The sequence below is a fragment of the Carassius carassius genome, chromosome 14 (assembly GCF_963082965.1).
Source record: "Carassius carassius chromosome 14, fCarCar2.1, whole genome shotgun sequence".
NCBI classification, from domain to species: domain Eukaryota; kingdom Metazoa; phylum Chordata; class Actinopteri; order Cypriniformes; family Cyprinidae; genus Carassius; species Carassius carassius.
The window spans coordinates 25,743,104-26,024,432 of NC_081768.1; the positions used below are offsets into that span (position 1 = coordinate 25,743,104).

At 38.7% G+C, this 281,329-nt stretch overlaps 8 protein-coding genes and 1 long non-coding RNA gene across 15 annotated transcripts in view; 4 read left to right on the forward strand and 5 right to left on the reverse strand.

Annotated features, from left to right (window-relative positions):
* Positions 1–95,702: 95,702 nt before the first annotated feature.
* On the reverse strand, positions 95,703–97,700 carry c1d (C1D nuclear receptor corepressor). Its single transcript, XM_059565560.1, has 5 exons — positions 97,555–97,700; positions 96,884–97,033; positions 96,712–96,778; positions 96,569–96,624; positions 95,703–96,062 (listed from the first exon to the last, which is right to left on the reverse strand). Exons 1-5 carry the CDS (start codon positions 97,636–97,638, stop codon positions 95,883–95,885), a joined length of 537 nt encoding a protein of 178 aa, XP_059421543.1. The 5' UTR covers positions 97,639–97,700; the 3' UTR covers positions 95,703–95,882.
* Positions 97,701–98,704: 1,004 nt separating this feature from the next.
* On the forward strand, positions 98,705–110,740 carry slc29a3 (solute carrier family 29 member 3). Of its 5 annotated transcripts, XM_059566775.1 has the most exons (9): positions 98,714–98,840; positions 99,465–99,530; positions 99,657–99,762; positions 99,846–99,904; positions 100,114–100,514; positions 103,608–103,690; positions 105,430–105,656; positions 105,807–105,969; positions 110,038–110,740. In XM_059566775.1, the coding sequence occupies exons 4-9, from the start codon at positions 99,871–99,873 to the stop codon at positions 110,660–110,662; spliced, it is 1,533 nt and encodes a 510-aa protein (XP_059422758.1). In that variant the 5' UTR covers positions 98,714–98,840; positions 99,465–99,530; positions 99,657–99,762; positions 99,846–99,870; the 3' UTR covers positions 110,663–110,740. The 5 variants fall into 5 exon arrangements, with proteins under 5 accessions (XP_059422759.1, XP_059422758.1, XP_059422761.1 ...); XM_059566778.1 differs by lacking the exon at positions 99,846–99,904; XM_059566774.1 differs by lacking the exon at positions 99,465–99,530 and having other exon boundaries at positions 98,721–98,840.
* Positions 110,741–111,952: 1,212 nt separating this feature from the next.
* Positions 111,953–132,950, forward strand: abcg2c (ATP-binding cassette, sub-family G (WHITE), member 2c). Its single transcript, XM_059566779.1, has 16 exons — positions 111,953–112,182; positions 115,899–116,089; positions 116,591–116,650; positions 120,281–120,398; positions 121,042–121,197; positions 121,362–121,519; positions 122,523–122,674; positions 122,770–122,862; positions 123,223–123,398; positions 123,493–123,644; positions 130,319–130,408; positions 130,493–130,617; positions 130,967–131,121; positions 132,036–132,125; positions 132,205–132,257; positions 132,366–132,950. Exons 1-16 carry the CDS (start codon positions 112,180–112,182, stop codon positions 132,511–132,513), a joined length of 1,920 nt encoding a protein of 639 aa, XP_059422762.1. The 5' UTR covers positions 111,953–112,179; the 3' UTR covers positions 132,514–132,950.
* A 1,278-nt stretch (positions 132,951–134,228) lies between these two features.
* On the reverse strand, positions 134,229–143,809 carry psap (prosaposin). The gene is made up of 14 exons (XM_059566780.1): positions 143,653–143,809; positions 140,711–140,844; positions 140,548–140,622; positions 140,346–140,471; positions 139,431–139,610; positions 139,180–139,323; positions 139,028–139,084; positions 137,474–137,626; positions 137,110–137,202; positions 136,375–136,552; positions 136,123–136,286; positions 134,741–134,821; positions 134,543–134,650; positions 134,229–134,439 (listed from the first exon to the last, which is right to left on the reverse strand). Exons 1-14 carry the CDS (start codon positions 143,681–143,683, stop codon positions 134,404–134,406), a joined length of 1,560 nt encoding a protein of 519 aa, XP_059422763.1. The 5' UTR covers positions 143,684–143,809; the 3' UTR covers positions 134,229–134,403.
* A 1,672-nt stretch (positions 143,810–145,481) lies between these two features.
* mrps6 (mitochondrial ribosomal protein S6) lies at positions 145,482–147,746 on the reverse strand. Its single transcript, XM_059566781.1, has 2 exons — positions 147,278–147,746; positions 145,482–145,730 (listed from the first exon to the last, which is right to left on the reverse strand). Exon 1 carries the CDS (start codon positions 147,637–147,639, stop codon positions 147,280–147,282), a length of 360 nt encoding a protein of 119 aa, XP_059422764.1. The 5' UTR covers positions 147,640–147,746; the 3' UTR covers positions 145,482–145,730; positions 147,278–147,279.
* Positions 147,747–148,826: 1,080 nt separating this feature from the next.
* Positions 148,827–159,191, forward strand: nolc1 (nucleolar and coiled-body phosphoprotein 1). Of its 2 annotated transcripts, none has more exons than XM_059566782.1 (13): positions 148,827–148,982; positions 149,571–149,626; positions 150,245–150,402; positions 150,958–151,067; positions 151,162–151,267; positions 152,365–152,492; positions 152,656–152,773; positions 153,081–153,137; positions 154,798–155,436; positions 155,808–156,722; positions 157,474–157,577; positions 158,157–158,240; positions 158,351–159,191. In XM_059566782.1, exons 1-13 carry the CDS (start codon positions 148,872–148,874, stop codon positions 158,507–158,509), a joined length of 2,745 nt encoding a protein of 914 aa, XP_059422765.1. In that variant the 5' UTR covers positions 148,827–148,871; the 3' UTR covers positions 158,510–159,191. The 2 variants fall into 2 exon arrangements, with proteins under 2 accessions (XP_059422765.1, XP_059422766.1); XM_059566783.1 differs by having other exon boundaries at positions 158,180–158,240; positions 158,351–158,491.
* Positions 159,192–160,107: 916 nt separating this feature from the next.
* Positions 160,108–241,739, reverse strand: LOC132157431 (calcium uptake protein 1, mitochondrial-like). 2 transcript variants are annotated; one of them, XM_059566785.1, is made up of 12 exons: positions 241,580–241,739; positions 232,685–232,849; positions 227,914–228,091; positions 213,597–213,759; positions 199,654–199,697; positions 178,964–179,078; positions 174,515–174,597; positions 171,531–171,728; positions 168,343–168,480; positions 167,266–167,374; positions 162,778–162,867; positions 160,108–160,825 (listed from the first exon to the last, which is right to left on the reverse strand). In XM_059566785.1, the coding sequence occupies exons 2-12, from the start codon at positions 232,846–232,848 to the stop codon at positions 160,662–160,664; spliced, it is 1,446 nt and encodes a 481-aa protein (XP_059422768.1). In that variant the 5' UTR covers position 232,849; positions 241,580–241,739; the 3' UTR covers positions 160,108–160,661. The 2 variants fall into 2 exon arrangements, with proteins under 2 accessions (XP_059422768.1, XP_059422767.1); XM_059566784.1 differs by having other exon boundaries at positions 199,636–199,697.
* LOC132156618 (uncharacterized) lies at positions 187,727–189,785 on the reverse strand. The gene is made up of 3 exons (XR_009437481.1): positions 188,329–189,785; positions 188,018–188,270; positions 187,727–187,959 (listed from the first exon to the last, which is right to left on the reverse strand). It is a non-coding gene; the product is annotated as an uncharacterized LOC132156618 (long non-coding RNA).
* Positions 241,740–251,928: 10,189 nt separating the features above from the next.
* mcu (mitochondrial calcium uniporter) overlaps positions 251,929–281,329 on the forward strand; it is an 88,581-nt gene continuing 59,180 nt past the window's right edge. Inside the window, exons 1-2 of the mRNA XM_059566786.1 lie at positions 251,929–252,279; positions 280,197–280,310. Of these exons, the coding sequence (XP_059422769.1) occupies positions 252,160–252,279; positions 280,197–280,310 (234 nt within the window). The 5' untranslated portion in view covers positions 251,929–252,159. The remainder of the gene's footprint in view (positions 252,280–280,196; positions 280,311–281,329) is intronic.

Genomic DNA, 281,329 nt, shown 5'->3' on the forward strand with positions numbered 1-281,329 from the left:
TGTTTCCATTGCTCCAGAGTTCAGTGTCAGCATGCTTTACTCCACTCCATCCAAAGCCTGCCATTCTACTTGGTGATGTGAGACTTTCCTGCAGCTGCCTTAGCCATGAAAACCATGGCCATGGCAATGGAAGCCATTATGCTCCATGGACCTTAGCAATCGATGACCCCACTCTGTGACTTTATGTGGTTGTCCATTTCATGGCTGAGTTGCAGACTGCAAGGCTAGGTGCTTGATTTTATACACCTGTGGCAATTGAGCTGATGAAACACCATAATCCTGTCCATGTAGTGTATATATCACACCAAAAAAATTTGCTAGAGTGGGGTGAAATCTGTACTTCAAATCTGGCTGGCACTACAAACGTTTCACAAGTTCATAAGCGTTTCTCAACCAGGGGGCTAGGACCCACTGGGTGCCTTTTAGTAGGACTAAAATGGGTCAAATCAAAATATAAGGTTGAGTAATTTCATCATTTAAAAAAAATGCTATTATTCATCTAAGAACCAGGGTTCTCATTATCTTGGAAACACTGAATATATGAGGAATTTTGTGTGCGATTTCTAGACCTGAATAGAAATAAATGGACATATTTATAATGAATATATTTTTTCTTGTTATGTCAAGCTCTAAAATGTTATCGGGTAGAAATAAACAAAATTAAAATAAAAACTGTAATTCTGTAACTATGCATTCATGTAAATTCAATGGTAAAAATATAAACCAAGGGGGGCCTTGGAGTAAAATAGGCTGAAAATCACTGGATTAGACAGACCCATTCCTATCTAAGTTGGTGGTTCTTGCATAATAATAATAATAATAATATTATTTTTTTTATTCCTGCAAATAGTCAAGAGTCTGGCTACACAACACTGCATTAGAACAGTGTAGCAGGAGATATAGTGGTGTGGCATGAGTTCAACACAGGGATTTTTCTGTGGTATCAAATATCACATGGAGTTCTAAGCTCTGATTTATTTTATTATTATTATTTTTTCACCTTGGCCTGCGACAAAGTCTGCATTGTAAGCAAAAGGCAAGCACTTCAAAGTGTTTGGGAGATATATATATATATATATATATATATATATATATATATATATATATATATATATATATATATATATATATAACCCATTTGATAAACTGAATTATAAGTGAAAATTGTTAAATCTAAGTAAAAACATAATTTTGTGTTGTTAGCTTAGCAACAAGCTAAGGTCTAACTTGTTTTACTTTGACATTATCAAGAATCTTTCTTATAGAGAAAATTCAGGAGAGAGAGCCAGGAGTTCATTTTTCTTTCTTACTGCTCTATAGGTAAAACAATTGAGATATTAAAGAAATCTAATTTGTCACTTTTGTCTTTCCTATAGGTATGTATTAAGGCAATGCTAGAGAGACAGAGATAGAGAGAGAGAGAATTTGGCAGCACCATCTGCCAAGTCGGGGCAAAATTTGGGCACACTGCTCAGGTTAACATGCAACCATTTTATTTTGGGGCCAGTTAATGGCCCAGTATTTTAAATTGAGATGTTTAACAGGGTCATATCCCACTGGCTGACAACACCGAAGTTTATGACTCACTTAGTTATTGGGTCACCCTACTTACACTAGGGTCAGAATGTGAATGTCATTAAATTGCAGACAAAATGTGACAGTCTGTTTTGGTACGATGAGCTTTTTGGCAGCCGATCATAGGACATCTTGTGTTCCTGATGGGTAATAAAAATTATAAATAATTAGGCAGTGTTGGGAAGGTTACTTTGGAAATGTAATAGGTTACAGATTACAAGTTACCCTGTTTAAAATGTAATAGTAGTGTAACTTTTTCAATTACTTTATTAAAGTAATGTAACTAATTACTTTTGAGTACTTTTTGATTACTTTTCTAAATTTGTGAAAATTAAAGAATAATAAATAAAGGCATATACATCAACTCAAATACAGTTATCTAATAAGCATGTGACGTATTCTGTGTAATAAACTCCTGAAACATTGGTGTTTTTTTGAAACTGCTGTCTCTGTATATGATGATAGTTTTCTCAAAATAAGTAAAATGCACATGAAGTGACACAGAGCAGTTCTAGAAATTATGTTTATGTGCTCGTGTACTCCTATATTGAGGCGGCAGAGGTTGAAAACACTGCGAGCTTCAGTAGGCCTATGTGTAGTAAATGAAACCATGTCTTTGCCATTAATTTACAGCAGGGGCGGACTGGGAAAAAAATTCAGACTGGAAAATTCAAACTCATACAAACAAATTCATGGAAAAAACTATTTTTTGTATGGACCTGACATAAAAAAAAGGTTTCAATCTTTAATTTGGGGACATGCAAAATAATTAAAAGTTCTCTCCTGAACTGCACCTTCACTTCTATTTTTCTCTTCAGTCTCTTTATTTTGCCCTGTTATCCATCTCTCTCATGACTTTAATACTCAAGATTGAACAAAACTATACTTTACAATACAATACTCTACAATACTTCAATATCTTTATAGAAAAATCCTAATACTGTACACGAGTCATGTTTTCCCTTACAAAAAATTACCATGCTTTTATCAGCCTATATAAAAGTAAAATAACCTTGTTTCTTTTTTTTTTTTGCAAATGGATTTGTATTTATTTTTAAATAAATACATTTGTAAAATAATTTTACATTTTTGGTTATCACAGTTAAATAATAGTAACCATTTTCTCTGGATTTATAGTTAAATATAAGGGTTGTGTTGTTGTCTGTCGTAACTCCCCCTAAACCTATAAAAAAAAAAAATCTGAATTTTTTTTCAGCTAAATTACTACTGTAACATTACAACAGATAATAATGATGTCCTTTATATAGTATTTTGAGTGATGACTAATGAGCAACGTGCTGCTGCTTGATTAACGCAAATGATCGCTTTAGTACATTCGGCGTGCAATTATACAATAATGATATTAAATAGTGGGGCAAAATCGGCTGCCAGGCCACCGGGAATTGTCCCGGTTCTTCCGGTGTCCAGTCCGCGCCTGATTTCCACAGACACGCAGAATGTGCAAGTCATATATTGCATTTTTGGGTTTTATATTCACAGACACTAGTCGATGTCATGTTTTGATTCAAGTGTACTGACCTACTTTTGATTTAGTCATCCAAAATGTGGCATATTCCGTCCGCGTTAGGCATTTCGTTTTTATGACTGGATTCTACGAACCAGACTGTGTTTCCGCATCCCGGAAATTATTAGGGCGGTATGTCTCAGAATAGTCAGTGCAATTTGGGAAAGAAATCAGTTAAATCTGTATGTGGATGTGTGTAAATATTCAAATGTAATCCCCTTTGTAATCGTTAAAAATTTCATAAGTAACTGTAATTTAATTACTCATTTTTTCTTAGTAACTGTAACTAATTACAGTTACAATAATTTTGTAATTAAATTACGTAAAGCCGTTACATGTAACTAGTTACTCCCCAACACTGTAATTAGGCATAAAAAAAATGTACAGCTCCAAATCTCTCAAACATTTATACACCCTCTCTGCTGTTTACATCTTTATGCTTGACCAAAGCCAGACTGCTGTCTGCCCACATACTGGCTATTAATTTCAATACCAAATATAGCATTTGTTTCTCAAAAGATCCCTGTGAGCTTAACTCGCATATGGGAATTTCTAAGCTTACTGTGTTTAAAGGATCATGTGGAGTCTTATTGTTTAAATGACTGTCTCTTTGCTTGTCATAACCTACGTACTTAAATTATGATCCATAATCCCAGAAGAAAGAGACTAATGTGTATGGGTCAAAATGTAAAAGTCAAGTGAAATCTTAAAGTTCAGGTAATTGTTTTGGTTAGAGTGCAACCAGTTTCTCAGTAGTGCTGATAGCTATACATATGCCTATATATATATCAGGGGCATCTTTTCAGAAGTGAGGGGGACAGAAATTACATATATATATATATATAAACCATTACAATATAATATAAAACATTACAATATAAAATGTCTGTAATCTAAATAGCCTACCAGTCAACAGTTTTAGAACAGTAAGATTTTTAATGTTTTTAAAGAAGTCTCTTCTGCTCACCAAGCCTGCATTTATTTGATCCAGAATACAGCAAAAGCAGTAATATTGTGAAATATTTTTACTATTTAAAATAACTGTTTTCTATTTGAATATATTTTAAAATGTAATTCATTCCTGTGATCCAAGCTGTATTTTCAGCATCATTCCTCCAGTCTTCAGTGTCTCATCCTTCAGAAATCATTCTAATATGTTGATTTGCTGATTATGATTATTTAAAACATGTGATTACATTTTTTCAGTATTCTCTGATGAATAGAAGGATCCAAAGATCAGCATTTATGTGAAATAAAAAGCTTTTGCAACATTATACACTATATCATTCAAAAGCTTAGAGTCAGTATAATTATTATTTTTTGGATTTTATGGAAATTAATACTTTTATTTAGCAAGGATTCTTTAATTGATCAAAATTAATGATAAAGACGTCATTTTACAAAAGATTTCTATTTCATATAAATGCTGTTCTTCTGACCTTTCTATTCTTTAAAGAAACCTGAAAAAATTCTACTCCGCTGTTTTCAACATTATCATAATAAGTTTTTTTTTTATCATAATAAGTTTAAATTATTTCTGAAGGATTGTGTGAATGGAGTAATGATGCTAAAAATTCAGCTTCGAAATCTCAATAAATTACATTTTGAAATATATTCAAATAGAAATCAGTTATTGTTTTGCTGTACTTTGGATCAAATAAATACAGGCTTGGTGAACAGAAGAGACTTCTTTAAAAAACATTAACAAGCTTACTGTTCAAAAACTTTTAAATGGTAGGCAACTTTTTTTTTCTCTAACTTATAGCTTATAATTGGCTTTGAAATCTATAACTACTGGACAATAACAAATAATAATGATTTGTTTATATACTACAAACACTTTTTTATCACATAATAAGGCAGAATAGTTTCTTGTAATAATAATGTGACACCAAAAGTGTCTGTTTTTCTGTGAAAACAACTGTTTTCATACAGCAATAGCTGGACGCTTTTGTCCATACTAGGAGTTCTCTTACGAGAGCTCTCTCGTACTGCGTCTTAGCTAAGACGCTACGGGAAAAGTCTCAATTCACGAAATACTGAAGCAAAAAATTATCCTTAATTTTGTATTTTTGTAAAGTGCATTTGCAGCAGTACACAGCCATAGGCGAGACGGCTCGTTCGCTCATTGGCTTGTTCTGCGGCAACTGCACAGCCTATCGAGCGCGGGCTGATGCAACATCAGACCAATAAGGGCGCTTCGCGCCTTTCTTGCCACTTCCCGCCGAAACAGGTGTGGCCCAACCTATAAAAGGAGCTCGAAAAGGCTGACTCAACTGATTTTTCATCTCTTCAGCGAAGCTCACGCATCGCTGGATAACGGAGGAAGCAAGCGCCGTCCGAGAAAGCATATCAGCAGGACGAGCAATTCTGAAGCTGCTCCTTCCACTGCCGTTCCTGCTGCGCTATCCGGCGCCTATATCCTTTAAATTCTGTTATATCCAGCTGTTCTTATGTGTGTGTGTGTTCGCCCTGCGACACACACTCGTAAAAGAGCTCGCGTCTTTTTTAAGATGCCTTCCTGCGGCTCGTCAGAGCCCCACTCAGCGAGGGAGACCGGTACGTCATCTGTGTCTCCTGCCTGGGTGAAGATCATGCAGCACTCGCGCTCGCTGACGGCGGATGCCCCCACTGCGAGCTGTTGCCATGGTGACTCTGAGGACTTGCCTGGCCTTTTTCTCTGAGCCTGCATTCTCCGCTGCGCTGAGGCGCCGTAAAAGCATCGCTTCCAGCGGATTCCGGAACCGTCTTCAGCTCAACCGAGCTCGCCGGTTCGCCCTGCTTAACCGGCCCCCCCTGCATCGCTTCCCGGTGGGCAGCAACCGCTGTTTGCCGGCGCGTCGTCCGAGGAAGTCGATCTCAGGGCCGCGTCGGGGGAAGAGGACACGCGCTCTCTGCTAGCTTCGGGCAGTGAGGGCTGGGCGAGCTCCGAGGATCTCGCGCCTTCTGCTCAGAAGCCCAGCAGACGAGCTGACATCGAGAAGGAGCCGGGGCGAATGCTCGCGTTGGCCGCGACGAGTCTCGGCCGCGAGTGGTCTGCACCAGCGCCCCCCCTCTCATTCCCGGCTGGATGGTATTTCCCTTTCGGATGAGCGTACTTCTCAAAGCCCACCTCATTTCTTCCTGAGCTTCACGAAGAGGTGGCGAAGGCTTAGAACGCCCCATATTCAGCCCGAACTCGTTCGTCTGTCTCACTAGCATTCTCCACACTGATGATGCTAAAAACAGGAACTACCAGTCACTTCCGCAGGTGGAGCAGGCGATAGCGACGCACCTTTGTCTGCCCTCTGCTGGACGGCGGCAAAAGCGGTGTTACCATCTAAAGCATGCTATGTGACGCTGCGGCTGCACTACTCGCGATGGCTGCTTCATCGAAGCGCAGGTGTACGAGTTCCGCTGTGGCCGAGCTCTCACTCAACCCGGGCAGCACACCCGAGCGCCGCCGTTGCCCGGTCAACAGAGCGCGCTTCGCATCCAGCCCTTAGCCATTCATGCAAATGCATGGTCAGCGCTTCCAGGGGTTTCGGATTGGGTGCTAGGCATTATAAAGAGAGGCTACTTGCTACAGTTTTTTCGACGCCCTCCGCACTTTTCAGCGCGCGTCGAAACTACGGTCAAAACAGAAGTAGCACACGTACTTCGGGCCGAAATATCAAAACTGTTGAGCAAAGGGGCTGTAGAGCCTGTGTCTCAAGCTCAAAACGAGGGGGGGCTGTACAGCAGATACTTTCTGGTGCCCAAGAGAGACGGGGGTCTCAGGCCCATACTGGATCTAAGACAGCTGAACAAGGCATTGATGAAACGCAGTTTCAAAATGCTTACGACCAGGAAACTCCTCGCGCAGATTCGCAGAGGGGCCTGGTTCATGTCAATAGATCTGAGGGACGCGTATTTTCAAATACAGATAGCTATACTGATAGATACTGATAGATAGATACTGTCAGAAGATGCTGGGCCTCATGGCCTCAGCATCTCCGGCTCTGCAGCTGGGCCTGCTCCGCATGCGCCCCCTGCAGTTCTGGCTGAAGACGCGGGTGCCACGCAGAGCGTGGGCGTCTGGCCGGCTGCATCTCAAGGTCAATCAGAGCTGTGTCACAGCTCTGGCACCTTGGACAGCGAACGGCTGGTACCAATCAGGTGTAAGCCTGGGGACTTCCCCGAATGTGAAGATGGTGTCGACGGACGCCTCCACTTAGGGATGGGGAGCACTGCTCGAGGGCAGACCGTCCTTTGGCCTATGGTCAGAACGGGAAAAGCTCCATCATATCAACTGTCTGGAAATGCTGGCAGTGGAGAACGCGCTAATGCACTTTTGTCCCCATATCAAGGATCACCACTTCTTAGTCCGTTCGGGCAACATGTCTGTGGTGTCCTACATAAATCGCCAGGGCGGTCTCGGGTCCTGAAATCTGTACAGGCTAGCGGAACGCCTCCTGGTTTGGGCTCAGCGCGACGTGCGTTCGCTGAGGGCAGTGCATGTGCCTGGGCTACAGAATCTGGGTCCAGACAGGCTGTCCAGAGGCAATGTTCCTGCGGGCGAATGGTCTCTACACCCGCAAACAGTCCGGCTGTTGTGGGAGAGATTTGGCAGGGCGGAGGTGGACCTCTTCGCGTCCCACGAAAACGCTCACTGCCCTGCGTTCTTTTCCAAGAACGAAAGCGCGCTGTCACGGGAATGGCCTTGCTGCCCGCTTTATGTTTTCCCTCCCGTCTCCATCCTTCCGCAGGTGATAGAACGGGTGAGAGAAACGAGATTTTCAATACTGCTTGTAGCACCTCTTTGGAAGAACCAACCATGGTTCCCAGATTTTATGCAGTTAGCAGATGTCGCCCCGTGGCCAGTACCGTTGAGGAGGGACCTCCTCTCGCAGGCCAGGGGCTCGATTTGGCACCCTCAACCGGAGTTGTGGTCCCTCCATGTGTGGGCGCTCAACGGTTACCCGCTGATCTTGCAGTGGGAGTGCTGAATACCATCACTCAGGCTAGAGCTCCGTCGACATGACGTCTGTATGCCTCGAAGTGGTCGGTGTTCTCCAGCTGGTGCACAGCTCGAGTATATTCACCCCTTAGTTGTGAGGTGACGGAGGTTCTCTCCTTCCTACAGGAGCTGTTGGTTACCGACTTACCGAGATCTCCCGTGACGGAGTCTAAGAGACTCGAGACTGATACTCCCCCAATTGGAGAGTTGGATTTTAGCCTCCCTCCCCCCTCCCTTCCCTATACCTTTCTTTTTTAGTAATTTAATAAAGCTGTTTTAATATTTACTTACCGTCTCTCGTGTGTCTGGTCATTGGGGTGTTCTTGGGACCTCCTCGAGGTGGAAACTAGGGAGGGGCGTGACTCACGACACCTGTGGTCCGCTCCGACCTGTGACAGATTTTGGCGTAGTCGGCAGGATTTCACCTCGGGTTGAGTGACCAAGGTTCCCCAAAGGCTGACAACGAGCTACCAGAGGCCCTACCCCGAGTCATGCCAGTGTTTATGGGGAACCCCTGGATCCAGAAGTACGGCGGAACTGAGTCTGAAGTACGATTAGCCGAATGGAAAGCTCAGATCGAATATTTGGCCGGGATTCAAGGGTTGAGTGCGGCACAGCAGCTGCAGTTTGTTCTTAATTCTCTAGAGGGGGAAGCACGGCGGGAAGTCCAGGCCGCCCCAGAAGCCGTCCGAGCCACCGCTCAAACCGTCTTCCAGTTCTTGACGGAACAATATGGCGATACCACCCCAGTAGCTGTCCTTAGAGCACAGTTCTTTAACTGTAAACAAGGCCCCCGACAACCTATCAGAGCTTTTGCACTGCGACTGCGAGAGCAGTTTACGAGGCTACAAGGACGTCAAGATCATGGTCTTGGGGATGGAGAGACCTTGTTGAGAGACCAATTTCTGCTGGGATTGAGAGAAGGCCCAGTACGACAGAGCCTGCGAGTGCAGTTCCGAAGAGATCCTGAGCTTACATTCGAGGACCTGAAGAAGGAGGCGGTGGCTCTGGAGATCGATCAGGCTGAAGTAAAAGACCCCCCTGTATGTGCGGCCATAAGTGGCACTGCAACGGCTGTTCCAGAAGCAGCAGACTGGAAACAGGCCCTGAAGTTGGAACTCCTCAAAGACGTCCATGAGCAAATGACGGAGTTATCTAAGACCCTTTTGGAGGAACTGCGACGTGGCACTTCGAGGCAAGAGGTAAGGTCTGCCCCCGAGACCGTGTGTATTCAGATGGTGGCCGAGACCCAGGAAGGCGACCTAGCCAGCCTACCCGCCCTCGATTCGAGTGGGATGAACAGGGGCGACCAATTTGTAACTGTTGCGGAGAACCGGGCCACTACAGTCGACAGTGTGGTCCCCGAAGAGGCTCGGAGGGGGGTTTTTAGGTCGACCGGCCACAGTGGATCGTGTGGTCGGGACCCCCTCGGATGACCCATCTATAGAAGCTGGCTCGAAGGACTCGAGGTCCAAGTGTGTGGCATCAAGGTACGTTGTCTCGTTGACACTGGATCACAAGTCACCCTATTTTCTGAGAGCCTGTCACAAGAGCTGTTTGGGAAACAGAACGTGCAAGGAACAGAGGCCCCCTGGCTCACCCTGAAGGGAGCAAATGGGTTAGACATCCCCTATATTGGCTACAGACTAGCGGACTTGGAAATTCACGGAATTGTTGTGCCCCAGAAAGGAGTGATCATCGTCCAAGACCACTGCTTGGGAACTCATAGAGCCCTCCTAGGTATGAACGTCCTCTCAGAGTGTTGGGAGGAATTATTTCGGGCTAAGCCCGCTCAGAAAATACCGCCTGCAGAACGACAAGAATGGGAACGTGTTGTGGCTGATTGTCGCCGGGTCCAGATGACCAGGGTCCTGAGGGGCCAGGAAGAGACTGGTCGAGTAGCTTGCCGCTATGCCCTGTCCGTACCGGCCCGAAGTGAGGCCATAGTATGGGTAAGGGTCCCCAAACAAGAACACGGGCCAGAAGGCTGGGTACTGGTAGAGCCCCATTTGGATTGTCAGGATGTGGAAGTGGCCCGAGGACTGGCGGTGGTCCACCGAGGACGAGTTCCGGTAAAGGTACGAAATGAGAAGCCCTGTGCCAGACATCTACACAAACACCAATGTTTGGCAAGAGTGACGATGGTGGAGCCCCATCAAGTGCGAGAAGAAAGGGACGTGAGTTTTCGCCACGTTTTCCACAGTGGTCGAAGTGGGCCTGACTCAAGTAGACTCGCCCGCTAGGACGGCTGGGGAAGAAGTGCCCGGCCATCTATTGGGCGAATCCCTACGAGGAGAGGAATTGGAGCAGACTCAGACACGTAAGCTACAGGAACTTCTAAGGAAGTGGCAGCATGTCTTCTCTGCCCATGATGAAGATTATGGATGTACGAACATAGTGAAACATCGGATCCCCACGGGAGAAGCCGGACCCAGTCGAGAGAGATATCGTCCGATACCACCTACCTTATATACCGAGGTTCGGACTCTGCTGCAAGGTATGCTCGACCAGGGGATTGTTCGAGAAAGCAGCAGCCCGTGGGCGGCTCCTATTGTACTGGTGCAGAAGAAGACAGGGGCCTGGAGGTTCTGTGTCGACTACCGAAAACTGAACCAAGTGACTAAGAAGGATGCCTTTCCATTACCTAGAATTGAAGACTCACTCGCCAGCTTAACGAAATCAGCTTGGTACTCCACGTTGGATTTGGCCAGCGGATATTGGCAGGTGCAGGTGGAAGAGGTAGACCGGGAAAAGACCGCCTTCACGACCCTGTTTGGTCTTTTTGAATGGGACCGGATGCCCTTCGGCCTTTGTAACGCCCCAGCCACGTTCCAGCGGCTCATGCAACGGTGTTTGGGAGGTCAGTTGATGGAGTCCACACTCGTATATCTTGATGATGTGATTGTCTATTCCCCAGACTTTGAATCCCATCTGCAACATCTGGAGAAGGTCTTTCAGGCGATGGAGAGGTATGGGTTGAAGCTCCAACCAGACAAGTGCCACCTACTAGCCTACGCGGACTTCACTAAACCCTTTGTTCTTTACACAGACGCCAGCAACCTCGGCTTGGGGGCAGTACTAGCCCAACAGCAGGAGGGAGTGGAACGGGTCATCGCGTATGCTAGTTGGAGTCTTCATCCCGCGGAGAGGAAAGATACCAATTATAGTTCCTTCAAACTGGAGTTGTTGGCATTGAAGTGGGCCCTCAGCGAAAAATTCAAAGACTACCTCTGGGGCGCTCAGGTAACAGTGGTCACTGATAACAACCCGCTTGTGCACCTACAGACAGCGAAGCTGGGGGCTGTGGAGCAGCGGTGGGTGGCCCAGCTAGCAAATTATTATTACCAGCTCCAGTATCGGCCTGGGCGAGAGCACACCAACGCTGACGCCCTGTCCCGACTCCCGGCGGTGGGGAATTTGAGTCCATCAGGTCCAGTATCGGACCAAGGAGAGGAGGGGTATATGGTAGGCGTGGTGGAAGCGCCTGGAGGACAGCGAGAGGTGGTGCCCGTGAGTTGGGGATGGGACCCCCGCCGATGGAGGGAGAGGCAACAGGGAGACAGAGAGGTGAGGACCCTGAGTCAATGGCTGGAACAGGGCCGAAGGCCAACGCTGGCGGAAAGACAAACCCAAGTTGGGACAGGACGAAAGTTGCTGGGGAAATGGACGAAGCTCAAGTTGAGAGACGGAGTACTGTGCAGAATCATCAGAGATCCGGGACTAGATGAGGAGATCTGCCAGATTGTGGTACCAGATAATCATGTACGAGCTTTATTAGCGGCTTACCATGACCAGCTGGGACACCAAGGACAGGAGAAAACGGTGTCCTATTCTTCTATTGCTATATATATATAACACTTCTATTGGCCAGGACTAGAAGCATCAGTTAGTGCTTTCATCCAGGCGTGCCCCCGATGTACTCTATTTAAATCCAAGCAAGAGGCCAGAGCACCAATGGTCCCCATAAACGCAAAAGCCCCTCTCCACATTGTAGCTATGGACTTCCTGACGCTGGGCCGACCCATGGACCGTTACCAGAACATTCTTGTGGTCACTGATTTGTTTACGAAATATGCTTGGGCTTTTCCTACCCTAGATCAGACGGCTAACACCACCGCCACAGCTTTGTGGAGGGCTGTCTTCCAGCCGTTCGGATGCCCCGAGTTCCTGCATTCGGACCAAGGACCTAACTTTGAGTCTCGGGTGATAAAGGAGCTGTGCCAACTGTATGGGTGTACGAAGACCCACAATACTTCCTACCAACCCCAGGGTAACGGGGGAAGCGAGAGGTTTAATCAGACCCTGCTGGGCCTACTGAGAGGGCCTCAGAAACTGCAGAGAGGAGTTGTTTTTATTCCAGCCGATACGGCTAGTGAGTTGGAGTGTTTGGGCAAGGGTAGCGGAAAGAAGGCGGAGGAATATTGTTGGCTGGGCGAAGACGGAGACAAGGGTTTGGCAGAAACAGAAACCGGGCTGAGTATATTGGGATGTCTATCTAACTGTGAAATGCTCTATGGACATGTGTAACGAATTCTGAGTGGTTGAGAACAGGAAGACTCACCGGAAATATCGCTGAAGGAGGCCCTTTTTGGACAGGTCATGTGGCAGCAGGAGAAGTATCCAGGAGCTGAAAAGAAGAGGGAAAAGAGACCTCGTGTTAGTAACGGTGTGAGTACTCCAAACCATCATACAGCAGCATAATTATCTGGAGTGAACTATCTGTGAGCCTTTTTGTGAGTTTTTGGCATAGTAAGTGAGCGGCCCCACCGTGGAGGAGGATTGTGGGTGAGCCGGGACCAGGAGTGAGAAGAGACGTTGGGGTGTCGTGGCGGCGAAGTTCAAATCTGAATATTCTTTGCATCAGTGTTCTCACGATTTCCAGGACGAGTCTTTGGTCAGACGGGGGGTTTGACCCTAAATTCACCAAGAGTGTGTGGAGTGCAGTGGGTGAGCCTTTGTCCTTTGCTGTGAGTGTATACACTTGAAAATTGCAGTGTTGTGCTGTATTTGTGTCATCAAAAACCACCCTTTCAGGCCCGACGAAATCCTGTGGAGGAAGTAAGTACTGAGGCGGGCGAAGAAAACAACATCTCTAATTAGATGCCGTCGATGACATCCTGACCCTTCTACCCCACGTAACGGAGGTGGGAAACAAATTCAAGTAAGAACAGTGTGGATATAGTGGGAAGTATTAATGGTGAGGAGTTTTGCTGCTGGAGGAGGAAATCAGCTGTGTGTGTATTATTACCTGCTGTGGAGTTCTTCAAACGTTCGCCCCTGTCTAGAAGACTCACTCTGTTGGTTGGCAGAAAGGAGAGGGAAGCGTTCGACCTACCCAGTGTAGCACACCCTGGGTGTAACAACTTACCTGTGTGTGAAATCAGCGGAGGCCGTGTTCGGCCCAACGCAGCAGCAGCTTTCGACTCGCATCCCTATCAGCAGTTGGTAAACCTCAGAAAAGGAACGCCTGACGTCTCTTTCCCCAAAAGGTGTGAGTAACATCCCTTTCTGCTTCCCTGTATATTCACCGTAAGCTATTGCCCAAAGCTAAAGCCAGCATATTGTGTTGTACACTCGCCTGTATGCCCCAGTGAAGCCCTAGTTACATTTGATGTACTTACCTTATGCCTAAAGCTAAAGCCAGCATATTGTGTTGTACATTTGCCTGAATGCCCAGAGTGAAGTCCCAGTTACCTTTGATGTACTTACCTTATGCCCAAAGCTAAAGCCAGCATATTGTGTTGTACATTCGCCTGAATGCCCAGAGTGAAGTCCCAGTTACCTTTGATGTACTTACCTTATGCCCAAAGCTAAAGCCAGCATATTGTGTTGTACACTCGCCTGAATGCCCAGAGTGAAGTCCCAGTTACCTTTGATGTACTTACCTTATGCCCAAAGCTAAAGCCAGCATATCGTGTTGTACGTTCGCCTGAATGCCCAGAGTAAAGTCCCAGCTACCTTTGATGTACTTACCTTATGCCCAAAGCTAAAGCCAGCATATCGTGTTGTACGTTCGCCTGTATGCCCAAGTGAAGCCTTAGTTGTCTTTCCTACAGACTTACCTGTGCCCCAAGCGAAGAGCCAGTGGCCCCTCTGTCCACCGTCCATGTCCAGTCCTGTCATACTGACTTGAATGTTCTTGTGCAGATCTAGCAGGTCCCTTTGAAGTGGCTACCTGCACGACGACCCGTTACTCAGGATACAGAAACCGCAAACGCCTCCCGTACACTTACCAGTACGGTCTCAGTCGGGTCCCGACAGCCATTGTGCAGCTCCACCAGCATCCGGACGACTGGGAGTCCAACCCGCTGGGCCGCCTTGGAGTTCGCCACGGAAAGCAGCAGGTATCCACCGTGCATTCAAACTCTAAATACTTACCACTTGTATCTGATACGTCCAGGAAAAGGATAGGGCCCCGGGCAGCTGTCCTGCAAGCTAGAACAAAGGGGCACTTGTGAATAAGCTGATTGTCGTCACATAGCCAGAAGGAAAGAGGAGTGAAGGACTTACCGAGATCTCCCGTGACGGAGTCTAAGAGACTCGAGACTGATACTCCCCCAATTGGAGAGTTGGATTTTAGCCTCCCTCCCCCTCCCTTCCCTATACCTTTCTTTTTTAGTAATTTAATAAAGCTGTTTTAATATTTACTTACCGTCTCTCGTGTGTCTGGTCATTGGGGTGTTCTTGGGACCTCCTCGAGGTGGAAACTAGGGAGGGGCGTGACTCACGACACCTGTGGTCCACTCCGACCTGTGACATATGGGACGGAGGGCTTTCCCCCTTTTCTGTCCTGGACTCTCTGTGAGTCCCTCAGGTGACTGTGCACTGTAAACCCTGGGCGTTGCTTCAGGTTTATTGGTGTGTGATCCCTGCGCGCACGGCGTTTTGCATTGGGTTCCCGTAGCGTCTTAGCTAAGACGCAGTACGAGAGAGCTCTCGTAAGAGAACGTACTCGGTTACTAAACGTAACCTCGGTTCTCTCTAGAAGAGCGAACGAGTACTGCGTTCTCTTCCGTGCGCACGATTCACTCTGGTTCGCTTCGGCGATGAAATAAATCAGGTGAGTCAGCCTTTTCGAGCTCCTTTTATAGGTTGGGCCACACCTGTTTTGGCGGGAAGTGGCAAGAAGGGCGCGAAGCGCCCTTATTGGTCTGATGTTGCATCAGCCTGCGCTCGATAGGCTGTGCAGTTGCCGCAAAACAAGCCAATGAGCGAACGAGCCGTCTCGCCTATGGCTGTGTACTGCTGTAAATGCGCTTTACAAAAATACAAAATTAAGGATAATTTTTTGCTTCAGTATTTCGTGAAAAGAGACTTTTCCCGTAGCGTCTTAGCTAAGACGCAGTACTCGTTCGCTCTTCTAGAGAGAACCGAGGTTACGTTTAGTAACCGAGTACGTTTCCTGGTATGTCCTTCTGCGCGAGAGCGCCCTCCGGCTTCGAGTATGAAGAAACACACTGCAGTAGGGTTTAGAGCCCCGTGATGTTCATCTCGTCTTCTGGGTCCAAATAAAATATCAGTTCATGGTCAGACTGTGCCGTGGAAACACTGGCTCTAAGGTTATACCGTGGACTATGCACATACGAGTACCGCTTAGGTCTCAATATGGAACCCACCCTTCCATGGTTCTCACGGATACATCATGAAGGCCTGGCGCTGGACGTTCCGCCGCGTCCAGCTGCTTAGGCTGATGGAGGATCTCAACAGGGTCTACAGTACGGACACTCTGGAGCAGTTTAAGCAAGCCGACACTAACCGGGGCCTCTCAGTGCCACTACCCGTTTGAGGTGAGAACACAGGAGGATACCGGCTCTACACGAAGGCTATAGAACCTAGCGAATGTGTTAGGGGTCACCCAGCCCGCAGCTCTACAAATATCTGTCAGCGAGGCGCCACGAGCCAGAGCCCAGGAGGATGCAACACTTCTAGTTGAGTGAGCTCGCAAACCTGAACGGGCAGGGCACATCCTGAGCCTGATAAGCCAGGGTTATGGCACCCACAATCCAGTGGGCCATCCTCTGCGTATAGACGGCACTCCCTTCTGCCGGCCTCCGTAACAGACAAAGAGCTGGTCTGAGGTCCTGAAGCTTTGTGTCCGGTCTATGTAGCACCTTAATGCTCGGACGGGACAAAAGCAAAGCAAAGCAGGACTGGGTCTGCGCTTGCAGGTTCACCACTTGGTCTTTGAAGGGTGTAGTGGGAACCTTGGGCACGTAGCCAGTAGTCAGCCGGCCCGAACTCTAGGCACGAATCATCAACGAAAAATGCATGCAGGTCCCCTACCCTCTTGATGGAGGCCAGTGTAAGCAGGAGCAGAGTTTTCAATGAAAGAAACTTTAGCTCAACTGAATGCAAAGGCTCGAATGGGCCCTGCTGTAGTGATTTAAGCACTAGAGACAGGTCCCAAGAGGGTATACAGGGGGGCCGGGAAGGATTTAACCTCCTGGCCCTTCTAAGGAACCTGACGATGAGGTTATGCTTACCCAAAGACTTCCCATTCATGAGGTCATGGTACGCAGCAATAGCAGCAACCTGGACTTTGAGGGTGGAGGGAGACAGCCTTCGCTCCAGCCCTTGCTGCAGAAAGGACAACACGACTGTAATCGGGCATCTTTGGGGGTCTTCTCGGCGAGAAGAACACCACTCGACGAACAGGTTCCACTTCTAGGCGTATACAGGGGGTCTGGGAAGGATTTAACCTCCTGGCCCCTCTAAGGAACCTGATGATGAGGTCATGCTTACCCAAAGACTTCCCATTCACGGGGTCATGGTACGCAGCAATAGCAGCAACCTGGACTTTGAGGGTGGAGGGAGACAGCCTTCGCTCCAGCCCTTGCTGCAGAAAGGACAGCACGACCACAGTCGGGCATCTTCGGGGGTCATCTTGGCGAGAAGATCTCTTGGGGTAGGTCACCTAGAACCTCCGCGTCCCGTCCAGGGACCAGACAAGGAGTTTCCAAAGGTCTGGACACGGGTGCCAAATGGTGCCCCATCTCTGAGTCAGTAGATCCTTCCGCATAGGAATTGGCCAAGGAGGGGCTGTCGCAAGGAGCACTAGTTCAGGGAACCAGGTCCGCGTGGGCCAATACGGCGCTACTAGCAAGACTTGCTCCTCGTCCTCCCGGACTTTGCACAGTGTCTGTGCAAGAAGGCTCACTGGGGGAAACGCATACTTGCGTAGGTCTCACGGCCAGCTGTGTACGTCCATGCCGAGAGTTCCCTCGGTCAGGGAGTAGAACAACTGGCAGTGAGAGGTCTCTGGAGAAGCAAACAGGTCTACCTGAGCGGCTCCGAACCGCCTCCAAATCAGCTGGACCGTCAGGGGATGGAGTCACCATTCTCCCGGGAGCATTGCTCGAGACAGCTCATCGGCTGTATGACTGAGCAGGCCTGGAATGTGAACGGCACGAAGTGACCTCAGAAGCTTCTGACTCCAAAGGAGGAGGTGGCAGGCGAGTTGCGACATGCGACGAAAGCACAGACCAGTAGTCTGGTCTGGTCGCAGTGTTGTCCATTCGGACCAGCACATGCTTGCCTCGTAAGACACTTTTGAGATGGTTCAACCATGTAAACCACAGCATGCCTGGAGATCTGCTCTAGGGGCACCCCTGCTCAGAGAAATGCAAGATCTGAACACAGAGTGAGGGTTTGGCGACAGGCCGGTGTAACTTGGACCCGGTGAGTGCCGCGCTTCCATGCCCACCTCGGGACTCGGCCATAAAGCCAGTGCTGGAGCGGTCTCATATGTAATAGGCCGAGCGGTGTAAGTGCCGCCGCGGCTGCCATATGCCCCAAGAGCCTCTGAAAGAGTTTCAGTGGGACCGCTGTCCTGCTCTTGAACATATTTAAGCAGGCTAGCACCGACTGTGCACATTCCTCTGTGAGGCGTGCTGTCTGTTCAACCGAATCCAACTCCATACCGAGAAAAGAGATCCTCTGCCGCGGCGAGAGTTTGCTCTTTTCCCAGCTGACCTGAAGGCCCAACAGGCTCAGGTGCCGGAGCACCACATCCCTGTGCTCGCACAACTGATCTCGAGACTGTGCTAGTATCAGCCAATGAATGCGAACACCCTGCTCTCTGAGAGGAACGAGAGCTGCCTCCGTGGCTTTCGTGAAGACACGGGGAGACCGGGACAGCCCGAAGGGCAGGACCTTGTATTGATATGCCAGTCCTTCTAACGCAAACCGCAGAAAAGGTCATTGGCACGGAAGGATGGACACATGAAAGTACACGTCCTTCAGGTCGATCACTGCAAACCAATCTTAGGGACGGACGCACCCGAGAATGCATTTCTGTGTCAACCTTTTGAACGGTAGCCAATGGAGGGCCCGATTCAAAACTCGCAGCTCCAAGATTGGTCGTAACCCACCGCCTTTCTTGGGTACAATGAAGTACAGGCTGTAAAACCCCGTCCTCATATCGGCTGGAGGGACCGGCTCTATCGCGTCTTTCGCCAGTAGGACTGTGATCTCTTCCCGCAAGACAGGGGCATCGGACGCTTTCACTGTAGTGAAGCGGATACCGCAGAGCTTGGGGGAAAGCCGGGCGATCTGAATCGCATAGCCGAGGCTGATGGTTCGCAGAAGCCAGCGAGAAGGGCTGGGTAGCGCTGACCAGGCACTTAAAAACTGTACAAGCGGGACCAGCGGAACCACAGCCGTACCCGCAGTGGGGCAGCGAGGTGGAACACAAGGACCCAACTCGGGCAGCTTGTGAGCAGGCCAGAGTGTGGTGCAAGTGTGGGGTGCATATAAATATGACTGTGCTTGATGGAAAATGGAAAATGTATCAAAAAGGCTTAATATTTGCCGATATTTATCGGCCTAGTCGATATATCAAGTCAAGTCAAGTCAAGTCACCTTTATTTATATAGCGCTTTAAACAAAATACATTGCGTCAAAGCAACTGAACAACATTCATTAGGAAAACAGTGTATCAGAGCCTGTCCTCCAACAAAAAACGACCATATAGGTCGTTTGTGCAAGCACCTTATTACGACCTATATTTACGTTTTAAAGTTAAGCGCCCTCTAGCAGGCGTAAAAATAATGACAGTATCGTGTTGCGTCTGTCGTCATGAAATGACGTTTCACGTCATTACCAATCAAAACGTACGTTTATTTAAATGCAATGTGTGAGCTTTTTACACCGATCTCACAGTATTTCCTACATATTTTACTAGGTTGCTTATTCATTCGAATGACCACACCTAACCCCACCCCTAAACCTAACCCTCACAGAAATCATGCTAAATTATGATTTATTGAGCATATACATTTTCGTGCATATCCGTTCCCTGGGATCGAACCCATGATAGCATGATTACAATATTCGCAATAATCTACCAACTGAGCTACACGAAACACAAACCAGAGTGCATATAAAAGAATACAAAACATTAATATGAAAACGATGTTTTGCCGATAGGGGCACAATTGTAGGATACGCTCTTATGGGTCGTATTTCAGGGATTTGGACAAACGACCTATACGAGCGTATTGGTTGGAGGACAGGTTGGTGTATCAATAATGCAAAATCAGTTTATCATTATTATATTTCTGCTCACACGCTTCCATGTCAGGGCACCTGCGTGGGCTGGGAATGCCACAGATCGCATTTCATGTCAAACGTAAGCTTGTTGATCGGCTGATTTATTGCGCAGAGGAGGAACATAATGTAAAAAGATAGCATAGCCATGAAATGGATAGAAGGTTTGCTCATTTGTGTGGGTTCACAATAGCCTAAAGCATTATCATTCCAATCTTAATCCCTACTTGTCTCCACAGCCTCAGACACCAATACCACTCAGTTGGCATGGCTTCTGTGTGTGTGTGTGTGTGTGTGTGTGTGTGTTTGTGTGTGTGTGTGTGTGTGTGTGTGTCTGGCCTTCTTACCACACAGACCCAACGTCTTACACTGCCCTCTGTAGCAGCAACAATACACACTCATATTTAGCTCACTACACAATCACATTCCAAATATGTCAAAAGTTGAAGCACACTAAGGCCAAGCAGAGCTCAGGTGTCACTGAGCTAATTTTAGCCCTGCTAAGCACGTAGGAAAACAAAACAAAAAAACTTTTACAAGGGCCATAAATCTGAGCAGTAACTCAAGGTTTTTTTTTTTTTTTTTTTTTCACGGAGGATGAAAGACTTATTAAAGACTCAGACAAGCCACGGCCAAATTGACGGATAGAAACGGACGAAGACAAACACCAAGGGTGAAATGTGTGTTTGTGTTACGCTCCTCCAAGGCAACGAAAACAACAAATACGCACTGGCTGCTCTAAACCCCCACATCTTACAACATTAATAACTTAACCACAATTTTCCTACAGAGTGGATCTCTCACGTATTAATAATGAACTACCTCACGAGGTGGATATAAACTCCACTAGCGGAAACCTGCAGAGAGGGACTTTTCCAGCTGCACGGGATGGTAATATGATACCAGCCACTTTTCCTTCAGCAGTGTAGAGTGTCCCATGTGAGAAATACATCAGAGGAGCCGTCGAAAGAGAGAGAGACTGCAGCAGGCTCTTCCGAGCCCTCAGGCCTCTTGTCTCCCTTATGCTAAACCACAACCATGCACTCTCCTCTGAAGCTCGGTCTGGTTCTCTAACCGCTCTTCCAGCACCCACAGGCTGACCACCAGGTCATCTGGACTCCGACACAAACATGCAGATGTGGCGCTTTTTGTGTAACTATTTCGCAGAGCCTCAAAATACCACTGTGCTGAACTCTTTTCTGCCCTCTCTGACACAAAAGCTTGTCACAAAGTCCTGTTTTCCGATCTTTTAGAAAAATGTTGTCTTCATTACACAGCCTGGTCATTACTCAGGCATAGAATTATTAGAACAATGTTCTTCAGTCTTTTTCTATATTTATAGAGTGATAAATACTTGCTTTGCAAGTACTAAAGTTGACTTGAAGTTTTGTTTATATGAGCCAAGGAAGGACTGTCTAAACTAGACAAACAATAAATTTTTTATAAAACTTAATAGCTTAAATAAAATCTAAATATTAAGTGCTGCCCAATGTTATTGCTTCTTTCACCAGCAAAGTTATTAAATGTATATAGATTATTTTACATATTACCAACCCTAGCTGATAGCGAGTTTTCTGATGCAAATGACCTTGTATTGAACAGTGCTGGTGGGAACCAGTTATGTAATCAGATTACTTTTTCAAGTAACTAGTAAAGTAATGCCTTACTTTTAAATTGACAAGAAAATTTATGAGTTACTTTTTCGAATAAGCAATGCAAGCTACTTTGTTTTCCCATTTATTCACTGACATGTCTCCCATTGAGAGAAATCGGGAGCGAGCTGCTTATTAATTTAACTTTTGGTGAGTAAGGGTCTTTACAGTTGCCCAAAAAATAACTTTGGTTTTTTGTTTATTACAAATTAATAAGCAAAGCCAGCTCAGGTGACAAAAAGTAATGCGATTACTTTTTTACGGAGTAACGCAATACTTTTAAAAGTAACTTTCCCCAGCACTGGGCTATTGGGATTTACAGGACAGTACCTGGACGTTTTTCTTGGATTGAAATTTAAACAGAATTACTCCTTAATTTGCAAATAAAGGCAAATAAAGATAAAATTAATTTGCATGTAATATGATCAACTATTTGCAGTCTAAATAATTGTAATTATACAATAATAATAATTGTCATGTTAATATGATGATGAGGAGTGTTGTTATTGAAGTATAGGGTGCAGGCTTGAAAGCAGAGCTGTGGGAGTATCTTTCCAAGAGCCACAAACTCAGGCTTTTCTAGTTTTCCTTATAGAGGCAATGGCTTTGTTGTCTCCTTTGAGAGCTTTCAGACGAGCTTTCATCCAATTTTATAGTTGAACAAAGCCTGCAGAGCTTTGTTCAAAATCTCAAAGCAGCTACACAGCTCTGAGGAGACACATAAAATATGAGTGGAAAAATGAAAACCGCAGTACAACAGAAAAGCAGACACAAACATAAAGACTTTTTATATTATGCAAATGCCTTTGAATCCTAGATTGAATTTGTCTATTGGAACGTGAATTTCTTGGAGCGCAAATGCTTTTATAGTTTTAACATTCATATTTATGATTGCTGAGAATAATTCTTTGCAGAATAAATAGCCTCTTTGAAAACATGGAAAAACATGTCAATGACTTCAAAATAAATTCAAATGAATAGATACAAGGGAAAGCAAGGTCATAGAAAACAGATCCGAGACAGGTGAGTGTCAGTAACAAGATATTTGCGGTAATTTAAACTATTGCACTGTGCTACTACCCTGCACCTCAAAGTGGTAAAAACTTCCTAAGGGTGACATGCTGAAAGGTATCACATACTGTAGTCTCAACCTCAGATGGAACATCAACAAACCTCCACAGTCTGTTCAATAACCATGGGATGCATATTGGACAAAAAAAAAATAAATAAATAAAAAACGCTGGAAAGCACTTGAGAAGATTTCCAACTCCAATCAGGCTTTCCAACTGCAATGCAAATTCCAGGAGTTAAGGTGCCTGGATACAAAATTATGTTTGAAAGGAAAAATTCTATATTCCACTAAATAATCACATTTGGATGGACAGATTTTTGTCATAAATTCTGCACACACACGTTCTGCTGATTTGTTAATGGATTTCCCTGCCCTACCTGTCCATAAAAGCAAAACATAAAAGAACTGTGGTTATTCACCTCTTGTCTGAGTGGGTGGCTCTTTGCCAGAATAAGCTGCAAACTGGAGCAGTTCTGCAGCATGGTCCTTAAATAGAGAAGAAGATGTGTGGCTGTTTTCCATTTCATTGGTTCCCGTTAACAGATATGCATCAGAAAGCAGCTGATTATGCTCCTGACCAGACCCCTCTTCCAGTTTGGGTCAGCTCAGGACCTCCACTTCTGTTTCTGTTCTTCTTCTGTCCCACGGACCAGGGTTTGTCACAGATAACGGAAACGTTTTTGTAACCTTTGAATAACGTATTAATAACAAAGGGAAAACAGACATTTTAAGCTTCTTAGAATATTAAAAACAAATGTTCAAATAACTTTATTTTGGGTTAAAATAAATCTAGTAGAATGTTGTAAGAAACATTTTAGTAACCTTTACATAATGTTATAATCATGACAAGAAAACTGGACAATTTCAACATTTTAGAAATATTTCAAAACAAAACATTTTTACAGCCTACATTTATATACATTAGTTATTATTGGGTTACTGAGTTATATACTGTAGGTTATTGTCAAATAAAACTAAAACTAAAACCATGACAAAAAAAAGTTATGTTAGCTAAAAATATAAAAATTACATTTATTTTATTACAGTTTTTCTGTTTTGTTTTGTTTAGTTGACTTTGAAGTAATACCAACCTGGACTCTCAAAACTCTGTTAAGTTGTGTGAAAATGAATTAAAGGTGTATTTGATGCGAAATATGTACCAATAAGTACATCACTGCAGTTTCCAAAATAAATGAACAAAGTTACTAAAAAGTGCACCCAGGTACATTTATGCCATGAAACCAGTTAGCGTTAAAACACAACTAAAACTAAATAAACTTCTAAACTAATAAAAAAGTACATTTATAAATAATACGATAAAATTACAAAAACACAAACAAACAAATTTAAATTGAAATTAAATAATATTAAAAAACAAAAAATCAATTCAAAATATTTAAAAAAAACTATAATAGTATATCAATGATACTAAAATAATGCTGTGAGGGATTGTTTAATATATATATTATCTTATGGTTATATCTGTGATTGAGGCACAGAGATTGCATAAATGTATTTACACAAACTGTATTCACCTAACTTTCTTTATTATTGTCACACTTTGCCTAAAGTCGAGGAACAAGGAGCGATGAAACCAGGAATGCACTGAACAATCTTCTTTTAATTCAATAATCCACAGGAACACACAGGGCAGACAGGAGCACAGGAAACACAAAGGTAGACATACAATCTCCGACAAACACAAACTGAAAGGACTAGGGCTTATAAACACAAGATATTTGGGAAAACACAGGTGCTAGGAATGACACAATCAACCTGGGACACGGAACACACGGAGGGAAAACACAACATAATGAGTCCAGGGGCGTGACAATTATATATACTATTCAGTCCAGAATATTAGCATGTCTTGATGCCAAACCCAACAAGAACACTTGTGCATGACATCACTGTTTGGGGGTGGGGCCCCATACTTTAGTTTGCAGGGGGGCCAGAATATTTGCAGTAAGACTCTATCTTAAGAAAAAAAAAAACTCAAATACATCATTTAAAAAAACAGACATTAATATGCTGTTGTGGCACTCTAACATAAACAGTGAATGAAATGGGAAAAAGATCCAGAAGCTTAGTGATCAAGCATTTAATGATGGAATTATTTGGCTTCTGGGAGAAGGATTAGGTGATAAATTAAAAACGGATTGGTGAAGTGCATCTAATGCCCCAAGAAATATTGGAGTTCTTGTTGGGGTTTTACACCACAAAGAAAAGAGAGCTGTAAACTAGAATAAAGACTAAAACAGCTCTTGGTCTGGACACATGCCAGATATCCATAGGGCATTAGCAACCAACTGGTGAACCTCATTAAAAAGTAGAGAAACCTATAACCATTAAAATCCCATTAAGCAGCATGTAATTTTGTGGAACTAAATAGCAGAGAGTAATCAAAAGCACATGAAACCCAGCTGGGAAACTAAGCAAATTGTTTCGATTAGGGGAGAATCCATCATCAACAACACCAGGCAATTCATTCTCTCTCACTCGCTTTCAATTTCCTCACTAATGACATGAATTGATGCAGATAACAGGCAACAGTTTGTGACCCAAATATGCATGATAAACTTCAACTTGCATCAACAATTTACATATTAAAATTGTAAAAAACAAAATAGTTAAAAACATTGAACTGTATTCTTTCAGGACACTGTACTAAAGTACTCTGACACTGCACAATTTTTCAGTAGCTAAGCTGCATCACTACTAAATTAACAATGCCACGACAAAATTCAATTCAATTCAATTCAAGTATATTTGTATAGCGCTTTTTACAATACAAATCGTTACAAAGCAACTTTACAGAAAATTATGTTTCTACAATATTTAGTAGTAGCTAGTAGTTTGTGCACGTTTGACAGGATTTTAGAAAAATAAAAATATTAATAATAATAATACAAGACGTAGTCAGCTAGATGATGAACTATCAATATTATTAATTAATAGTAATTATAGGATGCAGTCACACATGTAGCAATAATTGTTAGTTCTGTTTGTTGATTCAAGGTTAGCATCATCTGGGGTCCTCTGAGGGTCAGCATCATCTCTTCTCAGGTGTTCTGGATCCAGACTGGAGCTTGTGTAAATCCCGTGGCAAAACATAGAAACAAAATAGAGACATCATTAGCATAGCTGCTGATCCAACAAAGTAAAATTAGTTTAACCCAAGCTAAAGAATAAAAATGCAGATGCAACTACACTCACAATTTAAGAGATACATTATTCGAATGTTTGGCGAAAGAGATGCGTTTTTAATCTAGATTTAAACAGAGAGAGTGTGTCTGAACCCCGAACATTATCAGGAAGGCTATTCCAGAGTTTGGGAGCCAAATGTGAAAAAGCTCTACCTCCTTTAGTGGACTTTGCTATCCTAGGAACTACCAAAAGTCCAGCGTTTTGTGACCTTAGGGTGCGTGATGGGTTGTAGCGTGGTAGAAGGCTAGTTAGGTACGCAGGAGCTAAACCATTTAGGGCCTTATAGGTAAGTAATGATAATTTGTAACTGATACGGAACTTAATAGGTAGCCAGTGCAGAGACTGTAAAATTGGGGTAATATGATCATATTTTCTTGACCTGGTAAGGACTCTAGCTGCTGCATTTTGGACTACCTGTAGCTTGTTTATTGACGAATCAGGACAACCACCTAGAAGTCCATTACAATAGTCCAGTCTAGAGGTCATGAAAGCATGAACTAGCTTTTCTGCATCAGAAACAGATAACATGTTTCGTAGCTTGGCAATGTTTCTAAGATGGAAGAATGCGGTTTTTGTAACATTGGAAATATGATTTTCAAAAGACAAATTGCTGTCCAATATAACACCCAGATTTCTGACTGTAGAGGAATTAACAGTACATCCGTCTAGTTGCAGATTGTAATCTACAAGATTCTGTGTGGTGTTTTTTGGTCCAATAATTAATATCTCTGTCTTATCCGAATTTAATTGGAGAAAATTATTTGTCATCCAATCTTTTACATTTTTAACACACTCTGTTAGCTTAGATAATTGGGAAGTTTCATCTGGTCTCGTTGAGATATATAGCTGAGTATCATCAGCATAACAGTGGAAGCTAATTCCGTATTTTCTAATAATATTACCAAGGGGCAACATGTATATTGAAAATAGAAGGGGACCTAGGACGGATCCTTGTGGCACTCCATATTTTACTGATGATAAATGAGATGACACCCCATTTAAGTAAACAAAATGGTAGCGATCGGACAGGTAGGATCTAAACCATCTTAGAGCCTGCCCTTGAATACCTGTATAGTTTTGTAATCGATCTATGAGTATGTCATGATCTATGGTGTCGAACGCAGCACTAAGATCAAGTAAGACTAGAAATGAGATGCAGCCTTGATCTGACGCAAGAAGCAGGTCATTTGTAATTTTAACAAGTGCAGTTTCTGTGCTATGGTGGGGCCTAAAACCTGACTGAAATTCTTCATACAGATCATTTTTATGCAGGAAGGTGCTCAATTGAGCAGACACAACTTTTTCTAAAATTTTAGACATAAATGGAAGATTTGAAATAGGCCTATAATTTGCCAGTACACTAGGATCTAGTTTTGGTTTCTTAATAAGAGGCTTGATAACCACCAGCTTGAATGGTTTTGGGACGTGACCTAAAGATAACGACGAGTTAATGATATTGAGAAGCGGTTCTTCGGCTACAGGTAACAGCTCTTTTAGTAATTTAGTGGGTACAGGATCTAATAAACATGTTGTTGGTTTAGATACAGTGATAAGTTTATTTAGCTCTTCCTGTCCTATATTTGTAAAGCACTGCAGTTTATCTTTGGGTGCGATGGATGAAACTGAAGTGTTAGACGCTGTAGAATCTACATTCGCTATTGTATTTCTAATGTTATCTATTTTATCAGTGAAGAAATTCATAAAGTCATTACTATTTGACGTTGGTGGAATATTTGAATCAGGTGGCGTCTGGTAATTTGTTAATTTAGCCACTGTGCTAAATAAAAACCTTGGATTGTTTTGGTTATTTTCAATGAGTTTGTGGATATGCTCTGCCCTAGCAGTTTTTAGAGCCTGTCTATACCTGGACATACTGTTTTTCCATGCAATTTTAAAAACTTCCAAGTTAGTTTTTCTCCATTTGCGTTCAAGACTACGAGTTACTTTCTTGAGAGAGTGAGTATTACTGTTATACCATGGCACAGTACGTTTTTCTCTAACCTTTTTCAATTTGATGGGGGCAACAGCTTCTAATGTATTAGAGAAAATAGTGCCCATGTTGTCAGTAATTTCGTCTAATTCATGTGTATTTTTGGGTACAAATAGCAGTTGAGATAGATCAGGCAGGTTATTTGCGAATCTGTCTTTGGTGGCTGGAACAATAGTTCTGCCCAGACGGTAACGCTGAGACATATAGTTAATATCAGTTATACGCAGCATGCACGATACAAGGAAATGGTCTGTAATATCATCACATTGGGGTACTATAGCAGTAAGATCGATTCCATGCGATATAATTAGATCTAGTGTATGATTAAAACGATGAGTGGGCCTTTGCTTGACTCCAAAGGAGTTTATTAGGTCAGTAAACGCAAGTCCTAATGTATCATTTGCATTATCAACGTGAATATTAAAATCTCCCATGATTAGCGCCTTATCAACTGTAACTAGAAGGTCTGAGAGGAAATCTGCAAATTCTTTTAGGAATTCTGTATACGGCCCTGGTGGTCTATACACAGTAGCCAGAGCAAGAGATACATTAGATTTCTTTTGCATGTCTGACAGTGTAACATTTAGCAGAAGTATTTCAAAAGAGTTAAACCTGTATCCTGTTTTCTGGGTAACATTGAGAATATCACTATATATTGTTGCAACACCTCCTCCACGACCAGTCTGACGGGGCTCATGCTTATAACAGTAGTTTGGTGGAGTAGACTCATTTAGACCAAAATAATCATTTGGTTTTAGCCAGGTTTCAGTCAAGCAGAGTACATCAAAACTATTTTCTGTGATCATTTCATTTACAATAACTGCTTTGGGTGTGAGTGATCTAATATTTATGAGCCCAAACTTTAAAAATTGTTTTTGTTCATTTACTTTACATTTTTCTGGTTTAATTACGATAAGATTTTTTCTAGATCCTACATTATATTTTGACCTCACTATTCGGGAACAGACACAGTCTTAATAGTTTTTACAGCACAAGTACTTTTATCATTTAAGCGGGTGGAACAAAACTCATCATAATAGTTATTAGAGAATTGTCTTACTAGTCACATGGAGCGAAGTGTCCTGGATATGTTGTCAGAGAGCAGCTCCGCTCCGATTCTGCTGGGGTGCAATCCATCAGCGCGAAACAGCCTAGGACGCTCCCAGAAAAGATTCCAGTTATTAACAAATAGCAGTTTCTGTTCTTTACACCATGACAACAACCATTCATTTAAAGCAAAAAGTCTACTGAACCTTTCGTGTCCTCGTCGATACGTGGGCAGTGGTCCTGACACGACGATCGTCCTGTCTTGCGGAGGGGAGCGAAGCGGTTCCGGATGGAGATGTCGAAGGCAGGAGGGGGAGAAGTCGTCGCCCGGGACCCGGCTCGCGTCCTCCGCTGTGGATGCACCCAGGGTCCGTGGTGTCCCGGTGTCGCAGTGAAGGACATCTGGGAAGATCGCGTCCTGGGTGCACCGGGCCTGTGCAGAGAAACACACGGAGTAGACGTGGTGGGACTGTTAGCAGATCGCTGTATACTTACCCCGGACTTGTGAGCGTCAGCCCGGGATGATTCCAGCGCGGCTCTCCGCTCTCTCAGCTGGGCCTGCCTCACCTCCAGGTCGCGAATCTGCTTTCCCACGGCCTCGAGCTCGAGCTGCACAGAGTGGAGACATTCATCCGCCATTAAAGCAAGTAACAGTGAGTACAGCAGTGGTAATGTGTGTGAATAGAGTATTAGCAATGTTAGCGCAGTTAGCTGCAACCACGCCGCTGATGCTAACGGGCTAAAAGCTAATAGCGGACCCGGGAGATCAAAATAAAACTAGTGATAGCGAGGCGCTCTGATTGTTTTTGTTGTAGAATACAATAGAGGATATATTCACACGTTATATAAACGGAAACGATGATGTATAAAATTGATTTTTGAGTTAAAAATAGTCAATGAAAAGAATATAGTGACGGAGCTCAAACGCAGTACAGCCGCCAACAACAAACTGCGGGGCATGTATGTCTCAAAAGAAATGCTGTTTCAGCTGGTACATTACTACATGACTGGTTGTCTGAAAACATTTTTATAGAAGGTCTAGTCCTCTGGGTGTGTGCCTTAAGAAACCTAATGAACATTATAATGAAAGGAATTCATTCTTAGGTCAATGTCACAATGTGGGAAGATTAGTATAATGCCTCCGAAATGTTCAAGCAAAGAAAGAAGGCATACATTTTATTCTCGCTGTTGCCGCCACCTCCATCTTGTGGTTTTGCTGTGTGTTTCATTGTGAAAGTGAAACTACTTTGAGTTTGCACCTGACTAACTGGGGCCCAGGTCAAAAAGCAGACCATCTGCTAGCCACCTCACGCCACAGAAATCAGTTAATTCTTAGCACATAGAGACGCTGTCACCTAGATATCACACTATAGAGACTGTCAAATGAAAATTTTCTTTCCTTAGAAAATACAAAAAATGACGAAACCAATTTAAGAGTAACAATTTAATGGATGTTCAACCAATAAAAAACAAATGTAATACGGATAAACAAATGATAAAGCTTGGCTTTTTGAATCAGGTCTCTTTCTATGAATGCACTTTTTGTAAATTATATGATCACTGATCATAACCTAGATGTACCTGGCTAAAACCGGAGGATTACATATGAAATGAGTCCCCCCCCCCCCCCCCCCCGCCCCAGATACTTTTATAAACATGAGCCACATCCAAAAGGTAAAGGGGGAGGTGTTGCTACAACTTATAAAAACATTTTCAGTATTTCTCAGAGGGCAGGCTTCAGATATAACTCGTTTGAAGTAATGGTGCTTCATATACAATTATCCAGAGAAACAAGTGTTAATAAAAAATCCCCTGTGATGCTTGTACTGGCTAATGTACACAGGCCACCAGGGCACCATACAGAATTTATTAAAGAATTTGCTAATTTCATATCCGAGTTAGTGCTGGCTGCAGATAAAATTTGACCATGTTGATAATGAAAAAGATGCATTGGGATCAATATTCATAAGCATTTTGAACTCTATTGGGGTTAGACAACACGTCTCAGGACCTACTAATTGTCTAAATCATACACTAGATTTAATACTTTCACATGGAATTGACGCTGATAGTGTTGAAATAATGCAGCGAAGCAATGATATCACAGATCATTATCTAGTCTTGTGTAAACTTCATATAGCTAAAACTCTAAATTGCATCACTTCTACTACAAAATATTGCTTTGTAACTAATCTGATTTACTAATCCTGATTTATCTAAATTCCTTTGCACATCCAAAAACTCAAAACAACTTGATGATGAAACTATGGACTCTTCTCTTTTCTAGCATTTTAGATTTTAGATTTTAAGTTGCTCCTTTACGCTTAATGAAGATTAAGGAAAACAGTCTGACACCGTGGTATAATGAGCACACTCACACACTAAAAAGAGCAGCCCGGAAAATGGAGAGCAGCTGGAGGAAAACAAAACTAGAGGTATTTCGTATTGATTGGCGGGAAAGTACACTGTCCTACAGAAAAGCACTTAAAACTGCTAGATCTGTTTATTTTTCATCTCTTTTAGAAGAAAACAAACATAACTTCAGGTATTTATTCAATACAGTGGCTAAATTAACAAAAAATAAAGCATCAACAGGTGTTGACATTTCCCAATAGCACAGCAATTATGACTTTATTGACTACTTTACTTTCAAGACCAATAAAATTAGGGATAAAATTGTAACCATGCAGCCATCAGCTGCAGTATCACATCAGACAGTGCACTATAGATCCCCTGAGGAACAGTTCCAATCATTCTCTACTATAGAAGAGGAAAAATTGTATAAACTTGTTAAATCATCTAAACCAATAAAATGTTTGTTAGATCCTATTCCATCTAAGCTCCTAAAAGAGGTACATCCTCTTCTGTCTGTTATTTATTCATCACTGTAATAAGGACATGTCCCCAAAACCTTCAAACTGGCTGTTATTAAGCCTCTCATCAAAAACTACTACACAACTAGACCTCAAAGAACTAGTTAATTACAGGCCGATCTCAAATCTTCCTTTTTATTCCTTCTTAGAGAAAAACGGTTTCTGTGAGGATTTCCAGTCAGGATTTACACTGTATCGTAGTACTAACACTGCTCTAATTAGAATTACAAATGACCTGCTCTTACCATCTGATCGTGGTTGTATCTCTCTATTGGTGCTATTGGATCTTAGTGCTGCGTTCGACATTATTGACCAAAACATTCTCTTTAATAGACTAGAAAACTTTGTTGGCATTAATGGAAGTGCATTAGCATGGTTAAAATCATATTTATCTGACCGCCATCAATTCGTTGCAGTGAATGAAGAGGTATCATATTGATCACAAGTGCAGTATGGAGTACCTCAAGGCTCAGTGCTAGGGCCTTTACTTTTCACACTTTATATGTTACCCTTGGGAGATATCATCAGGAAGCATGGTGTAACCTTTCACTGTTATGCTGATGATACTCAGTTCTATATTTCTTCGAGGCCAAGAGAAACATACCAATTTGAGAAATTAACAGAATACATAGTCCATATAAAAACCTGGATGAGAAGTAATTTCTTACTGCTAAATTCTGGAAAAAAACAACAACAACAGAGGTGTTAAATATGGGACCTAAAAAACTCTGCATGTAATAACCTAGAAAGCTGTCTAAGACTTGATGGCTGCTCTGTCAATTCTTCTTCATCATTTTGGAACCTAGGTGTGCTATTTGATACCAATCTTTCCCTTGAAAGCCACATTTGTAGCATTTTTAAAACTGCATTTTTACATCTCAAAAATATATCTAAATTACGACCTATGCTCTCAATGTCAAATGCAGAAATGTTAATTAATGTGTTCATGACCCCAATGTTAGATTATTGTAATGCTTTACTCAGTGGTTGTTTTGCACACATAATAAACAAACTCCAGCTAGTCCAAAATGCTGCAGCTAGAGTTCTTACTAGAACCAGGAAGTATGACCATATTAGCCCGTTTCTGTCAACACTGCACTGGCTCCCTATCAAACATCATATAGATTTTATCATCATATCATCATATAGATCTTGCTGATTACTTATAAAGCCCTTAATGGTTTAACACCTCAGTATTTGAAGGAGCTCTTATGCAAAGTGCACACACAAAGCAGTGAACACACACACCCAGAGTAGTGGGCAGCCATTTTCTTGCTATGGCAGCCAGGGAGCAGTTGGTTTGGTGCCTTGCTCAAGGGCACCTTAGTCATGGTACTGAAGGTGGGAGAGAGAGCTGTACATTCACTCCCACCACCTACAATCCCTGCCAGTATCGAGACTCAAACCTACAACCTTTGAGTTATGAGTCCGACTTGCTAACCATTAAGCCACAACTTCCCCGATAATTAATAATGTTTTTTTTTCCTTAAACCACATAAACACATTTCATTACACCAGATACACAAATAATGTTATTTTTAGCAACATCATTTGACATTCCTTTAATCATTTTTAGCAACATCATACAAATCCTTTAATCATTTATTGCAATATAACAGTATTTGTTGGCTTTTTATTACTGCATGCTGTTTGTATTAAGTGTTGTATTTATGTTGTAGTTATGATTGATGATCCGCTGACTTTCTCAGACCACATTGCTAAAACTGTCCGATCCTGCAGATTTGCTTTATTCAACATCAAGAAGATCAAGCCCTTTCTTTCGAAATATGCAGCACAACTCCTTGTTCAAGCTCTTGTTCTGTCCAGGCTGGACTATTGCAATGCCCTCTTGGCAGGTCTTCCAGCCAATTCTATCAAACCTTTAAAATTAATTCAGAACGCGGCAGCAAGATTAATTTTTAATGAGCCAAAAAGAATACACGTCACACCTCTGTTTATCAATTTGCACTGGCCTCCAATAGCTGCTCGCATAAAATTCAAGGCATTAATGTTTGCCTACAAAACTACCACTGGCTCTGCACCCATTTACCTAAATTTGTTACTTCAGACTTATGTGCCCTCTAGAAGCTTGCGTTCTGCAAGTGAACATCGCTTGATTGTGCCATCCCAAAGAAGCACAAAGTCACTTTTACGGACATTTAAATTAAATGTTCCCTCCTGGTGGAATGACCTCCCTAACTCAATCCGAGCAGCTGAGTCCTTAGCCATCTTCAAGAATCGGCTGAAAACACATCTCTTCCATCTTTATTTGACCCTCTAACTTTAACACTCACTATTCTAATTCTATTCTTTAAACAAATCTACCTACCTTTCTAATCTTTTTGTATTCTATTTTCTTTTCATTTATTATGCAATTTTGTGTGTGTGTGTGTGTGTGTGTGTGTGTGTGTGTGTGTGTGTGTGTGTGTATGTGAAAAGATCTCTAACACTAGCTTGCTCTATTCTTTTTTTTTATTCTATCGGTTATTTTTTTTTTATTTTTTTTTTTTTATTATTTAAAATCCCATGCTACGTGTACTGTGTTAACCTATCTGAGACTTGTTATAGCACTTATATATCATTGCTCTTTTTGTTGTTTTTGATTGCTTACACTGTCCTCATCTGTAAGTCGCTTTGGATAAAAGCGTCTGCTAAATGAATAAATGTAAATGTAAATGTATTAGTTGTTTCTATTGTAACTTTAATTATTATAGTAACGTGCAAGTAATCAGGCTTCCTATAGTTACAGTATTAGTTGAGGTAGATTAATTAAAAAAATAAAGCAACAAACTGTTCACTAGACCACTGTTTAATAAAAAAGAAAAAACAAGCAATTTTACTTTTTAGTTTTCCCATGCTGTATTGAAATGAATAGCTAACCGTGACATCAAAACCAAAATCAAGGCACACCAGGCAATTAGTCTATAATTTTTGTTAGTTCCTTGAAGGCCAATATAAATAAGGAGAAACACAACACATATATTTAAATTGGCAAATCTGCAGCACAATTTTTACTGGTTGTGTTAACTGTTTTGTAAAAACTTGAATAATCCAATGATTCGTTCTGTCACTGAATCAGTCAGAGCTGTCCGTGACTAAATGAACATCATTGTATCTAATTTAAACTGGTAAAAATTGTGTAATAACTGACTGGTTGTTCACATGATAACACATGCACTTTCAGAAAAGGTACTTGTAACGATAAAACCTTCATATTCATCCGGAAGAAGGAGGCGGGAACCGGCGGACAATCAAAAACATTTTAATAACAAAATAAACACAAAACACAACTAAAAGCCCAGGCCTGGTCCTCTCTCGTCCTTCACTGTCGTCGCTCCAGTTTTATATCCTTCCATCTCCTCCATGGGCCTCGAGACCGGTGGGACGAACAGGTGTAGTTCATCTCCAATCACTCCCCCGGCCTCGCTCCCATGTCCCTCGGCCCCGCCCCACTCGTCACATACCCCCATCGCCCCTCGCAGGCCGGGGGGTACTCCCGAGACTGCGCTCTACTCCCCCCCCCCTCCCTCCGGGGGGGCCGCTCCCGGGGACCTGCGGGAACCTGGGGGTAGGACAGGCGAGGCGAGAGAAAAGGAGATGGAAGGAGGAGCGACAGAGACGAGAGAGGGGAGAGAGGAAAAAAAAAAAAAAAAAAAATTCCGGTTCCCAGACGCACCGCTGCTCGGCCCTCCACCAGCTGGGCGATCTCCTCCGCGGTGCCTGGCGGTGGCACTGGACGGCCCTCGGCGGACGGCACGACACTCCTCCGCCGCCCGGTGGACGGCGACGGCTCCTCCGGTTTTGGGCAGCCGGCAGGAGTCCCCCGTTCCGGCGGATGGCAGCAGGCTCCGGCCACCTGGCGAACGGCGCCGACTCCTCCGCTCCCTCACGGACGGCAGCCGTCTCTCCACATCGTGGGCGGCCGGTAGCGAGCTCGCCCGTCCCCGGCAACTCGCTCCAGCCCACCGCCTCGAGCGTCCATGGCGGCACACTCCTCGCCAGCTCGTTGGCACCGCGGATTCACCACAGCGGCGAGGGATCTTCAGCAGCGCGTCCCTCCTTCTCCCGGGCTTCGGCACCACTGTAACGATAAAACCTTCATATTCATCCGGAAGAAGGAGGCGGGAACCGGCGGACAATCAAAAACATTTTAATAACAAAATAAACACAAAACACAACTAAAAGCCCAGGCCTGGTCCTCTCTCGTCCTTCACTGTCGTCGCTCCAGTTTTATATCCTTCCATCTCCTCCATGGGCCTCGAGACCGGTGGGACGAACAGGTGTAGTTCATCTCCAATCACTCCCCCGGCCTCGCTCCCATGTCCCTCGGCCCCGCCCCACTCGTCACAGTACTTTAATTAAAAAAAAAATGTTAGCAAAAATTGTATTGTTTTGTATTGCTATTTTATTTGGTACATACTATTGATAGAAGGGTACCTCATTGTACTAGAATGAAGAATTGCTAATAATTCATCATGAAGAATCGTAATAGAATTGTTTAAGAACAGGAATGGATGAATCTATTACATCTGCAAACCAAGCTTGGAAATTCATCAACACAGTATTTTCACAAAAACCTTGTGATGAAATGGAGAAAAGGCCTATTCATAATGCCTTAGGGATATGAGGCTCGTAAAGAGAATTGTCAAGCCACAGAAGACAGACATACCTCAGTGTTAAATGTGGTCATGACCACATTTATTATGTGTAAAATGTCATCATATGCGTCAAAAGGCGTATATCTCAACCAGATTCTGTAGCTCAAGATTATCAAATCTACAATGGAATTTGTGAAAAATTTCAAAATTCCACCTTCAAGCACAAACAACTTTTTGCATAGATGCCTTTAAAATGTATTTCTGTACCAACGGTGCAGTTTATGAGAGGACATACCGTCTCTACTTTTTTGATGACAAAAGTGGCCATGAAAACTAGAGATACAAGGGCAGTTGCTTGATCATGATGACCTGTTGTCAAAACTCTCCACATTTCTTGCATGTTAAGATCCATTTTCATATGAGTTGGAACACTAAAGCATTATTTTGTTGATTCCAAACAATCAAATTGTCACCTGTAGCTAAATAATCAGGTTTAGATTAAGATTTCATTCTGTTTTGATATGCAACAATGTATATGAATCATTGTGTTGTGCTGAATAAGAGGAAGGAGACTCAATTTTAAAGGCCTGTGGCTCATTTCTCAACGCTGCTGAGCAGAGCAAATCCACCACCAGCCATAAAGCACTTCTGTGTGCAAGGTCTGATCCCGAAGCAAATTGCCCTATTTTCCTCCCAGCAGACTTGTCTTTCTCTGTGGACGTCAAATGACAATGTGACTGCTTAAAGGCCCTTAAAGCACATTGTGAAACCTTCTAAGGACTGCAAACATTAAGCAAATTCACAGGTATTATAGCCGAATGAAACTCATTCAAAGCTCTTTCCATCAAAGCAAAGCTTATTGTGATGGTAAACCTCTTGTAACTAGACTTTGAATTATATCATTTATTCAAACATGAAACATTATATCTGGTGATGCCTTTGAAGGGTAATATAAACATGCAGTTATTGTTAGTGCTCTACCTAATGTGAAGCAGCTGAAGTGACCCTATCATGACCGTTTCAGTCTGTGGTTTTATAGTGTAAGTATAGTATAGTAGCAAAATTTACAAGAGGACATACCCTCTATCTTGTTGATTAATAAAAGTGGCCCTGAAAAAACAATAGAGCAAGGTAACTTCTATGGATGAGCGCTGTGCTCCATTCAGAATGTAACTGAGAATTGCAGTTTAACTTCTGAATTTTAATTAAAGTACTATTGCAAACAGGATGCAGAATTGTAATTTACATGAGAATTTAAGGAAATAGAATAAAAAAAGAATTAAATTCAAAGAAATGTAAAGAATCGCAGGCAAACTTTCAGAGTATCTGTTGTTTTATTATCAGTACATATTCACGTTTATAGGTCAATATATTATGCAATTAACATATCCACAACACATTTATTGTTGAAAAATGTTATGGTAATTACTTTTAAATTAAAGAAAAAATATAGATTAAAATATACTCTACATTGCTTTAAATAAGCCTAAATAGCTAAATGTGAAATGTAAATAGCCAAATAAATAAGTGTCTTAAAATGTGACCAAAATGTTATAATGTAATACATACTGTTAGGCTGTTTGAATGGTGTACTATTTCCAGTGGATGTTTGAAGTATGCATCTGTGCATTGGTTTCAGACTAATATTTCCCACAACTCCATCTGCTACATAAACTTGCATCTTGACCAACTTCCAAGCTAGAAATCTGATTTCAAGTGCCATTCTATTGCACTTTTCCACATTGGAAAGTAAAAATGTTGACTGGAACGCGCATTTTCAACAGTACTGAATGTACTTTCCCATAACCAGTAAACTGAGAGTCATGTGTCTTTCACAAGTCACTATTGATTGAATGCTGACCTGCACTTTGTTCCTATTGTATTGTATTTTATGGCATTGTTAAACATCCAGCTTTGATTGGTCAATGTCTCGACATTTTGATGTGAACTGTGTAGTTTCACCTCCTCTGGATGCTTCATTTACTGTGGGACAGCACTCACCTCTGACACCTGACACCGGGGGAGAGCATGGAGTTTACTTTTGAATTCATTCCTGCAAAGGATGTGTAGACCTAAAAACAACAACTGATAAGTCAGTAAAAAAAAAATTAAAAAAACTTTTGTCTCGTCCACCTCATCTGTTTTAATTAACCTGCTGACTCGACTTTGTTTGTTCATTCCAAGGCTGTACCATTGTAACATGGCTAGGCATACTAAGGCACTCATTAGTTGAAGAGCTACAGCAGAGCATATAACATCAGCATTCTGCATTCTGACTAAAGATCAAACCCTGCACTCAACAAGCTACGTTTGGCCTAAGACGCTCTGGAGCCCTCATTAAAGACACTCATCTCTACAGAGTAGGAGGCCTTAGTGCTCTCAGACCCCATTTGAAGTGAAGGACGTGGAGAGACTGCCTGAGTAGAAACAAGAGCATCAGTTCAAATGAGCTAGAGAGAGAGTCATGTCTGAAGAAATATAATTAAAAAAGAAGATAAATAAATCTAGAGAAGATGTGTTATATCAAGTGTTACATAAATGATACCAAATGTAGCAAGGAAAAATAAGGATGTATAGGAAATATAGGTAGCATTTTACCTAAAGCCTTTATTTATAATGCATTACAAATGTAGTTTTAATGTATTAATTATGCATTGTAATACACCTTAAAACACATTGTTCTTGTAATGAGTTATAATACCTTATAATACTTAACTAATAATTGTTACACATTTAGAAAGTATAAATGCATTAAAACAAACCTTTAAATATTATAACGCATTTTAACTTTGGTTACTATTACAACCCGAATTCCGGAAAAGTTGGGACGTTTTTTAAATTTTAATAAAATGAAAACTAAAAGACTTTCAAATCACATGTGCCAATATTTAATTCACAATAGAACATAGATAACATAGCAAATGTTTAAACTGAGAAAGTTTACAATTTTATGCACAAAATGAGCTCATTTCAATTTTGATTTCTGCTACAGGTCTCAAAATAGTTGGGACGGGGCATGTTTACCATGGTGTAGCATCTCCTTTTCTTTTCAAAACATTTTGAAGACGTCCGGGCATTGAGGCTATGAGTTGCTGGAGTTTTGCTGTTGGAATTTGGTCCCATTCTTGCCTTATATAGATTTCCAGCTGCTGAAGAGTTCGTGGTCGTCTTTGACGTATTTTTCGTTTAATGATGCACCAAATGTTCTCTATAGGTGAAAGATCTGGACTGCATTCAGGCCAGGTTAGCACCCGGACTCTTCTACGACGAAGCCATGCTGTTGTTATAGCTGCAGTATGTGGTTTTGCATTGTCCTGCTGAAATAAACAAGGCCTTCCCTGAAATAGACGTTGTTTGGAGGGAAGCATATGTTGCTCTAAAACCTTTATATACCTTTCAGCATTCACAGAGCCTTCCAAAACATGCAAGCTGCCCATACCGTATGCACTTATGCACCCCCATACCATCAGAGATGCTGGCTTTTGAACTGAACGCTGATAACATGCTGGAAGGTCTCCCTCCTCTTTAGCCCGGAGGACACGGCGTCCGTGATTTCCAACAAGAATGTCAAATTTGGACTCGTCTGACCATAAAACACTATACCACTTTGAAATAGTCCATTTTAAATGAGCCTTGGCCCACAGGACACGACGGCGCTTCTGGACCATGTTCACATATGGCTTCCTTTTTGCATGATAGAGCTTTAGTTGGCATCTGCTGATGGCACGGCGGATTGTGTTTACCGACAGTGGTTTCTGAAAGTATTCCTGGCCCCATTTAGTAATGTCATTGACACAATCATGCCGATGAGTGATGCAGTGTCGTCTGAGAGCCCGAAGACCACGGGCATCCAATAAAGGTCTCCGGCATTGTCCCTTACGCACAGAGATTTCTCCAGTTTCTCTGAATCTTTTGATGATGTTATGCACTGTAGATGATGAGATTTGCAAAGCCTTTGCAATTTGACGTTGAGGAACATTGTTTTTAAAGTTTTCCACATTTTTTTTACGCAGTCTTTCACAGATTGGAGAGCCTCTGCCCATCTTTACTTCTGAGAGACTCTGCTTCTCTAAGACAAAGCTTTTATAGCTAATCATGTTACAGACCTGATATCAATTAACTCAATTAATCACTAGATGTTCTCCCAGCTGAATCTTTTCAAAACTGCTTGCTTTTTTAGCCATTTGTTGCCCCCGTGCCAACTTTTTTGAGACCTGTAGCAGGCATTAAATTTTAAATGAGCTAATTAAGTGGATAAAAGTGTAAAATTTCTCAGTTTAAACATTTGCTACGTTATCTATGTTCTATTGTGAATAAAATATTGGCTCATGTGATTTGAAATTCCTTTAGTTTTCATTTTATTAAAATTTAAAAAACGTCCCAACTTTTCCGCAATTCGGGTTGTATTTATGAAAAATATAATGCATTACAGCATACATTATGAATACCTTTACAATGCTTTATACATAGAAGCACTTTACACATTTAAGTAAAGTTTTACTAAAATACATTTTGAAATCTATTCAAAAACACGTAAAAATTAACAAGTTTGGAATCAGTATGATTTTTCATGTTTTTAAAGATGTAGTTATGCTCATCAAGGCCGCATTTATTTGATCAAAAATACAGAAAAATCCATAACATCATGAAATACTACTGCAATAATATAAAAATAAAAAATCTATTTTAATATCCTTTCGAATATAAATCATTACTCCAGTCTTCGGTGTCACATGATCCTTGAGAAATCATTCTATTACGCTGATTTATTTTCAATGTTAGGAACAGTTTTGTTGTTGTTGTTTGCTGCTGTTGTTTTGAATCGTTGGACAGCTAGAGACCATTTACAAATATATATTTAGAAGCAAATTCAACAAAAATAGATGACTCTCTCTTATTTATTTATTTATATACAAAAAACCTTTAAAAATTACAAAAATAACAATTATTTTAATTCATATATTTTTAGAAAAGTTTTACGTTTTTCTGTGTATGAACAGCATTCTCAGTGTATTTCTGAAAAACATGATAGATCCAGACAAAATAAGTGTTACAGTACTTCATTAATCTATATACTGTATCTGCTGTACCCTACTGAAAGTGTGAATGAGATTTGAGAGCTATGGCAGATGGCAAGATTATTCAGCATGTCCTTTTTGTTGAACTGAATCTTCCATTTATACATGTGAGTCTGTCACAAAGGCAAACAGAAAGTCATCACATCTATATTTCTTGCACATTGAAACCACTTACATTACTTTTGACATATTTTACAGATGGGAAAAGTTCAATACGAAGACAATGACACCTTTGTGCCGCATATTTTATTTAATTTATTTTTTTTCTGGACATGACTCATTACATAGCTCGTGTTTTGTACATTAAATACTATGTGTGAAACATTATCAGTTCATCTCCTCATCAGAGCGGCAGTCAACTGAAGCTGCTTTCAGCCCAAAGAAATGTGCCCACACCCTTAACATAATGCTTTTATAATGGCATACAAGGCTACTGAAAGAATCATCCTGCTTCATGTCGGCTTTCATCACTTTATTTTTTCAACAAATTCAGTTGGAGCCCCGAGTTCCTGAAAGGATTACAATAATAGTCCTTATGAAATTGGATCAGATACTTTTGGACGCTGTTGATTTTTCCAGACTATTTTTCCTCCTGCAGTGCTGTTTCAGCTCTTGGGTCAGTGCAGCTCTCCAGCTCAGTAACCGTCCTCCACCCAGCACTGGTTGGCTAGGAACCTGATCTTGAAAGTTTCTTCCACTATTACTCATTTTCAGCTCTAGCCCCAGTCTAGGATTAATCTCCAATATCAGCCCAGTGGTGGAGGGTGATGTATTCCTCATACACCTCGAATTTATGCATTAGACTGGCATCTTCCTAATCCAGAGTGGCTCCCAATACTCCCCTGGAGGGTTTTCACACACATATGGATTTGATTATGGTGCTACTCATGGTGTGAAGTTACAGCGAGTGCTCGACTTAAGAGAAGAGCCACATTTATAATGAAAATATCCTTAAATGATGTCATGGTCTCATTCTCAATCCACATGGGGGGGAAAATCCCAACTAAACTCTTTGAGATGTTTTGCCTACTAGACAGCAATGAGAATAAATGGAGACTTTTGTGCTAGATCATTGTTTTATGAAAAAACTGAAGTCATTGCATTTGGAAACAAAGTTCTCAAGGTGAATGCATAACTTGACCCTAGGGGTCTAACAACTAAAAATCAATTCAGGAATCTTGGTGTAATTCTGGAGACAGACTTTAGTTTCAGTAGTCATGTCAAAGCAGTAACTAAATCAGCATTCTATCGTCTAAAAAACATTGCAAGAATTAGATGTTTTGTTTCCAGTCAGGACCTGGAGAAACTTGTTAATGCCTTTATTACTACTGTATGGACTATTGTAATGGTCTCTTCTATTAGACTATTAGGCAGCTGTAGCTCATACATAATGTGGCTTTTAGTATTTTGACAAGAAGAACAAATCTGAGCATATCACACCATTCCTCAGGTCCTTACACTGGCTTCCAGTTACATTTAGGATTTACTTTAAAGATACTTTTACTCGTTTATAAATCACTCAATGACCTAGGACCGAAATACATTGCAGATATGTTCACTGAATATAAACCTAACAGAGCAGTCAGATTATTAGGATCGAGTCAGTTAGAAATACCAAAGGTTCACACAAAACAAGGGAAGTCCGCCTTTAGTTACTATGCTGCCCGCAGCTGGAATCAGCTTCCAGAAGAGATCAGACGTGCTAAAACATTAGTCACATTAAAATCTAGACTTAAATCTCATCTGTTTAGCTGTGCATTTATTGAATGAGCACTGTGCGATGTCCGAACTGAGTGCACTGTATTTTATGAATTGTATTTTATGCAACCTGAAATGAATGCACTTTCTTAAATTCATTTTAAATAAATGTTCAAATCATTTTCAAGTTTTTAAATTCCTTGTTTTATTTTTGTGATTATTTTATAATTGTTTATGATTATTTTACTGTTTTTATGTAAAGCTCTCGTCTAGAGTTTCAGTGGGGGGGGGGGGAATCGCAACAATGTCAATGTCTAAAATTTTCGAAGATAACAGCCTAGGAGATTTCTTAAATATATTAATTGTTTTACCTAGATAGCAATGAGATTTTTCTGACACCAAAAGAAAACTTTGGTAACACTTTATTTAAAGCCTTTGTGTATATTTCATTATAAAAGTAGTCTTAATTCATTAATTATGTCTTGTAATACACCTTATAATGCATTGTACAATCTCATAAATAATTGTAACCACAGTTTATACATTATAACACTTATCAATTAATTGTTACATTATGCATTTTTTATTTTATTTAATTATTGTTTTATTTACAATAAAATATAATGTATTAGCACATTATGAAATCATTATGAAATTATGACTAATTATAATGCATGATATACAAAGGCTTTAAGTTTTCCAAGACTTTTGCTTTCTTTTTTTAACAAAACCTCACATGTCTCCTTTGTTTTTGTTTTGTTTTGTTTTGTTTTGTTTTGTGTTGTTTAGTTTAGTTTAGTTTAGTTTAGTTTAGTTTAGTTTAGTTTAGTTTAGTTTAGTTTAGTTTAGTTTAGTTTTGTTTTCTTTTCTTTTCTTTTCTTTTCTTTATTTGTTTGTTAGGTTGGTTGGGTTGTTTTTTGTTTTTGTTTTTTTTTTTGCTTTCATTTTGCTTTGTTTAGTTTAGTTTTTTTCTTTTAATTTTGGTATAAAATCTCTTATTTGTCTCCTTTGAAGATTGAGATCTTCAACAGTTTCACAAAATGTCCTAAATTTTTTTTATTTGATATCAATTTCTATAGGGAATGCAAAATCTAAAATTAATAGCTTGATCTTTTCTCTTAGACATCAGTTAGATTTGAAAAAAAAGAAAAGAAATAAATGACACATTGAAATGTACACTGCACATTGAAATTTCTGCTTGAATCTCTTTTTCTATGATTTGCCTTCTAAGAAAAAAGGGCTCAAAAATATATATTTATTATTATTATTTATTTATTTATTATTTGTTTATTTGCGGTATGAATTTTGAAGAAAATAAAAAACTCTAAGATCTCTGATGTCAGTGACGGCTTCATGTAAATTCACCTCATTATGAGTTCATCGCTTCCCTAATTCTGCAAAAGGATGGATTGTCCTAGTTCACCCATGAGCTCCTCCACACACTCACTCCATCATGCTCAGAGTTGGAAACCTGATCGCAGAGGTTTACCTGCTTTATCTAAATCTTCATGGTCGCTGTTGGACAGTGTTTTCTCTACTTCCTGCTTTCCTTGCTGTAGCTAATCGTAGCTCCGTGTAGCTGTTTTCTTTTTTGGGGGGATTTTTATCTTACTATCACTCTCTGTTTTTGTGATAAAATATAACTTAATTCAGACCATATTTATGATATTATCGATCAATCTTATCAGATTAATTTTGATCGTTCACTTTTATTTTATATCCGTGAGGGCAGTACACCTGCATTGCATTAGCACTCATTAGCTTGTCATTAGCATTTTCATTCGAACCTATCGCTGTTTTCTTTTCTCCTCTCCTCTCTGTTTTTCACAAGTTCATCAAACAACTGTGGTAAGAATATTTCATCAAGCACGGTGAGTAATGGCTTCTCCTGCTATTGTTATTTGCACTTATAGTCACATGTACAGTTTATCTATCTCTGTCGCAGATGAGGGATTGACATGTGATAAATGCAGGGAAATAGTTAGGCTGACAGAGAAGATTTCAGAATTAGAGACACGCATCCAAACTTTAATTGAGGACAGTAAGAATGTTAGGGCTCTAGATACGGCTTTGGATGCGTCTAGCTCAGGGATTCCTGTACATTGTTTGGTTCTGGCAACAGAGCCCCTGCAGCAGGGCAACCGGGTGACAGTGAGGCAGCATAGTCGTGGGTCAAAACACCGCTCTTCTGTTCCGATCAAAACATTAAACAGGTTCTCCCCAATCACTGATGCACCCACTGAGAAACCTGATGAAAGTGCTCTAGTTATTGGTGATTCTATTGTACGGAACGTGAATATAGAGACACCAGCCACCATATTCAAATGTTTACCGGGAGTCAGAGCACCTGACATCTTGGCAAATTTAATAGTGCTGTCTAATGCTAAACGTAAATACAGTAAGATTGTTATTCATGCCGGCGCTAATGATGTTCGACTTTGCCAGTCGGAGATCACTAAAAATAACATTAAAGAGGTGTGTGAACTTGCAAGCACGATGTCAGACACTGCAATATGCTCTGGTCCCCTCCCTGCTTACTGTTGTGATGAGATGCATAGCAGATTGTCATCAATCAATGGCTGGATGTCTAAGTGGTGCCCACAGAATAACATAGGTTTCATAGACAATTGGATGAGCTTTTGGGGCAGACCTGACCTGTTGAAAAGAGATCCTTCATCCCTCCTGGGGTGGCTCCACTCTTCTCTCTAGAAATATGGCAAATAGTCTTAGTGTTTATATTTGACTAACTGGGGCCCAGGTCAGGAAGCAGACAGACTTGCTAAACCGACCGTCTGCTAGCGCCTCACGTCACAGAGGTCAGCTAATTCTCAGCACATAGAGACTCTTTCACCTAGATATCACACTATAGAGACTGTGTCTGTTCCCCGAACTAGAAAATACAAAAAACGTCCAAACCAAGTTAAGATTAAAAATTAAATTAAGGTTCAACAAATTAAAAACAGATGCAATACGGATAAACAAATGATTGAATTGAATATCAGATCCCTTTCTACGAAAACACTTTTTGTAAATAATATGATCACTGATCATAATCTAAATGCCCTCTGTTTGACAGAAACCTGGCTAAAACCTGATGATTACATTATTTTAAATGAGTCCACCCCCCCAAGATTACTGTTATAAACATGAGCCGCGTCTAAAAGGCAAAGGGGGTGGTGTTGCTTCAATTTATAACAACGTTTTCAGAATTTCTCAGAGGACAGGCTTCAAGTATAACTCGTTTGAAGTAATGGTGCTTCATATAATATTATCCAAGGAAACAAATGTTAATGATAAATCCCCTGTTAAGTTTGTACTGGCTACTGTATACAGGCCACCAGGGCACCATACAGACATTATTAAAGAGTTTGGTGATTTTACATCCAAGTTAGTTCTGGCTGCAGATAAAGTTTTAATAGTTGGTGATTTTAATATCCATGTTGATAATGAAAAAGATGCATTGGGATCAGCATTTATAGACATTCTGAACTCTATTGGGGTTAGACAACACGTTTCAGGACCTACTTATTGTCGAAATCATACTGTAGATTTAATACTGTCACATGGAATTGATGTTGATAGTGTTGAAATTATGCAGCCAAGTGATGATATCTCAGATCATTATTTAGTTTTATGCAAACTTCATATAGCCAAAATTGTAAATTCTACTTCTTGTTACAAATATGGAAGAACCATCACTTCTACCACAAAAGACTGCTTTTAAGTTATCTTCCTGATGTATCCAAATTCCTTAGCATATCCAAAACCTCAGAACAACTGAGATGTAAAAGAAACTATGGACTCTCTCCTTTCTAGCATTTTAAAAACAGTTGTATGTATGTACATACAACATGTATGTTAGAGCCTGTACCATCTAAGCTCCTAAAAGAGGTGCTTCCAGAAGTCATAGATCCTCTTCTGACTATTATTAATTCCTCATTGTCATTAGAATATGTCCCCAAAACCTTCAAACTGGCTGTTATTAAGCCTCTCATCAAAAAACGAGTGAAATATGTGAGGATTTCCAGTCAGGATTTAGACCGTATCATAGTACTGAGACTGCTCTCCTTAGAGTTACAAATGACCTGCTCTTATCATCTGATCATGGTTGTATCTCTCTATTAGTTTTATTGGATCTTAGTGCTGCGTTTGACACAATTGACCACAACATTCTTTTGCATAGACTTGAACACTTTGTTGGCATTAATGGAAGTGCATTAGCATGGTTTAAATCGTACTTATATGACTGCCATCAGTTTGTAGCAGTGAATGAAGATGTATCATATGGATCACAAGTGCAGTATGGAGTAACTCAAGGCTCAGTACTAGGGCCGCTACTCTTCACGCTTTATATGTTCCCCTTGGGAGATATCATCAGGAAACGTGGTGTTAGCTTTCACTGTTATGCTGATGATACTCAGCTCTATATTTCTTTGCGGCCCGGTGAAACACACCAATTTGAAAAACTAATGGAATGCATAGTCGATATAAAAAACTGGATGACGAGTAATTTCTTACTACGAAATTCTGAAAAAACAGAGGTGTTAATTATAGGACCTAAAAACTCTGCATGTAATAACCTAGAACACTGTCTAAGACTTGATGGCTGCTCTGTCAATTCTTCATCATCAGTTAGGAACCTAGGTGTGCTATTTGATCGCAATCTTTCCTTAGAAAGCCACATTTCTAGCATTTGTAAAACTGCATTTTTCCATCTCAAAAATATATTTAAATTATGGGCTATGCTCTCAATGTTAAATGAAGGAATGTTAATCCATGCATTTATGCCTACAGCTAGTCCAAAATGCAGCAGCAAGAGTTCTAGAACCAGGAAGTATGACCATATTAGCCCGGTCCTGTCAACACTGCACTGACTCCCTATCAAACATAAAAACAACAAAAATATTGCTTATTACTTATAAAGCCCTGAATGGTTTAGCACCTCAGTATTTGAATGAGCTCCTTTTGCATTATAATCCTCTACGTCCGCTACGTTCTCAAAGCTCAGGCGGCAGATCCTTTTCCTATTTTGCGCCTAAACTCTGGAATAACCTACCTAACATTGTTCGGGAGGCAGACACACTCTTGCAGTTTAAATCTAGATTAAAGACCCATCTCTTTAACCTGGCTTACACATAACATACTAATATGCTTTTAATATCCAAATCCATTAAAGGATTTTTAGGCTTCATTAATTAGGTAAACCGGAACCGGGAACACTTCCCATACCACCCGATGTACTTGCTATATCATTAGAAGAATGGTATCTACGCTAATATTAGTCTGTTTCTCTCTTATTCCGAGGTCACCGTAGCCACCAGATCCAGTCTGTATCCAGATCAGAGGGTCACTGCAGTCACCCGGATCAAGTACGTATCCAGACCAGATGGTGGATCAGCACCTAGAAAGGACCTCTACATCCCTGAAAGACAGTGGAGACCAGGACAACTAGAGCCCCAGATACAGATCCCCTGTAAAGACCTTGTCTCAGATGACCATCAGGAAAAGACCACAGGGAACAGATGATTCTTCTGCACAATCTGACTTTGCTGCAGCCTGGAATTGAACTACTGGTTTCGTCTGGTCAGAGGAGAACTGGCCCCCCAACTGAGCCTGGTTTCTCCCAAGGTTTTTTTCTCCATTCTGTCACCGATGGAGTTTCGGTTCCTTGCCGCCGTCGCCTCTGGCTTGCTTAGTTGGGGTCACTTCATCTACAGTCAGCGATGACAGCGATATTGTTGACTTGATTGCAAATAAATGCACAGACACTTTTTAAACTGAACAGAGATGACATCACTGAATTCAATGATGAACTGCCTTTAACTGTCATTTTGCACTATTGACAAACTGTTTTGCTAATGAATGTTGTTCAGTTGCTTTGACACAATGTATTTTGTTTAAAGTGCTATATAAGTAAAGGTGACTTGACTTGACTTCACTCCTGCTGTAAAACGGATGTCCCAGAAAGAGATTGTGGATTGCTCATCAGTTACCCTGAGAAAGACGAGGTTGGCAGTACCCAGAGAGAGACAGACTTGCTTGGCCCAGACTTGCTTGGCCCAGACTTGCATCAACAAGTTCCCACAAGCTCCCATGGCCATCTGACACCAGAGCTATGGAATAGTTGTGATTCTGAAGTCGTTAAGGAGGCTGCATATTCAACACAACACCCAATACCCCCACAGAGCCCCCCAGCAGGCTCTGCATGCTCGCCATGCAGCATGTGGTCTTCTACATGCTGAGTTTGTATATTAGATCAGTTGGATCGTACTTCACATCATAGCTGATTTGCTGATTGTACTAATGTAGTTAAATGTTAATAAAAATAATTATTATTATTATGCTACTGAGTGATTCTTTAATGTGGGTTACATTGCAAAAGGTCAAAGTGAAGGATGAGGAGTCAGATCTACTTCCAGCTTCACCCTGTCTACAGTTCATTCACTCACCATCTGTTGTACATTTCACACAAAAAACGTCTCAAAACTCAATCTGATTGGTTGGCTTACTCTAATTTCAGATAGATTTAAGGGTGCAGCTTTTTACTTTTATTGCATCGTTATTGACATTATTATTATTAGTTGCTTAACAAAGTTGTGTTTACAATAAATAATGTACATTAAAGTCATGATATGATGAAATAATGAGTGTTTATTGTGAAATATTGTGAAAATGTTTAAATTTACATCTAGTGCAGTTAGCTAAACATTAAACACTTTATATGTAATTTCATAATTCTGTTTGCCTTAAAGTGTTCTTCTGAGCATTTACAGACAAGCATTTATAGCAAGTAAAATATACTTTAATGGAATTTATATTGAAACTTGTAGGCAATTTATTTAAGTATATTTGTAAGAACACATTTTTAACAATTGAATTGCAATTTAAAATGTATTAACTTTAAATGTAATATCGATATCTGCGTGTACATAAAATGTTCTGTAGTACATTAGTCAACACAAAATGCATATTAAACATCAAAATATATTTACTTTAAAGCACAAAAATATTATTAAAACAATGATTTAAGAATGAATTTCAAAGTAAAACTTTTAATTTGACATTATCAAAGCGCAAAGTAATTTCATTTTTACAGAGTACTCCCCTTTAACAGTCCAAAGCAAAGCATGCAGGGAAAATGTAATTTGACTAACTCATTTAATTTGAGTTTTGCTTAATGTAAACAGTTATAGAGTTCACTTTTTGTTGTTGTTTTTATTGTTTTATGAAGTACAATGATATTTTAGTAGTATTTGAATAAAATAGACTTGTTTCATTTAATAAATTTGACTCCTGGTTTGTATAGTATTTTTTTAAGAAGCAGCTGTGTAATAAGTGTGATACAGTCGACCAATCATTTTTACAAAGCAAACCCCTTCAGGACAATAAAATATTAATTTATATACCACTTTTGTCTTACAGGCCCAAACTTAGCAAGACAAAAAGCAACAGTGGCAAGGAACCAAACGTAAATGGTGAAAAAAGTTTCATTGAATGAAAAGTAAATATTTTAGTTCCGTTTCAGTCGGTCACTCTCAACGTCACGTCGGTGATGACTGACGAATTGGGATCTCACCAGAGCGACCAATCCACTTCAAGTGTAACTAACAAGCCAATGGACATTGGCATGCAGATTTCACATCTGGCTGCCACATCCTGCAGCACAGGTATAAGAGGCAGCAGGTGCACCGGTTCACCTTGTCTTGCATGAGGAAATCACAACTCTGCTGGCAAAGGATGCGATACAGCCAGTCCCTCCATTGTGCCCAAGAAAAGCAATGGGTTACGACTGATCTTGGATCTTCAAATGTTGTAATTTCCTAACTGTCTTCACAAGCTGCCATTCAAGATGTTTTTACTCATTTTTGAGTGCATCCGCCCCCAAGACTGCAGCGATCGACCTGAAGGTGCTGAACTGCCTCAAGACTTTATCTGGCAGGACGGCGGTCCCACAAAAATTCTTTCAGAGGCTTCTAGGACATATGGCTGCAGCTGTGAGTGGTAGTTCCGCTCGATCTGCTTCATATGAGACTGCTTCAGCACTGGCTCCATGGCCAAGTCCCAAGGTGGGCTTGGTGACACCGTACTTACCGAGTTCAGATTACACCGGCCTGCCACAGAACATTCAGCCCATGGTCAGATCCCTCATTTCTTTGGGCAGGAGTGCCACTGAAACAGGTATCCAGGCATGCTGTGGTATTCACGGATGCCTCGGCCACTGGCTGGGGAGCCACGTACAATGTCAGGGGTTTGGACGAGACCTCAATATCAATTGCCTCAAGTTGCAAGCAGTACGCCTTGCCCTGAGCCACCTCAGAGGGTGCCAGTGGGGTGAGGACATTCTGGTCCACACGGACAACACTGCAACTATTGCACATATCAAGTGGCAAGGTGGTTTATGCTCCCATCACATGTATCAATTTGCCCGCTACCTCCTTCTGTGGAGTCAGAGGCATCTGAGTTCCTTTTGTGCCATTCACATCCCAGAAGTGTTCAATTGGGCAGCTGATGAGCTGTCTTGAGCAGTACTTCCAGGAGAGTGGAGACTCCACCCCCAGGTGGTTCAACTGATCTTAAGACAGTACTGAGTTGCTCAGGTAGACCTGTTTGCATCTCCAGAAACCACCCACTGCCAGTGGTTCTACTCCCTAACCGAGGCAATGCTACCTCCAAGTTCTAACTGAAGGTAGCTCTCACTATTATTTCAGCGTGTGCTCTGTCCATGAGAGAGGCCTATGCACTGAAGTGGAACCTGTTCATGGCTGGTGGGAGGACCCCAGGATATGTTCGATCAGAGCCATGCTTTCCTTCTTGCACCAAGGGTTGGAGCGTAGGCTGTAGTGCTAAGATCCGCATGCCAATGTCCATTGGCTCGTTTAGTTATACTCGTAGTGGATTGATCTCTCTGGTAAGATCCCAACTTGTTGGTCATCACCAAAGTGACGTTTCCGTTTCCTCCTTCAGGGAACTAGGGTTACAGACATTACCAAGATGTTCAGTTGGGGATTGAAACATTGGGGACATGCTAATCTCATTCACTTCTGTCAGTCTATTTCACATAAATCAGACACTAATCTCATAAAACAGTAATCTCAGATTTGAATAAATACAGCCTTTTATGAAAGACCTGCAGGTTAATGTATAGCACCGCTGACTATGTCTCCCACCTGTCTGATAAGGCTTGATTTATTTCTTACACATGATGGGATTGACTCTTATTTTGACAGATTCACCCAGAGCTGCTGGGGCCAGTATAAAAAAACAACCTCCCGCTGAATCCTTCCAAAACACCTACCATTTATGGATGAATTTCATTTGTACTAGTATCACAGAGCACTTGTAAATTAAAACAAGGCCTCTGAAGTCTTGACCGTGTCTCCCACCAAACCTTCTGTTCCCCCTTAGAAGGACCCCCCACTGTTGTTTATTTCTTCTGGACTTTTATTTATATCGCTGCATACTACAGGAGGTGAAGCTGACAGGGCAGAAGACATCCTCTGCATATTAGGAAACAGCTGCACCTCGAAAATTGAGCCACATTTGCCCTCCAGAAAGCGCAGCCGTCATTGCGCGATCACCGTGATCAAACATGATGTCAAAGAGCAGGTGTTAATGGAAGCCAGTCATTGGGGTAAGTGGCAGATCAGGCAGCGATCAAGGTGCTGAAGGCACAGCAAGCACGCAGCGCTGTGAATAACTCTCAGGGTAATTAATGAGGGGAGGCTGGCGTCCCCTTACAGACAGGCACAAACTGGAAGCCTGAACCACATTCCAACACCTCTTCGCTCTCACGTCTCTCCTGCATGCTTCTGTCCAGCAGAATAAAGCACATATTAATACCTTATTACATATGACCATATTTCAGATTCCAGAACCCATCCCATATTCAAACTTAACAACTACCTTACTAACTATTAATAAGCAGAACATTAGTTTATTTAGTTAGTTAATACTGAGAATAAAGTGAGACCAAAGTGGTTTTATTATTATTAGTTTTAATATATACACGATAGTCAGTAATAATAATAATAATCAGAATTATATATATTTATATAGGTGTAGTTGGTGATATTTATATGGCCAAAAAGTAAGATAAAATTCTGATAGCTTATGTAAATCAGTTAAATATTTATTACAATAAAACAGACTACTTAAATCAAAAGCATATACATAAATATCAGTCTATATCACCCCAAAATATGTAGACTACTATGATATAATTGTGGGGTATGTGTGGCTTTTAATTAATTATTTGGTTTCACTTTATTTTGATGGTCCCTTTAAAAAAGTAGCATAAAGTAATATTGCACCAACATATCTACTAACTCTCATTAGAGTGTTAGTACAGTATTAGTGGACTGATAGGGTTATGGTTAGAAAAAAAATTACATGTACTTGCAAAGTTACTTTTAGTCTTTATTGACCAAAACAATGAAGAGTTAGCAGATATTAAGCAGATAATCTACTTTTACTCTAATTAGAGTTAGTTGACATGTAGGTGCAAAGTTCAAAAGGGACCATCAAAATATAGTGTTACAATTTATATATTCATTAATTCATTTGTTCGTTCGTTTGTCCGTTCATTCGTTCATTCATTTATTCATCTCAACAAATTAGAATATGGTGACATGCCAATCAGCTAATCAACTCAAAACACCTGCAAAGGTTTCCTAAGCCTTCAAAATGGTCTCTCAGTTTGGTTCACTAGGCTACACAATCATGCGGAAGACTGCTGATCTGACAGTTGTCCAGAAGAAAATCACTGACACCCTTCACAAGGAGGGTAAGCCACAAACATTCATTGCCAAAGAAGCTGGCCGTTCACAGAGTGCTGTATCCAAGCATGTTAACAGAAAGTTGAGTGGAAGGAACAAGTGTGGAAGAAAAAGATGCACAACCAACCGAGATAATCGCAGCCTTATGAGGGTTGTCAAGCAAAATTGATTCAAGAATTTGAGTGAACTTCACAAGGAATGGACTGAGACTGGAGTCAAGGAATGCAGACGTGTCAAGGAATTTGGCTACAGTTGTCGTATTCCTCTTGTTAAGCCACTACTGAACCACAGACAATGTCAGAGGCATCTTACCTGGGCTAAGGAGAAGAAGAACTGGACTGTTGCCCAGTGGTCCAAAGTCCGCTTTTCAGGATGAAGGGTGGAAGAAGCTCATAGCCCAAGTTGCATGAAGTCCAGTGATAAGTTTCCACAGTCTGTGATGATTTGGGGTGCAATGTCATCTGATGGTGTCGTTCCATTGTGTTTTCTGAAAACCAAAGTCACTGCACCTGTTTACCTAGAAATTTTGGAGCACTTCATGCTTCCTTCTGCTGACCAGTTTTTTGAAGATGCTGATTTCATTTTCCAGCAGGATTTGGCACCTGCCCACACTGCCAAAAGCACCAAAAGTTGGTTAAATGATCATGGTGTTTTTTGTGCTCGACTGGCTTAGCAAAATTGAACCAGACCTGAACCCCATAAAGAAACTATGGGGTATTGTCAAGAGGAAAGTGAGAAACAAGAGACCAAAACAATGCAGATGAGCTGAAGGCCACTGTCAAAGAAACCTGGGCTTCCAGACCACCTCAGCAGTGCCACAAACTGATCACCTCCATGCCATGCCCCTACTAAGTATTGAGTACATGTACAGGAAATGAACATACTTTCCAGAAAGTCAACAATTCACAATTTTTTTTTTTTTTATTATTTGTCTTATGAAGTATTCTGCATTGTTGAGAATTGATAGGCTTTTGTTTAATGTGAGCCAAATTTATCACAATTAAGAGAACCAAAGACTTAAACTACTTCTGTCTGTGTGCATTGAATTTATTAATACAGGAGTTTCACAATTTGAGTTGAATTACTGAAGTAAATGAACTTTACCACGACATTCTAATTTATTGAGATGCACCTGTATATATATTATATATATATATATATATATATATATATATATATATATATATATATATATATATATATAGTTAAGATTAATTGTTTGAATTAAAAATAATCTTCTTCCAGGTTAAACAGTTTATTATGGTGTGATCAAAAGTGTATTGGCTATTTTATTTTGAACACAGCTCGTCTATTCAGCTAAAACAAACTATTTTATAATAAATTTCCTAAATTTCCATAACTCATTTATTGTATTATATGTTTTCTAATTTAAAATATTCACCTTTTCTGCCCTGTTGGAGATTCAGGCATCTATCTGGATTGACAGAGTTTCAGATGAGATCTCAGGTGCTAAAATGACAGTCAACTGAACACCCAGGATCTATTGAAATAGCTAGCTGGATGCGCTGCAGGATGATGCTGTTACCATAGGTACCTCCTTGTTCCACAGTGGAATGTTCCTGGTCTCTGTGAAAAAGCAGTTTCCTGTAAAGGGAACCAGACTGGCCCACTCGAGCTTGCCCAGTCTATGCCTCACCGGTCAAAAAACTCAAATCTCGTTGGAAGTGACAGCTGCCAAACTCACTGGTCAGGTTTGTGTTTGCTTGAGTTTGTCATACTGTGTTCATTAGGACACAAATCTCGGAATCAGTCTTATTTTACAGCACAATTCAGGTTGGCGGGACACGCTCCGTAACATATTGCTCCCAGAAACTCCTTCTCCTTTGACATCCAGCCCAAATGTAATCCCGTGAGTGTCTTATTTATTTCTCATTGATGACATGTCTCTCTGATGACATATGCATCCACTTTTAGATTGCATTCGTCATTATGGGACTAAATAAAAACCAAATGTCTCACAGACTGCGATAAAATCTATTTTCATGACTCCAGGAGAGTGTTGTATTACATGGAGGTTTTTTTTTTCTTCCCCTTGCTTGCTTGCTTTCTAGTCGTCCCTCTTTCTTTGGATGCAGTAATGGGATCATTTATACAAATACGGTTTGCTATTAAGTGGCTGGTGGATCAAAGGTAATTACTCGACAGCACTGGGCCCCAAATGCAGCATGGCCCGGTGCATTTAGCCCCACGTTCCCACGCATTCCTAGCAGAAACGTGGGGTTTATTTGTGAAATGTGGTCAGTGCTCTGTCGGATGCATTATTTAATTAGGCGGCTGTTTGATTCAGTGATAATTGATTCTGTGTTTTCTTACTCCATTCAGGCATAAGGCATTCAGACAATAAACAGACTTTTAAAAAAGCTAATATTTAGCAAATCAGCTATTTATTTGAAAAAGGCAAATCCTGCCAAGTGCTTGATTATTTGTATGATCAAAAAGCCATTTTACCACATTGTTTCATTCACCAGCCTTTCATGATGGGCCACATTTAAATAAATATGAAAAAAGGGCCCAAATATAGAAATCACAAACAGATGGGCCGCTCCAGTGAAAATCACACTCTTTAAAATGCCCATGTGCTGACCAGCAAAATATGAATGTGATTTTTAATTGCTAGTGACTGGGACTCGTGGTTTTCTCTCTAGGTGATCTCAATTAAGGCTGTTCAGAAAACACTGAGGGATTGTGGAAAGAAAAGAGTTTGACTGGTTGGTAGGCGCAATATAAGTGCTTAGTTCTGGAGCAACAACACATCATTTTGTTTATCTTATTGTGGATTTCTGTTTCTTGGATGTTGTTGGATTTTTTTTTTAAGTCCCCCACCGATTCAAACAATCAGTCCAGAGATTGAAATCAAATCCCTCACTTTGGAAAAGATCAAATCCTTTTTTTCCCCCTCTCTACAGCTCCAGCATAATCAGAGCAATTCTTAGGCTTCACAGAGCATTGGCATATTTGTGACACTGAATGACCACGCTCGGAAGGACTTAAAGGACGCCAACCATACAAGTCTGTATGTCAAAAGTACCACAGATTTTTAAGCAGATGAGTACTGAAGTCATTCCATGAAAGTGCACTAAACACATAGTGTTTTGCGAGCTTAAATATAATTCAGAAATAATTATATATTATATATAATGTAATTTAAAATTATAAAATATACAGTATTTATACATTTATACAAATTTAAAAAGAGTATATGATTTATTTAATTATTTATTTGTTTGTTTGTTTGTTTGTGTGTGTGTGGGGGGAGGATACATAGAGTTTTGTCTATATAGTAAATCATATAAATTATATTAATGAATCAATTAATAGTGGCAATCAATTAATAGTAGAAGTTGTAGCTGGGGAAGTCGTGGCTTAATGGTTAGAGATTTGGATTTGTAATCCAAAGGTTGTGAATTCGAGTCTCGGGCCAGTAAGAATTGTAGGTGTGGGGGAGAGAATGTACAGTGCTCTCTCCCACCTTCAATACTATGACTGACGTGCCCTTGAGCAAGGCACTGAACCCCTAACTGCTCCCTGGGTTCCACAGTATAAATGGCTGCCCACTGCTCCGTGTGTGTGTTCATAGTGTGTGTGTGTGCTCTTTGGATGGGTTAAATGCAGAGCACGAATTCCGAGTATGGGTCACCATAATTGGCTATATGTCACATCACTTTCAAATGTATATAAACATGAAACTATATAATTCATCAAGTGTAAATTTCGATAATGAAGAAAAACTTGTTTTCAAAAGTTATATTATTGTTATATTCTTATTTTATACTTACATTCATAATTGTTTATCCCATGACTGATATAATCAATAATTATTTAAACAAATTCATTATTTATATTATTATTAATTTACTACAAGAAGATAAATCACACCAATTTTCTGTACAGTGTTTCCATATGGCAACATATAATTATCTTTAATTATGTTGAATAAATATAACATGCTATTTCTTTAGCGACATTTGATTTGATTTTCATTCCAAGACGGGGTCACTCATACAGAGAAAACATATGCTGAAATTACCTTGATTTGTAGCCAGTATCTTCGATTAAAATAATAATAAAAAAAGTTTCTGCTCACAGATGCATCATATAGTTACAAGTTATAGTGTTATATATGTGTGTGTGTGTGTGTGTGTGTGTGTGTGTGTGTGTGTGTGTGTGTGTGTGTGTGTGTGTGTGTGTGTGTGTGTGTGTGTGTGCATAACTGTCCAAAAAAGTGAAGATGCGCTCCGCTTTTAAGAGCAATATTAAAGAGTAAATGATAATGATTCACTCAATTTGAGTATTGAGCTTGACATAAACCCATAAAAAAGACTCATTACAGTCAAAGCGAGTCACCGCATTCTGCATGTTTTAACATCACTCCAGATGGAGACAGTTCATACTATCGACGTCTCTCCAATCCTCCCTTAAGCATAACTCAATCAAGCCCTGCACTGTCAGGACCCATGAGAGCGAACGGCTGCATACTAACACGCTCTCCAACAACACTCACTGTACATTCCCAGAGCCCGTGTAAAACAGAGCACATGCTCGAGCCTTGTTCCCCATGGCACCACATTAATTCACTTTCATGGTTATTTACAGGTCAGAGATGACGTGTAAACGAGCGAGAGTTTGTCTTTAGTCGTGAGGCTGAACTCCAGGCCTGGCTGCATGGTAAATAATGAGCTCCCATGGGTCATAGCTGTGCTGCCCTGGAGTCCATGTCCCCAAACTGCAGGCTCCTCATTACCTCACCAACAACCAATTCAATGGCCTGCTTGCTGCGATTGTTGAGGTAAGCCGAGGCTTAGCAGCTCTGAGGGTAAAGGCTTATAATCCAGCACTAAGAGCCGGTGGTAGACACGGCCGCTTCTGCCGTTTTAAAATTTCATTGTGTTACCGTCGCACTGAGGTAAAATATACAGTCTAACAGCATAATTGCCTAATTCCCCCCATAGCCTATTTCTAGATGGACTGACAGATTTGTTTGGATGAAAACAGACAATTTGACAACTGCAACATTTTTCCAAGACTCTTACATTGCATGTGTGGCTGAAAATGTAAATAAACTTGCAATAATGCAAACATTTCATATTAAAAATACAATCTAACTCTCCACACAGAATATAATAGTATGCATGACAGAGTAATGTGTAATTTACATCAGTGGTTATCCACATGGGGACTTTGATAGATGGGGGGAATGCAAAATATAATTTAAAATCAGGCATTTTACATTAAAACACTTTAACAAATAGACCTTTTCATTGTATGCAATATGCCACTAATTTTATTGTCCTTTAAAGTAAAGGCTGCAATGCACTTATACGACAAATTGAACAGATGTTAAAACACTAGGCATCATAAATTTTCCCACTTTGTAAATGTTCATAGAAAAAAATTATGCACCAGTCTGCGTATAGTAAACTTGTGTATAGGGTGATATACTGTATATACTTACATAGCAAATCTCAAAAGCTTGATTGCTTGTTTCATTGGAAAATGTAAAGTATATTATGGCCCAGCTCTAATCTTCTAAATTCAACTATAAGGCATGAAGGGTTTAAGATATCATAAACATTTACATTATGATTTTCTGCAAAGCTGCTTTGAAACTAACTGTACTGTGAAAAGTGCTATACATTGCTATAAAAGTGCTATATTTGACTTTGTGTGTGTGTGTGTGTGTATAGGACAGTTAAAGATGCATTTGTTTTGCTGCCAAAGCATTCCTTGTGAGAAGAAAAAAACATGGGTCTACAACACCTGAATGCAATTCCTCAGATTGCAGATGATATAACCAGAACATTTTCATGCCGGTGGAAATGTGAGCTCTCACCAGCTGGCTTGGCCAGAACTTAGCCTCCAAATTCTCTCCATCTGTTAGCTGAATCCCATGCCGCACTTCAAGGGCTCCTTCTGGGGAGTGTGGGACACAGTGAAGCACAGGAGAGAGGCCCGCCTGATCTGGTTTTGATCTGGACTAAAGGAAAAGAGAGAGAGCCCAGCTTTGGTAATGCACATCCCCATCCCTTCATGCATGCAGCTTGAAATCATATCAGAATTATCGTATTTATGTGATGAGCGCACATGAACCCCGCCACAATGTCGTAATTACGCTGCTTTCAAGTTCTCCAGGGAAGTTCCTACTTAGGAGTTCGGAAGTTGTAATAATGATGTGATGTAAGTTCAAATGATTTTGGTTGGAATACAATGGACTCGCTGTGCAATTACATTTCTTTTTCTCTCTCTTTCACTTCCTGCCAAGCACAGGTCACTTTTTAGTGCTAATGCAACAAAATAAAGAACAAATGGTGCATATTAGATGTCTAATTGATTCTTTTTGTTCTGCCTATCACCTCATGGCTAAATGAGTAATGTCTGAGTGTTCTTCATCAACAAATATGCAAATAATATAGTTTTTCACTCACCTAATGAGCATCCTTTGTTACCAAAAAAAAAAAAGAAAAAAAGAAAAAAAAGAAAATTACCATAATAAAAATTTTATTTGACCACAATCACTTCAGTGCTAGTCATTACTGTAATAAGACTTTCATTCCCATAATTAGGAGCTTCCCAGTAAAGATCAATAAACACTGTGAATCTGTGATGCACTTTATCTCTGTGGCTCCTTCACCTTGAGAAACCATGGCAAGTGTAGGGAAGGTCAGCAGACCTCTGGTTCTCCACATAAGAAGGCATTTGTTCTGCAGCACACACAAAATAAAATGAACAAACAGGGGTTTTACCTTAAATGACTTTAATGGCATCATCTGTTTCAGCAGAATTTCTGTATGTTGCTGCCATATGGGATTCCAGTATTGTGGCAGAGCCATGATGGTTTGATAAATAGCTTGCATGGTACTGAATTATTAACATATCACAATATTTTCAAGGTTTGTAGTTACCATAGTATCATGCTGAATAGCCAAATTAGCAGTATATAGTTTGTTTGCTTGTTCATGTTCTATTACCCCAATTCTACAGTCTCTGCACTCGCTACCTATTAAGTTTTGTATCAGTTACAAATTATCACTACTTACCTATAAGGCCCTAAATGGTTAAGCTCCTGCGTACCTAACTAGCCTCATACCACGCTACAATCCATCACGCTCCCTAAGGTCAAAAAATGCTGTACCTTTGGTAGTTCCAAAGTCCACTAAAGGAGGTAGAGCTTTTTCACATTTGGCTCCCAAACTGTGGAATAGCCTTCCTGATAATGTTTGGGGGTTCAAAAACACTCTCTCTGTCTGAATCTAAATTAAAAACACATTTACATCCCGTGGTAACGGGAGCTCCAGTCTGGATTCAGAACACCTGAGAAGAGATGATGTCACCCCCTCAGAGGACCTCAGATGATGCCAACCCTGAATCAACAAACAGAACTAACAAATATTGTTACTAGTGTGACTGCATCATATAATAATTGCTGTTAATAGTGTTCATCATCCGGTTGACTACGTCTTGTATAAATTTTTCTGAAAATTTCTGTCATATGCACATAAACTGACTAAATATTGTAGAAACTTAATTTTCTGTAAAGTTGCTTTGCAATGATTTCTATCGTAAAAAGCACTATACAAATAAACATGAAATTATATAATAAGGAATATTTGGAATGTTGTAATTATGCAACATTTACATTTAATATCACAAAAATGCAGTTTGGGGTCAGTAATTTTTATTATTATTAGTATTATTATTATTATTATTATTATTATTATTATTATTATTCAGCTAGGATGAATTCAATTGATCAAATGTGAGAGTTAAGATTTTCACATTGTTACAAAAAAAAACTATTAAAAAAATGCTGTAATTTTAAAATATCTATTTATTGAAGAATCCTGAAAAAAAAAAAAAAAAAAAAATATATATATATATACATTTATGTACTGAGTAATATTAATTAACTACCTGTGCTTACTATGTGGTTAGGGTTTGGTTTAGGGTTACTTGCATGTAATTATGCATAATTTATTGTTATTATAATAGTAAGTACATGTAATGTGTAAAAAGGACACTTTAAATAAAGTGTTACATAATATTTTTATGAAATATAAAATACATTTTAAAAATAAATATTTTACACACAAAGAAAATGTATATATTAGGGGTGTAACGATACGCGTATTCGTATAGAACCGTTCGGTACGAGGTACGCATTATGGACCGAACGGTTCGTTGGACTAATTAATTATTTTTGGAAAATAAAAAAAAATTGTGAAATATAATGATATGCGTTCAACAAGGTAGCCCAATAACCCAAACGACGTAACAGGCAATGCCCCTGACACCCCCGAAGAAGAAAAAAACAGCAACTTATATGTTAATGTTAGGCTACTCAGTCAGGCGCTCGCTCACTCAGTACGCGCAGAAAGCTCGTTGCAAAATGGCCAATGCGTTTAACAGACCAGAAATAGAAGATCCTCCAATAACCAACAGGTCTGGTGTTTGGGTGCACTTTGGATTCCCTGTAAGCTATAATGGTGATGGCAAGAGAGTGGTGGATAAAAAAAACAACGATATGTCGCATCTAGGGTACACCAGCGGGAATACAAAAAAAAAAACACCAGAATACTTGAAACATGTCAACTCATTTACGCCGACATCACCTTAGTGTGTCAGTATCTGGGAAAAGACGGAAAAAAGGAGAACCATACATGCAACAAACTATCCCCGCAGCATTTAGACAGACATTTCCAACGGATTCAAACAGGGCAAAAGACATCACCACGGCGATTGGTAAGGCTACATTTGCGTTATAGCCATGGATATGAGACCTTACTATTTACCATTCATTCTATCACCACCATTATAGCTTGCAGGGAATCCAAAGTGCACCCAAACACCAGACCTGTTATTGGAGGATCTTCTATTTCTGGTCTGTTAAACGCATTAGCCATTTTGCAACGAGCCTTCAGCGCGTACTGAGTGAGCGAGCGCCTTACTCTGTAGTGGAAAACGTAGGTTTTAAGAACATGCTTAATGTAATTGAGCCCCGTTACAATATTCCTTCACGAGCCCATTTCAGACAGACCATAATTCCTGCTTTGTTCCAAAAAACATAAGCCCTATAGAGAACCAATTGAGTAAAAACACACTCAATATAAAGAGTTATAGAGTTCCATATAATAAGTTACATCTTTGTATTTGTTCATAACTACTACAATAATATAACATTTTCATTTTTTTTTTATAAGAAGCTGTTTTTGTTTTATATATGCTGCTAAGAAAACACCATAGAAGATGGGTAAAGAATAGCTCCATCATTGTTCAATGTAAAAAATACTTTGTTAGTTTTAATAAATAAAACATTTTTTAAAAATCAAGGAAATTTATCTGCCAATTTTTTCTTTTTGCTGTATCTAAAACGTACCGAACCGTACCGAACCGAACCGTGACACCAGTGTATTGTATCGAACCGAACCGTGAATTTTGTGAACCGTTACACCCCTAATATTAAGCAGCACAACAGTTTACATCCATGATAGTTAAAATGTTTTAAAATATTTTACAGTTATTTGATCAAATAGTTAAGTTCATTCACACACAAGAAATGGAAGGTCGAACAAGTCAAGCTCATTGCATTGTGGGATACAGCATTGCATGTAGTGTGCTTTGTTGCTTTGTTATATGCTGAACATTTTGACAAACATACAATAGAAGGCCATATGGGTATTACATACATTACAGTTTTTATCTTTTTTTCAACTGCTTACACACATTTTAAAAACTTTGCCTCTTTTTTTAAATAAAAAATAAAAAAACTTTACACACAAATCTAAGAAATGCACAAACAAAATGCAAAATGCCATCTCTTACAAAATTAAGCACTGCATTCAAATGATCAGAAACACATCTCGCCATAATTTTGTAACAAGCATCATAATTTTAATTCCTGATCGATTTTTGTGTGTTACACAGAGAATTGTGTGTTGTGTTTTGCAAAAAGTGTCAAATACCATAAATTAGTGTATGGTTTTGCAGATTTGGTGTGTGGTTCTGGTGTTTAAATGTCAGGTTTCATAAATTGTGTGACAGGTAAAGATTTTGTGTGTTAGTAGTTGAAAAAATATATATAATCAAATTTGCATACTGTGAATAGTATCCATACTATTTACAATAAACATAATTCGAATAGCACTATGCAGTTCTGAACATATGTAGCCACTGTTTGGTGAGACATATCTCCCTGAATGTACAGTACAGTAGCTACTCAAACTCATGTGAGGACATGAAGACGCGCCATTCATCTATTCTGATTTACATTCATACTTCTCTCTTTTGCCCTCAAATGTAATCTCATTTGTGGTGTCTGGCTTTTTCTATGTGTCAGCTAGACCACAACAAAGGCCACTGTTTCCTTTTGATTTATTACAGAAGGAGAATTTGCAATGAAAGAGCATTTCTTTCCTGACCTGGTGCCGGGAGCCAGTAAATGATGGAGCACATGTGTGTTGGGTTGTATAGGTTTGTGTGTTTTCCAGCAGCGAGGAGCAGCAGAATTGGCTTCTGTATGAACCGTGGCTGTGCTCTGGAGGCGTGACGGTGGAGGAAATGTCAATGCATTCATGATCTTGCAGTGCACACATGCACACAGACTCCACCTGTGTAGGGACACACTGTGTGCTTGATTCCTAATCATTCCAAGTCATTTATCATGACACTATTACATGGAGAAAGTATAACATGAAAAATGTTGTCCATAGAACAGAGACCTACAGATCTAACACCGAGTATCCAGACCCACTGTGTTCATTGAAATCCAATACAACATAAACCGACAAAATTACAGCCAATCGCAGCATACAGTAGATATGTCTAGCAGGATTTGGGACTTTACTGAAAAATGTCCTCCTGCATGTCACCACATATGCAGTTATTTCATTTCTATTTTCAATGTATTTCTATCTTCAATTTTATCTTTATAGAAGGAAATATTGTCATTATTAAGTATTATTAGACATTATTAACTTCAATGTTGTTTCAATTCAGTTCAATTACAGTGTTAATTTTGCAAAGTTTGTGTCATTATCCAGCTGTATACTTAAAAACCAAAATTCTCACCAGAGTGTCTGTGCAATTGCATCAGTAATATTAATGCATATTTATTATAGTTAATAATAATTAAATTACAATTAAAGTTTTATCCCATTGTACCTCATAATGATGCATAATACAAAACATATCATCAATTACATTAATCAGGTGAATCTCATTAAACTTTTCCTGGTCACCTTTCACAATTAAATGAAAACAAGAAATTGCATTAAGAAAATTAAGCTTTAGGTCCATGAAGTATAAATGCAATGTAGTTGAGAATGTATTCCTTCTGTGGTGTGGCGGAGGAGTGCAACGGATTCCTGTTAGAGTGCTCATTGGCCCTGGAAATGCCGCCGCATCTCTACACATCAGATAGAGCGAAGATCGCATTTATCATATCCCTGCTGACTGGACGAGTGTGAGGGGGATGAGTGGAAGACTGCTTTCGTAACCCCCTACTGGCCACTACGAATATCTTGTTATGCCGTATGGTTTAGTCAATGCCCCCTCCGTATTCCAGGACTTCATGCACGTGGTACTCCGGGAGTATCTCCATTGATTTGTCCTCCTATCGTCCAGGCCCCAAAAATGTCAAAGCTGAAGCTCTCACGGCTCCATGCTCCTGAAGAGATTGGTGAGGAACCTGAACCCATCATCTCCAAATAACTCATTGTCAGCCCCATCCAGCAGACCTCCTCCCCCGTTACCTCCTCCAGTGTTTCCAAATCTACTCCTCCGGGCTGCCCACCATGATTACAGTATGTCACCAGAGCACAGCGCACTCCCGTGATTCAGTCTGTTCATACTTCTTTGGGCACTGGCCACCCAGGGGCCAACAGCACCCTGTCATTGCTGAAGGATCGCTTCTGGTGGCCCAATATGGCCTGGGATGTGAGAAGGTTCGTCCAAGGTTGTTCCGACTGTGCCATCTCCAAGAGACCTTGCCACTTACCATCTGGCAAACTCCTTCTGCTGCCCATTTCCAACAGCCCTTGGTAACACCTAGGAGATAATTTCATCATGGACCTACCTGCCTCTGAGATTAATACATGTATTCTAGAAGTAATTGATTGATTTTCTAAATCATGTCACAGTCTCCCCCTCAAAGGTCTGCCTACAGCAATGGAGACTGCTGAACTCATGTTCAACAATATCTTCAGATATTATGGAATTCCTGAAGACATTGTCTCAGACCGAGACCTTAATTCATATCAAGGGTATGGAAAGCCTTTTTCTCTATTCCTAGGTGTTTCCTCGGGATAACATCCCCAGTCTATCGGGCAGACGGAGAGAAAGATCCAAGAAAGGAGATTGGACGCTTCCTGCGAACCTTCTGCCATGGCCACCAGTTCCTAGGCTGGGCTAGTACATACAGAATTCCATCCGCCAGCCTTCTACTGGACTCATTCCCTTCTAGTTTGTACTCAGCTAAAAGGCACCCCTGTTCCCCTGGTCTGGAGAATCCTCCGATGTTCCATCCGTCAACTACTGGTTCCGAGAGAACGAGAGGGTATGGGACGCAGCTCACCACCAGCTTCAGCAGGCAGTACGCAAGCTAGTAATGTGCGGGCCCTGCGGATAATATGTGGGTCAGGTGGGTCAGGTAGTACCTGTAATACAGGTACTGACCTCTATCATTCTGTGAACTCCTCCATTAAGCTATACTCACCTGCCATTCAGTTTACCGCTACAGTTGACATTATATAAACATCCATTGGTTAATTCTAGTTGTCAGGTAATCTTTGGCTTATTTCTTTTGTATACATATCACTTGAAAAGTGTAGCAAAATGTACACAGAATCACCAATTTCCAATGTTTTGATTTTATTTATTTTTTTATGTGAATATTATACATTTACACAGAAATTCGTTCTGCTCGTGTTTCATAAATCAGGTCCATTAAATTTACAATTCAGCTTGGTGCCCCAAAAGTTACACACTTTACCTTAAGCGTAACAACTGAAACGTTTTTGATTTTTACAGTGTTTCTAAACCTAATCGCACACATTAATCCATGTAAAGTGTGGTGCACAGTGCAGATATACAGTCCTGCATATCTGCCACAATTTCTCACACAGTGTGTGTGAGTCAGTGTGTGTGTGTGTGTGTGTGTGTGTGTGTGTGTGTGTGTGTGTGTGTGTGTGTGTGTGTGTGTGTGTGTGTGTGTGTCAGTGTGTGTAAGTGTGTGTGTGTCAGTGGGTGTGAGTGGACAGTGGCTGTGCGAGGTGGATTCCAGTGCACTCAGGGGAGCAGTTAGAGCAGTCACGCTCTCTCACAGCACCGCTGAAGCGCTCCCACTGTCTGTTTCACATTAAAGTTTACTCACATAGGACCAGAAGGCACTGCTTTATGAAGGTATAAATTACCCAAATAATTACACCATATGTAGCCCTCCCAAAACAATGACAGGCTCAGATGAATATTAAACACCCTTCCAGCCTACTGAAAGATGGATACACTATCTGCGCCCGTGTGTTCATTATATCCAGGGCCATATGTGTGTCATAAACAATGCATCATTGGTTTCTTCAGTATAATATCTTATTTTAATTTGCTATGTTTCATGAATCGGTAGGCTTTCATGTAAACATTACATAGGGTGGAACAAAGGCCACCCTTCTGCCGGGCTGATATAAACAAAATGATTTAACGTACACATTGCGGGTGAAGAGTGATTGAGGTTCCAGTTTAATACAGAATCTGAGAGAATCACTCAACGGAGCTTTAGCTTGTTCATGTTTGGATTGGGATTCCAAATCCAAATTTCCCAGCCAATGGAATAACAGTGTTTTTTTAAACAGAGTAACATTGAGGAAATAACACAACCTTTTTAGCTGAAAAGTGGAGCTCTAAATAATATGATCTAAGGAACAGGAAACCCACCATTGTGCGGAACCCTAGGACAAGCCGTAGAAATTTGAATGTGAGAAATTACAACATTAATATGGCGGTAAAAAAAAACAATAACAACACTGCCTTTTTGAACTAGGACAATTTTTTTATTTTATTTTATTTTATTTTATTTTACTTTATTTATTGTTCGATAAAGAGAACAACATCTATTGTTGACAGATTTTTGTAAAATATATATAGGCCAATTTAGTCATTTTTAAAGACACATTCTATGAAAACAATTCGAGTATCTTGTTTTAAGTTTCTAGACTGAAATACTGATTAAGAGAGTGATTTTTCCCATATATGCCTCTCTCGTCTTCCTCTCTTTGCTCATGTCTTTCTCTCTGTTGAGATGCATTTGAGCTGGCCTGCTGGTAGGGTCATTAGTTAACATCAAAGAGGCAGATGATGGCCTCCTGTGAGGTGCAGAGAAAGAGCAGAGATTGATTACAGGCACTATTAGCATGAGCAGCACCTTTAAAGGAGCCCCGCCAGGCGAGAGGAGCAGAGAAGACAAAGCTAAACTCCTGCTGGTCTAAGAAAGGATTGACCAAATCCTTTTAATAATGACAAAAAGTCCAACCAGACTAGTGAATCTTATTTTAACAGTTGCTAATATTCAGCAATTAGGTGTTTCTGCAACTAGGGTCACTTTTGACCCTGCAGATCAAATAAACATTCAAAACACTGTTTTTGACTTTTTGTCACTAGTTCAATTTATTTTAACTTAATTGATTTTTCAATATTACAAGCATTTTTGGATAAAATATTATTTCATGCTTTAGCTAATTTTATAGCATGCATTTTATTTATTTACTTTGCGTAATTCGGCAGCTTAGTTTGAAGTTAATTATATTTACATTGATCTTTCTTCATTTCATGGCTCAAAATGTATTTCAAGTTCTTGACTGATATTGTTACTTCATTCTTTGTCCCCTAGTGAAAAACAAATACTAAAATGTATTTGAAATACATTTATTTTGTGTTGAATAAACATTTATATATTATAGTCTGCTTATGGAACAACTAATTTTGTGGTTAATGCACTTTAATTGTGCGCTGAGGTCCAACTAAAGATACACTGAAGTATATTTGATTGTGCTAAAGTGTAACCATTTCACAACTACTTCAGGTACACTTTAAATATCTTGCATTTAAAGTGTGATATTATTCAAAGACATTCTTCATCAATAGTAACTTTAAAACACATTTTAGGCATAATATTAAGAAATGTGCATATTGCAGTAAAGAAATACTCTAAATAAAGTTATTAATTATAATTAACATATAATTAATTATAATTTTATATCAGTAGGTGATATGTCAATAAATATAAAAACAATATATATATATATATATATATATATATATATATATATATATATATATATATATATATATATATATATATATATATATATATATATATATATATTAAAAGTGTTTAAAATGTAGCAAAAATAAATAAATGATGAAAGCATGGTAATGTTTTTATGTAACCTTTGTATAAAACACATAAATAAAATTGTACAAAAATCATTTTTGATAATTTAAATTCAAGTTTGTTTCATTTGTTGGAAAAAATGGAGAAATATGGCAAAAGTTGCAAAAGTATTTTGGAGACCAATCAATGTGGGTGGTGTGGTTTAGTGGTTACGCTCAATTGAACACAGAGCTGCCAAATATTTTTGAAACTGAAAGTAACTGCAACTAACTGCAACAAACCAGGGTGTCTGGAAATAAAGTAAAAGTTTATAAGATTTTAAAAGTTCATAAGGATCTTTTTTTATATATATTATTTTTAGTTTTGTTTGAGACAGTTCATATACTATAGATTTTCCATAAGCAGAAATTATTTAGTGTCTAAACAGTGTCTAAACTCAGACACTGTCACAAGATTATTGCTATTTTTCATGCAGGTCTATTATTCTGGTACAATCGATTTTAGATAAACCATTAAACAGCACAAAATAAACTGTAAATGGTCTCTTTAAGTTTTAGTCAGATGCCGTTAGCAAACGGTTACTGGTGCTTCTGGTCCAAGCTGCAGTGTGGACCAGACTTCGTGCCGCTAGTCAAAGATCTGATAATGTGAGACCGAGTAACCACCAACAAAGCAAGCATGTCAGAATTGTTTTGGAGAAAAACCTTAACTTGGAACTGGGCAAATCCACACATACACTTTCCTCGTCTCCTTCAATCAGTACATTTCCTCTCTCTCTTAACAGACCAGCGGCGCGTCCCTGCGCTGACTCAACCTCTGACATTTCCACCACAGGATTCTGTGCACTGGCCAAAACATGGGCTGAACAGCAGTGCTTGAATGTTTTGACTCCTCTTTGTTGTTTGTAATGGCACACAGACACGCACACGTTCCACCGCGCCGACTCTCAGCTAAGATTTGTTATGGCACCTGCTTCTACTGTCTGCTGTTTCATTCACTGTGCTTGCATGCTAGCCATTCGCTGAGAGAGAGAATGAAAGACGGCGAGTAATTTGAAATGGTACAATAATAATATCAGATGGCAATACCGTGGTACTTTGAAATTTACCATGGTAGGCTACTCTACATAGTAATTATTTACATAGCACTCCAAGGTAAAAATTCTGACTTACCATATCGTGGTAATGTCTAACAACATGGTATTACCGCCGTTGAGTTTCCATAGATGATTCTGCTATTTCATCTTTATCTCTGTAAAGCTACTTTGACAATATTTTTTGGTAATTATGGACATGTCATAAGGGAAAAAAAACATGTTCTCTCTCTGTTTTAAATCCTACAGCTTCCTTCCTGTTTACTGCCTTAAGGTGGCTGCCTTCTAAGGTCAAGTAGACTGTATGTTAGCAGCAACTCTGTGAAGCACACAGATAAAGATACATTTGCAATGACATAAAACTGTATTATAGTTTAAGTTTAATGTTTAAATTAAATGCAACCTAAGAGTGCTTTGTTTAGGACTTAAGTACAGTCATTTTAGAATTACTTATATTGTACTTCTATTGTAAGTCATATTAGAATTACTTCTGTTGTCTTTGAAATATGGTTAAAGTCACAACTAAAATATTGTAAGTATGCTTATTTATTGTGTAAAATGATAGGAAATGTTTTGTTAAGTGTGTTAAGAAACATCGTCATGAAGGTCAAGTCAAGTCACCTTTATTTATATAGCGCTTTAAACAAAATACATTGCGTCAAAGCAACTGAACAACATTAATTAGGAAAACAGTGTCAATAATGCAAAATGATAGTTAAAGGCAGTTCATCATTGAATTCAGTGATGTCATCTCTGTTCAGTTAAATAGTGTCTGTGCATTTATTTGCAATCAAGTCAACGATATCGCTGTAGATGAAGTGACCCCAACTAAGCAAGCCAGAGGCGACAGCGGCAAGGAACCGAAACTCCATCGGTGACAAAATGGAGAAAAAACCTTGGGAGAAACCAGGCTCAGTTGGGGGGCCAGTTCTCCTCTGACCAGACGAAACCAGCAGTTTAATTCCAGGCTGCAGCGAAGTCAGATTGTGCAGAAGAATCATCTGTTTCCTGTGGTCTTTTCCTGGTGGTCATCTGAGACAAGGTCTTTACAGGGGATCTGTATCTGGGGCTCTAGTTGTCCTGGTCTCCGCTGTCTGTCTTTCCGCTTGTCTTTGTTTTTTATGCTTTTTCAGATTTGAAGCACACTACAAATGCACATTTAATACAGTTAAGTGCACTTTTTTCACATGGGCTAATAGGCACAAAAATACATAATAAATTGGTTAAAATATTTTTAATTATATAAGCTAATAAAGAAAAATTAATAGCTTTTTAATGTCAATTCTTGATATTATTTTGCTCACTTCATCTGCCATGCTGGATGGATTTTTTTACTGAGCTCATTACATAATCATTGACCCTAGTTTTTTAAACATCTTTTACATCTGGCTCTGATACCTTAAAATGCTGCATATTTTTTTAGCATAGCTATCAAAACTGATTGCAGGTGACAACATATTAATAAATGTCCTTTCCTTCTCCTATTAACCTTTGTCAGTGTATTTAATTTAATATGAGGGTTTGCTTTTAGACAACTTAACTATGATCCATCTGTTGGTCGACACGAGCTGACAAATTGAAGGACTTGCTTCTTCTTGCATGCATTATTAATAGCAGTTGTGGCAGTAGATGCTTACTGGAAATGTTAAGACCTGAAAACACTCTGTGGTGTTAGCCTAAGAGCTAATGTTTACACCAATTTACATTGGCACACTCAGACATGAGAGCAGGCTGCCACTGTGGGGAGTGAAACCTGAGAGCGCTCGGGCTTCTGTGAGGTACCAGTGATGGGGTAACACCTCCATCTGCTGAGCAACACCACAAAAATACTGCATGCTAATGAAAAGAGACATTGTTAGCTTTTAGCATTGTGATTAATACAGCACGCTTTATGGCACCATGGTTCTTACTGATAAATATTTTGGTACACATATTTTGGTAAGACCTCCGTTCATCTTCAGAACACAGTTTAAGATATTTTAGATTTAGTCCGAGATCTTTCTATCCCTCCATTGAAAGTGTATGTACGGTATACTGTCCATGTCCAGAAAGGTAAGAAAAACATCATCAAAGTAGTCCATGTGACATCAGAGGGTCCGTTAGAATTTTTTGAAGCATTGAAGATACATTTTGGTCCATAAATAACAAAAACTATTACTTTATTCATCATTGTCTTCTCTTCCGGGTCTGTTGTGAGCGCGTGTCATTCGATTAAACCGGTTCTTCTTGAACCAGTTCAACAAATCTAACTGAATTGTTTGAAACGGTCATCTCCAATAAGCATTAATCCACAAACTACTTAAGCTGACACTCCCTCTGAGTTAAAATAAACCAATATCCCGGAGTTATTCATTTACTCAAACAGTACACTGACAGAACTGCAGTGAAGAGAGAACTGAAGATGAACACCGAACCAAGCCAGATAACGAACAAAAGATTGAATCGTTCTCGAGTCAAGAACTGGTTGCATTGGTTTTCGGATCACCAGTACACTGAACCGAGAACCGATTAAAAAACCGAGGAGCTGATGATACTGCGCATATGTGATTCAGCGTGAAGCAGACTGACACACAACGCGTCTGAACCGAACTGGTTCTTTTGGTGATTGATTCTGAACTGATTCTGTGCTAATGTTTTGAGTGCGGTTAAACCGAAGGCTTAAATGAAGGTCAATCATTGCCAATGACGTCATTACGTCGAGCGCAAAAGAACCGGTGAACTGTTTTTGTCAACGGGTTTATTGAGTCGAACTGTCCGAAAGAACCGGTTCGCGGAAAAGAACCGAACTTCCCATCACTACTGGTGATCTGAAAAATGATGCAACCCGATCTTGATTCGAGAACGAGTCAATCTTTCATTCGTTATCTGCTCTGTGTTCATCTTCAGTTCTCTCTTTACAGCAGTTTACTGTCAGTGTACTGTTTGAGTAAATGAATTACTCAGGGATATTGGTTTGTTTGAAGTCAGAGGGAGTGTCAGCCACATTAAAAAAGTTAACAGCTTAAGTCATTTGTGGATTAATGTTTATTGGAGACGCGAACCGTTTCAAACAATTCAGTTCGATTTGGTGAACTGGTTCAAGAAAAAATGGTTAAATCGAATGATTCGAAGTAGTTCCAAGATACTCAATTAGTTCCAAACACATTGTTTATCTTCAGAACACAAATTAAGAAATTTTTGATGCATTCCGAAAGTTCTTTGACTCTCCCATAGACACCAAGGGTACTACCACAAACAAGGTCCAGAAACGTAGTAAGGACATCAGTAGTTCAACCATAATTTTACAAAGCTACAAGAATACTTTTTTATGTGCAAAGAAAAACTTTGTTCAACAATTCTTCTCCTCCTCATCCAGTCTGCTGTGGTTTGCCTCCATTTTGGAGAGTATCACGACACATGCACGTATTTCCGATTCATGTAAACAAAGCAATGGGTTGTTCACATGTATCGGAAATAATAAATAAGAAGAATTTAACATGAAAACCCTACTCCTGACTATTTTGGTGGGGGACCTGCAGGCATTTTTGGATGATGAATTGTGCCAGCTGACTCCAGTGCAACACTGAGACCCCAGCCCGGGTATGTGCCCAAGGTTCCTACCACTCCTTTTAGAGACCACGTGGTGAGCCTGCAAGCGCTGCCCTAGGAGGAGGCAGACCCAGCCCTAGCTTTGCTCTATCCTGTACGTGCACTGCGACATTACGTGGATAGAATTCAGAGCTTTAGGACCTCAGAACAGCTTTTTGTCTGTTATGGAGGACAGCAGAAGGGGAAATTTGTCCAAGCAGATGATGGCCCACTGGATAGTGGATGCCATCACCTTGGCCTATGAGGCACAATGTGTGCCCTGCCCGCTCAGGCTGCGTGCTCACTCCACTAGGGGTGTTGCATCATCCTGGGCGCTGGCTCATGGTGCCTCACTAGTAGACGTTCACTAGGTTCTATAGCCTATGTGTCGAAAGCTTTCCTCCTGTGTTTTCACCTCAAGTGGGTAGTGGCCCTGAGATACCTGGTTCAGAGTCAGCTTGCAGCATCCATAACAGATAGTTCTCCAGAAAGTTCCCTAAACAGGCAAACCCTGTCGAGTCATCCAGCACTGAATTCGATGAAGAACTGCCTTAAACTGAAAATTGAGTGTTTACTATTCATTTACTATACCATTCATTATTCAGTTTACTGTCATTTTGCATTATTTACACACTTTTTTCCTATTTAGTACTATAAAGTGCTTTGACACAATCTGTATTGTTAAAAGCACTATATAAATAAAGGTGACTTGACTTGACTCCGGCGGCCTGATGTGGCTGAGCGTCCGACACCAGGCCTTTCATCCAATTTATTCAAGAAATCTGGTGTGAGGCTAGTGGCTATATGATTGATGCTGTTGGGATCCCATATGCGTACTTCCATGGTATAGTTACTAGGGCCATGTTTCTCCTGGCAGGCTACGCTCTGCCATCTCTAGATGATGCAGCCCGAGCCATCTCAGAAACCAAGGGTGTACTCACACTAGCCAGTTTGAACCGTGCCCGAGTGCGTTTGACCACCAAAGCGCGGTTCGTTTGACTAGTGTGAGTGCTCCGAGCCGTGCCCGAGCGCGGCTCGATTAGCCGGCCCTGGCCCGCTTGGAAGAGGTGGGCCAGAGCACGGTTCAGTTGGACTCGGGCGCGGTTCGCATGCAGTGTAAGCGCTAACCGTGCTGGAGCACAGAACAGGACGCGTGGCGTCACGGTTTTGCGACGCTCCAAAAGTGCAGCTGCAAAGTCCTTGCTGCACTTCAGCTGGTACCTTGCAAACCCCCTCATACGAGCAGCACGATTACGTGAAAGTTTTCGCGCCACTAAGGCGACACATCTGTTTAACAACAGGCTGTGAGAGGGCTGTGGACCAAACGACACAAAATTAGCCACAAAGAAAACAGAGCGATGGACTCCATTGTGTTCAGAGAGCGCCGCTCTTCCTGTTTATCCCGAAACCGTCGCGCACCATAATGACGTAAGCGTGCTCCGGCACGAATGCTGAAACCCTATGTGAGTGCAGGCCAGAGGGCGAGTGGGGAGGGGGGACAATCGTACTCGGGCCCGGTTCATGGCAACCGTGCCTAGTGTGAGTACACCCTTATATGTGCAGTAGGACCCTTTTATGTTACTCCACATGAGTAAATGTCACTCAGCCCCCTCTGGGAGGAGGTGACTCCACAGTGTGCCTCTTCCAAGTAAAAAGGGCATGCTTTCCCAGTGTTTTCAAAGACCTACTGTTTGGGTTGCTCGAGGAACAGCAGTAGTTGTTCAGAAGTCCTACACAGGCCACTACAGGAGGCAGCACCTGTGGTGGGTTGGTAGTGATTCCCAATTTGTCAGTCAGCAATGTGATCTCGAGAGTGACAGACTGAAAGGGAACATCTCGGTTACATGTGTAACCCTCATTCCCTGAAAGAGGGAATGGAGACGTCACGTCCCGTCGCCACAGTTGCAGTACCACCATGGAGCTGCCGGGTCACTGGCTCGGCTCCTCAGTGAAAACATGAATAAATGCGGTGCACCTGCTGCCTCTAATACCTGTCCTGCGGGGTGTGACAGCCAGATCTGAAATCTGCATGCCAATGTCCATTGGCTTGTTACACTTGAAGTGAGTTGGTCTCTCTGGCAAGATTCCCAATTCGACGTTCCCTTCAGGGAATGAGGGTTACACATGTAACCAAGGCTTTACACTTTATTTTATTGTGTTTATTGTTACAGTGTATGTAATTATACACACACATAATTATACACACATGGGGAAGTCGTGCCCTAATGGTTAGAGAGTTTGACACCTAACCCTAAGGTTGTGGGTTCGAGTCTCAGGTCTTGAGCAAGGCACTGAACCCCCAACTGCTCCCGGGGCGCCGCAGCATAATTGGCTGCCCACTGCTCTGGGTGTGTGTTTATGGTGTGTGTGTGTTTTCACTGCTGTGTGTGTGCGCACTTTGGATGGGTTAAATGCAGAGCACGAATTCTGAGTATGGGTCACCATACTTGGCTGAATGTCATGTCACTGTCACTTTTTTCACAAACTGAATAAATTTAATTAACTACATGAACTTACTATATGGTTAGGATTAGGGTTTGGTTTAGAGTTACTTGCATGTAATTATGCATAATACATTTTTATTACAATAGTAAGTACATGTAACAGGTGTACCGGAGAGTTTACAATAAGGTGTTACCTTATTTTGTTATGTACCATAGTACTGTTTAATTACCATATTCCACAATACATATACTAACATGATAGTGTAATCATCAAAAGAAAACCATTTCCCATCATGGTAGCTCCCTATTTTAATTGAGAGTTATGAGAATCCTGTCAGTCCTCATCCCAAATCAGCAGGAGAGCACACAGAAGCTGATTACTACTAATATATTCTCCACGGATTGAATTTCCCTTGCATTCTCCCTGCGACACACACTCTGTTCTGGCACCTGCTGATCACCTGAGAGCCACAGGTGGCCTGGAGAGGCTGTACCCTGGGACTGGATTATGTAAACAACTGTCTGAAGAAGGTGTCTCCACAGGTCTCGGTCAAATAGCTATTGTTGACTCTCTCAGACAAAATAAGCGACATAGAGACTATCATAGACTCAAGGGAGGGCCTAGGGCTAACATTATCTTTTGAGGTTATAATATTTCTTTTGGATGAAATTCAATAGACAGACTTCTTTGAATTGAAGTCCTGGAGCGAAGCCAGGTCAGTAACAATACAGTCTCTAAAGCAAAGAGAGAGAGAAATGAAGCTATTAGACTTATCCCTGAGCTTATAACCTACTTCCATAGGTGACACATTTCCACCCTCCATACCTGAGGCACAAGTGCTAAGGATTAGAGAAGTAGCCAATGCAGTACAGTGGATCAACACACATAAGCAGGGCATGACGGAGGCTGACAGCTGACCTTTGCCGAATAAACCCATGAAAGATATTAAAAATAATATCTCAACGTTCCTAAAGGATGAAAAATAAAATCCTAGTCGCGTAATGCCAGCCAGATCTGTGCAATTACCTGTTTTTATGTGTTGCTCAATACAGACCTTTGGGACTTGGGCTGGAAAAAGGAGAGAGCTGCGCCTTGAGACATGATCATGTTTTCAAAAAGTGTCATCTAAGCTGGCAATCCCCTGTCTATTATTCCATCGGAGCGCTGTAGTCTGCTTAGCACCATAAATATCCCGTCTGATCAGGGTTTGAAAGGAGTAGGTGAAACGTCTAAGAAACTCATTATGACTCGAATGTGATGATTAAGTTACGTCTACTTTGATTTTTAATTTTTATCTTTTTTTTTTGTGTGTGATGTATCTGTTATGTATAATTACTAAGCATATGTGTGCCTTATGAGTAAACATCATATCTGTGCTGCAATAAATGAATAAATAAATAAATTGTCTTTTCCAGTGAAAATCCTTAAACAATACTTCCTACTATAATAATAATAATAATTATTATTATTATTATTATTATTATTATTATTATTATTATTATTATTATTATTATTATCATTATTATTATTATTATTATTAGCTAACAATAATATCAGCATGTACTAATATGTTATTAATAGTTGAATGTTTTAATATTATTCATAAACTTGAAATAAAATGAACTGAATGAATAGTTGTATTTTTAAATAATTTTAACAAAGATTAATACGAATGTAATACCCAATGTTAGTTAAGGTTAGTTAAAATATAAAACATTACATTAAAAATTATTAATTAAATGTAACGAAACAATGCAATTTTTAAGCATAAACCTAATTATAATTAAATTGTCTAATGTGATTTAAAAAAATAACTTAATTTAAAGATAAACTCTCTAAAAAGTCTCAATATCAGTTTAGCGTCAAATAAATGTATGTTGTAAGGATGTTTAGATATCTGTACTGTAAAGCAAGACAAAAAATACTAATTAAGAAAATGTTTGTTGTAAATATGTGACAGATAGAAATTGGTTTACGGCTGGGGGTGGAGGTGTTTGGGAGGCCTTTGGGAGTCCAGCTGTTGGTCCAATTATGTGTGGGTGGTCCCAGACTTCCATTCATACATCACTACCACCACCACTCCACAGCGTTAAGATTGATGCACATTAAATCAGCCACAGATCCATCCAGCGGGTGTCTATAAGGTCAGCTATGCTTCATCACAGAAATACCGGTCTCAAAATACAAAGCTGTATCAGAGCACTGTGAGGAATGCCCTTGTGAAATTACAGAAATAATATATTTGAAATATATATATATATATATATATATATATATATATATATATATATATATATATATATATATATATATATATATATATATATATATATATATAAATATATATATATATATATATTATACATTATACATAATGTTTCTGGACACCTAAATGCATGTTAATTGCACTTAAATGGAAACATCTTGTGATTTAAATTTGTATTAAATGCAATCAACTGAAGTTTAAAACACTTTTTGACCACTTAAGTAAGACTAGGACTTTATCTTTGAAAGTTTGCAATTACTTAAAAAAATTTTTATAATTTAATGTCATTTGCATTGAAACTGGTATGTCATGTATTTAAATATATTTGTTATAACACATTTGTAATAATAAACTAAAAATTAAAAAAAAATGTATTAACTTAATGAGTAACACACTACAGTTAAAATTCTAATCAACAACTTTTTTTCATGTACTTCAGTCCACACATCAGAATAAGAGCACATCCTTAAAACATGACAAAAGATTATTAAACATTATTTGTCATTGTTACGTTAAGTGCTGTTAAAGTGTATGTGTAATTAAAGTGTAAGAACATTTAAGTGGCCTTTATTTAATTAATATTATCTTTCCATCCATTCTCCAAATGGTTTATGCTCTGCATGGCTGTACTAGGCTGGACATTAATATTATATTCAATGCAATACACTATATACTAAAAATATATTTTACACCGCAAGAACACATCCAATACAATTATCAATGCAAGGGATCTACCTGTTATAATTTTCCACAATGACATTTTGTAAAAAAAAAAAAAAAAAAAATAGTTTAAGTTTCTGAGTGGGCAAAATTGATAATGAGCAGAGTGTCCTTCAAAGTAAGTAGTCTTGCAGTGTGAGTAACAGCTGTTTCCACCGACCGGAAGCTCACCACACGAACAATCACAATGAGACGGGAAATGGCACTGAGAGGACACCTGTTCTTCACAGGGACAAGAGAAACCAGGGTGGACATATGAAATACTAGAATTTAAGACATATGTTTTGTGTGACAAGGTTGTTTATGCTGAAGAAGATTTGTCCACACTGAATTCAGGAGTTTGGGGAAAGGTATAATTTAATGTACAGGGGTCAGGATGGGGTTGAACATGTCCTTGGGACCATCAGCTGACCTTATAATTAGAACAAAGACATCCCAGTTCATTTTCATTAATCATTTTATTTTATATATTTAAAAACCAAATGTCAAAAATTAGCTGGCAGAGCCATAAACGCCAAAAATGTGATTTGGGAGTCGTGAGACCCTAAGTGTAGTTATAAATCAGATCCATCAAACCAGAGTCAAGACACAAGAAAACAACAGTCACGGTAAAGTAGCACCACAATAGCACATTGTGTATTATGCAATAGTACAGGCAAACCACATTTCACAGCCTCATATGAACGAACGTATTTTTTACATTCTGGACAAAAATATCCACAGCATAATCCGTTTATGAGCCGCTCAATCAGTGACCCCGAGTGTAGTAAATATGAGCTTACAGAACGGGATATAAGAGAATAAACTTCCATGAAAACATCTTTTAAAGGAGGCACCAACATGACAACCATGCTTCACGTTTCTCATATGTGCAGAGTTAAATAATGCACTCGCTCAAAGACGGAGTAGCAGAGGAAGATGGAGAAAAGACTGGCTCACTTGTTTTCAAACCCTTCCCTCTTAGCAGATGTTGCTAATTACACAAGCGTGTTTGACAAAGTTCAAACTGCACTGTTTTCAACTCAAACTACTCTCACACAATTATTCTGCCAAGGTTTGTGTGCACTGGCACGTCGTTTCATCTCCACTATTGTTTGGTTTGTTATTAGCGGCTGTTTTCTCAGCGTGTGTGTGTGTGTGGAGAACAGTTCCGCTCGGGCCTCATGACCACTAAATACGGTCCCCTGCTAATTTTGCAGCCAGTGAGAGAAACTCACTTCCTCTGCTAGAGTTAGAATGTTTTGCAGATTTTGTTCAAATGGTGGTGTTTTCTTGCTGTTTTACAGATGCCTACATCATTAATAGCTAGGACATACAGTATGAGGAGAGTGCATTTAGTCTAATCTTGAATCAATGTTATCAATAACATGCCATAACTATTCAGCTATAATCTGGAATGACTACATTTGGTATTCAAAAACTGATATTCATTACCATAAACTATGGTGTATGTAATGACTGTGCACCAAAGGGAGTAGAAACAAAACAGTTTTGAATTTGTTTCTGATTAGATTCTGTAAATAAATTCTCAGTACCATATCACCATATCTAAATACAATTAATGTTGCAATTTAAATCAGTACAAAAACAAATTAATATAAATATTTTACAATTTACATAATATATGATTTTTTTAGCATACTGCAATAATGAGATTTTTTGTATTAATTGCTTAACTGTCTTGAAAATCAAGCAAAACAATATTTCTCTATCAACAAATGCAACAAATACTACCAAACAAATACATGCCTTAGAATTTACACAATATACCTTTCATTTTTTTTGCATTTTTCAATAAGAAAGTATTTATTCATTTATTTGTTTGTTTGTTTGTTTGTTTGTTTGTTTGTTTATCATGAAAGTTTTGGAAAATTGGCTGATTGATTGATTGATTGATTGATTGATTGATTATTAACTAGATGCTTATTACCATGCATATTACCAGTATAATTGGCTGTTTATTAGTACTTATTAGGCACATATTAATTCCTTATTCTGCAGGACCATATTTTAGAACCCTTAACCTTACCCAAAACCTAACCATAATTATGATCTTACTAAGTATTAATAAGAAGCAAATGAGGAGTTTATTGGGGGAAAATCTTAGTGAAAAAATGAATATGTGTTCCCTAATCTAAAGTGGTTCTGGAAACCTTTCTTTGAAAACTTGATTCGAAATTTTTTTTAAGATTCAGTCAAAAAAAAAAACAGGATGAAGAAGAAAGTAATGTATGTAAGTTAATGTATTCCAGCAATGATTTATTTGTAAAAAATAAAAATAAAATAAGAAATGAAGTCAGGGTGAAGCTTGATGTCTGCAACTAGAGTTTATTTCAGTTTACTGGCTTATCGTTTGAGCAAATAACACAACAGTGCATCTGCTGTGTTGTTCACAGCACATTATCAGAAACTCAACTTTACATAAGCTCTCCGCACACAGACACTGATAAAGAGGTGTCTTCTCAGCAGAAAGAAGGGCTCCCGATACAATGCCACCGTTCTTCCTGTGTACACACACAAGACCCATCAATATCTTTTCCACTCTCTGAGTCAATATTAGCAGGGAGGTATTTGGCCTTGGTATTATTGAAACACCTCCGCTGGGGTGGGCAGGTGCCTGTGTGTAGATTCTGGCACATGGTGTGTGTGTGTGTGTGTGTGTGTGTGTGTGTGTGTGTGTGTGTGTGTGTGTGTGTGTGTGTGTGTGTGTGTGTGTGTGTGTGTGTGTGTGTGTGTGAGCTTCCTTGTTGGTGTCACCTTGGCTTCCGTCCCAGGGACACAGCGCAGGCTGTTCGGCACTGTTTACCCAACTGCACCCCTAGACCTCACAAAACTCGAAAATTGAACTCTGTTTCATACCTGCACATAAACGCACAAATTCTCATGACTGGAACTCAAGAACGTATTCGACCAAAATGGTGAATAAATAGCTTATAATGTAAGAGACCACCTTTCCATCCTCAATGCCAACATGTACGTAATTCGCTGTGAAAATGAAATCAAAATTTAACCTATTTAACTATATAACTGATATTTATTCTTGGTCTTGTTCTTAATTTTTTACATGTTAAAGATATTAGTTTGTTCTGCATCAGAAGACATTCGTTTACGTTTTGAATTCAGTTACCAGTAAATTTTGTAGTTACATTGTCTTTAAAGTTGCTTTTCCTATTTGGCGCCCAAACTCTGGAATAACCTACCTAACATTGTTCGGGAGGCAGACACACTCTTGCAGTTTAAATCTAGATTAAAGACCCATCTCTTTAACCTGGCATACACATAACATACTAATATGCTTTTATTATCCAAATCCGTTAAAGGATTTTTTGGCTGCATTAATTAGGTAAACCGGAACCGGAAACACTTCCCATAACAACCTATGTACTTGCTACATCATTAGAAGAATGGCATCTACGCTAATATTTGTCTGTTTCTCTCTTGTTCCGAGGTCAGCGTGGCCACCAGATCCAGTCTGTGTCCAGATCAGAGGGTCACTGCAGTCACCCGGATCCAGTACGTATCCAGACCAGATGGTGGATCAGCACCTAGAAAGGACCTCTACATCCCTGAAAGACAGCGGAGACCAGGACAACTAGAGCCCCAGATACAGATCCCCTGTAAAGACCTTGTCTCAGATGATCACCAGGACAAGACCACAGGAAACAGATGATTCTTCTGCACAATCTGACTTTGCTGCAGCCTGGAATTGAACTACTGGTTTCGTCTGGTCAGAGGAGAACTGGCTCCCCAACTGAGCCTGGTTTCTCCCAAGGTTTTTTTCTCCATTCTGTCACCGATGGAGTTTCGGTTCCTTGCCGCTGTCGCCTCTGGCTTGCTTAGTTGGGGACACTTCATCTACAGCGATATCGTTGACTTGATTGCAAATAAATGCACAGACACTATTTAACTGAACAGAGATGACATAACTGAATCCAATGATGAACTGCCTTTAACTCTCATTTTTGCATTATTGACACTGTTTTCCTAATGAATGTTGTTCAGTTGCTTTGACGCAATGTATTTTGTTTAAAGCGCTATATAAATAAAGGTGACATTGACATTTAAAGTCACAATATCACAGAAGCATTGACAAATCTTGTATTCTGTGACATACCAACCTGATCTCACGACATACATTTCATGAGGTGGCTAATTTGAAAAAATTTGTATGTTTTGTGAAAAATCATGCGTATTTTACAAAGCGGCAAATTCATAGGAATTTTTAACCCCGTCCCTATCCCTCACAGACAACATACAAAATTATACGAGTAAGGTCATACAAATCCGTACGAATAAGCCACCTTGTAAAATACGTGCAAATTGGTTGTGAGTTAGCTGAATATATGAATATTAGCTGAACTGAATGAAATGGTGGTGACACTTTAGAATAGGGAACACATACCATTAACTATGACTTTTCCCTCAATAAACTCTGATTAATAGTTAGTAGAGTGGTGGTTAAGTTTAGATGGTGTAGGATTTGTTATGGTCATGATCTGTTTTGGTTTAGTTTCCCCTTTCCCCTGCCTTGTTTGTTTCTATGGATTTTGATTCTTTTGCTCATTAGTCATTATTAGTTATTAGTTAACTCCCGCCACATGTTTTGCCCTCGTCAGCTGCCTTCTTCCTGTTTGGTATTTTTGTCCATTCTCGTTGATGTTTATTCATTGCTCTCATGTGGATTTATTGACCTGTCTCCTGGATATTCTTATTAAAATACCTTTTTTGTCGATCTCCTTCATCCTCGTGCGTTTGTACCTCACCAGCCGTAACAGGATTAAGAGATCTAAAATACAGCCATGCAGAATAAGGCATTAATATGTGGTTTATAAATACTAATAAACAGCCTAAATGCTAGTAATATGCATGCAAATAAGCAACTAGTTAATAGCGAGAATTGGACCATAAAGTGTTAAAGAAATGGTTTATTGACAAGAAAAAATAAAGGAAAAGGTTTTGGTTCAATATTCAGTCTTGTTTTCCAATTAAAAAAAAAATTGTGTTACATTTAAAGTTTATTTTTACTCTTGCTTGGACAGATATATTTGTTCTTGTTTTAAACAAACTCACTTCATTTTTGTAAATCTCTAATAAAAAGAGACTTGGGACCAAATTTACTAACAGCTTGCACAGGCAAGTTCCCTTTTAACATAAAAAAACTACTGTTAGCATTTACTGAAGACATTCAGTGAAAACTAGCGACAGTCACTTTTTCAGCTAACCTTATTACATATGCATTTGAGTTTTTCTTTTATGAAAATATATTTAATTAAATCCCGCAAAGTAACTTACCAAGGTTTGTAGTAGTCAATTTACTGGTATTTGTGCCATTTCTTAACCCATAAGGCATGTCTTAACCCATTTTTAGCTTTACATGGCTGCACACATCACCAGAAAGAAGTCTGTCATTTCATGGGAAGGTAAAATTATTAAAAATGAAAATGATTAACATGATTAAATACGAACAAAACAAAAAAAAAGCCATAGATGAATCATTCACAACAGCATGCATTTGAACATTTCCATTTCATGCCAGACCTTAAATGAAATAATAATATAATAATAATAATAATAATATATATATATATTTTGTATTTTATTATTTTATTTATTTTATTATTTTTTATTGTAATTATTTTTGGCTGTGTAATGTAACATATATGTTTTATGCTATATGCTATAGTAACTATTAGCGCAGAAAGGCTTCTTCTACAGTCAGTTTTCTCCAGAAAGGTCAACCTCTTTCAAGGCAGGGCAACAGATGAAGGGTATGTTTCTGACCTAAACCTTGAATGTCACAAACCGTGTATCCGCCTGAAGCCACTTCATGGATAACCCATGATGCTTTCCATCTGACCTCACCATCATCCTGAAGAGGGCGGCCCGGGAGATCGTTCTCCTGGGTGTCAGCTGTATCGAGAGAGCAAGGTCACACCTGCAGGTGCCTGGCGGGGTGATAGATGATGTTTCTTTAAACTCCAGAGAGCATGGTTCTTAGGGACCGGCTGTTTACTCTTTCCTGAAGTATAATGGGCTCCTTTGAAGGGGCAGAACTTGGGAGAATACTGCTCGATTAGTTAATGACACATTCGGCTTAAATCAAGCATTATCACCATTAGCCACTCAGGCAGCTCACATCAGCTGTGGTATTTCCTACTATTGGCTGGGCTGCTTTTAATAGCTTTGCTCATTGTGCAGGAAAAACAGGAAAGAGGTCGAGAATGTGACAGTTGCATTGCCAGTCCTCATTTGGATTGCATTATATTACTGGTCTGGGCCTGAATCAGCATTGGCAGATTGGATTCTTTTCTGCAATGTGTGCTTTTATTGTTAGCCGTTCTGACTGGTGTTGTGTTTGCTGGAACAACAGCTGCTCTAGACTTGAATAGCTAGTCTTCTAGCCAGGTTGAGGTGGTTAGTCTGTTTTGATGGTTTTATCAGGGTTTAGGCAATTTGCGAGGCTGCCAGGACCTGTTGGCAGACTTACCTTTGTGAAAAATAACTGTGCTCAATTGCTTGCAGAAAATCTACTGTAAATTACATAAAAGGCTGCCTGAGTGTACTTAAAGAGAGCACACTCAAAAAAACAAAAAAAAGTTTCTTAAAGCAACACTATGTAACTTTTTCTGTGTTCAAAATTTGCAAAATGAGCGAGTACATCATAAATTCATCTACCAAACCACCTTTTTTTAAAAAAATTTAAAAAATCCCAAATCACTACGGTACATTTATAATAAGTGATTCTTTTTGGACTATTGTAGCCCGTTTGGGTGGTCACCGCTGCAGAGTAACACATACCTGCGTGAATCGCCATAGACATAAACTTGGAGAAGTAGCTCCGGTTAGAATGTTGTTTCGCGGGATGCGTGTCTTTCTGTTTATTAACCGTTAGAGCACCAAAATGTAAAGTGTTGCTTTAACACTTTTAAAAACTGGACTTTTGTGCATTTGCAAGTAAATTTTCAATCATTATATTTTAACAATCTTTTATCCTTCTTTAAAGAAGAGTGTTTATTCTCATGTGACTTATAATTATGAAATTATGTCCTGGTTAAGTGGGTAAAAAGGGATCCCTCTTAAAGGGATAGTACACCTAAAATTTAAATTCTGTCATCATTTACTCACCCTCTCAAGTTGTTCCAAACCTGTATGAATTTCTGTCTTCTGTTGAACACAAACAAAGATATTTTGAAATAGTTTTATATCATTACTTTTTTCCATACTATGGATGTCAGTGGCTGCCATCAACTGTTTGGTTACCCACATCCTTCCAAATATCTTTGTCTTTGTTTAGCAGACTAAGAAGCTCATACAGGTTTGGAACAATTTGAGGTTGAGTAAATGATGACTGACATTTCATTTGGGGGTGAACTATCCCTTTAATTTGAACTAATTGCATTTAATATCAATTTAAACCATACTGCATTTTCATTTAATTGTAAATAACATGCAATTAAGTGTCCAAAAAAAATTATGTATCCTAAAGCGTAGCCTGCTTTCTTTTCAAGATGGAAAACACCAGCTAAATAAGAAAATTGAAAATGCATTTAAAATGTGCATTTATTTATTATTATTTTTTGTCATTATTATGATAAATTTTTAAGAACATTTAATAAACCGTTTTAAATATTATCTATTAATTTGTCCACTTGAAATGTGATTCATTTATATTTGATTTGAATTAGTAAATTGACCGTGACTACCTTAATGTTATTTTTAAGTGTCTCTCCTACTCCTCCGTATTTAAGACGGCTAAAATAACTTCTCACAATGTGCAAAATTTTTCAACTGAGGTAGCAGTAAAATATGTACTTTTTATATCAAGAAATGACTGTGGCACTTTGATATTAGGTCAACCTGCATCACACTTCTACAGTGTCATAGAGAACGAGTCTGCATTCAGGTGTAGAGGGTTTAGGCGTCACATGAGCTCCTTTGCTTGCATTTTCTTTTGCTCCAGAATCAGGTAAAGACACAGACATACGATGTTTAAAGGACAGCAGATAATCTTACAGGCTGCGAGGATCAGTTTAGCTTCTTGTGAAGTGCTGCTCTTCAGATCTGGCCCTACGGCACAACCGTGAGATGTCAGGGTGACAGTCTAGACAGCAGCTGTCTCACTGAGAACTTTCCCAAACCAGTCCCTCCTACATGCAGGAATCATTTGTCTCTATTCAAGCCCAGTCAGAGGGGAAGCACGGCTTCATAGTTTGCTTAAAGATAAGGGTTTCATTGAACCGTGTGTCCCACAGAAACACTCCATCAAAACAGTCTTCAAAGTAAACACGGGCATCGACGCTTTCAGGCATAGAAGTGTTAAAGAGCACCTGTTAGGACTCATATAGAGGTTAAACAAGCCTAAGAGCAATATTACAAGAGTGAAATTTAATAGTTGGTCATTCATTGCCAGCAATGTTGGAGAAAGGTACTTTTAATGTAATGTGTTACTTTGAAAAGTAATCTGATTACGTAACTCATGTTACGTTTCCTCCAACACTAAATGACAGGTGATTTTGCTTGATATGTTTCTATTTATATTATTTGAGGTGCTTGCATTATTATTGCTATTGCTCGTAGGTAAAAAGAGCAATAGTAGTTTTTGGAAGTGAAGGCATCTTGTAACTTGCACTGAAAACTGATATATAAATTGATATTTACCTCAGCTTTTTGGAAAACAAATCATAATGAGTTTATTATTCATCATGTGGCTTTCTCTTTGTGTGTTTTTTTAGGTGGTTGTCAGTATATTATAAAGGTAAAACATTGATTTAAGTAATTTGGTGTATTAGCATTGTTCCAGTTAACTGAATACTAGTTTTTACTGTAAATATCAGTTTAATCTGTAAAACATAAAATGTTGCTGTAAAATATTTTCATGGTAAAGTTCAGGCAACCACAGCTGCAGTTTTTTTTTTTTTTATATCACAAATTTTGTTATTCATTTTCTTTTACAGTGGTGTTACTACTGACCTAAAATTAATTTTTTTGACCCATACCTCTATGAATATTTGTGAAGAATATGTGGTTTATCAAAGTGTCTTATTAAATGAGCAATCATATTTAGCATATTATTATTATTATTATTATTTATTTTATTTATTTTTATCTACACATTTATACTGAATGATGGATCCGAGGCATTTCTACAGATCAGATTATCATATACACTTTTGTCTTGGGCCAGTAGCAGACGCCCAGAACACCCTTTTTGCACAAGCAAACATCACTGTCACTTTCTTGAGAAAATTTAATACATTTTGTAGGACTTAAACTGGAAATGTGCATTCCAGCAGTGTGGGTAGCCAGTGTTTCTCCTTGAAAAAGAAGACATAAGAATGAAAATATGTTATGTTGTAACTCCACTAAACAGTGAAATGAATCTGATTGCTTCAACTGTTATTGGCATTCATGCAGTTATTTATTGTAATTCGCATACTTGTCACCAGACTTTGTGTTAAATTGTTTACAGTTTTAGAAGTTGAGAAATATACCAGCCTCATGTAGTGTGCCAACAGGGCCAGCTGTTCAGAAATAAGCTGCCTTAGAGCGCCACCTAGGGGTCGTTTTGTGCCCTAGTGTCTGAGACTGTTGGAAGAGATTCTTATTCTTCTTGTTTCATATCAGACTGATTAATGGCTCCACCAGTTATAAGAATATATATATATACACACACACACAATTGTAAAACCTCATAAATTGTACACAGATTGTACATTGTACATTGTATATATATATATATATATATATATATATATATATATATATATATATATATATATATATATATATATAATTGTAACTGAAGATGAAGTGCATTATAATATTTGAAAGTCTGTTTGTTATGTGTTTCAATGCATTATTCTTTCTAAAGGTGAATCAATGAATATATCTATCTATCTAAATATTCTTCTGTCATATACCCTATATATGTGTTGATATTTTAAAAATGGCAGACAATATGTTAGCACAAGAATCACTGAATTTAAAATTCTGCATTAGAAAGTTTCCTCCATATCTATCCAGCCAGTTTTGTTTGGAGTGTATTTGAGGCAGTGCTTGCTGTTCTTCCCAACAGTGTTTTCCAGCTACTTCATTAAGATCATAAAAGTGAAGGGCCCCGGGTTTACTACACCCTTAACCACAGTTACAGTGGACTCACATCGACGTTGAGCCCGCTCCATACGAACATACAGCCATAAAACACAAACATCAGACAGGGAAGAGAGCCTCTCCTGTCATTCAGTAAAGTGGAGGATGAGGACGAGTGCAGAACACCTTTCAATAACCTTCAAACTCTGCTAACACCACTGACCAGCAAAATCACTTCACTCAAATAAATCACTTCAAACAGATGTTGAGTGACATTCTTATTCATCTCTGTGATACAAATTACTAGATTATTAGAGTATATGTTTTAGCTATAGCTCAAATCCAGCCCAGTAGTCTTAAATCTGTTAAATAATTCTGTACTGTAAGTAGGTGGAAGTCCATACTGACTCCAAAGAGAAAAAAACAACACATGTAGTACACATGACATGAATACAATCAGAATCAGAATAAGCTTTATTGCCAGCTGTATTTACACATGCGAGGAATTTGTTCTCATGACAGAAGCTTCAACAGTGCAACAGAATGACAGCGACAGGACAAAAGCTCCTTAGACAATCACTTGGAGAGTGCATATATAGGAAAGTGTACTGTATGGTGAACATATGGCAGACATGTAAATGTGCAAAGCCACTGTTTAAAACATAATGGCCATAAGAGAAATGTTTGTCAGCTGTTTTACTAAAGCCAGCTGTCGTTTAACCGAGTAGAAGTTACAGGACCGACTTGATCCCGCTCATCTCCCTTACAAATGCACAACACACTCTTCCCTCTACAGTGTGTGTGTATACAGATGTTCCTTAAAACCTATAATCTGTCATTTGGGAGAAATCTGACTTCACAGCCTTCAGCTACAAGGCAGAAACGTTCTTCAGGAAATATGTATAGCGACAGCTGTGGTTTGCTCCCGCTAAGACTGCTGAATAAACCACTGTCTTGAATAAAATCCATTACACACCACCTCAGCATGCAAGATCCATTAAGAAGAAGGACCTTTAGGAAGGGCTGTGCACTTTTAAAACTTGGCAGAATTTCAAAACCCAAACAAGCATTTGGCCAGCTTTTGCACAGGTTTGGTTTTAAATATAACAAATTGGCCTAGACACTTTTAAATGATAAAAATGGGAGAGCTTATTGGGATTAACCATAAATTGCCATGAATATACATTCAAGTGCAATCTGTTCAATGCGTCATACAGTCCTAAAGGAATAGTTTAAAATGAACATTCTGTCATCATTTACTCAACCTCATGTTGTTAAAAAAATGCATTACTTTCTTTCTTCTGCAGAATGCAAAGTAACAAATCAACCGTTTGTTCATACACCGAATAAAAAAATGTTCAAACATAAAACAAAGATTTTACAGCACCCTGCATCATATTTGCTGAATGAAATCCAATACTTGATTCCTACTAAATTAGGTTGCTGATTCCAAAAATGGTGTCTTTTTTCCTGTAGTACATCACACTTTCTCACAAAATTTGATGTTTAAACTTATTATTTTGTATTTTGTAGCATGTTTGCTTTCAACAACCATTTGTAAGGTGAAGAAACTCTTTTATTATCCCTTATTATGTTGGTGTTTTAGTACATTTAAATGGTGACAGAATTATTTTTATTATTATGAAAAAAAAAATTAGCAATGCTTTTGGCATTAAATTGAGTATTTCAAACTTATTTTTCCTCTCCTTTACATGTTGTAAGTTAAAAAATACATTTTGAATACTTTTCTTTGTCATAAAAGCATAAATGCATTCAAGCTGATAAATAATTGGAAAAATCTTTATTCTTATTTTGTGTAAAAACTGTATGTGATGGAAAGTATTTAATTATATTTTACAAATGCATCATATCAAACAACAGCATCATCAAATTAGTCGATATTAGGCCAATCAGCAGGTTTTTAGTTGTTTTAATCAGTGTGTTACTTGTGGTTTCTATTTAATTATTTACTAAATTCTTCTAGGAATTCTGAGTAAAAATAATTTCAACGTAAATTCTACACCAATTAGTTTTTTAGTGTAAAAAAGTACAAGCGGTCACAACAAAAATTTTCTCCACTGACTCTCATTGTATGGACTTTTTTAAGTATCGTTTGCGAGTAAACGATGATATGAATATGACAGGACTATCCATTTAAGACATCAATACATTAGTGTTTGGCAATAAAATGGTCTAATAAAAGGTCATTTCACAATCCATGGAGCTGCATATGTGAACACAAGCTTATGTCTCAGATCAAAAGCCTGCACACATGCCTTCAGATTGCTGTGATTTCCTCTTAATGCAAAAGCCCTGTGAGTGGGAGCAAGACAACGGAAAAAAGCGAGAGGAGGGGTTGATGCTCGAGGACCCTTAGTTTCTGCGGTGGTGACCGGGCTCACGGCCGAGTCTGACTTTTAAAAGTAATTTGTCCCACTCAGTCCAGTGAGGGTAAATAAAAGTCTCTTATCCTGATTAATCTATCCGTCTACACGAACAAGGTGAATGGAAGGTGGCACAAATGAGGGTGAAGAATGTTTGGTGCGCTAGTGTAAACAGCCCCTGGGTCAGGCTCCGCTCCATCACTCATGGCAGGGGCCGCCCCCTTGGGTCCAGGCCCCGACCATTTATTTAAAGCCAGCAACAGCGGCGGTGAGGTCACAGCAGTGATTAGATGGGGAGAGAGGGGAGGCCATCCCATCCAGTCTGGGTTATTCCCACAACTTCCTCTGCTGTTTTCTTTCTGTTATGCGTTCATCACTCACAGGGAATGTTTAAAACAACACACTGCTCCTATTAGCTAAAATTTCTATAATTACTTCAAATATTCAGAGCACACTGCATGGAGTACTGTATCGCAGAATGCAACGCACCTGGATTGAGGTATCCAAATCTTGTCTCATTATTTTATGCGACCGACAAATGTTTTGACTTAAAATACACCAACATGACCGGCTAGCCAAAGCCTTTATGAGGCTCTTAGAAGATTTTTATTTGGGGGCCCCTCGGTGCCGCCAATATGACTGATTATTGTCAATGCTTAATTATTCACACACTATAAATCTAACTCACCCATTATCAGTTTTATTTGTTATAGCTGTGTTGATTACATCACACCAGTGTTTTTACCCTTCTGTGATTTTTAATTGTAACAGCAGCAAACCCACAAGAGTGGTCAGGTGTTAACTTGCACTTTAACATTCAGTCTTACAGTAGTAAGTGGTATATAATATGGTGTACTGAAAAGTAGCTAAATAAACCAGCAGACAATGCGTTTACAGAAAGGAATGTTCTTTTAACAACATAAATTATTATACACAGCAGCAAGCCATTTGTCCATGAAAAACAACAACTCCTAATCTATAACTAACTGAGGCATAATGATATTGAAATATACTAACAAAGTTAGGCAAAGGTAATTATGTTAAGCTGTTATTAGAACCAAGTTTATGAAACTTATATATATATATATATATATATATATATATATATATATATATATATATATATATATATATATATACAACACCCAGGAAAGTTATTTTAAGACAAAAACTATTTATACTACAGTTAGCTGCACCTCAGTATTATAGAACATTATAAAACAGTATGCAGTAATAATGTAGTGAGTGTAAATTATAATTTTAATTCAGTTTATTAAATGGATGCCACTTTATTGGGACAATAAAGCCCTCCATAAACCTACCCTAACCCTACCAATACTTTATTTGTAATTTTTTTATTATTTCCGTGAATTTCTTTGAAAATAAATGTTTTTCTGATGTGATTTGAAATTTGAAAAGGGAGAAAAAAGTTTCCCAAAAGGCGGATCCAAACCGGGTCGATCACATTAAAAAAAAGAGAAAGAGAGAAAAAAAATCGAAGAGAAGAGTACTTGGCCATGCGCGAATGCACGGGACACATACACGCTTACTTTAAGCGAAGAGATTCGCGATTGCACTGAACACGTTTTAAGTGCAGGCATACTTTCTGAGCGAGCCCAGAGAAAACTCTTACAAGAGCAACGTGTATCTGAGATTGCGCGCCCAGTTCCCGCGCGCGAGCAGAGAGATTCGCGCTTGCGCATTATATTAATGTACTTTTGCGCAACAATAATGCACTCTCGACATTTGACAGGGAAATAACGGCATATACTTTTAGTCATTATTTTATTTGGGTAGCACACATATTCTGAATGTCTTCGGCAGAATTCAAATGAGCCATTTTAATATAGATTAATCTAGATTAATTTCAAGATTACAGTGAGATTAATCAAGATTATAAAAAAATTCATCTATGCCCACAACTATTCATCTATGCCCACAACTAATATATATATATATATATATATATAAATATATATTATATGCTGTTGTTTTCAGGGCAAGGCGACTTTTCCAATTTTATTGATTAATTCGAATTTTTGCATTTGACATAGATTGTTTTGGATACTAAAATAAGACTGACTCATTCAACTAATGAATGAACTAATACAACTAATCAACTAATACAAAATACATTCAAGCACTAGTGCAATAAATGAAGAGCTAAAGGTGCATTATGTATGCAATTGATGCTTTGTCCATGCATTGCATGCTGTGTTCCATTTAAAATCATATTTATTTTTCCGATTTACAAACGAGAAGGTGTTTCAGTTCTCAACAGGATATACGTAAACTGTATATTCAACATAGGGCCTACATGATTATGATCAATATCAATTTTTTTCCATCGTGATTCTTTAGTCACAATAGGCTATACCCCAACAGAGAAAGTCAGGGCTCAACAAAGTCTCACTTGAGTGTCTCACTGTAAACACCTAAAAGACTTTATGCTGGTGTTCACACATAGGCTACTAGACTGTATTTCGTAAATATGATCATTCTGACTTGAAGGCATAGTTATTGGAAGTCTACACATTTGAAAGCTTCTTGTGTCCCAACAGAGAATGAAGCATTGACAGAAGTCTTTTTTTTCGTACATAATTTTAACAAACATTTTCCCATCATCTACTAGCCAACAGCCATTTCCCAGTATACCAAAAACTGTATCGGCTAAGTGTTCTTCAAAGTCATTTTATGTAAAGTCTCTCTCTCTCTCTGTAGGATTGTAAGACAAATGTGATATCCCACATCGCATCATTAGACATGAGGCTGTTTAATTAAACCCTCAAGCAATGCCAACAATAGCCATTATGATCTCCTCCACCAAGCTTTTAATTAGTCCCTTAGACCCTCTAGTTTTCCAAGCTCCTTCCATTTAAGAACTGCCTTTCAAAGACTTTCCAAACTTCACTCCATATGTTCTTGAAACTAAAGCCCCAAAGGTTCCACTGAACAAACAGATGAGTGCCAGCTCTGAGTTTAATGGATGCTGGACAGCATGTTTTACTGCCCTCTGTAGGACTACTGTGTCTACATTGAAAATTACTATAATAAAAGAGCGAAAGAGAAATATTCATGCAAAGGTTAAGTCTGTGGTTTCAGTGCCATGGACACCAAACAGAAATCCTTCATTTTTAATATGTTTCATATGTTTTTATAAGTTTTAATTGCACCATTCAAAACGTTTAAAGTCCTAGGGCTTTAGTGATAATAAGAATCATTAAAATGGTTTTAACACAAAGCTATAAGTCTGAAATACTCAATCCATCCCTGAAAGATTCCCTTAAACACATCCCATAAAGGATTGTCAAAATTATCTAATGTTGTCAGTTCATTGTCCACAATTATCTTTAAATGCAGCATCCTGAAAAAAGTTTCTTAGTCTATGTCAACTTATTCTACTAACCCTAACCTAACAGTATTCTCTGAGGGTTAGTCGACATCTACCTGCTAATTAATAAGAATTAGTTGAAATAGTTGCAAAGTTATAGTTAGTAGAATGTCTATAGTGAACTATCATAATAAAGTATAACCCAGTTTGTAGGTGGTAGGTCATTCCCTCTTATTTGCACAGGTATACGAGGCAGCAGGTGCACCGGTTCAGTTCAGTCAAGGCTGTCGATGCCCTTGTCTTGCATGCCGAAATCACAGTTCTGCTGGCGAAGGATGCGATAGAGCCAGTCCCTCCAGCCAAGATGAGGTCGGGGTTTTACAGCCCATTTACAGCCCATTGTGCCCAAGAAAAGCAGTAGGTTACGACCGATCTTGGATCATCAAATTTTGTACTGTGTGCTTCACAAGCTGCCGTTCAAGATAGTGCATCCGTCCCCAAGATTGGTTAGCAGCGACAGTCTAATCAACATGTATGAGAACTGACAAGTGTCTTGGTGGAAGAGTGGAGACTCATTTCATTTCATTTTAAAAATGATGAATCAGAAGACAGCCATTCCTTAAAAGAATGAATTGACAAGACAGAGATGATTTAGTAGTTTTAATGGGACTGGTCCACATGGTCCACATTTCAGAGCATGTAACCCCAGATATAAATCATACTAATGACTCAAAAGAAAAAACATTCTCATCTAAATGCAACTGAATAGAACAATAAAAAATTAGAAACAAATACAACTAACTTATATTGGGTTTCCTCTTTAGTTTGAAATTAGTAATCTTGAAAAGAATGATGCTATAACTCAACACAGCATCATAACACATCACCGGGCAAACCACAGATATTTGTTGTGCTTAATCCCAAAGTCTGCTAAAAATTTGCAGGGAATCTTCAATATTTCGCCAGTCAATTCAATCAAGAAAACCGGATGTGCTTTCCTCTGTGGGGATGCTCAGTTGAGTCTTTTCTCTTCTTGTCCTCTGCGTCCCACAATGCATTCCGAACAAACCGCGAAGCTGCATCTTTGTCCAGACGTGCAGCTTTTCTTTTGTCAGTGATCTCTTTGACTTTGTTCATGTATGTCCTGATCCTGTCCTGTGATGGAAAGGAGGATGTTAGTTCTACTCTCAATTAGTCAATAACAATAGTAAACCATCACTCATGAACAATGCAGTTTACCTGCACATACTGTATTTCTGTTCACAGATTTAATACATGCCCCAGTATAATAATAATAAAAAAGTTCTAGTTTAAATTTAAGTTGAGCTCTATAGACTGAATTTGTGACAAAGTGGATTATCACATAAAAAAATTAAAATCACTTTGCACCTAGTCTGTGCAAAATTATATCCAATATTTGAACAGTTTTCAATCACCATGACCAGTGTTGTGCAAAAAGTTTATATTATAGAAAAAAAAAAATAATAATAATAATATATATATATATATATATATATATATATATATATATATATATAAGAAGAAATAAAGTACATGGAAATTATTTACTGTGGTAATCCACATTGTCACAAATGTTGCTGCTGATGAATTTGTGCTTAAATTAAGCCTAAAACATAAGTAAAATGACAAGCTTATCTTACCAGCTCTTGTTTAATCGCATGGTCTTTCGGATTGACTCCTTGTGTCACCAGATACACTGAGAGGGAAAGTTCAATCTGATCATAACCTGTTAACTTTCATTACATATGACGTGAAAGCAAACCATGAAAGTGTAAAGTCTTACTCCAGAACATTGAGTTGAGGGCATATGCAGACATCAGATCCAATTTAGCTTGATCAAGAGGATCCAGCTTAAATGAGGTACAAAAAGATAAAAAAAAATTAATAAATAAATAAGCCATTCATATGTGAAAATGTTCATTTAACTGCTAATTTGTGCATTTGCTTTCACATACTTTCAGCAGATTGTCACTTCTGGATACAGATGCAAGCGTTTGGACCATATTCTGGACAGTGCTCAAAGAGGACTCGAAATCATTCAGGTTTTCCTCAATTTCAGTGGGATAGTCCTCTGCGGGACCATCATCAGCCATTGTATGAACAGACTGAAAACAATGACATATTCAGAATTATTTAATATAAATTCATTCCAATTTAATTAGTTTGTGGTTTTTAAAATTAGAAACATGCACTAACAAAGACCAACTTCAAACTATTTACACATTTCATAACTGAGCTTAGCTGAAAAAACAAAAAAAAACTAACTAAAAAAATCAATGCCTTTACATCATATTTTACGATTTGATTACCTTTAATTTTTAGGCCTGGAATTTTAAATTTCTATGATATTTGACATATATAACAGATGATTAAGTACAACCATAAACCAGATTATGTTAACGTTGTAACATATTTCATTCAAAGCACATCAAACTAATAATAATAAGTATAAAACACAAGTCAGACTCGATGTATGTCCAGCTTTTCCACGTGTTCTGGTGACTGTATGTAACAAAAGCACAGTTAGTGTCACTGACTGAAAAAATAATTAAAATACCATCGAAGATTGCTCATTAAAATGGTTGTTGCACATAAAACAAGTTGATGATATTTAAAAAGCCCTTACCTGAAACCACACGAGACACTTCGCCTCACTGAACAGAAAAAAACCCGTGATGCTCGAATAGTGGCGTTTCAAAATAAAAGCCATGCAACTTCTTCTTCTTCTTCTTCTTCTTCTTCTTCTTCTTCTTCCTTGGATTTTTTTTGTGCGTATTCCGCACCATAGGCACATACCGCCACCAACTGTTCCTTTTCATACATGGAAGATAGTCTTGCCTATATTCAGATTTTTATTTATTTATTTACTTATTTACTTATTTTATTGTTCATTTTGTTTCGGGTTCACCCAAGCTGTATTTCTGGCTTCTGCGTGTTCAGCTCCCATGCCAAAAAAAAAAAAAAATCTTGAGTGTTTCCCTATTCCTTTGCTTTATTTATTTATTTAATTATCAAATTGGTTTATTTAATCCTGTTTTTACCATATATTCCATTACTATTCTTTGATTAATATTTTCTTTTAATCCTTTCCCTAATATCCAGTTTATCTTCTTTTTTTTCTTTATGATTAGCTTTTAAGTTCTTTATCATTTTTATTCTCTCTATATTACATTTCCCACATTTTAATATTACATGTTCAACGGTTTCTATTACCCCACTATGGGCTGAAATGAGTGTTATATATCAAACATTTTAACTTACAGAGTGTGCTTTTTACACGAATACACTAAGTAAATATTGCACTAGTAATTAACACAGTGCACTTAAATAGTATTTCTTACTCTAAAAGTAATTGTTTAACGTTTCTCGTCCTCCTTTTTGGTTCTCACCCTTCCTTAAAATTGTGAGGGGAAAAAGATTAAAACTTAGTATTTAGTGTAGTATTTTATTAATTTACTTTAAAGTAGTGGACGCTCGTCATGTTAAAGTTTGTATGAAAAATGGGCTTTGCATTTAATTTAGCTATGATTTGACACTTTATATTTAAAACTGTCTTTATAAAATCCTCTGTTGACTACAATCTCTTCGTTATAATTAAGATTTATTAAGATTATACATTATTTTTTATTTATTTAAGATGATTAATGCAGGTACCTGCAAATAAAATTCGCGCTTATAGAAATCGAGTCGTCTTTCCCTCTGTTTTGCTTTCAAGTCTTTTAAATTGCCGTGAGGCTTTTATTTTGAAGCCTACAACCTTTAGCCGAAGAAGACCATCTCAGTGCCAGTCCGTGTTGTGTAAGCTGTTCCGATGCAAACATAAGTCACCATGTCTACTGATAGTGTGTTATTATCGTCTGTCAGTGGAGAGCAGGTACGAGAAGGATGAATTCAGCTAAAATCAAGCTATTGGTGAGTTTCTAAATTCATAAGCGTTGTTACAGTTCACAGTTTCATCCAGTTCAGCAGGTTTGAATGGATTCATTAGTAATTAGTAAATTATTGTTTTGTTTTTTCATAAGTAATGTAGGAAAAAACATCTGAGACAAAGTTGTTCTTCAGTGAAACCGAGAGCTCCTTTAGTTCTAAAGGAAAGAGTAACAGTAACCTTTTATTTTTTTCTGTCAAGTCTTTTCTGGAGTAAGTTACCACGCAATTACATGTGTGTGGTGATCATTTAGTCTCATAGTAATGGTATAAATTACCATGACGTTACTATCAGCATAAATGTAACATGATACCACCACAGTGCTTTTTTATATTGATATCTTTCTAACAACTCTGCATAAAACCTTTTGTACCATAGTGATCATATTTACCACAGCAACTTTCAGTGAATGTACACATAGCACAGTGTTCGATGGGCAATATATATAACCCAGTTTAATGCTAGCAAATAAAATGAAGAATAATGCTCAATTGAAATGAACACCTATTTTATGCAATATTTATTTAAAATGCACCCCCAAAATGTTCTATTATCAGCTGTGTTTTAGAGAGTGGAGTTTGTCAATAACACAGTGTGTATGTTTGTAGTCTCCTAGGTAGAGCCAGTCTGGTGTCATGTGACTCAGTAGAGTACAGGAGCATGTTGTAATGCATGTAAGGCAGCAGCAGTTATTCCAGACTGTCACATGCTCTTTTTTTTAACTGGTGTGAATTTCAGCGTACCCAGAGTACCGCGGTGGAGGTGTTTTCTCACATATGGTCTCTCTCTGTCTCTTGCAGCGCTGTGAATGTTTACTTCTTTCTTCTGTGTGATCTGAGCACGCTGCGTCTCCAGGATGACAGACAGATTTTAGGAGCAGACAGGCGATAATCTCACAACATTCTAGTGAGTTTGAATACTGTTTTTTCATGAGCTCTGTGTTTTACTGAAGTGGTTTCTTTTCTTTGAAATTCCTTCCTCTTTTTTAGTGGTGCATTAGTGGGAAGCACAGACATGTATGATACGGTAAATCATGTGACACGTGAAGGTGAAACGTGCTATTACTTTTTAAACCAGTGTGTGCATGACTTGACTAAATGGCAGACAACTTCTTTAATGCCTGCGGCAAATTTAAGTTTCTTTTTGTTATCCAAATGATTTGGTGTAATTACTTCCCAAAATTATTGGATCCCAATCTGAATGCATTTGTTGATCATTTCCAGTGATGATTTTGATCTCTTTTTCTCTCTCCTCCAGCATTAGTCTCTCCCAGTCACCCTCACATATACAGTCCCCTGGATCCCTCCCTGCGTGCCGTCTCTTTGAGAATGGACGGTCAGCAGTCTCTACAGGCCAGCGTGAACTCCTCTTACATTCCCACCTCCATCTCCTCCATGTGTGATGAAGAGCATTCAGAGGGCGAGGCGTCTGGGGACGACACTTCACCATTGCTCTCTCGGCAGCAGACGGCAGGGTCCCTGGCCACTCGTCACTGCCCGGAGGACTCTTACAATCTGGTGTACATCATCTTTTTCCTGATGGGCATCGGCTCTCTGCTGCCCTGGAATGTGTTCATCACAGCCAAACAGTACTGGCTCTACAAGCTCAGTAACAACTCCAGTCCCTCTGGTCAAGAGGAACCTCACAATGACCTCAGTGTAAGTGTCTTAACAAATCAGAACACTTTTGTTTGTAAGTTACTTGTGGTTGACCGATATATTGCCAAGGCGGAGGCTTTTATTTTGACAGCATCGAAAACGACAGACCTCTCATCTTTCTTAGTCTCTGTTTAAATGTTGTGTTGTTAAATTATTAGACATGAAACAAAAATGGTATACAAAAAAGTATTGTAGTTTCGCTTTTCTGTGATTAGCAATACAAAGGGAAAGGCTACAATATTTTCTCATCTTCTGTCGGGATCATTTAAGCAAGTCTTTTATCATTTAATAAACATGTGAATATGTTTGAATATCTTATAAAATAAACGAAAATATATCAATAAAATATTATAAAGAAAAAAAAAGATCTTAAAATTAAATTTAAAAAATCTATATCGTTTGATCAGTGTTTTTTATTTATTTTTATTTTTTTACATGATTTAATTTATTAGCACTGTATAAAAAAAATCTTGTTAAATTAATAAAAAAAGGGTAACACTTTATTTTAGTTGCCAATTCACACTATTACCTAGTTCCTTATTAGCATGTGTATTACTAACATATAGGTTGTTTATTAGTATTTATAAAGCCACTTATTCTGCATGATCATATTCTACATTCCTAATCCTACCCCAAACCTAAACTTAACAACTACCTTATTAACTATTAATAAGCCGCAAATTGGGAGTTTATTGAGGCAAAATCATAGTTAATGGTTTGTTAATAGCGAGAATTGGACCATAAAATAAAGTGTGACCTTTACAACTTATTATACTATGTGGCGGTTGAATGCTTGAATCTGAGGTGTGCAATTATTTTCAGGGAAACGCACGGCAAGGGCAGCTGTGGCCTAATGGTTAGAGACTTGGACTTGTAACCCGATGGTCACAGGTTCGAGTCTCGGTGCTGGAAGGAGTTGTAGGTTGGGGAGAGTTAATGAACAGTGCTGCCACCCTCAATACCCATGGCTGAAGTGCCCTTGAGCAAGGCACTGAACCCCCAGTTGCTCCCCGGGTGCTGGATATATATCTGCCCAGTGCCCACTGCTCCGGGTGTGTGTTCACGGTGTGTTCACTTCTCACTGCTGTGTGTGTGCACTTGGATGGGTTAAATGCAGAGCACAAATTCCGAGTATGGGTAACCATACTTGGCAAATGTCACGACTTTCACGACTTTCACTTTCAAACGTAGTTCCGGGCAGCTCTCTTGGCCACATTACAGTTCCATATCACTTTGCATAGTTAACTGTAATAACGGACATTACCTTTACAGCACACCGGACTATGGAATATATAGAGTACAGAATATTAATTTACCAATCTGCTTGAAGTACCATAATCTGCTTTTTACCGTGAAATGTACTGATAACCAAGACAATAATGCAGGTGGTAAAACAGGTGGGAAATCAGAGTTCATCTGTGACCTGTCCATAAAACACAGTGCACAGGGTCACACACTCAAAACACTATCAGGGTAACGCACATGAAACAAAACACCCTACTGTACATTACTGATAACAAAATTGAGAAGAAGCTTAAATGAAATACAAATGACGAGTTTGACAGTATTTCACAATATAATTGGATTTAATGTGATTGTTAATAATTTACAGATTTTTACTGGTAACTTCACTCTCTGAGTCAGAAGTCTTCAAACTCATCCATTCTAATCCTACTACTTGTCCGCTTGATCCTATTCCATCTCATCTCCTTCAAGCCATTTCTCCTGCAGTTGTACCTGCACTCACTCACGTCATTAACACATCCCTCCACACTGGTGTTTTCCCCTCATCATTTAGACATTGTGCATTGTGCAGTCATGTGCCAGCTGTTTGCTAAAGTGTGTCAGATGACACAGAATGCACGAGTGTCACCTACTTGTTAGCATGCTGAACAGTTATTTAAAGCAGTCACAACATGTTTCAGTAACTTTCTGCTCACCCCAGCATTCTCAAGGTCTTGTGATATTTGACAGAACTGATGTTCCTTTCATATGCAGAATCACAGGCTCTCTTTTGCTCCTTTAGTGTGTTCTAGAGTCAGTTATTGGGTAGAATCTGTCCTCTTCTGACAGTGACGTTAGTGTGTGATTTATAGTGTTAGTCTGCTGTTTCTTTCCTTCTTGACCTTTGGAATTGATCTGATTATGCACACTGGCTGCACTTTCATGTTTGTTTCTAAATAGGCTGAGGTGCATCCTGGGATACTGCTTTTATGTTTGTATTTCCCTCTTAGACCACAATATTTTAAACAAGAAGAAAAACCATCAGTTCTCATTGAATGGGTTCTGTTATTGGAATCAATAAATGTTTTTAGTTGTTATAAACAGAAATCTGGATATTTTTAATAATAAGATTAAAACTCATTATAAGTATTGATTTAATAATTATTTTCTGTTTGTCACTCTCACTCTGGTTAAACCGACAGGGCAGGAAATGCTGGAAGTGAAAGCGGATCATTTTATGAGACTCTTTTAATGCATGTCCTTTTGTCATTACATTTATGATAATTAAAGGGACCGTTCACCCAAAAATGAAATTTCTGCCATCATTTACTCAGCCTCAAGTTGTTCCAAACCTGTATGAGTTTCTTTCTCCAGTTCAACACAAAAGAAGACATTCTGAAGAATGTTGGTAACCAAACAGTTTCTGATCCCCTTTGACTTTCTCTTTTTTTTTTCTTCTTCTTCAGTGGGTCAGTGGGGACCTGCAACCGTTTGGTTCCCAAACTTTTTTCTAAATATTGTTTGGTTGGGAGCTGCTTGAGTAAATGATGACTTTTACACCCATCTGCATTATTTGAATGCCTGGCCAAAGAGATGTATCTTTAATCTAGATTTACACAGAGGGTGTGTCTAAACCCTGAACGTTATCAGGAAGGCTATTCCAGAGTTTGGGAGCCAAATGTGAAAAAGCTCTACCTCCTTTAGTGGACTTTGCTGTCCTGGGAACTACCAAAAGTCCAGCGTTTTGTGACCTTAGGGAGCGTGATGGATCGAAGCGTGGTAGAAGACTAGTAAGGTACATCACTGTTTGTGCTACATGCTTTTTGAGTGACTTATGCTTTTTATTGTTTTTTTTGGTCTGGTGTGCAGGACTACTTTGAGAGTTACATCGCCATTGCTTCCACAATTCCCTCAGTGTTGTGTCTCATCCTCAACTACCTCCTGGTCAACAGGTAAAAGAAACACATCTTCAAACACAAAACAATATACAATTCACTTTCCGTATTATCCACTCAGAACAGGCGAGTCATGATTTCAAATGCTGTTAAATCCACACTCTTAAAAATAAAGGATCCAAAAGGGGGGTTTCTCAGCGACGCCATAGAAGAACCATGTTGGGTTCCCCAAATAAACTTCAATTTCAATAATCTGAAGAACATTTTGTGCATTGGAAGGTTCCGTGGATGTTAAAGGTTCTTTATGGAACCATTGATGCCAACAAAGAACCATTGGTCACACTTTATTTTAAGGTCCAATTCTCATCACTAAACAATTAACTAGGACTTTTGCCTTAATAAACTACTAAATTGCTGCTTATTAAAGGTTAGTAAGATAGTTGTTAAGTTTAGGTATTTGTTATTTAGAATGTGGTCATGCAGTATTTGTGCTTTATAAGTACTAATAAATAGTCAATATGTTAATAATAGGCTTGCTAATAAGCAATTAGTAAATAGTGAGAATTGGTCTCTATACCGAAGTGCTTCCCAACCTTTATTTTTAAGAGTGCAGGATAGAATTTAGCATTTGAGATTCTACACTGGTTGAAAAATGGCATTAGTTTGTCTTAAAATAAAAACCAAAAAGAGTTTCTTCTCTTCATGTGCAGCACAATGGAAGCATCTCTGGCTGAGCCTCAATTGAATCAGTCTGCACACACAGAGTCCTGTTCAAGTGTACTGTGGTACCTTTGTAACTGTTGCCCATCCCTGTGCTCTCGGAGAATAAAGACTCAGTGTGTCCATTTGAAACATTGCATGTTTGTCTCCAGACTTCCCTTTTTTGTGGTTTTGTTGTGCACATTGGACTCTAATTTTAAAGAGTCAAGACGAGTTGAAAATAAGACATCTGTGGCCAGCTGGTATTGTATAAACAAGCCGCTTGATGGACACACTGCTGTTTTGTGCAAAGACTAATTGGATTGGGTTAAGTGATTGGATCATACAAACTGGATGACAGAAATATTTCAGTGTTCACGCAGTGATGTTAACCTGTAACTCTCTGCAAACCACTCCAGGAGCTACAACAGCATGTCAACAACCCTATTCTGCAAAAAAAAATAGATAATAATTACAAAATTAGCAAGTGCAGGTGCAGCCAATGATTAGTGACTAGTATCAGCCTTAAAATTTCTTGATTGGCGATATTGATGCATCTAGACTGCAGGATTGAGGGTAATATGATGCCAATATATAAAGAATGATTATACATTAGTTGGTGATGAAAATAACTGACATGGTTTGGCACTTCATTAAAAATAAAGTTCATCAAATATAGTTTATAGTTTGGTTTCTGCGTAGAACTGTGTTCGCTGCTCTTGTCATTTACCTAATATGTGCATGAATCTGTGGGCGGGGCTAAATAGACCGTGACGCAGAAGCAGGCTTTGATCATCTTCTGCGGAGGCGGTGCCTTTCCACACTGTTACATCGTAAAGTGTCACATTCTTGTCATTTTGGCAGATTGGCTTCAATATAAGCTATTTTTAGAGTAACAAGATTTATTTTTTTTTTATGTTTTGAGTTCTGAAACTTACAGAATGTTTTTATAGTACAATGACCTCTGATATATCAAAATATCAAAGGAATTTTGATTTCTCAATTTATGACCCCTTAAAAAACATGCACATGCACGGAATTTTAATTCCGTCAACTGTCCCGAACGTCATTTACACTGGCTTCTGTATTTCTTTCAGGCTTTCCTCTCAGGTGCGGATAATGTTCTCTCTCCTGGTGATCTTGGTCGTGTTTGTGGTGACCACAGCGCTGGTGAAAGTGGACATGTCTGGCTGCAGGATGCAGTTTTTTGGGGGAACTCTGGCCAGTGTGGCGCTGGTCAGTGGGGCGTCCAACATCTTCTCTGGCAGTGTGTTTGGTATCAGTGGCCACTTTCCCATGAGAATATCTCAAGCAATCATATCAGGTACAATTACATTTTACAGTAAGTGTTCATTCTCTTGAGTTAACTGAAAGGAAGTCGGTGCTTTTCATCTCTAAATATATATATATATATATATATATATATATATATAGAGTGAAGCCACAAGACTAAGCGTGTGTATTTTGTCTTCAGGTCAGGCCATGGGCGGCACTTTGAGTGCTTTGGCATCAATAGTAGACCTGGCTGCCTCGAGTGATGTGACCGACAGTGCACTGGTGTACTTCATCACAGCAGACATCTTCACTCTTGTCTGTATCCTCATGTACCTGCTGCTGCCCAGACTGTCTTACTCAAGGTGAGCCAGTTTGCTTACATGTAGCACAAACCCAGTAAAGGTATGACATTTCCGTCATTGCATAGGATAATTACTCAACCCTTGATAGCCATTATGAATATTTCACTGCACTAAACATTTGACTCCACAAATACAAAAGGAGCATTGTTTTGTTCCATTTATCTCACGAATATCTACAATATAAAAACCTCGCCACATGATATTGACAGAGCTGTTTTTTTAAAGACGAGCTGAAAGGGGAAGTGTGGTGCTGGTAGTGAATCCATGAGTTTCATCGGCGGTCTGGGGTCAAACCGCAGTTTCGTGACACAGTTGTGATGTAGAGATCAGCAGTTGCTGATGTGCCAACATACTATTTTTATATGCTTGAGTTGGGGATCTTTCAAAATCCTACATCCACCAAACTTGTCTGCTGTCATTCACGAAAAAAGAAGTGTAGCAGAATCTCTTTTCCAAAACAGTGACACTGAAAGGAGACTCTTACAAGCACCTGAAATGTAATGATAGTGACACGGGTGTATAATCACAGTTCATATGACTTTAGTATTATATTCCTAATTTTCTAAAACCATATGACATATCTGCGTAAAGAACAGCTGTCAGATCTTATTCAGATTCAAACATCATTGTGCAGGAAAGAGCATCTTGGAGATTCTGTGAAATATCTCCTTTGTTCAACAGTAGGAAGCTTTAAAGGTTTTAGAATAACGACGGCGCGAGCATATGATGATGATCAATTGTTGATGTAAATGCAGTACACAGAGTCACCGTTAAGTGGCACTAGAGCAGCGATTATATCTGACACAAAACTTTTGAAATGTATGAAATTGTATTTACATTTCATACTCAATGGTAATTCAAAGTGCTTAACATAAAAGGAAGTAAAATAATCCTAAATAAAATCAACAATAAAACAAGGAAATTAAAATTATTAAAAAAATTGATTTAAAATGAATTTAAAACAGTTCAAAATAGAAAATGATTAGGCTATACATAAAATACAGTGCAATCAGTTCGGACATCTCACAGTGCTCGTTCAATAAATGCACAGCTAAACAGGTGAGTTCTGAGTCTAGGTTTAAAAGTAGCTAATGTTTCAGCACATCTGATCTCTTCTGGAAGCTGATATAATGCGGGCGGAATAATAACTAAAAGTAGACTCCCCTTGTTTTGTGTGAACCCTTGGTATTTCTAACTGACTCGGTCCTAATGATCTGAGTGCTCTGTTAGGTTTATTTTCGGTGAGCATATCTGCAATGTATTTCGATCCTAGGTCAATGAGTGATTTATAAACGAGTAAAAGTATCTTTAAAGTAAATCCTAAATGTAACTGGGAGCCAGTGTAGGGACCTGAGGACTGGTGTGATATGCTCAGACGTTCTGGTTCTAGTCAGAATCCTGGCAGCAGCGTTCTGGATGAGCTGCAGCTGTCTAATGGTCTTTTTGGCAGAGGGAATCAATGGGGCTGTAGTCATTTGGGTATCTGGGTATCATCACAGCTTGTGGGTCCATGCACATGCTGATTTGTTTAAAAAAAGTTATAATTTGTTTTGAAGTTTTGATTTCTGCATTATGTATGTGAATATCAAAATCCCTGCAATAGAAAAACAGTCAAACTCACTGATCGCATTTCTCTTCAACAAATGCTGGAGAGTATTTTGGAGGCCTTTAAATAATGATAAACAGAATGTGTGGGGCACCTTTCGGCACAATACCTAGACATTGAAAAGACAAGAGCTGACCAAATGACACTTGCTTGCATTGATAGACATCTGTATATAGAGCAGCTACACCTCCACCTCTCCTAAAGTTAGCAGGGGCTGTTTCATTCAGGACCGTTGCACTGCAGCTGTCACCTAGCCATGTTTCATTTAGAAACATAACATCCAGGCTGTTTGTGGTTTTTAAGTCACTGATCAGAAATTATTTATTTTTCAGTGAGCGAATGTTTAAAAAAAGCTAACTTGATGGTATTATTTTTTGTTCCTACAGTAATCTTAGTTTGAGGCATAACAGGCCGCAGATTAGACTAGTCAGCTGTACGGCTTGAGAAGGCCTTAGACTTTCTATCAAGAGGATAAAACAGAAATCGAGAAAGCTACAGGCACACTGGGTTCCCGACACACATCACTGAGAGCTCTTATCAGTTGTTTTTGGTTCACCTGGAGCAGATGGAGGGGGTGGCAACGGCCGGGGAGCTCTGACAGGAAGAGGACGACGAGTTGGGCCCACAGGCTTAAGTTGATATCTGGGGCGAAAGAGTGGGAGATTTTGGTCACGGCTTACACCAGTTCCTCCATTTTCTGTGAGAAGCTCAGAAGTGGAGATGCTGGAGAGAGGGATAATGTGTCTGGTGAGCGGGGCTGTGTCTCTGGTGTCTCCGGTGGCTGTGATGTGTTATCCTGACTTCCCTGGCTGTGCTTTTTCCAGAAAGCCGTCCTTGGGAGCTGAGTCTCAGAGCTCTTCTGATATGTCACAGTCTGTCTGTGATGAGCTCTGTGGGCATGTTGTGGCTGTGTGGTGTTATCAGTGTCCTTGTGGGATGTGTCAACCACATGATGACTCTGATATGAAGTCCTGTTGTGACTCATACTCTGTCCAGGTGTGTGTGTGTGTGCCATTCAGGTTGAGTATATTGGCACACACTACTGAAGGATGGCGGAGGGAGAAATAGATATATGTAGTCCTTTAGCACTCTTGCACAAGTCTGTTTGGGTGGAGGCCTTCCAGTTTAAACAGTTGTCTATGACCCCAGAAAAGACTGAAGTTGTTGATGAATTTGACTTCTTTTATGCTGCAAGTTCTTTGTAGATATATATTAAGCCCAAGAAGCCGTGAAAACATGTTAGTTCCACTTTCTGGGAGTGGTCCACTGAGGAACGATTGAACTTAAAATCTTCAAAGTGTTTCAAGTTCCCTGAAATCTTTCTTAAGGAGTTCTGACTGCTCTTTCCGATTATCATTCCTTTTCCGCATGGATGATGTTCTGATTTGGAGTCTTGTGCTTCATTAGAATGTTCCAGAGTTCCTTTTTCATGTCAGAGATGGTTGCTTGAGGAAAGCAGCATGTAGCTGTAGTCTGCTATCAGTTTGGCTTGTTCCCCTACAAACCGTTTAGATTCACTAGATTCCCAGGACTCCCCGGCTGTATGCTGAGGGGGTCCGTGATGACGATCTGCTGCGTGCTCTTCCCTGTTTTGGAAGTCCAGCATGCAACTTTGTTTCAAGTACCGCAATTCTTTGTAGAAGTCTGTGGCAGTTCATTTAGCAAATAGATTCCACAAGAGGCATTTTCTTTCTTGTCTGTTTGAATGTAGGTAGCTGTGTTTTCCTGTCTCCGGAATATAAGCTGCTGGCAGTAGGGGCCAAGAGTCTTCTTTTTCATAGTATTATTATTCATAAATGGTAAAAAATATTCATACATTAATAATAACAACAATCAGTGAAACCCTTTATTTCAGTTTTCAGATAGTTACACCTCCCAAACATTTTAGACTAAACACCATAACAATTTCACATTTCAGAAGCAGAAAAATAGTTTTTACAATGTTCATATGTGACCCTGGAGCACAAAACCAGTCTTAAGTCACTGGGGTATATTTGTAGCAATAATCAAAAAAGCATTGTATGGGTCAAAATTATAGATTTTTCTTTTTATGCCAAGAATCAGTGGGATATTAAGTTAAGATCTTGTTCCATTAAGATATTTTGTACATTTTCTACCATAAATATATCAAAACTTAATTTTTCATTGCTAGGAATTCATTTAGACAACTTCAAAGGTCTTTTGTCTTTTTTTGAACCCTCGGATTACAGATATTCATATAGTTAGTCTGATCCTAATAAACCACACATCAATGGAAAGCTTATTTGTTCAGCTTTCAGATGATGTATAAATCTCAATTTAAAAAATGTACACTTAAGACTGGTGTTGTGGTCCATGGTCTCATATTTTATTTTATAGAAATGCTATAAATATGTTCATTGCAGTGAAGGTGTCTATACATTGTATTTTGTGACATTCCTAATCATAATAACAGGATCTCTGTCTGTCTAACTGTCTTTCAGATACTACATGGAAGTAGCTTCTGTACCCTACAGTGAGTCTAACAGCCACAGCAGCCGCTCGGACTCGTCCTCTGGATCCGTGCCACCCCTCAAACCCATCCTGAAGAAGACCTGGCTTCTGGGCAGCTGCGTCTTCTACGTTTTCTTCATCTCCATCATGGTTTTCCCTGCTCTTTCCTCGGGAATCCAGTCCATGAATAAAGACTCTGGAAACCCTTGGGCTACCACATACTTTGTGCCTCTGACTAGTTTTCTACTGTACAACGTTGCAGACTTCTGCGGCCGCCAGGTCACGGCCTGGTTGCAGGTGCCGGGTCCCACCAGCCGCATGCTGCCATTGCTGGTCGTCTCCAGAACCGCTTTGGTTCCTCTCTTCATGTTCTGCAACTATCAGCCCCGGTACCATCTGCACAGTGTGTTCTTTGCACATGACCTCTTCCCTGTGGTCTTCGTCTGTCTGCTGGGGATTTCTAACGGGTACCTGGGCACACTGCCCATGATCTACGGGCCCAAAGTGGTGCCGCGGGAGCTGGCTGAGCCTGCGGGGGTCGTCATGTCCTTCTTCCTCACGCTGGGGCTTGCTGTGGGGTCAGCCTTCTCTGTGGCACTCGTTCACTCCATCTGAGTCTAAAAAATGACTGGCTGGCTTTCAGACCTTTACAGTATCGCCACAAGACTGTTTACACTACATCACTCAAGAAGACCTTTGCCAATAAAAAATATATATATATATATTATATATTTCCTATTTTTTGTTACAGGCCTTATGCATTTTAGTGGTCACAATGAAATGGATGTTTTTTTTTTTATTTCTTTTTTTTAATAAAAAAAATTATATGCTTTTTTTATTAGTCAAAAAAAAAATTCAGAGAATATGCAATTATGTTTGTCCATTTTGACCTTTATAATAAAACATGTTTATAAAAAGAAGCATTGTATGTTCTCCTGCAATAATACACAGGCATAACCTTGTTTTACTGTGCTTTAATGGTTTTAGTCATGTTTAAAATGCGTTACCATAAAAAGGAAATGTTAAAATTAAATGCAAAATAATATAGCATATCTAACATCAAATAAATAATTAAAAATATATATTAATGATAACAATATTAATAATAAAAATGTCATTTACACAATTGCCACTTTTTTTCTTTTTCAAAATGAAAGCTTATTTAAATACTTTGTTAAATTGTCAACATAAATTCAAAATAGCTGTGATGCACCATGTGCTTTTGCAGTGTCTATACTATCTTTAAGAAAATATTCCAAAATATGTCATTTAAAAAAAAAATTCATTTGATAAAGATTGATCACATTTTTGTTATGAGTAAAAAAAAAAAAATATATATATATATATATTTATTTGTGATTTAAGGGTTAATTAAATATTAAGACAATTAAAAACATACAGTAACCTGAAATTTCACAATCCTGACCTATTAATGTAATAGACTATTGTCACCTCACCTCCTCATTTATTAGCCTTGAATGATGGAAAGTTCGGATCATTTTATTGATTCGGATCTTTGAATCTCGTTCGAAAAAATGAACGAATCCCTTTTCAAGTCATTTCTTTCATTTCGTTCATTTCAACAGAATATAATTAAAATGTCACATATCCAAATTCCCAAACACATATTTACACAAACAAACTATAATGCAATCAAGGACAAATTATAATATGTATATATGTTAATTAATTGTTTAGCTGGCTGCAGTCTGATACCGGATCAGTATCAGTATCTTGTAATGTTGTGTTATATTTAGGAATTATCAAAGTGATTTTCCCAGGGAAAATGAAAGAATCCCCTTGCTGAGACAACTCGTCGTTGCCGAGTCATATTAAAGATTCATTAAAAATGAACGAATCGCTCAAGAACGACTCATCATCACTAATGAGGAAACAATCTTCAGATGCTGAGCACCTGTCCAATCACCTGTGTGTGTATCCTGCAGCAGCTCTGAGATCGTGGAGCTGTGTTGTGTGAGGAGGAGCTGCACGGTTTATCAGCAGTTTGTGTCGTCTTTGTGATGCTCATGGACGTGTGAGTTAAAGCCCACCCCTCACACAAACTAAACAAAGGAGTCAAGACCACCGAAGGTAGACCAAAATATCCCACCGGAGCACATCTCCTCAAAAACATGGTACGTAAACACGTATTCTTTAATACTTTTTTTTATCGAGAAGAGACGCTATGTCGTGCATTGAGTTTCATATTAAAGCTCTGTCTGTAGTGTACTTTGCCCTACACGTTATTTGCGAATTTAATTAGGAGTCCCGTTTATGACTATTAGTTTGTTTTTACTACGAACAACATAATTATAAATTACAAACCATGTGACATTTTCTTCTAGTAAAAAGTTGTCCGATGGCGTTTTTATCCGCGATTTACGTGACACCGGAACACGTGCTGTTTTCTTTTCTTTTCTCTTTTTTTTTCTTTTTTAAAACGTCATCGGTTTTATTTTTCTTGATTCCTGTGTTTAACGTTACCTTCTCGAGGTTGTCCGTCTACTTTTTATAAAGCATATAACGGCGAGGTTGACCTGCCAGGAAAGTGAAACCAACCAAACATGATATTTTATAGTTCTTCTTTGCTCCGTGGTTTAGAGCTCCGCGATTCAGAAAGGCTGCAATGTTAAATGTGGGGTTCTACGAAAAACGCTTGTTTTATGTTTTTGATACATTACAAATAGGCTAACCGGCTCTTGAGAGTCATTTAAGAATCACTTTGCTTTTGATTTAAAGAACCGACACATAAGATCAATTCGTTCGAGAATCAGTGAGAATCAACAGTATTCACGATGTATGATGATTCGCTAAAAAGAACCGAATGTCTCGTCGGTTTTGCGTTGTTTTCCAGTAGAGGTGATGTTTATCGGCGGATAACAGTTCTGAAGTAAACCTACTAAACAATATAACCTAATCTAAATAAAAGCGCCCACAGGTTCCTACTACAGGAAGTGACATCATCTTTGTAGGATAACAACAGCACCAAACACTGTATAAAAAGAGAACAGCACAAGCATCAGTAAGCATTAACAATGGATTTAATTGCCTTGTACAAATACCCACACTAGCGGTCTTGGCCACTTGAAAGTGTGTGCGTGCGACAGGAAGCAAGTGCGCAAGACTGTCCTCCCAGGTCTTAAAAACTGAAGCACCCCACATAGCAAATGTCTTCTGGCCCAGATCCACACAATCACTTTTCCCTCTGCCCAAGTACCGCAAAGAATGATGGCCCTGAAGTGGCCCAGAACTGGATTAAAGACTAGGACCGCACATGGGCCAAATCCGGCCTGAATAACAGCATGTTAATCACCCTTAACTGGCCCTGAACTGGGCCAAAAGAGGTTTTATTATTGGTACCAATTCTCAGCCTTAAGTAAAACAGAATCCCCCAATCTGAGCCACACCTGAGCTTTATAATACAGAATCTTAAAATTTCATATTATTGCCTTGTATATTACTATAATCGCAATTATTAATTTTGTGACATGCTAATAATTTATTGCAGATGCTTCAAAGAGCAGTACCACAGTAGTCCAAATGACGATGCATTTCAGTTGCAGTCCTCTCAGGCAGAATATAATAGAATCTTGAGGAGCATGGAATAATTTAAATTGTTAAACTATCCCAAGGCACTCCGTCAAGGCGTGCGTTTCTCATTCAAAACACGCATCACCGGAAACGCGGCATTTCACAATCTCTGACGAAACCGGCGAGAGCCAATGAGCGTTTGAGATCGCTGCCATGAAACTTGTTGTAAAACTTCTTAACGGCACATATTTAAATAGTTACTATAGCTAGTGGTGGGCGCTACTGCAAAATTTGGTATCGATCCGATACCAAATACATATAGGGTCAGTATTGCCGATGCCAATACCGATACCAATACGATACTTTTTACTTAAAAAAAAAAATAAATAAACTTTTGTATAGGGGAGAGCCGTAGGTCTATGTCATTATTTCTGAGGTGAATGAATGATCAATTATTTAGGCAATATTTTTTATTAATGTAAAAAAAAAGAAAGAATAAAAAAAATCTCTCCCTTTTTTCTGGTTTTAAAAGCAAATGAAATAAAGTGCACACAATTATTACTGAAGAACAAACAAAGAACAAATATACCTGTGCATTCCCTGACCCCCCTTCTGGACTTCAATGTGCTTTCAGCTTCACTCACTCTGTTCGCTGCTCCTTGGTGCGTTGTCAGTGAGTCACGTGACGACACAACAACGAATCACAGCAGAGCAGCAGGAGGGGGAGGAGTAGCAAAGTGGGCCAGGATGTGAAAGCAGCGTTTGCTCAGGATTGTAGAGGTAGAAGACACGAGCAAAGTATAATGAACGTAGATGAGAGATATTTAAATTAAAATATCGATTCAGTTACAATTGTATCGATCCGATACCAATACCAGTGTTGGCATCGATACTATCGATATTTAGATCGATCTGCCCACCCCTAACTATAGCTACAGAGGAAGGAGATGCATAACTACGATGAACGTGGTTTGAATTTGGATCTGTTCCTCACATCAAGTATCAAATGGATACAGAGAATTTAAATAAAGATGAAATACTTTCATGATCATTTTATTTAATGCTTGTGCATTACAGCATACTAATAAAAATTATGTGCCCCATGGTAAACTAAATAAATATTACATGATAATGGTTAAATGATCTCTCTCTCTCTTTTCATGTAAGAATTCTAAGATTATTTGTACCAATAATAATAATATAAAATTATAATTAAGTGCAGTTTAATGCACTTGACTGATTTGTTTTATTCTGTTTTGACTTGCCATTTCAAAGACTTAATTTTAACAATACTACACTTCATTAAAATGTATGTTATCATTTAACCATTATCATGCAATATTGTATTTATCTTGTTTATCATGGGTCACATAATATGCTGTCAGATCTTAGCCTGATTTGGGCCACATATCACCTGACTGATCTGGGCCACACTCCTACGATCAACAATGCCAAGATCGCGAGAGGTCATGGTAACCTTTCCAATGTAAGTTAAATATTAATAATAATTATATATTGCACATAATTTGGTAGTAAAACAAAGTGCTACACATTTTATTGGTGCAAAGGTGAGTATATTTATATATGTCATTTGCAACTGCTTTTTATCGCTTAATTGGAAGCACCAGAAATATAATTGTCATCTGTTACAGGGACTACTGAGCAGACATTTAGAAGTTTATTTTAAAATGCAAAGTATTGAAAATAAAAATTTAAGTCTGTAAACGCGTATTTACAACACTATACGTGTGTTTACATCAGGTAATGAAAAGCTGTACTCACACACTTGTGGTCTTCATCCTCACTTGAACACTTGGGCCAAATACAGGAAATACATAAGTGGGCAAGTGCAAAGACCGCAAGTGTGTGTATTTTGGACAAGGCAAATATGTTATGTTTGGTATCCTGGCCGTTTTCTTGTCATTATGTAGATAGTAAATTATATTATTAATGAAGACAGTGTGACACACACATTATGATATTTATTTTTCTATAGGCTAAAATACTGTGCTCATTTTAGAGGTACAAACAAATCACCAAAAAAAGTAAATAAAGTTATGTTGTATGTTTGCTGTGCATCTGACATGCATAACAGAAATGTATCATTAACATTATCATTTACTGCATTGTAGTAAATCATTTACTGCACTGAACACTTTCTCCTTCAGTAATCACTTACTCAGGATAATTATTTGACATTGGTTTATAAAACACAAGCTCCATGTTTCTGGTTTTAAGGCCCTTAACATGTTAAAGAGTGGTGCAATTGAAAAGTAATTGAGTTGGGTTGTTGGTTTAAATGGGTGTGCATCTCCTGCAGACAGAGGAAGGCATCATGCTGGATGAGGTGATTCTGAACGCACAGCCGTCCACAGACACCGAGGAGACCGTCCCATGTTTCCAGACTCTGGGCCCCACCGTCACCTTCCATAATCTCCGCTACAGCATCAAGGAACGATTAGGAATGTTTAGTAGGCAGTGGGTTGAAAAGGACATCCTCAAAGATGTCAGGTAATACTTTGACGTGTTCTGCTACTTAAACATTTGGACACACTTACTCCTATAAGGATGCAAGCATAAACCTGTGGGAAAAACATGAATCCAGTCAAACATGTGACCGGTAGTGTAGTTTTAGATTCTTCTAATGCAATCTAAGCTAATTAATGAGATTAGTTAGCCTAGATCTGACATGTCCCAGCCTGTCCATCTGTATTTTGAGGTGTGCAGTAATAAGGACCCTAGTCACAGGGAAAAAGGGAGATCTCAGTTTATCTTAATTGCACGATACATCTGTCTGCATTATATCAGCCGCCCTGCTCTCCATAGTGAAAAACTCCTATTACTGAACAGTTTTAATTCAGGGTTAAGTGTTTTCTTGCACAGTTAATACAAGCAGTGTATAAAGAAGAATCAGTGATACACAGTTGTGCAAAGAGCTGCTCACAGTTCAGTTAACTCCTGTCTAGTTTAAAGCAATTCAGGAAGTGATGTCCTCTTTTAAATCTGTTGCAGTGGCATCATGAACCCAGGAATGAATGCGATTATGGGCCCTACTGGAAGTGGGAAGACATCGTAAGTGCGTTTTCATTTATTTCTGTTGATTTGTTTTAATGGTATTTTGGCACTAAAATATCTAAACCTCATTGCATTAGATAAAATGTCAGCAACTGAAAATTCATTTCAAAGAATGTCTGGTCCCAGTCTTTAAATGCTTTGTACTTAAAATAATGAATTGTTAGGTGCAATGTACCTGTCATGCTCATTTTGAACACTTGCTGCCATTAATTTAATCATTAATTTAGGTTTAAGGTTGACAGTGAATCTACAGAAATAAATTACAGATATAAATATATGTATTTTCAAATAGAAGTACAAAGTGAAAACATGTACATACACAATAAGTGCAGTGTGTATCAAATTATTAATCTAAATGCAAGTGCAAATAAGTTAACGACACTTAATATCCACCTTATCTTTTTTTTCCGTAAAAGCGGGAGCAGACATTTGTAACTGTAATGCGTTTTGCTTCCATTCTCATCCGATTCCAGCTATTATTAGCTGTACAAAACCGCTCTTTTGTGGCATGATATTTCATACTGGTATGTTACCATATTATTTTATTGTATCATCTTAATTATGAACATGCTAGTTTGAAGTGGAAACTGTTTTACGGTTCACTGCATTTTTTTTTTATTCTTCTCATTATTTTCCTGCAGAAGCTAATTAACTGGAAGTCTCGCACATTGACCAAAAACGGCTTACTTCTGCATTTAAAAATAAGGTGGATAAAGTGGGTCTGAACAACATCATGAGTACACGTTTCAAGGTTTTTTTTTTTTTTTTGATTGATGTTCAGTAGCCCCTCAATGTCAGTACACAAGATCCTGGGGGCATGGTTAGATCTACATCTAGGGGGATGAAAGGGGTAGGTTTAGGGGTGGCGATGGATGGGTTCAGGGATCAGGGGGGGGAGACGCATAGGTTTAAGGTGAGTTGGGTGGGTTTAGGGTAGGTTTAAGGGTGGAGATGGATGTGTTTTCGGATCAGGGGGTTGAGATGGGTGGGCTCAGGGGTGGAGATGGATGAGTTTAGGGTTCAGGGTGTGGAGACGGGTAGGTTTAGGGTGAGTTTAACATGTAGATGGTAAGGTTTAGGGCTCAGGGTGTGGACATGGGTGGGCTTAGGGTGGGTTTATGGGTGGACATGGGTGGGTTTATAGGTGGAGATGGGTTGGTTTAGGGTTCAGTGGGTGGATATGGGTGGGTTTAGGGTGTGTTTATGGGTGTAGATGCATGGGTTTAGGGTAGAGATGGGTGGGATTAGGATGGGTTTAGGGGTGGAGATTGGTGGGTTTAGGGTACATGTGGTGGGGACTGATAGGTTTAGGTTGAGTTTAACGTGTAGATGGGTGGGTTTAGGGTTCAGGGTGTGGACATGGGTGGGTTTATGGGTGGACATGGGTGGGTTTACGGTTCAGGGGCTAGACATGGGTGGGTTTATGGGTGGAGATGGGTGGGTTTAGGGTTCAGTGGGTGAATATGGGTGGGTTTAGGGTGGAGATGGGTGGGATTAGGGTGGGTTTAGGGGTGGAGATGGGGGGGTTTAGGGTGGACATGGCTGGGCCTAGGGTGGGTTTATGGGTGGAGATGGGTGAGTTTAGGGTTCAGTGGGTGTGTTTATGGGTGGGTTTAGGGTGGAGATGGGTGGGATTAGGGTGGGTTTAGGGGTGGTGATGGGTGGGTTTAGGGTGGACATGGCTGAGCTTAGGGTGGGTTTATGGGTGGAGATGGGTGTGTTTATGGGTGGGTTTAAGGTGGAGATGGGTGGGATTAGGGTGGGTTTATGGGTGGAGATGGGTGGGTTTAGGGTGGACATGGCTGTGCTTAGGGTGGGTTTATGGGTGGAGATGGGTGAGTTTAGATTTCAGGGGGTAAAGATGTTTTGGGATCGGGGGTGGAGATGGGTAGGTTTAAGGTTCAGGGGGTGGAGACGTGTAAATTTAGGGCGAGTTTAACGTGTAGATGGGTGGGTTTAGGGTTCAGTGGGTGGATATGGGTGGGTTTAGGGTATTTATGGGTGGGTTTAAGGTGGAGATGGGTGGGATTAGGCTGGGTTTAGGGGTGGAGATGGGTGGGTTTAGGGTGGGTTTATGGGTGGAGATGGGTGAGTTTAGGGTTCAGTGGGTGTGTTTATGGGTGGGTTTAGGGTGGAGATGGGTAGGATTAGGGTGGGTTTAGGGTGGAGATGGGTGGGATTAGGGTGGGTTTAGGGGTGGAGATGGGTTGGTTTAGGGTGGACATGGCTGGGTTTAGGGTGGGTTTATGGGTGTTGATGGGTGAGTTTAGGGTTCAGTGGGTGTGTTTATGGGTGGGTTTAGGGTGGAGATGGTTGGGATTAGGGTGGGTTTAGTGGTGGAGATGGGTGGGTGTAGGGTGGACATGGCTGGGCTTAGGGTGGGTTTATGGGTGGAGATGGGTGAGTTTAGATTTCAGGGGGTAGAGATTTTTTGGGATCGGGGTGGAGATGGGTAGGTTTAAGGTTCAGGGGGTGAAGACGTGTAAGTCTAGGATGAGTTTAACGTGTAGATGGGTGGGTTTAGGGTTCAGGGGTGGACATGGGTGGGCTTAGGGTGGGTTTATGGGTGGAGATGGGTGGTTTTAGAGGTGGAGATTGATGTTAAGCGGTGGGTTGGGGAGGAGATGAGTGAGTTTAGGTGTGGAGATGGATGGGTTTAACAGTGAGTTTAGGGTTGGAGATGGGTGGGGTTTATGGTTGGAGATGGGTGGGGTTTAGGGGTGGAGATGGGTGGGTGTAGCTTTGTAGATGGATGGGTTAGTGGTGTAGATGGATGAGTTTAGGGGTGGAGATGGGTGGGTTTAGCAGTGGAGATGGGTGGGTTTAGGGGTGGAGATATGTGAGTTAACAGTGGGTTTAGGGGTGGAGATGGGTGGGTTTAGCGTTGGAGATGGAGTGGTTTAGGGTGGGTTTAGGGATGGAGATGGGTGGAGATGGATTGTTTAGCGGTGGAGATGGGTGGGTTTAGGGGTGGAGACGGATGGGTTAATGGTGGGTTTAGCTTTGTAGAAGGGTGAGTTTAGGGATGGAGATGGGTGTAGATGCATTGTTTAGGGGTGGAGATGGGTTAACGGTGGGTTTAGCGGTGGAGATTGGTGGGTTAGGGGTAGAGATGGATGTTTAGCGGTGGGTTTGGGGAGGACATGTGTGGGTTTAGGTGTGGTGATGGATGGGTTTTTCAGTGAGTTTAGGGTCGGAAATGGGTGGCTTTAGGGTCTGAGATGGGTGGGTTTAGCGGTGGGTTTAGGGGTGGAGATGGGTGGGCTTGGGGTGGAGATGGGTATCTTTAGGTATATGTAAGGTGGAAGGAGTTTAATCTTGTGTTCTGCAGTGAAGACTATCTCCAGATTTTTGATACTTTACCTATATCAGTGTAATTCATGCACTTTCAGTCATCTATTAATTGGATAGTTCAGGCACTGTTTAACTATAGTGGAAATCAATGTGGCCCAAAGTTGTTTGGTACCCAGCATTCTTCAAAATATCTTCTATTGTATTTCACAGAAGAAAGTAATTCTGGTTTTGAACGACATAGCTGAATAAATCATAAATATATATAAAATGAATTTTATGTAGTTTTTGCATTTACAATATATGATATATTAATTACAGTGTGTCTGTCTTCAGGCTTCTGGATGTCATTGCAGGGCGGAAAGATCCTAGGGGCTTAAAGTCAGGCCAGGTTCTAGTTGACAACACCATTGTGACCTCTGACCTCAGACTCTCCTCTGCTTATGTAGTTCAGGTGGGGAACAACACTCAATTTTTTTTTTTTTTTTTCTAGATCTTTCAGAAGACATATTACAAAAATAATCTGATATAGACTACTGTACAAAGGTTTGGTAAGATTTAATGTATTTAAAACTGTCTGATGCTCAACAAGGCTGCATTTACTCAAACAAAAATACAGCAAAAACAATATTATTGTGAATGTGTTTTTTTTTTAATTGAATATATTTTAAAATATTGATTCCTTTTGATTTTTCAGTTTTCAGTGCCACATGATCCTTCAGAAATCATTCTAATCTCCTGATTTGCTACTCAAGAAACATTTCTGATTATTATCAGTGTTGAAACCAGTTTATTTTTTGTCGATATTTTGATGAATGGAAAGTTTAGGATTTATTTGAAGATTAACAGCATTTATTTGAAATAATCTTTTGTAACAATTATTAATGTCTTTTACGGTCACTTTTGATCAGTTTAATACATCCTTGCGGAGTACAGTTAGTATAAATAATTTCTTTCAGACTAAAAACAATCTTACTGACTCCAACATTTTTAATGGTAGTATGCATTATTTTATCTTGCATAGTAGTGATTAAGAACTGCTAGATCATTGAAAATATGACGTAATCATGCATTATATCCTTTCTTTCACCTTCCAGAATGACATTCTGATGGGAACTCTGACTGTAAGAGAGAACTTGGCCTTCTCTGCCAATCTTCGATTGTCACGCAAAGAGTATTCCTCAGCTGACAAACAGATGAGGGTCGACTCCGTCATCCAGGAGCTTGGCCTGAAAGATTGTGCAGATACTAAGGTACTGCACTGAAGAGGAATGTTGATAATGATTTGTTGTGTTGGTATTTACAAAACCTTCTCACAGTGTGTGTGAGAAAGAAGGGTTAAGTGCTATGTCAGTGTATATAGCATGTGACAGCAGGAATGTGTCATTTTACACTGACAGAACTTGTTCTCTCTCAGATTGGGACGATGTTTTTGCGTGGTGTTTCTGGTGGAGAGAAGAAGAGGTGCAGCATAGGGATGGAGCTCATCACGTCCCCCTCGCTCCTGTTCCTGGATGAGCCCACCACAGGCCTGGACGCCAACACTGCCAACTCCATCATGGAACTGCTGCAGAAGTACCTCACATTCTCTTATCAGACATATATACTTCCTGTGAACATTGTGTGCCATTTAAAAAAAAAAAAAAAAAAAAAAAAAAAAAACCTTTCTCCTTAATCTCAACCCTGTAAATTCATGACATGTGAGAAGTCTTTTGAATTGGATCAGTTTATTGATCCTTTAGACAGTCTCACATTTGATAAAGTAGGCTTTTATGGCTCATGTAGTGTGAGAATATGGAACTCATTTTCAAGGAGAAATGGTTTGTGCTGTTGCTTTATTTATTTGGACCAAAAGTGAAATTCAGAAAGCCTGTAATGTAAATCAATAAGATCTTTATAACGGTCTAGCAGTCTCCTTGCATTTGTCATTATATATTTCATAATAATGTCTTAGTAAGATAAGATTTTAATGCTTAGTTTTAATGATCAAAACATATAATCCAACACAATAAAATGATTATTATGAGATGCACAAATAATGTTTCTCAAAAGCCTGATGCATCATATTTGATTTAACATGTAAACCGAGACGTGAACAATGCATTTTCAGAATTATACTAAAAGGCCTTTTACTCAATAAAAAGTGTAATTCATTGATGCATCAAATTCATACGCTTATAGAGTTAATATGCTGAGATAACTGAAGCCATTTGTAGAATACATTTTCTCAAAAGTGTAAAGTGTACTGTGGTTCATTCTTTTAAATCACTGTATAAAGTTATTTTTGAAAAAGTACAAGCTTCATTGAATGCTTCCAGTGCATTCTTCCCATTGACTTTCATTGAGTTCATTATTGTACAGGTATAACTATGCTTCAGACTGGGAGATGAGTCACAGTAATGATGTGGTAAATGGCTGCCCGTCACAGATGAGTTAAAACTATTTAATACTGTAGCTGTCAGAATAAACCACATTCCACTTCAAATATAAAGCACAGTCACATACAACCTGTTTTTGTCTATTTTAATCATGACAAATGCATAGATTGAGATTGATTATTTGTTATTTTATTACTCAGGCTCTCCAAAAAGGGTAAGACTGTCATCTTCTCCATTCACCAGCCACGCTACTCCATCTTCAGACAGTTTGACCACCTCACACTCCTACATAAAGGAGAAATCACCTACGCAGGGGCCGCCAACAAAGCCATTACCTACTTTGAGGACTTGGGTACTGACAGACATCATTCAAATGAAGATCAGCATTGATCTGCTAAATCAATGCATTCGTACTGTGATTCTCAGACTTGTGTCAATGTGTCGTAGGTTACAAGTGCGAGCCATTCAACAACCCGGCAGACTTCTTCCTGGACGTCACAAATGGAACCATCCTTCCTCAAATACACAACAATAAATCAGGTGCTGAATGTTTTGTTATTTGAATTAAATTATTACCTTTTATTCCAGCAAGGACACATTAAATGATCCGAAGTGACTGTAAAGAAATGTCTAATGCTACAAAAGATTTCTCTTTCAAATAAATGCTTTGGCATTTTCTATTTACCAAAGAAGATGTAAATCAGCAGATTAGAATTATTCATGAAGACAAATATGATATGAAGTCAAATATGCAGCTTTGGTGAGACTTTTCAAAAATAAATAAATAAATTTGAATAAAAGATAAAATTTCCCAGTAAGCTGTTTTTTGTTTTGTTTTAATTTTGTTAACTAGTTTTTTTTGACTACTCTTGTTAACTACCTGTTTTTGTGTGTTTGTAGAGAAATGTAGCAACAGCGACGAGGTTGTGGAGAATGATAACCCTCTGGCGGTAATTTACAGAAGGTCCCCTAATTTCTTCAGTGTAAAAGACAGACTCACTCATATTTCAGATGCGCTTGACCCTGAGGTTACTAAAGGTGACCGGGTTGGGTATGCCACACCTTTCTATTACCAGGTATGTAGAAGCAATGGTTTAGCTAAACTAATGTTGACTCGTTAGGTAACCAGGAATAACATCAGTATATGATAAGTGTGTGTCCATGTTGCAGCTCATGTTGGTGAGTGGCCGCACCGTCAGAAACATCTTGAGGAATCCTCAGACGTCTTACGCCCAATTGTTCCTCAACATTTTCTTTGGTATTTTAGTGGGTCTTATCTACTACCAGATCCCACACACTTTACCAGAGGCTCTTCAGAACAGGTGAGTACGTTCTACCAGATCTACGGCTTACATATTTCATTGGGTCCTAAAATACCTTTCTGCCACAATTTGCAGTTTAAATTCATGATGTGGAAATTAAAGGGATAGTTCTCCCACAAAAATCACCCTCATGTCGTTACAAACCTGTAAGACCTCCTTTCATCTTCGGAAAACAATTTACAATAAAATATCAAAAGGATTAACAATACAGATTAATTTTCACAGCCGCCTTTGATCATGTTTATGTGTCCATATTTTGGGCATAACTGTATATACACACACATATACACTTTATATATATATATATATATATATATATATATATATATATATATATATATATATATATATATATATATATATATATATATATATATATATATACACACGCAAACACACACACATAAAATGTATGTAAATTTTAAACATATAATTTTCATATCTTTTGATGTTCAATACATCTGGGCCCGTATTCATAAAGATTCTAAGGATCCTTTCAGAAAACTCTTAATTTAGCTTAAAAACGTTTATGTAGGAGTCTTAGCTTAAGAGTGATTCGGGACCGATCTGAGAGCAACTCTGAGTAAGGAAAAGACAAAAACTTTCATCTTAGTGAGAAGGCGGGGTTGACCCCGTTGCTATGTATGACACAATCTTTTGAAGACTGTGATTGGTTGGTTGTCCAAGAATGAAAAAAAGAGTGATTTTAAGTAAGGGTCTATTCTAATCCTCACTTTGAATTTACATGCGTAATTTTTCCTATTTCAAATTTCAAATCTTTATTGTCATATGCACAGGAAACTGTCGTCACACAGTACAATGAAATTCTTATTCTGCGCCTCCTCCTAGCAACATTAAACATCAATTATCAATTAAATTAAAATTAAATCAAACACCCTAAATAGCAAGTGACACCAAAAAAGACAACATCATATATGCCATGTAAACATGCAGAATCAGTGCAAAGTATGCAGAGGTAAGTTGACAGTAATTGTTCGCTTTTATGTCCCTGTATATATGTGCGCACGCGTGTGTGTGTGTGTGTGTGTGTGTGTGGTAAGGACATGATGGATCATTCATTGCACCTCCCAGGATTAAAGGGCAATCTGCAGTGTTGGGGGGAGGGGCAGAGGGTAAGAACCATTCACAAGCCTGATTGCCTGTGGGTAAAAACTGTCTTTTAGTCTTGTCGTCCTCGCTTTCACACTTCTGTAGCGTCTTCCAGATGGTAGAAGTGTGAATAGGTTATGCTGTGGGTGACTACTGTCCTTAATGATGTTAACTGCCCTCCTGTTGACCCTGATCTGGTAGATCTTCTCCAGCGTTGTTAAAGTTGTTCCAGTGATGGTTTTGGCTGCTCTCACCACCTGTTGCAGAGCCTTACGGTCCCGTGCTGTACAACTGCCGAACCAGACTGTGATAGAGCTTGTGAGGATGCTCTCTATTGTACATCTGTAGAAGCTGTTGAGGATTTTGCCTGGCATGCCAAATTTCCTGAGCCTTCTCAGGAAATACAGCCGCTGTCGTGATTTCCTCACCAGATGTGTGATGTTAAGAGTCCAGGAGAGATCCTCAGATATGTGAACACCGAGAAATTTAAATGCGCTCACTTTCTCCACTACAGTCCCTCCGATATGCAGTGATGGATGCTGCTTCCTCTTCCTCCGTGGATCAACGATCATCTCTTTTGTTTTACTAACATTTAAGGTGAGATTATTATCCTCACACCACTTCACAAGGCCAGCCACCTCCCTTCTGTATGCTGACTCATCACCCCCAGATATCAGTCCAATGACTGTGGTGTCGTCAGCAAATTTGATAATACTGGTGTTAGTCTGTGAGGTCACACAGTCATGGGTATATAGCGTATAAAGCATGGGACTCAAGACACAACCCTGTGGAGTTCCTGTGTTTACAGTTATAATCCTGGATGTGTGGTTGCCCAATTTAACAGACTGTGGTCTGTTTGTTAGAAAATTCAGAACCCAGTTACATAGGATTGGTGGCACACCGAGGATGGAGAGCTTTTCGATGAGCTTGGATGGTATCACTGTATTAAACGCTGAACTGAAATCAATGAACAGCAGTCGAACAAAGCTGTCCCTGCTCTCTAGGTGCGTGAGGGCTGTGTGTATTGTCGCATTGACGGCGTCCTCTATAGACCTGTTCGGTCTGTAAGCAAACTGGTAGGGGTCCAGCGTGTCTGGAACAATGGTCTTGATATAGCTCATGACAATTCTCTCAAAACATTTCATGACTATCGGAGTCAATGCAATGGGCCGATAGTCATTAAGACAGGTTACTTTACCCTTTTTTGGCACCAGTATGATAGTGGTTGTCTTAAGGCAGGTGGGGATTGAGGTTTGTGAAAGCGAGAGGTTGAATATGTCCGCAAAGACATCTGCTAGCATCCATGCACAGGTTTTAAGTGCTCGTCCGGGGATGTTGTCCGGGCCAGCTGCCTTTCAGGGGTTTATTTTTCTCAGAGTCTTTATCACATCTGCAGATGTGACTGTAAATGGTGGGTTCAGAGTACTTCCTCTGACCAACTCTCTCTCCAGTGGTTCTGTGTTTAGGGCCTCAAAGCGGGCATAGAATTCATTAAACTTGTCTGATGTAAAGTGACTGTCCGTGATCTTTACCCCGCTTCTGCCTTTGTAGCCAGTGATGCTTTCCAATCCCTGCCACATGTGTTGGGTATCCGCAGTGGTGTAGTGACCCTCTAATTTCAATCTATATTGTCGTTTGGCATCCTTTATGGCTCTTCGTAGGTCATACCTCGCTTTCTTATAGTCACTGGCATTACCTGAGACAAATGCCTTGGAGCGTGCATGCAGCATGGATCGTACCTCACAGTTTATCCATGGTTTCTGGTTGGGATATTTCTGTATTTGTTTACGTGGCACAATGTTATCAATGCAGATGCTAATATAGCTAGTAACCACTGAAGTGTATTCGTCCAAATCGATTGACCGTTCTCTCTCACACACACACATTTTATGTATGTATATAAATCCTTTTTTATTTACCATGCTTTTAATTTCCTACAAGGTATTTGATTGGCTTAGAATGATAAAATGTTTTCCACTTTTTCCAATTACAGTGATTGCTGTTCTATTTAAGTGGCGGTTTGAATGTTGGTTTTAATTTATCAAACATGGAATCAAAACCAAGCAAGGTGGTAATGCGAGCCTGAAAGGTGGTAATGTCCAGTGGAAACGAAATGAACTGTGACACAATAAGATGTTCTGAAAGTGCTGTAATTGTTTGTGTGATCACTCTGCTTTCAGAAGGTTGTGACAAACCCAAATCATCACTATTATTGCATTGTTGCATTTTCCCATTTGCCAAATATCGTAATGTAGTGATTAATTTCTGGTGCTATGGCATTTCTGCGCTGTGTCGGAGATGTTGGCGCGTCTCTAAAAAGATCAGTCACTAACATGATCCCTGCACGATCTAATCTATAGCATCTTATTAACTCTGTCATTCATTGTCTGCAACACATTTCTTCTGCCTCTTCGTCTTTCTGCCATTTTCTCCTCTGCTAAAGAAACTCTTAAGCCTCTTAAAAGTCCTCTTCTGTGCTCCTAACAAGTTTGACCTTAAGACCTCTTTTAAGGGTTAAGATGTTTTCTGAATTTTTTCTTTACTAGGATTTTTTCTTTAATTTTAAGAGTAAACGCCCACATTTCTAAGAATTTTCTTAGAATTTTGTCACTAGGAGCTACTTTTTGCATTAAGATTCTTTATGAATACGGGCCCAGGCTTTTATGGCTCATATAGTATGATATAGGAGTTTATACTCCAGGTGGAGGCTCAAACTGAGCAAAGCTTTTAAATATGCTATTTAATATTGTTGTTAATATTTATTTGGCCCAAAAGTAGCTGAAATTCTGATAGCTTTTGGAATCAGTGAGATTTTTTAAATATTGTAATTATATCATACTACTTGCATAAAATAACAAATATCAGTTCTGTGGTTTTATGATCAAACCCTAGTTTTTATTGTGGAAGCAAAATGTCACAATTTTTCTCAATAAATAAAATTTTCACCAGGGGCCTGTACCATGATGGTAGCTGAACAAATTCAGAGTTACAAGATTAGTTTTGAGTAGACAAAACCAAACCTCTCCAGTCCAGCTTTGTTGGTACCATGATGCTGTTCATCAACTTTGTCAACTCGGGCTTTGAATCCTGAGTTTGTGCAGCGTGTGCACATGAATGTGCGACATCACTGGCGAGTAGCCAATCACAAGCCTTGCAACACAAAGCAAGTTTGATTTACTTCTCGCGAGAGACCCAGCGAGATTCAAAACTAAAGGTTAAAGGTTTTGCTAAAGGTTAAGAAATTGAAGAATAACAAATTTAAACGTCATATGAAAAATAAGGAGGACAAATAAAATAAAGAATTTTGCTCTATCAGTGCAGTGACAAGTGAAACTTAACTTAGTTTATACATTTGAAAATATATAGTGATCGAGCCCCGAACATGTAAGGTCAGATTTTTTATTTTTTAAATAGTGCAATCTTTTGATACTACAGCTTATTTATATTACATGATCGGTATACATTTATATTTATTTAAAGTAAACTATTTATAATAATTGTTAAACTAAAATTGCTTGTGTAATAGATTAATAATATGAATCACAATTATATAAATCATAGAATCAATCAGTAATTATCATTAAAGCCAGACTTTTTTTTTTTTTTTTCATTTAGTGACCTTTAAAATTCGAGCAAGATAATCTGAAGTGACTTTGTGTCAGACATGTGTCACTTCTCTCACATCTGATTGGTCCAACTTCAGTTTGAGATCTCTTACTCAGAACATAATCTGCCCCGGAGCAGTTTAGCTGTGGAGTGTAAGTTACTATGAATGAATGCCACTAAAAGCCAAGCCACTTACATGGTACCTAAAACCCAGGATTGGTGCAAACTAACCTGAAATTTACCTGGCTAGCCAGCTAATCCAGATTCATGGTACAGGCCCCAGATGTTGGTAACAACCCTAGTAATCCATACATACAAAGAAAACAAAAAAAATACATTCAGAAATTAAGTCATGTTTAATAAAATGGAATGACAAAGGGGAAAAGTATTGAACGCACTTACTGAAGTGTATTTAATTCCTTGTACAAAAGTCTTTGTAAAGGAGGCATCTTGATGCTGTCATTACTAACAGAGAAACTAGTCGCATGCATTGTTCAGGTGTGATTTTAGCCCATTCTTCAAATCTTGAAAGTTCTGTGCCTCTTCTATTAACTCTGATCTGTAGTTCTTACTTTCTATTGGACTCAAGTCAGGTGATTGGCTGGCCATTCTAGCAGCTTTATTTTCTTTCTCTGAAACCAGCTGAGAGTTTCCTTGGCTGTGTCCACTCTTGTTTCATCTTCATGCTGGTAGATGGCAGCAGAATTTAATCAAAAATGTCTCTGTATGTTTTTTTTTTTTTTTCTCCATTCATCCTTCCTTCAACTATACTGAACAAAATTATAAATGCAACATTATTTTTGTGCTGCCATTTTTTTCATGAGCTAAACTCAAATATCTAAGACACTTTATATGTACACAAAAGGCCCGTATCTCTCAAATATTGTTCACAAATCTGTACACATTTTAGAGTGGCCTTTTATTGTGGCCCGCCTAAGGCACACCTGTGCAATAATCATGCCGTCTAAACAGCATCTTGGTATGCCACACCTGTGAGGTGGATGGATTATCTCGGAGAAGTAGAAGTGCTCACTAACACAGATTTAGACAGATTTGTGAACTATGTTTGAGAGAAAAACGCTTTTTATGTACATAGAAAAACTCTTATATCTTTGAGTTCAGCTCATGAAAAATGCGGCAAAAACAAGTGTTGCATTTATAATTTTGTTTAGTGTATATACATTTTGCCAGAGCTGCTCCATGATGATTTTGGGATGATGTGCAGTGCCATTTGACCTCCAAACATGGTGTGTATTATGGCATCCAAAGAGTTCAATTTTGATCTTATCTGACCAGACTATATTCTCCCAGTATTTCACAGGCTTGTCTAAATATTTAAAGTTTGCTGGACAACGAGCTTCAACATACTTTTCTTCAGCAGTAGAGCTTTGCATGGTGAGCGTGCATACAGGCCACAGCGGTTGAGTGCATTACTTATTGTTTTCTTTGAAACAATTGTACCTGCTAATTCCAGATCTTTCTGACACTCTCCACAAGTAGTCCTTGGCTCTTAGACATCTCTTCTGATCATTGTTTTCACTCCTCTGTCAGAAATCTTGTGAGGAGCACCGGTCGTAGCCGGTTTATGGTGAAATGGTGTTCTTTCCACATCCGGATTGTGTTTCTTGTGTGACCTGTTGGTAATAAGAAACCTTTTTGTAGGCCATCAATTTCCACTGACCAGGGGCAGGATTGCTGATAGATTTCAGCTGGTGTCTTGGCTTTCCATGCCTTTTTTACCTCCCTTTCTTCATGTGTTCAATACATTTTCTCTGAGTCAATCGACTTTATTACACAGAACTTAATTTCTGAACTTATTATTTTTTTATTTCTATGTATGGATTACGTTGGTCGTTACCGACTTCTGGTGAAAATTTCATGTCAACAGCACCTTCAGAAATATATTTACTGAGAAAAATGATGTGTGCATTTAAACATTGCATTTACTGTCTCTTCAGAACGGGAGCTTTCTTTTTCCTAGTCATTAACATGGTGTTTGGCAATCTGTCTGCGGTGGAGCTCTTCATCAGCGAGAGAGTGCTCTTCGTGTGAGTCAGCCTCTAAACATGAGCTTTCCAGCCTGCTATCTTTATTAGATAAAGACCCCCATCACATGTTCCTCTCACCTGCAGCCATGAGAACTCGAGTGGTTTCTACCGCACCTCTGTCTACTTCCTGTCCAAAGTGTTTGCTGACCTCCTACCAAACCGCATCCTCCCCGTCTTCATCTTTTCTGCCATCCCATACTTCATGATGGGTGAGTAGTGTTGCTATCTTCTAAAATGCCTTCTTTCAGGAACCCTCATACGTATCTTTGTCCACAAACACAATCCTGTAGTGCACTGAAAAGATGCGTGAAAGCATCCAAGATGGTGCATGAAGCCAGAGAAGTGTGATCATTCACGGTTATGTTATTAGTGGAGTAATGTAAGGAATAGTGAATGAGGGTCACTGGGTGTTGTCATTATAGTGGCAGTTACTCACTGTTATTGTGTAACAAATGACATGGGTTTATAAAATGTATCACATTAATAACCGTTTACAGTCCATTGTTGTGGTGGGTGTTATTGTACCTCCATTGATCTTCATCTCTATTTGTGGCTCAGGCCTGAAGCCTGACGTGGAGACGTTCTTCCTGTACTGTGTGACCCTGAGTATGATCAGTCTGTCAGCGGTGAGCTTGGCCTTCCTGGTCAGTGCCAGCGTGGGCTCCTTCGCCATGGCCAACATCCTCATCGCATTGCCTTACGTCGTAATGATGGTGAGTTTAGCTGAACAGAAGATTTACAGATATATAGATTATTTTGCCTTGTTCCAAAAAACAAACACTTGTTGCATTTTTGAATTGGTTTCGTTCACTTTTTTTTTTTACGTTTGAAAATATACTAAAATGATAGTTCTTACCAAAATTCTTATTCAAAATATGCCTAAACTACAAACGGCATTTTAGTGCCACATCAAAAAAAATAAGTAAAAAAAAAATTGACATTTTTAGAGGTTTTAATATTTTGAGAATTTAATTTATATTCTATTTTATATATTATAGCTATAGAATGTACTTTCAAAATATTCAAACGTTTAATCTCCTTATTACAAATTAATTCTCGTAATTTTATTCTAGAAATACTTCAACAATTCCCATGATTTTGACTTTATTGATGACTTTTTTTTTTTTTTCCTTGCATATTTTTTTTTTCTCAAAATATTATGACTTTAATCTTGTAATCTTAGGATGTGTTTACACTTGTCATGTTTGGTTCAACCGATACGAACCCTGGTGTGACTGCTCTGTTAGTGCGGTTCGTTTGAGTGAGTGTGAACGCTGCTATCCGCACTCTGGTGTGCACCAAACAAGCGGACTGAGACCGCTAAAAAGATGGGGCTCTCGGTCTGCTTCCAAATTAACTAGTGTGGTTCAGATTAAATATAAACTCAACACAAATACTTCTTAGACAGGTTTTTTATTTTTTATTTTATGTGGCACTAAACTGCCATTTTACTAAACAAACCAAACTAATGTGCAAAACATTATTTCAGGTTGAAAAGGTAAAAATAATTGCTTTAAATGCACCAACACAACATTAGGAAGTAAACTAGAATTAATGGGATGAAGGTGTACTTTTGTAATTCGGCCTGATCTATTCGCACATGTCTTTCTGTCCTGTGTCTCTTCAGGTGTTCGGGGGTTTCCTAGTGAACCTGAATTCGATGCTGAGCTGGATGTCCTGGCTGAAGTGGGCTAGTATATTCAGATATGGCTACAATGTAAGAACATAGAACATTTTACGACTCTGTATATATAGTTGCGTATCAGCAGTAATCAAACCAAACTGCCTCCCTTCAGGCACTTGCCATCATCGAGCTAAAAGATCAAGTCTTTACCAGTAACTACACCAGGTAAGACTCGTACTCTGTGATGCCACCTACTGTAAAAACAGAATTATTACCAGAGTTTAGTCTCTAGGAGGTGGTGTGGGTAATGTGAGGCGTCTCTCTTTTTGACAGCATGACAGGTGACATGTATCTGGATCATCAAGAGATCGACTACAGCACTTGGGGCTTCTGGCAGAACCAGGTAGCACTGACAGGCATTATGTGCGTGTGTCTGATTCTCTCTTATGTGCAGTTGCGTCGGATCAATCGCTGGAAGTGAAGGGATGACACTGGTTGTGTCACTCATTTGTTGTTTTAATTTTGAACCCTGTGCATCATGAAGTATCCCAAGTACAGAGAAATGTGTCAGTCACAAAATCCACAACAAAAAAAACAAAAAAGCCAAATTGTGTTTAGTGTTGTTTATTGCCAAAGAACAAGTACAGTACACTTGACTGATGTGATTGCAGGAGCAACAACTCTTGAAGAATGATGTAGAGTTAACAGGAATCACGATGAAATGGCACTAGCAACAGATCTTTTCTCACACATTGTGACATACTGGGCAAAAAAGGGTTTTATAAGTCGATTGTGATGGTGGAATGCATCCTCTACAAAGCTGAGACCGGCCTTTTTATTTGCCAAGCATGACAAATTCAGGCAACCAACTGAAATCTTCATAGGTGGATGTTTCACCCTCTTACAAAACCCCTGGGCTCGTGTACACAAAACATTTTATCTTAAAGCCTATTCACAAAGCGGTTGAGACTAACTTTCATTAAGGAATACAGAAGAGGCTTAAAATTGTTGCTAAATTAAAATAAAGATTTTAAAATGTGGAATAAGTGTCATAAAACAAGTGTCTGTTGCGCTTATTGACAGCCGCTTACATGTATGCTTTTAATTTACAGAGTGGAATAATCATGGCTGATAATACATGCAAATGTAAAAATAAAAAAAAAGGCGGCAAGAACAGCAGTTACCTCTTGCCCAACTGTTTAATGACAAAGAGATAAATCAAAGGAAAATTTGGGGTTGGGATAGCCTCTAAAACCAAAAGGTGATACCTTTTAAAAAATGTTTGTAAAATGTTTACATTCAGGGGCATTTTAGGAAGAGTGTAAGTCCTCTTCACTGCTCTTAACCTTTGTGAAGTAGGAGTCCTAAACTTAGGATTGGCAAGCCCATTATTTTTAAGATCTTCTATTGTTAGGTGCAATTTTAAGCCTTAAGATGTTTTGTAAATAATGGGCCTGATTTGAAGGATTCCTATTGAAAACTACTGAATTATTAATCTCACAGAACAATAAATGTGACTGCACCTTAAGAAAGAGTTAGATTACACAAACTAAATGATTGGAGAAGTCCAGTTTACTTGAAAATTTATGCTCCAGTTTCATACACTTTACAAACAATAATAAGACAAATCAAATGGTATTCTAACTTCCAGAGCTGATTTGAAAAACTTCTGAAACCGTGGAGAATGGGGTTGAAATTAGTTTTATTTTCATTTTAAAAAAAAACATGTGAAGCACAAGGATAAAATGACACTTATGTAGCAGTGACAGATCAATCCGTGATGGGCAGCAGTTAGTGGGATCAAATGAAGAATGCCACAATCACTTCCCCTTCAGATCATTAATAAACAAAGTGACAGTTAAAGATAATTGACTTCCATTAGGACCAAAAATGTAACCCATTAAAACCAAGATTTAGATCGGCCTTGCAGGTGCAGTTAAAGAGGGAGGCAGGGATACGAGAGCATCCAAAAGCATTTCTTCTTCATTCTCGGGGGTCTCAGACCACCTCTTCTGATAAAAACTATATATCTCCATATAAACTCATGCTGTGTGCATATTTAAAGAAACCAACATTGTACAACTAAAAGAATATTCTAAAAGACAAGTCCCCAAAATAGCGCAAAAGTTTCAGTGCAAGTATTTCCCATATATCTACACCTGCAGTTCATAACTCCCTCCGACCCCCTGCCCCCTCAAACTATATTAAAAGCTTACTTCCCCTGAAACAAGGCTGTTAAATTAGCAGTGACCATTCAATTTAAATGTCACTTTTAAAGAAAACCCAAATATTGATTTTAAAACTGAAAAGCAGCTCTACAGCAGTTCTCCTTTAGTTTCCTAAGATTGTTGAGGAATGCTCTGCTCATCCTTTAGCTCCAGACGTGACGCCTGCAGTGATCCAAGGCCTACAAACACAGAAGCTACTTCAAGTCACAGCCTGTTTTGATGTGCAGTACAACATTATAGACTCAAAGTTATCTTCTGTAACGCTAGAAAGACGACACTCACGTTACAGCGAGAAGCGGTCTCCACGTTCTTACACCAGTATGCTGGTCCCCAGCTGCACTGCTCCAATCCCAGCAGCCTCTGCACTGCCTCAGGACATGCTCCCAGCTTCTGTACGCACGCACAAATCCCCAACAAACTCCGTCAGGGATCATCATTTGATCACATGATTTGAGCTGGAGAGTGTAGGGTAAATCTTACCATGCAGACAAAGTCAGGATCCAGCGTCTGGAGCAGCAGCTGCACCAGCAGAGGCTCGTACTGCTCAATGAGCTGGTTACACTGCAGGCAGGAGAACACAACACACAGGTACATCACTTCCTACAGGACTCGGTCCATTTCTAGGATTCAAAAAGTTAACTAACACTGATTTATGAAGGGCTGCACAATGTGGCAGGAAAAAGGAAATATTTTCTGTAATGTAAATGTATAAATAGGGCTGTAAAATTTCATAAAGCTTTAAATGGATAGTTCACTCAAATGAAAGTTGCCATTAATTACCCTCATGTTGTTCAAAATTCGTAAGACCTTCGTTCATCTTTGGAACACCAATTAAGATTTTTGATGAATCCTTAGAGCTTTCTGACCCTCCATAGACAGCAATGTAACTATCACATTCAAGGCCCAGGAACATTATAAGCACATCATTAAAATAGTCCAGGTGACATCAGGGGTTCAACCGAAATTATGAAGCTATGAGAACACTTTTCATTCAAATAGACTTTGTTCAACAATTCTCCGTGTCACCATAGATGCTATTAATGAGTCCCACGACACAGGCGTGTGCATTCCTCTGCTCGTAAACAAGGAGCAGTGCCACACACACAGCAGACTGACCCAGAAGAGAAGAATGGTTGAATAAAGTCATGATTTTGGTTTTCTTTGCACAAGTATTCTCGTACCTTCATAAAATTAGTTGAACCACTTCATCTACAGCGATATCGTTGACTTGATTGCAAATAAATGCACAGACACTATTTAATTGAACGGAGATGACATAACTGAATTCAATGATGAACTGCCTTTAACTATCATTTTTTAATTATTGACACTGTTTTCCTAATGAATGTTGTTCAGTTGCTTTGACGCAATGTATTTTGTTTAAAGCGCTATATAAATAAAGGTGACTTTGATATCACATGGACTATTTTGACGATATCTTTACTACCTTTCTGGGTCTTGAACGTGTCAGTTACATTGCTGTCAGGGAGGATCAGAGCTCTCGGATTTGATCAAAAATCTTAATTTGTGCTCTGAGGATGCAGGACTAACAGGTTTGGATCGAGAGGAGGGAGAGTAATTAAAGTGACAGAATTTTCATTTTTGGGTGAACTATCCCTTTAACCAAACAGTTTGCCTCATTACAAATCTGGTTGACATGTTTTGTTTCTTAATCCGAATAAAAAAAAAAAATGACCCAAATTGGTTCACAAATAGAAATCACACTGCATGTTGCTGGACACGAGCACAGTGGAATGTTTGCTGACAATTTAAATGAAATACTTGTATTTGTTCTGTTGTTGGATGTATTAAAAACATGAAGTAATGTAAGATGGGTGTCCTTTACTGTAAGCGTGACTTACCTCATCTCTGACAGCGTCAGGCAAGTAGTTGCAGACCTTCAGCACAGCCACCTCGATCTCTGCCTGAGTGGCGTTCTGCTCCAGGATCCCGTCCACATAACGCACTGCCATCTTACACACGTCACAGAAGCCTCCCGCTTCAAATCGCTGCTTGTCCATTACAGCTGCAAGAATTAAGCATTAAAAAAAGCATCTCAGATCTAGAAAAAGAGGACCATTATACTGAAAACACAAGGTGTTCTCAGCACTTACAGACATGGCTGATGCCATTGCAGAGAGCGAGGAAAGTGCAAATGGTTTTGGGATCGGCCTCCTGCACAAGCAGTTCAATGATGGCCTGGCCGTAGGTCTCAAGCAGGTCCTTGCACTGAGCAGTGAGTGTGGAGGGTAAAATATCACAGACTTTCTCCACAGCCTGCACAATCTCTTCCTGAAAAAAAGTCAGCACACCGTTAATAGAAGACATTTATATAGGTGCAATATTCATAATCCAGTTCTCCAGAAAAATCTGAGCACGAAAAAACACAATATAGCTATTTAAACCTCGCTGTCAGAGTTAATATTTAAAAATAGTTGAGTATTTTTGATTCAAATATTTAAGTTGTGAAGCTGTTTCTGCACTGATGCAATGCTTATTTTATCTAATAATGATGAATATTATAGTTCAAGTGAATCGCATCACAAAGAGAAAATCCAATGCAAACTATTGTTTGCTGACTGGAAACATGATGCATGCATTATCCTTTTTTATATTTATCTACTTTCTCTTCTCTGAATGGAGTAGGCCTTATTCCATCAGTCCCAGCTGCTATGTTTGTCTCACTGGCTTCAATCAATCCTTACATCTAATTGCGCTGGTACTTGTGACTAGTGACAAACGGCTACTACCACTAATTGTTGATGAAACTCCACATTTCAACCAGACTGGTCCTTACAGTTTTTACTGACAAAAGCTTATTTTTGTTTGTTTGACATGTGGTTTCTTACCTCAGATGTGTGATCTTGAACCAAGCCCTCAAGTTCCTTCATTACAAACTCACAGATGGCACACTGAGGAGAGTCACGTACTCGCACCAGAGTCTGTCAAAACAGTAGCACATGCATCAAGGAAACATCTCGCAATTTCCAAACCAAAGCTTCATTTAAAGGCCATTAAACAGCGGACCACATTTTAGAGTCACTAAATTAATTTACATTACTTTCAACCTCTGAATTGGAAAAGTAAAAAGTTTCCTTTTCTTTATTTTCTCAAACTAGTGACATTTAAACACTTAAAATGTTAAAAGCAGTTTTAATTGCTCAAAAGTGTTAAACTACCAAATACACAGATTTAAAAACTATGCTTCCGTACCTCAGCAGGCTTGCTTTTGACAGGTGTTTCAAGTTTGGTTGCAGGGAACATCTTGACAGCAGGGATTGATTTGGCAGGCATCAGCTTCTCCATGCGCACAGATTTAATCTGAGTGGAGCAGAATCCAGCACCAGAGCAGATGTCCTTGGCTTGCTGCAGAGGGATTGTAAGACATGGCACCAGTTACACCAGATAAAAGGCAGGATGAAGGGAATATTAGCCATGCACGAACACAGCGCACCATCTTCCTGGATGACATCATGCAGCATCCATTGCATCACAGCTCTCTGACTAACCAATTACCCATGATGCTGCTCCATCTCATGCCAATCATGCATGCAAGCACAAGATGTGCTAAAAGCTAGTGGTTCAGTTAAAAGACCAATTCATCCAGTGTAACACTATATAAACCACATGTTCAAATCAAAATGTGTTGAATGAGAGCTCTTAGGACGGAAGATAAAGATGAATCCTTATTTGCAAGTGGAACAATCAGTTCCTTAAGGATTTGTTTAGCACTTGGAAACAAACCTAAAATACTTTTGACAGATTTGGTCACTGAACTACTTAGCATCCATTTCCAAGTCTGCTGCAATGTCTGTGTGTCCTTGGATGCTGAATGAGCCGAGAGAACTTACGCAGCCATTTTTACCAGCACGTTTCTGGTTTAAACCAAGAGTTTGGGGTTTATTTGTCAGCAAGTTTAACCCTGCTTTCTGAAACTTTTATTGTGTTGAATGAAACCAGTAACCAAAGTGGAATCAGTACATAGTTTCAACCCTATTCCGCATTTTTATTAATGGAGGTCATGATAATGAATGATTGGTCTGGTACTAAATCTACACAAAACATGAAATCCTCAGGGTTAGGGCTACTTAAGAGTGTGAGTGGCTAGTCTAACAACAGCACAGATAAGCAACAGCCAGTGTTGGATTAGAAAACAGCACAGGTGATTTAGCCACATGACAGACAGATTAAAAGGCACAAGCTAAAATAAGACTAGCAGCTCAGAAAAAAAACGTACCTTCTCCTGAAGACCAGAGCAAACAAAACCACAAGAGGAGGGAGAGAAGAGAGAAAGAAAATGAAGGTGGGTATTAAAGAAAAATAAAGAGAAGACACGTGATTAGAGTTGTGGATTAAGATGGCAGGCAGAGTGTCTTAACAGGGAAATTAAAAGCAGCTTTGTTCACTTGACTGACAAAATCTGCAACAAGATCTCCATATTAAAGGGGTCACATTTTAAAAATAACAATGTTTGCCTTATTTGCATGTCACTTATTTCAAACGGCAGAACCAAAGGATGGAGAGATATATATAGTTTGAAATCACTTTTTACAGTAGGAAGGAGGTTTTGAGTTCTGGAAATGATCAAACATGATATAGTACATTCAAATTGGATTCCTCATATGACCCGTTTAAAACTCACTGTGGTATGCCACGAGAAGAGGAACTTAAACACCCATTTTGGTAATAGAGGATGGAAGAAAATGAAACCGCTGAAATGCAGACAAAGACAAAAAAAAAAAAAAAAAGGATGCTAAAATCACTTACCATAGACATAAGCTGTTGGAAGACCAGTGGTCCATACTGGCTGATGTACTCCTTGCACTGTTGAAGAAATGAGAGATAAGTGTCCCATACGTGCAATGCATAAAGCATGGCATCTTTACTTTGAGCACACAACTCTAAACTCATGCTCTCACCATATCAGACATGCCAGGTCCCAGCAGATCACACTGGCTCTCCACCTGCGCGAGGAGTGTGTTGATAAATGAGGAATTGGCTTTGGCTTCCTCCTGAGTGTCAGAGATGAACGTAACACAGTCCTGGCACACATCTCCACCAGTCTGCAGTCAGAAGAGAACACAAATAAGTTAATAAACATACACGATGAGATTAAGCACATTTTAATCAGACCCGCCCGCATTAAAACATACAGGTGTGACAGCTTCACCTGTTTGGGGGTCTCCTTGGTATTGTCTTGGGGATAGAGCAGCTGAGGGATGTTGAGCAGGAAGGGGCTGACACGCTGGTTCAGGTCCACCTTAGGGATCTCATTGGATACGAGCTCAGCCAGAGCTGCCTGCTGGGACACACACAGGCCCATAGCACTGCAGACCACACCGGGGTCATCCTGAGGGATGATGGGAACACAGAAGCATTGTAAAGCATGATATAAACCGATAGGATCAACAGCTGAATACATTTCCCCTTGCTTCAGTTCTTTAAGGAAGACTGTGGCTGACGCGGTGAATTACAGACGAGGCTCTATGTGGGAAGGAAGTGCCCATTACACAAAGGCTGCTTTGTGGATGGCTAACCATCTTAGTGGCACTAGACCAGTCTAATCAGACCAAAGCAAGTAGAGTAATAAAAATTAAAGAGCTTAGTTTCAGATTTTACCCACCAAGACAATTTCATGACTTTGATGGTAAAAGTTGTGATTATCAATTTTTCCACCAGCATGTTTGAATGTCACTGTGTGGCTTTTCACAAAAGCACAAATTGCTAAGAATCCACTATTTGGTGGGAAGTTATGTATATATTCTCCTGTATCACTCTATAGAGGTGGTATGACAGTTATGTCACTTTTTAATTATCAAAAAATAATGTCAGTGCTCAATACGCCAAGACTGTAAATACAGTTTAAAAAAAAAATCTATACGCAGTTATTTAATAATAGATTTGGATTGGAAACATGCAGACGGTTCATCAAGTTTCAAACGGCATGTCTGCCTTTCCGCTCCAGAAGAGCTTGGGTTTGGTACATGGTGGGGGTTCAACAGTTGTCTAAATCACAAACTACCACAAACTAAAAGGAGAATTATGATACTGAATTAGTCAAAAGGGAAGGAAGTGTCCGGCTCACCAGCTCTCCTTCGAGGATGCCCATGAGAATGGGGAAGTAGTTGTCAACAATCTCCTTACACTGGTCAGCCAGGCCCTCGTCAGGGATCAGCTGACAGGCCTTCTCCATGTAGTCCAGGAGTTCGCTCTAGATTTGACATAAGAATTAGGACTTTGGCCTCCCATAAAAAGTACTCAACTCCAGTGCTATCATGTCAGCATACCTGTGTGGCATTGTCCTTCAAAAGCTGCTCCACCACCACCAACACCTCTTTGCATAGATCACATGGCACAGATTTCTGCAACAACAACAAGGTTTTATAGACTATGAGCTTGTGAATTCTGCACTGGCATACCAAAGCACTTCTGAGAATCAGGTCAGCGCACCATCTGAGGCTTGTTCCACACGTTCTGTTGGCAGTGTTGGACGGCATCACAAAGGGAAGCGGTCTTGACGTTCTGGCACCAGTAGGGTGGACCGCGGGCACACTGCTCCGTACCCAACAGGGGACTCGCAACGGCTAGCAAGAAACAAGAGAAGATAGATTAGATGTGCATAAAACAGGCAATGGTCAAACAGAAGAGACGGCCCACTCAAGTCAGCATTTACACAGCAGTGCCTCATTTCTTATCTGATCAGGAAACATAGTACAGTTTACTGCATTCAATTTGTATTGTATCCACTGAATCAGGAATCACCATCTCTTCAACAATCAGAGTCTTTAATATTTCTACAACCAAGTGACCAATAACTGGTTACTGAGATTTATTTTCTGCGATTCGTGCCCAAAACTGACAAACTGTAGAAAATGCACAATAAAAGATTGCGCAGGCTCCCCATTGAATTGAACAAAAGTTAGATTTGAGAAGCAAATCATAATAGCTGTCAAAACACGAAAACAAAATACTGCAGCCTTTCAGTCAGACTTTCCACACAGAACCGTTGAGACCATTAAGCTGCTTTGCTCTATAGACTGAAAATGGATAAGAAGAGGGATTTTTTTAAGAACCTGCCAGTGCGTGTAATGTGTGGAAAGTCCCCAAACCTACCAAGAGGCAGTTAATACTGATTTCACCAAGTACAATGCTTAAAATATAATAGTAAATTAAAACTACCAGTGAAATGAACAGGCTTCACAGTCTGTGCCTGCAGATTTCTCGAGCTTGCAAGAGATTGCCATTTTCACAAACACACTCTTAGAAATAAAGGTGCGTCAAAAGGTTCTTCGCAGCGATGGCATAGAAGAACCATTCAATCAAAGGTTCTTTAAAGATCCACCTCTTCCTTACCTTTTTAGAATCTGAAGAAACTTTCGTCAAGAACCTTTTGTGAAATAGTAGGTTCTTCAGATGTTAAAGGTTCTTCATGGAACCATTTAGACAAAACCGTTCTATGGCATTGTGAAGCACCTTTATTTTTAAAAGTGCAGGCTAACAGTTATACACAGAAATAATTTCAAAGAATCATGCATCCTCCTAAAAAAAAAAAAAAAAAAAAAAAAAAGGTTGGCAAGGCATTGCAAAATATGACTTGAGACATAACCAATGACAAAAACAAGCTCAAGTCGTCTTATGATCCAGTGTGTTTCCCCCAGCTCAGCATCAGCCTGCGCAGCTGACTGTACAAAAGACAAGTCGACATAAAACCCAGATGTCAATGAGCAAGTGAATTTTACCAACTCACTGACACGGAGTTTTACTGTAATGAATTATGACTCCGTGATACCGATTTGTTTTCTACCAGAAAAAAAAAAAAAACCTGTGCCAAGAATAAACTTTAAAAACATCCCTGAAGGACTAAACTCTTAACACAATCAGACAAAACACAAAGTACTCTACTACCAATGAAAACAACCTTAAACCAGCAGACTTCCACTTCTGTTTGGCCACTTCATATCAAACCATATCAAGTCTGTCAAAACCAAAGCAGAAACCACCTAAATAAAATAATAAAGTGAGAAACAGTGCAGGCATTAAAGATTATGGCAAAACTCTGCCATAAACCTTGGGTCATTTACTTTTACACTTAAATTTTACCAGCACTAAATACGAGAGCAGAACAAGATGCCTCTAACAACTGCTGCTAGACAGAAAACAGGCCAATTAACTTGGGAATGGGAAGTTACAAAAGCATGTAAAGAAATTACAGTAACTACTCTAAACAACATTTTTCACATAATTCACATGCTCAAAATAACTAGCACTAAACTTGCCGAGTCATACATAGGGTCTAATTGGCCAATATACCAAACTATGACCGTTTCCAGCTTTCTCTTTTGAAAATATGGTTGAGAGGTATGTGCGTGTTTATTAATAAACCATTCTTCACAAGCCAGAGGTCGCGAGAATGACCTCACATATAGACAGTATAAAGGCCTCCTCTATGTCTTCATGAGCAAAAAAAAAATCTGCAAAATTAATAATCCTTTGCGCAAAATAAAGAAAAAAAAATGAAAATTGTGATATTACGACCTGAAATTGTGATATTAATGGCAAATCCTAAAGAGAAACTACAAATGTAGCAACGGATCTGATTCCTGGAAGTATGAATAGGTGTTATTTTGAAGCACTAGCAACCTAGTAACAAATTGCGCATACAATTGATCAGACAAAAGACAATTGCAAGAGAGCGAGAAAAAAGCCTCTGGTATCGGTCACTGCCTCAACATTCAGACAACTCTATCAGAGAAAGAGATAAAGCTGATGAAATCACCTACATCGATCAAGCACGAGACGAAGCTTACATGAAAACTGATGCGTCATGACGCGGAAACGATTCGCATTAAATCCAAATGAAATTTAAGAAATACATTACCAACTATAACAGATAATCGATTAACCCAACTTTTTCGTAAAAATTATAACTGTCTTAATTTACTAAAATATACTAACGTCAAGTCAGACCAATCAAAAACATATGCGCAACAAACAAATGCATGTGTACGAAACCACATATACCAGCTAAAAACAACTTAAATAAATCATTTTAAAGAAATTGTTACAAAAGAAGGGAAAAAAATGACTTATGGACGCAGTTTAAAAAAAACAGTTAACGTTAGCCAGTTAGCACAACACGCGACGGATTGACTAATAAACAAAAAGGAAAACAATATTAATACAATCAATATACAAGTTCAATCTGTTCAAGAAAGCAAGAATACATTATATGTTAAGGTGTGTATTTAAAGATAACAGTTTCATTTAAGCAGGCCCGACTGTCAGTAACCTGCATGACATGTTTACCAAACACTCCCTCCGCCATTAACTGCAGCTGTGACACACTTCTCATAACGAAACACTAGAAATCATGCGAAGCTCAAGAATATTACCCGTGGAGATAAAGAGCAAAGTGAAGAGCATCGTGACTCGGGCAAAAGCTTCTCTCGAACCGCAGTGTCGTGTTGTGAATCTGGTCTGTGTCGAGTGGTGAAGGTGTTTGTGCTGCAGTGACTCGCCCGCTCCGCGTGACCAGGCTTTATGCTGATGATCTCACGGTCAGCTGACCGCTGCGCATGCGCGTGAGCGTGCGCGCGACCGAGGCGTCTCTCTGTGTGTCGCAATCAGTGCTCTTATCGTTTGAACATTGCATTTTTTGTTGTATTTTGCAGTTTTACGTAGTATTGATGTGATTTATGTCTTGTGATTTATGTCTACCTAAAACCCTAACTATAATAGCTATAGAGTTTGGAGTCAGAAGTATATTTATACAACTATATACAAAATAATAGTAATTTAAAAAAATGTGTTCCCTGTTTCAAAAATCTATATTATAATAATTTTGGCGAATTCTGCCCTTCAACTAATCTTTAAATATAGTCATATTTTCTATAGATTTCTGGGTTAATGTGTGTACATAATCAATTTCATGAACTGTTTTATTCCTTATGATTTTTTATTGTTATGTTTTTAAAGTTTTTCTAGTGGTAAATTCATGTTGAAAGAACTAGTCCATATAGCGTCATAACATGCTCTGCTGGTGTCACACACAAGTTCAGTGTGTGATAATAACTATATTTCCATTTGCAAGATGGCCTGCCCTGTTACCATGTTTTTAGACATGCACTCTAGTTGTGCAACGAGATTCTTTGAAAGTATCTTTGAGGACCATTATTATATATGAATATAATTTCCACTTGAAAATATATCAGAGTACCATGTGTTATTATATTAATATCTAATACCTTCCAGTGCAAGTAGAACATTTACCCTTTTTCTGCCTTTTTACTTAAAAAAGTTCTTCATAATAAGTTCTTCTAAACAGTACTTATTGTATGTGTTTATTAAGTGTATTCTACTGTTTATTTGTTCTTATGTACTGAGAAATGATGATGAAGACTGTTTTGCATTGCTTGAATAAGGCAAGAAGATAATACATCAGTGTTATAGAACTGCTTTACATGTGGTTCATTCCTAAATTTAGACTCAAGATGATTATATCAGGCTTTCAACAACAATAATTAGAGTTTAACTTGCTTCATTCCATTGTAATGTCTCTTTTATCTAAAATTGTTCTGACTACAGCTTATCCCAAAATAATGACAATTATAATACTGAAACAAACTGTAAAATGTTACATGACTCTATTGAAGATATCAAATGTAACCTGTCCATTAAAATTCAAACGTTTGACATGTTGGTAGATTGGAGATTTAAAAACAATGTTTTTGAATATATTTTGGTCCCCTCTTTCACCTATTTATATAAGAGACTCTAAAATTAGAAGAAATATATAAAACATATTAAAAAAGAACCCCTAACTATGTTGATGACATTAGTCGAGGCCAGTATCTCTATGAGCTAGAGATGAATAAAACCACTTACAAGAAAAGAGATTGGAAAACAAAGCAGCTTTACAATAAAACCCACAACGTCATAACAGACTGTGAGAGAGAAAAAAATACCTTTGTATTATTTCAGCATCTTGCTTGAGTTGATTTCTAATTGATTTAACATTTTTCATGTGTAAACTGCCATGTTTGATCTTTATTTCTGGTGACCGTTTATATTATATTCTCTAAAAGGAAAAGTTTAAGCTTTGCATTCAATGAACAGTGCTTCTCATGTTTCAGTATCCTGCGGATAAATCACTTTCCTCTACAACACGTACATTTATTTTCTTATTCGTAAGTCAGGTTTGTGGAAGAGTGAGATATACAACTTCATTTTTATGTTATTTATTTATGAGCTTGTCATTATTTATGCAGTCATATTAATATTAAATATTCCAAAAAAACCTCTCCCCCGCAAAGAGGCCATATGTACAGTTCTTTGTGGAAATAAACAACACATAATTAGCTGAAGTAAATGCATTTCTCCAAAACTATAAAAAGGAAAAAAGGATGCAGACATTTATTAGCTTGTCTTGTTACAAAAGTCCATTCATACGATCCAGCAGAAGACGCCAGTCCTAAGGGGGATAAAAGACAAGAATTTACTTATAGCACATATAAAAGCACAATCATCAACAACTACAATATTCAAAAAACACAAAAACTCCCACCAAATTGGGAGCTTTGAGCTCAAAAGCATTTGAGCACCTTAGTGCAGATTTAACTGCATATCAAAACAAGTAGCGCCCGAAAAAATAAACAATGCTAGACATAGAACTAGGAGTGTACTGTTTATATTCATTATGTATGTATATATATATATATATATATATATATATATATATATATATGTGTGTGTGTGTGTGTGTATGTATGTATATATATATAAATACACACACACACACACACACACACGTGCATGAATATATTTAAGAAAAATATGCTATTTATTAAATATATTTATATAACATAAAAATATACATGTAAATACATGCAATTATTTTCAACATATTATAATGTGTGTGTATTTAAATATACATAATAAATATACACAGTACACTACACACACATGTATGACCCTGGAGCACAAAACCATTTAAGTCGTTGGGGTATATTGGTAGCAATAGCCAAAAATACATTGTAGGCTGCTACTACTAAGGTGTCAAAATTATGGATTTTTCTTTAATCCCAAAAATCATTAGGATATTAAGTTTAGATCCTGTTCCATGAAGATATTTTGTAAATTTACTACTGTAAATATAAATATATCAAAACTTAATTTTTGGTTAGTAATATGCATTGCTAAGAATTTCATTTTGGACAAATGCAATTTTCTCAATATTTAGATTTTTTTTTTTTTTTTTTGCACCCTCAGATTCCAGATTTTCAAGTAGTTGTTTCAAACCTCAGCCAAAATGTGTCGTATCCTAACAAACCAAACCAGCTCATTTATTCAGCTTTAATTATTGGTTTTGTGGTTCATGGTCACATATATTATGTGAACAAAATCATTTGTTTCGGATGCAATTTATCATTTGACAGCACTACTTCTTTTCTTTTTTTTTATGTATAAATCTCAATTTAAAAAAAATTGACCCTTATGACTGGTTTTGAATTCTAGTGTCACACATTTGTACCAATAGCCAACAATACATTGTATGGGTCAAAACTATGGATTTTAATGCCAAAAACCATTAGGGTATTAATTAAAGATCGTGGTCCATTAAACTATTTTGTAATTTCCTAATATAAAAGAAATATCTCAAAACGTAATTTTTGATTAGTAATATTTATTGCTAAGAACTTCAGTTGGACAACTTTAAGGGCGATTTTTGGAATTATTTTCTTGCACCCTCAGATTCCAGATTTCCAAATAGTTGTATCTCAGTCAAATATTGTCCGATTCTAACAAACCACACATCAATTGAAAGATTATTTACACAACTTTCATGTTTGGCTTTGTGGTCCATGGTCACATGTAATACGTGAACAAAAACATTTACTTTGGATGTGATTAATCGTATGACAGCACTACTTCACTTTGAAAATTCTGTCCATTGTTTTGTCTTAGTTTCATCCCTACCTTGAAAGTAAAAACAGATCAGGAAGACACAAGTGCTCTCACGTTTATCTGGAGGTTTCAGTGTGTACTCTCTCAGCCTGTGCTCCGCAGCAGAGCGCCTGGAGACGCTCGGGGTCTTTCTTTAGGACTGTCGGGCGCAGCACGTCAATGTCCCGCTCGAGGTGATCCAGCAGCTCGCTGACGATCCTCGGCGAGGCGTGGAAGTCCACGGAGAAGTATCCTCCGTGCGTGTGTTGAGAGTCGTGTTTGGAGATCTTGTAGGGCAGCCTGCGCTCGCCGAGGCTCTCCAGACTCCGGACCACTGCGCCGCGCGCGAGCAGCGTCTCCACCGTGCGCCGCAGCACCGCCGCGGTCTCCGGCCTCTGCATCGCCTTCAGGATCACACACAGCTCATACCGCGGCATCTTCCCGCTGTCTGGGGTCTGGGGACCGCCGCGTTTAGGAAAACTAAATGACTCTCAGTGGAAAGCGCAAAGCGGTCACAGAGGCACACGCGTGTCTTCTTCAAGGAGATCCGTGGAGTTTGGTGTAGTGCGCCACCTTCAGCATCGGAGGGTTACACAACCTCCTGATGACGTTTGCGCAGTTACAGTCAAACCTTCAACATTTTATTCGCTATAGCTTAGAAAATTTTAATAAAATATGGCAAGGACTGTCAAAATATGGCAAGGACACCTTCAGTGGGCGTGACAGATACCGCACAACATTATATAATATTAGAATATGTAATATAGCCTATTATATATATATATTTTGTGGACCTAACTTAACTTCCGGTAGACTTCCAAATAGAATCAATAACAACAGCCAAGTCCCTCTAGAGTAGATATTTTTTTTTATAACAAACAAAATATGTTTGCCGTGTGGATCAGGCGGACTTAATAAAAATGCGAATTCATTCTTTGCCAGCTGGAGATGTTTTAAAGCATAGACATAAAGCGCGAGAAATAGAGGTTTCCCCAGTAACAGCTGTAAACAAAGCAGAGCTACGCTCACACGCTGCTTTATCAGGCATATATCATGCAAGTCTTCCTTCAGAAATACAGCGATATAAAAACACCTGTGCCTCGATATTTAAACATATAAATGTAAGGAATTATTATTATTAAACGTGCAGTACATAACGTTACTCATGTTTATTCAACGAAGCCTTTTTGAAAATCGATCAGTTTTAAAATTGTGGTGAGTCTCCAAAAATAAATAAATGTATGGGAAACACATCCCGCAGCACAACCACCTGACCCCAACTTCAGTCTACTCCTCACCTTGACTTTAACTGTGTTTGTAGAAGGCACTGCAGCCAGACCGATATACACAACACAGACCGGAAGTTAACTTAGGTCCAGGCGCGTGCGCCCGATGAAACCATGTCACAGTTTACTTTACTTTTGTTTATATATAATATATATAGTGGGTTCAATAACATTCATCATTGTACTTACCAAACAGACAGCAAATAAACAATATGTATATTTATAACTGCGTTATGTATATGTATGTATGTACAATATAATATGTATATTTACTTACTGTGATCGCGTAAGTAGTGTGACGCAGTTACTGTGCGCCATTTCCAGCGACGCCGCGTGACGGTGAAATAGCCAATCGCGCTCCTCCTCCACACGAGCGAACGAAGATGGCGCAGGACGGCACGGTGCCCAGCGATCTCTACCAGCATGTGTACTCGTTTCTCGTGGAAAACAAGTTCGCCAATGCCGCGAAAGAGTTTTTAAAGCAGGCTAAAGTGGTAAGAGCCCGTTTACTTGTGTATTATATCCCCTCGCGTGCTGCACGCGCATGGAACTGACACGCGCACTCTGTGTGGAACACGTGTCTTTGAGCTCCTGCAGAGGATGTGTTTAAATACTTGTATTTTCTGCCGGTCTTTGTAACATTTTGACCCGTGTCATCACAGCTTGGTTTTTTTACACATTTAACTTGTTTTTCTCGGTACATAATTATTCATCATGGTTCTTTTAAGATTGCTTTTTTTTTCAATAGCTTGAGTGCTGTCTGTTGTCTTTATATAAGAATAATACAATTATACAACATAAGCTGACAAACGAGAAGATGCAAAGGGAGAACAAATGCCAAGGGGAATCAAAGTAAACAAGAAATCAATGTGAAAATAACCCAACAGTTTCGTGAATGATTCACACGTGTTCTGTAGCCACAGAAGTCTCAGCGTTATCTCCGACTCTTAGGAAGATTATAAGTTCGGGATTCGTTAACAAATTGTACTTTTTATGTAGTATTACAATTTGATTATGCAAGTTTTACCGTATTTAAATTGTATTCTATATAATTTACAATGGTGTCTGTTTCATCTCTTTAGAAACCTCAAGACCAAAATGAGGAGCGTCTCCTGGACATCTTCAATTTCTGGGTGAAGTATGTACAATCTGTGTCTTATGAGTGTTTGAATGGGGCCACTCTCAAGCCCTATTCGTACGGGACTAGTTTACTAATCTACGTTTGAGTTTCGATTCTTACCACCTGAAGTGATTTTCATGTACCAATTCGGACAGGACTATTATCTCCGTGTTTATTACAGAGGTGAGGGTCTGTTTTGTGCACCTGGGCGTCACAGAGATCGCGTGCTCTGTATGCGTGCATTGAATATAATCATTCGGATTGATTACCATTAGTATTATTACACAATAAATACTAGATGGCTAGTATAGCAAAACCATGTTAATGTGTGGTTTCTTTAGTTTAACTTTTTTGTAGTAGGCTAAACCCATGTTTAATTTTTCTAAAGGTACATCTGTAATTAAAACATTGTCATTGAGTGCATAAATTAACGTGAGTAATCTTACCGGATGCTGATATTACAATAGCCATAGTGTGAGAAAAACAGATTCAGACGGGATTAAAATCGCCAAGTGCGTCTGTGAAACACATTTCTCTAACGACCCCCTGTAAAACAGGTCCCAATCTGAATTATGCTTATACCTGTAGTTTTGCTGTCACTGTTGGCTTGTACTAACTATGATTTGCCTGCACAAGGTCCCCAGAAACCAAAAAGCGCAAAGCGGTCACCAGTGTCCCTGCGGCGGTCAACGGCCCATCAGCCAAGAAAGCAAAGAAAGATGCGGAGAGCTCAAGTAGTGAGGACTCCAGCAGTGAAGAGGAAGCTGCGGCACCTGCCAAGAAACTCCTACAAGGTACAGAGCTTTTCTCTCTTATGCTCAGCTCAACAAGGCTCTATTTACTTGATCAGAAATACAATAGCATCAGTATTGTTGCAAAATATTAGGTAACACTTTATTTTAAGTTGTCCTTGTTACATGTACTGCTATTATAATAACAAAGTATAGATAATTACATGCAAGTAGCACTAAGACAAATCCTAACCATATTCTAAGTAAATGTAGTTAATATTACTCAGTATTTAAATGTAACAGGGATACATTGAATAAAGTATTTCCAAATATCATTACAATGTAAAATGCTTCTTTTAATATATTTCAAAATGTAGTTTGTTCCTGTCATGGTACAGCTGAACATTCAGCATCATTACTCCAGTTTTCAGTGTCACGTGACCCTTCAGAAATGTCGAAAATGTTCTTAAATGCATCCTTCCTGAATATAAGTATTAATTAAAAAAAATTATCTTACTGACCTCAAATTTTGGGCAGTTGTTTGTTTAAACACTCCATTAAGTATTTAACTTAAATATGAATTACTTAGTATTTAACTAAATGTTTTGCATCTAACAGCGAAAGCTCCTGCTCCAAAGAAGCCTGCAGCTGTAGCTGCTAAAAAGAGCCGCAGCTCTGAAGACTCCAGCGACTCGGAGGAGGAAGCTCAGGCTAAAACAGCAGCAAAGGTCAGGAAGCTGCATGCTGTTCATGTGAGCTTGTGTGGTTCGACTCCGTTAGGATGCCTCTTCCTGAATCTGGATCTGTTTATTTGTTGTACAGAAGCCTGCAGCTGTGAAGCCTGCAGCCGCAGCCAGGAAGAAAGACAGCAGTTCCAGCAGTGAGGAGTCAGACTCAGAGGAGGAGCCGGCCAAACCCCCTGCGACAGGTGAGCTGAAGCATGAGGTCATTAGGGTCTGAATCAACACTGCTTTCACCGTTTACTGCGATTACCATTATCATGTCAGCAATTCAACTCAATTAAATATCATGATTATATCAAATCTATGTTGTGCATTTTTATTAAATTATATAAGCAGGGTACATTTAAAAAAAATTAATATAGTATTAAGAATTAAAAGTAAATATAGGTTCAAAACATGCAAGCAAATATGAAGTAAGGGGGGAAAAGACAATTACAGGTGATAAACTAAAAGCACTTTCAGTATCTAAGAGTGCTTTAAGTATCGGAAAGTTTACAAGTAATAGTCGTTGTTTCTTTTTTTTAATCAGAATTATTATTGCAATTTGATTGTTACTGATGATGAGCTCATAGACAGTGGCAGCTTTAATAGACTGCATTCACACTAATGCACAGATCTGTTTCCACATATATAAGATGATCCGTTCTGAAAAAAGAATTGATTGTTTGCATCAGTTTTGTATCATAAGTAGATGCAATCGAAATATTTGTTGTCAAATGGAAAGTCAGATTTTTTTGTTTTTTTCTTGATCTGTGAGGACCGGACCTAGAGATCTGCCAGGGCCTTTCTCGCTAATCTAAGCGCGCTCCAAAGTGTGGCTACATTTTCAGTCAGAAAACAAGAAAGCCAAGTATAATATCTGTAATAGCTAAATATGTTGTAAGAGAGCTGTCACCAGCAACATGACAAAGCACTTGAATTTAATAATCGCTACAGATTGTGTAATGTTTGCATGTAATATAGTGATTCTATTCCTAAATTACAGTGATTCTGCGGTTTCATTCCTCAACCTTTGACGAGTGTGATAAGTGTTGTGATCACTTGGTTCGTCCGTGCAGAGCTGCAACAGGAAAAAGCCAAGCTCAGATTTTAAAATAGGGAGTGCATTTTTAATACTCTTGTGACATGCGTGTATGCGAGTGACGATTAGGGTCTATTATTGCATCGATGCAGAATTGTCCGTGTCCACATCATGATGCATCGATGCAAAGAGAGTTCCCATTTTCAAGTATAATTGTTCAAAGTAAGTTACATATTCAAAGTGGTGATCTGTGGTCTCCAGGAGCAAAGATCAAGCCTGTGGCGGGGACCCCTAAACCGGCGTCCACTCCCGTGTCTGCAGCTCAGAAGCAGGACAGCAGCAGCAGTGAGGACAGCTCGAGTGAATCTGAGGACGAGGCTCCAGCTAAGGTACTTCAACCTACATATTATAACTCCAGCGTAACATACTTTAGAAATCTATTGTGAATTGTAACCATAATAGAACCTGAATACCTATGATATTTTTGCTCAGAATAAAAACTACAATTGTTTGCTTGCTTATTCACAACTAGTTCCTCTCACTTGATCACAGAAAGCAGTAAAAACAGCAGTCCCAGTGAAGGCCCCTCCAGCTAAACCTGCAAAGTCCAGCAGTGAGGAGTCATCCTCAGACGAGGAAGATGCACCTCCTACTAAGAAACCCAAGACTGGTATTACTACATTTCTTTTACATTGCTTGATCGTAAAGGTGCATTAAGAAATGGGATTTCTGGCATATATCAGTGTTCCCAAACAACCAGTATTACAGTGATCTATGACTTAAACCGAAAACGATCACCCTTGCTGAGTCATTACGCTTTATTTACTGGATCAAGTGATCGCAACATAATTAAACTGCTTTTTTGATCCAAGAATGAGTCCTAAGCTTGCCTCATTTGAACATGTTAAGAAATCTGAAAAGTGAGTTTCTGAAAAAGAAGAGTCGAACACGAAACTGAAGAGCATCTCTCTTTACAGGACCGTTCAATGCCGTCCCGCCCCCTGGAACACTGACTGCTCAAGCAAAAACCCCTGGTAAGAGTTTGAAGTGTCCTTTATGAGGCACAACAGTGCAACCATTATAAAACTAAACATTACTGTAATGTAATGTTAATAATCAAAGTAAACCTTCATCCATAGATTCTTTCAGACCTTCAATAATGTTTAGCAGCATGGTGTTATAATATAGAATTAAATTTTACTATTTTTTTTTTAATTAGCTGTAAGTTATATTTGTAATACACATGAATGAATAATTTTTTGACTAGCTGTATCGAATAGGGTTGTAACGATATACCGGTATGACGATCTACCGCGATATAAACATGTATGATTATCACACCGTGTACATATGCTTATCTACGGTATTGAGAGAAAATAACAAACACAGAATCTCACCTGCGCCTAGGCAACAACTTTCCACCTAAGGGGCCGTTCACATATCGCGCCTAAAAACGCGTCGAAGACGCTAGACGAGGTGCTTTCTGATTTTTTCCCAAAGCCTTCTGGCACTTGCACTCTTGAGGCGTCTGCCTTTGCTAAGCAACCATGACCTGATCTCTCCATGAAGACGCGGACATTTCAGCAATGGATAAATGAATTTGCAGCACTAAAAATTGCTTGCAATTATTAATTTAAAAATGGCAATCCATATGCAGCTATGATCAGCTGTTCCTTCATCTTGGCTGAGCTTTCAACGTTGTTACGGAAAAGGTGAGGAAGCTACATGACCTGCGGTGCGCTTGCTGAAAAGTTGAGATGTTTTTAACTCGATGTGGTGCGGACGCGCCTGGAAAAAACGATCGCGTCACGACCGCGTCGCTTCCATTATGAGCGTGCATACCGCGCGCCTACATTTGAAATAACGAACTTGAGCGCACAAAAGACGCGATATGTGAATGGCCCCTAACTGTTCTCTTGGTTTCACCCACACGTACAGCGGAGACAACATCAGAGACATAGGCCGTTATCTCTAATCTCGATCCCACGTCAAAATATGAGTTAAAATTGGCACTAGTATGCAAATACTTTTTATATAGAAAAGACGAATGCTTATTTAACGAGGAAACGCATCGAACATGTTTACCTATTCAGGGGTGTGTTTCCCAAAACCATAGTTGCTAACTAAGTTAGCAACTTAGTTGGTTGGCAATGGGAAATTGCATTGCAACCAACAAAGTTCCTAACAGGTTAGCAACTATGGTTTTGGGACAATCGATTATGGAATTAATCCATATTTTGCATCCCTACTTTTCAAACATTTGTTCAACCACCCCCCTGCCCCCCCCAAAAAATTTTTTGATCGTTTAATACCATATACAGTGAAACCGTATACCCGCGGTATTTTCTGAGACTATTATCATACCATGAAAATCTCATACCGTTACAACCCTAGTATCGAAGCATAGTACGAAAGGCATAATTTGAGCACAAAAAAAGCCAAACAATTTTGTATTGTATGAAGATTAGCACAGATTAATTTGCATGTCTGGTCCTAAGATAGATTTATCCTTAAAACCATATAGTTTAAATTAGCCGAAAGTTAACACTTCGAAAGTTAAGAACTCTTTGCAGAGAAAACACTTTGCTCTGGATAATCAATCTTACAGTTACTAGTATTCATTATGCTTTATGTAATAATGTAGACATTAGACTTGCATATGAAATGTATAGTTTGTTGTTTTGTTTACAGCAGCAGCCAAAGCTGCTCCGGCTAAAGCAGCCCCAGCTAAGAAAGCACCTACAAAGGTCACTCCTGCTCCGAAAAAGGACTCCTCAAGTTCAGGTTCTTCAAGCTCCGAGGACGAAGCAGCAAAGCCAGCTGTAAAAGTCACACCGGCAAAAGCAGCATCCGTTAAATCTACACCTGCTAAAGCAGCATCCGCTAAATCTACACCTGCTAAAGCAGCATCCGCTAAATCTACACCTGCTAAAGCAGCATCCGCTAAATCTACACCTGCTAAAGCAGCATCCGCTAAATCTACACCTGCTAAAGCAGCATCCGCTAAATCTACACCTGCTAAAGCAGCATCCGCTAAATCTACACCTGCTAAAGTCACCCCAGCTGCAGACAAGGCTTCATCTTCTAGCTCTGAAGACTCTGACGATGAGGAGGAGGAGGTGGTCAAGAAACCGGCAGTTGTCCCTGTTAAACCTGCACCAGCCAAGAAAACAGCAGCTAAAGTCAAGCCTGCTGCAAAAGAATCGTCTTCATCGAGCTCCGAGTCGGAGGATGACAAACCGGCCACAAAACCAACCCCAGCCAAGGCTGCTCCTGCTAAAGCTGCTCCTCCAAAGACGACCCCTGCTAAGAAAGACGATTCCTCAAGTTCAGGTCAGTTGTCATCACATCCATAAAGATACAACATTTGCATGTAATCGTTATTTACTTGCCTTTATGTCATTAGCAGCATGTATGATTGGCTTATATGGAACACAAATGGAGATGTTTTGAAGAATGTTCATGATTCTCTTTTTCCATACAAAGAAGCTTCTACATCTACAACTTCTGGGCCCAATTTTACTGAAGCCCTAAGCTTGCTTTCTTTGGAGCTTGGTAGACCTAGTCATTTACATTTAGAAATATTGGGTCTTACGGAATTGAAACTGCCAGTGAATTCAGAGATCTAGAGAAAAAGGGTATCACCATCTGGACACTGTTCATCAAGATTGTATTAGCTGATGGATGTATTTTATCTTGCACAGATTCAGACAGCTCTGAGGACGAGGCACCTGCCAAACCAGCAGCTAAATCCAAGCCTTTGAGCACTCCTAAACCTGCATCCAAGCCCGCTGAAGCCAGCTCTGACTCGGACAGCTCTTTAGATGAAGAACCTCAAAAGAAACCAGCCAGCATACCGGTATCTAAACCTGCTGCCCCAGCAAAACCAACTCCTGCAGCCAAACCGACCGCTAAACCAGTGGAAAGCAGCTCAGACTCGGACAGCTCTTCAGACGAGGAACCGCAAAAGAAAGCCGTTACCACACCGGTATCCAAACAGGGCACCCCAGCTAAACCTGCAGTTGCAGCTAAACCAGCTGATAGCAGTTCTGACTCTGAAACTGACAGCTCTGACTCTGAAGACGAGACTCCAGCTGCAAAGAAAGCTAAACCAGCAGCGGCTGCTACTACTAAGAGCCCTGCTTCTGCCTCCAAACCACCTGCTTCAGCCAGTAAGAACGCCGCGGAGTCTAGCAGCAGTGATTCGGACAGCTCCAGTGAAGACGAGAAGAAAGTGAAGACTACTGTGACGCCCAAAGCAGCAGCAGCTAAGCCGGCCGTGACTCCAGTTAGTGCAAAGAAAGCCGAGAGCAGTAGCTCTGAATCTGACAGCTCAGACTCCGAGGGCGAAGCTAAGAAGACTCCCGCCAAGCCTGCCGTCACCAACGGAAAGGCTGCTTCAACAAAAACCCCCACCTCTGCAGCTAAAAAGACGGCAAAGTCTTCATCCTCGAGTGACAGCAGCTCTGATGAAGAAGAGTCTCCTAAAACACCAGCAGTAAAAACACCACCTGCTTCGAAAGCACAAGCTGCTAAAGCCAAAGCAGACAGCAGCTCCTCTGAGGACTCTTCATCGGAGGAAGAGGAAACGACGGCCAAGACTCCCGCCACAACAAAGGGTATTTGCTGGACTCAGTTTATCTGATAGCAAGATGTTTTTTGTGTTGCTGGTTCTCAAGCCCGTTTGGATTACTTTGAATGTGTTACATAAACACTGAAAAACAAACCTGTCAAATTTGGCCTGTGATGCTCCAAGAAACTGTAAAGCACCACTCAGCACTTTATACTTGATAAAGGGCAGCTCATTATGAGGGGAAAAATATCTCGAGACATAAGTATAACTTGTCATGTTGTAAATGGCATGACCTTTTTACAAAGGTCAGTGCAATGTAAAAAATAAACTCTCAACATAGTGTTCTAAAAATGTGAGTGCAACCGTCAAAAATGTACATTTAGTGTTGAGAAGTGCCACAGTTGGTTTATTGCCATGTTGCATCTAACAAAAGTAGTGCGATTTACAAGATACGTCACATGCAAATATTATAGTCCGTTTTTAGCATATTCTTTGGATTTGAATTATTTGCACTCAAGGTTCTTATGTATTTTCTGCTGTTTTTGGATAAAAATTGGCAGCACACCTGTGATGTTTATAATGGAGCCATAAAAACCGGCCATCCAAACCAATGTCACATTGCTTGTGGCAGGTCAAGGCCTCACACTCAGATGATCTTGGAAGAGAGGGCATTGGTTCTATCGGCATTAAACTGTTGATGTGTATCCTTTTTTTTTTTCTTCTTAAGGCATTTAGCCTTCAGCACCATTTGTAAACCACTAAAATTAGTTTTTTTCCCTTCTCTCCTCTGATCACAGGGGCAAAGAGCAAAAAAAAGGGCGAAGAGGAAGAAACGACAACACCCAAGAATTCAAAAATCACCACATCCACACCTCAGACTTTTCCCAGAACCAAACAGAAGGTAAAGGGCAGTGATTGTGATTGAGTTGATGTCGGCTCTTGTACAGTGCATATTCAAACACACTCCCAGGGGTCATATTGGGAATCTATATCAGTCTAAATGTTAGAGTTTAAGCATCAGTATCGAGTGAATCTTGCTTTTGATGCAAGCAGCACTGGTGCTTTACATTCTTTAAGTGTTAAAGGGATAGTTCACCCAAAATGATACCGATCATTTACTCGTTTGTTTTTCGAAGCACAAATTACAATTTGTAATGAAATCCAAGTTATTGTTGTGTCCCTCCATCAAAAACTGACGCCTCAAAAGTAACCGACAGCAAATAGCTTCTTGTAAATAGTTTTTTGATGTAAAAATCCTGATAGCATTGTAAGTGGACCTCGGAGAACAGTACAAAATTAAAAAACAGAAGTAGTTTATGGCCCCTTTAAAACTCGTACTTAAAAAAAAAATAATTAATATTTTAAACCAGTTTATAGCTTTGAGAAGAGGCAAGAGTTCCTCATTCCAGCTCCGCTCCACTCACACTTTGTTTATGCACTTATTTTCTATATCTGTCTCTCTGTCGTGTGACTTATAAAGGAAAGCAATGCTCCTTTCCGTAGAGTAAGAGACGAGGAAATTGAGGTGGACCCCCGCCTGGCAGACAATTCATTCGACGCAAAGGTAAGATATTAAACCTGAATGCATATTAGCTGAGCGTTTACTGTAAGGAGAGTCTTTGTGGACGTATAGTGCTTTTTTTATTTCGTTTGACTCTTGTTATTTACTTCTAGATGGGAGCCAACGGTGACTGGGGCCAGAAGGCGAACAGCGTGCTTAAATTTACTAAGGGCAAATCTTTCCGGCATGAGAAGACCAAGAAGAAGCGTGGCAGTTATAGTGGCGGCGCAATCTCCACCTCTGTGAACTCCATTAAGTTCGACAGTGACTGAGATCACAAACTAAAGAACCTCTGAACTCTCCATGTCTGTCATTTCAGCTCTAGCTAGCACTGTTTTGACCCGTCTACCCTCTGTTTCTGCGAGGTGTACCACTCACATTGACTGAAGAAAGCAGGAATAGAGGGGATGGGTTTTTTTTGTTTTGATTTTTAAACCCCCTATCATTCATGCTGTTAGACACAGTGACCACATGGTGGTGCCAATTTATTGTGTTTAGGTCTTTTGATTAGCTTATGTGTAATAGCTTATGTGTAAAATATGGTTTGGGCTTCACTGTAACGTTTCTTAAAGTTGGCATGACAAATTATGAACTGTTGTTCTAACAGGTAATTGTTAATGTACTAGAAATTACGGAGTGTTTTTCTTTTTTATTATTATTATACGTCAAAGAAATGTCATTGTTGTGGTTGCGTTAACATTTTTTATGAGCCTTTCCATGTCTCTTGAGCCTGGTGATCTGATGGTGATTTGAAGAAGCGGTGTAGTTAATGACTCCGCCCACTTCTGTTTGACAGACACTGGAAGACCATCCTTACAATAATAACACATGAATCCTCCTCATTAGGTTTTACTTTTAATCTTTTATGGTTTCATATGTTATGCAGGATTTTGTCATTTGGTCTCCTTTATAATCAGTATTGTAACTGTAATTAAAACTTGGACTGAAACTCAACAGTTTGTCTGTTTTTGATCAAATTTTTCCAAGTGCTCATAGAAGCTCGGTTGTGTCCTGTTTAATTTTGTATGAGGGTTGCCAAAATGTCTACCAATAAATAGTTAATCCATATTTATAACAACTCATAAAACAAGTTATCAGTCTACAGGTTTACCCACTGAACTGTCATTCATTGAAGTCCTGAAGACGAAGCATGTTTTGAGTATTTACAATTGTCAAATGTATAGGATACGGTAAAAGGGATGAGGGCATTGTCTATACTGATAATAATTTCTACATGTACAAGGTTCCTTTGACAATACAATAAGATTATGTATGTTAACAGTTAATACATCAGTGTCATGAAAAAGCAATGAACAAAACTTTTTATGGGTTTTATGGGTAAAGGTTTATATTTTGGTTTTAGGAGTCCCCATCAACAGGTTGACATGCATGCAAGGTCAAAAAACACTTTCATTTTCTTATAAAGTGCATTTATGTTTACCTTAATTGCTCCCAAATGATTCACGATGCATTCCAAATGGGATATATCGCCCGCCGAAGGGCACTTAGGATTGAAAACAATCATGGACGCAATATTGAAGGGTCATTCCAAACCAAAAGTGCTCAAAACTGGGGCATAGGGGGCATTTCTGCTTTGACGGTTACATTCAAACCTTGGTCCAGTCTAATTTGAATCCAAAACATCCGATTGGTTCTTATGACAACATAGTGGCTGTTTATTACTGGCTCCAAGTGAGACGCAAAGATGAACATCGTGTTATTGGACACATTTCTGTGTGCAAGTATGACAATGTATTAGCATTTGTACAGTATGTAAGAAACCTTCACCTTTTTGTTACCATTGGAGGGATTCAAGCCTTAATCTAATAATCAACCCCCCTCATATTATTAAAGAACACATAAATGCACAGACTCTAAAATGTTTTAATATTATCATTCTTCCAGCATCACTCTTACAAAGCCATTCAACAACGAGATTTTCAAAATATTAATGCAGCTTACAACTAAATGAAAATTGCTTGTTGTCGCTGGATGCTAAAACATCAGTTCTGGAGACTGAGACACATTTTAAGAGTAAAAAATAAAGAGCTTTTTGCTGAAGAAGTGATGGTGAGTGTTTAAAAATCAAAGCTGAATATCATGAATTATATGTGTAAGTCCTAACATTCATTTCAGACCCATGGCACTTGACGAAGACCTCTCGCTGTTGTTTACACATGCTACAATCACATTCTAGTGTATGCAGAACTGTGCATTCAACTCCAAAACTGTCCGACAGCAAGAAATAAATACAAGATAGTGAGCTCTGTCTGGATGTTGAGTAGTTGCAGGAGGGCTCGAGGATGAACTGTAGTCATTGTAGCATGCGTTATCAGATGTGCCTTCCAAAGGAGTTCATCCCTTAATGATTAATTATACTCCATATGGAGCGCAACATCAATGGACGGGCAGCCGTCTCAGATGTTACTGCTGTTTCGGCATGGCAAAGTCCCAGGCTGTGTCCTGGGCACACTTCCACATGGAGCGCACCAGCCGGGTGAAGCCCATATCCTTGGGCTTCTCCAGCCCACGCATCAGCCGCTGTTTCATGATGGAGATAAACTCCTTATTACTCAGCTCCCCATTTCCTAAAACGAAAAGCAAATTAAATAGAGTAAGTGTGAGAGAGAAATATGATGGCTAATTAACACAGTCAGTGCCGCCCAACTCCGTATGCTTCTCAACCCTCAGCAGAATGTAAAGTACTGATGCAGCAGGTCTGGTGCTGTGCTCATGTAATTGTACTTGATTAAAAAAAATACAACATTTGTCGCATAAATAGCACCATGCCATAAGGGGGAACAGGACTGGACTGAAAAAATGTAATGTTTAAAGATGCTTAAATATAATTCAAATGAATAAATACAATTATCAATTAATTAATTAATAACACGCCTATATTCATGACTAAACAGATTACTGTGAGTGGACCCCTATTATTATCATTAACAAAAACAGACAAAAAAAAACTACTGAAATAACAATAAAATTAGAGTTAGCGAAAACTAAAACTGCAAATGTGCACAAAAATATGAATGGAAATTCAAATAATTATGACAGAGTACAAATAATTTACTATATTTGTTGCATAAATAGCACCATGCAGAAAAAAAAGCTGAAAAACGATAAGAGAAAAAAAGAGAAAAACTGAAAATATTTAATGTTTAAAGGGGACCTATTATGCAAAATTAACTTTCACATGTTGCTTGGACATAAATGTGTGTTGGCAGTGTGTGAACACATCTAGCCTTTAATGATAAAAATCCACCCACTCCTTTTTTTTTTATCCCGTAAGTAAAAAGCAGTGTCTCCCAACTATCTGTTTTCAGCATTGCTGCTAATGTGACGTCACATTAGCCACAGGCCTCGCCCACGAAAGTTGACAAACACTGCTGTTCATACACAGAACCACCCTGTGCGAGTTCACAGCGAGTTGTATGTATGTATGTGTTTTTTATGCACAGTACAATCAGATGACTGACTTTTAAACTGAGTGTGTTTTCTGTAAAGATAACAGGCTGGTACTAATAGTGGAGTATTTGCAAAGGCTAGCACGGAGATTGAGGTCTTGAAACTCCGCCCTCTTCCCCGTAGTGCCAGCTCATTTGCATTTAAAGGGAAAGACATGAAAAAGATGCGTTTTGGCTCATACCCTAAAAGTGGCAACTTTAACAAGCTATACAAAATATCTGTAAAGTATTTTGAGTTAAAACGTCACATATACACTCTGGGGACATCAGAGATTTACTTTACATCTTGTGAAAAGGGGCATAATAGGTCCCCTTTAAAGATGCTTAAATAAATAAATAAATTTAATTAACTGAATGAAACTAGCCTATAACAAATAACTTAAAAAATGTGGACCACTATATAGAGCTGAAGATCTTTGCCTGAACCCGACGTGTTTATATCATTTTACACAGGCTTGGGCTCGGGCTTGCGCTATGGCTTGTGCGGTAAATGAGTGGTCATGTGATGTGTTTCGATTAGTGCGAGAAAAATGCGAAAATGGATGCTGAGGAGGTGAAACGGAGGCTTGCGATTACGTTTTGGTTGCACCAGCAACTAAAGCAAGGTCTAAGGTATAGAAAAGTTTTGACAGTCGGGCTGAAACTGAACAAAAACAACACAGAATCAAACAAAACAACATAAAACAAAACCAGAACACACACACACACACACACACAAACACCCATTTACAGAAGAAGCAGCAGTCTGTCAAATTTCAGTATCAAAACAAATTAAATGAAGTCGTGAAATGTTCAAAATCTTAAAAAGCTACGATTGCCCAAAAAAGAATTAGGTGGCACAATCCTAAAACTTATCACAGTGTCTTCTCGATATTTAGTGATATGATGACTGATATAATCTGATCTGATGTTATACTTGAAACATGAAAGTCTAAAATCTGCTATATTGATCTGCTATATTACTAATAGCACTTAATAGTCCATCAGTGTATCAACCAGTGTCATCGGTCTCAAAGAATGATACTGCTGCTTTCCAGCTTCAAACAGGGACCTGATAAACACACACTCACCGTCACAGTCGAAGAGTGCAAACACCACGTCACACACGTGGTTGGACAGCTCTACCTTGGCCACGGTTCGGGCCACCTGCTTCATGGTGGCTGTGAAGAGAGAAGATGATGATTGGAGAGTGCTGATCAATACTGGACATTCATTCCCTGCTGAGGACATCTCACAGATACGACAAGAAAACCACAGAGAGAAACAGAACGACTGCAAGCTAAAGATGGCGGTGTGTCCTCGGTAAACTACTCTGGTCACGTGACAATTTTTACTATTCATGTAACATTGTCCTTTAGTGGGGAAAAAATATAATAAAATAATTCCATACAAAACGTCTTCAGGTTGCAGATTACACTGGCCAATGTTCACATTCAATTCATTCACGTCATACAAATAATGTCATTGGTATTGATACATATTGTATAATAACAATTAATTAAATATGCTAAATGCAGTTCATTTTTTCTACACAGTTCATTTTTTACATTATATTATCCCATTATAACTCAACCATACTTTCTTACGAACTCCACCCTCCATGTCAGTGAATTTGCAACATGACTGACAGACAGGGTTTCTTATACAGGCCTGGGCTGCTCCTCTGACCCTTTTTTCTCTTGTTGTGCTGTCACAGAGACAGGAGTGATAGCTCATGACATCTATTTCAGTGATATCCATCAGGAAGAGGGACATTTTAGCTCTATTCCTGAACCTGAGCTGCCTCCATAAGCAGCATTTCAAGGTATAATAGACAAGCCCAAGACAGTCCAAAACATTGCTTATTTAATTATTCTGCCAAGAATACCTTGCTTTAGCAATCATTCTAAGGCAGCATGTATCATTCGCCAAAAAGACAATTGTAAAATGCCCCCCCAAAAAAAATATACAGTTATTTCAAATAATTAAATCCAGTGTTGTTATAATTAACTTACAACTAAAACTAACTAAAAAAAAAAAAATTTAGAAATGCTACCTTGACAAGTAACAAAGTACTAAAAATGACTAAAACTGAAATAAAAATGAAGCTAAATAGAAATATATTTAAAAACAATATAAAAATGGCAAAAGCCCAAAATCACCGTACTAAAATAAAAATAAAACAAAAATTTCAAAAATATGAGCTAATTCAAAATATGAATTCAGTTGTGGCCAAAATGATTTTAGCACTAGTATTTTCACTAGCTATAAAAAAGGTTCTCAGTCAGTTCTATCTTTTTCTGCAGTGTGTCAGTAGGAAATATCAGTTTACATTTCCAAATCATTTTGCCATTAAATGTAATAATGCAGTGATATTTTTGTTTATGCTCCACACATAGATCTGATCTCATCATCATCCAGAAGAACTGTGCCAACGTCTCCAAAACACTTCAAAATGCGAGACGTAGGAACAAAACCGTGTGATATCCTCTAAACAAAATAATCTTGTACAATACCTTCAATTATCATCCATGACAACCTACTATCATGAACTTCTGTTTCTGATTCTGTTTATAATTATGAATATATGTTGTTCTGCACATATCTTATAGCCAAAGAGTGAGACAAGTGCCTGTTAGGAACATAAGAGAAGGTCATTAGTGCTCACAGGAACAGGAAGGGTGATGGAGAAACCAGACAAGCCAAAAACCATCCATCACAGTAGCCGGCCTTCCAGACACAGCCTTGAGATCAGAATACAGACGAGAAAGAAAGCGATTTCGAAGATGACAAGCCGATAAAAAGCCTCCTTTGTCTTCATGAGGATCAGTGATTCCCATTTTCTGGGTGTTATGGGCTAGAGATCAGAGAGACGGACAGAGAAATGAAAGAAAGACACGAGTTATCATCCTACACAGAGAGGAATCAGTTGTGAGATCAGGTATGTGTGGAAGTGTGTGGATGTACGGAGGGCAGCCCTGACGCACTGAAGAGCAGAGACGCAGTACTGGATGTTTATTTCACCTCAGATCACCAACTTTCACTAACAACTAATGATTTTCTGACTGCTTTCGGAAGTGTCCACATCTTTACAATCTATTGATAACTTGAGCCATTTGTGCAGTCTTTGGAACGATAATCTGGGTAAAAAAAGAAACCCAAGACTCGTTCTGAAGCAGGTACTTAAACCATATCTAGAGACCGGAATATATTAAAGAGACTTGGATTTTGTACTTTTATTATTTTTTTTTTTTTTTTCAACCAGCTGGTAACAGATCGCAACAGTCAGGTCCTGGAGGTAAAAACTCCATTTATTTTCTCCATAAGGAAACAGATTTTCAACAATAGCTGTTTCCATCCAAAGGTGCGAATTTAACTTATGCGCAAAATTAAAACATTTGCGAATAAAGCACCATTTCCATCCAACGAGTCGAAGAGAACAAAATCGTAACTTCCTGATAAACTGCCACTAAATATCTCTAAGAAAACTAGGAGAAGCCCCTGAATATAATAATTTCCATATGTAATGAATTACTTGCGCTTCAGAGAGAGCAGACGTAACACACTGATGCGATCATTGCTTTCGGAGGTGGATGCCTGCTGTTTGGGAACGCAGTTGTAAGACAGTATTTATACAGAAAGCATTTCAGAATGACTAAAACAACATATAGATGCTGTGAACGAGATCGGTCTGCTGGTTTGTCAAGTTATCCCATCTCATGCGCATGGTGGAATTTGTTCAGTAAATGTGTTTCCATCATAGTTTATGCAAATGTTTTCCTATCAGATAAAAAGTTTATCCAACTCAATTGGGCGCATACTTTTTTAATGCATATTTTCAGAATTTATCCACATCTTGGTGTTTCCATCCAGCGTTTTTTATGCGATAATCCAAAATGTGTATAAAAATAGGTGGATGTAGACATAGCTAATAACTGATAAACAGACCTGTTGTGAGCTCTTAATCTTGTTTGGGCTTTTTTTTTTTGTAATTGTGAATAATTTGTGGTAAAAAACAAACAAAAACATATTACGCATGATGCTGCAAAGAAAAATGCACCGATCAGAGTTGCAGTGAATAGTGCACCAAAGTGCACCAAAAGGGATCTTTAGCAACGCATATAACCAAGTCATCTACTCACACTATGGTTTCAAAATACTTTTTTTGTCTGATTTTCAAATATATTTTTGCTTCAAATCAAAGATTTTATGAGGGATGGGCGATACCACTTATTTTGTTTTCGATACGATACCGATAGTTTTAAAATATCGTCGATATCGATACTAATACAAAGCTTCTAAATTAAGAAATTTGTTAAATTATTAAATTACCAAGAGGGTAATGATGGCCACTTAACTTTATATTTGAAATGCATTTTAACATTCAACATGCCATAATTGTTATTAGGTTATGTTTTTGCTTACACATTGTTAAAATTTGTTAACTGTAGTGGCAAGCATGGAAATCTGCAAATGCTATAGTTGAAATTGGTCACGTTAGTAAAACCATGGTTAATTTTCATAAGGGACTGCCAGTAATAGGCTGTTGCACGCATAAAATACAACCTTTTTATTCTGATATTTATTTTAACATTACAGAATAATACAATCAGGACTTTTAACTTTTTAATATGAACAATATGTACTTTTAACGTTCAATTTAAATAAATGTAATTGCACAACCATGTAGGCTACAAATTAAATTTGTTTATTGGGAAATAGCAATAAAAATAAACCAAATCACTGGTAAATAAAATTCACCTTAGCATCGATCAATATTTTTATTTGAGTAACGTTACTCTCAATACCTGAATCAGGATCGATATACATCGACACTTCAGGATCGATATGTCCATCCCTAGTTTTACTGTTGTGATTCTCCTCGTAGTCATCTGGTTTGTTTCATGGCTCATAATTCTTTAACAAAAAACCTTTTTAAAATCTCTCTGGCGAAAGTAAATCTGGAACCAGCACTGCTGAAAAAGTGGCAGCGCACTAATGCACTCTATTACCCAGAACACCGAAGCAATGCCATATCAAAATGATTGTGGCAGTTAGCATTGCATGAGCAAGCACAACTCAAATTTTCTTCTTCTTCTTCGAAAACATTGTAAGTCGTCTCTGCACAAAAGCTTTAAAAGCTGTATCCCTGCACAGAAATCTAATACAGGCTGGAGGACTGGAAAAGTGATTGTATTTAAACTAGAAGGACATCTAATGACACTTTAGAGACTATCGGCATTGCCTGAATATGTCCAGGTAATACAGAGAGAGGACCGTGTGCATGTGAAGAGCCAGCGGGAGAGAAGATTGCTAAAGTACTGCTGGGAAGAGCGCCAGCTGCTGTGAAATGGAAAACATCTGGCTGAGTGAGTGCGAGGGAGGAGAACAGGAAGAGGTGATGCAATATGGAGATTACGGCTGGGAATTCTTGTATTGCCAAGTTAGTCTTGTAGTGGACTCAAGAGTCAGACAACATGCCCACAAACTGCCCACTGACACAACACAACTTCAGTCTGCTTCCAAACTAAATGTTTACAGGGAACTGGCTGAGCGCTCATGTGTTTGTACATCGCTACCTTTATCAATCGAGGCACCTGCCATGTGATAGAAACTCAATGCGGTGTCCACATCATTGACATTCTTGAGGAAGGTGAAGAAGTTCTCCACTTCTTCAAACGTGATGCCCTGTGAGAAAGAGAAATGGAGAATGCTAAAACTAACCGCATTACTAAAGCAATTCGTTTAGCTGAATCATTTTATGACACATCTGGTTATTCAGCTCGGTTAGTAAAGACTGTTGAGAGTGACATGAATGTGAGATGACATTAGCTCTGAAATAGAGCTGAGTTTGCACATTGCATAGAGCCTGTAAATATAGTTTTATTATCCTCTTAATAAGAGGACGAGAGACATGCATAAAACAGCACTATTGAGAGAACACTCTTCATACTTCAGTGTGCCGTGTACATTTCAGGGAGTATAATGAGCCATTAAAACTCTGAATCTTGATGTATTCTTACTCAATATAATAATCAGGCTATAATGTGTTACTCATCAAATGATCCATTTGACCTACTGCTGTTTCATTCACCTCTAAATGAACACTGTGAACAAGGTTACTGACCCCTGCTGTATATTAATGTCAAATTATGATGAATCAAAGAGGTTGGCGGCTCAGAGCATGATTTTAAATGTTACTTTAATTAGACAAGCTATTTGTAACTGTACACACTGTGTTAAAAACACAAAAACATCACAAAGGATGATGCAATGCCTAAACACTGACATCTGTCTAAATGCGTTTGGCTATAGTGGCAGTGCTTTTAATTGGAGGAATTGTTTTTGAAATAAACTATCAAATTGATAAAAAACAATTAGAATAAAGACTTAAATTGTTACAAAAAATCTGTTTCGAATAAAAGCGGGGAGTACTACTATTGATGCTAATCACTGAATATTGATAATTACAAGACAGGTTTCTTAAACACCATATCAACAAACAGTTATTTATAATAGAATATGACTGGGGAAAGATTGTAAGATCACAGGCGCTCAGTCACATTAAAGAGATTGAGGACTCACAGTGTTCTTCTAATAGAGACACCTCTCAAACACACACACACACAAGTTTTTCAGACTGGCAGATCGCCCACCTGAGCATCCTTGAACATCCTCTTGAGGTTCTTCTGCATCTGTTTGAGTTTGCGAGACTGAACTCCACTGTAGGCCAGCAGCATGCCTCCAAACTGCTTCTCTGTGATCCTGCCGTCCACTGGATAATTCCTCTCGAACTACACACACACAGAGAGAGAGAGAGAAGGAATGCTGAATAATAGTCTGAGAAGTGAATCTTGTGCTCAGCTGGTCAATATCATTTACAATTCATGTTCAGCTGAATACTTGGCGTGGACACAGCTGTGCCAGGTCATAAAGGATCTGACAGCAAAAGTCGAACGGCTCTCTCTGGTTATAATGCATTAGGGTTTGACCATTAGATTCATCTGAATTGAAAATTCAGCCATTACCTACTCAACCATTGTGAATGTTGAGGTTACTGACATTGAAAGCCAGGGTGGAAAACTATTATGAACTTCAATCTGTGTCAGTTTCTAATGCAAAGCTATCAGCTTCAGTTGCACATTCATAGTGAGTTTATTTATAGATTTTGCATAGATGTCACTCTAAAAAAAATGGTGGGTACAGTATGGTGTATGGATGGCTGGTTGCAATTAGCTCATGAGTAATTATTAGGCAAAAATAACAAACATGATCTACTGTTTTGATGATGTACTGATCTGGACATCAAGGTCCAGTTGCGTAAACATAGTCACCATGTTAAGACTGTGTTTTAAGAACTAGTTAGATTGTCTAGCCGTTAACCAAGTAAAGCATAAAACAGTCTGGAGCACTTTTTTACTTCAAAATTTAATCTGAAATGTTAATTGCATGCAAATTTCCTAACTCTTCCAGTGCAAGTGCAGTTTTCTCTCTGGTAACATTTGCCAGACTTCTCAAACTATTCAGTCAGACAAAACCCTGACCTTTTCAAAAAATAAATGAATAAAAATCTGCAAGCACACATTGAGATCTGACTCCGTCCTGATGAATAAAACGAACAGATGGATAGAACTAAGTCCCCGCCTTGCTTTTTTGTTTTTTAAGAGAATATGTCTGATTTGGATGTACGTCACAATATAAAAATTATATCCTGCATATAATAATTATTAATTATTAATAATATTAATAATGTTCATCATCTGGCTGACTACGAAATTTTTCCACAAATCCTGTCATACGTGCCCAAACTGACAGTCACCACTTACAAGCTACTACTAAATATTGTAGAAACATAATTTTCTGTAAAATTGCTTTGTAACGATTTGTATTGTAAAAAGCGCTATACAAATAAACTTGAATTGAATTGAATAAAAGAAAAGATAAGTTGCTACCTCTGTTTCACCCCAACTTTAAAAGCACATGGAGTTGCTATGCTAAGTTCTGATTTCTTGTTACAAAGGGACCGAATGAAAAACCCTCAGATGAACCTTTAACATTTAATTAGAACATTTCGTCCTCTCTGCCACTATCAGATTTTCCTGGTATTATAATTATAAATGTGAGTATTATGGGTTTCAAAGCTGCAGTATTTTGTATGTGAACATATATCAGCAGCGGGATCCCGTTCAGTTGCATTTTGTTTTATGTTTTCACCAGAACAGGTAACACGCCACAGAAAAGTAAAAGATTAGAGTGTGAGTCTGAGAGAGAACACACCACTATCACTTTCTGCAGCTGGTAACAGCCACAGTAAACTCTCAGCAGAACGAAAGAACATCTGCACAAGAATTTAGCATCATATACACCCCTACTACAAGCTGATTCATATAGTGGTGGGCTTTGGAAAAATTGGTAAATGACATTTCAGTTTTTCTTGACATCTTTTGTGTCCACCATCAGAGTTAAAGAAGAAAGTTATACAGGTTTGCAAAACACAAGGGTGAATAAATGTCAGCATTTTCGTTTTTGGGATGAGCTATTTTTTTTTTGAAAGGGACACATTGTTCTGGTCTAAACACTTGTTCCCTCTGTATTAGTGATTGTCAGGACTGAGACAGTGAGGGCTCATCTCTGCTGTCTGTAATCTAAGGTTAAGGAGCTCAGTCTACTGAGACGAGACCGTCCTGTGTGTGGGAGCTGTTTACAGACAGAAGGAATATCTGACAAATCTGCAGCCTCAGCACATCTCAAAGAGCAGATAAAGAGAGAGCCAGAGCCATCTGCCTGAGGAGGGTACATTACATCCACTGTCACTCACACCACACTCTTGCCAATTGTTTTTCTTTAACTTTTTACAAGCCAAGTTGTTTTGGACATTTACCAATTTTTTATTTTATTTTTTATTCTCAATGATTTAAGACATCTAAAGAGCAAGATGACCATTTATAATGGATTAATAGTTACTAATTCAGTTTAGTGGTGGTAAATGACATCAACACTTTTCTCACTATATTTACTCAAAATTCACAAAAGCTGTGCAAAAGTTTCAGGTTTTAAGTATTTTCAGACAGAAAAATAATAAACAGAACAAACTGAGACAAAACTGTTACAAAAATTACTCACAGACCTGTTAGTGGGTAATCAACACACACACACACACACACTTGTCTGGTTAGCTATCTTTGTAGGGACTTTTCATAGGTGTAATGGTTTTTATACTGTACAAACTGTATTTTCAATCACCCTACTACACCTAAACCTACCCCTCACAGGACACTTCCTGCATTTTTACTTTCTCCTAAAATAAAATCTCATTCTGTATGACTTATTTATATTTATTACTCATGGGGACATCAATTTAGGTCCCCACCGTGACACTAGTCCCCATGAGTCTGTGTGTATTCAGGTTAAAGTTCCCACCAGGAAATATAAGCCTGTACACACACACACACACACACACACACACACACAACACACACACACACACACAACACACACACACAACACACAGGTGTGTGGGTAATTTCTGTAACTGACACGAGGGGAAATTAATACTCCTTATCTAGACCTTTTTATTCTTTTATTCAGACCTTTGGGTATCTTGCGAGTATTGTTCTCTTTTTTTCTTATTTTTTTCCCATAACAATAAATTAGGTTTAATGCCTCCTTATTCCACACAGAATATTGCGTGCAGTCCTGGAAGGGAGGCTGCCCTAATAAATTATGTATGAGTCTGTGCTTCCATTGGTGACATTGGCTGACAACTTTCAACCTCAATTTATTTTTCTGTCATCCCTACTATGTAATCTACACTTCTCCATCTCCCCCGACTTCTGTGCTGTACCTCAAGCTTTAGCACATCGTGCTGCAATTTCCTCTGGAACTCCAGGAAACTGCCGATGGTGAGCTTGCCCTTCAGATCGGCCCCGAAAAAGTAGGTGGTGAGGGCTGAACTGCATCCTGTCTTCAGAGTGTTTCCTGTGGTGGAGCGATCTCGATGTCTCATGCCCATACTGGTCTGAGAACGAATGATACTCTGAACCTGGAAGAACAGACACAATAACTCATGTAATGAGTTCTCGCAATAATGCATTCGAGGGAGGAGGAATCTCCTTTAACACAAGACAAGTATTCACCTGTGAGAGGAAGAGTCAGAAGAGAGAAGACAGAGGTTGAGAAAAAAGGAGGAGGAAGATGAGAAGAAGGGGAGGAGGATAAAAAAGGTAGAAGAGGAGGTTAAGAAGATGGGGGAGGAAGAGAAAGCGAAGGAACATGATTAGGAGGATTAAGGGAAGTAGGAGGAAGAGGAGGACATCGAAGGAGAAATTAGAGGTCCCCTGAAATGCTTTGAAACACACAGCATTACTCTATGTGTTGATGTCTTTTTAACTGAAACAGGAAGACAGGGCGGGAAATATCAAGCAGCTCCACCCCTTTTTTAATAGCCTATAGTGTTCGTTTATACCACAGCTGTTGAGCTCCATAAAGACGCATATGACATGGTATGACGGCCACAATCACATCCATATTGCTATAAAATATAGCATTCTGTGAATAATTCAAATAGATCCGAAACGTTTTGTGGTCTGCACCGACGTGTGCATGTGATCCGCTACGTGCTATCGTGCCTGTGGACAAAAACAACCAGAATAGTTTTTCCTCAATGGAAAGCATATTTAGACGGTCTGAATCGTTCCATGTCCCCTTTATAGTGCACTCTGTGTTATTCACCGTACAGACAATACTAATTCTGTAATCAAGTGACCGATTACAGCTGAGACTTCAGCGTCTATTTATAGTGCAGTGGGCGGGTGCTTCTGATTCTAGAGAGCACTTGATTGGACAGAAGATTTGATGAGAAGATAAATGCGATGTGATGTCATGAAAATCCATGATCCATTTTAGCGGAAGAGAGAGACTAAGTTTAGAATACTTATATCTCCTAAATGCTAATTTTGTCATTGTTTTGGAACTCACCAGCTTATTCATAACCTTAAGGCTAACATATAAATACTAAAAGCTAAAAAAAAATTGATTTCATGGGGACTTTAAGGAAGAGGGAGAAGAAGATGGATTGGTAGGAGGAAAAGGAGGAGGAACATGTGTATATGAACAAGAAGCTCTCTGTGCTCCTTACTGCAGCTGGTCGAGGATCCTCCCCATGCTCCACAGGAACAGAAGAATGAGGGTTAAGAGGAGGGGGACAGAGAAAAGAAGTTCCTCTCTTCTTCAGAAGCCTCATTCTTTCAGTTATAAATGTATTATTTATCAGTCACTGGTGAACACTAAACTTAAGCTGAAGAGCTCTGGGAGGAATTCAAGGATCTTTTCAGGGTGAAGGTGTAAATGTTCAGGTGTCCAGGGACCTGGAGGACTAGGACTAGGACACGGTCTAGGACATCAAGGGTATTTAACTCCTGAGGCTCTCTGGGAATAAGGGCAGTGATGTGTGTGCGGTTTTAGGACAGAAGCAACTAAAGATAACTATCAATAAATGACTGCATAACTATATACTGCTGCGTAATCAATCATTCCAAGAGGGTTGAAATGCTCCTTAAGACTCACCGATTTATTCCCTTGATAGAGTCTAACTGTGGCATTTTTAAAAGATTGATGTTATGAGAGGGAGTAAAATTTGTTTCCTAAAACAAATAGCTCTAACCTTAAATTGTTTAATGGGATGATCTGTGATAAATTCACATTCTATTAATACACTGGCTTTAAGTAGCTTATATTTAGGATAATGAGCTCAGTTGTTTAAATAATTAATAATTAATAAATGGCACTATACCAAACATCAGTCATCTATCAACTTGACATTTAAACACAGTTTGGGATTTTATCCATCGGGAATTGATTCGATTGCGAAAAGCGATTAAATAATCTATGAGAGAATGAAGAATTCATCACATGAATGAAAGTCATTTTAGAGGCGGAACACAGACTTATTTATTTGGAATTTGCACTAATCATACATACTGCGAAAAGTCTGAACATACAATCAAGTAAATATGGTAGATTTGATTTCAAGGTGAAACCAAAGATTATGCCGATGACACTTGATAATGTGGTTTTAACAGAACTAAACTGCTACTTTTTTTTAAAGTATCCATTTCTAACTAAACTTCTTAAAAACCGGGCCAACAAACAGGCAAAACTCTATGCTCTGACCCTTTAAATCAGTCATGGTTTGAATGTCGCCTCCTTGACTTTTCTACTGGCGGGCCAGTGTCCACAGACAAGAGCATTAAATATATTATCTCTGATGTGGCCACTATATTTGCATGGTTGCGCACATACTGTGTGTTTACCAACAGGCACTGCATATACCCAGAATGCTTTTGGAAAGAGAAAGACCTGATACTACCAGGTGAATGACTCGCATTGACTGCAAATGAAAGGCAAATACAGCCTGAGGGGCAAACGTGAGCTAAACAAACAGCTGCAAACACACAAGTAACCAAAATACACACAGCCATTACAATGACAGTAAAAAAAAAGTGCAAAAACACCTTGGGCTACACTACAGGTTATACCTTTAGATGCAGTAACAGCTTGTCACTGGGGTAGTACACAACAAAAGGGACAACTTTACCTACCCCTAAACAGTATTAGTACCTTAGAATAGTAATATGTACCCTCAAGGTACTACTATGAACCTTTTAGAAGTAATAAGGTACAAAGATGTCCCTTTGAGGATACTGCCCAAGTCACAAGCTGTTGTACCACCAGCCTCAAGGAACAATTTTTGCATATTTTTTTTTTTTCTGACAGTGTACTAATGGAATGTGTTCGTCTGTATCTTTGAAGGTCTTTGTGTTCACCTACTTGCTCAAACTCCTCAAGGTCGACCTCTCCGTCTCCATTCAAGTCGAACATCTTGAAGGCGATTTCAAAATTCCTCTGAGGAGCTGCAAGGGGACGAAACAGAGTTTGCAACCCAAGTATATGACATTATTTACTTTCAATAACACATAAATGCAATTTCTGCATTTCTTAACAGTTTAAAAAATAATAAACAATGTGACAAAAGTGTGACAATGTGTTTTATTTACATTGTCATGGTTCTGTGATCCTGATCTAATTATTATTGTAATATTTATTTTCAAGAAGCATCAATATTTTGGTAAATATTTAGGTACATTTTATAAATTTTATCATTAATTATGAAATATTAATTAAGTAGCGATACATTTTTGCACTAATTGTACATGTTTTTTTTTTAAAGATTTTTCTTTTACAAGGATGGGAACATTCTAGAAATTTCTGTAACATTCTAGAATATTTTAGCGCTTTTGGAAACATTCCAGAACATTGTCATCATAAAAGACAAAAAACATCCAACATGCACTTCCGAAGTTTATGAACTGTTTATGTTCAACTGTTGTCACTAATACACAAAAAGTAATGTGATAAAAAAAAAAAGAAATGCAAGAAAAAAATTAGTTAATCTTCATTCTATGAAAATTTGTCACTGTTATCAATAATTTCACTTAAAACCTAGAAAATAAAATTATACACACATCAAATAAAGATTCAGTTATATCAGAGGCCTTATAAAAGCGCTTTACTTCTAGTCTACATAAGTGTGTTCCACCGTCATAGTGGCAGCCATGTTGAAATCACATGACCCAATACTGCTCACCTTTTCCTTATAACCCCCTTATTATCATAAACTTCTTGTTACGGAATAAACTACCAGGTGAAAATGCACAAACACTTGCATTTATGATGCTTCATCCACACCAGTAGGTGTCAGCATTGAGTCCAACAACAGTGTCATAATAGTCATAACAAAACAAAAAGAGATTTAAAAGAAATACACATCAGTGCCGATAGCCTAGTGGGCATTGCGTCGACATATACAGGCTTCGCAAATTCAAATCCCAGTGCGAGGACATTTCTCTATCCTACCCCCCACCCCCACTTCTCCACTCTCGTATCATAATAAAGGCAAAACACCAAAAACGATCTTTAAAATAAATAAATAAATGGGTCAGTGACAAAAAAGGGTTGGCAGGATGACAAATTCTAAAATCTTTTAAAAACGTGTTTTAAAATCAGGCATCAGGTCATTTAAAATGTACATAATGTATTTATGTTGATATTATGTAATTAAAAAATTGCATTTGCTTAACATTAGTTAAGTCCGAATGTACCTAGAAATGTAAAATGGTGTAACTGCTAAAGAATGAGAAATATTAAATATTTTATCAACCTAGATGGCATGTAAGCGTACTCTTAGAAATAAATACTTCATTTTAAAATATCAAACGAAAATAGATTTTATAAGAGTTATCTATAAATGTAAATTTGAATGCATTTTTGCAATAATTGGTGGGACATACATTAAGCTGAAAACACCGGTTTTCTAAATGATCTTTGACAAAATAAGTCAAAAAAATTAAAAAACATGTTATTACACCAAAACTAGATGATTACATTTTATGCCACATTAATTTCCCTGTATATAATTATAATTTTATGAAAAATACTGGTTACGCCAATTGACACAAATCAGTAACACCACCTGAGCATGTTGCTTCAACAGTCAAAGGCCATTGTTTGACTCTGAAAATCAAGCATGACAGTCAACAAGTTCAGCTGTGTTTATTTTTCCAATACTGAAAAAAAAGAAAACAGCAAAAAGAAATCATCAATGTGATTAACAGTGAACTCATTTCTCGTATTATAATTTTATTTTTGTATTGTACTGTGGCATCTATCGGGGTGTAAAGGGGTCTGTTATACTGTATTAATTATAAAATATCAGAAATGTAATGAATTGTATTTTACAGAGTAATCTTTGGTTAACATTTCTTTTAACACTGAGTTTATGTTCAAATGTAGACACCTACTTCATTCTGCAACATTATTAAACCATTTATGAGTATATTACATTATATCAGGGTTCCTCAAATCTTGTCCTGGAGGGCCAATGCGCTGCAGAGTTTAGCTCCAACCTTGATTAAACTCACCTACCTGTGATTTTTCTAATGATCCTAAAGACACTGATCAGCATGCTCAGGTGTGTTTGATTAGGGTTAGAGCTAAACTCTGCAGGAAAGTGGATCTCGTGGGCTAGATTTGAGGATCCCTCCATTATATTATATGATATTATATATTGCTTAAAGGGATAGTTTACCCAAAAATGAAAATTACCCCATGATTTACTCACTCTCAAGCTCTTTCAAGCTTTATGTGTTCCTGTAGCTCAATTGGTAGAACTTTGCGGTATCAAGCGCAAGGTTGGGGGTTCGATTCCCCGGGAACACATGATAGGTAAAAATTGATAGCCTGAATGCACTGTAAGTGGCTTTGGATAAAAGTGTCTGCTAAATGCATAAATTTTATTTTTTAATTTAATTTAAATTTATAAAGGCAGTGAATGGGTGATATTCAACAGTCCAAAAGAAGTCCAATAAACTGCATCCATCCATCATAACAAAAGAACTCCAGATGGCTCTGGGGGGTTAATAAAGGCAAATCAATGTGTTTTTGTAAGAAAACTAACCATATTTAAAACTTTATAAGCCAGAATCTCTAGCTTCTGCTAACTGGACTTAGGTGTAGCATAGACTCCGGTGAGAATATGCTAGTCTCACGAGAACCCAGTTTTGTTTACAGCAAAGTTTTGTATCGAAATCCAACAACATTTTTCTTTAAACATCCTTGTTTTTTAATTTGTGACCAGTCTTTTGTTTTGCTTTTTCTGCTCTGTGCTTCCGCCTCCATCACTTCTCATCAGAGCTTACGCTACGACTGCATCCTACATCATCTGCAGGAATGGCACTCTCTCATGGACAGTGTGGACGCACACAAGACAGTTAGCAGAAGCAAGAGATTACAGTTTATAAAGGTTTAAATACAGATATTTTCTTACAAAAGCGCATCAATTTGCTTCAGAAGGCCTCTATTAATTCCCCTGAGCTGTGTGGGGCACTTTTAATGATGGATGGATGCGCTTTTCTTGGCTGGAATGTTTTTAAATATAACTCTGATTGTATTCGTCTGAAAGAAGAAAGTCATAATGTTTAGTAATCGTCTGAACACACTTTTTCGTAACGCATGAATCTTTAAGCAGTCTTAAGTCTTTTTTGAACTTCACTAAACAAATGTGCAAACCAGCAAGAGATAAAGAAGCAAACATGTATGCCTTGTAGAAAATATATCTGTATCTAAGCTGATTATTAGCCTACTCTTGACAGAGAGCTGGTTTGGTTTTTGAGAGACGTGCAGAGACAGGAACGCGGCTGTTTGATTGACGATCACGCAGTGCTTATTCCATTCATTCATGTATAATTTCCTAGCCTATAAGGTTTAAATCATTGCCTTTTAAATATACACAAATAGTAGAACATGTATGATGTATTATTTTAGTTGATATTACTCTTGCCAAGCTCTGATTTCTGAGAGATGCACAGAGAGGCAACATCAATGCGGTGTTTGATATGCGCTCTTTTCATTCATAAAGTTTACATTCATTCACTTCACACACTCATTATTGCGTGACTTTAGGAGGTTTGTGTAAAATATTGCGCTGATCCCCTGGCTCACCTGTTACCTAGCAAAGTCCGGCCTCAGCCGAATATTCGGGTAGAATTATTCGTTATCCGTTATTCATTTTTTAAGCCATTATCCGTGCCTTTCCGAATAAGGTATTCGGCTTCAGGCACACCCTACTGCGGTCATACCATTTGACATGTATACCTAATAATCCCTCACCATACCCTAAAAATGTCAAATTATCTCACATTTGAAAGAGAATTACTAAACTTTGCATGCAGCAGTTAGTGTCACCAGGGGTCCTTCTCTGTGATATAATTTCCTGTCATATCTTGGAAAATATTAACAAAACGGCTCTTTGATACTTCAGGAATTTGACTTGACTCACATAATTCCTCAAATTAATTATAATATTCAGAACAATGGTGCTCCATTTACTTTTATTTTCTATTAAATGTAAGATTATGCCAAACTAGTTAATACGGTGTTTTATTGAGAATTTCACCTTTTTTTGACAAGATCAATTATTTGGTACAAAGTTTGTACGTTACACCAAATTGGCATTTTATATTCATCCCCCAAATGTTGTCTCAAAATGAATTCAAAACAAAACATTTTAGACTTGGTCCTCAAAAAAGAGAACGTGTGCAAGTCATTTTTCAAATTTATTTAGAAATATTAACCTTTTTAAAATTAATTAAACCATATGGACACCAAAAAGTAGAGTCATGTCATTGACCCATATACACAAAATACACTCGAGACACTTACTGGAAAGGACAGTTGTGAGGAAGATGTAGTCAGAGAAAGAGATGAGTCCACACTCCCCCAGTGTGTAGAAAATGCTGTCCTCATCTGCAAACTTCTCTCTGTCCTGAGAGATCTTCTACAGATGCCCACAAAGAAACAAAAGAGAGAGAGAGAGAGTCAGCAATGCTTCTGCTGAACACCACACGAAGCATCTGAGTCCCGTTTAAGAGCTGAGCTACATAAAATCTGTACAGAGCAGCAGAGATAAGGCAACTAGCATGCTAACACTGACACAGCACAGTAGAATCATGCAAGTGATGCAGAGTCATACAAGACACAAGCAAAAATAAAACATCACAAAAACGGTGTCATTTCACTTATAGATCAGCACATATGTTTCCAAACCAAGTGAGCAGCCAACCAAGACAGCATTTTGGAACAACAAGCTTGTTCTGACAGTCAAATCAAGGCGGTAAAATCAAGTGTGATTTCTACCTTAACAGCATATGTGGTCTTAATAGATGCATTTGACCATTTAAATCATGGAGGTTTTCGACATAATGTATGTTCAAATGTCTGAATAAGGGAAGATGACTACCTTAACTGCAGTTCTTAACATCATAGGTGCACACCTAAATAGGATGTGATAAAGGTGACTAATATTATGATCAGGAATGCTGTCTAGAAAGGCAACTTACTTTTTGAGATATGTCTGTATCGAACAACATAGTAAGTGCTAAAGTCACTGACTTCACTTCACAAACTGCAAGATCACACTGTATTTGACATTTCTGAAGTAAACTGGTTCACATTGTATTTGCATGAACGAAGGTGACTCCACAGTGGTGTGAACACTGTTTTCTACCTGTTTTTGGCATAGAAAGCATAGAAAGAATCAGAATCCTCAAGTGTGGAAGTACACACATATATACACACATACAAATAGCATGCCAGAGTTCAGTTTCTGCTGATGTATGGTGTTACCTCTGTCTGGGGAGGATCCCATCAGTGAGTAAAGGGGAAGAAAGAATGGATTAAAACAACCTGACCCTTGAGCAGAAAATCAGGCCCACCACACACCAGAAGTGTATAAACACAACATTGCGAACACCCAAATCCAGCCCTTTTCATGTCATGCTAACACACAAATATCCCACACACACGTCCCACTGAACACACACTGTGATGACATGATACAAGCCGATAACACACGATACATGCCTCCACCTTCACTGTAGCATCAGTAGATCAAAATCAGGAAATAATATTTCCACCTGAAAATGCTATTACCTCAGATCTGAACAAATAAATCACTGCATATCTATGAAATAATAATTTCTAAACATCAGACTCAACATTATGCAAATCAGATATTTTTGAATAAGGTGAATAAGGGACAAGGTGAACACAGGCTATTTTTGTACCGCTCTGAAACTGTTCCAAACGGGAATAGACTTGTGCTGCAGATGCTGACAAAAGCAAACTTGTGTATGTTTGTGTGTGTGTGTGTGTGTGTGTGTGTGTGTGTGTGAAGAGGAGCTGTGAGGGGCTAATATGCTCCGGGCTTATTGTGTCCCTGCTGTCACCTTCAGAGACTCCCAAGAGATGCTCAGTCTTATACAATGTTAATAGTAGGGATGTCAAACACACCGGCAATTTAGTACCAAAAATGTAACTATAACAAGTGTGGTCAATTTTATTTAAAGTGTGCTTGTTACACATGTTACCTGTACCTAATAAATTATGCATAATTACATTTACATTTAGCAGATGCTTTTATCCAAAGTGACTTACAAATGATGACAATAGAAGCAATCAAAATCAACAAAAGAGCAATAATATGCAAGTGCAATGACAAGCCTCGGTTAGCCTAACTCAGTACATGTAGCAAGGTTTATACACGCACACACACACACACACACACACACACACACACACACACACACACATATATATATATACATATAACAAAAAAGAAATAAGTAGATAGAATAGAAAAAGAAAAAAGAAAGCTATGTTACAGGCTTTTTTTTTAATTACATGCGACTAGCCAAAACCTACCCTTATAGTAAGTACATGTAGTTAATTGATATTACTCAGTACTTAAATGTATGATTACACTGTAACAAGGAAACCTTAAAATAAAGTGTAACCAGAAGTCTTTCTACAGCATCACTAACAAACACCAGGTACCAACTCAATTCAGTATCCACAATCTGGATGTACAAGGATGAAATTTCAGTGGAATTATCTATCATCTACTTCAATTCTGGTCTCATAACAACACTAAGAAAGGGTGCTCCGCAGGATGAGTGTTCACACTATGCCAAACTGAACCTTCTCAGACAGTCTCTGTTGAGGATAATTTGAAAAAGGATGTGGGTGGTGTGGCAAAAAAGTGAAAGAAAGAAAGCCTTGAAAAGCTTTTAAGCAGGCAGCTCCATGTTTTTAATGAGTAATCTTCTAACACACTCCTCGAGCATCCAGCCAGAGATCCCGAAGACGCATTCAGAGCTTACACAACTCTCGTTGGTGCTCATATCAAACTGGGCATGAAAAGTTTTAGGCTGCTTTAAACTTGCTTTGAATTACTGGCATTAGTGTAAAAATGTGTAAAACCCTTTACACAAAAAAATTGTCCCCCCTCCATTTTTATGATATTTCTAAACATATAAACTCTATCACTGCTACAATGCATTTGAAATTTTTGGCAGCTCATTGTTTGATTTGATGAGCTGTGTGCCATCACTGTAGATTTTGATGGAACCATATTTCATATTTTTAAGCAGTATGAAGTGCTCCGTCCATGTTTTCAGAGCTAATTCTAGATTATTTTGTTATTTTTTCCCTCTCTCATCCGTGAGACAGTGAATAGACAACTAAAGGTCACTTCAAGGTCTGCAAAAGCACTAAACTTAAACTAAAACCATAACTTGATTGGATTAGAATAGATAATTATTCTGTTTTATACTGGCAAACACACACTTTGTTTTCTATCAATGATAACAAAGATGAGTTTCTTTAAGACAATTATTTACAATTACAACATTTGTACTGCACACTGCTGAAGAAAAGATGTCAAGAAAAAAAAGATCTTAACAATGAAATGTTAACATTTCTAAGTTCTACATCTTGCTTTTGTTCTCAGGTGGATGTCCTCAGGACATGTTCTTGCCTGATGGAGCGCAGCTGAATTGACTGAGGCATATTAAGGCCCGGATACACTTCAAGCAGTTTGGAAGAACAAATTTCTGTGACGTGTTTTCCAACACCATCTGTCCGAAAAGGCTTGTAAAACACCTTTAAATTACCACTGGTCTGAGGCAATTACATAATCAGTTATCCATGAAGTAGGCTAGTTGGAAATACTGTTAGATCTATTTTTGATAATATCAAGCAGTTGCAATTTTAGATAAAGTGGAAAATAAAGTTCATGTAGGCCCGTTATTATTGCTTTTTTCTGGTTCTTATATTCAACTTGCTTCATTCTTTTTGTCCCTCTAATACTTTAGTTTGCCATATGCAGGTAGCACTGGAAGTAAGATCGTTCTGTGTCTCTGTGGGACATTTGGAAACACTTCACAGGTGCTGGTTTCCCAAAACACAGGAAGCTTTATGCTGCCAAGCGCCTGAATGGAGATATGGCACCAATGTCGGCTGTTCTGCAGCTCTGTAATTTATCAAAGTTGTTACAATGTATCAGTACTTCTGCTCCTTTAGTTCCAGAGCTCAGATAACAGAGAGATGGATGTGTTTGTAAAGTCTCAGATCTCAGACTCATGAACCCACACTTCACAAGTAACGCTGCTATGGCATGGCACTGTCCAAAACTAGGCCCAAGACAAAATTCAGCCTTTCTCCAAATGAGGGGGAAACTGGGTCCGGATTTGGATCAAATGACGCTTTTGAGCTTTCCAAGGATTTCCGCTTTCAGGCTTTTGGTGTGGAGCACAGTGCAAAAGTGGTTTTCAAACTTGATATGATTTGTAAATTGGTTTAAAAGCAGTTCATCCAAATGTGCGGAAATTAACTGTTGCTCCTGGTCACACTTGTAGCCAAATAATTTTTTTCACATCTGTTTGTCTCCAAATAAATTGCTCTGAGCAAGTAGCTTGTATTCTTTGCAATGCAATAGAGATTTTGGGCCCTATTTTAACGATCTAAACACAAAGTATAAAGCGCACGGTGCAGGTGCACTCAGGGCGTGTCCAAATACACTTTTGCTATTTTAATGATGGAAAAACAGTCTGTGCGCCGGGGTGCATTTTTGGAAAGGGTTGTCCCTATTCTCTTAATGAGTAATGGGCGTAACGTTCAATAAACCAACCAGAGTGTCATCTCCCATTCCCTTTAAGAGCCAGATGCGCTCGCGCCATTGCAGATCGCTATTTACATGGCGCAAATTGTTGGTCAGAAAAGCTGAATGCTTCTCAAGCGAAGAAACCCTACTGCTGGTGCCCGAAGTTAAAGAGCGCGACCAGATTATCTACGGGACAACCAGGAATCCACCAAAGCTTCGCGCGATGAGTCGGTTAATATATATGTGTGTGTATTTGCATGATTGTTAAATTAATTAGCCAATTTCTTTCATCATTATAAGTAGTAATAGGCTGGGCCCGGTTCCGCAAAACGTTCTTATCGCTAAGTAGTTCTTAACCTATTCCTTAACCTCTCTTAACCTTATGGCACGATTCCTGACACGTTCGTACGCTAAGTATATCTTCTGTAAGTCACACTTTTGTAAGGTTGGTCTGGACCTTTTGACATTTTGCCTGATGTGGCTATATTAAAAAAAAATTTGCCTCCCAAGACTGCTCATTATGGAGCTGCTGGACCTTCTCAGGCCTGCGCTTGCCAGGCTAACGCGGCGGAATTTTGCTTTAAGTCCTGAAGTCCAGCTGCTTGCAGCGCTACGTTTTTTTTTTTTTTTGCTACAGAGAGATTCATCGAGGCCGTGGGAGAGGGCTACGGCCTAATCAAGACCTCTGTGTGGAGGTGCGTCCACACTGTCACCAATGCCCTTCTGCGCAATGCCAGGGATTACATCCTGGTGGATGGCACACTCATACCTATTGCCAATTCATCAGTGATTGATCAGGCGTAGGCTACTTATCGCGAAAAGGGATACGCGGCCATAAACGTGCAGGTTAAAGTGGACCATAGGGGTGTGATCTCTGACCTGGTTGAAAGGTCCACCAAAACTTCAAGTTCCTCTGACGAGAGGCTTGGTGCCCTTTTTTACGTTGCTTCCCCAGCATATTCTGTATCTAATGCCCTCTCTCTGTTCATTGTAGATAGGTTGCTTTTTATTGAAAACATAAACCAACTGCAATCAATACTGCATTAAACAGAAGTAACTGCAGCTGCTTGCCAATCAATTCTGATTATAAAGTACCTTACCATTAATATAAAAGTGTATTATATAATTTTTATAAGTCGTTAAACTCATGTCAAGAAGCGGCACAAGTGGCACAACGGGATAAGGAGGGTGGATGATTAGCGAGGGATACCCCTTCACAACATATCGTGTGAACATATTTCTGACCATTTGATAATTTAATTTATAGTCTATATTCTACTGATAACACGTTAAAATAAATGTTACTGTAATAATTTGAGGAATGTTTCATTTGCATAGAACGTGTTGTCTTTCTTAACGCTGTATTGCACCTTCGCGTGAAGTGGAAAATCGATTCATGAGCAATCGATGCCAACTAATTCAGCACCTTTACTTGAGACAGCGCTCTTGTAACGTTAGACGTAAGAGGCAGCGTGCTAAGAAGCTTCCTAAGGGACACTTCGGGGAACACACTTAGGAACATAAACAACTTTGGTAAGATATATCTTTCGAGGTCTTCTTAGCGCACTAAGAGTGAGCGTTATCGGGGAACCGGGCCCTGAATTGCAAATAGGTAGCCTAATTCTAATACACGCAATGACTATCCATCATTACATTTATGTAGCCTACACAATAATATTATTTTACACTGTAATCCTTCTGTTTTTAATATTTGGCATGTTTGTGTGATGCACATCCCTGTGTGTAATAAGCGAAGTCAACGCGCACTATAGACTGACCCAGAGGCGCATTTTCTACCAACGCGCTGTTTAAATAACAAAAAAAAAATATTGCGGCATTGACTTTAGACTAGGTTAGAGTTGGTCTATGGCGCAGTCTATTTTCAGCTCCTTAAAATAGCAGTGCGCCAGCAATGCGCCTGAACACACCTCTTTTTAAGACCAGTACACCCATGGGCCCACAAATGGGTGCAAATGCATTTGCTAATTAAACGACGTGGTGCTGGATGGAAAAATGTGAACGGCGCCGGACTGAAACTAGCAAACACACTTGCGCTGCGCCTTGCGTCGCATTATGCCGGGTATATGATAGGGCCCTAACACAATCTCAAATGAAAATGTGCCTTCTCCTCCTGAGACATACCAGTAGCAGTAGACAAATATTGGGATATATAAAAAAAATAAATGGTCAAAAATGGTCTGAATTCTGAGTGAGTTTGATTCAAGCATTTCTAATCATTCATCATGAGATGATTTATTATGAACTGCTGCAGTTTATACAAACCCCACAATTTTAATTCCTATCAACAATAAATCAGATTGCTTGCCAAACCAGAATGACACCATCTTTTTACTGGTAATACATCCCATTTGTGGTCAGATTTTCAGAAGTAATGGCCTGTTCTGCAACCCATCAATAACACAATGGCAGCCAGCATTAGGAACCGCCACTATAGTCAACAACACAGCCATTCAAATATTAATATTTAAGAGTGTGTTCAACTAAAAATACTTCCCATGTTTAAAAACAAAAAATAAGGAAAGAAAGAGGACATTAAAGGGATACTCCACCCCAAAATGAAAATTATGTCGTTAATCACTTACCCTCATGTCATTCCTAACCTGTAAAAGCAATGTTCGTCTTCGGGACACAATTTAAGATATTTTGGATATTTAAGATATGTCTTTCATACTTTTCTGGACCTTGACAGTGTAATTAACTTGGCAGTCTATGGGACAGTCACAAGACTCCCAGTTTTCATCCAAAATATTTTAAATTGTGTTCCGGAGACTAACGAAGCATTTACCAATTTGGAACAATATGGGGGGAAAGTGATTAGATTTTCATTTTGGTGTGGAGTATCCCTTTAAGAGAGCACCACACAAAGCTCAGTGTGGACACAATACACCTGAGTGATTTTAGAAAAAAAAGCCACTGTCCACATCCACTAAACTCATTAATTCGTTACAAATGCCAAATATACAGGGAATATACTGTCAAATTCAAATAGTGATTATTTAGACCCATTATTCCAGATTCAGGATGTAAACTGCACTGTTACTTTAGTATCAAGTCAAATGTGTGATTTTATTGTGCTGTTTTGTCCTTTGTGGAACTTGGCAGCCTGTCACTATTTGGAAAAGAACAGCACAATCATTCTTCAAAGTTTCTTCTTTTTGTGTTCTTTTGTGACATAAGGCTGACTAAATTAACACATGATTTAAATTTTTGGGCAAATTATCCATTTTAAATGTGACGAATGTAAACCAAATTTAGAGTGTAGAGTACATGTATTACTGTCTGACTCACACTTCTCCAAGATTGTTTGTGGAAGGCACCTGCTGAACCGAAAGGTCATAAAAATATCAGCCCCAGGACATCAGACTGGTTTCCATTGGGGCAGCCCTATCAGCATCCCACACATAGCAGGCTCCACCCCGTACCTCACACCCATCCATCACATGATCACAGTGGCATCACAGTACATAGCGGTACCTACAAGGGTTCGAGGGACTGTCCAAAACAACATAACCTTTGACCCAAGATTAGTCAACTCATGCTGTGTGCTTGGTCCTCATGCAGTTTTAGGCTCAGTGAGAAGAGATCAAACGAAGGGAGATTGTGTTCCTGGATCCAGGGCAAATGGTGATGTCCTGAACGCAGACAGGGGGCGCTACATAATGCCAGCTCTACCCCATCCACCCCAGCCTGTCCTGCAGCCAGTCAGTCACAGGCATTCAGCGCAGGGCATGCACAGATCTAAAGCACAGGCACGGTCACCGCTTCCATCAGAGAGACAGAAAGAAAGAGAGAGAGAGACAGAGAGGAGGAACATTCGTCTTTTTGAGTTGCCAGAGATCAGATACTGATCACATTTCATCCCAAAATCAAAAGTAAAAGAAATAACACAGACGAAAAATTTTGCCGATTTGAAGGACTATTAAGACTTTTCACACTGTGATTTTTTATGAAAATAAAGCACAATTTATACCTAAATGCATTGGAGAAATGCTATACTGTAATACAGTATAAATTTCAATATTATTGAGTACAAGCACAACACAATAACAAAGAAATATGTTACAAATAACATTAAGAAATGTGAAATTTGGGGAGACTGTCATGAAAATGCCAATCTACAAAAATCTTAATGGTCATTAAAAATATGTGTATATTTATTTTGATTTTGAGATGGAAAAATAACCCTGAAATGCTCTTGTCAGGTTTTGTGAGAGCCGCTCGATAACTCTTTCCTGTGAGAAATAAAAATGTCTACCTCTAGCATTACTTACTGAGTCAAATCCTTAAATCTCAAGACATTTTTCAACTTACTGCTGACAGTTTTGGGGCATAAAGAAATTTTGCCTATTAGTTACAAGAATTAACACTTGATATTATCCTCTCCTGCAATCGTTATGTTTTTTTTATTTTTTATTTTTTTTTATCCTTGTAATCCTTGTCCAGTAATCAAAATTGAGAAAAAAGATAAAAAGGTGCAATGTGACTAAGCTGTATATGTGCTTTAGCAGTAACAAAAAATGCACTCTTAAATAGTAATAGAATGAGACAATTGAATTAGCCACAGAATTTATACTATTCGGATAAATTAGAATAATGATCGTTAGACCCATCATTCCAAAACTGACTTGAGATGTACACTACACTGGTACTTTACTAAGTTAATATTAAAAAATAATTATTATTATAATAATAAATACTACTCTGTCTATAGTACTGAATACAAACTCAATTAAACACCAGAGAGCTGTCACCACAGACTAAATATACAAGGTTAAGTCAGCCACTGAGAAAAAACTGGTGTAACAAAAATACTAGACATCTCCAGAAACATCGGCCCGCAAAACTTTAAACTAAACTAGTTTATAAACTCTTAAAACCAGATCATTAGCCAAATGCATGCATGTGCAAATGCTCGAAAAAAATATTGAAATACTTTTATTAAACATTTGATTTAGAATAGAATTTAAGGTAACACCTTATTTTAAATTGTCTTTGTTATGTGATGTACTTATTAAAAATTAAAATTAAATTTAAAAATAAATTAAATAAATTTATTAAAATGTACTTATTATAGTATATTAAAAAAAATGATTTGTGTAGATAGTTTAGATAATGAACTTTTTACTTAAACAGTTTACGTAATATGTATCTTTGTTTAGTTGTTTTTATTTCTATTGCAAAATTCAAACAAAAATTTGTTATTTTTTTTATGTTTGTATTTTCTCTACTGCTTACAAGTTTTCTATTTTATTATTAAATTTTTATGTAATAATAAATTATTTGAAGAGCGTTTACTTAAATCAGAAATATTGAAAGGCTCCATGCTAGTTTCATTTCATTTTTTAAAATCAAGGAATGTTTATTATTTTTGTTGTGTTAGTCAGTTTAACTGTAAATTGTGAAACTTACTGGCATTGTTATTGACTATTAATTACTGATTGATGATATAACTGACTCCTTAAAAATTGGTAATACATTTCACAAATGATTACAGAAAATGTCCAATTTGTTGGTTGGTTGGAGTTTTAAAGCAACTCCAGCTTTTTTAGCTATTTTCATGGCGAGTAAAAATTTGAAATAATAAAAAAGGACAATTTACAAGACAATTAAATAAAAAAACGATATCAGGTTTTTAGGTGAAAACTCTAGGATGGATTCAGGGTTAACTGTTAAAAAATTGAAATTTTGTCTACTAAAAGTCTCTCCAGCTGAACTATTGAACACACTGTACTTCCATCCCTCAGAGCCTTGATCCATTCTCATCCGAAATCAAAAATGGCACTACCCCGACTAAGGCCAATGGCTCACTGCTCTGATAACCAGAGCTGCATTATTCATACACATGAGTATTTGCACATGCATGAACATAACACGCACTCTTTCTTTCTCTGTGTGGCACACAAAGAAGAGTCTCTACACTGAATAATTCAGCAGGGAGAGACGGCAGCTGGCCTCCCTCAACACTACTCCATAACAGACCCCACTGCACATGTGCACACGCTTAGACCTTGAGCGTGTGGGTAACACGGGTGGGCGTCAGCAGAATGGCCTGGCAGAAACGTCCAGACCAGTTCACATGCATTCAAATAGCTTATTCCTGCCTTAATGTCCCAGGCTGGAATTGCAAACTGGGGTGTGGTATATATGCATGCACATATGTTTTCCTGTCTAGATGGGTGTGTACATGCAGTACAGTATCTGTGTCTAGGTGAGTCCTAATCTAGGTCACCACCTCCCTGTTTCCAATATAAACATAGTCTTAAAGGTCAAGTCTTGTCAATGTTAAAACAGCAGTTTAATAAGCAGATCTGCAAAGTCACTGTGAGGAGCATTCTGATTTATGGTTTTCGCTTGCCTAATGATAAAAAGGCATAAAAATCCTACAGATTTACAATGAAGGAGGGACCTGCACTATATCTAGAGATCAGAATATCATAGAGACTGGGAAATGGGCTCGTTTGACTTCAGCTAGTAAGCAGCCACATAACAACCAACCAGAATACCCGCATACAGCATGAGCTAAAACATAATGATAATATGATCTAAAACATTTACAACTTACCTTCGTGAATTTTACACAAAACTAGAGGAAGTCTTTTGTGACGTTCACGTTGTTGAACATAATACAGAACTTTGCATAGACTAAACTAATCAAGTCTAACAGTTTTCAAGGATTTACCAATCTGGACCATTTAACAGATAAATTAAATGGTCCAAATTGTTATGCCTTTTTATCATTAGGCAAGCGAAAACCAGTGTTGGGAACGTTACTTTAAAAAAGTAATTAGTTATAGTTACTCACTACTTGTTCCAAAAAGTAACTGAGTTAGTAACTGAATTACTCTATAATAAAAGTAATTCGTTACCAGGGAAAGTAACTATTTGCGTTACTGTAAAAAAAAAAAAAGTTGCTATATGTCAAAGTATTTTTTTTTTTAGCAGTTTTCACAAGTCAGTTGAAATAAGTAGAACAGACAGGTGTTCGTACATAACTTTCGAGATTTATTGCACGTCAACAGACAGCAAGAGTTTTATCCTGCACTCTTTGTAAGAAAAGTGTTTTTGGCCACTAGCTTTGTAGATGCGTGTGTCACACATTACATGCACGTTCTTGCCTTTGACTATAATGAATTTGAAGTAGTGCTTATATCTCCACCTTGAAGATTTGATGTAGTTAGCAGACACTGCCCCGTGGCCAGTGCCGTTGAGGAGGGATCTCCTCTCGCAGGCCAGGGGCTCAAATTGGCACCCTCAGCTGGAATTGTGGTCCCTCCATGTGTGGGCGCTCAACGGTTACCCGCTGATCTCTCAGTGGGATTGCTAAATACCATCACTCAGGCAAGAGCACCGTCGACACGACGGCTGTATACCTCAAAGTGGTCGGTGTTCTCCAGCTGGTGCACAGCTCGGGGATGCTCACCCCTTAGTTGTGAGGTGACGGAGGTTCTCTCCTTCCTACAGGAGCTGTTGGATAAGGGCAGAGCCCCCTCCACGCTCAAAGTTTACATGGCGGCTATCGCAGCATTTTCTGAGACAGCGCTCGGTCAGTCAATAGGAAGGAACGATTTGGTCATCCGCTTCCTTAGAGGAGCTAGGAGGCTGAATCCTCCCAGACCTCCGTCAGTCCCTGTATGGGACCTCGCAACGGTTTTGGAGGCCATAAAAGGTTCCCCTTTCGAGCCTATCCTAACGATTAGCCTCAAACATCTGTCGTTCGAGACAGTGTTCTTGTTGGCTCTCGCTTCAGTGAAGCGTGTGGGTGACCTTCACGCGCTCTCGTCGTGCTTGGAGTTTGGGCCTAATGACTCAAGGGTCATACTCAAACCTAGGCACGGTTATGTGCCGAAATCCCTCAACACGCCGTTTCGGGCTCAGGTTATTGCCCTGTCAGCCCTGCCGGTGTCAGGAGAGGATAGAGACTCGAGTCTTCTTTGCCCTGTCAGGGTTTTAAGAGCTTATGTGTCTCGCTCCGCTGTCTTTCGACAGACTGAGCAGCTGTTTGTCTCGTTCAGTGGACGTTCCAAAGGAATGGCTGTTTCGAGACAGTCTCTATCCAGATGGATAGTTGATGCCATAGCGTTAGCTTACGCTTCCAGGGGCCTTCAGTGCCCGTTGGGCGTCAGAGCACACTCCACAAGAGGCGTCGCCTCGTCGCGGGCTCGTCGCGCCTCGTACTCGGTTACTAACGTAACCTCGGTTCTCTCTAGAAGAGGGAACGAGTACTGCGTTCTCTGCCGTGCGTACGATTCACTCTGGTTCGCTTCGGCGATGAAATAAATCAGGTGAGTCAGCCTTTTCGAGCTCCTTTTATAGGGTTAGGCCACACCCGTCTCGGCGGGAAGTGGCATGAAGGGCGCGAAGCGCCCTTATTGGTCTGATGTTGCATCAGCCTGCGCTCGATAGGCTGTGCAGTTGCCGCAGAGCAGCCAATGAGCGAGCAAGCCGTCTCGCCTATGGCTGTGTGCTGCTGCAAATGCGCTTTACAACAATTCAAAATTAAGGATAATTTTTTGCTTCAGTATTTAGTGAAAAGAGACTTTTCCCATAGCGTCTTAGCTAAGACGCAGTACTCGTTCCCTCTTCTAGAGAGAACCGAGGTTACGTTAGTAACGGAGTACGTTTTCATGAGCTGTATGCCAAAATCATCAGTATTAAAACAATAAAAGACCTGAAATATTTCAGTTGGTGTGCAATGAATCTAAAATATATGAAGGTTTAATTTTTATCTTTATCTTTAAGATAAATCTTAACTTTATCACAATATGCTAATTTTTTGAGAAGGACCTGTATATATATACAAACATATAAGTTGTGCTACTATATATTTTTGTGTACATTTTGTGGAAATTTTAAGCAAATAAATGCAGTTTTTTGTGAGCAGAAGTAACTTCTTATGAGACAAGTTCTTATATGTTCCAAACATTTGAACAAAAAAAATAATTTTCAGCAAAAAAAAATAATACTACTTCATGGCAAACTATAAAGATTTATTCCAAGGAAACTGCACAATTCACTTGCCACTGATAGTTTTTATTTTTATTTTTTTGGGCTTAACATAAAACCCCCCTGATGCTACAACTGCCATCAGGCCATATGCTATCTGACCCAGCCTGATATTCGCTCCAGTCAGCCTCTCCTCTTTGCTCTTCTGGAAAATGCACTGTCAGTAACTTCACTCCTCCTTTGCTGTAGTCATATTATTCAAATCTCTCTTTTCTGCTGAGCTAAAGCTCTTTAACTCATCTGGCCCGGGCTGGCTGAGTTTTATTACTCATACAGTGATTTTTAATGAAATGTAGAGGCTTTTAATGCATTGTTTGGCCAGAGCTTCACATCTGAGAACTTATGTGGATTTCCTCTCTGACAACTCAAGGAGAAGAAGAAGAAGAAAAGAGAGAGAAGGACTAAGAGGTCTGGTGAAATTTTCAGAAGAGCCGCTACAGAGGCTAAATGACTCATTCGCACACACGCAGTCCCATGCAGCTTTGGCAGACGCCCCATACCTGCCAGAAGTCCTGCAGAGAGGGAGGGGTGCACAGGAAGGGGGAGGGGGGTCCATAGGGATGGATGGAGAAGTAAAGAGATGGCAGAGGAGAGAACGATGGGGTTTATTGGTTAGATGGACACAGAAAGAGTCAAAAGAGCACAAATTAATCACTGTCACCACAAACGCAACACAACAATTATATCCTCAAAAAAAAAAAAATGGAAGACATCTTGATGCCTAGAGGAACAGTGAATTCATCTGATAAGAGAGATTGAACATTAATATACAGTTACATGTTCATACACATAATTACATATTGTCAGTGTTAGGGAGCTACTAAGTTTGGGAACCAAGAGCTATTTAATGCGAAAAATTGAAAAATGTTGTTGAACTCATAAGTTATGGGTTTGAATTGGTCTATCGGCTGACTCACTGACTGAACCAGACGTAGTGAATCTTGCAAATCAACCACAAGCTATTAATTACATCCATACTAAATTAAAAGAAGAATAGAAGAGAAGAAACTATTTTTGTTTTTATTGCACTCAAAAAGCCTTCTTGTAGCTTCATAGCATTACGGTTGAACCGCTGATGTCAAATGGACTATTATAACAATGTCCTCACTACCTTTTTGGGCCTTGAATGTGCTAAAAAGCTCTTGGATTTCATCAAAAATATCTTAATTTGTGTTGTGTAATTAACGATAGAATTTTCATTTTTGGGTGAACTATTTCTTTAAAGTATGAGATAGACTGACTAGTAGTTTCATCTTGACAAACTAGTTTCAATGTAGCTTCCCAAACACTAACAACATATTTTTGGAAAACACACATAGTGTTTGCAAAATGCCTGTGCACATTAAAATGGGCTGAAGGGAACGCACACACACTCTCTCTCTCTCTCTCACACACACACACACACACACACACACAACTTGTTTTAGCTGTGAAAGTCACACTTGCAAAGCACCAGCTGTGATGACCTGCAAAATACTGTTGATAGATGATGAAAGAGAAGGTTAAAAGTGCTGGTGTGTTCACACGCTCACAGAAAGCAAAACAATTACACAAGAGTGTTTGTTATCATAGTGCACCCATGCGCTAACTTGCTAAAAATACGGTTCCTGGAATTTCATTTCTCAATCCAGGATTTAGTGGCCATGTAGACACGAGGAAGTGTGGAAGAAGAAGAGGACAGGGAGATGGATCCAGCAGTCCTGCCGGGACACCAGATTTGACAAAAATATGGAAATGAAGAAACAACCAGACATATTCCACATCCCTAAGGCCAACACTACCCATGGGAACCAAACGAGAACAAAGAGGAGATGGAAAGAGGGCAATATACAAAACGTGGAAATTGAATTTTTCCAGTAAAGGCTATCTAAGAAATGTTACCTCACGCATTTATACAGGACAGGAATGAGCAGATTTTACCAGGGTTTCCACCAAAATGCAACAGCTACTACAATTACTTAAACTACAAGAAAACAGAAATGTGGTGATCTCTTCAGATGATATGAGATCAGCCTGTTCAAAGGTACGTCTGTAGTGTGACAGCCGCTCTCTGAGCGGGTCATTCGACTAATGTTCCCTCTTAATGACTTTTGTTTCCAGTACAAGGAAAATGGGACAAAGTCCTGAAATCACCAACAACCCTTTGAAAATCATCAGCTGAGGCCTGCTTGTGATATTGGCATACTAAAGCCATGGACACACTAGACTTTGAGCACCTGAAATTTCTATGGATGCTAGGGCTGGGTGATATATTGAATATTAACGATAATATCGCAATCATTTTGACGACAATGTAAAATTTTTAAATATCGTGAATATTTATAATTTTTTTAAACATACTTTCTCAAAAGAACGCGCTGAATGTCCCAAAAAGGAGACAACATGTTATTGTGGACTGCTCTACATTCCTCTACCATGCAAGCTTTCATGAGTGCAGTTGCCAGATATCAATAGATCAAATCTCAGAATCAGAGCTTCGCAGTTACAAGGATACATTTTCTGCCCAGAGTTTTGCATTGCAATCTGGCAACCATGCACACACGCTCGCTCCTCATTGCAGAAGCGATGATTTGAAAGCTGGAGTTTTCTATGTTCTGTCATGAGATCTCGACTGTATTGTTTGCGATTGTCATCACTGAATAATATACAGTACAGACCAAAAGTTTGGAAACATGACTATTTTTAATGTTTTTGAAAGAAGTTTCTTCTGCTCATCAAGCCTGCATTTATTTGATCAAAAATACAGAAAAATATGTAATATTGTGAAATATTATTACAATTTAAAATAATTGTTTTTAAATTTATTATACTTTAAATTATCATTTATTTCTGTGATGCAAAGCTGAATTTTTAGGATCATTATCACATGATCCTTTAGAAATTATTCTAATATGATGATTCATTATCAAAGTTGGAAACAGTTCTGCTGCTTAATATTTTTTCAGAACATGTGATACTTTTTTTAGGATACTTTGATGAATAAAAAGTTAAAAAAAAAAAAGAAAAAAAAAAAAGCTATGTTTTTAAAACAAATATTTTGTAATAACATACACTACTGGTCAGAATTTTTTTCTTTCTTTTTTTAAAAATAAAATCAATACTTTTATTCAGCAAGGATGTGTTAAATTGATAAAAAGTGATAAAGAAAATATATTATTAGAATTTTTTATTTTTTTATTTTGAATAAATGCAGTTCTTTTTAACCTTTTATTCATCAAATATATTAGACAGCAGAACTGTTTCCAACACTCATAATAAATCAGAATATTAGAATGATTTCTAAATGATCATGTGATAGACTGGATGTTACATGTGACACTGAAGGCTGGAGTAATGATGCTGAAAATTCAGCTTTGCATCACAGGAATAAATTATTTTTTTTAAAGTATATTCAAATAGAAAACTATTATTTTAAGTTGTAATAATATTTCACAATATCACTGTTTTTTCTGTATTTTTGATCAAATAAATGCAGGCTTGATGAGCAGAAGAAACTTCTTTCAAAAACATTAAAAATAGTAATGTTTCCAAACTTTTGGTCTGTACTGTATATATATATATATATATATATATATATATATATATATATATATATATATATATATATATATATATATATATATATATATATATATATATATATATATATATATATACAGTACAGACCAAAAGTTTGGACAAATCTTCTCATTCAAAGAGTTTTCTTTATTTTCATGACTATGAAAATTGTAGAGTCACACTGAAGGCATCAAGGGCTGTTTGACCAAGAAGGAGAGTGATGGGGTGCTGCGCCAGATGACCTGGCCTCCACAGTCACCGGTCCTGATCCCAATCGAGATGTTTTAGGGGTGAGCTGGACCGCAGACAGAAGGCAAAAGGGCCAACAAGTGCTAAGCATCTCTCGGGGAACTCCTTCAAGACTGTTGGAAGACCATTTCAGGTGACTACCTCTTGAAGCTCATCAAGAGAATGCCAAGAGTGTGCAAAGCAGTAATCAAAGCAAAAGGCGGCTACTTTGAAGAACCTAGAATATGACATATTTTCAGTTGTTTCACACTTTTTTTGTTATGTATATAATTCCACATATAATTCCACATGTGTTAATTCATAGTTTTGATGCCTTCAGTGTGAATCTACAATTTTCATAGTCATGAAAATAAAGAAAACTCTTTGAATGAGGTGTGTCCAAACTATATATATATATATATATATATAATATTAGGGGTGTAACGGTACGCAAAAATCACGGTTCGGTACGTACCTCGGTTTTAAAGTCACGGTTCGGTTCATTTTCGGTACAGTAAGGGAAAGAAATGCAAACATTAAACTGCAGGTTGTTCATTACTATAAACTTATTGTAACAATTTGTTTACACTTTTTTAAAATACTTTTTAATAATAATAATATATATAAAATTAAAAAAGAATTAGAAATAAAATACTGCTGCAAAGTTCTCCACTAAATAAAATACTCAAACCAAGTCTCAAACCAATATCATATAATAAAATATAATGAAAAATATAAATAAATAACAATGATTACAGTGCAGCATTACCAATCCCAGCTTCTAGGCCTGCTCATATTTAAAAAATATATACATAACTTTTCCAAAGTGTAAAGTTGCAGCATCAACAGTTTCAGTTTTTAGACAGCAATGCATTTTATGAACGACTGTTTCTTAAACCTTAAAGAGGAGGTAATTCTGACTTTACTACGACAATCTGGTGCTTCTGAATCAACTTCTGTAAGTATGTTTTGATTTTAGTTTAAGTATTTGCTATTGAATGTTCAAATGGAGAGTTTTGCGTGTTGCCTGTGTGTGAGAGATAGAGAGAGAGAGAGAGAGATGGTCACACAGTGGAGTCAGCTGTGTTAACCGTCCGTGGCTTGTGTACTGCAAACACATACGAGTTTCATCACTGTGTCTGTCACGCGACTGTTCCTCTTTTGGCTTTCAACTGATGGTAAAACTAAGGACATTATTCTTTACATTTATTTAGAAAGATGAAGCTCACAATTATGGACATGGTGTTACATTTCCAACAAGTGCTTGGGGTGTTCAGCCAATCACAATGCTTTGGGTCAGTTGGCCAATCAGAGCAGATTGCTCTTGTTGGAAGGAGGGACTTTGTAAAAAACTACGCGTTTGAGAGAGGCGGGGCATAGAGGTCATACAATAATCTACAGTATTTGAAAAATAATGTGTTTTTTAACATTAAGCATGTCAACATATTCTGTTACACCAAATACATAAAATTGTGATCTTAAAAAAAAAAATCACCATATGACCCCTTTAATTATTTATATATATATATATATATAAAAAAAATTACCTCTCAGATATTGTATACTGAAGTAGATTTTTTTTTTTTTTTTTTTTTTTTTACATTTAAATAAGTTTTTTAGGGAAATGTTGTAATATTGCAACGTTGGCCATAGTTAGGAGCAGAACAGATATACAGAGCATTTACACATTAATTTGTAGGGTTGACTGCTTACTTAGCCCCATAACAGTATATATCATGAGTAATAATCACACAACAATCCTATTTTTACGAATAAGCATGTATTAATTATTTGCACTAAACATTTTGTATTTACTTTGTAACAATAGCTGTTCTGTCTAAATAGTTTTTTGATTTTGTTTTTTTAATGGGGGCAAAATATTTTTTTCTTTTTTTTATAATTAAAAGCAAATGCAAACATATATGCAAATGCAAAGATATATATATATATCAAATATCATTAAAAAATTGTCTATCTATATATATATCTATATATATATATATATTGCCCAGCCCTAATGGATGCTGCAACTTTATAATATGATGTCACACTCTCCTCCATCTTAAAAAAATAAAATGCTATCTACTCTAATTCAACACTGCAATACTGCAGATTTAAAGTTTGTGTTCTTTTATTTCAGATAAGAGACCATGATCACGCCAATTTTCTATTTATACAAGTTTGCAGGGCAGAGCTGACCAAACAAAAAATTTGCAACACAGCAAAATTAACCTGGGGTTTTTACCGAGTTTAATACGAAGAAAGGTGGGTTGTGTTTTTTAACTGAGTTAACCAAAAACGTTTATATCGAGCATTGTGAACCTGTTCCTGTTTTAAACCAGGTTGGATTTGTTTGATTTTGTCAACTCACTGAAACTCAAAAGTTTGTTCAGGTAGCTTCATGAATCATGCCACCGAGCTTGCATTCATTGTCTCCATGCATTTGCATATGTATAAATGAAAAAGAAAGTGTAGTGTGACCAGCTCCTATGCTGAGTTCACAGCATATCGTAATTACTATAATTCCGAGATGACAACACGTGACATTTCACTCATAGCTTTCCTTGTCCTCGGACTAATGAACCTGGCAGCGGTCATGTGGTACACATGTCACTGGTCCAAGTCATAACTCTCAGAACATTCAGAGTTTACAAGTTGTAATTACGAGATCTGGAGCACATGACACTTTTGACGTTAATAGTGTTGCCATAAAAACACATAATTAATCTGCCTGTAGAATATCATGTGTTGTCATCTCGGAATTACGGTAAATACGACATGGCGTGAACACAGCTTTAAGCCAGGTTCTGCTCCACTTTTAATAAAAAACACACCTGAACCAGCTTATTGATATCTTCAGAAACACTTGATAATTTTGATGCCTGTTTGGCTTAGAAAAACAACAGTGTTTTGGAACAACTAACTAAAAGTAGCAACTACTTTTTCTAGCATAATTTTTTTTATAGTCTAAGAGTAGTTCAGCATTATTCAAAGTAGTATAGCATATACAAAATTATATTAGCTACAAATATGGCTCTGATTACAGAACAGAAATTATATAATCTGATATATATTTTAAGTAAACTTAATAGGACATAAAATAGCTTCGAATTATTATTTTTTTTTTCCGCATTTTTAAATGATCTGCTTGAGAGATCAAGTAAGTAGAGCAAGGCAAGGATAGACATGTTTAAAAGGTAAACACAGCAGAGGTGGGTTTAAAGATTGTAACCTAGAGACATCGAGAAAGAGAAAGCACAGATTGGAGGCCAGTTTTACGTAAATTAGAGAAAACACACGACAATATAAATTACAACAAATGGCCCCGATAAGAATGTATGTGTTAACTTGTCATGCAAAACGTTTCAAGTGTGCAATGAGTGTTTTACACTGCACAAGAGTGACCATCTCAAAGCGTGCTCACGATTGAGCTGTGGATGAGGTTCTGTGGAGAGAGAGAGTGAAAGATTTTTATGAAGAGTGAATGAGAACAAACGTCTCCATCCTGCGTCATCCTGTCGAGCTGCACAATAGCAAAGTAACTATTCGGTTCCCACTCACACGCCCACATATGCACACGCACACAGATCGCGCTGCTTACCTTTCCATCAAAGCGTTTCACCACAAACTGATCCAGACCAAGGTCTGTAAGAGAGAGACACAGAGAGGAAGACACAATCAAACACAATAATAAATAAATAATAAATAAAATAATAATATACCATTTTATCAGACTAAACTACAGTTTGATACTAAATGATTTTATATACTACAAGTGAAGAGTTTAGAATAATTAAGATTTTGTGATGTTTTTAAAGCAAGTCTCTTATGTTACCAAGACTGCATTTAGTTGATCAAAAATACAGTAACTCCAGTCTTCAGTGTTACATGATCCTTCGAAAATCTTTCTAATATTATGATTTGGTGCTTAAGAAGCTTCCTTATTCTTACTGATGTTGAAAACAGGTGAGAAAACAGAAACTTTCTGTAACATTAAAAATGCCTTTACTTCACTTTTAATCAATTGAATGGGTCATTGCTAAACAAAAATGTTATTATTACTATTTTTTTTTTCCTTTTAGATGGTGGTGTATCATGCTTAATAAATACATACAAATATCAAACAGGAAAAAACTTTTTTCAACACTGATAATAATAATGTTCCTTGAGCAGAAAATCATCATATTAGAATGATTTCTGAAAGATCATGTGACGATGAAAGAAAATTCAGCTTTTATCACAGGAATAAATTACATTTTAAAATATTTTCAAATAGAAAACAGTTATTGTAAGTCTTTTTTTTTAGATAATTTGTTATATATCTGCTAAATGATTAAATGTTATAATATTACTTTATTGATGTTCAAATAAATCATTGGTGGCGAGTACAAAAGCTTTCTTTCAAAAACATAAAAATGTTTTCTCTATGCAGTGATTCTTTAGAATGTGGTTAAAATTAGAGCTGAAACAACGAATCGATTTAATCGATTAAAATCGATTATTAAAATAGTTGTCAACTAATTTAGTCATCGATTCGTTGCTAAATAACTTATTTGCCGTAAGCGGCTCATTTTGGGCATTTTTCAAATCTGCGGTGACCAAAGTGTGGCAGTAATGAGCCACCGGAGGTTTTACTCAGCCAGTACAACAGGAGAAGTAGCGAATAGCCAATAGCTGGCCTCGTTTTATGTCACGTGCTTCCCGAAACAGCGTCTCTGCAGCATTCAGCGGGATGTGGGAGTACTTTACTTTGAGCCTTCAAAAAAGAAGATTAACCTGTAAACTCTGCACTACTGAACTGTTTAAGGGGACGTTCACATATCGCGTCTTTTGCACGCTCATGTTCATTATTTCCAATGTAGGCGCGCAGTATGCGCGCTCATAATGGAAGCGACGCGGTCGTTTTTTCCAGGCGTGTCCGCACCGCATAGATTTAAAAACATCTCAACTTTTCAGAATGCGGCAAGCGCACCGCAGGTCATGTGACAAGAACTAAATAATCAGCTTCATCCTTTCCCGTAACAACGTTTAAAGCTCAGCCAAGATGAAGGAACAGCTGATCATAGCTGTATATGGATTTCCATTTTGAAATAAATTTAGTAGCAGAGCTACTGCAAGCGATTTTTAGAGCTGCAAATCCATTTATCCTTTGCTGAAATTTCCGCGTCTTCAAGGAGAGAGCACGTCATGGTTGCTTAGCAAAGGCAGACGCCTCAGGAGCGCAACTGCACGAGCGCTTTGGAAAGGAGGAGAAAGCGGTGCGCACAGTCTATGGGTGCGCCTAGCGTTTTAGGCGCGATATGTGAACGGCCCCTAAGCCTTTTATTTGTGCAGATTCTCCAGTACAATGTTGTTTGCAAATGTTTAGTCGTAAAAGCTGATAACATTGCTTTTTAACAGTTAACATTTAAAGCTTTACCAACATGTTCTGTGATCAGTTTGTCGTTTACCAGTTCAAAATTCAGTCGTACAGCCTAATTATGACTGAATGAGAGAGGTAAATGTTTAAAGATATTTAAAATGCACTTTTTTTCTAAGTATTCACTGCTCTTTTTCACACAGCAGGTTTTTTGTCTGTGTCCGATTTTTTTTTTCTGGACAAACATGGATTTTACTTTAAATTGTGAGTTCCATTCAGGTTTATCCTTATTCTTCGTGAAAATATGTTCTGAAAGATTCCTTAAGCTTTGTTCGGGATGTTAAACTACTTTAGGAGCTCTAAGGACTGCCATGGTGAAAACATTATTTTAAATCTCCTTGTGAAATTTGCTAGAGTATGGGTCAGTGTTTTGATTGCAGAAAAGTTCAACAAAAGGATTACTAACACATAATAAAACAACTCCAGGTATATTTTTGATGAGGATATGACAATGCAAAATGGTTAAAATCTCTTAAAAATCTATGCTGAATGATAAAGACCCTTTATTAATAATTTACTTGGGGGGGGATGGAAAAAACTAAAATATAAGTACATAAACCGTTTAATCGATTAATCGTAAAAATAATCGACAGATTAATCGATTATCAAAATAATCATTAGTTGCAGCCCTAGTTAAAATGCATGCTCATGCTGTCTGTTTTGGAACGGCTTTCTCTGTGGTAAAGTGCCTATGAGGACTTGCTGACTAAATAGCCAACTCACTAGATTTGGAAGAGAGTTTTTAAAAAAAGTGAAAGTGAAAAAAAAGTGACGTGACATTCAGCCATTCAAGTATGGTGACCCATACTCAGAATTCGTGCTCTGCATTTAACCCATCCGAAGTGCACACAAACAGAGCAATGAACACACACACACACTGTGACACACACCCGGAGCAGTGGGCAGCCATTTATGCTGCGGCGCCCGGGGAGCAGTTGGGGGTTCAGTGCCTTGCTCAAGGGCATCTCAGTCGTGGTATTGAGGGTGGCGAAAGCACTTTACATGCACTCCCCCCAACTACAATTCCTGCCAGCCACGACTTCCCCTATCACACATAAACAAACCTATTTATAAACAGATCTTTGAATCCCTGCAGTCATTTGCATTTATAGATGTCACTACAGGAACTGGACGATTACTGATGTGTATAAGTGATTAATATAAGCTATTAAGGCTCATTTCCATGTTCCAGAAGATCCAAATAAATGTCAGAGTCAGAGTCGTTCAGCATCAAATCATTTCTCCATTAATCTTGTGCTGAATGCAGTAGAGGGCTGAACTGAGGATGAACAGCAAAGACTCTGCTGATCTAAAGTCAGCTTCATGAGTCAAGGCTTTATCTCCTTTTGCCTGAATTACTGCAGCAATGCGGCGTGGCATGAAGTCGATCAGTCTGTGGCACTGCTCAGGTGTTATGCGAGGAAAGGTTGCTCTGATGGTGGCCTTCAGCTCTGCTGCTTATTCTTGGGTCTGTCATATCGCATCTTCCTCTTCACAATACCCCATAGATTTTCTATGGGGTTAAGGTCAGGCGAGTTTGCTGGCCAATTAAGAACAGGGATACCATGGTCCATAAACCAGGTACTGGAAGCTTTGGCACTGTGTGCAGGTGCCAAGTCCTGTTGGAAAATGAAATCTGCATCTCCATAAAGTTGGTCAGCAGGAGGAAGCATGAAATGCTCTAAAACTTCCTGGTATATGGCTGTGTTGAACTTGGACCTCAGAAAACACAGTGGACCAACACCAGCAGATGACATGGCACCCCAAACCATCACTGACTGTGGAAACTTTACACTGGACCTCAAGCAACGTGGATTGTGTGCCTCTCCTCTCTTCCTCCAGACTCTGGGACCCTGATATCCAAAGGAAATGCAAAATTTACTTTCATCAGAGAACATAACCTTGGACCACTCAGCAGCAGTCCAGTCCTTTTTGTCTGTAGACGCTTCTGACGCTGTCTGTTGTTCAAGAGTGGCTTGACACAAGGGATGCGACAGCTGAAACCCATGTCTTGTATATGTCTGTGTGTAGTGGTTCTTGAAGCACTGACTCCAGCTGCAGTCCACTCTTTGTGAATCTCCCCCACATTTTTGAATGGGTTTTGTTTCACAATCCTCTCCAGGGTTGCTTGTACTATTGCTTGTAAACGTTTTCTACCACATGTTTTCCTTCCCTTCACCTCTCTATTAATGTGCTTGGACACTGAGCTCTGTGAACAGCCAGCCTCTTTTGCAATGACCTTTTGTGCCTTGCCCTCCTTGTGCAAGGTGTCAATGGTCGTCTTTTGGACAACTATCAAGTCAGCAGTCTTCCCCATGATTGTGTAGCCTACAGAACTACATTGAGAGACCATTTAAAGGCCTTTGCAGGTGTTTTGAGTTAATTAGCTGATTAGAGTGTGGCACCAGGTGTCTTCAGTGTTGAACCTTTTCACAATATTCACATTTTCTGATATACTGAATTTGGGATTTTCCTTAGTTGTCAGTTATAATTATCAAAATTAAAAGAAATAAACATTTGAAATATATCAGTGTAATGAATGAATTTAATATACAAGTTTCACTTTTTGAACGGAATTAGTGAAATAAATGTAAAATTCGGAGTAGATCGGTTCGAAACCCGCGCCATCACAGACGTACTTAATTTTTTTTTTATCCTACTCACTTCTGCCGCGAAATGGGCGATCATACTAATAACCTGTAATCTTTACAAGAATATCTGAATCATGCAATGAGCAAGTCTGCGTTTATTAAACACTTAATATCATGTCAGTTTGTGCTTTTAGAATTGCCGAGTCTGCTGCCGTCGTTCCAGCACATCTGCAGCAGAGACCTGTCCTGAACCAGGAAGTTGGTCACCAGATAACACGGTAACCAGTTAAACCGTAACTCCTGGAAGATTAGGCAAATAGACGCTGATTTCGGACATGCATCCTCGGTAGTTCAGACTTTGTGCATTTGACTCGGGAGTGTGATGTCTGTGAGGACGCAGGTCCGGTAATTCTGCAAACAGCAGCGTACATGATAACTTCAGTCAGCTCGCCTTGACTACTGCAATTTTCCTCAATGTATATTTACAATAAAACAAAAAAGGATATGAAATACCACTGCCTCCTTTCATTTTTCATTTAAACATAATAATAGCAGCAGAAATGTACTTAGTTCAGGAAAATGTGTATATATACAGTAATTACAAATGAAACTAAATATTATATCAATTGCCTCTTTTATTACCATCGACTGTGAGTGACGTCACTTCCCAATTCAAACACGCCCAATAAAATGGCCCCACCCCTGTCACTTGATTGACAGGTTTCCGTGTAGAGATTGGAAATTCAAATGCAAAAGGAATTGCGATTCCATTTGAGTTTTGGCAGTTTACATGCACAGTGCAGAGAGAGTGAAAAAGCAAATGTGGTAATTAATATTGCTATTTAAATATGACAGGCTCATAGCTCGTAAGATATGGGAAACACAATTGCAAATGGACTTTGCATTTCCATTTTAAGAGTTTAGCTGCCATGTTTCTGCACATTGTTTCGTGAAGAACGCGTCCACAAAAGGAGTTCATTCAGAGACGTTCATTTGCATTCGGGCTGATTTTGCAGATAGCCTTTAAGTCCTAATATTAACGTTATGTTGTATAAATAACGAAGCGTATTCTATATGAAATTATGAGTTGAATCCCATTGATTAAAAACTTGCTATCAAATGCGTTACTCTACTGGTCATCTTCAGCGTGCACAGCTCAAAACAGTAATACAGAACATACTGTCATATAGGCTAACTTTATAATGAGAGCACTCATGTAAAAATGGTTAACTGTTATGGTTTCGCCGACGGTAAGTGTTAACTATCTTTATAAAAACATTATTTACCCCGTTTGTATTTGCGAGGCATTTGTTACACATTTTCCCTGTGTGTTAACATCAGTAATTATGACTGTCGAATGTCTGACTTGACTCAATGTATTTTGCCCCACCCCCAAACTTCGACTATCAGTCGAAAATCAGCAAGATTCGAAAATTCCGATTCGACTATGAAAATCTTTAGTCGGGGACACCCCTAATAATTACAAGATAAAAAACCTTTTATTTTTTCTTTTATAAGCATTAAAATTGTTGGATTCTTATCAGAAGTTGCATTCTCTTTACATAAAACATCTGAGTGGCAGGCGAGGGCAGGCGAGGGGATGACCGAGATTACGACTGAAAAGCTGAAAAGCCTAACTCCTGTCTGAAGCCCGGACTGCCTTGAGCTGAGCATATCTCTCTAATTCTGCTGCTGAAACAGGATGAATTATGGAACAGGTTTCCACGCAGCCAGATGAATAATGAATTTTGTGTTCACTTGCTCACTCTCCCTTTCTTTACAACCCCTCTTCTCTCCCTAAATGAAAGCCAGACTCTTTAAACTAACGTAAATGACATCACAAACCGCTTCAGCACACCGTGGGTCTCCTTACATCACATCCACAAGTCTAGTAGCAGTAAGAAACACACTTTACAGTGAGGGATGACTTTTTCTGAATGACAGTGCAGCGTGTTGCTTGTGCAACCAGACGAATACCAGCTAACAGATTCTCGACACTAGCACGCTTTAATCAGACAGTCAGTGTTTCTCCGTGAAGCGCAACCTCTCTGGATGTCAGACCATCTCCACTATGAATACATCAAACCCTCATAATATAAACGACAAAAAGGCTCAGGAAAACCTGTGACTTCATCATAACTGGGTGCCAAACATTATTCAAGATCTCTTCCAGCTAAACAGTTATTTTTTTGCTACGTTTACACAAGGGAACTATGTTCGGCACATCAGGATAACTGGATAACTAAAAAAAAAAAAAGACAAACACTTTGTCCAAACCCAATGAGGCACTAAACTCTAATAAAGCTGGTGAAACTGATCTCTGTAATTACAGTTACAAGGCATTTGGCTATGAGGAGAATGAATGAATGGCCATCCAAGTGTTACGTGCTAAATTGTGCCGTCTTCCACTCTATTTCTGCTATATGCATAATGCTCCACGTTCTTATACACCCACATACACACTCATCCAGTCCTAGTGCTCTGTCTTTCATTCTGAGAGAATGGGAATCTCGACTGATTCAGCTTTGCTGTAGAGCATCGAGCTTGCAACGCCAATGTTGTGGGTTTGATTCCCTGGGAATGCCTGAACTGAAAAGATGTACAGTACAGTTCATATGCAAGTAGCGCAAGGTCATGGGTTTGATTTCTAGGGAATGCATAGTCTCACGTAGCCCAAACTGAAGGTCTGGAATCTATGGCAGCTTTCACTGGCTAAGGCCCACCTATGAGGCCATTTGACCGACATGTCAAACAACCAATCACAGTTAGTTTCATTCATCAACACGTTTCGAGGCTTGGAAATGTCGCCACAATAACAGACCTGTGTGTAAAACTCTTTGACATATTTTAAAGATTCTATGCCGCGACCTTTAAATATTTCATATACTTTTGAAAATCCACTGTTAAGTTGATCCTGATAAGCGCTCATTGTCACAGTTCTAAAAAAAAAGGCTTTCTTCTTTCGTGAAGGGGTTTGGCGCCACGGTATCATTGTTTCCAGGCGGAACGTCAAAAACGCGACACACGTCTCGCGAAAATCCTGTAGAATTCAACCAATCCTATGACTACTTTGACATTCCTGAAGCGTTTCCACTTTTGTGTGCCACATGCATCCGACGTTCAGCCAACGGCCTGTGGGCGTGACGTCTGAGGCTGAGACTAGGGAATGGATGAAGTGAAAAGATGTTACGTTCAGATGCAATGCAAGCTGTTTTGAATAAAAGCCTCTTCCAAATGATTAAATGCAGATGAAGGGCCCTATCATACAACCGGAGCAATGCAGCGCAAGTGTTTTTGCTAGTTTCAGCCAGACACAGTTCTCATTTTCCTGTCCTGCGCCGCATTGTTAAAATAGCAAATGCATGTGCGTCCATTGGTGTGCTCATGGGCATGCTACCTGAAAACGAGGTATGTACAGGTGCATTAGGGTGAGGAACTGATGTTTTTTCTTTGGTATTCAAAGCGCACGTTAGTATAGGTGGGTCCACAATGCGCGTACACACTACTTATTAAACAAACAGGGATGCACAGCAGCACAAAAACATGTAAAATATAAAAAAAAATTGGGATTATATTGCAAAAGAACATTATTTTGTAGGCTACATAAATGTCAAAATGGCTACATGTCATAATGGATAGTCATCACATGTATCAGAATTAGGCTATCTATTTGATCACGCACGAGCAGCTCCGTTAGGAGTTATTTGCACATGACAGACGAAGAGACACAAACCAATGTCAAAATAAAGATTGGAAAAAGTCTATAAATAAGTCAAGAGATATTAAGGGCGTTTGAGTTATTAATTTATGCATATCATGTTTTTTTAATTAACTAATTAACTATAATTTAACTTGTAATGACAGATTTTGCAATAAATTACAAAAATGCAAAATAGAAACATTTAGTGGTCTCATACTCATTACAGTCAAAGTTATGCGACAATCAGAAGTATACTCAAAATATAACTTATACTGTTTCAGAATTATTGGTTTTTAACTTAATAGTTATAAAATGTGAAAAAAATGTAATGCCATATTTTTCATTCCTTTGTTATAAATAATCTTTTGTTTCTGATCACCAATGAATACATTTTAAAAAGTATCAAGTGAGATTTTTTATTTTTTTAATATGCATTATCCAAAAAGATTATCTCTCTTACTTTCTAACAACTGCATTTGACTACATTATCAATAGCTCAAGCCTTTAAAATTACATTTTGGTATCAGAACAAAAGCTTGATATGAAATATGTTAAATATTTGTTCTATACGAAAGAGTGTTTTAAGGTTAAAACCCTGACAAATGAGGTGTTTTAACCATAGTATAAGTGGAATAACTGACTCGTTGAATTATTGAAAAATAAAGTGCTTGTAGCACCAAAGATGTGTGCTACAAGCAAAAATAACTATAGTATACATGGTGATATATACTGTGACTGGGATAAATAACTTACACTGCTCACCACAGGGTAGAGCAATGCTTGCACGGGACAAAAGGAGAGCAGGAAAGTTAAATTAAAAGCTGTGGAGTTATGTGGGGGGCTCAGAGGACTGCTGAGGGGGGCTGTGTGGACACCGAGCTGGTCACTGCCATCATTTAGACTCCAACAAAAAGAGGTAACAGACCCTATTAAAAAGGAAGTTACAGCCAGTTCAACGGCTTCCAAATAAAGAGTGAATACTTTCATTTAGTGACTGCGGTAAAATTGGTCCTTAAAGCATTCACTTTGCTTTAATAGTGGCCATTTTTCTTTGCGTGGTCTTACTGACGGCCCTGTTATTAAAGTATATCTGAATGTACTGCATTACAGAAGAGCATGAGCTATCAGATCCGTGGCACAGAAGGATGTTTCCTTTCTTGCAGGGATCCAATTCAAGTCTGCTCTGGGCTTATGTACTGTAAATAAAAGGCAAAAATATATATATTTTATTAAAGGGGTCATATGATGGTCTTTTTATAGATCACAATTGTATGTATTTGGTGTACCAGAATATGTTGACACGATCTAAATGTTAAAAAACACATTATTTTTCAAATACTGTACATTATTGTATGACCTCTATGCCCCGCCTCTCTCAAACGCGTAGTTTTTTACAAAGTCCCTCCTTCCAACAAGAGCAGTCTGCTTTGATTTGCCAACTGACACCAAACATTGTGATTGGCTGAACACTGCAAACACTCGTTGGAAATGTAACTTCGATTTCTAAATGAGCTTCGTATTTCTAAATAAATGTAAAGACAGTTAATTATGTCCTTAGTTTTACCATCAGTTCAAGCTCGAAAGATGCTCGTATGTGTTTGCAGTACACAAGCCACGGACGGTTAAGGATCTCTCTCTCTCTCTCTCTCTCTCTCTCACACACACACACACACGTGCGCACGCACACACACACACACACACACACACACACACGTGGCGTGCAAAACTCCATCGTAGCAAGGTCAGAATTACCTCCTCTCCAAAGTTTACGAAACGGTCATTCATAAAATGCATTGCTATATGTGGGGGTGTGTTTGAACGAGCCATTTTAGGGGGGTGTGGCACAGTCTTAAATTTGATAAAGAATATCTCTTTGGATTTGAGACTTTAGTCTTTGCAACTTTACAGATCTTCTTTATATGCCAAGAGCTTGTAACACTCTAAAGAGAAAGGAAAAAATGAAATCGCATAACATGACCCCTTTATAGAAATTTGTGTCAAATACATAGAATAAAGAACAAGATTTGAGAGCTGCATTAGAGAGGATGATTTTCTTTGGGTGACAAATAAGTGTCCAAGTCAAGTCACTATTATTTTTTGACTCAAACTCACAACATGAGGTTGTGTTGATGATGAGAGAATTTTCATTTTTGGATGAACCCTTAATCAGATGGCAGCCATTTGTTAAAAGGAAAGCTGTTCCAGGATCAACAAATCAGGTTGTAACAGGAACATAGCCAACTTGTGTAAATCAGATTAAAGCAAAAATGTTTGATCGCATCATCCAATTAACAAAAATGTACTGTCCAAAATAACAAATGTCTGATGCAGACTGGTCTGAAAATGCTGAACTGAAAGTGTGGAGGCACTCATACATTCAAACACATGCATTAGCAGCCATCAGCACTTCTATCAGTTATTCATGGCCAGCGATCAAATCTCTTGAATCAGCTCTGTCTCTTGGTGAGAGTGACTGAGTCTTTCATTCTACCGTGATAATTAATTTAGCAAAAAATGTCGGCGTCTGATACACACACTCAATGAGTTGGGCTCCACTCCTTTAAAAGCCTCTGCTCAGTTTGCTATCGCTTTACACGCAACAGCTGTTTTCCTGGCTCAGCTGTCATGGACTCCGGTATCATGTGAGGCGTGGAATGGAGAGAGGGAGGGAGGTATTGTGCAAAAGTTAAGCCTCCATCAACATGCAAATGCCAAAATGTTGCTGTTTGCATATAATAATGTAAAAAAAGTAAAATGTAATTTTTAAACACTAATGAAGTTAATATAATGAAATGAGAATACTTTTTGTGTGCAAATAAAACAAAAATAATGACTCTATTTACCAATTCTTCTCATCCTCCTTCTTACCTTACCTCCTTCTTATGTCCTTACTGCCTTTCTGTAAATATTGTTATATTGTCATATATTTAGCTTCTTTAGTTCAGATTAGGCTAAAATACTGCATTTTATTCAGGTTGGTCTAGATAATGTAAAACTCTAGGGGAGTGAGGAAAATAAGGAAAAAAAGTGGAGTGTTAACCCTCTGAGGTCTAATGGTATTTTTGGGGCCTGGGGAAGTTTTGCCATGCCCTGACATTTGTGCTTTTTTCAGTTACTTATAAACATCTAATGGCTAAAGTCTAATATCACTGTAATCAGCACAAACTGGGCTATAATAATAAGTGAGCATAGGACTATAGAATTATATGACCTAAAAACTCTGCATGTAATAGCCTAGAACACTGTTTAAGACTTGATGGCTGCTCTGTCAATTCTTCGTCATCAGTTAGGAACCTAGGTGTGCTATTTGGTAGCAATTATGACCTCAAGGTTAGATTATTGTAATGCTTTATTGGGTGGTTGTTCTGCACGCTTAGTAAACAAACTACAGCTAGTCCAAAATGCAGCAGCAAGAGTTCTTACTAGAACCAGGAAGTATGACCATATTAGCCCGGTCCTGTCAACACTACACTGGCTCCTTATCAAACATCGTATAGATTTTAAAATCCTGCTTATTACTTATAAAGCCCTGAATGGTTTAGCACCTCAGTATTTGAATGAGCTCCTTTTACATTATAATCCTCTACGTCCGCTGCATTCTCAAAACTCAGGCAATTTGATAATACCTAGAATATCGAAATCAACTGCGGGGGGCAGATCCTTTTCCTATTTGGCGCCCAAACTCTGGAATAACCTACCTAACATTGTTCGGGAGGCAGACACACTCTTGCAGTTTAAATCTAGATTAAAGACCCATCTCTTTAACCTGGCTTACACATAACATACTAATATGCTTCTAATATCCAAATGCGTTAAAGGATTTTTAGGCTGCATTAATTAGGTAAACCAGAACCGGGAGCACTTCCCATACCACCCAATGTACTTGCTATATCGTTAGAAGAAGGGCATCTACGCTAATATTAGTCTGTTTCTCTCTTATTCCGAGGTCACCGTAGCCACCAGATCCAGTACGTATCCAGACCAGATGCTGGATCAGCACCTAGAAAGGACCTCTACATCCCTGAAAGACAGCGGAGACCAGGACAACTAGAGCCCCAGATACAGATCCCCTGTAAAGACCTTGTCTCAGAGGAGCACCAGGACAAGACCACAGGAAACAGATGATTCTTCTGCACAATCTGACTTTGCTGCAGCCTGGAATTGAACTACTGGTTTCGTCTGGTCAGAGGAGAACTGGCCCCCCAACTGAGCCTGGTTTCTCCCAAGGTTTTTTCTCCATTCTGTCACCGATGGAGTTTCGGTTCCTTGCCGCTGTCGCCTCTGGCTTGCTTAGTTGGGGTCACTTCATCTACAGCGATATCGTTGACTTGATTGCAAATAAATGCACAGACACTATTTAACTGAACAGAGATGACATCACTGAATTCAATGATGAACTGCCTTTAACTGTCATTTTGCATTATTGACACACTGTTTTCCTAATGAATGTTGTTCAGTTGCTTTGACGCAATGTATTTTGTTTAAAGCGCTATATAAATAAAGGTGACTTGACTTGACTTGATCTGAAAACCCAATAACTGCATATGTTCATATTGTTTTCTCAAACAAAACGATTTGTGAAAATCCACGAGGCATTTGTTCTCAATAAAAAAAAGAAAATATACAAAAAGTAGAAACAAAGTGCTAAATGGGTATTTTACAAACACTGTCATCATTTTGATTTGACAGGAGGTACATTGTGGTACATCGACCACATTTTTAATGTTTTTTATACGTTTATGGCACAGAATACATCAGAATACAATGGAATATTTCAAAAAGGAAATATAGTTGTGTTAAGCTGTAAGCAGCTTCCCATTTCACTTTAAACATGCATCCACTAAGTTCCCTAAGCACTTCTCTTGAGGGGAATCCCTGAGAAAGAAGTTTTCTGCTCACATTTTGAGTCAGCTCATATGTATGCTTCAGGTCAGCGAAGTGAAGGGCATAACAATTGTGGAACATAGCCCTGGTTTGGCAGATGAGCATGACCCGGTCAGCTGGTAGATCAGGGTCAAAAGTGTGACAATGGTTTGAATTTCACAACACAGCGCCACAGGTCTGTGGGGTAGATTTCAGTTTTCTTCACTGCTATGTGTAGGATCAAGGCAGATCAAAAACCCTATGATGTAAAGGAACCCCATATCAGAGCTTCAGCCCTCAGAGGAATGTTACAGACTTGGATTAGAGTACAGGAAATGAATGAGGAAGACAGGCTTCGCCACAAGCCAGTGGCTAACAGTGTATATATGAGTGTGTCAAGCTTAAAGCTATTTACACACACAGAAGGAAGCTCAGCACAAAAAGACATGACTGATGTGTGATGTGTGTATACATTAGCAAGATAGGGATGTGCGCCATTCAGAATCGAATTGAATGCCTTTCAAACTCCTGAATTTGAATTAAAAATAATCTTTTTATCTTTTGATGGTGGTCTTATTTTTTAACTGTATTGAATCTACTTAAACAGTAGTTTCATCTGAGAAAAAAATTCTAAATAGAAAAATAATTTCGATTTCAGCCATTGCTTCAGCATCTATTTAATAGGGAGTGGGAAGCTTCGGATTCTAGAAGAGCATTTGATTGGTCAGAAGATTTGAGGAAAAGCTGAAGTACAAGGTGAGGTAAAATAAATTCATTGATCCATTTTGGCGGAAGTGACGAACTGCAAGCTTTGAATGCTTATAACTTCTTAAATGTTCTTCTAAATTCTCAGCTGACTTCTGTAAATGCCTCTTCCTGTGATTCCAATTTAACATCCTGTCTGACGAGGCCAGTTAGAATATCCAATTCTGAATTTAGCCCAACCCTGGTCAAGAAAGACTGAAACTCACTCTCTGGCTGTATCTCATTGGGTGTAATGGAGCGCACAAAGTCCTGTGGTGTCATGTACACCTCCGCGTCTCCGTGCTCACTGATGATCTTCAGGGTGGCAAAGTAGCGAAAAATCTTGTCTGGGGTGGAGTAAGCTCTGATCCGGTTCTCATACTCCATCACCTGTATCACACACACACACACACACACACACACACACACACACACACACACACACACACACACACACACAGAAACACACACTTACAGTCAATATCCGTGTTGGGAATTAACTACCTAACACTCTCTTTTTTACTATTTAAACAACATTTTTACTAGTGTGACAGTAGTTCAGGTGTTTCTAAAACGGAGTAGTTTTTACAGTAATAACAAGCTACTTTATCCAAGTGAAAGTGAAAAAAGTGAAAGTGAAGTGACATTCAGCCAAGTATGGTGACCCATACTCAGAATTTGTGCTCTGCATTTAACCCATCCGAAATGCACACACACACACAGAGCAGTGAACACACACACACTGTGAGCACACACCCGGAGCAGTGGGCAGCCATTTATGCTGCGGCGCCCGGGGAGCAGTTGGGGGTTCGATGCCTTGCTCAAGGGCACCTAAGTCGTGGTATTGAAGGTGGAGAGAGAACTGTACATGCACTCCCCCCACCCACAATTCCTGCCGGCCCGGGACTCGAACTCACAACCTTTCGATTGGGAGTCCGACTCTCTAACCATTAGGCCACGACTCCCCCACATTTAGAAGAAGTAGTGTTTAGTGTAACCAAATGATATTGCCATTTTTGCCCTGGTGTGCTGTATTTACCCCTGTATAATGTCCTGTCAAGCTCATATAAGATTGTAATGAATCATTTTGGGTAAATGAACAGATACATAAAATGATTCACCAATGCAATTGTTGTGGCACAAAAGTAATTATATGTTTTTTTTAGACATGTGCCGGTATTCGGTAATGCGATATATTGCGGTGATTAATATTCACAATATTGTTATCGTGGGCACTTCTAAATACTGTGAATAAATATACATTACAAATCATTCAGAATTTTAAGAATAGTATTCCCATCACGTGAGAACACGTGAGAGACGCGCTGAATGAAAGCACATTCACTCTCTGACAGCAGAGAGTGCTTAAATGCAGCCCTTACCCTGTAAACCCCGTAAATAAAGCAGCTGCTACTTTCTAAACCATATTTAAATAATTTTAAATAGCCATTAAGATTTGTGTATTCCCTATGGTGTTTATTAGAGAGCCAACTACAACTACTGAAATATTTAGACTTAATAGGCTATTTATCTTCAAACATTTTTTTTTATCTGGACTACAAATGCCCTAGATATTGTTTGAAAGTGTTTTGATCCTTTATTGTTCATTCACACTTTACATTATGGCTTTATTAGTTAACATAAACTGCCAATGAAAAATTATTCTGAACATTCATTAATCTTAGGTATTCCAATATTTAATAACACATTGTTAAAATTGAAAGTTGCAACTGTGTTATTTAATGAGCTAACATGAACTAAGACTTGTATTTTTTAATAAAGATTAATGACTTCTATAGTAAATGTAGCTATTGCTCATTGTTTAGCTGTGCATTTATTGAATGAGCAATATGCGATGTCCAAACTGATTACTCTATATTTTATGTGTTGCACTGTATTTTATGTAAAATCATTTTCTATTTTTAAACTGTCTTAAATTCATTTTAAGTAAATTTTTTAATCATTTTAATTTTTCAAGTTGCTTGTTTTATTTTTGTGATTATTTTTCTTCATGATATTCTTTTATATATTTTTCTGTATTGCTTTATTGTTTTAAATGTTTAGTTATTTTTGTTATAAGAAAAAAGATATTTAACCTGTTATACTGTATTATGACCACTTTTTTTTAAACAAAATTTCAACACCGTTATAATACCGTATACCGTGATAAAAGCATTATCAATTAACCGCAACAGGAAAATTTGATACCGGCATATCCCTAGTTTTTTTTTTTTTACCAAAATATTTAACAATTTAATTTAAATAGTTAAAGGTCTACTGAAGTACCATGAAACATGCACCTTTATTCAGTGTGTCGACATCATTTTAACTGAAACAGAAAGACAGGGCGGGAAATATCACACAACCTCACCCCTTTTTCAAATAGCCAACAGGCAATATCCATATGGCTATAAAATGTAAAATAGTCATTAGTGGAAAAGAAGCTGTGAAGATGTAATACGTTTGTAAAATTTGCAACCTATTTAGCCCTCTGTGATCAAATTTATCTCATGTAAGGCTGCTTTGAATAAATAGTATAATACTAAAATATAATAAAGCATGCTAGATAGACATAGGCCTTCCAAGGCTGGTCATTTACATAACTAAATGTAACCCTCTAATCATCACAATAACCTGAAATTATGGCTGTCATATCAGCAACAGTGGCAGAACAGCAGCCAATTTTGTTTTGAGTTCTGAATCAAGAGCAGCCTAAAAGTTATTAATAGCCTGAGGCGACATGGCACATATTAACTGAAAAATCATCCATTGCAGGTTGGCTCTGAAAGTAAATCTTGGTATTATTTATCTGGTGCATGAAAATGTCCGGAAATATTTAGACAATAACTGTCAATCAAATCATGTGATCATGCGAGACTGACAAACTTAATTGAATGGATTGCAAAGAACTGTGGGTTTATGTTCAATTATATGAATTAATTATATTTGTGATGACTATTAAATTTTTTTTTTTTTTGGCATCAATAATGTAATATTTTAACTGATCTATTTTGGCATTTATTCATCATATCATGCCATTCAAATGTTTAACTGATTGACAACCATTAATTGAGATAATTTAATTTTTAAATCAGAGCCATTACTGCAGTTGCCAGTTTGCCAGTTTTTAGGAGTGACTCATCATGCAGGCTACTGTAGGCTAATTAACGCAATTATCAAAGATAATTGAGTGTCAGTTTGATTGCCGCTATTAGACAACAGAAGTGACTGTAATTGCAAGATGAAATGATGATAATTTGGAGTTTAGGATACTGCCTGAATGCCTGCAGTAAGTGATGCTTGTAATGTAAAACTGTACTTGTCAATCAAACCCTGAGGTCACTGCGCACCACTGCTAATTATTATTTTTTTTTTAGTTTATACTTTCATCAGAAGAACATACTTGGTCACTGCACTGGGCCTCACCATTATTTCAGGATTTTGCACCTTTAGTGTTGCGTTTTTAAGATGCCGTGTAAAGTGTAATTTTCAAGTGCTAAAAACTCATGTAGAGCCCTTGCCTAATAATGCCCTGCCTTGCCATTGACTTTCAATACATAGACAAAAATAGTAAAAAAAAATCCTCAAAATATCATCTTATGTTCAACACAAGAAAGATTGTCACAACTGACCAGGTCATTTTACCGTCTCGGTTACATACGTAACCCTCGTTCCCTGATGGCAGGAACGGAGACGTTATGTCGAACGACATATGGGTTCTCACTTGGGAGGACAATCATCTCTGAGTTTAAGAGAAAACGCCAATGAAAATTGGCTAGTGGATTTAACATACCTGAGCCACTCCCCGTGCCAACGGTTATAAATAGGGCAACAGGTGCATCCACTCATTAGGTTTTACGCTGAGGAGCCGAGAACGTGTCCCGGCAACATCGACCGGTTCAAGGTTGTGGCATGGGGACATAACGTCTCCGTTCCCTCCATCAGGGAACGAGGGTTACGTATGGGGTCCTATGGAAAACGCCACAACCTGAACACCGTCACAACCCTGTGGCGCTGCAAAGCAAGCCGTGGCGTGCCACAAAAGCTACGCTTAAGGTCGTAACCTTCCCAAAGCCCCAGCGCAAATTCACTGACCTTGCGGCCAAAGGGTGAGTACATCGCTGCTGGAGAAGGCCACTCTGCTGTTCCGCCCACATAAAGTTAATGGAAGGGATTTCAACCTTCAGAGAAAGATTGCTTGAAATCTTCCCTATTAGTTATTTCAGCTTGGCAAGACAATGGGGAAGCGAGCCTTAGGAAAAGGTCGCTAAGGAGACCACATCCTACCCGTAGGGAGGTGACATGTGGAGATACTGATATGGACTGACCCAGGGGGCAGTACTACATATGGAAGGGGTCTTTGAGGCAGGTCCTACCTTAGAGTAGGGATGGAACGGCTGCCAGAAGAGACTGACAGAACGGGTCTGTCAAGGGAAGACACAGGTTTGCCAAGAGGGAAACCTTACTGTGGAAAAAAAACATATATGGAATTACCTGTAGGGAATCAAGCCATATGGACACCTAGCCCAGTACAGGGGATGACCGGAGCTCCAGGCATGCTAACACCAGTACTGGGCCTGGCGACAGACTCAACCAGGGTGCGCCAACCGGGGAACTCTACTGGGAGAAGAAGGCGCTCGCATCCCTGTGTTAGGGGGAATGGCGCAGCAAGTGTGAAACCCAGCCAGCCCTTCCCGCCAATTTACCTGTTACCCAACACATGTGAAGAAACTGGCTCTACACGAAGGCTGTAAAACCTCGCGAAGGTGTTAGGTGTCACCCAGCCCACAGCTCGACAGATGTCTGCCAGAGAGGTGCCGTGTGCAAGCGCATAGGAGGAGGCCACACTCCGTGTGGAGTGGGCCTTCACCCCCAGGGGGCACGGCTCGCCTTGGGAATGGTACGCCAAGGCGATGGCATCCACTATCCAGTGGGCCAACCTCTGCTTGGGCTGATGGGCTGAAATGGCAGCCACATACACTTTCAGGGTGGAGTGTGACAGCCCACGCTCCAGGCTTTCTTGCAGGAAAGAAAGCACGACTCTGACCGGGCATCTCCGGGGTTCTTCTCGGTGAGAAGAACACCAATTCGTGAACAGACTCCACTTCAGAGCATAGGCCTGCCTCATAGAGGGGGCTGTAGCCTGAGTTATAGTGTCTACCACCGCTGGTGGCAGATCACTTAGGTCTGCCGCGTCCCATCCAGAAGCCACACATGGAGGTTCCAAGATCTGAACGTGGGTGCCAAATGGTGCCAAGCCCCTGAGAGAGGAGGTCCCTCCTCAGGGGGATGCGCCAGGAACGCATGGAGAGGCGTTGCGTCTCCGAACCGCGACCTCTTGACCGCTGTCGAAAGGGAGCGTGGGTGAGAATGAGGAGGCAGTGCATCGCTCATCGTCAACCCGCGAGCCTTGCAACTCGGAGGAAAGGGAAATTGCTCTTTTATGAAAAAGTGCGTGCCACCGGCCATTGGACCAGCGGCAGAACAGAAAGAAACAAAAACTGAGGATTCTCCATCCGGCCCTCTGTCTCCGCCAGCTCCTGAAGAGCAGTCTCCCACATCTCCGAGTTGCCCGTGTCAGGGCCGCTTGGCAGGGCCCCTCACGGGGAGTGACTCAGGTATGTTAAATCCACTAGCCAATTTTCATTGCCGTTTTCTCTTAAACTCAGAGATGATTGGCCTCCCAAGTGAGACCCCATATGTCGTTCGACATAACTCGTAGTGACCGAGAGATAGGGAACCCAAATTCTTGAATCTGACTTCGAACACTCTATTCATCTGACTTACAGATTTTGAATACTATATAGGAGAGAAGTTAACACATATTGAGATGTGGAGAGTGTTTTATTGTGTTCATTGCGCACATAAATCTGACAAAAAATGATGCACTTGCTCGCCTTGCAAGAACTTATACTTCCTCTAAGAAATGCTGGTCACACATTATTTTAAGGTCAAATTCTTGCCATTAACAAACCATGAACTTTGTTTCAATAAACTCCAAATGTGCTGCTTATAAATAGTTAGTAAGATAATTGTTAAGTTTAGGTATTGGGTAGGATTAGGGATGTAAAATATGATCATGCTAATAAACAGCGAATATGTCAAAGGGTTAGTTCACACAAAAAAGAAAATTAGGCTGCGTTTTACTCACCCCTGAGGCAGGTGTATATGACTTTCATCTTTCAGATGAATCCAGTCTGAGTTATATTAAAAACTGTCTTTGATCTTTCAAGCTCTATCACTGCAGTCAGTGGGTGTTGCATTGCTTCAGTCCAAAAGAAGTTAAATAAAAATAAAAAAAATTTATGCCCATCCATGAAAATAAGTGTCTCACATGGATCACATGAAAGGGAAATTGCTCTTTTATGAAAAAGTGCGTGCCACCGGCCATTGGACCAGCGGCAGAACAGAAAGAAACAAAAACTGAGGATTCTCCATCCGGCCCTCTGTCTCCGCCAGCTCCTGAAGAGCAGTCTCCCACATCTCCGAGTTGCCCGTGTCAGGGCCGCTTAGTCGTCTTCCTAGAGGACTTCGGAGCCAGAAGTGACACGGGGGGCGCCGCTCTCCTACGCGGGGCTCAACGCACTGGATAGCCATGGCATGCAGAGCAGAGGCAGCTTGGCCCACAGCACTGTAAGCCTTGGCAGCGAGAGCGGCCGACAGATCTGTGAGCTGTGAGCGATCACAGCGTTGCCATGGTCACACACACAGTGCGTGCATGAACCATCCACGAACGCGCCTTCAGCGTGCTGAATGCCCAGACATGGAAGACAACGATCGTGGCCGTTGTCAGACAACAGGAAACGACCGCATCCAGAAGGACACGGACGAAACAGCGTCTTTAAAAAGACGTGAATCATCCATGATTTGCTCTTTTAGGAAATCTGCTCTCTTAGTTGAAGAGCCCAGGGGAATCACTGAAAGGGACACCACTGTTTGCGCCGTACCGCCAACCAGAACAGCTTCCCGACATAGCAGATGAATGGCTTTGTGTAGTATAACAGCTTTCATACAACCACTCGGCTCCGAAGCAAAAATCTAATGAGTGGATGCACCTGTCGCCCCGTTTTATACCCGTTGGCACGGGGAGTGACTCAGGTATGTTAAATCCACTAGCCAATTTTCATTGCCGTTTTCTCTTAAACTCAGAGATGATTGGCCTCCCAAGTGAGACCCCATATGTCGTTCGACATAACTCGTAGTGACCGAGAGATAGGGAACCCAAATTCTTGAATCTGACTTCGAACACTCTATTCATCTGACTTACAGATTTTGAATACTATATAGGAGAGAAGTTAACACATATTGAGATGTGGAGAGTGTTTTATTGTGTTCATTGCGCACATAAATCTGACAAAAAATGATGCACTTGCTCGCCTTGCAAGAACTTATACTTCCTCTAAGAAATGCTGGTCACACATTATTTTAAGGTCAAATTCTTGCCATTAACAAACCATGAACTTTGTTTCAATAAACTCCAAATGTGCTGCTTATAAATAGTTAGTAAGATAATTGTTAAGTTTAGGTATTGGGTAGGATTAGGGATGTAAAATATGATCATGCTAATAAACAGCGAATATGTCAAAGGGTTAGTTCACACAAAAAAGAAAATTAGGCTGCGTTTTACTCACCCCTGAGGCAGGTGTATATGACTTTCATCTTTCAGATGAATCCAGTCTGAGTTATATTAAAAACTGTCTTTGATCTTTCAAGCTCTATCACTGCAGTCAGTGGGTGTTGCATTGCTTCAGTCCAAAAGAAGTTAAATAAAAATAAAAAAAATTTATGCCCATCCATGAAAATAAGTGTCTCACATGGATCCGTGGGGTGAAAGATGAGTCATATACACCTAAGATGCCACGGGGGTGAGTAAAATGCAGACTAATTTTCATTTTAGGGTAAACTAACCCTTTAATAATAGGCTTGCTAATAAGCAACTAGTTAATAGTGAGAATTGTTCCCTATACTAAAATGTTACCGAAATGCTAATGTAGTTTTTCTATTAAAGTGATGGTGATACATTGTTTTGAAATACTAAAGGTCATGATTACATGAGTTTGCATTTTCAGAAAGTTAAATAACATACCATTACAACAAACAATCTTCCACCACATGAGCATGTGCTATGTCAAAGTAAAAGCTGCAAACTGATCCAGGCATTAAAGCAGGTGGCTCATATGTCTCTTAAATAATAATAGGAGAATATGATGCACGCTGCCTGTATGTTTAGTGAGAGCAAATGTGCACAACTTGCACACTGGTCGCCCTTTACAGCACTAACTGCCATCTGTATGACATCATTCTTACAGAAAGAGTCTTGTGATTGTGGGGGTATATGTCATGGCTCCTGCTCTGTTTCAGATGGAAACGCTATGTGTCATAGAAACAGACAGGTTGGCATCTAAATGGCACCCACAGTGGGCTGGCAGTGATGCCAGATGACATTGGCACACCAATGAGGGGAACAGAGAAAAAAAATGCACGAGCACCAAAGCAAGGACATACTTAGCAGCACACATCACACACACACATCCACACAAACGGCACTTTCCTTGATCTTTTGAGAGTTTGCTATGCTATAAAAAACACTGGCTGTTTCAAACCCTGAGAGACATCTTAAGGAAATGGAATTGGAAAAGTGAATCGGAATCCTTAAAAAGGTTTTAACACAATGTATCATACAAATTGTATTGTGCACAAAGGATACATGTGTTGATTCCTTAAAATTTGGCTAAAGTAAGGTTTTACATTCATGGAGAAAGTAGGGGTGTAACAGTACGTGTATTCGTACCGGACCGTTTCGGTACAGGGCTTTCGGTACGGTGCACGTGTGCACGAATGACCGAATGCAATATTTTGTGTGCAGAACATAGGTATATTTTCTTGTTTCCAAACGAACATATTAAGTGGCGGAAGTCTCCGCGTTCAGCGCAAATCCCGCCCTGCAGCTGATTCTAAAGTTTTCAAAAGGCATCACGCGAGTGTGAACATCACTACAACTAGGAAAAAAATGACCGTAATTCAAACGCAGCTGCCGTCGGCATTTAAACAGACCTTTGCTCTTAATTCCGATCGGTGCAACGCAATAGAGCAGGTCTAAAAACTGAAACTGTTGTTGCTGCACTTTGGAAAAGTTTTATATATATATATATATATATATATATATATATATATATATATATATATATATATATATATATATATATTAAATATGAGCAGGCCTACAATCTGGGATTGGTAATGCTGCACTGTAATCATAGTTATTTATTTATATTTTTCATTATATTTTATTATGTGATATTGGTTTGAGACAGAGTATTTTATTTAGTAGAGAACTTTGCAGCAGTATTTTATTTCCTACTCTTTTTTTATTATATAACTTTATATTTTATTATATTTTATTAAAAAGTGTTTAAAAACCGAGGTACGTACCGAACCGTGATTTTTGCGTACCGTTACACCCCTAGGAGAAAGCAGACAGATACTTATATTGCTAAACAGCAGATCTAGCAATATAAGAGTAAAATGCTGTTTGTTAAATTTGTTAACTTAAAACCATTTTTAATTGTGTTGCACCAGCTGCTCTTTAATTCCCTCTGAAGGATTCCAGAAAAAAAAAAGGATTCTTTTTTTAAAAAAGTTAATCATCTGATAATTTTTAATATAGAAGCCAATCACTGAATAAAAAGTAAAAAACAAATTAACTGTGACTTTATTTCTCAGAAATGGCAGTTTATATATTTCTCACAGTTGCGAGTTTTTATCCTGCAGTTCTAACTTTTTTGGTATGAAGTAAGAATTGCTAGATATAATCTTTTTAGTTTATATCTCACAACTCTGTCTTTATTTCTCAATATTGCAAGTTGCTATCAGACAATTCAGACTTTATAATTCGCAATTGCAAGATCATATCACACAATTCTGAAAAAAAAATCATAATTGTGAGATAAAATGTCTCTTGTTTCTTTTTTTTATTTAGTGGCAGAAATTACTTTCTTATTTTTAGTCTTATTTTTTTATTTTAAGACTTTGTAATAAGGTAATATTAACATTATGGATGTGCAAGACTAGTCAAATAAAGTTGACTAAACAGAACTGCAGCTGTTAGTCAACATTGAAAATACTAGTCGACTAGCAATTGTCACAGTGTCTAGAGAACATGCACAAAGAAGAAGATGAAGGCAAATTAATCTACAAGAAGGTAAATCCACAAACAGGCAGGAAAGAATCGCATGTATGGACATAGTAGACCAGACAAAAGTAAACTGAACAGACAGGAGCTTAAGAAGGGAAGCTAGCGAGGGACAGACAGGTGAGGATGATTAACAAGACACAGGTGAACTAACCAAAGTAATCACAGGGACACAAGGGACAGAAACTGGGTCAATTAACACATGAGGGATAAACACACAACAAAAAAGTCCAAAGGTGTGACAGTAATCAACACTGCAAAAAAAGTTTATTATGATAACTTATAAATGATGTTATTCATTTTATATGTAAAAAGGGTTTTTACCATGCACAAGGTCTTAAGCGGTACAACAGAAGGGGAGAAAAAGTTTATGTAACACTCAACTGTGTTTTTGTACCAGTGTAGGTTAATTTATTAATTTAATTTATAGCTACCTCTACACAATCAGTAAAGTTTTAACCTTAGGTGCGTCATCTATGCACCAAATGGAACTTCAACGATAGTTTTCAAATGGGCTTCCTGACTAATTTCCCATCTAACAGATGGCCCTGAACCTGAAGCCATTGGAGTCACATCATGTGACCTGCCTGTGGCTGGGTCAGGCAGGCCAGATGTTCAAAAAACAAAAAAAAAAACAAAAAAAAAGAGTAATGTTTTAGTACCACTATGACACAATGTTTACACTTTTCAGGGGAATCACCTATGAATGGTTTACTGATTGTTGTCTCTGAATATCTAAATAAAAACATTATAGCCATTAAAATGTAAGCATAATGCAATACACTAGGCAAAGTTGTTCCTGCATGAATTAATTAAAAGTCCATATTTATTTTTCCATTTACAGTTAATGAAGCCATAGTTTAAATTGTATTTAGGACAAATGAAAAAAAAAAATATATATATTACAAAAAATATCAATAAAGCTAAATTAAAGTGCATCTCAAACAAAGCGTCACACTTCAGAAGACTTCAAATCTGACCCAAACGTAAATAACAAGGAACCAGGATTAAATGGATCCATACTCATTCTGAAATAAATTGTTCTTTAAAACTAATTCAAACAAGATGAGAGATTTGAGTGAGATGTGTTTCCGTTCATGCAGACGGGACAGGGATGAGATGGAATGACTTAAACCCATCAAAAAGGTTTTGCTTATTAGTTTCTTCTAATAATATTCCAATTTCTGAGTGCTTTAAGAAGATTACCAATATGATACTTCAAAATGACTCTTTTTGATGGGGACACTCAAAAAATTAAATTACACTGATATTTCTGGAAAAATACCAAAACACAACACAAAGAACATTTTAACAAAATACAGAGTGGGACTAAATCATGAAATATGAGCAGTATAAACTATATACATATGTATATGTAAATATAGGCCTATAGAATGGAATATCCATGGTATGTGGTGATGCCCATTTCAGATCATTTTGGATTCGGTAGTTAATCTATGAGCATTATATTTGCTATTTTTAGTAGTTCACCAAATATGGTTACAACTGTATGTTATAAGGTTATACCGCCGAGTCTTCATATGTTACACAGAACTTGGTTCTGTTTGTGTTTTATGAATTAGCCCTATTGGTTGAAGACGTGCCTGGAGGGCAGGGCTTGTGTAAACAGAGACAGCCGTCTAATGTACCCCACTGCATGATGAATGGCCTCATCCATCAAAGACAGAGCCCCACCATCCTACAGCGAATCAGCTTCACTCTTAATGTGCTGCTGGTTTGATGTATGCTGTTTATTTTAATACTGCATCCATATTTCAGAGAATACCTACTCCCTTTCTCAGCTTATGATTAAATGTGATGATAAGGTTCTAAACAAAAAGGTCTGAACCACTGCTATTTTAGGAAACAGAGTAGCAAAAATAAATCACTCTGATTAATTCTGTCCTTTTTTTAAAGAATGCACACACAAGAACAACCAAAAGAAATCACCTAAGTAACCTTGTCATGAAACTCAATCAGTGAACAACCATCATCCACAAAGATGTGTAAAAGCCAAAGCCAATTATGGTGATAAATAGGCTTGGCCTACACAGTTCTTTGCACCGTACAGCACAATCAAAATAAACAACATAAATCTACTAACAGCTTGCACCAGTGCAAACCGTCTTTTGGCGTTAAAATAGAACTGTCAGGACTTACTAAAAACATGCAGTGAAGAATTAGCATAGACAGTTATTTTTGCACCTGACCTTATTGAATATTCATTTGTAAGAGTTTCCCTTTCAGACGCTAAGCTTATGGGAGGAAAGTATTCAAATGAATCACGCAACACGATTTTCTAACGTTTGTGCTCGTCAAATGACTGGTATTCACGCCATTATTTAATGGCCAAAAAAGCATGTCTTTAAGGGTTAGTTCACCCAAAAATGAAAATTAGCCTATGTTTTACTCACCCTCAAGCATCCTAGGTATATATGGCTTTCTTCTTTCAGATGAATCCAGTCAGAGTTAGACTATATTAAGAATTATCCTGGCTCATCCAAGTGTTAGAATGGGTGTCGGTGGGAGTTTTTGTTCAACAGTCCAAAACTAGTCAAATAAAGCACGTGCATCCGTAATAAAACATGCCTCACATGGCTCTGGGGCATGAATAAAGACCTATAGCGAATCGATGCATTTTTGTAAGAAAAAGTTTATAAAAAAAAAACTATATTTAAAATGTTATTAATACCTTCTCTCACTTTGGAAGCCGTTCCGGCCGATGACGTAGGATGTATGCGTCACATGTGCGCCTCTTGAGAAATATGCTAGTCTCGTGAGTTTGCTAACAGGAGCAAAGGAAGCTAAGTTTCCTCACTTCAGCAAAGAAAAACCAGTCTCTTCTTGGCTTATAATCAAAAGTCTATGACATTTTTCTTTGCAAATCCTCATTTTGTTCTAATTTGTGACTGGCGTTTTGTTTTGCTCTCTCTCCTCTGCACTTCCGTGTTCGTCACGAATCACCAGCGCGTGTGCAACACATTTGTCCTCTGTCATCCGCCAGGTCGGCTTGCATGAACGATAGCTAGCAGAAGTGAGGAAAAAAGTTTATAACATTTGAAATATAGATAATATAATGTTTTATTTTAGTACTTTTGGACTACTTTGAACAAAAAATCCCACCTTCTCCCTTTCTAATGCTTGGAAGAGCCAGGAAACTTTTTAATATAACTCCGATTAGATTCGTCTAAAAGAAGAATGTCATATTCACCAAGGATGCTTTAAAGGTGGGTTTTTTTTTTTTTTTTACATGGGCTAAATTTCATTTTTGGGTGAACTAACCCTTTAAAGCAGGCAGTAATTTGTTCTGCACTGGGAAAATTGTGCTGGTCATTATGGAAATGATCTGGCTGCGTCTAACACTAATTTTCCCTGTTTAGTAAATCTGGCCCTAAATATGGTAAATGGAAGCTCAATCATATTTGAGAAGTGAAGTGAAGTGACATTCAGCCAAGTATGGTGACCCATACTCAGAATTTGTGCTCTGCATTTAACCCATCCGAAATGCACACACACAGAGCAGTGAACACACACACACACACACTGTGAGCACACACCCGGAGCAGTGGGCAGCCATTTATGCTGCGGCGCCCGGGGAGCAGTTGGGGGTTCGATGCCTTGCTCAAGGGCATCTAAGTCGTGGTATTGAAGGTGGAGAGAGAACTGTACATGCACTCCCCCCACCCACAATTCCTGCCGGCCCGGGACTCGAACCCACAACCTTTCGAATGGGAGTCCGACTCTCTAACCATTAGGCCACGACTTCCCCATTTGCTTGACATGCAAGACCAAGCCTAACTGGGTGAACTATTTAGTTTAATTTTAACTTATTTATTTTTGAAGAACTTTTAAATAGAGTAACTGTTTGGTTGAAACAGTGGTTTATCAAAATAATAAAAAAGTGGTTCAGCAAATATCAAAACTGAAAGCTGTCAAAAGGCCTTTTTATGTGCCCCATTTAAAAGGAACACATCAACTACTGAACAAAACAACAGTGTCATTCATTTTCTTTTTTTCTCTCATCCTTTCTGCTCTTTCCCTTAAACAACACTTGCCTGTCCCAGATGCTGCTTTAATATCACATTTTCCCCAAAGTTAATGTCAGCTGCATTTCATTAACTCTGTTATTGTCACTCTGCCACGTTCCCACTGATGGCACATATGAGATTGAAAGCCAATTCAGAAATATGCAGGTTGATTTCATGACTGTGGATTTGCATGCTGATTAGATGTGATGAGTTCACATTTTGTCTGCACATGGTGAAGCCAGATGAATGCATCAGATAACGGCTGGATGAACCTGACCTCATCATGATGCGATTGAGATGATGTGAATGTTGTGAATTGATCACCTTGCGGTCACGGAAGCCGACTCTTTGTTTCTTTCTCTTCCCTTCTGAGCCCGCCTCATCTTCCTCCCCACCACTACTCGACTCGAGAGCGTCGTCTGACTCCACCTCTTCTGCCACATCCTTCTCCTCCTTCATCTGCTCCTCATGCTTGACTGAAGACCCTGCCTCTGCATATGCTCTGCCAATCAGAAGAGAGCATGCAGAAAAGTCACACTAAAAAGTATAAATCAGAAATACTGAACACTGCCGGAAAAGTTTAAATCATAAAAAAAATCGATGTTTTCGGAAAAATTCTTGTGCTCACATTTATTAGATGAAAAATATAGTTTAAAAAAATTTAGAAAATGTAATGTATTTTATTCCTTTAATGCAAAGCTGAATTTTCAGTTCTAAGTATCACATGATCCTTCAGAAATCATTCTAATATACCTAATCTAGCAAACTGTGTACAGTCGTGGCCAACAGTTTTGAGAATTACATAAATATTGGAAATTGGAAAAGTTGCTGCTTAAGTTTTTATAATAGCAATTTGCATATACTCCAGAATGTTATGAAGAGTGATCAGATGAATTGCACAGTCCTTCTTTGCCATGAAAATTTACTTAATCCCAAAAAAGCCCTTCCACTGCATTTCATTGCTGTCATTAAAGACCTGCTGAGATCATTTCAGTAATCGTCTTGTTAACTCAGGTGAGAATGTTGACGAGCACAAGGCTGGAGATCATTATGTCAGGCTGATTGGGTTAGAATGGCAGACTTGACATGTTAAAAGGAGGGTGATGCTTGAAATCTTTGTTCTTCCATTGTTAACCATGGTGACCTCCAAAGAAATGCGTGCAGCCATCATTGCGTTGCATAAAAATGGCTTCACAGGCAAGGATATTGTGGCTACTAAGATTGCACCTAAATCAACAATTTATAGGATCATCAAGAACTTCAAGGAAAGAGGTTCAATTCTTGTAAAGAAGGCTTCAGGGCGTCCAAGAAAGTCCAGCAAGCGCCAGGATCGTCTCCTAAAGAGGATTCAGCTGTGGGATCGGAGTGCCACCAGTGCAGAGCTTGCTCAGGAATGGCAGCAGGCAGGTATGAGCGCATCTGCACGCACAGTGAGGCGAAGACTTTTGGAAGATGGCCTGGTGTCAAGAAGGGCAGCAAAGAAGCCACTTCTCTCCAAAAAAAAACATCAGGGACAGATTGATCTTCTGCAGAAAGTATAGTGAATGGACTGCTGAGGACTGGGGCAAAGTCATATTCTCAGATGAAGCCCCTTTCCGACTGTTTGGGGCATCTGGAAAAAGGCTTGTCTGGAGAAGAAAAGGTGAGCGCTACCATCAGTCCTGTGTCATGCGAACAGTAAAGCATCCTGACACCATTCATGTGTGGGGTTGCTTCCTATCCAAGGGAGTGGGCTCACTCACAATTCTGCCCAAAAACATAGCCATGAATAAAGAATGGTACCAAAACACCCTCCAACAGCAACTTCTTCCAACAATCCAACAACAGTTTGGTGAAGAACAATGCATTTTCCAGCACGATGGAGCACCGTGCCATAAGGCAAAAGTGATCGTCTCGGGGACCAGAATGTTGAAATTTTGGGTCCATGGCCTGGAAACTCCCCAGATCTTAATCCCATTGAGAACTTGCGGTCAATCCTCAAGAGGCAGGTGGACAAACAAAAACCCACTAATTCTGACAAACTCAAAGAAGTGATTATGAAAGAATGGGTTGCTATCAGTCAGGATTTGGCCCAGAAGTTGATTGAGAGAATGCCCAGTCGAATTGCAGAGGTCCTGAAAAAGAAGGGCAAACACTGCAAATACTGACTCTTTGCATAAATGTCATGTACTTGTCGATAAAAGCCTTTGAAACGTATGAAGTGCTTGTAATTATATTTCAGTACATCACAGAAACAACTGAAACAAAGATCTAAAAGCAGTTTAGCAGCAAACTTTTTGAAAACTAATATTTATGTAATTCTCAAAACTTTTGGCCACGACTGTGCAATTTTTGTCATGCGTACACTTACAATTCTTTTTAAGCAATCAGACCTACAATTTCTGCTGGACGATATAACAAAAACCCATAGATTACACTAAAAAAGCAATATAAACCATTTCTAGATGCACTTCTGGTCCAGCTAGCAACCACATACTGTAGCAATTAGGACTGTGCAAAAAATTTAATGCGATATTTATGCGCATCGCATCAGTAAAGACGCTCCTGTAATTAGAAGTATATCTCCAGCACGTGCGTTCAGATAAGGGTTGCCAGGTATCCACAACAAATCCTGCCCAGTTGCTTCTCTAAACTAGTCCAAAACTAGGGTTGCCTTGGTAAAATTTGCATTTTAGGGGCTAAATATCACGTTATTGGTATTGTCGCTTCGACCCGCGGACATGAAAAACAACCACAGACTTGGCAACACTGGTTGGCATTTACTACACAGAGCCGTAATTCACTGACAATCTACACAAAATCGCAGGCAATTCTTTGTTGATTTTGAAAGCGATTTTGTGTTAGTTGTCGGTAGACTACGGCTCTGTGATGTAAATGACGCTCCACCTGAACCAGTGTTGCCAAGTCTGTGGTTGTTTTTCATGTCCGCGGTTTCAAGCAAGCCCAATAACGTGATATTTAGCCCCTAAAATGCGAATTTTACCAAGGCAACCCTGCCAAAAAACGTATATTCTAACCCCGGGAAGCAATTTTTATCGGGAAACCTCCTGGAAACGCACTTGGGCTAGTTTTGGACTAGTTTTGAGAAGCAACTGGGCAGGATTTGTTGTGAAAACCTGGCAACCCTGATCTGAACGCACATGCTGGAGATATACTTCTAATTAAAGGAGCGTCTTTACTGATGAGATGCGCATGAAAATCGCATTCAATTTTTTGCACAGCCCTAATAGCAATGTGTTAAAAATCAATCTGAACACATAAGCAACTGCATAGCAACACTCTGACACCGTAGTGAGTTTTGCTTAGGCAAATCCCTCATATATTTTCTTCAAAAAAATAAAAAAATCTACTTTACTCACCATTACACATGGGATCCAACAATGTCAATGTCTATTTATCTCTGAGATGTACCTCATACTAAAAGTCAATGAAGAGTGCTACAGGGTCAATATCTTAAGGACAAAAAGCAGTAATTGAAAAAAGGTCTACCGTTGTGTTGATGGGATGTGTTTGAAGGTTTGTTCAATAACTCAATATAATGAGACACAGAGAAAATGACTGCACAGACTGAAAACCGAAAGGCCACCTTGTCTCATAACTTACTTCATTCTATAGATCACATCCCAGATGCATTTCTCTATATTGCTGATATATCAGTTGCTCTATTCATTCACCCAGACTGCAGATCACCCTCTGCAGGTATCGGTTCAAAGGACATTTACATTAAAGGTGAAATGTGTCATTTTTTTTTCATGTTACAATACTTTCTCCTATCCCAGTTTAATATACAGACAGAGCTATATGTAAGCCATTCTTAAGGTGACTTCCCCAAAAACTCTAAATATAAAAATGCTGGCCTATACTGTTAAAGCTACATTTTTTTTTTAGGTCAAAAAAATAAAAATAAAAAACAGTAGAAAAAAGTATATCTTTAAATGTTGCAAGTAAATGTAAGCATCATAATTTAACAATGTACAGTATGAAAAAAAGATATTCATTTATTCATTATGATCTGATAAAGGCTGCATTTAAAAGAAGTATTAAATCATTTATTATATTAAAGATGAACCTTAAGTGAAAATTACATAAAAGACAAGACAATGTAAATGTAAAAATAATTCAACATTTGCGTGTATGATAAAATATCCAAGCACAACCAATACGGATTTTAAAAAAAAAAGGAAGAAAAAGTAATACCAGGCCCTAACTAATATACTACTAATATATAATCTTTTTTTCTGCCAGAAAATACAGAGATATATACCATATACCGCAAATCAGCCAAAAAATACAGAGATATGAATTTGTGCTCATATCGCCTAGCCCTAGTGTATGTATATGTATATATATATGTATATATATATATATATATATATATATATATATATATATATATATATATATATATTATAAATTGCAATTTCATTATTTCTCTGATTCCATTTAGTGCTGCTACTGGCACAAAAATGAAAGGGATAGTTCACCAAAAAATTTTAATTTGATGTTTATCTGCTTATCTCCAGGGCATCGAAGATGTAGGTGACTTTGTTTCTTCAGAAGAAAGTTGATTACACGCTATCTACAATCTCAATTAGGAGTGTATCAATTGTCCATTTGAGAGATAGGTGGCGATAATGAACTTACAAGTCTGTGATCCGCCATAAAGCAAGAAGAAGAAGACGCCTCACACGCCTGCTTGAGAACACGCTCAGGAGAGTTCTAACAGTTCGGACATTGTGTGAATCAGAGGTAAAAAAAACGATATAAATACTGTTCAGTTTATTGCACAAACCAATTGTTTTGTGTCTTTACACATCAATGTATCGTAACCAGCTGCAAGGTTTCATTTGGTTTTGTTTGTGTATGTTTTGTTTTTGTTTGTTTTATTGTATGATTTAGCTGTGATTCCCATCCACCTCCATTATAAGACTGACAGACTTCAACGGTTTTCTTTGTTGGTATTCTACTGCTTTATGTAACTCTAGTCACAAAAAATATGATATACAAAATATGATGTAACTCTTATACGTTATAATGCTGTATTTTATTTGTAAGAGACTTCCTGTATGGGACAGGTGTCCACAGTGAGCTGTACCTTGTCCACAGTAGTCCAGCACTGGCTGAGATGCCCGTTACCCCTGCCAGGGCAGCCAGCATCAGTCTGCGCCGCTGATAGGAACGGAAGGCACCGCTGTAATGCCGTCTTGACAACTGCACCATGCCGACGGTCACAGCCGTCAGCGCCCGCAAGCGGTACATACTGCAAGAAGACAGAAAGACAGAGCGCTTACTATACAAATAATACTTTTAATTCAGAATGAGAATTACATCTGTATGCAAATTCATTCAAAGTCAAACAAGCCCATTCCACCTCTTTTTCATCAGAGCTTTGGGCCAGCCTCAAATGGTGTGATATGATTTGATTCTGTCTGAAATTAAAACTGTAAATGTGGGTTCTGGATCATTCCAGAACACTGCATGGATTATCCTGAATCCCTACACTAGCACATCTCCCACGGCCCCGAGCCTGCACTCTCAAAAAGTTAATTATCCAGCAGTTCAGGGACAAGACACATTTTTAACAAGACTTGAGAAAGTTATGCAATGAAATGGGGCTTTGTGGCTTTAAGTCCACATCTTTTAGTTTTGAAGTCATCTGTAAGTGAGTATACTCGTAAAAGTGACAAAATAAACTTTTAGGAGGTGTAAGTATTTAAAATATATATATTTTTTTTTTTCAGGGGAAATGGCGCAAAAATACTGACGACTCATTCTGTCTGAAGGTACATATGCAAAAACTTACCACCTGCCGCAGGCTAGCCAGTAGCAAATCACAGTTCATGGCTATAACAAACAGTAAGCGCAATGCTATTTAAAAAATAAAAATAAATTGAGAGATGAAACATATCTCAGCTTCACTTTTATATTGAGATGAACTGAGTGAATGAAACACATTAGTAAACTTTTTTAGCTTTAAAAAACATATAGATCTAAAGGCCTAATTAAAGGATCTGAATATTAGCAACTAGCTTATTTTTATGCCAAAAATAAACTTTGTCCCTCAACAAAAATACTATGAAAAGGCCATGGAAGCGATGGGTCTGGAAAGGTAACCATTCATATAGGACTAGTGATTTGGAATATACTCCACGAAGCAATCACAAAACAAGATTTTATCATAGAAACTTCACTGCTAAATAACAAATTAGACTAGGCATTATTCTAATTATCAAACTCAAATACAAATTCACAGTGCTGCAGTTAAACCCTTTACATTACCAGTTATGTCAGGAGAACTCTCTGAGAGTTTAGCATAGTAATACACATGACAACATTAATGTGTTTGGTCTTAAAGGAACAGATCTGCTACACTGCTGCTGTGAGCATGAAGGAAATACTGCTGCTGCACAAATAACATGAAATAACCCCCATTTATAACATACATGAAATCACCCATATACAGGTGGAGCTGGGGAAGATGGAGGGTTTCTGAAGCACAGTGTGACTGCTACAGCAAGCCATAGATGAGTATTTGAATGTTGAGCAGCAAGATCATTGGCTGATAATATGGAAAGAAACCAATCAGCTGCGACGTTTGAATAATAATGTGATTATACTAGACTGAGTTAGACCTATCCACCTGCGTCGTCTAGAGTTTCATGACAGAACTTTGTTTTTAGGCCTATAAACACTCCCAAAATAGCACCCAAGTACAGTAACAAAATACAACCAAATACTAAAGTACTTTCCCTAAGCTATATCAGTGTTTTAAAACAAGGACCATTTGCACCATTTATAGAATCATCTATTGAAACCATAATCTTAATTTGATATCATGCCGTTTAGGTTAGCAATCATCGTCTTATGAATCAAATATTATTCAAGCTCTTCTGGAACTCTTCAGAGTTCAAAGTTATGTCTGCATCAATAGGCCAAACAACATGAGAACATTGTTAGTTCCCATGTATCTCATGACCAGAGGTCAATGATGTCAAACCTACAATATGTCAGGGGTGTCCAAACCTGCAGTTTAGCTCCAACCCCTATTAAACTCACCTCAACCAGCTAATCAAGCTTTTCAGACTCGCTAGAAACTTCCAGGCCGGTGTGTGTTGGACTTACACTCTACAGGATGTCAGCCCTTCAGGAGCAGGACTAAACACCCCTAGTCTAAGGCATCAAATTTAATTTAAGAGCTACAGACCTGTTTAGGTTTGGTATATTCACCGCACAATGCTACTGAAAGGCTTTAGAAGACTTGGAGAACAGCACACAAGATATATGGACCACTTTTATAGTGCTTTGTATGCCATTTTGGCACTTAACACTAAAAAGAGCACATATTCTTCCAAATTCCACCTTTCAAAACAAAATTTCAAGAAAAGTCACAATCACAAAGTAAATGATGACTCATTTTCAGTTTTGGCAGAACTAATCTTGTCACAGGGGTTAACATATTCCAGTCAAACTGTGTACATATAACAACTTTTGAGTGAAGCCACAGGATAGCTCTTAAGACCAGTGACTTTCAATCTTCTTTTATGCCAAATTTGTCAGACTCCCCCACATAAACACATCGGGCATCTGCTCGTTTTTCCTTGAAAAGAGCTACTTATGTCTTTTGCATCTTTTAACATCAAACTGTAAGCAGAGAGGGACTGGCGAACTTTCCCTGTGTGTTCTGCCTCGTTTGTAGGAAGGCAAAATCTCCATAGTTGCTGCAATCTCCAAGAGCCGCCGGTCCGTTTTCCAATATTGACTGTATTTTGATGGAGGTCCTGATTCAGCAGAACATAATGAGAGTGGGAGCGCTACATGCTAATTGGATTGAGCACTTGTGCGTGACATTGCAGACTGATGGCGCTAGTCTCTGGGGCTGAGGGACAGTGGGACTTTGACTGAGAGCGTCACATAACTCTTCAAATGGAGAAGATACTGCATTAGCCCAGTAAACACCCTGGTGGGTTCTATCAGAGCGAGTGCAACTGGTTCAAATCTTCTCGGAGAACACTTTGTGTGACTTCACATTCCAAGGCTTTTGTTATGTCCATTAAAATGTTATTAATGTAATGTTTGCTCAGTTTAACTGTAATTATGATGAGCTTTTCATTCAAATGTTACTTCCAATGAGGACTGAAGCTGGTGTAGATAACACATTTGGGCAGCAGTGAACCAACAGTATGATTATCAGTTAAAACATTTAAGACAACTTTTGGTCACATTTTATTTTAAGGTCCAATTCTCACTATTAACTAACTATAACCTATGGCTTTTGCCTCAATAAACTTCTTAATAGTTAGTAAGGTAGTTGTTATGTTTAGGTATAGGGTATGATTAAGGGATCTAAAACATGGTCATGCAGAAAAAGGCATTAATATGTGCTTTATAAGTACTAATAAACAGTCGATATGTTAGTAATATGCATGCTAGTTAATAGTGAGTATAATTTGTTTCTTAAAATAAAGTTTTTTTCTATTCAAACCTGCCCAATATGGCAACACAGGGGATGATCATCTTTTTTTTTTTATCTGTATCTTTAATTTCCTCAAAAATACATTAAAAATGCAATTCATGGTGTCTTAAACCTACTTCTATTATGATGAGCATACCATGATAATGAAACAAGGAACTAAAGTGGAATAAAGTCAAAAATGTTAGGGTGACACCATAGTGGGTAAACCTATTTTACAGGTTGCATCTATTAGTTGCTTATTAGCATGTATATTACTAGAATATTAGCCATGTAACATATTCTATATTACCTTTTATCTACATCCCTAATCTTACCCAATACCTAAACCTAATAACTACCTTACTATTAATTAGTAGAAAATTAAGAATTTATTGAGAGAAAAGTCATAGTTATTAGTAATAAGCAACTAATAAATGTAACCGTAAAATAAAGTGTCACCGTACAATGTGTTTCACTCACATCACGAGGCGGCTGATGAAGGAAAAGCTGCCAAAATGTATTCAATAACATATGAGACGCCATGCCAAGTGCCTCATTTAGACTGATTACTGATGGTTTCCTTAACATTAACCTTAACAGTTCATGAAGATTCAACTGAGTGGTGAAAGTGATTATATAAGTCAATTTACAGCTTTTTAAAGTAATAAAAATGCACATTATGCAAATACTTAAAGACAGTTCATAAGGTTTTAAGTTTATCCACACATCAGAGAAAATCTGCAAGTGACATTCTGTGAAAGAGAAAGATTATTCTTAGTCAGACCTATTACAGTTGCTCTAAGTCTTTTATATAATATTTTGCACAGTAATTAAAGGGGTCATATGATGTTGCTAAAAAGAACATTATTTTGTGTATTTGGTCTGTAATTATGTGTGTTCAAGAAACACATTATTCTCCACATACTGTACATTACTGTTTCTCCTCTATGCCCTGCCTTTCCAATTTTTTTACAAAGCTCATTGTTCTGAAAAGCAAGGTGTGCTCTGATTGGCCAGCTATACAGTGTATTATATAAGCATGTGAAATGTTACGCCCCTTGTCATACTGTAATGTGTGCCCTGTCAGAACGCCAGTGAGACAAGACAAAAACAATAAACTCTTTACAAACGAGCCATTTGTTGCATCCAGTGGGGACATAATTACGGACTATAATGACTTATACTGTGTTTTTACGTGTTGTGTTGCATCGCACTGCGCCGTGTAAACATAAAACCATGTATGCATTTGTGATTGGAGAAATGACAAACAACAAGCGCTACAATGGTTCTCAATTCCAGTCCTCGCACCTCCCAGCTCTGCATATTTTAAATGTCTCTCTTTGTTAACACACCTGATTCAGATAATCAGCTTGTTAGAAGTAAGTTCCGTACATGAACTGTGTTCCCATTGACATAGTCCCTACACAGTGTTCACTGCTCCCTACTCCCTGAGCAGGGGAAATCTGTTAAAGTTTATCTCACTTTGGAACATTCATAGATTTGTGCTGCGTAACGTCTCCCTACACGGATAAGTGTGATATCATATAGCTCTGTAAATATATACAATTAAAATTCACGTCTCGCACACTTCAATACACTCTGAGTGGAACATATACATCCGCTTCGAACTGTAATCATGGCGGAATATCCTGTGATGTCCACTTCGCAGGGCACTTATGTTTGAATAGAACAAACGTCTGAAATGATAAGAGTAACATACAAAATGTGCAGAGCAGGGGGGTGCGAGGACTGGAATTGAGAACCGCTGCTCTACACCGCTCAAAACTCGCGTTTGAATCATCAGTGGCAAATCCTTTACATATGTAAAGTATTCATTTTCACAACGAAACAGCATCTCCACAACATGACGACTGCAGCAACAGCAAGAATCAAAGTTACGCTTTCTTTCTTTGTGTGAACATTTGGGCGGTGTTATGCAAATCTTCCCACTTCGTGACATATACATATCATCATATCTCATCCTCACATTGTCCCAAATGCATATCATTTTCTTTCTTCTGTGAAAACACAAAACAAGATATTCTGAAAGACAGCCAAGCAACACTGCACCCCACTGACTTTTTTCTGTACAGATAAACGTTAAGACTTTTTATTCAAAATAGAGCGATTTATTTTTTGTGTTCCATGGAAAACTCGGCCAATTAACAAAAGAGGCCAACAGCTTAAACATTCAGTAAAACACTTCTTTGTGTGTTACACAGAAAAAAATAAAGTCAAAGGTGTTTAGAAGCACAGCAGCCTCTGACAAGCAACACTTAAGGTAAACCGCAGTTCTTGTATGCTCAATTGGTTGGGCATAATTCCTACATGGACTCCAGACTTCTGAGACTCCCAAACCATTTTATTCAAAGAGAGCTCTTTAACCTTGCCTCTCTGCAATCTTCAACAGCAAACAGTCTGTAGCATTCAGGGTTTCACATATCCAATGGCAATCTGGATTCAGCTTCTCTCTATGCACCAACGATCTAACAGATAAGGTTCTGCCAGGCATTGCACCAACAGCAGACATCAGCCAACTTCATGAGCAACTGATGACCAACAGTGTCTCTTACAGTGCAAAAGAAAGCTGATGAAAAGCTGAAATATCACCAATACACATTGTCCCTATCTGCGGCAATCATATTTGCCTTTTATCATCAAACGAGGGGAAATAAAACTAAGCCCGTCTAAATATCCTCAAGGTACATTCTGCAATTATCTGAGCTCCCAGAACTTCGCCTGCAGCATAAGATTTTTCACTACTCTGATAACAATCAGAGACATAAAGTGGAGTGGACAGATCATTTATTTGTACAAAACAAATTGGAGAAACTGTGACGTCTAATATGTCAGATGTTGGAATGTAGGTATCGCCGTATGTTAAACCGCATGTGCATTTACAGGACTAGCCTGACAAATACAATGATTTGAGCAGAAAGAGGAGTTATTGGAGTTTCTGAGATTAAGGTCTTAAGGACACCATGCTGCGTTGTCACAGGAACATCCCAGCTGAAGATAATGAGGAAATTATGTCACAACTTTTGCCAAGTGCATTCCTGATGACTACATAATGCTCTGCTCACTCCAAAGTCCCCACTTTAAAGACGGGCGTACACTGTGCGGATTCTGATGGTCGGAAAATCGTATGTCCACACACACGTCACGAATCGGACGAGGTGATATATGACACGATTTTACGACCTGCCGATTTCCAAAGCAATCGCACGAAGTTCTGAACCAAAAACATGGAGTCAGGGGAAGAGATTGCTTTTTTTGTGGCAGAAATGGCTTGCGAAAGAATAAAAAAGAAAATAAAAAGAAGAGCATGGCAAAGAATTTGGCTGAAGAGCAGAGAAAAGCATGGACTTTCTGTTCTTCAAAAACAAGGTTTTGAGGTAAGTGTATCTATGTGCGCATGCTTTGATGTGGTCGTGGAAGATATGGGATAGTATATACCGTATTTTTCGGACTATAAGTCGCACCTGAGTATAAGTCGCATCAGTCCAAAAATAAGTCATGATGAGGAAATATATATATATATATATATATAAGTCGCACTGGACTATAAGTCGCATTTATTTAGAACCAAGAGACAACATTACCGTCTAAAGCCGCGAGAGGGCGCTCTATGGTGCTCAGTGTAGGCTACAGGAGCACTGAGCAGCATAGAGCGCCCTCTCGCAGCTGTAGACGGTAATGTTTTCTATTGGTTCATTTCTCTTGGTTCATGTCAAATTAATTTTGATAAATAAGTCGTACCTGACTATAAGTCGCAGGACCAGCCAAACTATGAAAAAAAGCGCGACTTATAGTCCGGAAAATACGGTAACCATAGTCATAGCATGTCATGCAAGTTTGTGCATATAGTAACGTGGTTTTTATATATTTTTTGCTAATATAGTAATTATATATAGTAATTGCTGGATAGTCTTTTTCCTAGTTCGTGATTGGTCAACTTCAGATAGATCAACAAATTGGCTCGTTCAACTGCATGTCACGAATTCAAACCGACAGCTCACAACTTTTTAGACATTTAAAATGATCGGGAGGTCGGGAAGTGCTCGTAAGGTACTCTGCTACTCTGATACGAGCCGGGACCATACACGATTGAAAAATGATCACACCGTGTACGCCCGCCTTAAGGAGATAGAGATTAATATACCAGTGAACCATTCGGTATCAAAAGTCACACACCCCTCTGACACCCCTAGTAAGAATTGTGAGATACAAACTTGCAGTTTTTTTTCTCGCAATTGCAAGTTTATTTCTCACAATTCTGACTGCTTAATACCATGATCAAAAATCAGTCAGCTACATAAGAACTGGACTCGGTTAAGTGTTGTGTGAGTGCAAAAAAAGAGCTGCACAATTTTGTATAAATTGAGACTTAAAAAAGAGAAATTATGGAGCTTGTATTTCTCTCACAATTCTGAAGAAAAAATGTTAGACTACACAAAATCACATGTAATTTATGAATGAATAATTCAATGACTCACTCAAGATTTACTTGTTTCATTACTGGATATTTCAGTGTTTTTGAATGAATCTCTTGAATCAATCATTCAGAGACCAATACATTTTTAACAGCCCCTTTTCACCAATTAAAACAAAAAGATGGGCACATAGGAATTTATAGGTGGAACTAAAATATTAATTTTACAACAAGTATCCGATTCCTGACCTTAAGTATCCAATTCTGGAATTGGAATTGATTTTCGTTTCTCAACCCCACTTGTAAACAAAGGACACAATGCGTTTTGTTTGTTTATGGATACGATTTGTAGTAATTTTGTCATAATGTTAATATTAAATTCTCAAGTATCGGACTCTAATTAATTGTTTTCCCCATTTATTCCTATCTATCCTGTTCTAAGCTTGTATTTTTCCAAATTATTGTCTAAAACTTTATATTATGCACACTTCTCATGTTTATGTTTCATTCCTCATTTGTAAAACGCTTTGGATAAAATCTGCTAAATGAATAAATGTAATTTATTATTCATAAACCCAGAGCAAATTTAAGGATACATGTCCTGGACTGCATTATAACGGGACATAATAATATATATTATTCATAAAATCAGTTCAAATTCGAGTTGATGTACAGTACTAGCCCATAATTTTCTAAATAATTATTTTCTTACTAATATACATAACCGAAATAATGCTTCTAATGTAGAAAACAAAACCTGCCAAACAAATATGGCACTACTGATAAACACAAGAGTAACATAAAAATGGTCCTAGGCAAATACAAGAGCTTTGAAATAGAGTTTACACTGGGCATGAGGTGTTGAGCAGCTGAAGCATAAGCTAAACCTACACAAACTAACTGCCTCGTTTTACATGGTCATAAACTGTAAGATATCTAGAGACTGAATGGATATTTGTAATTATTTCCGTTTTCAACTGCAGTGTGTTCATGCACAATTGATCGGTCCCATACAGACAGCCCAGCTATCTAATCTACGCTCAGCGCCTGTGGTCATCTGTCTCTGTCAGTGGAGTTAAAGTGATCGAGTCTGGTCGTATACTCACTCGGTAAACGAAGTCCTGCACGGTAGATTTCTTCAGTAAACGCTATAGACTCTCCTCCGATTCTCCGTTAACGGCAGTCTCTGCTGAAGTTCCGCGTCTACGGAGGCCGGGCACAAACACACCCCACGGCTAACGTCAGGAACACACTCCTCCTCCTCAACACTTCTCCTCTGTGGAAATAACTCCCTTCTGTTTGTAAACACAAGTATTCATAGGCGACGTGAAACAGCTTTTGTGTTGCTTTCGTCAAAAATGTAGCCTGTGTGTTATAGGAGTGGTTCATCTTTGTGTCTTAAAAACAAGGTGTGTTTAGACTTGCTTTAGCTTGGCTCACTTTTGGCTATTATAGCAAAATACTTTATTGTCCGTATACTTTCGAAAATGTACATTCATATTACAATGCTTTGGACAATAATCCAAGCATTGTTGGTCATTTTATTCTCTGTGATACCATTTAAACACCATGGTAAATACTATGGTACACTTTTAAAAAAGTCGTTTGCTTCTGTGAAGAACCTTTAACATCTATGGAACCTTTTCATTCCACAACAGGTTCTTCATAGTGGGGTTGAAAAAAGTTTTTTTTTTTTTACTATTATTATTTTTTTATGTTCTTCACACTAAGAAAATGGTTCACTTTGAATGGTTCTTTGGGGAACTAACAAAAACCCCTATTTGTAAGAGCATAAAATGGAAATCATACAGTAGCCTATGTCCAAATCCATAGCCTCCATAGTCTTTTTTTGTAAAAGAGACTTGCTGTGTGTGCCTCTCAATATAAAGACAATACTTAAATAACATTAAATTACACAGTAATCAAAATATAGCTTATCATTAAATTAAGTGTTATGACTAAGATAAGCCTTTCTCCCTTCATAATATCTTCTTACACACACACACACACTCATACTAAGACATAAAATATCCAGGGATTTATTTCAGAAATGTATTATGTGAAATGTATGTCATGTTTTTTGTAAAACCACATTTCTTTTTTTTCCTTTTTTTATTGTGTTGTCATAAATAGAGTGTCACCTTGCCAGAAAATCCAGCTAAACTAGCTTCAGATGATAACTAAATGGCTTTTAACTGGTTGAAACTGATCGCAGTTGCTCAGCTGGACAACCAGCAAGAGTAACCAAAGTCAAATTGAGTAAGACCACCTTGTCTGAGCCAGTTGAACTATCCCCATGTTCTAATATAAAGCTTTTGGTTGACCTTGACCACTTTAGGGCAGTGTGACTTGATCTTTTCAGCAGGGTCTGCTCATAAACACTTAAATGTCTGTGTTTACTTGGTGTGGGCTGGATGTTTGATTCAGCTGAATGATTTCATTTCCCCTTCAAGACGTCCAGCAGCCTCTGTGTAGATTGAAATGGCTCAATATCATAAGGGTATGCCCAAAGCACTCAACACAAGATGAAAAAAACAGGCCACATTTTTGAAAGTTTTTCTCCTACGTGTTTGAACTTGCTCAGTTCTTCTAATTCCTTCTTTCTCCGGCCCTCCTCTTGTTCTCCCTCCCTTCTTCTGTGTTTCCTCTGCTGTAATTCATCTCCTGGTGCTATCACACACATACCCCCTCTGCAAAATAGACTGTCTTTGGCAAATTTCCTCTCTGGATCAACCAACCGTGAAACAGGATCTGGAGCTTGGGTGCATAGAGCAAACAATTCTATTTTGGATGCTCTCGAAGACCAGATTGTTTGAAGTTAAATGTGGATTTATAATTTAGTCTGTGTGAAGCTTGGCTTTTTCACCGGGTTATAAAGAGTTCACTTTTCGCCATAACCCTCTAAATAATTAGGCACTGTTATCCTGCAAGATCTAGTTACATTAAAGATTCTATACACAAGTTAAACAACTGCTGGTGTGTTGATATAATAAAGCTTGTAAAGCAGTGATAGTGAGGAGTGAATTAAGACCCTATGAATCCTAACCTCTTACCATAACCTAAGACAATCCATTCTGTTGAAGTCATCCATGCTGGTCTTCTCCTACAAGTTGCCTTTAAAGAAACTTTTAGCCAATACACCACCTTTCAAAAGTTTGGGATCAGTAAGTGGTGTTTTTTTTTTAAATTTTTTTTATAAAGAAATGTAACGTTTATTCAGAATGGACAAATTAAATTTAAATAATAAAATGTTCTGAAATCTATCTCAAAATAAATGCTTATCTTTTTGTAAACTTTCAATGAATCACAAAATTTTAAGCAGTTTTCAAAAGAAACAGAAGAAATGTTTCTTATTTATAAAAAAATCAATTATTAAGTCATGGCCACTCATGCTTTTATACATTAACTAATGAAAATAAGCTGAACAATTTCAATTTAGTTTTATTTAAATATGAAAATCATTTTAATTTTTAATGTCGGTTAATGTAATTGAAGCTGAAATGACTTGTACAACTAAGTCAATTAACACCTAAAAATGTAAAATAGCAATAGCATATTGAGCCACAAATCTGCAATTAAAATGGTTTCCAAAGGAGCAAATGACACTGAAGCTTTGCCATTACATTTTAAAATATATATTTTATTTAAAATATTTTAAAGTATATTACAATGGAAAGCAGTTTATTTAAAATTGTCATAATTTTTCACAATATAGTTTTATAGTATTTTTGATCAAATAAATGCATAAGAGTCTTTTTTCATAAGCATAAAACATCATAATGACCTCAACGTTTTTGTAAGAAGCTATACTGACTCACCTCTGTACGGCCAAGAGAAAATGTGATCATATATGTAGGAATTTTAGCAAATATATTTATAGCTAGCCATCATATAATCCTTCTTTTGTTGTAGTTAGTTGCACTCGTAGTTAGCATCATCCACAGTCAAATTCTGAATGGATTTCTTTGAAAGATATTTAAATATGTTTTGACGTAAAGAGAACCAGACTCTATGCCTACAGTCCAATGTCTGGCAGAGCAAGACTTGGAGTCTATTCATGCAGAAGTCTCACTGCTGTTCAGAAATAACCACAGGCCACTGACTGTTCTCACATTCATTTTGAGTGTGGAGCCAGACTGGAGACGTTTCTCATTTAAGCCCACTTCGCTATAAATCTCCATACACAACTCCATGCCAGCCATAATCAATTTTTAAGTATGTATTTTAGTTCAGATCCAACTAGTCACAGTCAGTGGTACAGTCATTCATGGGGTGTAAATATAGAGTAACTTACAGCAATATTTCAATTCAAGACTATTTCAGTCTATCAGAAATGTCATTGATCTGTAGAGTGCTCTCATAGCATATCCAATTTCTCTGCTGTCAGACTGACATAATCTCCCTCCTAATCATCCAGGCCTTCTAGGCAGAGTAAAACATGATGTTTTATTGTTCAATGTCAAAAAGTGTACATAAAAATAAAGCCTTTTATAATCAGGGGCTGTAAAGGGCCCTTTTTCGTTGGCGAGAAAAAGAGATTGGATTGGTTTTAAACATATTATTATTGATTTTTGGGGGGAGGAGATGTTATACCCTAGTGCTCAGTATTTATGCTTCATTTACATGGAGCAAAGTTTTGATAAATCTATTTCCTCTGAGTTTGGAGGAGGGGACGGTGGTAATAAAAGATCAGAGAGGATGCCATTTTTAACCACAATGGGCACAGAGTGCTGGCCCTGATACTATCTGCACGCAAATTCATCTTTAATACAATAGACCTATTCAGATCATACGCCTACAGCATGACCAAACTAGTCTTATTGGCAGCATATGTGTCCCCATCTCTTTTGTTTTAAATCCTTTCTGTGTTTCTTTATCAAAAGAAAATGTGCATCGCAACAATGACATAATTGTGTTTGTTTAATTTCTAAATGTACAACAGTGTTTGAGGAGGTGACTTTGAAACGGTAGTTTAACAAGCTACTAACCCTAAAAAACAGTAGAAGTTGTTAAAAATGATGACCATTTGACTAAAGTTGGCAAAATTATATGTACACCAAGGGCATTTTGTAAACACAAAAAACACAATTTACACACACACACACACACACACACACACACACACACACTTGTTTAATTATATTAGTGGGGACATTGCATAGACTTCCACTGTTTTTATATCAGGTTAATGATATTTTCTATCACCTAACCCAACCCCTATCCTCTAAACCTACCCCTACACTAGATTTGCAACAAAACATGTCTTGCCCAAGGCTTTTAACTACCAGTAAAATGTCCTCACTACTGCAGTCATATTATTTCACTACATAAGTGAGGACATTTGGCACTCACATTTACACACACACACACACACACACACACACAAAGATCAAAATAATTTGGCCTAGATGACCTCGGATCTAACAGACAGGCTAAAAGCCACAAAACACTCATTGTGATTTACAAGAATCTTCAAACAGAGGTAGAATTTGCCCATTCATATTTTTTTAAACCTGAAAAGGCAGAGCTGTTATGATATTGTTGACCTAGAAGCGTGGACGATGTTGTTGCTTTGGCTATCTGTCATCTGTGTGTGTATGAAAGAAAGAAATGGACTCGTGTTACACACTGTAAATTAGGTGTGTGTGATAGTTCCAACAGAACGAGTAATGCAGGTTCAGATTTTTGCTTATCTTGTTCAGTCACTGTGTGTGTGTGTGTCAGAGGAACGTTCTGCCATGCATCAGGTGTGGAGTTCAGGTGACTAAGAGTCTAATGAATGGAAACATGATTTTTAGATCAATTTGTGCTGTGGTGTGGATGGATATTTCATAGGGTGTCAGGTGCTCACTCTCTTTCTCCTTTGATTCTCTTCTGAGCCCTGGGAGCGGTGCATTCATTAGGTGCTGACAAATGTTTCGGTGTCGCTGTGGTTACCAGTCCTTATGTCCTCTCCCTAGACATGACTGTGTTTTCTGAAACGTGACCTTGAAAAGAGGCGTTGAATACCAAGTATGCTGTTTAAGGGTTTCTTAAAGTGTTTAATTTATTTGTATTCTTTTTAAAAATATGTATCAGTTTAAATTATTCCTTAAGAACATTATATTCAGTCACACTTTATTTTAGGGTCCAATTTTCGCCATTAATGAACCATAACCTTTGCCTCAATAACCTTCTAATTTGCTGCTTATTAAAAAATAATAAGGTAGTTGTTCAAGGTACTATTGTCATACAGAATTTGTGCTTTAATAAACAGACAATATGTTACACATGCTAATAAGCAGCTGGTTAATAGTGAGAATTGGTTTCCTAACTCTTTTTATTCTTCTCCGCCTGAACAATTTTCAAAGTATTCATCCAAACCACTTGGCCTCAGGTGTTCAATCTATCTCTAACCTGAAACTTTCAATTATAAATAATAAGTGCCTTACAAGCACTTCTGTTTCCTTAAGGAAATGCAAATCTAGTTCTTCTAATTCTGCTCTGCAATGAATTTACTGAAACCTCTTCACAAACAAACTGCACTCAAACTTTGTTTTGTAGATCATTTTAAAGGGATAGTTCACCCAAAAATTAAAATTTGATGTTTACCGGCTTATCCCCAGGGCATACAAGATGTAGGTGACTTTGTTTCTTCAGAAGAACACAAACCAAGATTTTTAACTCAAACCGCTGCAGTCTATCACTCTTATAATGTATACACAAACAAATCCTAAGTCAACTCTGCCGCTCATGACGATACATTGATATGTAAAGACACAAAATGATCCGTCTGTGTAAGAAACTGAAAAGTATTTAAATAATGTTTTACCTCTGATTCACACAATGTCCGAACTGGTAGAACTCTCCTGAGCGCGTCCTTTAACCTTCTGCTGTTCACACAAGTTGCATTCCATTTTATTTTTCTACAGTCACACTAATCACCATGGTTCATTCACTTCTGATACGTACCAAAGTTCAAGTTTGCGGACCTGCAGATTGGCATAGTGCACAGACATTTTCCCATTAGTCAAGTCATTAGACTGACCTCCTGACCTTTTGGCTGAATTCAAAGAGTACATAAACTTAAAGCTGCACAGTGTTGCCAGATCTAAAGTAATGCTGCATACTTAAAGACAAATTCTACTCACTACTTATTTTTTAACGCAAGGATTTGTAATTGCATGATTTTTTGACACGTTATGCAGTAAATGAATATCACTTAAAGTAATAAACCAACTAGGTGAATCTGAGAGCAGGATTATTATATTTGCATATAGACAAGTGTACTGAGTGTTTTATTAGCAACAATGTATAGGAGTTATTATGCTCATAAAGATACCTTCTGTTCAATTCCATAGCACTCTTTTTTATTGTATTTTTTAGCTATGTTTGATTTGTATAAACTTAAATGGGAAATGATTTAAAAAATATATATTTTATTTGAGGAAACAGGGTATGTAATTTATTGCAGTGACATAATCAGAATATTTGCATGCAGAATTGCAATATGTATTCTTAGAACAGTTTGCATACTTGCATTTTGATGGTTCTTTTCTCTCTCACAGACCATTTTTATATAGTACAAATAATCTTTCTCTCCCATTATCCATCTGAGTTTATACATTTTATATTGCTCTATCTAATACTTTCAGACTATTTTACTGCTTTACAAGAACTGGTATGTCCTTAAGGAAATATTTTGTACTGTTTCCTGCAGTTGTATTCCGTGTATCTGCATTTATGAAAGGGTGAGTGAGAGGACAGATGTTTTCTTTTGTTCTTTAATCTAACCTCCTGTCAACCCGCATGCTTCAGATCTAAAGTCCCTGACTGCTGGCTGTATACCTTTGGACTTAAGTGTCAGTTAAATCAAACCCCTTGACATGACTGAATCACTCAGATTGTCCAGTTAAGAACAGAGCTTGTGTTTGTTTTATCTGTTTGACTTCTCTGCCAGAGTTCATCTGACTCAACTGTAATTCATGCTGATTCACTGATAAGACTCCTGAGGTGTTCTGAGAAGAACCGGCTCAAATATGTGCCCGATTATCTCCTATGGCAACAGAGGAGCTTCTCGGAGAGAGTTGTAGGTAGAAAATCAGGATGTCAGCCATGTTTTCCAGCAGGTCTTTAGAGGTCTGTGACTCAGCAGCAGGTGTAAAATAAAAATAACTGAAAAACTGTGTCTTTTTTTAGCCTCAATCACATGGATCAAGTTAACGAACTGCATAAGCCTTACAGCTGTTGAACACACATGCTGTCTTCAAAACTATGGCCATCTGTATATTCAATTGGTTCTACTCTTGCACAGATTAAGTCTCAAGATAAGCAGAGGATTTTGTGGGTAGATGTTCAGCAATCTGAAGAGGTCAGATTCGCTCGGACCAATGTCACAAACTAAGATTTTTTTAAATTAACATAACCGAATAAACTTGACTAGGGTATATAAGCAAAAGGCATTTTTTAAAGGTCCAACTGAATATTCATATTCAATTAAGGCAGGAAAATGTTTTTTTCTGCTAATTCAAACCAGACACTTGTGTTTTAATTAAATATTTGTTTATTTCACAATATTCAGCTTTAATACAGGCGCAGGTCAGGTAATTAAAATATCATCAAAAAGTTGATTTATTTCACTAATTCCATTCAAAAAGTGAACCTTGTACAGTTAATTAACTCAAAACACCTGCAAAGGCCTTTAAATGGTCTCTCAGTCCGGTTCTGTAGGCTACACAATAATGGGGAAGACTGCTGACCTGATAGTTGTCCAAAAGATGACCATTGACACCTTGCACAAGGAGGGCAAGGCACAAAAGGTCATTGCAAAAGAGGCTGGCTGTTCACAGAGCTCTGTGTCCAAGCACATTAATAGAGAGGTGAAGGGAAGGAAAAGATGTGGTAGAAAAAAGTGTAAAAGCAATAGTACAAGCAACCCTGGAGAGGATTGTGAAACAAAACCCATTCAAAAATGTGGGGGAGATTCACAAAGAGTGGACTGCAGCTGGAGTCAGTGCTTCAAGAACCACTACGCACAGACATATACAAGACATGGGTTTCAGCTGTCGCATCCCTTGTGTCAAGCCACTCCTGAACAGCAGACAGTGTCAGAAGTGTCTCGCTTCAAAAAGGACTGGACTGCTGCTGAGTGGTCCAAAGTTATGTTCTCTGATGAAAGTAAATTTTGCATTTCCTTTGGATATCAGGGTCCCAGAGTCTGGAGGAAGAGAGGAGAGGCACACAATCAACGTTTCTTGAGGTCCAGTGTAAAGTTTACACAGTCAGTGATGGTTTGTGGTGCCATGTCATCTGCTGGTGTTGGTCCACTGTGTTTTCTGAGGTCCAAGTTCAACACAGCCATATACCAGGCAGTTTTAGAGCACTTCTTGCTTCCTCCTGCTGACCAACTTTATGGAGATGCAGATTTCATTTTCCGACAGGACTTGGCACCTGCACACAGTGCCAAAGCTTCCAGTAGCTGGTTTATTGACCATGGTATCCCTGTTCTTAACTGGCCAGCAAACTTGCCTGACCTTGACCCCATAGAAAATCTATGGGGTATTGTGAAGAGGAAGATGTGATATGACAGACCCAAGAATGCAGAAGAGCTGAAGGCAACTATCGGAGCAACCTTTGCTCTCATAACACCTGAGCAGTGCCACAGACTGATCAACTTCATGCCACGCCGCATTGCTGCAGTAATTCAGTCAAAAGGAGACCCAACTAAGTATTGAGTGCTGTACATGCTCATCTCATTTCCATTTTTATACTTTTTAGTTTGCCAAGATTTCTAAAAAGCCTTTCTTTGTATTGGTCTTAAGTTATATTCGAATTATCCGAGATACTGAATTTGGGATTTTCCTTAGTTGTCAGTTATAATCATCAGAATTAAAAGAAATAAACATTTGAAATATATCAGTCTGTGTGTAATGAATGAATATACGTAATATACAAGTTTCACTTTTTGATTGGATTTAGTGAAATAAATCAACTTTTTGATGATATTCTAATTATATGACCAGCACCTGTATATTATTAGAGATGATTTAATGAGGTAACCCATATAATGAAAAGACAACATTATAGGCCATTTTTAAGTTCAGGCTTATTTCTTAGTGCTTTTATCAATAGTGGTCATAAAAATAAAAGCAAATGGAAGTAAACCCCTCCTTAAGGGTAGAGGAAGAAACTTTGGGAGGAACCAAAGCTTGAAGGTAACTCAAATCCCATCTGACCGACCTTCCAAGAGATCACTCATTGGAAAACAGTTGATAATGTAAGTTCAGAGATAATATTACATTTCGGAGTGGATTTGAAATATTTGGAGATCACCAAAGATTAAATTAGGATGTTTGCAGTTGTTTGAGATTTCTGTAAAATTGTTAATGAATGACATGGTGGATTCATGGGAACTATCAATAACTATCAATAACAGCCATCTGTTTTCTAGCAGAGGTTTTATGCAAAACAATAGTGCAAACCCAAAAGTAAAACCCATGACATCTGTCACTGTGTATAATCTAAATAATGCCACTGGTTCAGATCAATGCTAAAATAGTGCTTTAGATTGATTAGTGATCTTTTGGAGTAGTAATGGAGTTACAGCCTGCATGCATTAGAGTCATTTTAGATGAGCACTCAATCACTGGTTGAACTCTGGAATGTGTAGCAACAGTTTACAGGGTGTGAGCTACCATGCAACCTTTGAACAGACAAAAACACACATCTCTGAAAGCCACAATTGTGTTTGGCTGCCTAGTGATCATTTTGAGATCAGAAACAACTAGCCCTACACGAGGACTCTATGAGAAGTATATGCATATGCCAGTAGATTGAATTTCAGTGTATTGTGTTATTGCTTTAAGTGGATTAGGTGCCTTGAAAGAGTATATTAAATGCGGTTTGGCATTTTCTTGTCCTACAACTCCAAAGAACTGTTTGAAGGACAGACTAATAATAGAGACATAATTATATAATGCACAGGGTGGAGCAGTTGCCAAGAAGCAAGAATGAATGACACAGTGACACAATGAAACGTCAGGTAGACTAGGAGATTATTTAAAATAGATTGGCATATCTACCACTATCTCAGCAGAGAACAGATGTGCAACTCTCAAAATACATCATTTTGAGAATAAAACATTAAGAATTTTGTGTCGTGGTTTAATAATTCAAGCACAAAAAGATAAATATTAGTATTATATAGAGTTAAATGTTTTTTGTTTTCCTTCGTCCCGCGCTCTCTGATTGGTCGAACTGACCTTCGCTTCAAGTTGTCAAAACTACAGAACTGCGCGTCTTCTCATTGGACGAAAAGAGTTCGAAAGCGGTGGCAGCAAGTAACCGCTCGCCCAATCAAAACGCTCCTTTCATGTTATCCTAGAGACCGTGGTATTTCAGGCTACGACTTCCTTAAACTGACATTTCAGTGTGTGTTATGAGATATAACCGTCTGACTGTGTCAGAGTTTCACGCTTTAGAAATAAAAGAGGTTTTGCTTCGAACGCGGAACTACAGCAATCTGCTTGTGAAACATTTGTGTAAGCTGTATACGTGTCTGTGCGCGTTTGTGTGTAGCGTTGCGTGTGTGTGTATGAAATATTAGCCCAGCCCAGCAGCCCTTCCTATTTCCCCTCCCTTTCCTCCAACTGTCTCAGTCGGTTCGCCCGCTGCACTTGCGTTCTCTCGGCCGGGTTTCACTCCAGAGATGGCTGCGAAAGTGTGTAGATCGGTCCTCCTCCTGTCCCGGAGCAGCGGAGCCGTAGCCTCTTCTGCTTTTCCCGCATTTGTTGTCTCCTCACAGCGACATCATCAGAGCACGAGAACGGTGAGTCCCCGGAACGGAAAGCAACCGAGCATGGGTGCCGCTACCGCTGCTGCTGGACAAGGGGAGGGTTGTGAAGGGAGAGATAAGGGGGCTGGGTTCCTCTCTCTGGTGAGGGTTTGATAAAACAACCCGCCAAGGAAGTGTTTTGGGACTGTCCGCATTCAGTGTTCCGTGCATTGCTCAGTGATGACCAGCAGTGCTGCATCATTAACCAGTGCACTTTCAGTCGAGATGTACAAGACGTTTACCGGAGGCGATTACACATATACAGCCAGCCCATGGCACAGCTTGACTTGTGTATGCACATTATATCTGAACTTTGCATGCATGCCACAATCGCACGCGTGCAATCGGATGCGCTCGTGGCGCTTGGGCTCCGTGCATTCCCTTCCAGGATAACCTTGAAGGCAACAGTGGTCTCAACTTTAACGCTGACTCTGAGACACATCATGTTTTCTCCGTGATTGATTACATGGCATTGGACCGCTTCAGTAATTTCAAGCATGCAAAGCGTGTTCTTTCAAGGTTTGCAGAACTGGACGGACTGTGTGTGTGTGTGTGTGTGAGAGAGAGAGTGTGTTTGGATCACTGCAGTGTCCGATTGTGTGTATGTGCACTGAGAGAGAGAGTGACAGTGCGGCAGGATTCTTGCGTTCACACAGGACGTTGCGTTCAAACGTTTTCAAGACGCATTATAAAGTTGAACTGTTCTTAACTTGACGCGCCGTCTTAAAAACGCAACGCAACGTCCGACGCATGCGTACTCCGAACAGCATAAAAAACAGCGCAGACCTAACACAAGAATGTGTAACGCCCCCCTGCTCGTATGAAGTACTGTCATTGTTGGGTAAAAAGGAGTACGCTCCCTCATGGGCATGCATGTTCACTTCAGTTCTTCGTTTAATTATGTCAGTCCTCCTCTTTACTCACACACCCCTCCCTTCTTTTCTGCGGGTGTTTCCCGTTTCCAGCGGCAAGCCTGTGGGTTATCCTTTAAGCAAACTCCAGTGCGCAACACTCAATGGCGCTCCAGCATGTTTAGAAGCTCGTCAGCTGGAAAGAAAACATATGGATAGTCCTTGAGACACCATCATAGATTTTTATTTACTCCAACCTACATGACTTTCAAGTCAAAGTGAGAAAATGTGAGGTGGAATGCAATGAGTTTCCTTTCAACAAAGGACTTTGGCATTTCCGTTAAGATACAGCTGTTTTTAAACGTATACATTATGGTTATGCAGTGATATTCTTTAAATGAAACTAATGGATAGCATGGTTTATCTATCTATCTATCTATCTATCTATCTATCTATCTATCTATCTATCTATCTATCTATCTATCTATCTATCTATCTATCTATCTATCTATCTATCTGTCTATCTATCTATCTATCTATCTGTCTATCTGTCTGTCTATCTATCTATGCGTGTGTATTCTTAAAGGGTTGTACTAAACATGTTTTTGGACAAGCTGCAATTTTGCACCGTGGTAGTAATAAAAAAAAAAGAAGAATTCTGCTGAAACGATATTGCATTGCTTCTTGTACGTTTTGCGACACTTTCATAGTTATGTTACCAGTGCGTGGCCCTAAAAAGGGTCGCCATGATTTTGCGAAGTAAGACATCTTTTGTTGATCCTTGACAGTCCTTGATCAGCATTACTGTCCAAAAATACAGACTTAACCCAATCCCTACCCCTAAACCTAAACTTACCCATAATTTATTCCTAAAATCAGAGGGAAATGATAGCTGATTAACAAGGGTGTCGAAGCACCTAATCCTGATTGTAAGACTAAAACTGACATTTCCTGAAAAATTATCTCTCAGTTCTGATTGGTCGGCTGTGAATGTTGGATGTTGATCCAGGAACATGTTGTACTTGGTCGAATCACGCTTACCCGCTAAAATTGTGCTTAGTATTTTCTGAAACATCAATGATGAACATGAATTCGGCGACATTTTTCTCCTTGTACATATCATGGCACTTTGGAAATGAAATGCCCAATGAATGATGCTAGGAGGTTAATTCTGTATTGATGTTAAAGGGGTCATATGATTTAATTTCAATTTTTGAAAAAGTGCAGTGCTGGTCCAGGTGAGCGACCAAGCAAGTTTACCATATCAGCAAACCCATAAATATGAAACAGATTATGCCATACAAATGTCAAAACGCAAATTATTCACTATGCTAAAAGTGTTTTGAGGACATAACATAGTATTGAGTATGGAACCATGCTGCAAAATTAGTTTTCATAATCGAAAATGCCACTATAGTGTTCATATGGAAACGGCAGTGAATTGTATATGTATTCTTTAAATCCCATGATATATAAATCTGGTAACCAAACAGTACTATGATAAATACTAGAATACTCTCTGATTCCATCATTGATGGTTTCTCCTCAGGAATTATATTTTTTATGGGTTTATGGGTTATGTTATTTATATAGGTAAATTGAATTTAAACTTTTGAGATTGCAGCATACAAATAAATCAATTAGTTGTTTACAGAACCATACCCCTTAGATTGCCAGAGCATCACAACAGCAGACTCTCACATCCTTTGAATTAAGCAGTCCCAGTTTGATCATGAAGCTTGTGTGCCTCTATTTATTTCTCTCTAGGCAGTAATGTTTGTGGCTCTGTTGGTATTTATAGTGTGTTCCCCAAACCATGCATGCGTGGCCTCTTACGGTACTTGGCACAAACCTGTCTGACTGAGACACTGCAGTGACAGGTCTTTGACAGCAAGGCCATGCTGCCTTCATCTGTTCATCACATGCTAGCTGAGCACCAAGTCTCAAAGCACCCTTTCATCATAAACATCCAAAGCACAGCTGTGAGGTGTTTAACGAATTGCTTCAGAACAACGTTTTCCCTAAGGACTATGCACTTCAGTAGAAATAACAAGGCTTTGAGTGTCTAAAAAGCACTTTGAACCTTAGCTGGACATGAGAGCAGTGGAGAGTGTCATGGCAAAACAACATCCTCTTGGATCACTAGCGGAAATGCCAGCCACGGTGTCAGATATTTAGCCTGACTCTGAATCCAGGCCCCTGAGATATACACTTAACGCTTGTTAGCTTGCTTTTTAATCGGTTCGATGAAAAGTCACCTTTCAGAATGTGGACAAGTACAAAGACTACTGAAGATCAAAGTAATATCTAAAGAAGTATGTAACCCTGGTGATCACTGTGGTCTACTGGAGTGGTAGATCTTTTTAATCCGGGCAGTGAATTAAGTTTACTCTTTTTAATCAAACCTCGAGCATATGCAGCGAGTATGTCTGGAAGGTGAACCAGCTGCAGGGTAATCCTATGAAGTATAACTGTGTCCCTTTGCATACCTTAAGCCTGGTTCACACGGGACGATTTTAAAATTGTCGGCCGATTTTCCAAACCTGAGAGACCCCACACACGGCGATAAAAAATCACGGGTCTAACAGTGTTGGTCGTACAGTGTGTGGTGTGCAGCCACACGGCAAAATCAACACATCACACACGAACCGATTCGACTCCCGAGCATTCCCAGGTCAGACGGGAAATCTCGCAAAATCCCTCGAGATCAAACGTGACTTCAGAGTAAACAATCATGGCGGACGAAGAGGATGCAGTGGCCATAGTTTGTGCTTTGTTTGTAACCGAAAAAAAACATAAGAAAAAAAAGAAAAGGCGATGGTCAAAGAAGTGGAGACAAAGTCCTCCATCTCCGACGTTCACCAGACTTTCTGGTGCGCCATGCCGCCGGCTGTTTTGATTTTGTTTCCCGGTACTTCCTCTGCCACCTCGTCACCTCACTTTCTGATTGGCTACACGCCACAGTCCATAGGCTGCGTGATCGTTTGTCCTCGGGGGACACCACACACGAGAAGAAATCGGGCCAAATAAATCCAACATGTTGGATATCCCCGATTTGAGATCGGAGCGGTCCCACCGTCCTTCCGAGCAGAGGAGAGCAGTCTTAACACACCACACACGGCAGGAATATCTGATCAGATTATTTTACGATAATCGGAGCATCCTTAAGATTGTCGGAAGGTGTCAATTGGGGCTAAAATCGGCCTAATTATCCTGCCGTGTGAACCAGCCTTTAGAGATGTTATATAAGAAACATGCAGCATTGGTTTCCAGCCCTATGGAAGATCAGAAGATCTTTTTCCAGTCTTAATAGCCATTTTACAATGTTCATGCTCCTTCAAAATATTCCATATGAATTACTTGTGAGATCTGTTATTGGTGTTTAAACGGATGATTACATACCAGCGATCACATCATGTTGATGAATAGTGGATGAAAAGTTCAAACCTCATCAAACCACTAGCTTCCACATTTTTATTTTTTAAACGAACTGGATATGAAACATAATCCCTTCCCAGTTTTTAATCCAATTTGGATTTAAGTGGTCCGATTAACTGTTGTCATGATTGACTGGTGGCTTCAGTGATTTCGAATAACAGGAACTGAAGAAGGTTGATCTAGAGATTGCAACTCTCATTATCCCAGCTGGAAACTCTAGAAGCTCCAGATAGCAACTCAGAACTGAACCAGCAATCAGTTTCTGATAGTCCTAAATTATGTTTCAGGCTGTTTTGGCTGTGTATCTAAAGTGACAATGCTTTTGGAGCTTCTTAACATATGACATATTCCTCTGGCTTCATATTTGTCTACTTATGGTTTGTGGAACAATACTGTGTGTGTTCTGCCTGTCTCTTAAAGGAGCTCTGTGTTATGTTTACAGATTACTGTTGGCACACATCTATCCTTCACCTTGATAAAAGAGAGCACTGCTATGTTAGAAACGCTGACTAGTTTAAAATGTTTAGGTGCATGTTCATATTGACAATTAGGCTACGTTTACATGACATTTGTGTAGTCAAAAACGGAAAAGTTTTTCCCTTGCGTATTTAAAAGGTTTCATGTATACACGACAACATTTCCAAAACAGTTCGTTGATGCATATAATGCGGTTGTAATATCAGTAAGGTAAATTCATACTTTGCTGAAAAAGCATTAGCAAACTCTTGAGCAACAACAGTACCATGTACTCCTGCATTGTTGTGTATGTTTATTTGATTGCCTTTAAAATCAACACGCACTCTGTATGTCTACATACCGAACACGTACTTTGCATGCGCATGACATAACCATTTTCAAAGATTCCCGTATTGGGTGTTTACACTGAAACGATAATGGTGCTGTTTTCAAAAACTTGCACTTTAAAACCCGTTTTCAAAATATGCGTTTTCAGTCCCCAAGATGTTGTCGAACAAAAAAAAAAACTGTAGTGTAAATGGCCCCTTACATTTTTACAATTTCTTCCCCTCTGAAGTTTTTTTCCCCAAATTTATACACGATAAATGGGACAATATTTTAGAGTTTCGTGAAAAATTGACAAATCATTTTTTAATGATTTTAAATGCCTTTAATCATTCTAAATCTTTAGATGCAGTTTTGCAATAGACTATTGGTATTGCATACATTTAGGTAGGTATAAACTCTTAAAAGCTTAACATTGTGTCCCTGTGTATCTTAAACACAAAATATTTAAATGAAAGGATTCCAATTATTCATGTGGTTGACAACATCATGAACAGAAGCATGGGGCAGATCTAATACGGTGGAAGTGGACCATAGTATTCATAAAACAGTCTATGAAAAGTACCTACAGGCAGCTTATTTGGTTTTGGAACAGAGCCGCTGATTCTGATTAAATTTGTCAAATCACACAATGTATGGCGAATGTAAAGTTCAGCTTTAATTTAAGAAAGACCTTTTCACTTACCCCATATGCAATGTTGTGTATTACAGCCATCTTTAGGTCCATCCGTACTTAATCAGTTTAAGTGTGGAGAGGACAGGGGCATATTTAATATTCTGGGTGACAATATTTAAGGTTATTAGAGCTGCTTTTAGTATAAGTGCTCTTACATGAAAGCTCAACCTCTTCGCTGCTATTGGGCAGCACACTGTGCTTTCCTATTGCCCGTAGGTGCAAGTCATGCTTAATGCAGGCAGTAATGGAGGCCAGTGTGAGTAATATGGTGATGGATGAGGGAGGCGGTTGGTTACCCCTCTGCTCTGAAGTTTCCCCTAGATTCTCACACTATTACAAAACCTGGCCATCTGATTGGTTGGTGAATATTGGACACACCACAATGTCATTACTTTTGACAGGAAAACAGATCTTTCTGTTCATCGAGGATCTGCATCAGCTGGGTAAATTAGGCTTTTAGGCGAAGGTCATCCGAGCTAAGATTCCATTCGGATGGATGCAGTATGTTGAACGTTTACTATAGGTTGATGTAAGTACTGAATTAATGAATTGCTGGGTTGGTAATTATTTTTATGTGTGCTTTTGCATGTGATGTGCTTTATGCACATAATATGTTTGAGGGTTTGCTGTGATGCATATTTCTAGTCATTGAAGGTCATATTTCCAACAAGTACATCTGCACCCCCTCTGCTTCTATCACTTCTGCACCTGCTTTTACATGCTTCTTTTTATAAAAAAAAAAAAAACAGGCAATGAAGATGTTTGAGTGTTAGTTAGCCTATAACTCGTTTTTGACATGCTTCCAGAATTTCCAAAGTCAATGAGAAATTGTGATTGCAAGTAAAATATGGAAAACTAATATTAATATTCACTAAAAAAAAAGTAAATCATTTATGCGAACATTATTTATCTCGTTGACTTTAAGTATTTGTCAATGATATCACTATTGTTAGATGTTTTCCAAGAAATTGTGCATAAAACAAGTAAACTCAGTTATTAAGAAAAAAATTACAATTGAGAAATGGAGCGCATACAAACTACAGAACAATGATACAAGAGAAGTAAATAGTGTTTCAAGTATGCAGCATTATCAAATAAGGATTCAAGTGAACGCTGAGAAATAGAAGCATATTACACTTGATATTTTGACACCAATGTGTTCAAATGCATTAAAACCTTGTTAGTACAGGCATTTTAAACTGACAAGTGAATTTGAAACATGCAGCAACATTACTGCATGGGATGAACACTGATGTTTTTGTAAAGGACCAGTACTTTTGAAATCTCTTTTTAAGTCCTGATTCGGCATGACTGCGCAGAGTATCTGGAAATGAACAGATTTGCATTGATTGCATCATAAATACTTGCATATTACTGAGGTTTTGAGTGAGATTATTAGCCATTTGCATTTCCAGCCTTGTCACTCTTATGAGAGGATTTTTATGGCTTGTATCTTGTTTGCATGCACTGCCTAGTTAGCCATAGCATTACAAGGGTGTAAGCACTATTTACCTTTTCAAAGACCCATGCCACCTTCCACCTTTTACTTTCCACCCCCAGTTTGTTCATAATGGTCTTGTGGAATTAATTAGGGTGGATTTATTTATTTAGAATTTTTTATTTTTTATGTTTTGGTTTTCTTCTCAGTGTTGTGAGAAGGCCCTGTGTGGGATGTGCAGAGTTAACAGTGAAGGGCATTGACATTTGCAGGCTTATGTTTGTTTTGCAAATAAAAATGTAAGGGAGACACCGTATACAGCGTTCTGCGCAAAAGGACTCACTTTGTTGGGGAATGTTAACGAGACCCTGATCGCTTGTCTCCAAGGTCAGAGGGGCTGGATTTGGAATTTAGAAAGTACTTAAATGTACCTAAATCTAAAGTGAAACCATCACATTTTGGGGGAAATAAGTGGAGAAGTGACGCACAGTGACCTTGGTAGATGGTTTTGTGGTGGATCCGTTGTAATGTCAACAGTTCATGTTGTGTGAAATACTTCTGCCTTGTATTTCAATGTAATAGACCACATCCTCATATTCAGTGAATGTAACGCTCATGGGGCAGACAGAAGGAAGATTGAATTAAATTAATGTTAAAGTATTACATCAAATAAAAATATGAAAAATAAAAGAAATTCTGTCATCATTCACTCACTCTTATGTCATTCCATCCAAACCTGTATTTTCGTCCAAAAAGAGAAATGCTGACAGATGTACTGGTTACCCCCCCCCCCCCCCCCATGACTTGAAAGTGAATGAGGCTGTGCTCCAAAGTAAAAAAAGATAATAAAAATATGTTATAGAGACATGATCAAGGTACTCCATGTAACTTGTGCATTATATATCGTTTCTAAAGACTGAAATAATCTTTTTTGTTGGAAACAGCCCCAAATTCAAGTAATAGTCCTGTAAATTTGTACCTATTCTGTAGTAGAATTCTTGCATATTTACAAATTCCAGCTTGTCGCAGTTTGTTTGGTCTTATTGCATTGATGTTGCAACATATTTGATGTCATATGTAAGGTGTTGTGCCTAAAGATGCCTTACTTGGATACAGACAGCAGAAGGCAAACTTTTCAGTAAATAATTACTTAAATTTCAGCTCATTCATCATAAAAAGCTGTCATAATGGTAGGATCGACAATGTGGATCATTAAATGGACAAGAGTAGCTGGTACATTCTTCAACATTTGTCCATTTGTGTTAAAAAGGAAAAAAAAAGAATGGGAAAAGGTCAATTAAATAATGACAGGGGTTTCCTGTGGGTGAACTGCCCCTTTAAAGTTTTGCTCTTCAGTGAAGCGTGTAAACAGCTTTGAAAACTTCCACAGTAAGTGTAAGTCACCTTCATCGAGCCTGTTTTAGTCAATTGAGAATACGATGACAAAGGTTGCATGCTTAAAGATGAATAATCATTAACGGAGGGGTTAAGGGAAATCTTTACTTGCATATTGTACTGGCTAAGTAGTGCAATTAAAATTTCACAAACAAGCCCTGGCATCCACGTGATGACCTGAAATCTGTGTTTACACTGTAATGAGTTACCACAACAACAGCGCTCTGCCAGATTTACCGTGGAGAACTTAGAGAGAGCCATAAACAAACAATGTTGTGTTTCTAGTCAATTACCCCGACTGGCCATTTCTTCAGCATACAGTAGACAAATGTGAAACCCAAAACCACAGGTTTCTCTGTGACTTCATACCGGCTATCTGATCTGTTTGGGTTTTTGGTTTTAAAGAAGTGTGTGCGTGTGTGTATTTGACTCCGATATTCCAAGGACACAGTTGCTCTGCAAGCTCCCATCTGACTTCCTTGTCCTGCCAGGCCTGTCGTGGATCTCTCTGTGGGCTGTCTGCACCATGACCTCCTCCCCCATTGAGTAAAACGGGAAAGGGAGGGGAGGCAAACTCTGTGGATGCAACTCTGTGCATCACAACAGGAAATCAATATAATTACACAAAAGCTAAGCATGTTGGGTAATGGGGAGGTTGTTTAGGAGAAATGTGACTGAAGAAGGAAATGAAAAGAATGAGGGAAATTTTACCCAGTGGAAAACCAAGAAAAGCAAAACCATCCTTCAAACTGATCTGTTAACCTTTGGGGCATGATTTTATTAACTGTAACAAAGCAGACTCACTCACTGGCCTCCAATGGGGATGTAAGATTGGAAAACTAAAGCTTAGACAAAGACGTGCGGATTCGGTCTACTCGGATGTGCTTTCACATGCCTATGTGCATTAGTTTAGTGAATTAGACTGTAGGGTTAACTTGGTAGTGGACTAGAGTTTTGATCCACATCATCTTTAAAGTTACTGCTGAGAGTCATATATGATTATTCTGGCATCCCATGATTTTCCGTCAAAGATTGTGGCTTCTTTTATGTAGTCTTTGGAGAATCAAAGAAACACGTTGCTTTAGATCCGATCCAAAACTTTCCTTTTAATTCACTCTCTTACAGTTTATGGTCACATGGTGCTCCTGTTCTTTTAATGTTTTTATTTTTTTGCTGCGTTTCAAGTGACTAGGAAAAGGTGGGAAAAATTAAAGACAGATGCCCTTCCAAAATCCTCTCCAAAATCTTGCCTTTAGCAAATTGGTATAAGGCTGAGATTCGCCCACTATTACCTCATGATATGATGATACATGTTGTAATACATTAGTCACAATGCATCATGGTATAATTATTTAAGAGCAGCTGAAACCTGTGAAAGACAGAAATGAACTGCCAGATCGGTTTTTAACATCTGTTTTTCGGCACAATATGCTTCCTCAGATTTTCACACTGCTTAATGTTGGTTTATAATCTTTTAAACCTGTGCTTTTAACCTTTTAAACTTTATACACTTGTAATATTGAGTGTATAAAGTGTGAAACAATGTTAGAATGCAAATAGGGGTTTAAGATTTTGAAGCCCCAAAAACTGCAGCCATACATCATAAAAAGTGCTCCACATGACTCTGGGGGATTAATAAAGACCGTCAGAAGTGAATTGATGCATTTAAGACAAATATCAATATTTAAATCTTTATAAACTTTAATCTCTAGCTTCATTAACTGTTGTACCTGCGTTCACAAGAGAGTGGCGTTCCAGTAGATGATGTAGGATGTAGGCGAATGTGCTGAAGTGCAGAGAGCAAAACAAAAAGTGTAATGGAGGCCAGCAGGTAAACCTCACTTCCCTGATCTCAAGAGATGCACTAGCGACAGACTCTAGTGGCTGCAGTCATTTAGCCTCCTTGTTAGTGCGTCCGCCTCCCATGCCGGAGACCCCGGGTGAGAGGCCCACTCGGAGCAAGTACAAGGTGTGTTGGTGAGGACCCGGGAGAGAGGGGTTACATGTACACACCCACCCTATAATGATAAAAACCCACCAAGTGTTTTTATTGTAATATTTTAATCCAGATAAATAAAATCCCCTTTCTCAAATCAAGCCGTTCTTAGATTCAGAGTGATGCAGACCCAGGCCACTCCCACGGTTGTTGACTGACAAACTGATTCTGAGCTGAGCTGGCGTCAGTCCACCATTGTTTTGATGCCACAGCGGTTGTAGAGAACAATGTCTCCTAAGCGATTGAGGTGTTTTGTTGTTGGAAGTAATAATGAACATAGCAGTCGTCATTTACTCTCAACATTTGATCCACATTTGAAGAAGCAGTGGAGTATGTTTGTTTTTGAAGGGAATTTGTCCTCCAATCTACCTAAATGTGTATTTTTACGTGAAACATTTGTGATCCTGTTTCACCTCCAGAAGAAGTGATTAAAAGTTTATGAATTTTGCAAATCGCCTTTCCTAATAATGTGCTAGTTAGTATGTTAGCATATAAGTTTCATGATGAATGCGGCTAAAGTTTAAAGTCTCTCAGAGAACTATGCATCACCCCATGGAGGAAAATTTTAGAGAAATTTGAACCAAAGTATGTTATAGACTTTTCATTAAGACCCTAAAGAATCATATCAACTTGTGGAAAATAGGCATCCGATGACTCCTTTAAACAAAACTGGTTCTTGTGAGCCTAGCATATTCTCACCAGAGCTTATACAATACCTACTTCCTACCTCATCCATTGGAATGCCACTCTCTCGTACGACAATTAATGGAAGCCAACTGTAAAAATGTTCATTTTAAGTGCCATTTAGTCAATTAGACCACAAAACCACCATGTTTGTCTTAATGACCGCAGTCAAATTAAAATGGATTTTCTTCTGTGGTGTATGTAGAAATCAACATTGGTCCTCCATGCAGAATCCAAAACATCCAAGAGGTAAGTTTGCCATGTACAGAAATATTACACTGTCCCAAGATACCACAGAGGAATGGAACTTTTAATTTGCCTGATGTCATTAAGACATGGTGGTTTTGTTATTCTACATGATAGGGCTTGTTTTAGGTCACTGTTGTTGGTTGAAAGTGTTTTTAAAAGATAGAGATCTCCCACATTTCCTAATTGTCAGACCTATATGGGTTAGCTGTAGTACGATCATATCGTTCAGAAAAGCAGTTGTTCATGATGTCCATGTAGCCGAAGGTTAATTCGTTCTGAAGGAAAGCACTGACAGTATTGTCCCTTGGGCTCTGCTGGACTCCACATGGCTTTCAGTACTATCCTTCTAAGCTTTCCATTATACTGTATGTTATATGAGCAGTCATAACAATAAGTGCTTCAAGCAGCTCTCATGGTTGAACCAAAGTGTGTGATATAATGAGGGCAGTTGTGCGCCGCTCTCATCCTTAATTCAGCATGTGCCGCTGTGTCTGTGCTGAGCATTGGTGCTCCTGATGTAGATGACTCAGCTTCCCACTGTTTCATTACTCTGTAGTCGCACTGTGCCCCTGAGTTGAAACAGTCACCTGACCAGCAGGTGTCTGTGGGTCAGTTTGGGACAGTGTCCCAGTGCAGAATCCCTAAGGAAATGTTGCTTCACATTGGACCTCATTGAAGAAATGTTCAGGGGTTTCATTTACAGTATAAACGTTGCATATGCACAAAATGGGCATAGAAACATGCGTACGCAATTTTCCACGCACATATCGTGATTTATAAAAAATAAACTTGCCGTAATATGTACGCACCGATATTTTTATATATTTATTATAAAACATAACAAGGATATTGGATCATTTTTAGCAATAAAAATGTATGTGTATGCCACAAATGGCATTATAGTCCCCATCTCATATTTCCTTAATGTCTCTGTGTTAAACATGGTGTCACGTGGTGGGAATAAGCATGGAAATTATATGCAGATGAGGTTATGCATAGTAAAAATAACAATTTAAGCTCCATATATAGTGATTTCAGGGAGGAGACGAGGTGGAAATGCAGGTACACACAATCTTCCCCTGATTGGGATTTATAAAGGGATTTTTGCGCAGGTTCTGGCGCAAAATCTAGCTTTTGTGCTTCATAACCTTTTAGGATGAAATCTATGGAGAGTTTTATAAATGAGACCCCAGAGCTTTATCTGGGAATCATTCATGAAACCATTCTTAAGAAGAAGAAAAAAAGTAATTTATAAACAATTTATGAAGAATCATCCACATTCATACCCTTTTCAAATTTACAGGTGAAGAAGACAGGACCAGGTTTAAAGCAAGTGCATTGTCCATTGAGAATGTTCTTTGCAGCTGAATGTGCAAAGAGTGAACCCAAGAGGTCACCTCCATTCCAAGCAACTTGCTATTAGCAAATTCTGCATGTCTCCAAGCGATAATCTGACATGAATCTTGTGGGAAATCTTGTCTATTCATATAATTTAGATTTCATTTCTGTGAACTTGATTCAAGCTAATTTGCATTTCAAATTAAATGCATCAAAAAAGAGACACTATTTATTGTCAATTATATATTTGTCTCTTTCTCGCATTTGCAAGTTGAATTGGCATTTTTTAGTGTCCTTGTTAGCACCCACCTCCCATGATAGAATCACTGGTTCCAATCTCACTTAGCAAGTGATGGGAGTAGAACCGGAGGGGTTACATTGGTGCGGTGACCCAGGTGGGAGTGCGGTTGGACACCTGTGCCAGTGTAACGGAGGCCATTTTCTAAGAGCTCACTCCCCTGATCTCAAGAAGGGCACTAGTGACTGACGCTAGAGGGTGCAGTTTTTAGCTTCCTTGTTAACGCACCCACCTCCCATGCTGGAAATTCTTGACTCAACTTGTTTAGGTCACATTCCACTTTATTCCTTCTTTCTTCATCGCTCTCTGTTTGCAAATATAATGCAATATGAACAGGAAAATCTTGACTAATTTATATTCTGTCATACTACTCTGCCCTAGTAGATAGATAGTAGGTCATTCAGGGGATGAATGCTGTCCTGGAGAATTATTGGCATGGAGACTATTTTCAACTGTGTGTAAAACAATTGATTTGTTTAGTGATGCGTTAAGTTTAAGCCCCACAGTGAACCGTAACTGGAAATGAAAACGGGTATTGTAATTGCAAGCATGAAGTTAAGTTGTTTGCTGCCTTGGTTAGTTAGGGGGTTAAGGCACAATTGTGTTTTTGTCAAATGAGTCTTTGGGGAAAACAGCATATTTGATGGGGGAGTATGCGCTGTGGATCATCCTGTCAGCCTTGGCTTTTGAGCAGGAGATTTGCAGCCCTGCTCATAGTGATACTGACATTCCAACTACCACTGATGGATGAATAAACACACTTTTACTTTTGCATGCTTATTCAATTTAATCTACCAGATCGTTTTACAGTGAGTAATTTTGGCATGGCATATAGTATTTATCATTTAAAGTATCTAATCGTCTGTAAAAAATGTATAGCACATCCATAATTTGAATGTTTTCGTCATGATACAAGGTTAATTTCACTGTCAAAGTGCATGCATTCTTAAGCTCCTGTAAATAGAAGTACTAACACTTTGGGGTTAGGTTGTCAAATGTGTGACTTCTCTGTGTGTTTTGTATGGCATTCACTGGCTAAGGTTGTGGACATCTAGTTGACTAGTAAAAAATAAGTAGCCATGCGAGCTCTAGTGCACACAAACACAGAATTTGCAGTACATGATTTTATGTGTCACAAGGGAAATGAACACAAAGGAAAACTCTGACATGCTCATTAACAGTTAATAGCCCTAACAGTTAATTATCAGATGGGTTAAGTAGGCAGAACAGACTGTGTGAGGGTCACCCTGGTGTAAACAGTCACATCAAGTTTCCTTAGCAACTGGTAAACCACTAGACTGTTGCAATATACTGCGACCTTCATTCTGAAACTGAGGAAATGTAAGACGTAGTGGCTAAAATAAAGTGGGAAACCAATGAGTCTGTGTTTACATGCACAACAAATGCTAATAACAGGTAATGTGAATTATTGGAAGCAGAGCAAACATTGTTACTTTTACTAAAAAGGCTGAAACTACAGATGTACTCTGTGCAGTAATATAAGTGCATACAAACTATACATTTATTCACAAAGACAACCTCTTCCTCAGACAGCAGTTTTGTTTTTGGATAAGAGACAAAATGACCATTGGTAAACTGATCCAGTTTTAAAACGGCAAATCAGCAGTAGGTTACTGTAACCCAGCAGGCTTGGTAGTTTGTGAAGAGGTACATCATTTCTGAGAAATGCACCTATCTGATGGGGCGTTTTATAGCTCAACCTACACCAGTTAATACCCCACTGTATACCTCAGTGTGCACTCACTCCATATATGTTTACACTTTATATTATTCAGTTCTGTTTGCATTCCGTTGCACTCACCTAATCATAGTGTGCAATATCATGTATATTGTGCAGTATTCCTGTGCAATAACTGTCCACCGACTGGAGCCTTTCGAATGCAAACAATGCATACTTTTCTGTCACGTGTCAACTGTGCAATACAGTATTCCATGAGCTGTGCAATATCGCGTTCATTATCCCAGATGAATCGCCTTCAATAATGAACGCAATATTGCGTAGCTTGTCAGTGATCTACGGCTCTGTCTATTAAGCGCCTCTCCATTTGAAAGCAGGTGATGGCGATTAAACGCCAATCACAGAACCAGATTAACTGACTAGATGCGCATGATCATATTGTTAGATATATCGCCCAGCCCTAATTGATTCTTAACCGGGCAGCGGGTTACACAATACTACCAAACACTAATAACATCAAAATTACCCAACAGGCAAAACCCAGGGTGAAAAAAAAAAAACCCAAACCAGTTTTTGAGGGTAGTCAAATGATTTGGAACTGTTCTGTAGTTCATGATGGTTGCAATGGACCACTCTTCTCCACGGCTTCATATTTTCAAAGTGTATCACGTTTCAAGTGCTGAGTTGACAAATGGATTTTCTCTATAGCTCTGCAGTCTTGATTGGTATTTTTGATCTTTCTAAAAGAGGAACAGAAGGAAAAAAATCAAGGTAGGAGTAAAAAGAGAAAAACAGAGTAAATCTATAGCCAGGATCAGTGCTTCTGACAGAATCCCTCAGTGCCCAAATCTCTGGGTTCACCAGGGTATCCTTGAGGATTCCCTCTTTATTACCCAGACAGAAAACAGACATGTGCACACAAAAGATTTGTTTCACTGGCAAATTGCTGCGGTGGGTGAGCCTGCGGCGACTCCACAAAGGCATGCAAATCTAGACTGAATTGTTCCACGCGCAGTATGAACATTCAGGGCAAGCTGCTTTCAGGTGGGCAAGGAGAAAAGAGACGGCATTCACAGCGCCTATGACCTCACACTTTTCCCAGTCACCATGGAGTTGCTGTGGAAACACGGTGCTTTTTTAGGAAGTTCCAATTCAGCCTGCTGAAATGCACCCACTCTCCCTTCATTTATGTGTGATCTGTGAAATATTACAGCCAGCTGATCGGCACTAACACCTTACGTTAAGAGCACTGGCAGTTAGCCTCTCAGGTTGTTGACAAGGTGTACTCTAACATGCAGCTGCAGTGTTAGTCCCAGACTAATGTGGTCTTGTATTGACTTACTCATCAAGCCCATATCATATTTTCTTTTCCGAGTGATTTGATTGTGTAGCCCTGCATCAATACAGCACTGTGATTCAGTGAATCTTGCTCTATAATAAAAAAAACTATAGTGTGGATCAAGTGCTCTTCAAAAAGGACTTCAACAAAGTTGTCTACAAAAATTAATGAATCAACTCTTAGGGAAAGAAAATAGCATCTGTAACCGAGAATTAATCAAGATCTAGATTTTTCAAGCATGGGGTTTGTAAAGGAGAGGTACTATTTAAAAACCGTTGTCTTGCTGTCACTTAGAATAAATGTTTGTTGAAGACAGTTGTTTCTATGGGATTTCTTTTTGTTCCATTTTTTCACAAGAAGTTGCATAACATTATACCTTAGCCAATGGAGTATCTGATCTTTGCGGGTAAGTCTCAAGTAAAACAAAGTGGGTAGGCTTCTCTGTCAAGGTCAGAGTGCCAAGTACTGTTCAGCGACCAGTAACATAATCAGAGCTTTCTGCAGTGCAGGACTAATAACAGACAGTTATTCAAACGGTGTCATGAAAAAAAGACCTGTTCTCCACTGGAAAACTCAACTAATTGACCATTCACACTCCTTATGGGGCTTGTCAGGGGCCAATAAGTATAGGCTGCTTTCACAAGCTGAGATTAAGTGATCACAGATACACAAACCTGTACATATTGGGTTGTGGGAAATTCAGAATATAGGATTTTGGTTCCCACAATTCATGATTTGTAATGTGAAATAAATTGGACGCACTTAAACAGGGAGATCCAACAAACATCTTATATATATATATATATATATATATATATATATATATATATATATATATATATATATATATATATATATGTGTGTGTGTATATGTATATATTATAGTGTATAGCTAGCTGCTTTCTTTAATCATCTTTGATTGAACTGAAGCAGCTAGCGGCAGGATATGTTCTTGTGGAGGAACAACTTGAGCCTTGAGAAAGATCTGCTAATAGAGGTGCATGAGAGAGGGTGCATGAAAATGAGATGGTAAAGAGGCTCTCAGGAAGCAACTGTCTAATTCCCCGTTTAGCATATGACAGAGCCGCTCTTTGCTGTCAGACAGTTTACCGGCATCTCTCCGCCATCTGTCTTTGTCCGCTCTTTCTTCTGTATGTCTGTCTGTCTGTTGCACCTCCACACACCTACACCATCAGCATTTCTCCTAATATTCACTGTGGATTTCTTTCCACGTGACCTGCTTTGTGAAAGTTGCGGCGGGAAGACAACTGGACAATATCTATTTTTTTTTTCTTGTTTTTCCCAGCAAAAGGGCATACTTTGAAAATGTCAGGAAAACAGTCTGGAAAATGTAGATCAAGAGTAGAGAGAAAGTGAAAGGTAATTTGCTACAATGAGCGGAGGAGTTGTTTTCAAGCGCAAAAATATCCTTTATAATCGCTTGACATTGTAAGGACCTCTTAGGTTTACAGGGCTCTTACAGGCTTTGTTTATCTTTTAGTGACCGCAGCTCTGCAGCATATGCCCTTTTTTCCCCCTTTGAGAAAATGTTAGTGTGAACAACAGTTGTAAATATGAATGACAATCTGAATTTTATATCATTCCGCTACATTTATTAGAGTGTGTCGACTAGAATGGCAACTCCTGCAATCTCTGTGTCTCTTTTGTAGGCTTGCCAAGTTACGGGTCTTTCATTATGAATGAAAAACCAAAGTAAATTATCTTTGTTTCTTCATGAGCAGCCAGTTTAAGAGATTACCTATCCCACTGTTATTGAGCCTGCTGAGAGAGTATGTTGGGTTTCTCTAATATTTGCTGGGGGTATTGAACTCTGGGTCTCTGTCATTCTTACAGAATACAGTATGTTTTTTTTTTTCTCTCAGATATCCTAGTATATAAATTGTATTGGACTGTACTGTACATTTATGGACTGATAGTTCATCCATATTATCGACAGACTTCTGCCCATTTTACAGCCACTGGAGTGCACCAGTCCATTTGGAAATAAAGTTGCTATAACCACTGTGAAACTATTAGAATTTTCAAGTTGGTCTTCTAGTGTAGAATAAAGTATTTCTGATAAAACCTTTTAAATAGCACTTAAAATCAAAACAAAAATTGGCTTTACATGTTGGTCAGAAAGGTTTTTCTTGTTTAAAAGTAGGTGGTTCTCAAACAGATTCTTGAGGTTTTGGCAGTCTGTCCCCCATTGCACCTTATTGCACCACAATACACCTACGTTGCCTGTTTGAGATAAAAGCACAGGCTGTTCAGTATGTCTTGAGGTGTCCAAACTTGCTCCTGGAAGGCCACCTTTATGCAGAGTTTATCCTCAGTATTTCAGATCAGTAAAAGTTTGTAGTAATCAAGATTTACTGGGTTCAGCTATGTTTAATTACAGTTGAGATAAACTGGATAACCCTTGTGCTTAAGATTAGCATTGATTAGTTGTGTTTGATGAGGATTTTAGCTTAACTCTGCAGGACAGCGGCCCTCCAGGACCGAAGTTGCCTAGCCCTGATATCTGCTACGTCCGAAAGCTCTAAAATTCTAAGCCAAGAAGGCATCGAGGCATGTCCAAACCCAAATTCTGCTTTACTTCTGATCTCTGGAGGTACCTTCTTCCTATAGAATTTGAATGCAGCATAGATGTATCCTTCTCTGCCTCTGATATCCCAAAATCATGTGCATTCCATTCCATGACTGTTGAGCTAAAAAATAAAAATGGTGTATGAAAGTTGCATTTGGTGGTCAGTTTGTGTATAAAATGTATATTTCTGACTATTTGTTGGCACTTTTGATGATATTTCTGGCGAGAAATCTGTATTATAGTGATTAAGTATTAGTTATCACTAAAATTCATTCTGTTTTGTTGTAGATCATTAAACCTTTATGCTGCCTCAGAAGCCTGTCCGAAAACAGTTTCATGAGGTGCCTTTGTGCAAAAACGCTGCCTGCAAAGTCATAGCTTCATACGGCAGCAAGTAAGCTGCCTAGGCTTTCGGATGCAGCCCTCGTGATTCTGAAGACCTTGATTAGATGGTTAAGTTGTGTTTAATTAGAGTTGGAGTTAAACTGCTGGTAGGTGGCCCTTTAGAATATGACACCCATCTTTTTTACAATTCATCTTAATCAGTGTGTTCTCAAAGATCTCCAAAAGGTTATGAAGAGTCCGCGAGAAGTGGGTGCCTGCTAGGGTTTTGCTTACTGGCTCATGTATCATATATTCTGGTCCAAGATAAAGGCTCAGGCCTGTTCTTTAAGAACTTTTATCCATTTTATCGCCCACCAGGACTATGTCCAAACACCTATGGCAGTGTTTCCCAACCCTACTCCTTAGAGGCACACCAGCAAAACTCTTTGAACTCCTTCTAATAAAACATAACTGATCAGTCAGCTCATTAGTAGACTCCAATATGAGACAGGGCAGTTTTGCCCTGAAAATCCTAAATTTCCAGTTGGTTTTCTCCAACATCCAAAATTCCATCAAGTTGGTTTGCTACAAATATGATAAACTTAAACTTAGTAATCTTAAATACCTTGATTAGCTTGTTTAGATGTGTTTGATTAGGGTTAAAGTTATAAGTTCTGCAGAAAAGTCTCAGTGGCCAGAGTTGCCTACCCCTTCTCCAATAAATGAAATGCATGGATCTTTTAAGGCAAGGATGGCCAACATTGTATCTGGAGAGCCGCAGAGTTTGCCTTGATTAAAAATTCACCTGCCTGTAGTTTTTTTAGTAAACCTTAAACCTTTATTAGCTAATTCAGGTGTGTTTGAGTAGGAGAGAAAGGGTTTTTGGTTCGAGACAAACTCTGCAGGACTGTGGCTCTCCAAGTCTATTGTTGACCACTCCTGATTTAAGGGAAGATATCCAAGTGTGTACTGTTGTTGTGCCTCTGGGAACAGATATGGGAAACACTGACTTGTTGGGGAATTGGTTTGACTTGTTGACATCTAGAAATTTAAATGTCTTTAAAGTAAAATGCACTTTAGAGACTAGCCACAGACTACCAGATTTGGGCAAAAACTGTTCAGGACATTTCTGCACCAAGTTTCTAACTTAAAGATGCCATAGAATGCATTGATACAATATTTTAAATTGTTCTCTGATGTCCCCAGAGTATATGTGAAGTTTCTCAAAATACCCCAAAGATAATTTTTATAGCTTATTGTAATTGCCACTTTTAGGTTATGAGCCAAAATGCCCGGTTTAAGTGTATGTCCTCTTTATATGAAAATGAGCAGCTGCTCCCGCTTCCCAGTGTTGCCAAGTCCGCCTTACAGAGAGCCAAAGCTCTTTTGGAAAACAAAATATGATGCGTGATGCTTTCTTTGTCCGGAGTTAGAAGCAATCTTTGCACAACTCCAGTGCTGAACTGACCCTCTTTTGTGAGGCAGTCGAGTCTGGTGTGAAATGTTAGCACAAAGTATAAGACTTTTCAATTTTTTTTCTGGGACATTTCCTTTGAAGATGAAATGTAACCACCGTGTCCTCAGCGGTCTATGGAGACCCCTATGTTCGTTGCTGCATCCCAGCACACAACACTTTTAATGGCTCTTTGAAACTGACATAGTACCCCTAGCAGCTACAGCAAGAGAACAGTAATTGCGGATCGCAGCTTCTCACTCAGGGCTGTGTATATTTGCAGTGCGCGTCACAAATGGGCGGGACTTTCACTGACTATATCATCATAGTCTGGAACTGCTTGTGCGGAGAGATGGTTTATGATTTTTTGGAATTATTAAACAATGAGTGAGTGGATTTTTATCATTAGTGTTTCCCACAGCCTTACACTCTATTTGTGGTGGCACTCCCCCGCCCACATATATACATATATATGCAAATTCATTTTCTGCCAGCAGGAGGGGCTTTAGGAGCGAGAAAGTTTCTCCGGTAACGGCTGTAAAGCAGCGCTGAGCTCACAAACGCTGCCTTATCAAGTTTTACATGCAAGAAGAAATGAAAATGAAATTGAAAATTTTCTAAGTACAGTCGGTTTCTTTTTGAAAACCAGTGATATAAAAATACACTCAACGTTTTTTGATTTTGAAATATGCAGTGCCCATGTTTTTTTTTTTTCAATGAAGTCAAAGCCTTTTGAAAAAATCTATTTGTGGCGTTCAAGTTTTGATATTGTGTGGAAAAACCCTGCATTATAGGCTGGTTGTTTTCACACAATGTGGTAGGGCTGGGCGATAAATTGATTTTATTTATTAACTTGCATGTGTAGTTTACATCAATTTGTTTACAAGAAAATTGGTTTTCTTTTTAACATCCACCGACGCGCCACTCAGGGCTCCCGTAGTTCTCAATGGGCCCAACTGTCCCCCCACGTGTTTGCCATAGAGCTGCCATAGAGAGATGTTTCGCCCTACGAAAAAAGAACAAGACTGCGGCAGCACAAGCATACACATCAAAAATCAACCTACAGCAGTGTTACTCCTTGCGCAGCTCGCCAACCTTTACTTTTGTGGCTCGCATGGCAGTAAATAATACAATGATATGATAATGCAATCAATACATATGTTTTATAAAACATTAAAAACAAGCAGGGCTTTAACATAACCCATTAATAAACTCACGCCATGTCTACACTTGACATGACTGGCGCGATCCAACAAAAGACAATAGAACCCAGTGATGTAGTCGACACTGAATGCGGCGTGATGCGACACGATCCCCATCAGTAAACTCGTTCTGTGTTCTGACACTATGTTCAGATGATTTGAATTGTAGTGTGGTGTCAATTTTAGACAGACTTTTAGCGCAGCGGGAAATATATTTACACTTGCTCTGTCCTACGTCCATGACACTGACTCACTGCGGAGTCTTTCCAGCATTAATGTAATAGTTTTTTTTTTAATCATCTTGTCTCAGTTATAAATCTATTCAATATATAAATAAATCTATTTAAATCGTAAATCGGATTTTTTGTGAAAAAATCCGGGATTGTTTTTTTATGCCATGTCGCCCAGCCCTACACTGTGGCCACACAACTGTTTTAGAACACCTTATAAAAGAGATTTTTGCATTCTATGGCACCTTTAAAGTTAGATGTTTGTTCAAATCCCTTATACAGTATGTCCTAATGGAGATGCTTGTCCCAGAAACCACTGCCAATACAAGGAAATGGTCAGAAAAGAGCCTAATGTCTCGGAGGGCCTCTCATCATTCCAACAATGCATACCTGCACACTGACCCCCTCTCATTATTCCATTTACACTCAAGCTGTGAAAGCTGCTTTTATCCCTCATTCACACTGATGCAATAGACAGCAGTCATTGATTTTTTGCTCTCTTTTTTCCAGCAGCTGTCTACAGTGTGATTGCTTTGTATGTGAGAAAAGTCTTTCCTCCAAACACACACACCCCAGTAGCCAAAGACTCAAGCCTTTTTGGACGTGACATTTGCATTCAAAATGTAACTTTCCTGAAAAAATACTAATTACCAGCATATTGATCCACTGTGTCTATAATCTGATTTGTAGAAAGAGACAGAACATCTGAAAAAAATATAGTCAGGTTTTGATTTGGGAAGATGAACTAAGGCTTGTTTCATACTTCATGCAGAAGTAGAATAAGCAATGCACGTTTATTTCTGCCATATTAATGCCTATAATAAAGATTACATATTACACTGCCCACATAATGCAGTACTGCATAGCAGAAGTATTCTTTATGTATCTTTTTCTGTCACTGAGGCTGTTTGTGCAGTACATACTACAGCATGCGCAACTTGGTATGGTTAAAATGAAGTATAAACCTAGTCATCAATATTTTTGCCATATAGGCAACATGGATATAAAATAATGGGATGAACTACTCACAGTATTGAAAGATGTCTGACTTGATACAAGTTTAACATACAGTAACAAAAATAAATGCAGAAAAATGTTATTCAGCAATAGTTATTTACATTTACAACTTACATGTTAAATTTTGTTTTTAGATTAACTTAACCTTACGTTAAATGTGTATAAATAAGTAATTTGTAAATATATCAAAGGTTATATATATATATATATATATATATATACACTAACTAACTAACTAACTAGAGTAAGGAATCCTCTATTCCTTAAAAATATGAAAGCCATAAAAATATGAAAATGTTCATATTATCGCACATTGTAGATAAACAATGCAGTTTATTTCAAAACTCTGTTAAAGCACTTTATTCCAGTAAAACACAAATTGTAGATTTCTTTTTTATGCTATGGTCGATATTTTCATAGAATTGCCATATGTTGGACACACTTAATTAGATTTTTACATGAGAAGATCTTCCAGATACTGAGGCCTGTTCACACCTTGCTATACTAAGTACAGCTAATGCGAAGTACAGCTCTTTCGTTTTTTGGTATGTCTCCTGTGTCATGTGCTGTGGGCCTGTAAGCCTTTCTGGGTGTTAAGTTTGCGTGCATGACTTTATTTATGTCTTACTCCTGTTTCTCTCAACCATGTGTCTGTATTTAGAACTGCTGTGCTCTGCGCTTGTGTATCACAGGGGCCTCATTATCACTTGCTCGTTTGTACTGTATGTCAGGTCATATATTAACTGTAAGTCTGTTACTAGTCTCTGAACAAGAGCAGAACTTAACCTCATAGGGAATCTCATAATGAGAATATGTTCTCTAAAACGGTTACATTCATTTATTTGTTTGCTGACTGACTGAAATCTATTGCCCGAAATGTGACAAAATGAGGTTCCTCCTTGTTTTGATGTCAAATGGCACACATGCAAAGTTTATAATCTCAAAACCATTAACTAAATAGAGGTCGTTACGTTGAGTGTATCGAGGACCTTGCAAATATCTCACTCCTAGGTACTTGTCAATTCATCACGAGCTTATCCCTGATAAATCAGCCTGAAAATCACTATTAAACCAGTTGGTTCTGAGGCAGTAGTTGCGACTTCATGTTGTCACATTTAAACTGTGTGACTTTCCTGTGGTTTAAGTTTCCCACAGTGATGAAACGGCTTAATTCTGAACTGAAAGATGTTACATAACTGTCGGCAACCCGACCCCCATCCCCCCACCTCCTTGAAAGCCAATGTGTTAAAGCAGATGCTGGTTAGAAATATATGTTTTATATTAGCAGATTTTGAGTCTGTCAGGCTGTTCTTATGTACATTGTGTCTAAAGGCCCCACTGTCACTGTGCTGACAAAAGAAAACCAGACAGTTGGATGGTTGTTCGTTTTGATCTTTGGGGGGAAACTGTCATGCTGTGGTTTACTGTGATCGGCTAATCAACAGGAATACACATGGTTGCTTTATGACAGCCCTGCAGTTTGGCAGAAGAGGCCTTGAATATCCCCACCTAGTATCTAAGGATGTGAACTGTGGTGATGAGCAGAACTATTGTGTGAAGACATCTGGTCACACTTGAAGAGGAAGAACTGATGTCTGTTTTTGCCAGACAAATGTTACCAAATAGTTGGTAGATCAGATCATCTCTAAACTGTACCGCTGGTCTTTTTAATCTTCTTGCATATGAATCCACGGCATACAATTAACAAATCACACCAAGCATGCACTTTTAACCTCAGGTCATCATAAACAATTACAATTACTAGGTTAAGCACAACACTGGCTCTGAATAGTTGGCACAATAGATTCATATACATGCTCAATTACCTTTCTTACAACGTTACACACCTTCGAGTCATCAGTAGGAGTCCAACTTTCATTGTTCCAGAATATTTATCTTCTAACGTCTCTTTAATATCTGCAGTCTAAAAGATATTCTTTGATCATCAACATTTTTGTATATTTAAAAGTGAAAGTATATTGATTTATTCCAAAGAAATATTTGAGGGGAAAAAAAGGTTTAATGCCTCTAATCAAGGCAAATCAATGGATACATTCTTCCTCTGAAAGACAGCCTAGTACCGTTTATATAACCAGTTTATATTAAAAAAAAAAAAAAAAAAAAAAAACTTTTGATTGAGAGAGTGTTTGTCTTTTTTGAGGCCTATGTATCAGATGGTCAGTGAATGGACTGTAAGTGTGCTATCTAACAGTTGAGACTAAAATAAACGACATGTCTAACATTATAAGTGGATCTCACAAAAGTAATAGGTTTTGATGGGACGATTTAAAGGAGGGATATCCTCACAGCCTACACAGGGCAGGGCTAATTGCTGCTGTCATGGCTGAGTGGCCAAGAGGTTCACTCATGCCTGAGACTGTGACTCTTCAACAAAATAATTGAGTTGCTCTCATTGACTGTCCTGTCACTGCTTTGCGATTGAACACTGGCGACACAATGTGAAATCTCATCTCTGGCTTTGCATACCCTGTTATTTTATCTCTATTACTTTCTTCTCGTTCCTGAGGTGATGGACATGACCCCTTTTATCTATCACTCTGGGAGCTATACAAATACACTGCAGAAGTCGAGAGCGAGATCTACGAGCTCGGCGCCTGCATTAAATTAAGATAAGAGCTTTGCAGACATTTGAGTCCTTGACCCCGCTCAACCTGTGCTACATCTCGCCTACGTATTCCCTCACATCCACACGCTGTCCCCCGCTGCTTTCTGCCTCTTTGATGCAACATACCCACCTGCAGCTCTCTGTAGTACTGAGCTTTTGCATAATTAATTTGTAATGTGTGTAACTGGTCATAATTTGATAGGGAACAGCTGCTATATGATGAGTAAAGTGAAAGGAGGATGGTAAATTTCAGTGCTGTATTTGGTAGGGGTGTAATGGGTCAGTTTTCAGTTTGTGTCATGGCTCTGTGGTCACCGTTTCACTGCCATCTGGTAAATATTTGATATATTGGTTTATTAAGTACATTTAGGAATACAGATGTTGCTGGTATTGGGAGGGTATTCATTTCATAACCTGATCATTTCCTGAAACTTATATATCAACATAGTCAAAAATAGTCTTTTTTTTTGCTGCTTCAAAAATAATTTCTCCACTGCATCCCACTTCTCCTTATAACTATGAAAGGCCATTTCCACCACTGAATAAAAATATGTAATTGTGATTTTTTTTTTTTTGTTTCACAATTCTGACTTTATTTCTTGCATTTGTGAGTTAAGGCCTATGTTTTGCCATTCAGATTTTTTTTTTTTTACTCGCAATCGTGAGTTATAAAGTCCAGTTCTGACTCTGAATTAGGAGTTTATAACTTACAATTCTGACTTAAATCGCAATTGCGAGTAAATATCACACAATTCAGACTTCATTTCTGTAATTGAGAGTTAAAAAGTCAGAATTGTGAGATATAAACTCAAAATTCTGACTTTATAACTCTCAATTGCGTGTTTATATCACATAATTCTGATAACATTTTTTTTTAAATATCTCGCAATTCTGACGTCATCTCTCACAATTACGAAGTTTATATCTGTAAAGTTGAAATTGCGTAGAAAAAAAGGTGCAATTTCCTTTTTTCATGCAGTATGTAACAGCCCTAAAATAAACTATATAAAAAATAAATTAGAAGGCTATTGAAAAATTCTTATGCTGCTTTCAAGTGTACCTGGGAAACTCAAACCCTGAAAAGTCCATCTGAATCAAAGACTGGAATACCCAAGACATGGCACTCGAATAGTTTTGATTGGGGAAAAATGCACTGCTCAATATGGCTGCTCAGTCGCAGGAAGCCCCGCCTTCTGAATGAAAGAGCCATTCGCTAATCGGTTAAGTCAGTGCATCTTTGCAGTTGCCGTTAGAAGCGTCCTGGTTGCTATTGAAACCGTCAGCATTCTGAGACGTATTAAATAATTAGTTATGTAAAGCAAACAGTCAAAGTCAAGTTATTCACTTTCCACTCCTGCACTTATAAAATGACTGAAATAACATGGAAAATCATTTAATATGATATAATCTATTTTATTCATCAGTTTCTGCAGTATTTTAAATCGACACTCCACTTCCAACATCACAACTCATCAATTTGTGTTCCCTTTCCCATATGTACAGTCGTGGCCAAAAGTTTTGAGAATTACATAAATATTAGTTTTCAAAAAGTTTGCTGCTATACTGCTTTTAGATCTTTGTTTCAGTTGTTTCTGTGATGTACTGAAATATAATTACAAGCACTTCATACGTTTCAAAGGCTTTTATCGACAATTATATGACATTTATGCAAAGAGTCAGTATTTGCAGTGTTGGCCCTTCTTTTTCAGGACCTCTGCAATTCGACTGGGCATGCTCTCAATCAACTTCTGGGCCAAATCCTGACTGATAGCAACCCATTCTTTCATAATCACTTCTTGGAGTTTGTCAGAATTAGTGGGTTTTTGTTTGTCCACCCGCCTCTTGAGGATTGACCACAAGTTCTCAATGGGATTAAGATCTGGGGAGTTTCCAGGCCATGGACCCAAAATTTCAACATTCTGGTCCCCGAGCCACTTAGTTATCACTTTTGCCTTATGGCACGGTGCTCCATCGTGCTGGAAAATGCATTGTTCTTCACCAAACTGTTGTTGGATTGTTGGAAGAAGTTGCTGTTGGAGGGCATGCAAATTGCTTTTATAAAAACTTAAGCAGCAACTTTTCCAAATTCCAATATTTATGTAATTTCTTAAAACTTTTGGCCACGACTGTATATACAACTGCATTTTTTCATTCATGTGTTTGGAACTTCTGATTACAATATTTCCACTTACAGGGAACATTATTTGAATATCATTCTTTGTTCTTGAATGTCACAGTGATATTCTGTATTTCCTCCTTTCCTGCAGGAGGCGCTGTCCATTTCACTTGGAGGTCACCAGACTGTCAGGAGAGCACACGGTCTGAGAACAGGTGCCAGGTCTGCTCTCTTCTGTCACCCCAGTGCCACTCTGACAGCCCAGGTGAGTGTTTCACACAGTATGATTTAGACACAGCCAGAGCTACTGTGCAAAACTTTGCTTGAAAAGTGTTTGTAAGGCCTATCCCAAATGCTGACCCAAAGCCCTCACAGTCACATTCAGACTCTACATTTGTGATGTGATGTCACATACACAGACTTGCATTGAAACTATCAGACTGTTAATACACATCAAGCACACAATTTGTGAATGCTTCGTATCACATAGTTACATCATGTCTTTACCATGCAGTCATTGTAAATTTTAAACGTTGATTTAAATGTGTTGTATTTTACACTTAAATAATTTTTTTTTATATACTATTATTGGTCGCCACACTCGCCTTTTCCAGATGTATCTTATCCACAGTGAAACGTTGGAAAGCCCTACATTTGCCTTATAAAATCCCATAAGAGCTCACAGAGATAATGCAGACAGAACTCACAAAAAGATTCAACTTTATTCTTATGGCAGGATTATTTCATTTAGATTTATTTCATTAAACACAACTGCCTCATATTTTGCTGGAGGGCCACAATTGCAAGCACATTTTCTGTGATGTGAAGAGTGTGAACGTGAACAGCACATAAGGCTCAATATCAATATGAAGATATGTATTGGTACAGTATGTGTATACAGTATATCGCTTTTGAATGCCTGTTTCGACAGTCCACAATATTACGTGAAAATGGCATTTGAAAATGTATCCACTTGAGAGAGCATCTTCAAAAATCCTCCGGTTTTGCAGGACAAAAACAAATCTAATCTAACAAAAGTATTCAAATTAGTGTATATGTAGCCTTACTTTCTTACGATACTGTCCTGGTCTTATTATGCACAATCCATCAGTGCATGTTATTCCAAAGAAACACAATCTTCTTTCATCAAAATAATTAAGCCCAAAGTGTACATAGTTTTTTACAGTGCATGTACAGGCAAGCTTTTAAAGTAGGCCTATACTCTGTTTGTTAGCATGCATGAACACTGACATTTTTGTCCAGGGTCTGCACTATTCCTTTTCA

Excerpts from the sequence above, each read along its gene's own strand:
- c1d (XM_059565560.1), bottom strand. The coding sequence starts at position 97,638 with ATGGCTTTTATTTTGAAACGCCACTATTCGAGCATCACGGGTTTTTTT. Across the intron at positions 96,779-96,883 it reads GAAGTGACAATCTGCTGAAA|CTGGATCCTCTTGATCAAGC; the intron begins GTATGTGAAAGC and ends ACCTCATTTAAG. Across the intron at positions 96,625-96,711 it reads CCTCAACTCAATGTTCTGGA|TGTATCTGGTGACACAAGGA; the intron begins GTAAGACTTTAC and ends TTTCCCTCTCAG.
- slc29a3 (XM_059566775.1), top strand. The coding sequence starts at position 99,871 with ATGTATGATACGGTAAATCATGTGACACGTGAAG. Across the intron at positions 99,905-100,113 it reads AAATCATGTGACACGTGAAG|CATTAGTCTCTCCCAGTCAC; the intron begins GTGAAACGTGCT and ends TCTCTCCTCCAG. Across the intron at positions 100,515-103,607 it reads AACCTCACAATGACCTCAGT|GACTACTTTGAGAGTTACAT; the intron begins GTAAGTGTCTTA and ends TCTGGTGTGCAG.
- abcg2c (XM_059566779.1), top strand. Across the intron at positions 116,090-116,590 it reads GACATCCTCAAAGATGTCAG|TGGCATCATGAACCCAGGAA; the intron begins GTAATACTTTGA and ends AATCTGTTGCAG. Across the intron at positions 131,122-132,035 it reads TGCCTTACGTCGTAATGATG|GTGTTCGGGGGTTTCCTAGT; the intron begins GTGAGTTTAGCT and ends GTGTCTCTTCAG.
- psap (XM_059566780.1), bottom strand. The coding sequence starts at position 143,683 with ATGCTCTTCACTTTGCTCTTTATCTCCACGG. Across the intron at positions 139,085-139,179 it reads GACCTGGCATGTCTGATATG|TGCAAGGAGTACATCAGCCA; the intron begins GTGAGAGCATGA and ends TTTCTTCAACAG. Across the intron at positions 134,651-134,740 it reads ATCCTGACTTTGTCTGCATG|AAGCTGGGAGCATGTCCTGA; the intron begins GTAAGATTTACC and ends GCGTGCGTACAG.
- mrps6 (XM_059566781.1), bottom strand. The coding sequence starts at position 147,639 with ATGCCGCGGTATGAGCTGTGTGTGATCCTGAAGGCGATGCAGAGGCCG.
- nolc1 (XM_059566782.1), top strand. The coding sequence starts at position 148,872 with ATGGCGCAGGACGGCACGGTGCCCAGCGATCTCTACCAGCATGTGTAC. Across the intron at positions 148,983-149,570 it reads TTTTAAAGCAGGCTAAAGTG|AAACCTCAAGACCAAAATGA; the intron begins GTAAGAGCCCGT and ends TCATCTCTTTAG. Across the intron at positions 152,493-152,655 it reads AGGACGAGGCTCCAGCTAAG|AAAGCAGTAAAAACAGCAGT; the intron begins GTACTTCAACCT and ends ACTTGATCACAG.
- LOC132157431 (XM_059566784.1), bottom strand. The coding sequence starts at position 232,848 with ATGTACCGCTTGCGGGCGCTGACGGCTGTGACCGTCGGCATGGTGCAG. Across the intron at positions 167,375-168,342 it reads GGATGTTCAAGGATGCTCAG|GGCATCACGTTTGAAGAAGT; the intron begins GTGGGCGATCTG and ends TCTTTCTCACAG. Across the intron at positions 162,868-167,265 it reads AGGTGCCTCGATTGATAAAG|CCACCATGAAGCAGGTGGCC; the intron begins GTAGCGATGTAC and ends CTCTCTTCACAG.